At 38.8% G+C, this 233,073-nt stretch overlaps 7 protein-coding genes, 4 long non-coding RNA genes and 2 pseudogenes across 15 annotated transcripts in view; 5 read left to right on the top strand and 8 right to left on the bottom strand.

Annotated features, from left to right (window-relative positions):
• The window catches only part of LOC103480494 (killer cell lectin-like receptor subfamily B member 1C), a 5,479-nt gene extending 1,473 nt beyond the window's left edge, over nt 1–4,006 (top strand). The window contains exons 1-5 of the mRNA XM_081613668.1: nt 1–438; nt 806–883; nt 974–1,069; nt 3,317–3,481; nt 3,741–4,006. The exon at nt 1–438 is cut by the window's left edge and continues 1,473 nt beyond it. Coding sequence (XP_081469794.1) covers nt 432–438; nt 806–883; nt 974–1,069; nt 3,317–3,481; nt 3,741–3,874 — 480 coding nt within the window. The 5' untranslated portion in view covers nt 1–431 and the 3' untranslated portion in view covers nt 3,875–4,006. The remainder of the gene's footprint in view (nt 439–805; nt 884–973; nt 1,070–3,316; nt 3,482–3,740) is intronic.
• A 1,858-nt stretch (nt 4,007–5,864) lies between these two features.
• Nucleotides 5,865–14,802, bottom strand: LOC103478793 (uncharacterized; annotated as a pseudogene). Its single transcript, XR_014090215.1, has 8 exons — nt 14,719–14,802; nt 14,549–14,641; nt 12,799–12,939; nt 12,517–12,675; nt 10,539–10,616; nt 8,237–8,376; nt 7,814–7,914; nt 5,865–6,586 (listed from the first exon to the last, which is right to left on the bottom strand). The product of XR_014090215.1 is annotated as an uncharacterized LOC103478793 (transcript).
• A 4,072-nt stretch (nt 14,803–18,874) lies between these two features.
• On the bottom strand, nt 18,875–20,164 carry LOC108167256 (uncharacterized). The gene is made up of 2 exons (XR_001777608.2): nt 19,217–20,164; nt 18,875–19,059 (listed from the first exon to the last, which is right to left on the bottom strand). It is a non-coding gene; the product is annotated as an uncharacterized LOC108167256 (long non-coding RNA).
• Nucleotides 20,165–21,926: 1,762 nt separating this feature from the next.
• LOC103478784 (uncharacterized) lies at nt 21,927–24,192 on the top strand. The gene is made up of 3 exons (XR_014090218.1): nt 21,927–22,385; nt 22,472–22,570; nt 23,985–24,192. It is a non-coding gene; the product is annotated as an uncharacterized LOC103478784 (long non-coding RNA).
• Nucleotides 24,193–30,571: 6,379 nt separating this feature from the next.
• On the top strand, nt 30,572–32,617 carry LOC145554184 (uncharacterized). Its single transcript, XR_014090223.1, has 3 exons — nt 30,572–30,673; nt 31,869–32,019; nt 32,308–32,617. It is a non-coding gene; the product is annotated as an uncharacterized LOC145554184 (long non-coding RNA).
• A 522-nt stretch (nt 32,618–33,139) lies between these two features.
• On the top strand, nt 33,140–36,194 carry LOC103478799 (uncharacterized). Its single transcript, XR_014085128.1, has 3 exons — nt 33,140–33,507; nt 33,598–33,696; nt 36,105–36,194. It is a non-coding gene; the product is annotated as an uncharacterized LOC103478799 (long non-coding RNA).
• An 18,692-nt stretch (nt 36,195–54,886) lies between these two features.
• On the bottom strand, nt 54,887–57,643 carry LOC103480502 (echinoidin-like; annotated as a pseudogene).
• Nucleotides 57,644–59,174: 1,531 nt separating this feature from the next.
• On the top strand, nt 59,175–62,335 carry dnajc15 (DnaJ (Hsp40) homolog, subfamily C, member 15). The gene is made up of 6 exons (XM_008432874.3): nt 59,175–59,332; nt 60,482–60,533; nt 60,721–60,794; nt 61,443–61,519; nt 61,601–61,671; nt 61,971–62,335. The coding sequence occupies exons 1-6, from the start codon at nt 59,231–59,233 to the stop codon at nt 62,039–62,041; spliced, it is 447 nt and encodes a 148-aa protein (XP_008431096.1). The 5' UTR covers nt 59,175–59,230; the 3' UTR covers nt 62,042–62,335.
• Nucleotides 62,336–62,734: 399 nt separating this feature from the next.
• sestd1 (SEC14 and spectrin domains 1) lies at nt 62,735–81,653 on the bottom strand. The gene is made up of 19 exons (XM_081600843.1): nt 81,386–81,653; nt 78,172–78,241; nt 77,985–78,093; nt 77,814–77,904; nt 77,606–77,719; nt 73,784–73,897; nt 73,592–73,686; nt 73,448–73,503; nt 71,609–71,686; nt 70,821–70,978; nt 68,723–68,845; nt 67,974–68,168; nt 67,781–67,895; nt 67,540–67,705; nt 66,468–66,549; nt 66,228–66,350; nt 65,802–65,993; nt 64,774–64,877; nt 62,735–64,464 (listed from the first exon to the last, which is right to left on the bottom strand). Exons 2-19 carry the CDS (start codon nt 78,239–78,241, stop codon nt 64,191–64,193), a joined length of 2,259 nt encoding a protein of 752 aa, XP_081456969.1. The 5' UTR covers nt 81,386–81,653; the 3' UTR covers nt 62,735–64,190.
• Nucleotides 81,654–83,399: 1,746 nt separating this feature from the next.
• On the bottom strand, nt 83,400–92,741 carry LOC103478820 (solute carrier family 22 member 4-like). 2 transcript variants are annotated; one of them, XM_008432884.3, is made up of 11 exons: nt 91,384–92,741; nt 89,662–89,877; nt 88,993–89,096; nt 87,994–88,148; nt 86,993–87,164; nt 86,681–86,807; nt 86,507–86,607; nt 86,006–86,220; nt 84,584–84,766; nt 84,337–84,472; nt 83,400–84,129 (listed from the first exon to the last, which is right to left on the bottom strand). In XM_008432884.3, exons 1-11 carry the CDS (start codon nt 91,591–91,593, stop codon nt 84,027–84,029), a joined length of 1,722 nt encoding a protein of 573 aa, XP_008431106.1. In that variant the 5' UTR covers nt 91,594–92,741; the 3' UTR covers nt 83,400–84,026. The 2 variants fall into 2 exon arrangements, with proteins under 2 accessions (XP_008431106.1, XP_008431115.1); XM_008432893.3 differs by having other exon boundaries at nt 89,662–89,874; nt 91,384–92,740.
• Nucleotides 92,742–93,835: 1,094 nt separating this feature from the next.
• Nucleotides 93,836–162,303, bottom strand: znf385b (zinc finger protein 385B). 2 transcript variants are annotated; one of them, XM_008432906.3, is made up of 11 exons: nt 162,018–162,303; nt 134,504–134,641; nt 134,270–134,413; nt 133,990–134,103; nt 104,619–104,755; nt 104,392–104,502; nt 100,219–100,390; nt 99,767–100,138; nt 98,326–98,510; nt 97,313–97,408; nt 93,836–96,784 (listed from the first exon to the last, which is right to left on the bottom strand). In XM_008432906.3, the coding sequence occupies exons 2-11, from the start codon at nt 134,637–134,639 to the stop codon at nt 96,515–96,517; spliced, it is 1,737 nt and encodes a 578-aa protein (XP_008431128.2). In that variant the 5' UTR covers nt 134,640–134,641; nt 162,018–162,303; the 3' UTR covers nt 93,836–96,514. The 2 variants fall into 2 exon arrangements, with proteins under 2 accessions (XP_008431128.2, XP_081456977.1); XM_081600851.1 differs by having other exon boundaries at nt 93,836–96,781; nt 162,018–162,300.
• A 6,975-nt stretch (nt 162,304–169,278) lies between these two features.
• Nucleotides 169,279–187,226, bottom strand: cwc22 (CWC22 spliceosome associated protein). The gene is made up of 20 exons (XM_081600871.1): nt 187,124–187,226; nt 185,826–185,884; nt 185,536–185,744; nt 184,990–185,339; nt 183,894–184,148; nt 183,564–183,692; nt 183,232–183,400; nt 182,221–182,274; nt 181,967–182,102; nt 180,696–180,902; nt 180,556–180,618; nt 180,380–180,475; nt 179,743–179,824; nt 178,382–178,442; nt 173,420–173,497; nt 172,163–172,315; nt 171,934–172,061; nt 171,555–171,656; nt 171,236–171,414; nt 169,279–169,964 (listed from the first exon to the last, which is right to left on the bottom strand). The coding sequence occupies exons 2-20, from the start codon at nt 185,878–185,880 to the stop codon at nt 169,489–169,491; spliced, it is 2,982 nt and encodes a 993-aa protein (XP_081456997.1). The 5' UTR covers nt 185,881–185,884; nt 187,124–187,226; the 3' UTR covers nt 169,279–169,488.
• Nucleotides 187,227–188,339: 1,113 nt separating this feature from the next.
• Nucleotides 188,340–229,567, bottom strand: itprid2 (ITPR interacting domain containing 2). Of its 2 annotated transcripts, none has more exons than XM_008432928.3 (22): nt 229,348–229,567; nt 217,358–217,475; nt 216,855–217,001; nt 215,710–215,752; nt 214,409–214,458; nt 214,047–214,097; nt 209,688–209,727; nt 209,476–209,571; nt 208,451–208,598; nt 208,257–208,317; nt 199,718–199,825; nt 199,012–199,399; nt 197,352–197,559; nt 196,864–196,915; nt 196,237–196,319; nt 191,962–193,524; nt 191,724–191,783; nt 191,462–191,586; nt 191,243–191,369; nt 191,081–191,146; nt 190,650–190,979; nt 188,340–190,557 (listed from the first exon to the last, which is right to left on the bottom strand). In XM_008432928.3, the coding sequence occupies exons 2-22, from the start codon at nt 217,422–217,424 to the stop codon at nt 190,450–190,452; spliced, it is 3,921 nt and encodes a 1,306-aa protein (XP_008431150.2). In that variant the 5' UTR covers nt 217,425–217,475; nt 229,348–229,567; the 3' UTR covers nt 188,340–190,449. The 2 variants fall into 2 exon arrangements, with proteins under 2 accessions (XP_008431150.2, XP_008431159.2); XM_008432937.3 differs by having other exon boundaries at nt 191,255–191,369; nt 229,348–229,565.
• Nucleotides 229,568–233,073: the final 3,506 nt, after the last annotated feature.

Genomic DNA, 233,073 nt, shown 5'->3' on the forward strand with positions numbered 1-233,073 from the left:
GTGTGTGTGTGTGAAGACAGGATGTGGTTTTCACTGAAGTGTATAAAGAATTATGTAAAGCTGCACTTCTTGGTCTTCTGCTCGTCTGTCTCCCAGCGACAGAGCATTGAACGTTCAGGCCTTCAAAATAAAACATTTAAAGACAAAAGATCGATCTTTGTTATTTTATAACAGTTATTTAAGAATTTCCATTGCAAGTTCTGCATTTGCTCTCCTGACAAGCTTCTCTGTGGATTCTCTAAGTTGACCACCTGACAAGTTTCTCCACAAGTTCTTCTGTTGGGTCTCCAGGGTTCCTCTGAATATCTCCGGTTCCTTCACTGTAAGCCTCCAGGATTCCTCTGCTACTCCATCTTTCAAACCTCCAGTGCTGCCAGAATCGTGGTCATCTTCTACAGGTCATCTTCTACAACTTCTTCTAAAGCCCCTGCATGTCCAGTAGGTTATTTTGAGATCTCTTTGCTGCTTCTGAAGTCCATTTGAACTCTGTGTCTCCTGACAACCTTCTTTGCCACTTGGTCACCCAGCCAAACTCTGGACGACCACCAGGTCACACATTTGAACTCTGGTCTTTATTTGTGTTGTTGTGTCTCTGGGTCTTGATTCAGCTCCCTTGTGTTTAGTCTCCCGTCCATCAGGTTACTCAACCTGTACTCTGCCAAATATTTTCCTCATTTGCCTCTGATTAGCTCATCTGATTACTCTGTCAGTTTCACTTCTGCCTCGGTAGATAAAATGATTCAACCTGCAACTTTCTGATGAAAAACCAAGTTTCAGAGTTCATATAGTTCTGTTTTCACTGCAGATAAGACAGTCAAACCAATGGAGGAAATGTATCATAATGATGATTCTGTCTGCAACATTTCAGTTGTAAATGACAGAGGTAAGAATGACCTGAGAGAGAAAAACACAAATGTATTTTGCTAATATTATCCAGGAGAAATTAATTTTCTTAAAATAATTTGTCTTTAAGGTAGCAGCTCTAAGAAGAGGCTCTATGTGGTTATTATCTCTTTGGGGATCCTGAGTGTTGGCCTCCTTACTGGACTCATCAGACTTGGTTTCCACAGTGAGTTTTGCTGTCATACATTTATCTCTCACCTTGTCCTGCTTTATTTTTAAGGCACAAAACATGGCTTGAAATAAGCTTATTTAAAGAGAAGGAATAATTTCATAAATTAATAAAATCACAACAATACATCATGAGCTTTGGGTCATGACCGAAAGAACGAGATCACAGATACAAGCGTCCGAGATGGGTTTTCTCCGCAGGGTGGCTGGGTTCTCCCTTAGAGATAGGGTGAGGAGCTCGGTCATCCGGGAGGGACTCAGAGTAGAGCCGCTGCTCCTCCACGTCGAGAGGAGCCAGTTGAGGTGGCTCTGGCATCTGGTCAGGATGCCTCCTGGACGCCTCCTTGGTGAGGTGTTCCGGGCACGTCCGACCGGGAGGAGGCCTCGGGGAAGACCCAGGACACGCAGGAGGAACTATGTCTCTCGGGTGGCCTGGGAACGCCTTGGGATTCCCCCGGAGGAGCTGGAAGAAGTGGCTGGGGAGAAGGAAGTCTGGGCCTCCCTTCTGAAGCTGCTGCCCCCCGACCCGACCCCGGATAAGCGGAATAAAATGGATGGATGGATGGACAACAATACAGTGGCTTATGAAAGTATTCATGTCTCTTGAACTTTTCCATAGTTTACTATATTACATCCACAAAAATTAATATTTCATTGGAGTTTTATGTGAGACCAACACAATGTGGTATTACCATTATGAAGTAGAAAGAAAATTATTTCTGATTCAAAACAATTTTTATATAAAAAAAACTGAAAAGTGTGGCGTGCAAAACTATTCAGCGCCACTGGGACAATACTTTGTGGAATCAGCTTTTGCTGCAAGTCTTTTAGGATTTGTCTCTACCAGCTTTGGGGAGTTCAGAGTGATGTTCAGGGTTAGTTCTGCACCACACTCAGAGTTTTGCATTTTGGCAAAAGTTGAATTTCGGTCTCATCTGACCATCAAGCATTTGCTGTTCCCCAGTACAGCTTCTGGCAAACTGCAAACTGGACTTCTTACGGTTTTCTTTTAACAATGGTTTTCTTTTTGCCACTCTTCCATAAGGACCACATATGTACAGTGATGACTAGTAGCTGTCCTGTGGACAGATTCCCCAACCTGAGTTGTGGATCTCTGCATTTCACCAGAGTCACCAGGGGCCAGTTGGCTGCATCTCTGATCAGAGCTCTGCTTGTTCGGCCTGTAAGTTTAGGTGGACGGCCTTGTCTTGGTCGGGTTACAGTTCTGCTGTACTCTCTCCATTTCCAGATTGAACAGTGCTCTGCTCAAAGCTTGGGAAATCTTTTTATAGCCTAAACCTGCTTTAAACTTCTCCACAACTTTCTCCCTGACCTGTCCTGTGTGTTCCTTGGACTTCATGATGCCGTTTGCTCCCCAATATTCTCTTGACCTCTGAGGCGTCACAGAGCAGCTGGATTCGTACTGAGATCAGATCAGATACATGGACTCTAGTGGTTAGCAGTCATCAGGCAACTTCTGAAGGCAATTAGTTGCACTCAGAGAAAAAGGGGGTTGAATACTTTTTTATTTGTTAAATGTTTTGAATGGTGTATAATGTACTTTCTACTTCACAGTTGTAAACCACTTTTGTGGTTGTAATGTGACAAAATATGGAGAAGTTCAAAGGGTATGAATACTTTACAAGTGTTTAGGAAAATTATTTTTCGTTTTGATGAAGGTAGATACGTTGACTCAGAGAAATGTCCATTTGTCTTTAGATATTTTATTTAGAAAATTAGATTACGTCTCAGAGATCGGTGTGTTTGAGAAAGATAAAGAAGTTAAACTTAACACGCAATTCTCCCTTCATATCTATTCAGTCATGTACACACTGCCTACCACCCAGCTCTCTCCTGTAGAGAGTTTCTCTGCATCTCTGGTTAATTAATATCTTTGTTCCTAAATCAAACTCGGTTCAAAGGAGTTTCGGTGGAAAGTAGAAAAACATTTCTAAAACCTTCATTATCAGTTTATTCTTCCCAGTAAATAAGCCAAAGTTTTATTTTCCAATACATAAGTCACTGTATTTCCTTGGAATTAAATGAAAGTTTTAGCAGATTCTCTGATGATTCATTTTTTTCTGTAACAAAACCCTTTGAAAATGAGTGACTTGCTTATAAAATGTTTTATCATCAAAGTCCAGAGTGGTGAGTCTGTTGACCATTTTTTAAACAAGTAAACATTTTATCAGGCTTAAACAAACATGTTTTGCATTTCTGATATATTTTACCTTAATGATTTCAGCTCATGCATTATCCAGCTCGGCAGCAGGTCTCTCAAAAGACAATCTGACTGACCGTCTACAGACCAGTAATGACCAGCTTTCTGTCATGACTAAACAAAGAGACCAATTGAATGCAACACTCTTGGAATTGTCTAATGAAGTGACCAGGCTTCAGAGTTTGTCAAGTAAGTCCTCATGTGTTTGTAAGGACAGTATATTCATAGACTTAATATCCAATGCAGGCTTTGGTTTAAGTTGGTTTTAAAGGATCTACTTATAGTTCATATTTTAATGTCTAGTCAAATGACTGATGAAGCAAAATTACTCTGTAAAATCTAACTGATTTTGAAAACAATGTTTTCTTCTAACAATAACTAAAGTTACCAAAGTTTTTTCTTAAATTAAGCTAATTGCTTTTTGGATGTTTTAAAACCTGTCCTGCAGGATGGAGCGTGTTCAGAGGTTCTTGTTATCTCCTCTCTGAAACATCTGGCTCCTGGTATGAAGGCAGAGCGGACTGCAGGAAGAGAGGAGGAGATCTGGTGGTGATAGATGATGATGATGAACAGGTGACGTGATCTTTCAGTGAGAGATTATTAATGTATGTTTGCAAATCAGATTATTACTTTCCTATGTGCTTTAATATAAAGATTGTACAACAAAATGTTTTCATAATGGCTCTAGCATTTGAATACAATCTAAAGTCATTTCCAATGTAGTTGCATATTTTAAATGTGTTACACATACACCGTTTTTGTTGGATCGTTTACACGAATATTTTCTAATTACGATCTGTGTTTGCACAGTACCGGCACACATCGAAAACCTATAATGCTCTCGCTGCGCCTAGTTGGTGCTAGGTTCCTTGAAACTTTGAAAGTGCGCATGTGTTTAAAAAAGTTATACTTGAAGGCATGTGCATTCGCGTTTCCCCATCAGGTACCGTTCTCCCATAGATTGGGAGAAAACATGCATTGTGTGCGTCTGATTAGGGCGCATGCAGTTGGAAAAAGTGGGATAACTTTGCTGAAACACCTTGTTTGAGCTTTCATGGTGTCCATAGCGAGCCCGGACTGGAAGCTGTTTATTGTTTTTACCTTGGAATGGCCAACAGTCTGTTATTCCTATATCAATTTGATAAAATAGAAGTTCCCCCATGTCCCATATCCGTGTCCTCCATTACCTTTTTCAGCAGTTAAAACAGTTTAATCCGTTGCTAACAAGTCATAACCTGTTTTTCCGAGCCATCTTCAAATGCAACATGAAAGCTGAGACGCTCGCGCTGGGTTTACACCTGTGAGGCAGCGGAGACCTGCTGCTGCTGCTGCGCAGGTGTGTTAGAATCATGGCAGCAAACCAGCAAAACGCAAATAACTGCACAGTTTTTTCCCCGAACTAACCGACTGAGTTGAGTAAAGCTGTTGGATGCAGGTGATGATAGCATCCAACAGCTTACTCTACTGTTTATTCATCATCCATAAAGCTGTATGGATAGCTTAACGTGCTATCCATACAGCACGTTAAGCTTGTTAACAAGTAGCCTGTAGGCTACTGATGTTGTCTATGTTCAGCTACGTAGACTCATTTTGCTCCCCCAAAATAAGTCGATGCCCCTCCTGTTAAACTCGTCTGGAGCCGGGCTGGTCCTGGTCCGTAGTTCTCTAGATAAGGGCGCTGAACAAGCAGCCGTGCATTTTGCCACCTGGGCGGTGCGGAGCGGTGAAGAGACGCTGAGGGAACCGCATCTAACGGGGAAACAGTAACACCGGCATTGTGAGTAGTTTCTTCTTCTTCTGTGGATTGTAGGAAGCAGCTATGTTTTACGTCATACTATGCATGAGCTGAGGATTCTCTGGAAAAAAAGATCCGTTTTCTAGGTTTACACGACAACGGAAAACGGTACGTTTCAGAAACATCGCACTCTGAACCCTGCTCTTTAGTCGCATCTTTTCGGGGTTGCTACTGCCTGTAGTGGCGTGGGGGTGGTAACACAACTAATATAATTGCATAACCTCAAAGTCTTTATTGTAAATTTTTAATTCTCTTAAGAACGTAGAGCTAATTAAATTATCTAAACAAGACCTTAAAGTGGTTCCAGTTTCTCTCGATGGCCTACTTGTTGAAACTGTGGCAATACCTTGGGTCGCTCCTGGACAGTCAGATCAACTTTGCTGAAAACATTGACTATGTTTTGAAGAACTGTTCTCAGAGACTCCACTTTTTAAGACTTGGTGGGTCACCACTAGACTCTAGTTGGGTCACCCCAATATCTTGAATTTGGGGGGAAAAAAATCATATATTATTTATCACTTCAAATCTTTGTTTTCATCTGATAAAACAAGAACCCAAACGGTTGCTGTGCCTCACTGTGTTCACAAACACTGAGTCTTTTAAAAATATATTTCTACTAAATGTTAAAGATAAGGAAAGATCCATAAACTGAAAACCAGCATGCACCATTGATCTTCTGTAAATAATAAAAAAGAAAACACATGTGGAGCACTACAAGTCAGAATTAAATCAGCAGAGAAGAATTTGAATTTAAGAAATTTTATTTATACACATGATGAAAAGGAGCAGCGAGTGACTTATAGCAACTTAAACATTTCCTAATTTTATTTTAACCGAGTTAGCAAAGTAAGCAGAGTGAGAATATGTTTTCTGTTGGTTAAAGGAAAAAAATGCTTGTGTATGTTGATACAGTTCATCCATCCATCGTCTTTACACCCTTGTCCCTCAGTGGGGTCGGGAGGGTTGCTGGTGCCTATCTCCAGCTAACGTTCATGGCGAAAGGCGGGGTCACACTGGACAGGTCGCCAGTCTGCCGCAGGGCAACACAGAGACAAACAGGACAAACAACCATGCACACACACACTCACACCTAGGGACAATTTGGAGAGGCCAATTAACCTGACAGTGTTGGACTGTGGGAGGAAATCGGAGTACCCAGAAAACAGGGCCGGGAATTGAACCCAGAACCTTCTTGCTGCAAGGCAACAGCTCTACCAACTGCGCCACTGTGCAGCCGTCGATACAGTTCATTGTTTGCAATTTTGTAATGGGTGAGTTAAACACAGTGATGTTTGCTTGGTTTCCAAAGAATAAAAATAAATCATTTTCAAAAATTATGGAGCAAACATTGTTGGTATTTTTTCACAAATCCACCATCTGTTGGCATCACATGAAAGATCATTCCAAGGTGCACCGGCATACGATGTGATATGTGCACAGTCCTCATCACCCATGTTGGGCCTCCATCAAAGTTATCAGGCTGATTGAAGCTCCAGGATCTGACAGAGTTGAGAAAGAGAGAACCATGGAACTTTTTTCCTTTTGCATCAGAATTTAATTTTAATCATTTCTAGCCTACAATAATTAGGTTTGTGATGGAGTTGTAGTTGTGGTTATTTAACCAGTATTGTGTTGTGCCCTCAAATTTTGACTAGTTAAGAAGGAGTCAGATGAACAAAACATTGAGACACAAGAATTTAAAATGTTTCTTAAAAAAAAAAAAAAAAAAAAAATATATATATATATATATATATATATATATATATATATAATATATATACTAGTTTTACTGTAATTCTACTACAGTCGGAGAAGACTAGAAGAAATTTATTACAGTCTTACTGTAATTCTATTACAGTCTTACATAAAATGTATTATTTTCACTGTAGTTTTGTTAGTTTTACTATGATTTTATTACAGTCTTAGTGGCATAATTGAATACTATAAGCCTTTCTTACAGTGGTCATCGGACTTTCTGCAATTATGTAAGGTCATCATGAGGTTTTCCATGTTTGTTAATATCTTGTTGTGAAATATATCTGAAGTTTTATGTCATTTAAATGCACCATAAACCTAAGACATAAACAGAAACTTTCCGTAAATAGGAAAGAAAGAAAAAATACATCAAAACTATTTGAATTTCGGAGTTATTATCACGGGGTAATAAAATCATCAGACAGTCTTGATTGAGTCTCTTTGTGTTGAAAGTCTGAACGGTTTGATGTTTTCATGTGCATTTCCATGTCAGCCTGACACAAACAGACATAAACATGCAGTAAATAAATCCAATCAGTTTTTTGCACCAAAGACTAAAGAATAAACACTGAAGCTCTTAAAACGTGTACACGTTTGAAATTTTAAATTAATATTTGTGACTGTATACAAAATAGACCAAGTTTTGCAGTAAGCAGATTACGAGGTAACGCAAAAGTTATTTTTTCCCTATGTTCGCAGTTGACTCTAAATATTAAATAACTGATAATTATTGGGGGTAAAATGTTTGATCAGATTGGTTAATAAACTTGACAATGACACTAAAAATAAAATTCAAAGGTTTTGAGGCTGCGACTTATTTCAATGAGATATTTAAATCCAAATATTAACTTCTTGTTAATATTTTACAATTTGACTTCACACAAATATCAAGTGTTTATGCAGAAACCATGTTGCAAACTAAAGGACATCCAGAGTCACTGTTGGCACTCAATAAAAAACTGGACCCTTACGTGAAATTCATAGCGGTTCCATCAACCCACAGCCAGGATCCCTCAGTTTTTCTGTCGCTCAAACCAATCCAAGCCTCCTTCTTGAATTCAGAAAGAAAATTCTGTAAAATGTCGACATAAAAAGGTTTCTTTTAGTTTTGATCATCAATTTAGTTTAGAGAAACACGTCTTAGATTCCTCACTCCATTACCTTATTCCAAATATTGTACCACTGATCACCTAACAAATTATTGCTAAATATTAATTTAAATATTTTAGAGAAAACCTCTTGTCAGTCAGTGGAAAATCTACTTGTTGAGTCTTTTATCTTTACGTAAAACTATACAGAGAATATAAAACCATATGCCTGTTGACTGTATGAAATAACACAATAAGCTTCATAATGTTAATTTCTCTTTTTGTAACCCTCTAAACTCTCATCACCTGCTCCTCAGGATTATTTATCACCACCAGATCTCCTCCTTTTCTTATGCAGTTCGCTCTGCCTTCATCCCAGGAACCTTCACCAGAGATTTGGTAGCAAGAACAATTGAACTTCAACCAACTGTCAGGACAGGTTGCGTCTGGAAGAGAATCAATTTATATGAAGATCAGTTTTAAATTTTTCTGCAAAATGTTCAGACTATTTATATTCGGACCACAACTAATAATCCAGTAACAAACGTGTCAAGAATTGAATTGAAGAGTAGAAATGTATGGCAAAAGGAAAAATTGTTTTGTCAATTTTTAGCATGAAAATGTTATTGTACTAATGTTTTATATATATATATATATTATACACTGCTCAAAAAAATAAAGGGAACACTTAAACAACACAATATAACTCCAAGTAAATCAAACTTCTGTGAAATCAAACTGTCCACTTAGGAAGCAACACTGATTGACAACGGGGACCCTCGTCGGGTCAATAAGTGTTGCTTCCTAAGTTAGCATATTGTGATAAAGTTCATTATTTTCCATAATGTAATGATAAAAATTAAACTGTCATATATTTTAGATTCATTGCACACCAACTGAAATATTTCAGGTCTTTTATTGTTTTAATACTGATAATTCTGGCATACAGCTCATGAAAACCCAAAATCCCGGTCTCAAAAAATTAGCATATCTCGAGCAATGAACCTCATCATCTGAATCAACAAAGTAACGCTAAACACCTGCAAAAGATTCCTGAGGCTTTTAAAAATTCCCAGCCTGGTTCATTACTCAAAACCGCAATCATGGGTAAGACTGCTGACCTGACTGCTGTCCAGAAGGCCATCATTGACGCCCTCAACAAGAGGGTAAGACACAGAAAGACATTTCTGAACGAATAGGCTGTTCCCAGAGTGCTGTATCAATGCACCTCAGTGGGAAGGAAAAAAAAGTGTGGCAGAAAACGCTGCACAACGAGAAGAGGTGACCGGACCCTGAGGAAGATTGTGGAGAAGGGCCGATTCCAGACCTTGGGGACCTGTGGAAGCAGTCGACTGAGTCTAGAGTAGAAACATTCAGAGCCACCGTGCACAAGCGTGTGCAGGAAATGGGCTACAGGTGCCGCATTCCCCAGGTCAAAGGTCAAGCCACTTTTGAACCAAAAACAGCGGCAGAAGCACCTGACCTGGGCTACAAAGAAGCTGCACTGGACTGTTGCTCAGTGGTCCAAAGTACTTTTTTTTGATGAAAGCAAATTTTGCATGTCATTCGGAAATCAAGGTGCCAGAATCTGGAGGAAGACTGGAGAGAAGGAAATGCCAAAATGCCAGAGGTCCAGTGTCAAGTACCCACAGTCAGTGATGGTCTGGGGAGCCATGTCAGCTGCTGGTGTTGGTCCACTGTGTTTTATCAAGGGCAGGGTCAATGAGGCAGCTATCAGGAGGTTTTGGAGCACTTCATGCTACCATCTACTGAAAAACTTTATGGAGATTATTTTATTTTCAGCATGACCTGGCACCTGCTCACAGTGCCAAGACCACTGGTATTACTGACCATGGTATTACTGTGCTCAATTGGCTTGCCAACTCTCCTGACCTGAACCCCATAGAGAATCTGTGGGATATTGTGAAGAGAAAGTTGAGAGACCAAGACCCAAAACTCTGGATGAGCTTAAGGCCGCCATCGAAGCATCCTGGACCTCCATAACACCTCAGCAGAGCCACAGGCTGATTGCCTCCATGCCACGCCGCATTGAAGGCTGCAAAAGGATTCCTGACCAAGTATTGAGTGCATAACTGAACATAATTATTTGAAGGTTGACTTTTTGGTATTAAATACATTTCTTTTATTGGTTGTATGAAATATGCTAATTTTTGAGACAGGGATTTTGGGTTTTCATGAGCTGTATGCCAATATCAACAGTATTAAAACAATAAAAGACCTGAAATATTTCAGTTGGTGTGCAATGAAACTAAAATATATGACAGTTTAATTTTTATCATTACATTATGGAAAATAATGTAATAATTTTTTTTTTATGTAAAGCATTTCACATGTGTAAATGCCACAAATTCTTACATATATACATATTTAAATGTCTTCAGTTTATCTTAGGAGTGAACATGCCAGATAATTTGGACCAATTTTGTCTTGACTTTAACTTTAACTTCACTTCAACCATCTTTATCAAAGAAAACTAAAGACTTACTTTCAAACAAATGACAAAGCCGGAGCAACTCTTTAGTCATTTCACCAAGCTTAGCGTTCAGCAAGTCTTTGTCTTTGGATAGGAAAGAAAGTTTTTCCTCACTTTCTTTGCTACACGCAGTCAGATTGACTAAGAGTGCAGAGAGATCAATTGTTTCTGTAATATTAAACGTGCAATTATCTGAAAATAGATCACAAAAAAAGGGTTTGAAAGTGGAAACAAAAACATTATTCAACACCACATCGGTTTTTGGATGATACCATATTTTCCGCACTATAAGGCGCACCTTCGATGAGTCGCCTATTTTAAAACTTTTTTCATATATAAAGCGCACTGCATTATAAGGTGCATAGAATAGACGCTACAGTAGAGGCTGGAGTTACGTTATGCATCCACTAGATGGAGCTGCACTAAAGTGAATGTCAACAAAACAGTACGACTCCAGCCGGCCAGGAGAGCCTTCCGTGACTGGGCCGGGGCGTGGCCGGACGATGGTCACCCTTCTCCGTTTGCGCACAGCATGTTCGTGGAGAACGCAGTGCTGAATGACCTGCAGGTGACCTGATTCTAGACGGTCGGTAGGTAGATAGGTCAGTCAAACTTTATTAAAAGATTACAAACCAGCGTTCTGACAACTATCCCAGCATGCACCGCACGCTTCTTCTTCTACGGGCAAAAATTAAGTCGGCGGCTGCTTACCGTAGTCGCTAGACCTGTTGTGGCTCAATATTGGTCCATAAGAATAGACGCCTCATGGACCGCTCTCGCCTATTGTCGCTGACGAGATTTAGGGCGGCCATCTTGGAGTGGTACACCACTCCACTCAGCTTATGTGTTTAGCAGGCACAATGACGTATCTGCGCATTTAATCGATCATAACACGGTTTTTTGTTACTGGAAACCATATTCAAACATCTATCAAAGCTACATTTATAAACAATTTTATTTTTAAAGTATTTTAATTGTATTGGTACATAGTTCAGTGTATTTAAATATGCTTAGTGGGGAAAACAATAGAATAGGGATGGAATATTCTGATATCGATGTATGATGAGCATATTACAAAGCACACAGCCGTTCATAATTTATTTAATAAATTATTTAATAATATCAATACATATTTATATAACTATACACACACAAATAAATAATGATTAATACTGAATAATATATATTGGATACATGTATATATTTATATAAATATAAACATGTACAGCCTAATATATATCTGTCGGCTGTTTTTCAGCCGACGAGTTCTAGCTTCAGAGTGATTCAGCAGCTGAGATCGAGTCCAAATTCAGATGTGAGATTCATCCGTGCTGCAGTGAATCCGTCTCTCTTTAAAGATATTTCTCACTTCTTCCTCACATCGTGTCTTTATGAAACCTTCAAAACAAAAACGGAAGATTTGGGATGTATCTTACTTTTGACAGAGTGAAAGAATTACATATAAATAATAGCCTTACCAACTGTGTAACCTTTGCTAACACATAATATAAGTTTTATAATATGTGTTACATTGTTTCATTTCTAATATAGGCTCTTGTGTCAGATAATCTAAGTCAATGTTAGAGAATCATTAATTTTTTTAGATTTACAGAATCTCAGTTATCCTTCATAGCGGGGCTGAACCCGTATTACACCAAGCACTGTAGCTAATATTAGCTAGTATCTCGCCGGTGGACATAAATACAGTAAAGTAATATTCTAATCACAAAATATAATATGTCCATCTTACTTGTGAAATGTTGTCTGTGGAGCCCTCACATCAAAAGTTCATCGATCTGAACAACAATATCCCTCAGTGCTGAGGCATCTTATGCTGTTTTGGTTGAGCAAAGTAGGAGGACGACCGCTCCAAGATGGCCGCCGTATTTCCTGCGTCGGAGCAGCCAATGCGGGGTCTACTCTTATGTCTATGGGTCCATATATAAGGCGCACCGGATTATAAGGCGCACTGTCGGCTTTTGAGGAAATTGAAGGTTTCAGGTGCGCCTTATAGTGCGGAAAATACGGTGTATAGTAATACAAAAACATCTACCCTATCAACCTTTTATTTTTAAATAACAAAAGAGCTTACTCCACTCAGACAATCCTTCATCACCGCTTCCCTCTTCAAGCCAGGCGTTCAGCTCGTCTCTTTCTTTGGTTATGTTGAAAAGCGATTCATTGCAGGCGAGGAGACGATCAGTCAGATCATTCTGGAGTTCATCATTTGAATGACCTTCTGAGTTACTATCTGAAATAAAAAAAAGAAAAGTGTGAGATAAGAAAGATGATATCAGGAGAGCTTTGAATTTAACACTTTAATTTCCAGAGTTTTAATTTAAAAGCTCTGGGAACGTAAACTGTGACGGCTCACTCTGTGCAGACAGAGCTCTGCTTAGTTCTGCAGATTTCTCATCAAGCATTTTATTCAGCTGGTTTATTTCTGAGATTTTGGAGGCATGGGATTTGTTCAAGGCCTGGAGATCCTCAGTCAGTCGCCGTTTGGCGTCGTTGTCTGTAATACATAAAGAAAATAGATTTTTATTGGGGGAAAGACGACAAAGACACACCAATGTCCTGACTGGACTCTGATTTGATTTTGTGTCAGGAAAGTCGTTAACCAAAACAACAAAACCCGTGGAGGGTGAGAAGGGAATTTTATTTATACACACACACACACACGCACGCACGCACACACACACACACACACACACACGTTTGTGTGGCCATCTTTGTGGGGACTTTCCATTGACTTCCATTCATTTCTACAGCCTAAACCATACGTTTACCCTTTTCCTAACCCTAACCATCACATACCTAACCCTAACCAAAACTCAATTCATACTCTGACCCCTGATCCTAAAACAGGATTTCTCCTTGTGGGGACCAGGAGCACAAGGAGCAATTGGGTGAACCCTAACCCAAATCCCCACAACGTACTATGCGTCAGGAAAATCGTCCCAACAAGGTATTACAAACAAACACACATTCACGCGCACACACGGGGACACACACACGCACACCCCCCCCCCGCCCCCCCCACACACACACACACAGGCTAATACTTTTCATAGCTCCAGCACATTTAGATTTAAAATTAATAAAACTCAAAGAAGAGCATTTATTGTTGGAAATGTTATGTATATTTTTAATAGATTATTTTAAAATTATGTAAAGAAGGATCACTGAAAATATAATGTATTTGTTTTAAAACTGGAATAGAAGAAGTTATTGATACCATACTTAGTAATCAATAGAAAAATCTGTAATGTTATTGCAACACATCAGATGACACTTTGTATAACTCCTGATCAAATCTTTCTTCTGGTAAGTTCTTGACCTTGGAAAACCTCTTTGCCATCACCCTAATCTTAAGATCCCTCCAAAGATTCTGCATTGGATTCAGATCAGGACTCTAATTGCCCCACTACAAAATCGTAATATTACATAGAAATATGCAAAAATTACTTTTAACCCTATGTGCAAAGAATAATATCAATCATAGACGTATGTGTACATATATAATTTCTATTTATGAATAGTTACTTTCTACGTAGCCCCTTCTTTATATATGTTGGTTTAATCATAAAAGTGAAACACTCACTTATTTATATTTCTAGAAACTTACAAACATCAAAAATTAAACTTACCATCATATACTTTAATAATAATTGAAATTGCCACCATCCTAAATTATGGTTTTTGCCAAAGGGGATTTTTGCAAAAAAAATTTAAAAATTTGCTTTAGGCAAAACCTCCCTTGTGGCAAAGAAAGACTCGTATGACATTATTTTGAGAAATTGATTAAATATAATATTGGTGACAAATTTGATTTTGCATATCAAAAACTCAAAATATCTTCTCAGTCAGTTTTTTTGGTAAACTATCTGGGACACCTTGAAAATGTGCTGAAAAATATAACAGACAAAATGAAAAGTAAATAAAAATGAAATTAATTATTCTGTTGCCTTTTTCCCTGTTAGTTTGTGCTTTAAAAAACAAACAAGATATTTTTACTAACTTCATGTGTTGAGAAAGAAGTAGTCTTTAACATTCATTAAATTAATAAATGCTTTAGTTTGATGCACAAGTTGTACTAGTTTTAGGTTTGTAAGCAGACTCACACTGAGCGTTGGCGACCAGCAGTCCGATGAGCAGGCAGATACTGAACACTCCAAAGAACAGAATGACACTCACATGGAAACGACTCTCTGAACCTGAACAGAGGGAAGATTACAGCCAAGACACCAGACAACAGAAACATCACCAGTTTGTTGGTCTGAACTAAACTCACCTCTGCAGTTTCTTAAAGAAGCAGAGTTGGAAAGTCTGCTGTGTTGAACATGCATGTGCTTTTTCTCCATCGTGACCCATTGGCTGTGCAGCACCAAAGGATTGATTGCAAAGACTCTTACTGTGCATAAGACACACCCACAGCATAAGCAGCACCATTAGACAGGAATCTGCTGAACAGGTGGAGTTTTTTGTGAAACAGTTTTATATGCAAAACTATTTTTCTTTCTGCTGGTTTCTTCAAGAAAACAACCACATAAAAACTCAACATCCTGCTTTCAACAAGGCCTGATAAGAGCGCCACAAATTAGCCATTTTGTGGTGCATTTCTGGCAAGTAAGAATATAAAGTGAACATTGTAATGATGATCCTTGATAAAAATGACTTACATGGAGTTTTAAGAAGGAAAACTAGTTTAAATTCTAGTTGGTTATTCTATGAAATGTACAGAAATCTTTGAGGTGAGGAGGTGTTTTATAATCTTAATCATGATTTTAACTCATGTATGTATAAACAACACTTTATTCATATCAGAGCCTTTGGTTTTAATCAGATTTTCATAAGAAGGTTAACGCCACATGGGAGTGAATTTACAATGTTGGCAAAAACATTACTTTCATACACATTAATTTACAAGACATTCATGGAGTGTGGAATCTATTCCAGTGGGTTTTGTTGGTTTGATAAAATAGTTTCAGGTTTAGTTACTTCAAATACTGTTTTGCAGCACTGTGAAACCACTTGTGCCTCCACAGATTTTTTTTGTTACAGAATTTCAGACCATTAATCATGTTATCAGACAAAAATAATAATTGTTTTGGTTAGGGTTTGGCTGTAGAAATGAATGGAAGTCAATTGGAAAGTCCCCACAAAGATAGCCACGCAAACGTGTGTATATGTGTGTGGGTCTGTGAGTGTGTGCATGGTTGTTTGTCCTGTCTGTCTCTGTGTTGCCCTGTGACAGACTGTGTCCAGGGTGACCCCGCCTCTCACCTGGAACGTTAGCTGGAGATTGGCACCAGAACCTCCTGACTGCAGTAGAGACAAGGGTGTTAGAAAATGGATGGATGAACAATTCTGTAGAATGAGCGACCAGTTTAATCTTAACTGGATTTAAACCTGGACTTTTCGACCCCACATCAAACCTACTGTTGCTCCATTGAATTCAGAGTTGAATTTGCTGGTGTGTTTTGAATCCGTCCCCTGAATTTTAATCAGATCACAGGATTAAATTATCTGAGGCTACAAGACCTTATTGATATCACTTCGGTTTGCATGTCTTTTTTCCTTAATAATTGAAAACATCATTTGAAAACCACTTGTGGAGTTCACTCAGATCATCTTTTTCTAATATAAAAATTAGCTTGACGATATAAAAGATTTGTTTTGAAAAATAAAAAATTAAGAACAAAATAAGTGCATCAGGCTGCATTCAGTTTTAAATTGATAATTATTATAAAATTGATGTTTTTTATCTGGAAACGTAGGTTATAATTTGAAAGCAAAAACTGGAAATCTAAAACAGGGACAACCAACAAGGTCAGAGGTTTTTACAAAGTGTCAGAGTATAGTTCATGATTTGTAAAAAAAAATTATTAAAAATTCCAGCAATTTCAGCTAATAACTAATGAAAATTCACCTCGCAGCAAAGAATAACATCAATAAATTAATGTTATTCTTTGCTGCGGGAAAGTAACTTGAACCAACAGGAAACATTGTTGCTCGTCTGTCGGTTTGTCTTTGCATTAATCTACCATAGATTTTTAAAACTCTTAGAGTCAATGATGTGATAAGAAACATGAGCCTCGACCTAATTTTCAATTTCCCCTCCGCTGTATATCAATCATCGCCCCCAGTTTCCTGCGTTCATCGATAAACAGCATATGATCAGATCTAAATTAACATCGGCACTCAATTAACGAGAAGTAACTTTTAAAAGTTTAAACAAAAATAAAGTAAATTTGACAAACACAATACATGTAAGAAATTCACTAATGTTTTTAAGCTCTATTCACTTTTTTCAGCATGTGAAAGGTTCCAATAAATATTATTTTATATAAATAATGTGGTAACATTTTTTGAGGTTTCAACAAATAGAAAATGTCTTCAGTGAACAAAAAAAACTAATAATAAAACAATAAAGACTCTGAATGAACTATTGAATTTGAACTAAAATTATTGCTGCTTAATCATCTGAGATTCAGAGTTGAATTATTTCTTCCTACATTTTATTATCCTGCAGATGCTTTGTAATATCTAAACTACACACTTTAGTGATAATTGTTCAGTGATGAAACCGAAACATTCAATTAAAAAGGTAAATCAGTACATTTGTCTTGAATTATGACTTAAACCATAATAAAGGTAAAGACTATTTTAATAACGTTTTTCAATCCCTTAGAAATCTCCATCTTCTGAATTTACAATTTCTAATACCATATATGCTAAATGTTTTTACTTCTTGCGGTTTAGGAAATGTTCAGCATATTTACATTAGATGACACAACACTTATTAAAGCTTGTCTATGTGATAAATAAAACCAATAATTTCTTTCCTAAAAATGCTTCAGCAACTTTCTTTGTGCAAATCAACTAAATATGATTGGAAATGTTATAAGGTGGCATTCATGTTTTCTGTTAGGTATCTGTATTCCAGGTAGCTCCTAGATGTGTCCTTGAAAGTCCGACAGACAGTGTTTGTGTAGAAGATTTTTATCCATTTCACATACAAACAAACTCATAATAAAGGCAAAATGTAGAATATTAAGAGGAGATTCAGTTTCTGGCTCTTCAGAGAGGCCTGAGCTGTACGATCCAAGGCGTCCAGTGCTGCAGAGCCGAAAAGTTCCCCCGGAACTTCAGGCAGGGCCCGGATGGTTCTCCTACAAGGCTCAGTAAGTGGCGACTGAGCCAACCAGACCTGGCGATGAGCGTGAACCAGCGTGGAGAGAGTGCGTCCAAGCTCCCTCATCATGAGAGCAGCTCAGAAGTGAGGTGATTTACTCGTGGACAACCTCCCTGCATCGGTCCGTCTGGCTCGCTTCGCCGGCACCGATGATGCAGCCACAGTGGGTCTTTTGCACATTGCCTGTCCCAGTGACAACGGACTGTGTGGCGCAGCCCCCGAGTCGGTAGGCTGCTCCAGCTGATCTAGCTGATCTAGCCTGACCGACCGGGGCATGACGCTACAGCTGGGGCAACCATTATCCGACAGCGCCTCCCTGAGACAGGAGGGACACAATCAAGTCCATCGTTGGGCTGGAGCTGCGCTAGACAGGTCCAAATTATCCAGCATCGTGCTGCTGAAAGGCGTGATTAGCCCGCCAACTACCAGAAGTGAGCAGAAAACGCTACTGGCGACTCGGTTGCAGGAAAACCCCATAGAGGCTATGAACTCAGGGTGAGTAGAAACGTCACTGGTGAGTCAGATAAACTATTGAAGAACTCAGCGCAAGTGTGAGGGATTTACACAGACCAACCAGAGAGACACTGAATAGTTTCAAAACAGGCCAAAACTTTATGCAAACTACAGTCTGGGTTAGGCAGAATAAGAGAACATTATCTGCAAATAAACATATTTTTATGTTCTACTTCTTCAACAGCAATACTAGACATGGTTCTCTGAAATCCGTGAGGTCATCCTCAAGCATGAATAAATTGTTTAATATTACATGTCTTAAATGCCCAACTAACACAGCCTGAATACATTTTTCTGCATGAAGTGGTGATTTTACATGTTCACTAGAATATGTCATCTCCAGCAGCATCGAGCCATGCATCAGTTTTCATGTCACTACAGACTCCAGCAGATGGCGCTCTCTGATCTCTGTCCAAATGTGAGATAATTTTAATACTTCCTCTGTGATGTTGCTTTACCTTGCAAATTACACTCACTTAATTTCACATAAAGTTGTCTACCTGAAGCATTAAATCACACAGACAGACACCTGTTTATACTGCAGGTGGGTTACTGTGCACAAATTGTCTCTATTTCTGACATTGGAAATTGTAATAAACAGTGAACAGGCATAAAGCAGAAAATAGAGTTTATTGTAATATTTAAATTTATTGTAACTAGAAGCAGGACTATCAAAACACTTTATAAAAGCTTATCTTTAGATATCAAATACTTAAAACTCAAGAATAAAATCAAAAACTTTATACATGCAGACCTTTATTTCAAACATCCAATTTCAGCACTTTTTCACAGATCCAGTATTTAGCAGCATCACATGAAAAATCGTTCCAAGACGCTTTGCCGTTCTTATTGACATGTACACAGCCCTCCTCACCCCATCTTCCACTTGTTCCTCCATTATCAGGCTGAGAGCCCAGCCAGTTCCTGTTGAAATTGTGACAAACAGAATTAGACCTCGTTTCATACATTGCAACAACAGACACAAACATACAGCTGAGATTGTGGAGAAATAAAATGACATGTCAAACCACATGTCTCTGTTTGTGCCTTTCAGCACTGAATCAAATAACTAATCACTTACTTGAACTCTGGGGAAGTTCCATCAACCCATTTCCAGGAGCCCTCAGTTTCTTTATCATTTAAACCAATCCAAGCTTCCTGCTTGATGAGTGCAGCAAGGAATGTCTGTCGAATAAGGCACAAAACTATGTCATGTGTTTGAAAACTTTAGGAATTTATGCCAAATGCTGTGTACACATGTGGACCATATGAGCAAACCTTATTTGTTTCTGTTTTTTCACACTTTTTTATTTATTTGTTTATTTTTTACTAATTTTAAGGCCAGACCAAACTGACTGACTTTAATACACTAAAATAGAATATACTGTGAATCAAAAGGGAAATGATACTTGGTTGTCAAAGATAAAAAAAACAACAACCAAACAGCTGAGCCCCCTTTACTCTCATAACCCTGAACCATGTGATTTAACCAATGGTTTTTCAGACATTTAGTAAACAAACAAGGAACACAGCAGACTGGTCAGCGATACACTTGTGTCCTTTTCAGTCTATAATCGTCTAAATCTGGTTGACGTATCTCAAAAGACCTGCAGCTATAATTGGAGCAAACGACTGGCTCTACAAAGTATCGACTCAGAATACAAACGTAGCTACGCTGCATTTCAGATTTTAGTTGCAAAGAAATGAGCAAATCATACATCACTTCAGTAACACTTCACAGTCATGTGCTACTTTGGTTAAGTGTCAATGACACTAAGCCAGAATTACACCCTGACATTTATGCTATAAAAGGACAAAAATATCAAACACTCAAGAGGTGTGAATGCTTGCCTGCAGGGCATGTTCAAATTAAGACTCATGAAGTAGTAAGTAGTTTTTTGAATTTTTTGAATTAAAGAATTTGTTTGACACATTTAGTGCTTCTGCTTGGCCATAAATGTGCAGTGAAAATGTTCAGTGCAGCAGAAGGTACTGTGATGCACTGAGTACTTCGGCTCTACCTCAGAGGAGTTTTTCAATGGCTGACCTAAAGATCAATTAGAAATATGTAAACACTGTGATATTGAGATTAATGGTTGTTGTTCAAGAGAAAATGTGAAGGCTAATTTGGTCACAAATTTTGAAAGAGGTTTTGAAATGACCAGTGAACGATGTTGGTTCACTGGTCATTGGTGGTGGTGAGGACGACGCAGTAATCCCAGGTTGTGGTGAAAATGTTGGTTTAATGATGAATCTCATTAGTAACAGAAGTCCAGGCAGCACAGGTGAACAAAGAAACCAGAAAGTCAAACACTGGAAACTAACAAGGCAACAATATGACAAAAGCCAATGACAAGCACCCCAAGTGGAAAAACAGACACAGGTGGGATAAAATACAAAAGGGCTAATCAGGGAACACAAGACAGAGCTAGGAACAATCAGGGCAGACACAGAAAATAAATTAACTAGAAAACAACACAGATACCTAAACCCTCACAGTTCCCTTGGACGACCACCCATCACCCATTTGAACTCTGGTTTATATTTTTGTTGTGTCTTTGGGTCTTGATTCAGTTTCTTTGTGTAAATTAGTCTCTGTCCCTCATGTTACCCAGCCTGCATTCTGCACTCTGCTGTTCTTCATTTTCCTCTGATTAGCTCGTCTGATTATTCTGTCAGTTCCACCTCTGCCTCGGTACATAAGTTCATCCGTTGTCATTGCTTTTCACTAGACTCTTCTGCTTTCTGCCTGCCTCACTTGACCTGCCCGACGTTAATTTGTTGTAAGTTATTCTTTATTTTATTAAAGTATTCAGTTTTGCCACGGTGTATCTCCACACTTGGGGACTATGCAAACTGAAATGTAACAATAGCTATGTGAGTGACAGTCAGTGTAATCCAGAGAGAATTTCAAGTTACAATGTCAGAAATAAGTCTTATGTGATTCTCACATATTACAATGAGTCATTTACTGGAAGAAACAGCCTGGATGAAAAACATTTCTTGATTAATTTAAGAACTGTCAAGCATTTTCTTTGACGTAATCTGGAATAAACTGCTTTATATCAATATACTTTTATTATAAGAGGAATGACCTTAATGTGAACTGAAAAAGAAGTTATTTAAATAAAATGCTAAACTGACAAGCTTGTTTTGCAGTGTAGTTTGAGAAAAGTCAAGCTCATCCCACTTCCCCATGCTGGAGATTTTAGTTTAATAACAACAATGAATAAAGTTACCTTTAAAATTAATTACACAGGTGACATCAAGACCCAACAGTAGAGTCAGACGGTAATAAATTAATCTGGTTGTGTTTGTTGTTATTGTGTCCTGCAAACTTTGCTTTAATTCTACTTTTTTCTATTAAATCATAGGGAACTGGTTGAGATCTTTCCAGGACACACAGAAAACAAGTCACAAAAGCCTGGGGCTACTGGTAATCTTGTATTATGATTTAATGTTGAATGAAACTCATGTAATCTTTGTTTTTATATGCAAAATGAATTTATTATGTTTTAAAGATGAGTAAAATACATTGTAATCCTTTCTTTAAAGGTTACAGGTTGGAGAGTAGAAATGACAAGACCATAGATGGATAAAAAGTGTCTGATGCTGTGTTACAAATATAGGCTGGAGTTGGTGAAAGAACAGTTAAGCACAGAGAAGAGAGGAAATGAGATTTTTAGACTATATCTGCACTAGGTGTGAGTACAGATAGAGGATTTCAGCAAGAAGTTTTAAAGAACAAGGAAGGTTAAAAGTTAAGTGGAATAAAGGTCCCCCCCCCAGTTTAAACAAAATGTCCTCTACAATTCAGCCATGGTAATACCCAGGAATTAGGGGCTTTTTCGGACCCGTTAGTTGGAGAGCTGGTCAGTAGTCAGTCTGATAAGAGTTGGGAGGTGTTAGGGGCGTGGTTGATTACTGGGTAATAACAATGTGTTAATTAAATGTAAATTTATTTGTCATGGCTACTTTAAAGCACTCAGTATTTTCTCTGCGATTTAAGCAATAAACATCCAAAATATCCACAAATAAATCTATAAGGTTGTAAGAAGATTAAGTTTTCACTCTCAAAAACAATATTTGGTTTTAACTGATTATTACAACCTGCAACTTCCTCATAAAATAAACCAAGTTTCACTGTTCATATATTTCTGTTTTCACTGCAGATAAGACAGTCAAACCAATGGAGGAAATATATGCTAATGTCGATTCTGTCTGCAACATTTCAGTTGTAAAAGACAGAGGTAAGAATGATCTGGGAGAGAAAAACACAAACATATTTTAATATTATCCAGCAGAAATGAATGCATTTAAATAAATTGTCTTTAAGGTTCTAGCAGCTCTAAGAAGAGGCTCTATGTGGTTATTATCTCTTTGGGGATCCTGAGTGTTGGCCTCCTTACTGGACTCATCAGCCTTGGTTTCCACAGTGAGTTTTGTTGTCATACATTTATCTCTCATCGCTCTGCTTTATTTCTTAAGGCACAAACCATGGCTTGAAATAAGCTTATTTAAAGAAGGAATAATTTTATAAATGAATACCATCACAACACAATTGCTTATAAAAGTATTCATGTCCCTTGAACTTTTCCATAGTTTATATTACATCCACAAACATATATTTCATTGGAATCTTATGTGAAAAATCAACACAATATGATATTATCATTATGAAAGAAAATTATTTATGATTCCAAACATGTTTTACAGACAAATACTGAAAAGTGTGGCATGCAAAATTAGTCAGCTCCACTGGGAGCTTTGTGGAATCGCCTTTTGCTGCAAGTCTTTTAGGATTTGTCTCTATCAGCTTTGGTATATTCAGAGTGATGTTCAGTGTTGGTTCTCCACCACACATTGTTTAGCATTTTGGCTAAAAAGTTAAATTTCGGTCTCATGTGACCAAAGCACCAACATGCATTTGCTGTGCCAAAACGTGACTTCTGGCAGACTGGACTTACGGTTTTCTTTTAACAATGGTTTTCTTTTAACAATGGTTTTCTTTTTGCCACTCTTCCATAAGGACCACATATGTACAGTGATGACTAGTAGCTGTCCTGTGGACAGATTCCCCAACCTGAGTTGTGGATCTCTGCATTTCACCAGAGTCACCAGGGGCCTGTTGGCTGCATCTCTGATCAGAACTCTGCTTGTTCGGCCTGTAAGTTTAGGTGGACGGCCTTGTCTTGGTCGGGTTACAGTTCTTCTGTACTCTCTCCATTTCCAGATTGAACAGTGCTCTGCTCAACGCTTGGGAAATCTTTTTATAGCCTAAACCTGCTTTAAACTTCTCCACAACTTTCTCCCTGACCTGTCCTGTGTGTTCCTTGGACTTCATGATGCCGTTTGCTCCCCAATATTCTCTTGACCTCTGAGGCATCACAGAGCAGCTGGATTCGTACTGAGATCAGATCAGATACATGGACTCTAGTGGTTAGCAGTCATCAGGCAACTTCTGAAGTCAATTAGTTGCACTCAGAGAAAAAGGGGGTTGAATACTTTTGCAAGTTGCACTTTTTAATTATTTGTTAATGTTTTGAGTCATATATAATGTTCTACTTCACTTGTAAGCCACTTGTGTCGTAATGTGGCAAAATATGGAAACGTTCAAAAGGTATGAACTTTTGAAAGTATTGGAATTATATAAATTTTAGCAGATTGTTTCATTTTTTTGTGACAAATCCTTGGAAAATAATTGCCTTCCCTATAAATCAGGAAAAAAAGTCATAATCCAGAGTGGTATAAGTCTTAGACTGATTTTAATTTTTTATTTTTAAACATTTTATCAGGCTTAAACAAACACGTTTTGCATTTCTGATATATTTTACGTTAAATGATTTCAGCTCATGCATTATCCAGCTCGGCAGCAGGTCTCTGTGATACGAAAGACAATCTGACTGATCGTCTCCAGGCCAGCAATGACCAGCTTTCTGTCATGACTAAAGAAAGAGACCAGTTGAATGCAACCCTCTTGGAAATGTCTAATGAAGTGACCAGGCTTCAGAGTTTGTTGAAGAAAAGTAAGTCCTCATGCGTTTGTAAAAACCGCTTATTTACAGACTTAAAATCCAATGCAGGCTTTGGTTTAAGTTGGTTGAAATTATCTACTTATAGTTCATATTTTAATGACTAGTGAAATGAGAGAAGCAAAATTACATTGTAAAATCTAACTGATTTTGAAAACATTTTCTTCAAACAAATTTTTTTTTTTTAGAGAGAACCTGTCCTGCAGACTGGAGCATGTTCAGCGGTTCTTGTTATCTCCTCTCTACAAAGTCTGGCACTTGGGATGAAGGCAGAAAGGACTGCAAGGACAAAGGGGAGATTTGGTGGTGATAGACAACGATGAAGAACAGGTGATGTGATCTTTCAGTGTGAGATTATTCATTTATATTCTCAAATGAGATTACTTTCCTATGTTTTTAATACCTTTAATAAAAGGATTTTGCTACAAAATATTTCCATAATGCTTCTAACATATGAATCAGGGCCGTGCGGAGACCACTAAAGGGGCAGGTGCTCAAATAAAAAAGGGCCAGATCTAACCACCTTCTAGGACAGAATACTAACAGCCTCTCAGCTTTCAAAGTTTAATAAACAATGATAAATTACAAAAATGTGACATATACAATCAAAGCTAAGGAAAACCTCTATATAGAGCACATGTGTCAAACTCAAGGCCCGCGGGCCCGCCATGTCATTTTATGTGTGTCCCCCCCCAGCGTTTTATAGGCCCATGATTGACTTAAAATAGGTTTTCAGCACGAATTGCCTACAAACTACATCTCCCATAATGCATTCCGATTGTTACCAGCCAACATTATGGCTTCTCGCCACTAGAGAGCAGCAGAGTCACCTCAAGCTGCTTATTGATTTTCCCAGCGAGTAAAACTGAGACATCGACAAGCTAACATCAAAATGTTCAAGAAAAGAAACATCGATTTACAAGACTGTGAATGAAGATGTGTGTGAGTTGGTGTCAGGGCGGCAGGTGGCGCTAGACTATTTTTGCTATCCGTTATCTTGACCGACAACATAAAAAATCGTTCATGTACTATTTTTATCCGTGAAATTACAACATCGGCTATTTAGCCGCATTTTATGCGGTTTAGTTGATATTCACTGTGAATCCAGATCCCATCACAAATTAAGCAGGTAAATGTGTCTACATTTTTCTCCGTAGTGACAAAACCTCTGACTGAGGCCTCAGTAACTTTTAATAAAATAAATTAAGCGACATCACTTAAATTAGCATCACTTCACCTGCTGGGGTCTGAACGCATTTCCTACCCTGCAGAAAAATCTGCGCTAATTCATCAGTCAGTTGGATCTGTCTGATCCAACCAGATCAACTGAACTCTGAGAGTTTTGCCCTGTGCGCGGTCCGGTTTGCGCTTTGACCAGGATTTTTTGTTGTTGTTTTGCGTGTTTTTGCTTCTCCGAAACGGACAGATGTTACGTCTGCAGCTCCTCCAGAGCGCCCCTCTCCTGGGTAATGTGCACCGAGAAGGCTCCATTTGTTAAATCTTCTGGATGAGTTACTCACAGCGGTTTTTAATTCTTCGCAGCCGCGTCCGCAGTGGTTGAGCAGCGGACTGCGCATGTTACAGTCTAACTAACTTCTGCGTCGTCATTTATTTCCTCAAGATAAACGCCCGGCTCCTAAAATGGATTAACACAAAGTTGCGTTCTCTTTAGTTTTATCTGGTCTGTAATGGAGACTTGAATTTAAGGCGCCATTTCAACCAAAGGTTTTGAATGCGCTTCCTAACCAGACGCTCCAAAGCGTTATTTAACAATATGAGGTGTTTAATTTATTTTTAACATTGTATTTTCATACATTTATGCTAGGGCTGCCCAAGTCTAGTTTTCCAGAGCTGCCATCTGCAACTTTAGATGCGTTCCTTCTCCATCACACCTGGAACATTGACTCATTATCAGCCTCTACAGAACTGAGTTGCTGCTAATGAGGAAAGTCAACCATTTGTCTGGGGTGTTTTAACAGGGATGCATGTAAAAGTTGCAGTCTGGAGGACTGGACCTGGGAACTCCTGATTTGTACCGTAAATGCGCCCCGTTGAGGGAGGCCAATATGCTGAAGTGGGCCTCGGTGAAATGGAGTTTGACACCCCTGATATGGAGCATACAACTATGCATATGTAAGATATTTTATTAGTAATTTCTTTCTGCAGGTTTATTTTGTTCTAGGAAAGTATTGTAATAATCAAACCCACAATTTAGCAAGATATGTAAATCAGAGCTGATCCACCAGACATTTTTTTTTTTTTACAGAATTACACTATTAAAAATATAAACAAGGACAAAATGCAACATTTTAGTGGACTGTAATCTATACAACAAAGAGCTGCCTGTTTGCTGCACTTGCAGTGGAGATGGAAGATGGTCCATTCAGGAAACCAGAGCTGCATCAAACTTTAACGTGGAACTGCAGAAAAAAAAAAAAAAAAAACAAAAGCAAATATTTAATTGTTAATATATGTCATCATGAGAAAAGCCTACTGATTTTTGCTTAAAAAACTTTTTTAAACATTTAAATCACAATTGTCTCATGAAATTAATTTTTTTGCAAAACAAACTTATTTGTCCATGTCAAATCTTTTCTTTTTGTTTGTGACTCAATGTTTTGCTTGTGATTCTCACATAAGTTGAGATCATGAGTTGATTTCTGATGTGTGCAAATAAATGTTTATGTTTGTTATTTAATTAAAAAGTTTTTTAAACAAAACGATCCATCCATCCTCTTACACCCTGGTGCTGGTGCCCATCTCCAGTTAGCATGCCGGGCAAGAGGCGGGGTCGCCAAGAGGTCGCCAGTCTGTCGCAGGGCAACACAGAGACACACACACACTCACACCTAGGGGTAATTTAGACAGACCAATTAACCTGACAGTCATGTTTTTGGACTGTGGGAGGAAACCAGAGTACCCGGAGAAAACCCACACATGCACAACATGCAAACTCCATGCAGAAAGACCGGGGCCGGGAATCGAACCCAGAGCCTTCTTGCTGCAAGGCAACAGCTCTTCCAACTGCGCCACTGTGCAGCCCTAAACAAAACGATTTGTTTTTTAAAAAAGAAATCATTACAATTCCAAAGGTTTTGATTACAATTTTATTTTACTTAACTGAGGTTAGTTTTTTTCCTCCCATTGAATAATTGGGGAAAAAAATTAACTGCATACTCTACGAACCAGACCCTAAACTTAAAGTCTGGGTTGAGTTTTTTCCCCTTCATTAATGACACACTTTTATTACATACATTATATCTATCATGGTAATTCACGGTGAGTTATTTTTAATTCTAAATGAATATCCTTGTTGGACTTTTATTTAAGTGCTATTCTCCTTCAAGATACATTTATCTAACGCCAGAATAAATGCAATGTACATTATGCAGCAAAGGAAATTAGAAGATCGGACATATCCATTATGGAGATGATCGGTTTTGGAAGGGCGATGTGCCCCTATTACATAATAAATACTAAAGAATGACCGCTATCATTAACGGTACAGGGAAGAAGCTTTTTAGTTATCTTGCTTTGCTAGCAAATTGTTAGCTAGCAGCAGCTAGCTTATAGCACAACAACAGCCTAATGTCTGTGTGATAAAAATACTGAATGATGGATAAGAACAGTTTTTCCTCACCTGGCTGTCTCCTCCACTCAGTAGTTCTTCAGAGAAAGGCAGACGCAGAGGCCTGTCAGTGTCTGTTGTATTTCATTACCTCTCTGCTTAAATCGCGACTCCGAGCTGAAGCAGAAACGATACTTCAACGTTTTCCGACAAGTAGCAAGTTACTCCACTTTATTCACCAAAAATGTTTTTTGTATTTTTTTTCACCAAAAACTGTTCTGTAATCTGGAACGTTCGCTACGTTGAGCTCCAGTTAGCCGCCTTATCTCACTGCGCGAGAGGCAACTGTGTCATGCGTCATGGTAACAAGGTGACCAGAGGGCTTATGTTGTACAAAAAAAATAAATAAAATAATAATTTTAGTACATGTTATGTGTCACAAGAGGGCTTAGAAAATAATAATACTAAAAAAATAAATAAATAAATAAAAATTGACCAAAAGGGCACTTGGGGCCAAGGAGCAAATACCTATGGCATCATAGACAGAGCCGCCGTTGCCGCAGGAAGCGGAGTCGTGGAGACTCTGATGGCCCGGCTGCAGGATCTGATGGGCCGGCTGAAGGCGGAAGCTCTGATGGAGCACAGGGAGGGCAGAGCCACAGGAAACTCGGAAGGCTGCTTACCAGCAGCAGGCACGGGGAACTCTGGAGGCGGATACTGGCGTCGCCACGGTGCGGGGACCGACCTCCGGCGGCTCAGGGCAACGGTGACGGCGGTGCCCCACTCCGGGCGCGATCCCCACAGCAGATCTCAGCCACAGAGTTGAACCACAAGGGGACTACTCCGAAACACCGCCAAGGGCTCCACCGTCTAATCGGGGTCCGCATCTTGCGTCCCTCACCGTGTCTTTGGTCGGATCCTACTGTCATGATTTGCGGTGTGGGTGGTAGTGATGGCCCATCTGAATCCAGGCTTCGAGGCTTGTGTTGTCTTGCTGTAAACCACTGACTGGCAACAAACGAGGCCTCGCATTGCATGGGTCACGTGACTGCTTCATTTTGCGTGTCGGTTTTCAAAATAAAAGCGCGATGAGCCGCGCTGCTTGATGGGTTGTTGTCAATTTGGTCTCGCATCAGGGGAGAACATTTGTGTTCAGTGGCCAAAATAAAATTAACATTGACCAACATATTTGACATATTTGATGTGTATTGATGATGGCACTCTTCAAAATTTAATGTCTGTTACTGCGTTTCTCAATTGTAGATTATGTTTTTTAATGACTTTATATTTTTGTGATTTTATTATGTAAATCTCTTTGAACTGCGTTGTTGCTGAAGTGTGCTACACAAGTAAACTTAATTAATTGTCTGAAATGGAGCCAGCAAGAGGAAAATCTCTGACTTCTGGGAATACTTTGAGATTATCCTCACAATAAAATTCTTCTTAGATAACAATAATTAACCCTCCACCTCCCAATTTCTCACCTTCTGCAAAGTTCCACTATTATTTGTAGTTTGATTAGTGAAGATATATCAGTATCGCACAGCAGAAACAGATTTAATCCTGTTGCAGAACTAAAATTCATCTAGCCAAATATAAGGGATCAGAGCCAATTATAAATTCAAGAAAAAGCGAATGCCCCAACATGCACTGCACTCCCAAGACACCAAAACATCAAATGTCTTTAATGTCAAATTAGTCTGACATAAAAGAAAACCCAACACAACCACTGACGTCCAACATATACCAGGATTAGATTGGCGACAAATCATTTTAATAATTAAAACATATGACGATTAAATATGGTTTCATTGATTCTCCTGTTACTCAACATGAGTTTGATAAAAACTTTGGGACAATATTGCATTTACTAATTTTTGGAGGTATGATCCAACTGAGTGACAAGGCTGTTAGTTTCACCAGCAGATGTCACTAGTCAGTCCTAAATGAAGCATCGAGTAAAGAACCTTTGGCCAAAGAAAAGGGCTGGAAAGGTTCATTGCTTCATGAAGCTTCATTTGCCCATCACTAGTGGGTAGTGAGGGAGGACACAGGCAGACCCAGGATGATGATGATTATTTAATGACAAGTCCACAGAACAAAGGGCAGCAAGAGTAACACGACGAGGATCGGACAACAGGTGGGACTAAATACACTCGGACAGTAATCAAAGAAACGAGGCATGTCACAGTTCAATGTGAATATAAGCTAAGTTTTGAAGTACCAGAGCATGGAGCTACCTTTGTATCAATAGCATATAATCATTGTCTCTTTTGCATTAAAGTAACAGACATTAGTACTTTTTACTGGTTGGCGAGATGAGATCAAAGAAAAAATACCAGTAGAACAGACAACAAGGGTTACTTTGAAGTTACAATATCTTCTCTTTAAGAGAGGTTGGGTTTAGACATGATGTCCAGTTCAATGTAGCCTGTAAGAGGGAAGAAAGTGAAGGAAGTGAGCCACGAGGTCGTGTTTGTAATGTCACATGATCGCGCTTTGACACGTCGTCTTTTCCTCATCAGACTCAAAGTGGGTTAATGCAGTTAATTCTGGGATTAGTAGTTTTTTTTATAACAGTCTGTTCTCACAATTAATTCCTTCATGACTGAGTCCCAACATGGCTGATCTGAAATATTTAAACAAGAAAATCCATAAGGGAGCAATTACATTTTATTTACATTAGCTGCTTTTAGTATGATGGGTATTCTGTGAATAAAATTGATTGATTGATTGACAAGAGAGACTGTCTTGATGTTCGATCATAATGATAATGATACACACTGTGTTGTGATTCAAGTCTAAAAGCAATATATCTTTTTGTACTTTGACAGAAATTTGTTTTTACCCTTACTGGGTGGTCAACATGGATTGGTTTGACTGATCAAGAAACGGAGGGATCCTGGAAGTGGGTTGATGGTACTCCTCTGAATTCTGAGTAAGTTTTTCCTTTTTTAGATTAATCCTGGCTGTGACCCAGAATGGGATTGTTTTACTTTAGTTTGTACCAAGGCTGGTGTTTTGTTCTGTATAAAAACATTTGTGTTCAAAATAATAGCAGTTAAACATTGCAAATCAGATCAGTCATGAGTTTTGATGGAAACTTATATTTAATTTATAATTTTTCGATATAAGTAGAGTAACAGAAAATAGACAGACCCAACTGTCATGACATGCATACTATTGATGAGCTGTAATTAATGTATTAATTGAAATGTAAAATGGTTTATTACAGAAATAAGGTTTTACAAATGGAGTACAGCTTAACCTAATAAACACTCAAAAATAAAAGGAGTTGAAGGGGTTATGTTCCACTCCAGCAATTAAACAAAAATAACCAAACAAGTCAATCTAAACTGAATTCAAAACAACCCACAAGAAAAACACTAAGAGAGCACTGAACCGCTCAAACACAAGTTTCTAGATTGATTAGAGCCAATCAAGATCAGAGTCAGACTGTGAGGCAGAACAAAAAGCCAGAAGAGCATTAAATGTTACCACGACATTGAAACTTTGTTCTGCTAATAACATGACTTTAATCTCGAGTAACTATGACTTTCTGATAATATTACGACTTTATTAGTACGACTATTTTCTTGTAATATTATGACTTTGTTTATTCTAATAATATTTGGCTTTATTTTAATAATTTTATTTATTTTTCTTAGCTTGGCTCTAAAATTCTACAATAAGGGTTAAACCCAGAAATACAAATATGATACTGACAAAAGCAACATTGTCTATAGAGATCTAATATTTAGTTATTAGCAGCAATAGCTCAGCTGATGGTCACTCCAGGAAGGTGTCACAGCTAAACAGAAACACCAGGCCAAAATAAACTTCTTTGTAGAGGAAAAACAGAGAAATAATGAAGAAAATGGAAAATTGTGACCATAAAAACTTTATTTGTAAACATTCTATTGAACACAACTTTTTCTCTTTCAAAAATAAAGAAACAACGTCCTTAAAATACGGGAAGTTCTGCTAATTCAAACTATGTGAATCATTTATCTTCTGTACTCCAAAAGCAACCACTGTATTTCCACTTGCAATGTAGAACATCAAAGCTTCTAAACTAACATTTCCTTTATGTTTGTGAAAGATAATCTGTGAAATAACTCTCCTGTTTACAGACTTAAAAAATTCTGGGGACAGAGGCAACCTGATAATTATGGTGGAGGTGAAGATTGTGCACAGATCTGGGAAAACTCCCAGATATGGAACGATAATAAATGTGGTGCTTCTTTCCTGTGGATCTGTGAAAAGGCTCCAGAGTAATGATGGGTAAATATTAGCAGTTGCTTTATAATTGAGGCTAAGCTTAAGCTTTACATTAATTTTCTTTAAAAAAAAGGTAACAACAATGTGTTGGTCTCAGTAACACATTTCAGTAGGCAAACATCTTGAGAGAGTGAAGCTCAGTAAAAAAAAAAGGGAAACTAGCAATGAGATCTGCCCTGTTTGTGCAGATCTTCACTCTTCAAACTGGGTTTAGGGGTTAGGGTTTTTTTTTGTGAATTGGGAATTTCTTTTTTTGTTTTCAACAATTTTTTTCTTGCTTTCATTTGCAAGTAAGCTGACAAGAAGAGGACAGAGAGAGACATGCAGTGGATTCGACGAACTGGCCACTCACTCTCACCACTGTACCAAACCTACTGAGACTGCTGTGTGCTTGCTCAACATGGATATTCCAAGGGCTCATCTGATGTCCAAGAGATTCCTAAAGGCTCTTCCAACCGTTCATTGGCTCCAAGACAACTCTCTTTGTGTTAAGAGTCTCCACACCCTCATGTTACCCAAGGGTGTAATATGAGGGTGTGCACAGCTCTGCTACAGCTGTTCCTCTTTTTCCTCAGATTAGCTCGTCTGATTATTCTGTCAGTTCCACCTCTGGCTCGGTATACAAGTTCATTCGTTGACATTGCTTTTCACTAGACTCTTCTGCTTTCTGCCTGCATCACTTGACCTGCCTTACGTTAATCTGTTGTAAGTTATTCTTTATTTTATTAAAGTATTCACTTTTGTCACAGTCTATCTCTGCACTTGGCTACTCTGCAAACTAAAATCTAACAATAACATCTGTGTGACAGTCAGTCAGTGTAATCCAGAGAGAATTTCAAGCTACAATGTCAGAAATAAGTCTTATGTGACTCTCATGGGACTCATATGTCAATTGCTGGAAGGAGCAGGCTGGATTAAAAAATATATTTTTGAATTGGTTCAAGAACTGTTAAATATGCATTTTTTTTGTGAAGTCGTCTAGAATAAACTGTTTAATTTTAATACATTATTACAAGACAAATGGCCTTAATTTTTTAGATGTGAATTCAAAACAATATTATTTAAAAACAATTCTAAAAATAAATAAAAATCCAATTGACAAGCTTGTTTCACAGGGTAGTTAGAAAATTGTTATTCCACAGAAAATTTAGTGTAATTACATTTTTAATGTATTTTATGGAAGCAAATGATGCGTTAATTAAATGTAAATTAAAGCTATAGTTTGTGATGGCTAATGCACCAGTCAGTCATTTAAGCATAAAACATCCAAATTATCCATAAATAAATGTTGTAAGAGGATTAAGGTATCATTCTCTAAAACATTTTTGTTTCAACTACATTCAGCATTTTTAAAACCTGCAACTTCCTCATGAAAAACGTTTCACAGTTTCTATATTTCTGTTTTTGCTGCAGATTAGACAGTCAAACCAATGGAGGAAATATATGCTAATGATGATTCTGTCTGCAACATTTCAGTTGTAAAAGACAGAGGTAAGAAAGATCTTGGAGAGAAAAGCGCAAATGTATTTTGCTAATATTATCCAGGAGAAATTAATGGTATTTAAATAATTTGTCTTTAAGGTTCTAGCAGCTCTAAGAAGAGGCTCTATGTGGTTATTATCTTTTTGGGGATCCTGAGTGTTGGCCTCCTTACTGGACTCATCAGCCTTGGTTTCCACAGTGAGTTTTGTTGTCATACATTTATCTCCCATCACCCTGCTCTGCGTTATTTTCTGAAGACTTGAAACATGGCTTGAAATAAGCTTATTTAGAGAGAAGGAATAATTTTATAAATTAATACCATCACAACAATACAATGGCTTGCAAAGGTATTCATGTCCCTTGAACTTTTCCATAGTTTATCACACTACATCTACAAGCATGTATATTTCATTGGAGTTTTATGTGAAAGACTAACACAATGTGGTAGCCCTCAAGCTGCTGACCTCTTTCCTTAATTAACACAGATCTAAAAATTATTAATAAGTCATTCGCAACAAGAATAGAAAAAAATATTCCAACATTAATTTATCCAGACCAAACTGGCTACATCAAAAACAGAAACCTAACTGATAGTGCCTGTAGATTATTTGATTTAATCAAGCAAAAGCTGCGACAGTCTCCTTGGATGCAGAGAAAGCTTTTGATAAAGTCAACTGGCAGTTCTTTCTCAAGGTTTTGGAAAAATTTGGATATGAAGAGTCATTTCTAGGTGCAGCCGAGGTGTTGAGGGGATCCGTTTTGGCGGCCTTAAGATCGCATCTCTGCTTTTTGTAGATGATGTGGTCTTGTTGGCTTCATCAGATCGTGATATGCAGCTCTCACTGGAGCGGTTCGCAGCCGAGTGTGAAGCGGCTGGGATGAGGCTCGGTGCCTCCAAATCCGAGGCCATGGTCTTGAGCCGGAAAAGGGTAGAGTGCCTTCTCCGGGTCAGGGGGTCGTCCTGCCTCAAGTGGAGGAGTTTAAGTATCTGGGGATCTTGTTCACAAATGAGGAAAGAAGGGAGCGGGAGATCGACAGGTGGATCGGTGCAGCGTCTGCCGTGAAGCGGCCGCTGTACCGGTCCGTCGTGGTGAAAAGGGAGCTGAGTCAAAAAGCGAAGCTCTCTATTTACCGGTCGATCTACGTTCCCACCCTCATGTATGGTCATGAGCTTTGGGTCATGACCGAAAGAACGAGATCACGGATACAAGCGGCCGAAATGGGTTTTCTCCGCAGGGTGGCTGGGCTCTCCTTTAGAGATAGGGTGAGAAGCTCGGTCATCCGGGAGGGACTCAGATTAGAGCCACTGCTCCTCCACGTCGAGAGGAGCCAGTTGAAGTGGCTCTGGCATCTGGTCAGGATGCCTCCTGGACGCTTCTCTGGTGAGGTGTTCCGGGCACGTCCCAACGGGAGGAGGCCTCGGGGAAGACCCAGGACACGCTGGAGGGATTACGTCTCTCGGCTGGCCTGGGAACGCCTTGGGATTCCCCCGGAGGAGCTGTAAGAAGTGGCTGGGGAGAGGGAAGTCTGGGCCTCCTTTCTGAAGCTGCTGCCCCCGCGACCCGACCCCGGATAAGCAGAAGAAAATGGATGGATGGAGAGTCATTCATAAAAACACCTAACACTGCACTACAGCTAGAAAAAGCACAAACGGAATTACATCATCCAGTTTTTTACTATATCGAGGAACCAGACAAAGATGCCCACTCTCACCTTCTTGTTTGCTCTTTTTATTGAATCGCTTGCTGCAGCAATAGGGAAAAATGATAAAATGAAAGGAATCTGTGACTCAGCTATTGAACATACAATCAGTTTATATGCAGATGATATCCTGTTATTTTCACGATATCCTGTTATTTTCACAAAATGCACATAATTCTCTTTGAGAAACTTTTAATATTATTAATTACTTTACCAAAATTTCAGATTACACCCTTTCCTTGGAGGTATATAAAATTTTAGCACATTGTCTGTTTGATAGACTTAATTTTCAAAGGTGACAAACACATTGAAAATTATTTCCTTGCCTATAAATTAGAAATTGAAAAAAATATTGTCATCAAAATACAGAGAGGCATAAATTTGAGTCTGTTGACCATTTTTTAAAAAAGTAAACATATTTTATCAGGCTTAACAAACATGTTTTGTATTTCTGATATATTTAACCTTAAATTATTTCAGCTCATGCATTATACAGCTCAGCAGCAGATATATTTAATACGAAAGAAAATCTGACCCGTTATCTCCAGACCAGTAATGACCAGCTTTGTCATGACTAAAGAAAGAGACCAATTGAATGCAAAACGCTTGGAAAAGTCTAATGAAGTGACCAGGCTCCAGAGTGAGTTGAGGAAAAGTAAGTCCTCATGTGTTTGTGAGAGCAGCTTATTTGTAGAGACTTAAAATCCAAATCAGACTTTGGTTAAGATGGTTTTAAATTATCTACTTATAGTTCATATTTTAATGACTAGTCAAGAGTGATGAAACAAAATTACATTGTAAACTCTAATTGATTTTGAAAACATTTCTGTCTTCTAACAATAACAAAAATAATTAGTCAAGTAAAAAAAAATAAATAAAGCTAATTGTTTTTTTTGATGTTTTAGATAAAACCTGTCCTGGAGCATGTTCAGCGGTTCTTGCCATGTCCTCTCTACAACATCTGGCGCCTGGTATGAAGCCAGAGCGGACTGCAGGACCAGAGGAGGAGATCTGGTGGTGATAAACGACGCTGATGAACAGATGATGTGATGTTTCAGTGTGAAACTATTCATTTATTTTTGCAAATCAGATTGATACTTTCCCATGTGCTACTTTTAGGAAAATTATGGGAATTGCATATTAGATCAAATGGATCATAGGTAACACATATTAGAAGTTTTTTTTTTTTAAATAGTGCCACCCACTGGTATAAATCTGAATTGTGACATATGTGTCACATTGGCCGTATAATGGTAACATTTTCCATAAAAGGAAATTAATTCCCTAATAATTTTTTTTGCTTATTAACACAAAATTATATATTTTTTTATTTGCAACTTCCTAACATGTATGACAACTATCTGGACAATTCTTTTTTCATCTTCAGTTTTACAACCTCCAAAGTGGGTAAATAGAGATGTGCCAATCAGGTTTTTTTCCTGCCGATTCCAATCACATAATTATTATTTTTTTCAATCATAAGCACTACCGGTTACATTATGTGGAAAAAGGAACCATGAATTCACCTTAATTTAGACAAAAACTTGTTTTTAATAACTTTTTCCAAGAAAAAAAACTAAACAAAACAGGCATTGTGCAAATTGTACTGCTATCGGTAATACTATTTTTAACAGACTGAAAACATATGAAGGCTCTGAAGAGGTTAAATAATGCAAAGAGTCAAAATAAAACCTTTCAACATTGCCAAAAAATTCAAGTAAAAAACTTAACATTCAAAGGCAAATACAGGATCCATTACAATAAACAATCCAGCGTTACTGAATGAAAACTTCCTGATAGCATGGCGGCTAGCTGATTACTGCTAGTTCTGAGTGGCTGTTTCTGACTGAGCGGAGTAATTATGCAGAGCAGGGAGGAGATCGATTTTTTTTTTTTTTTTAGAGATTATCTGTTTCATGTTAGGATAGCGAAAGTTTTAATACATATGTAAAATGTATTTTTTTAGGTTAGATGCTGCAGCTTTTAGCAGAAGTTCGGTGTGAGAGTCACCACCAGGTGGACCGCCAGGTGGCTGCTACAGCGAGAGCAGAACCAGCGTCTTACATCGCAGCTCGAAGACTTAAATAATTTTGCGGGTTATTTGTTTAGCTTTCTGACCGTCATGCTAATCCGGGTGAGTGTTTGTAGCTGTGCGCTGCTTTACCAGGTAATCTGATCCTCTCTCTCTCTCTCTCTCTCTCTCTCTCTCTCTCTCTCTCTTTATATATATATATATATATATATATATATATATATATATATATATATATATTTGTCATAGTACCCCCAAGAATTTAAAACTACTTTCACCCCTGTGTGTATATATATATATATACACACATATATATATATATATATACACGTGTGTGTGTGTGTGATTCTTGGGGAGTTTGAGTCTGTTGGATACCATTTTCAAACTTTTAATAAGAATGTTTAAACTGATTTGCCTTGGTATGATTCAATGAATTCACGTTTAAGGCTTTTATAATGAATTAAATAAATTCTGTGGTCAAATGACTTTGGTTTAGTGCAGTATAGACACAGAATGTGTATTTTTAAATTCTAATATAGAAATATTTAAGCAGTGGGGAATCTAGATACAGCCGGAGAAGGATTTGAAAGTGTGAAGCCCAGAAAACAAAAAAGGTTAACTCTGCCCTCTGCTGGACAGACACTGATAGAACAACTAAAAGTTCCATATTTGTCGTCTCCGACTATAACACGGTTTATGTGAATCTTAAGAATCTGGAGTTTCATATCGCTTTCACAGAATATAGGGATAAATAAAACAGGATCCTGTTTTATTTATGATTGATTGATTGATATCCTGGACAGGTCACCAGTCTGTCACAGGGCAACACAGAGACAGATGGGACAAACAACCATGCACACACACACTCACACCTAGGGACAATTTAGAGAGACCAATTAACCTGTCAGTCATGTTTTTGGACTATGGGAGGAAGCCGGAGTACCCGGAGAAAACCCACGCATGCACAGGGAGAACATGCAAACTCCATGCAGAAAGACCGGGGCCGGGAATCGAACCCAGAACCTTCCTTCTACAAGGCAACAGCTCTACCAACTGTGCCACTGTGCAGCCCACATTACAATCAAAGTATCTAAACTTTTTAGAACCAGTACCTCCAAATGAACCACCCAATTCAGGGGATGCTGCAGGTAACCAAAGAAACCCCAAAATTACAGGTAAACAACCTGGTTGTCCATTACAAAAAGAAGAAATACATTCCAGGTGAGTAATGTCGTTTTCTCTTCATGGCAGGAAAGAAGGTCCAAAAGAAGTGAAAGTGACAAACCATCCGTAAAATTGTATTTAGAACCTCCTCATCCTCTTACATGCCGAACCCTTAGAAACTGCATGATAACAAAAACCTCTGTCCATCCGTCCATTTTCCTCTGCTGTTTCTGGGTCATGGGGTAACAGCTTCAGAAAGGAGGCCCAGACATCCCTCTCCCCAGCCACTTCTTCCAGCTCCTCGGGGGGAATCCCAAGGCGTTCCCAGGCCAGCCGAGAGACATCGATCCTCCAGCGTGTCCTGGGTCTTCCTTGGGGCCTCCTCCCGGTGGGACGTGCCTGCAACACCTCATCAGGGAGGCGCCCAGGAGGCATCCTTACCAGACGCCCGAGCCACCTCAACTGGGTCCTCTCAACTTGGAGAAGCAGCGGCTCTACTCTGAGTCGCTCCCGGATGTTGTAGATTCTCACCCTATTTCTAAGGGAGAGTCCAGACACCCTGCAGAGGAAACCCATTTTGGTCGCTTGTATCCGTGATCGCGTTCGTTTGGTCATGACCCAAAGCTCATGACCAAAGATGAGGTGGGAAAGTAGATCGACTGGTAAATCAAGAGCTGTCTCTGTTTGACTCTGCTCTCTCTTCACCACTACAGACCAGTACAGCGCCTGCTTCACAGCAGACACTGCCCCAATCCGCCTGTCGATCTTCTGCTCCCTTTTTCCCTCATTTGTGAACAAGATCTCCAGATACATAAACTCCTCCACTTGAGGCAGGAACCCTTCTCCCAATCTCTCCCAGAGAGGAGACATTCCACGTCCCAAGAGCCAGGTTCTGCAACTGAAGATCAGGTCGACGGGGACCCCTCCCTCAAGCACCATCCAGATTCAGAAGAGGACAGAACAGTTTAGGACAGAAGTTTTGAACATACAATGAAAACAATGCCTGCAGCTGCCCCAAAACCCAGGCCAAAACCCAACCCGTTCATAAAGGACTCTCCACAATCTGTCAAAAAGCTCCACATACTCCAGCTTGCACGCTGCTGCTGCGGCACTTCTCGATTCAAATTTTGAAGAATCGCTTCCACAATTTCCTCTTCATCCGACTCATTTAAATTGTAAGACCTTTTAATAGTCTTCATCAGTTCCGCTATTTCTCCTAGCAACTCCTCTGTGGTCAAATCTCTTACCCTCCTCCTTTGAACCCTTATGTAGAATTCCTCAATTTCATCTCTGACGTTATTATCCATGTTAAAAGTTTTAAGTCTCCTCCAGTCTTTCTCCAGTGCTCGAATGAAAGATCTTGGGAACGTTCAAGTACTTAGAGACAGTTTTATGATGTCATAACAAAAGAGAATGATATTGTTACATCACAGAGAGAGTGATGTCATAACTGACATACATTTGGATTTGCATATATTTATGCATTTTATAAAATATGTTGATATGGTTTTCTTTTGCATATTATTGAAATATGTTTAATCTAGGTCATGCTAGTTCTATTATATATTCTATTATATTGTTTTTGTCATGTTTTAGTTTGTGAGAAAGTGTGGTGGGAATTTAACATTATGGCTCCTCCTTGCAGGAACTTGTTTTATGCCAGACACTGACCTTACCTCGATGCCCATTGTGTTTTACCCAGGGATGAAAGTAGTTTTAAATTCTTGGGATTACTATGACAAAAAATATATATATGTGTTCAAGGGGTCGGACCAAATGTGGAGGCGGGCCGGATCCGGCCTGCGAGCCGTAGTTTGGGGACCCCTGAGTTAGGTGGTCCCCAAACTAAAGCTTTGTGTGCTTTGGAGTTTCAGTGCTGATGAACTTTTTTTGAAGCGAAAAAAGCTGGTAGCTCTTGAATTGCTACAAAATAAAGCTGTATTTCCTCCCTAAGCCCACTGGCTGCAATGTTGACACCTTGAGATGCCATGAGACCTAAACTCTGAACATCATGGCATGGAGTGCATCCCAGTTTTCCATGTCTGGCATATTACCATTCATTTTAGCTTTTAAACTGGTTATATTGATCCTGTGTCCAGACAGAAGGATAATAGCCCAGCATCATGACCTGTTTGTTCTGAAGATCCTGCAGTTTCCACTTCTCTTCCTAACATGGCGCCTCCTCATCCCGACTCTCATACTGATAGGATGAACCACAGAGCTCATCTTCTGAAGTTGGGATATTTTTCCTCCAACAGGTTCCAGAGGAATCACCTCAAACCAGATGTTGGACTGGATTTTATTTCAATGTCATTTGTGAATGTTTCTCATTTTCAACAGTGGAGCTATAAATGTTGAAAAAGGTTATTGTTTTGGAGAAAATCTCATCAACATCAATGTTTCCACTAAATAAGAAGCAAAAAAAAGTTTGATAAAGGAAAAGCCTCTCAGGCTCTGAGCTTATACTGTTATCACTACGTGTTAAATACTCTGTGTATGTTAACGTAGATCAACAGCAAGCCAAACTCAATTTTATGAGCCAGGAAGCTCATAAAATTGTATGTGTAAGAGTCTCGCTCTCACACATACATAAAACGAGTGTGTGTGAGTGTGCGCGCAACTTTAGTCTTGGGTATGTGAGAGAAACATTTGTGTGCGAGTTGTTAGTACAGTGTATGTGTGCGAGAAAGGTAGCATTTGTGTGCGTGTGCAAGTTAGTACCGTGTATGTGTGCGAGAAAGATAGCGTTTGTGTGTGTGTGCGAGTTAGTACCATGTATGTGTGCGAGAAAGATAGCATTTGTGTGTGTGTGCGAGAAAGATAGCTTTTGTGTGTGTGTGCGACATGTTAGTACAGTGTATGTGTGCAAGAAAGATAAAATGTGTGTGCGTGAGACATTTTAGTAATATGTATACGCAATTTGAGTATTTTTTGAGTGTGCGTGATGTTTTTTTGGAGTGTGCGTGATGTTTTTTTGAGTGTGCGTGAGTTTCTTGTAGTGTGTGAGAGACAAAACATAGATTTTGTCCTTAACGGCCCCTCATAAAAGAAAATCACCACTTTATGCAAAAAAAAAAAAACATTCTGCCTGTATCAGTCGGTGTTTTAATACATTTAAATATTAAGTAATTTATTCATGTTCAGTATTATCCTGTTTTTTTTTAAGATGAAGAACATTCTTGTTCAAGAAGTAAAACTTAAAAATATGTTGATATGCAGACAATTAACTCTTACTCCTTCTAACCCAGGCTGTATTTTTGCTTAGTTATGCTCACTCTCAAGCAATGTACTGTGTTTGCGAAACACATAATGTATATCACCCAAAATCCTTACTTAAAACTTTATACTCTAAAAAGAAAAAAAAACTGTGGTGAACATAATTTTAAGTGGTAAACTAAAAACCAACTTTTAAAAATTATAATAATTATAAATGAAATTATGTGACTGTTGCATGCAAACATTGGGTGATCAGAAACTCCTAAAAATGTTCCTGCTTTTTAAGATCGAAGGATAAATGAATATCTTACCCTGTTTGCAGTTTCTTTGAGTTATTTAATATGTATGCTCACCATCCCAAACCATCTCTCTGCCTCAGAAGCTGTTTGGCTTTGACAGAGAGGATTAGGCAAGTTTTTCATAGGGTCAATCAACACACCCAACTCTGTAGCACAACGTGTATTTTTCTTACAAACGTGGCACCATTGAAAGAGAAACATGCAAGGTTTCCCATGGTATATTTATTGATGAGAAGCAATGGCATAACAGAGAAAATTAAGCACCAAACACAAATCAACTCACAAAATAGCAATTCTTTCAATGGATATGGTCCAGCTAACAGTAAAAACTGAACTGAAAATGTTTTACCAAAGGCTTCATGTCCTACATAAATGTTATTTTATGTTGGTATTTTGCTTTACAGCTTTAACTTTGTTGTAAAATAAGAATGTTCTGGTAAACCCACGATTAACAACATTACTTACTCACAGTTAAAATTAAACAATATGGGGGCCCTTTAGCTCCCTGTTATGTGCTGCGGGCACTTTATTATTTTTGACTATTTCTTTTCCTTGTTTTCTTATAGACTTTCGTTGAATGACCTTTTGTTAATCTATTTTGGAGTTTGGATGATTCCTTTTTGCTCATGTAATTATGTTAATTTGTGGCGCTGTTGGTCCGCCTATAAATAGGCTGGCTTTCGGCATCTTGAGGAGTCCCGCCATCTTCCTGCTTGAGCTCCGCCCTTCCACTCGCTTCCGCTCGCTCCACTGGCGCGGTGCGCGCACGTCCATTCGCTGTGGGCCGCAGCTGACTCTCCAGCCTGCCATGCGGTATTTCTGTTAGCCTTTGTTTGCTTTTCTTGTGATTTTGGCCTGGTGGGACCGGTTGTCCTGTTTTCGATCTTTCTTTTGCATTAGATTCTTTTTTGCTTTAGTCCGGTACTAGTAGGGGCTTCGACGGCCCTGTATAGGGTTGGCCCCCTGCTGTACCGTTTTGTTCTGTTTGATCGGCTCACCAGGTCCAACTTTCTGTTAATACTTTTGGGGTTTTGTTTTTCTTTACTTTTTGGGACACGGGATCTGAGGGCCTTAACGCTATTTTCTTCACAGAAAATCAGAAGAAGCTGACTTAAGAAAATCAAAGTGAAGAGAATTTATAAATAAAACTTTTTGTTAAACCCTCATCTTTTTGTCTCGTGTCCTCAAATATGTTGTGCCCTTGGTGGACGTAACAGTCCCACCAGGACAATTTAGCTGACCTTAATATTTCCTGTGCTTTATTTTGGTCATTATTGTTATAATTAGTGTTGATATGTGTGACAGGCATGTCTATTGGGCAGTTATAGAAATTCAGAACAAATTGCGTCCTGTATCGGTTCAATACGGGACATAACATTTAGCAGCCAAATACGGAACGATTCCGTATTTTGCGGGATGGGTGGCAACCCTGACTGCAATCAAACTCTCTTGGACAGACCACTATTCATTCTTACGTTCAACATCAAAGCCTCTCATTTACTAGTGATCTCATTCCTATATTCTGTCATTCATTCTTATGTTTGATAGTATGTAAGAGTTTATAAGTTTTGGCCCTGGGGCATCTCATATCAGTGCTGTAGTTGATTTGCATTTGTATGGCTTCCAGGAACTTCTTTTAAATATGAAAGCCTCTCCTAGGCCGAAGGAGGATGGTGTGATAGGTCAACACTGAGACACAAAGTACATGTCAGCTATGTTAGCAGTTCCTACAGTTTCCCATTCTGACAAAAGACTGATAGCCCTCAGTCTCAAAGCTCATGGCAGCGCTACGTGTCAGTAACTGACGAAAATCCCCCTTTTCATGCAGTGTGTTATTTTTAATCAACACCATTTATCCCATCTTCATTTGTTTTCCTGTTTATTTTTGATAAATGTTTTTATCTTACGTGAATATTTTTTTCTTCCTGACATGAATAATGATTATGGGAGTTTTATTGAAAGGCTGATCAAAATGATCCTTGGTCATTTTGCTTGGCTAATGACCAAGAATGTCTATATGCTGAAAGAACAAATGCCTATTGTGATCTTACACAATTTTCTTGAAACTTAACATTTTTCCATGTTATTATCTTGTTCTAATATTTTTATGTTTTTATTATTATGACTATGTACAATTTTATTATAAGTGATTTTTCAATGAGAAGAGAGGAAGTGAAGTGGCGAAATTTGATACATAAGTCGGTATTCTTATTTTATAGACATTGTTTGACGTCTGTTTAATTTCCTTTTGCAAATATGCATGTTAGCAGTTTTTAGGCACATAGTGCAAGAAGAGCGTGAATCTGAAAGGTCAGATAAGGTAGGTGATAAGTTACCACAGAATGCAAGATAGGTTCATAGATGTCTATGCTTTAAGTTGGTTTTTTTCTGTTACTGACTGAAGTTTTCCCCATGTTATTTCTTTTAAATATATTTGTGTGTGTAGATGTGTGTGTGTGTGTGTGTGTGTGTGTGTGTGTGTGTGTGTGTGTGTGTGAAGACAGGATGTGGTTTTCACTGAAGTGTATAAAGAATTATGTAAAGCTGCACTTCTTGGTCTTCTGCTCGTCTGTCTCCCAGTGACAGAGCATCGAACGCTTCAGGCCTTCAAAATAAAACATTTAAAGACAAAAGATCGATCTTTGTTATTTTGTAACAGTTATTTAAGAATTTCCATTGCAAGCGCTGCATTTGCTCTCCTGACAAGCTTCTCTGTGGATTCTCTAAGTTGACCACCTGACAAGTTTCTCCACAAGTTCTTCTGTTGGGTCTCCAGGGTTCCTCTGAATATCTCCGGTTCCTTCACTGTAAGCCTCCAGGATTCCTCTGCTACTCCATCTTTCAAACCTCCAGTGCTGCCAGAATCGTGGTCATCTTCTACAGGTCATCTTCTACAACTTCTTCTAAAGCCCCTGCATGTCCAGTAGGTTATTTTGAGATCTCTTTGCTGCTTCTGAAGTCCATTTGAACTCTGTGTCTCCTGACAACCTTCTTTGCCACTTGGTCACCCAGCCAAACTCTGGACGACCACCAGGTCACACATTTGAACTCTGGTCTTTATTTGTGTTGTTGTGTCTCTGGGTCTTGATTCAGCTCCCTTGTGTTTAGTCTCCCGTCCATCAGGTTACTCAACCTGTACTCTGCCAAATATTTTCCTCATTTGCCTCTGATTAGCTCATCTGATTACTCTGTCAGTTTCACTTCTGCCTCGGTAGATAAAATGATTCAACCTGCAACTTTCTCATGAAAAACCAAGTTTCGGAGTTCATATAGTTCTGTTTTCACTGCAGATAAGACAGTCAAACCAATGGAGGAAATGTATCATAATGATGATTCAGTCTGCAACATTTCAGTTGTAAATGACAGAGGTAAGAATGACCTGAGAGAGAAAAACACAAATGTATTTTGCTAATATTATCCAGGAGAAATTAATTTTCTTAAAATAATTTGTCTTTAAGGTGGCAGCTCTAAGAAGAGGCTCTATGTGGTTATTATCTCTTTGGGGATCCTCAGTGTTGGCCTCATTACTGGACTCATCAGACTTGGTTTCCACAGTGAGTTTTGTTGCCATCTCTCACCTTGTCCTGCTTTATTTTTAAGGCACAAAACATGGCTTGAAATAAGCTTATTTAAAGAGAAGGAATAATTTCATAAATTAATAAAATCACAACAATACAGTGGCTTATGAAAGTATTCATGTCTCTTGAACTTTTCCATAGTTTACTATATTACATCCACAAAAATTAATATTTCATTGGAGTTTTATGTGAGACCAACACAATGTGGTATTACCATTATGAAGTAGAAAGAAAATTATTTCTGATTCAAAACAATTTTTATATAAAAAAAACTGAAAAGTGTGGCGTGCAAAACTATTCAGCGCCACTGGGACAATACTTTGTGGAATCAGCTTTTGCTGCAAGTCTTTTAGGATTTGTCTCTACCAGCTTTGGGGAGTTCAGAGTGATGTTCAGGGTTAGTTCTGCACCACACTCAGAGTTTTGCATTTTGGCAAAAGTTGAATTTCGGTCTCATCTGACCAAACCACCATCAAGCATTTGCTGTTCCCCAGTACAGCTTCTGGCAAACTGCAAACTGGACTTCTTACGGTTTTCTTTTAACAATGGTTTTCTTTTTGCCACTCTTCCATAAGGATCACATATGACTAGTAGCTGTCCTGTGGACAGATTCCCCAACCTGAGTTGTGGATCTCTGCATTTCACCAGAGTCACCATGGACCTGTTGGCTGCATCTCTGATCAGAGCTCTGCTTGTTCGGCCTGTAAGTTTAGGTGGACGGCCTTGTCTTGGTCGGGTTACAGTTCTTCTGTACTCTCTCCATTTCCAGATTGAACAGTGCTCTGCTCAACGCTTGGGAAATCTTTTTATAGCCTAAACCTGCTTTAAACTTCTCCACAACTTTCTCCCTGACCTGTCCTGTGTGTTCCTTGGACTTCATGATGCCGTTTGCTCCCCAATATTCTCTTGACTTCTGAGGCGTCACAGAGCAGCTGGATTCGTACTGAGATCAGATCAGATACATGGACTCTAGTGGTTAGCAGTCATCAGGCAACTTCTGAAGGCAATTAGTTGCACTCAGAGAAAAAGGGGGTTGAATACTTTTTTATTTGTTAAATGTTTGTTCGTTTTGATGAAGGGAGATACGTTGACTCAGAGAAATGTGCATTTGTCTTTAGATATTTTATTTAGAAAATTAGATTACGTCTCAGAGATCGGTGTGTTTGAGAAAGATAAAGAAGTTAAACTTAACACGCAATTCTCCCTTCATATCTATTCAGTCATGTACACACTGCCTACCACCCAGCTCTCTCCTGTAGAGAGTTTCTCTGCATCTCTGGTTAATTAATATCTTTGTTCCTAAATCAAACTCGGTTCAAAGGAGTTTCGGTGGAAAGTAGAAAAACATTTCTAAAACCTTCATTATCAGTTTATTCTTCCCAGTAAATAAGCCAAAGTTTTATTTTCCAATACATAAGTCACTGTATTTCCTTGGAATTAAATGAAAGTTTTAGCAGATTCTCTGATGATTCATTTTTTTCTGTAACAAAACCCTTTGAAAATGAGTGACTTGCTTATAAAATGTTTTATCATCAAAGTCCAGAGTGGTGAGTCTGTTGACCATTTTTTAAACAAGTAAACATTTTATCAGGCTTAAACAAACATGTTTTGCATTTCTGATATATTTTACCTTAATGATTTCAGCTCATGCATTATCCAGCTCGGCAGCAGGTCTCTCAAAAGACAATCTGACTGACCGTCTACAGACCAGTAATGACCAGCTTTCTGTCATGACTAAACAAAGAGACCAATTGAATGCAACACTCTTGGAATTGTCTAATGAAGTGACCAGGCTTCAGAGTTTGTCAAGTAAGTCCTCATGTGTTTGTAAGGACAGTATATTCATAGACTTAATATCCAATGCAGGCTTTGGTTTAAGTTGGTTTTAAAGGATCTACTTATAGTTCATATTTTAATGTCTAGTCAAATGACTGATGAAGCAAAATTACTCTGTAAAATCTAACTGATTTTGAAAACAATGTTTTCTTCTAACAATAACTAAAGTTACCCAAGTTTTAATTTTATTTTTATTTAAGCTAATTGCTTTTTGGATGTTTTGAAACCTGTCCTGCAGGATGGAGCGTGTTCAGAGGTTCTTGTTATCTCCTCTCTGAAACATCTGGCTCCTGGTATGAAGGCAGAGCGGACTGCAGGAAGAGAGGAGGAGATCTGGTGGTGATAGATGATGATGATGAACAGGTGACGTGATCTTTCAGTGAGAGATTATTAATGTATGTTTGCAAATCAGATTATTACTTTCCTATGTGCTTTAATATAAAGATTGTACAACAAAATGTTTTCATAATGGCTCTAGCATTTGAATACAATCTAAAGTCATTTTCAATGTAGTTGCATATTTTAAATGTGTTACACATACAGCAGTAGCTCTGTCAGCAATTGCTGCTTTGAATTAGTTCATTTTTTTCTATTTTGCTTACTTTCCAAAACAATAATATCAAAGAGCAGAGTTGAGAAACTCTTTTAATTTATGAAGAGACAAAGCTGCGTATACTCAGCTTGCCTTGTGTGAAAAATAGTCTTTAACGCTAAAAACTGGTTGTGCAATTTGCTGCAAATTAATTCAGCCACAATGAGTCATGTTTAGGTTTAGTTTTCTTAACACACTCTTAGAAACACACTGATAGCAGATAAAGGTTTTTTTGGTAAAACACAGAAGTGTGGAAATTGCTTGCTGGAGAGGGGATTTAAGATGCCAGAAGAGTTAAAATTGTAAATTTTATTTTAAATAGGATTTTGGTTATTTTTTTTAAAAAGACATTGATTAAAATTAGATTTTTTTATTTGTCAGGTGAATAATTTTTATGCTGTTTTTCTAATAGAAAAGGTTTCTTTTCTTTGGCTTTTTATTGTAATATGTTGCAAGATAAAACACATAATTGCTGTACTGAAACTGTTAATATTTTTTATATAATGTGACAAATTACCTTCCTTCCTGGAAGAAAGTCTCATTTGAGATGGTGTGACCCGTCCACTAGTTGTTCTCTCTCCTGACATTAACTTTTTACTTTCATGAACAATGAAAATAATCTTAAATCAATTCTTCTATGTCTTTATGTATCTGCTCTGTCTCGTCAAACCTCCAGTAAGTCGTGGCAGATGGCCACTTGTGCTGATCCAGGTTCTGGTTCTGCTGGAGGTTTCTTCCTGTTAAAGGGGAGTTTTTCCTCTGGAATAAACAAACAACTTTTCTCCAAAATGCAAGAATTTATTCAACAAAAATATTTCAACCTTAAAATCCTTTAAAACAAAATCACTAAGTTAGAATCATTCACCCAAAATAAAGTAAAAATAAACTTTAGACCAATAAATTAATGCAATGATGTCACTGTTCAATGTGAATATTGAAACTAAATTTTGAAGTACCAGAGCATGGAGCTACCTTTGTATCAATAGCATATAATAATTTTACCTTTTGCATTAAAGTAACAGATTAGTACTTTTTACAGGTTAGTGAGATGAGAACAAAGAAAAAATACCAGTAGAACAGACAACAAGGGTTACTTTGAAGTTACAATATCTTCTCTTTAAGAGAGGTTGGGTTTAGACATGATGTCCAGTTCAATGTAGCCTGTAAGAGGGAAGAAAGTGAAGGAAGTGAGCCACGAGGTCGTGTTTGTAATGTCACATGATCGCGCTTTGACACGTCGTCTTTTCCTCATCAGACTCAAAGTGGGTTAATGCAGTTAATTCTGGGATTAGTAGTTTTTTTTATAACAGTCTGTTTGTTCCCACAGTTAACTCCTTCATGGCTGAATCCCAACATGGATGATATGAAATATTTAAACAAAAAAAATCCATAAGGGAGCAATTACATTTTAGCAGTGCTTTACATGAGCTGCTTTTAGTATGAAGGGTATTCTATAAATAAAAATGATTGATTGATTGATTGATTGATTGATTGATTGATTGATTGATTGATTGATTGATTGATAAGAGAGAATGTCTTGATCTTTCATCATAATCATAATGATAATATGCACACACTGTGTTGTGATTCAAGTCTAAAAGCAATATTTCTTTCTGTATTTTAACAGAAATTTGTTGCTACTCTTACTGGGTGGTCAACATGGATTGGTTTGAGTGATCGAGAAACGGAGGGAACCTGGAAGTGGGTTGATGGCACTTCTCTGAATTCTGAGTAAGTTTTTCCTGTTTTTAGATTAATCCTGACTGTGACCCAGAGGAGAGTAGCTTTACTTTACTTTGTACCAAGGCTGGTGTTTTATTCTTTATAAAAACATTTGTGTTCAAAATAATAACAGTCCAACATTAGAAATCCGATTTTGATAGAAACTTGTATTTAGTTTAGTTTTTCTACATAAGTTTCTAATCTGTAAAATGGAGTAACAGAAAACTGACAGACTCAACTGTAATGATATGCTTAATGTTGATGATCTGTAATTAATGTTTTAATTGAAATGTTTAAAATAATAATGTAGAGTTTAATTGGTCATGTAATTCATTCTGTGAAAAAGTAAAACAGCCAGGTCGTATTAATTAATTGCAGTTTTCTCTGAAAATAAAAATATATTGGCCTGATTAGATATTTAATAATAGAACAGAGAAATGTTATAGATTGAACTGATGAGCGACTGCAGTAAGGAAGGGCAGAAACATGGACAGAGACAATGACTGACTTTGTCAAATCAATTTCACAAGATGCTCAACATTCTTCATTTTATCACAACATTACAACTTTATTCTGGTAATAATATGACTTTATTCTCAAGTAACTACGACTTTAGTTTTGTAATATTATGACTTTACTGTAAGGGTTAAACTAATAATAAAACTAATAATATTTAGTTATTGGCAGTAATAACTCAGTTGATTCTCTCTCCAGGAAGGTTTCACAGCTAAACAGAAACATTAAGCCAAAATAAACTCCTTTGAATAGGAAAAAACAGAGAAATAATCAAGAAAATGGAAAATTCTGACATTTACTTACTTATTTTAGACACACTGAAGTTATTTTAACACAACTTAGTTTCCCTTTCAAAAGTAAAGAAATAGAGTCCTTTAAATATGGGTAGTTGTTGTGCTAATGCAAACTATGGGAATCCTTTATTTATCTTCTCCAAAACCAACTACTGTATTTCCACTTGTAATGTAGAACATCAAAGCTTATAAACTAGCATTTCCTTTATGTTTGTTGTGAAAGATAATATGTGAAATAACTCTCTTGTTCACAGACTTAAAAAAATGTGGGAAGATTACCAGCCTGATAATGGTGGTAGAGACACTAGAAATGGAGAAGAGGATTGTGTACATATCTGGAAGAATCTCAAGAAATGGAATGATCTTAGATGTGACGCTTCTATGCAGTGGATCTGTGAAAAGTCTCCAGACTGTTGATGGGTAAATATTAGTTGTTGCTTTACAATTAAGGCTAAGTTTAAGGTTGATGTTTTGTACTCCACTGCAGATACCTGAAAAGGGTTTAGTATTATATTTTATAGATACAGAGCATTAGAGCCATTTAGTGCTTTAAAAAAAAAACTGAAATGCTTCATTTGGGGATTAGATTTAATTGTAATTTATTTCACATAAAACCTTCTTAAATATGGATCTATAGCCTGTTGTTGCTGCCAATCTGCTGTCTGCTTCATTGTAAAGCCTGTTGAAATAAATCCTGTCATCTGTAACATCTATCAGTGTGTGGACGTCCACAAAAAGGCCTGATTTCTGTGACTGCACCAAGTGTTCACAATACTGAAAATACAGCTACAATTCAAATGGTGGTGATAGAAGAGCAAATAAAGAAAAATAGGTGATCATGAGCAGAAAAAAGTCACAAGACACTTGTTTTAAAGAAATGCAGTTTGGAGAGGCTGTCCATAGTGATGATGGTGTTGGAAAGTGTTTTATTAATGACAGTGGCGCAAAAAGTGGGCATGCAGCGCATGCAACGCATAGGGGAGGGTGCGTCAAAAACCCCGTCTGGAGGGGGCGGCGCGCCGATGATGTTTTCCCATATACTTCAGCGCGCCTTACGCACCTTCACCTCGCGCACGTGACGAGGTAAATGTGGCAAGTTTTACTCTTCACGTATCGTCGTCTGGGGGGGAGGGGGTAGAGCAAGCGTATGTTTTCCACACTCCTTCAACCTTCCTGGGGAGGATAGGGGGGGCGATTTATGTTTTCGCATCCACCTGAACAATGTGTAGTTGTGCCACTGATTAATGACATTAACTTGAAAAGTTGGACCTGTATGATGTAATTCCTTGTGGCTTTTAAAAGCAATTAAATAATAAACTTGCAGATTCTGGAAGTGTTTTTTCTTTTTTTTTGGACATTTCAGATTCTCTAGCTCCCTTCCACCCTCCAAAACTATGCACTTTGGCTGGCTTTGTTGGCTCTATTTGACAGGAAAGCAGGATGTGAGAGAGAGGGAAGACGTGTGGCGAAGGCCATCAGGCCGGAACCCAAACCCACAAGAGCCAAGCTGATGACTAAAGCCTCCATGTTTGGGTCGCTCTTTACCAATCCACCACCACTGCATGCACTCTTTCTCGATCATAGATAGTTATAAGGAACAGAAATTGAGCTCAGAAATGCAAGTGTCTGTCTCACTTTGCATCTAAAATTAAGTAAATGTTTATATTAATTTTTGAAAATAATCACAAACTGTCTCATAGGTTTGTGAGAATCTTCTGCTGCAAACCAGATAATTTTGTCAGAATGTTTTCTTGGTTTTTAAATTGAACATGCATGTGTGGTGAAAGATGTGCTTTCCTGTGATAGATTTCTATCTAAAGAAGCTCAGCCACTTACATGGAGTCACTGACTCTACAGTCATGTACTGTTTAGGTTCTTGATGGCTTTTTTATACCATAACTCTAGTTTTCAACATGATTGGTCATATTTTATACATTGATTGACACTTATCTATTGATGTCTCACACAGTAAACCTACAAATTATTAGCCCAAGCAGATTTAGATTTAAAATTATCTTAACTTAATGAAGAAGTGCACTTCTGCTTTGAGACATGCATCAATAAAATATATCTGAAAAAGATTTATGTACCGTAGATAATTATTTCAGATCTCCTAATGTCTTTGTTTTTGTTGTTTGTTACGCAGTTAAAGTTCCAGATCGTTCATATAAGCTGAAAACCTAAATTTTAACAAACAGAAAACATTGTTGCTTGACTGTCTCTCCTGTTGGTACTGAGGGAGGCATTAAGTTGTAGTTGCAGCAGTTCGCCACTAGAGGGAAAATTGAACACAGTATTTCTGACTCAAAAGGCCAACAGCTGCTGGTCAACGGAGTCGCTCACTGTCGCTCTTATCTGTGTGTTAACAGTTGTCAACAACAATGACAATAAAAACCGGTGAAACCACTGATCAAGATGCAACATCTACATGCGCTGTTTGGCAGTCGCCACCCCAAACGAGAGCCTTGCCACCCCTGTTGCCACCCCAGCTAGCGACAATGAATTCAATAAATAGTTATGGCAAATCGGAGCTTAAGCGCATGAAATTCTTTTTTCCGACAACATTGAATGCAACACAATGTAACCTGACACCCAATGCTAAGTAGCGGGAAGTGCGAGAGAAGGACAGAGCGCGAGGCAGCAGCATTGATAGGATGTATATGTTACTGGACTGGACATTGCGCCGTTTCTGTCCATTGAGTCAGGAATATTGGTGGTCAGGAAAATACTACAATCACGCAAAGAATCAGAACAGCGGACGCAATGTTTAGTAGTTTACCACAGATAATGGTTTCACAGATGAGGAAAACGTTTTAATTTAAAGAAAAGATTTAACAAGTGAGCAGTGGGCCAGTTATGCTAGCCTAACTGTTGCTAGCCTGCTATTGACTTTGATAACCTTAGCATGTGCTGCGCAGTTCGGTGTTTTTTGGTCCCGTTAGCAGAAAGTGATCAATTTTGCAAATAACCTATGTGCTAAATGTATAAGTTTGTGAAAAAACTGCTCTCAAAATTGTTCCTAAGCGTTTAAAAACATACTGTAATGTTAGACCTTTAACATTTTAATGATCTCTTCAGGAAATGTTATTTGTGTTCCAAATGTTGCCTCAAAGCAGATCAGCATCAACAGGTAAGAGCGTCTCATGGGTTCTCTGCTCTTCATCAGGCCTTTAGGTCCCAGAGCTCCTGCGTCTCCACCGTCGCTGAGCTGCCAGGGACTTACAAGGCTGCTGAAACCTGCTTGAACAGGTTCTGAAACTGTTGAAAAATAGATCTAATAATCTAGAATTGATGCTCTGTAAACTTTTAAAAAGACTTTATTTAAGACAGCTAATGCTCATCTACATTAAAACTTAATCTTTTCAAATTTGGATGTTAAATTCTTTTAACATATTTAAGGTTCTGAGTCCTTAATGAAATGTGCCATTGGAAAGAACAACTTGCTACAGAGGAATATTATTTATTATTCTTTATTAAATGTTTATATGTCTCTGATAATATATGTTAATAGTATTTCCTAACCCTGGTCCTCAAAGCACACTGCCCTGCATGTTTTAGATGTTTCCCTGCTTTACTGTCTGTCTATTGAAATAACTTGCTGAAGCAAGGAAACACCTAAAGGAAACACTGATATGTTGAATGTTATAGTGTTTAATAATAGACAACACAAAGCCAGCACCTTATCATACTTTCATCTTTCACAGTTTAAATGTGTTTCTTTACCTATTACACTCTAAATCTATTATTCCAGATATAACAATTGAAGAAAATGATGTCCCTGTGAACATTAGCGAGAAATGGTTTAAATTAACTTTAATGCATAAATCCTCCTATGGATAAAACTATTACTGTTAGACTGTAGACCTGTCAACGCTGTTTCATTTTTGAGTCCAATTACCATGTATGTGGAAATAACACCAAACTGACTTCAGCAAATTTGCCAATGCAAAACGCACATATTCTATATATACGTGAAGCAAATTGTTCTGTTCAAAGTAAATTTCAAATCTTTGTTTCATCTGATAATTTTCTACTTTAGAGGGCTTGTGTATCTGATTTCGGGCAGAACAACAAGAACCCAAACGGTTGCTGTGCCACTGTTAAGATTCGGGTTAGTGTGAGTGCTCTTTCCTATAGAGAATCTTCGTGGGAGAGTTCTGACAGGTTGGCGCACTGGCAGCTGATTCCGAGTAATTGGCTGGTGGACTTTTAAGAAGCAGAGGAGCAATCACTCATCGCTCAATGGTCCCTCTTGTTGAACCTGACGAGCTGTTGGAATCAAACCAGGAACCAAGTCCGGACTTTGAGATCGCAAGACCGAACATCTTTGCCTGCCGCTCTCCTCCCCACTCCATCATTGATCTTCAGTACGTTCCCGGATCCTAGCCTTTCTCCTCTGCGCAACCACCGTCCGAGAGACCGTAAGCTTATCCCTCAAAACCAATCAAGATCTCTCAAACTCCGGTCCCTACTAATATCTCCCTTCTCCGAACAGAACCCGAGCTGACCTGCCTACCCGTTCTCTGGAGCACAATCTGATTTAATTTTTGGAAAGAACCTCCATTAAACTTTCACTGATCAATATTCTCTGGCTTTATGTGTGAACTTGCATGTGGGTCAAGGAACTCAAATCCAGCATGACAGCCTCTCTCTGCGTTCACAAATACGGAGCCTTTTAAAAATATATTTCTACGAAATGTTAAAAGATAAAGATCCATAAACTGAAAACCAGCATGCACTGTTGATCTTCGGTAAATACTAAAAAGTCAGAATTAAATCATCTACAGAGAATATTCAAGAAATTTTATTTATACACATAATGAAAAGGAGCAGCGAGTGACTTATAGCAACTTAAACATTTCCTAATTTTAACTGAGCTAGCAAAGTAAGCAGAGTGAGAATATGTTTTCTGTTGGTGGAAGAGGAAAAAAACGCTTGTGTATGTTGATAGAGTTCATTGTTTGCAATTTTGTAACGGGTGAGTTAAACACGGTGATGTTTGCTTGGTTACCGAAGAATAAAAATAAATCATTTTCAAAAATTATGGAGCAAACATTGTTGGTATTTTTTCACAAATCCACCATCTGTTGGCATCACATGGAAGATCATTCCAAGGTGCACCGGCATTCGATGTGATATGTGCACAGTCCTCATCACCCCATGTTGGGTCTCCATCAAAGTTATCAGGCTGATTGAAGCTCCAGGATCTGACAGAGTTGAGAAAGAGAGAATCATGGAACTTTTTTCCTTTTGCATCAGAATTTAACAGGCAGTCAGATGAACAAAACATTGAGACAAAAGCATTTAAAACTTTTCTTTTTTAAAAAAAAATCAGTTCTACCAACTAAGTAAACCTTGAAATGCTTTAAATTTCACATAAACTTCATCCCCACTTAGATCACACTCTCGAGTTTTTGAACATGAGCAGTTCATCATGAGAACATTAAAGATTGTAGTCAGATCAGATAGTAAATTTAATAACAATGCTAAAAAAAAAATTCAACGGTTTTGAGGCTGCGACTTATTAAAATGAAATACTTAAATTCAATTTGATCTAACTTCTTGTTGATATTTGACAACACGACTTTACACAAACATGAAGGGTTTATGCAGAAACCATGTTGCAAACTGAAGGAAACAACATCTAGAGTCACTGCTGGCACTCAATAAAAAACTGGATCCTTACGTGAAATTCGGAGTGGTTCCATCAACCCACAGCCAGGATCCCTCAGTTTTTCTCAAACCAATCCAAGCATCCAGCCCCAATCCAGCAAGAAAATTCTGTAAAATGTTGACATGAAAAGGTTTCTTTTAGTTTTGATAATTGATTTATTTAAAAGAATTCCTCGCTTCATTACCTTATTTCAACCACTAATCAAATTATTGCTAAATATCAATTCAAATGTTTTAGAGGAAACTTCTTGTCAGTGGAAAATCTGGTTGAGTCTTTTATCTTTACATAAAACTATACAGAGAATATAAAACAACATGCCTGCTGACTGTATTACATAACATCGTAACTTAAATTTCTCTTTTTCTAAACTTAATCAGTAGCGTCCCTCTGAAATCTCTCATCACCTTCTCCTCAGGATTATTTATCACCACCAGATCTCCTCCTTCGCTCGTGCAGTTTGCTCTGCCTTCGTCCCAGGAGCCATTACCTAAGAAACAGTAACAAGAATGATTGAACGTCAGCCACACGTCAGGACACGTTGTGTCTGAAAGAAGAGAATCAAGTCCAGATGTTCAAGAATTTACATGAAGATCAATTCTTAATATTTCTTTCATTGTGAAATATCACTGCAAAATGTTCAGACTGTTTATATGCGGGCCAGAAGGAATTATAATCTAAATTGTGGCATGAAAATGTTATTGTACTAATACTGTGTTTTTGTCGGAACAATATACTACCTATCATCTTATTATAAAATACATATTGCTCACATTACAACATAACTTCTTTTCCTGCCAGCACAGTATAAATATTGGACAGACTTAATCATTTACTGTGCAAACGTCAATAACATATTGTTAGAACAATGTTTTATTTTAATGTAAAACATTTCAGATTTGTAAATGCCACAAATTCCTACATATATATACATATTTAAATGCATTTAAATGGAGTGAACATGCCAGATAATTTAGACCAATTTTGTCTTGACTTTCACTTCACTTCATCCATCTTTATCAAAGAAAACTAAAGACTTTGTTTCACACAAATGACAAAGCCGCAGCAACTCTTTAGTCGTTTCACCAAGCTTAGCGTTCAGCAGGTCTTTGTCTTTGGATAGGAAAGAAAGTTTTTTCTCACTTTCTTGGCGAGATGCAGTTAGAATGACAGAAAGTGCGGGGAGATCAATTGTTTCTGTCATATTATCCATGGAGTTATCTGAAAATAGATCAGAAAAAAGAGCTTGGAAGTTGAAACAAAAACATTAATCTGCACCACATCGGGTTTTTGGTCATATATATATATTTTAAAATTAATACACAAATACCTACCCTATCAATATTTTTTTATTAAATAAAAAAACTGTATGGTGTTTAGGGCTTACTCTGCAGAGACAATCCATCATCGATTCCCTCTTTAAGAGACTCAATTAGCCGGACGTTCAGCTCATCTCTTTGTTTGGTTAAGTTGAAAAATTGCAGGCGAGGAGACGATCAGTCAGATCATTCTGGAGTTCATCATTAACAGGAATAACAAGAGTCAATGCAATTTAACAAGTTATTATTTGTTGCATTGGAAAAAGAAAACGGGTGATCCAACTTAAAAAGATTGAGTTAATTTGTTAAAAGTAATCAACTTAAGTTTATCCAAGTACATTTATTAAGTTTATAATGTTGCCATTATAAACTTTGACTTTATCCTGCAGATGCTTTGTAATTTCTAAACTACAGATACTTAAGTGATAATTAATTGTTCAGTGATGAAACCGGAACATTCAGCCGTCTGACATAAATTGAAAAGGTAATTCAGTACGTTCTTCTTGAATTATGACTTTAGCTACAATAAAGGTAAATTAAAGACTATTTTAATAACTTTTTTCAATCCCTTAGAAATCTTCATCTTCTGAATTTACAATTTCTACACAGGCCTCTATGCGAAATGTTTTTATTTTTTCTTCTTGCAAATTAGGAAATGTTCAACATATTTACATTTGATGAACCAACACTTATTAAAGCTGTCTACATGATGAATAAAACCCATAATTTTTTTCCTAAAAATGCTTCAGCCTTCAGCAAATTTCTAGGTGCAAATCACCTAAATATAACTGAAGATGCTATAAGGCATCTAGTATAGGTGTCTGTATTCCCATGTAGCTCTTAGATGCGTCCTTGAAAGTTCGACATGTAGTGTTTGTGTAGAAGATGTTTATTTGTCTCACATGCAAACAAACTCATAATAAAAGGCAAAATGTAGAGTATTAAGAGGAGATTGAGTTTCTGGCTCTTCAGTATTTTACATTAAAATTGATTCCTTAATAAAAATGTAATAAATTAAGAGAGTGAGATGTTAAAATAAATCTGACATTATAGAATTAAATAGTACTGAAATGAATGAGAATGAATTACCATTACATAAAGTGGAAACTTTAAAATAAATTAAAACTTATTCTCTCTCACATGCAGTTGGTTAACGTTTTTTTTTTAACATCAACGTGGAAGTTTTATTTTTCTCTCAGCCTTTTAGCAAACTCATAATGACATAATAGATAACTTTTGTTCTTGCTTTCAGCTTTTTAAACCTTTTGTTGATTTTATTTTTACAATTAATACAAAAAGGCACAATGAAAAACAAAAATAATTTAAATTTGATATTATTATTATTTGTGTAGGCTATATCTTTTCCAGTACAAAGGATTGTCTTATTTAATGACTGAATTTCAATAATTCAGTCACTGTAGGGGACTGAATTATCAAAAAGTTTTGATTTTATTTTTTTATTGTTAATTAATTAAGTCTGCATGTTTTTTTTATTATTTCTTTACTTGGCACACTGTACTTGTTCTTTGTTTTCAATTAATTCAATCTGTGAAAATTATTATTATTACATGACATTTTTTAAAAAGGAAAACAAGTCAGAGGAAGCTGCTCCTTAGTGTCTCGCACAAGAGCACAGGAGGAAAGGAACGGAATCGCTTTAGGTCGGTTTGCGGAAGGGTTTGCGCACTAGCAGGAAGTGGCCATAAACATTTAAGTGGTGAATTTTATTTTGAAAGGGACGAGCGGATACACAATACAAAACGTGATACCAAACGTGACGTCAGAAAGGCAACATGGCGAAGACCGGCGCAGCAGCGGTGGATGAAATAATGCGACATGCCGAATATTCCCCTAAAACAAATATTAGAAGTGACGCAGAGATAGACAGACGGTTGGTAAGTGTCCGGGTTGTGGTCGGTGAGTCTTTTTAGCGTCTGTCAAATGAATATAGTGAGATTTAATGAAAGTCTGTGATGGTAACCGCCGCGGTGACCGCTAACGGCGTCAAGCTCGGTTACATCAGAAACGTGTGTTCAGGTGAAGCAGCTTTTAGTCGCTGCTTGATGCAAAATTACTTCGTTGGTTCTTAATGAGAAAATGTATCAATTTTATCTGCATATTAATTTTACCTTAACGACTGTTTGAGGTTATAATGCATGTTCGTGTCGTGACCTTTTTGTACATAAGATACTAAATACTGAACTTAAACTGAGTGAATCTCATGAAAAATAACATGCAGTAATCAGTCTTGTTGTAAAAAGTTTTAATATAAATGATATAATATTCATTTCCAGACTAAATTGTAATATACTAATTTGATCATGATTAAACTATATGTCATCATGCAGCATTCTGGACTGTTTGAGGGTATTCAGAGTAACAGTCAGAGTTACTCTGCAGACTTTAAGGTTTTTATGAAAGGTTTAGGATTTTATGAAAGTGTTTTTAGATCTGGATAAGTCTGGAAAAATGTTTCTGCTGTCAACAAGGGATGGAAATTAAAGCCAATTGAAACCATCTTCTGTGGCTGGGGGAATAAGCCAGACACTCAAAATGTGAATAATTGTAAATATTAGTTTCAAACTGTTTGTCTTTTATTCCCACTTTAAAACCGTAATGAGAGGTCTGCAGATCTGAGTGTGGAACAGGTTGACATTTAGACAGGAAGAATGTGTGGGAACGTCAAATAGTTTTACATGTTTCTTTGTTGCCTAATAAGTTTCTATTATTACATTTCTCCTCTTTCATTCACCCACTTAATAACCTGCATTAATTTTATGAAGTTCATTTGGAGTTTATGCTTTTTTTGGGGGGGAAACTGATGGCGGATGTGTAATTACACAAATATATTTGTTGAAGGCACAAAGAAAACATCCTACGTCTGATTTACCTCTTTAGCCACTAAAACGTTATTGGGATGGTAACATTAGGAATTTAATAGTGTGATAAAGATGGGTTCTTTTTCCAGGCTGATGAGGATCACGCTGTAGCAGAGCCTTCATATGGTGTGTTTACTTACCATTTTAACCTCGTCTTGTTGACAGGGAGGGACTCTGATCGCAGTTGGCCTTGGTGTTGCTGCAGCGGGTTTTGCAGGTAAAAATAACTCATTCCCCAGAATAAAATAAATGTAGCCTGCTTTAAGAGTTATTCCTTTACTGCTAATGCCTGTGCTGCTGAAACCTTTATTGGTTAAATACAAACAGGTACAGGATCATTTTTTCTGCCTTGTATTTTAAAATATTTGCTTATTCTTTTTTTTTGGCGGGGGTTTTGTCCCCAGGCCGTTATGCGTTCCAGCTGTGGAAGCCCCTGGGACAGGCTTTCTCTGAAACGGTCAAGAAGATGCCCTCAGCAGTAAGTAAAATATTACCTGAGCGTAGTTGTGATGTTCAGATCAGATAAATATTTTGTTGTGTTTCTCTCACTGAATAAAAAACCAGTAGTTCATCTCGTAAACCATGTTTTTATTAACACTTATTATGTGCATTTTGAAATATTGTATAAGAAAAGGTTGATGGAAATTGTAAAATTCAAAATAACTTAATTTTGCAAAAAAAAAAAAAGTTTTTACACTCGCTTAAAGTGGGTTTTGGTTGATGTGCTGAAGTGAAAATGGAAACACATTTGTTGAACAAGTTCTAATCCACTGGAGGATCTTTGCCTTACCAGAGGCATGAAACTCAGAAAAAAAATATTTCAAACTTCCAGTTCAGAGGGGAGAGCTCTCTACATCTTTTAAAAATGTGTATTAAATTGTTAGTTTTCAACCTACTACAACTTAAGAGTCTAATATCTGACGAAATTGCGCTTTGTGTAGCCTGGTTGATTCGCTCCAAACCAACAGATGGAAACATACCTAATAAGCATTTTTCTTCTTTTTTTTTGCAACATTTTTGAAGTTTGCTTGAAAATTGTTAGTCGTGGAAATTCTTGAAAAGTCTAAAAAACAAACATCAGTTTCCTGGTCAGTACTCCAGCTCCAACCATCTTCTGTCCCCTCAGGGATTCTCGTCTTATTACAAAGGAGGTTTTGAGCAGAAGATGTCGAGGCGAGAGGCAGGCCTCATTCTGGGCGTCAGGTGAGCATTTAAGTCTGTTAGCATTCATGCTAACACATGAGGCTAATGATAGTAACGATAACCTTCATGTGTTGTATTCAGCCCAGCTGCCACAAAGACCAAAGTACGTGAGGCACATCGGAGGATCATGGTCCTAAATCACCCAGATAAAGGTAACTTTACACCATCTGCTCCATAGATGCTCCCTAAAACAAGCATTTTCACAAGATAGGAATAGAAGCAAAGTAATCTATAAAACTGTCAAATTTAACTTTTCCTCCTTTGAGTTGGTTGAACATTGTTGTCGCTGTCTGACAAGTTTGTGAGCAGCTGCCTGTAGTTGAACAGAATGAAATTTACACTCAAACCTTTGGAAACCCTGAATTTTAAATGTTACGTTGATAATTTTTTTTTGAGCTTGTTCGAATGTCTTCAAGTGTCAAAGGTCAGACTGAGTCGTGTTTGTTTGTAGGCGGCTCTCCATATCTCGCTGCAAAGATCAACGAGGCTAAAGACCTGATGGAAAAGGAGACTCGGCGATGACGCTCTGGGTCAGACTGTCGGCTCATTATTTCTGCTGCATCAACATTCACGTCAGCACCACAGCAGGACCTCCTCTGAGTTTCATAGAAAACAAAGTAGAGGCTATAAGTAAAGACACTTTATTTATTGAAATAAATTGTTGAAAGGAAATGAACGGGTTGTAGAAGATGTAATGTCGCCTTCTAGTGGTTGCTGACTAAAATGTTGCTGTGCTAGTTTATATTTTTTGTTTGTAGCATTTGAATGTACATATATTGGCATGTAAAGTGTTTAGTAAAGATGTACTTAAAAACATTGGAGTGAGAAATGTGTGTTTGTACAGCAAAGTTTATTTAACTTACTGGGTGTTTAAGTGAGTAACTTGCTTGATGTGAGATCAGATTTTAACAAAATGTTAGTCAAAAAAACCCTCATATTTAAAGAATTAATTTGAAGGTTTTAAATAACTTTACTCAAGTTCTTCATTTAATGCAACAAGTTAACAAAAATCAGGGTTTTTTTGCCCATTTAGTCTCATATCTGCCAACCACAAGAGTTCAGCCGGCTGTCACTAAAATGAGCCGTGTTTGATGAAGCTCTATTGTTATGAAGGCCGACTCACACTCAGTGTTGAGCACATAACGTGGCTTTTCATGGTTAATGATTTACTGCTTTGTGCATTTTCAGCATTCCTCCAAAAAAAGACAAAAAAAAAAAGTTTCTCATATACTTTATTTAGAGGATGTTGTGGTTTTTGCCATTGGACGGTAAAGACGGCGTTTAGCAGACACACTTGCAGCAGCAGTTCCTAAGAAAAGACTAACCAGGAACGACAAATGTTGAACTTAAAATATATCGAATGAATAGATAAAAGGAATTTGACCTTTCAGAGGTTGCATGTCTGCATCAGTTTCCCCACGCAGGCTGCAGTGACATTTGAACTCCTTTATATGTAGATGCTGTTTTAGAAGCAGGAACGTAAGTGGAGACTGTCTGCTGCCATAGAAGCGTGAAAAACCCAGAGAAGCCTTCGGAAGGAAACATCCTCTCCAAGTCCAGCTGAAAGTTAGACACGTTAAGCAGAATCCACTTAAAAATATGATCCACTTTATACTGCAACTCAAGAATTGATCTGAGTGATAGAAACCTTCTGACCGACTCAACCACATTAAAGCTGGTTCTTAAAGTAAAAGTATGTGAGCAGAAAACGGGATCCACTGCATACTTCTGCTTAGATTTCTACCACATAAGATGTCTTTACATTTTAGGTGTCGGCCAACGAGAACGACTCCAATCCAGAAAACTCTGAAAACGAACCGCTGGATGGAACATGCACCAGGAGGTTTTAATTACTGCTGATATTTCAGATTTAAACTTGTAGTTTTAATTCATTTAAGCGTTGTTGGCTTAGTTTAAGAGTGTAAATAAGTCATGATAGTTTTAGTGAAAGTCACCAGTTTCTTGACATCACTTTTTTACACACAAACTGCTCTCTTTGAATGAATGCTTGATTTGCCCACTTTGTACTTTCTTAGATGCTGAAAAGCAAACAGATTACAGATATTGTTAAAAGAAAAAGTATAAATGTTTCCTTTCAGCTGACTGAAGATTGCTCTTTTTTTTTCTTGAAATTCTTTGAGACTTGTCAGCAAATTATACAACTTAGCTGCTATAAGAGTCCTAAAAGCAGAATGATGTTCAGCTTAAAGGACTTCAACCAGGATGGCTTCTTTTCTGAAATCTGGAGAAAAAATAAAGGATATTAGAAAGACCCAGAGAGCAACAAGAAGCCGGGTTAAGCACCATGGAAGATTTGCTCCAGTCGTAAATGAGGAGGAGGCAGCAGCGGCGTTAGGAGGACCTTAAACAACGATTCTCCTCCACAGAGCAGAAAGATGAGCTGCAATTATTCCAGTTTTCACTCTTTTTACTGTTTATAACCACCAATATCAGATGAATGACGCAAGTCCTCACAGTTTCTGTCCCAAAGAGTGAAAGAGCGACCGAGGAGAACGGCCCTTCATGTTTCTCCGCTTCCACGAGGTTACGCAGTGATGCTCAGGAGAAGCTTTAATTTACAGAAACGGTCAGAAAAAGAAGCGCCCCAGACGTCAGCAGCCCCTCACCGACGAGCTTCATTAAGGCTGCTCGGTTTAACGCCGGGCATCCGCTAGCGGTCCTGCGTGGCTCGTTCAGAGTCTTCGTCCTGATGCTCCGCCTCCTTCTCCTCCTCGTCCTGCTCCTCCTTCTCGCTCAGTTCCTCCCCGATCACATCCAGCCTCCCCTCCAGGCCGTTGACGGCTTCCGGCTCCTCCCCCTCCTCGTCGTTGAGAAGCCTGGCCTCCTGCAGCTGCAGCCGCCGCTCTTCGATCAGCAGGAGGCGCTCTCGAACCCCCTCTGCTGTGGCTGCCGTGTCGCTGGGACTCCCAAAGAACTGCTCGCTCCTGAAATGACCACAGGTTTTTGTCATTTCATTTTTTCCCCCTCTTCTTCCAAGAAGCAAATCATTGAATTGAATACATACGTTCTTTAAACTGTTGGAAATACACTTAAAAAAAAAGCTAACTAATGCAACTTATTTTATTGTTAAAAATAAAACAAAACAAGAGGAAATGCTTTCAAAAGAATGAATGGGAAAAAAAGTTGATTAATTGTCATGTAGGGAGGAACCTGATGCTCTGATCACACATTTGGAACATAAAGTAGAGCTATGGTTAAATGAGTGAAAGGTTAGTAAAGGTTTGGGTTTGTACCCATCAGGGAAGATGATGGGTAAAGTGAGTCTGTCCAGCAGAGTTCTGCCTGAAGAGTCGACTTCATCCAGAGACTCCACCTCCACACGCTCCTGCTGCAGCACCTTAAGCAAAATGGACAAAAATAAACATAAAAGGAAATTTTGACTTTGAAATAGGGGTGGAACGATGCATTACAATCACAGGTTGGTGTGTTTTCAGTTTTATCAGAGTTCAATCCATTTTAGCAATGTCTTTACATTTTGTTTATTCTGGCTGTACTCAAAGAATATTTTTCAAATTCGAAAATGTCTTTTCTGTTTTAAACATTAAAAAGAAATGAAGATTTGGTTTGGATTTTTCTTTAAATAATTAAAATGATGAAAGCACAGCCAGTGCCTGGATATGTAGAATATATAACAATGTAACCCCTTAAAAATGGTCAGAGTGAGAGGTCAGACATTTTTCAAAAACATTGTGAAAAGAATTGAGAAGAAAAAAATGCAGGTACACTAGGTTTTTTGTTAATCTATTGTCCCAGCTGTACCTGAATGCAGCATGAGAAGTGGGCATGCTGGAATTAAGAAATATTGGCGACTATTCTGAAAGAGTGATGATATTAAGGCTCTGTGTTGTCTTGGCATACATACTTTTACTAAAGTGCTCAATGCAAATCATGCTAACCGCTAATATGAAACGCAGCATTCAGCTTAAAATGTGAACCCAGTCAAATCTTCTTGTCTCTTTGTGTTGAAATAACAGTAAAGTAATGGCAAACACTGTTATTCAGCAGAAAGAAAATGAGCTAAAATCAGTATTAGCATGTAAAAGCTTTTAAAAATTAGGGCAATCATGAAAACATTTACAAAAACAATATAAGTTAACTATCTAGTAAAGTGCTTAGCTTTATGTCAGAGAGGTCAAAGCAAAAAGAATCAACTAGTCAGTGAGACTCAAACATACAGGAAGATGAATTGATTCAGTGAAACATTATTTCCCAATTATCATAAAATCCCAACACGTTTATCTCCTCTAGTTGTAAAACTCACCCTCTCAGCGGCGGTGTGGAAGTTCAGGGCCAGCTCCAGCCGCTGCTGCCTCTCGTCGGCGCTGACGGTGAACTGCTTCCACACCCGGTTGAGTCGCGGCAGAGTGTCGCCGGACGAGCGCGTCGTGCAGCGCAGCGACTGACAGAGGACCACGGTCGCCTGCAGAAGCTGGCGGCCGTAATCGTAAGTGCTCTGCGAAGGAAAAAAAAGAAATAAAGTTTGAAAAGCAGAGCCTGTTACAAATCAGTGACAAAACTGATGTGTGATAAATAGAAGATGTAAAAATGATTTTGAAGCAGACAACCAACATGTCTCCAACATTAGGAACAGATTTTACTATATAGCAGCAATAAAACTTTCGAGTCTCAGTTTGTGGAAAGTTAAAAATTTCCACAAACATATTTGTAGTTTTTTCTACTCCGTCACCTGAGCCACATCCACAAACTTCTTGTGTTTGTCCAACATGGTCCGTGTCTCCTGGGAGTCGTCTCCCAGCCTGACGTGCGTCTTCAACAAGGCGTCCAACAGCTCACTGAGCCACTCAACCGCCTGAACACACACACGCATGCACACGCACACACACACACAGAAAGATAATCATCTGATCAATACAGGAAGTGTACGTCAGTGTTTGAGTAATCACTTTTAAATTCATATGCGTTTTACCTGCAGAGCATCTTCTTCACATTTAAACAGCTGAACCATCTGCAGCATCTTCAGCCTCCTCACATCCACCATGTCCTCACACCTGAAACACACACACACACACACACACACACACACACACACACACACACACACACACACACACACACACACACACACACACACACACACACACACACACACACACACACACACACGCAGGTCCATTAAATGATTACAGAGTACAACCACTGCTGTACTTAATATCTGCAGTTATGAATAGTGACGTATACAGATCAGAAAATGAAACTCTGCTGTAACTTTGTAACCCGGTTCGTACATTTTTTCCTACATTCACTTATCAAGTATTTTCAAGGTAAGTTTTCAAACTTTTCCAGCACCACACTTTGGAGATAAAAACAAGACAAATGGTCTAAAAATAAACATGATAAATAATTCATAATTGTGATATTATTTATTACCGTTATTAATGTATTGTGATAGTGTCTATATTCTACAGCAGGAATAAGGTAAATTCAAATGACAACATTTTATGTTTTGTTGTCTGACCAGTCAGATGTATAAGGGTGTGTGAGAGAGTGAGACATTTCAAAACACTAATTTAAAAAATAAATAAATAAAAATTGTCAAATTTCTGTGACAATGTTTAGCATATGAAAATATAAGCCAATACTATTACAAAGATCAACAAGTCCTTGAGACATTAGGAATAATAAATATTCATTACACTGGAACGATTCAAACAAATTGTGTTAAATTAAATGCTTACAACACAGAAAGAAAGTTACAAAATAAATCTTTAAAATATGGTCTTGCTAGGTTTTCTGACATTTAGCAAAAATATATAATTTTGGTAATTCTAGCTGAATCAAAGAGTTTATATGTGTTAGGTGAATCAAAATATCTGAGTTCAACAGTAAATAACACTTTTAATCAAACGGTACTCTACACTTTAATACAAAACTGTTCCATTAGGATATCAAGGACTTTCAAGCACTTTCTAAATATTGAAACTCAAGTATTTTCAAGGATTTCCAGCACTCTTCCACAAAGAGGATGGGTGCAGAGCTACCTCTGCTTGCGGAGCTCCATCTCCTCCATCACAGCCTGAACGTGCTGAACGTTGTCCTGCTGCTCTCCGGGCGGGCTCTCCGCCTCCTCCAGAGCCCACGACGCCTGGCCGCACATCTGCTCCAGCACCAGCGTCCCCTTCTGACGGAGCGAGGACAGGCCTGCTTCTGCAGAACAGGCGGAGGGGGGTTGGAGTCACGGAGGACGACGAGGGGGAAGATGCGTTCGCTCGGAGAACAAACCAACAGTCTGCAGTTTCTCCTCCAGCAGTTTGAGGTTTTGTTGAATGGATGCCCCGTCGGAGGGGGACACGTCGGCACAGAGCATGCCCAGGAGGCCGTCCAGCTGCTGAGACAACTGCGGACACAGAGCGCGGGACCGGTCAGGCGCGTCGGCCTCGGACAGCTGGAATGCAATCGGCGCGGTCGGCGTTACCTCCTGCGTGGTGCTGTGGAAGGCGTGCGCCGCCTGCAGGACGTTCTGGCGCGTCTCCAGCTGGGACGCCTGGCTGTAGCAGACGTCACTCAGCTGCTGCTGCAGCCCCTTCAGCTCTGCCACTTCCTCCTCTTCACCGGCGCTGAGCAGGGCAGCGATCTGTTGGTTCAGCTCCACGTACACGGCGAACCACTCCTGCACAAGCAGGGAGAGAGAGAGAGAGGCGGTTCGCATGAAACCACGGAAACGACGCAAACATCCACCTCAGGCTGCTGAACGACGTTTACCAAAAAATGACCTAAATATTTGTATCATTTGTATCATATCAATATTTGTATCATCATCATATCTCTTTAATTTGAACACAGACGTTTGACTAACTTCAGTTTTAATCCATGAACATGAATTTTGTTGTCGAATAAGTTTGTCGCAATAAGGAATCAATCAATTAACAAATAAATTAAAACGAGCTGCTTAATTTCCATTCTGGCGATTCACATTTTTTGAAGGGCAATTTTATAATCCATTTTATTTATGGTTTTGGCTATTAGTGGTTTTTATTTCTGTTTTGTTTTGGTGTTTTATTTTGAGTATTTACGATATCTTCCTCTCCCAGTGTGAAGTGTTCTTTACAAATAAAAGTTTACTGGTCTTTGAGACCAATAAAGTAATGTATTACTTGAAAATGGTCTCAAAACAAGAGTTTTATTCATCGCAATAATTGCTGGCGTTGTCGTGTGTTTTCCTACGCTGTGCTGACTCTCGATCTCTTCGTGTTTCTGCTGCAGAGCCTGCGCCGCTCGCATCGAATCGCCGATCGTTTGCTGAGTCTTCAGCAGCTCTGAACCGGGACCCTGCAGCCAGTTCACCACCTGATGAAAAAAAGATGCAAAAAAAAAACATGCTTATCTTATCTGTGGGTATTTAACATTTATTGATTTCATATCAAATAAAACTGTCAAAACATAGCAGAGTGAGACACAGGCAGCAAAACCAGCCGCCTTCCCATTAAAGCATCCCCAGCAGTTCGGCCGTCATACATTGTTAATGTTAGCATCGATGTCGATCACATGTCAGGCGCATCGTAGCTTTCATACTAAATGAACTGGATATATGTGGAGGTCTCCATATTTTTTAACCACTCAAAGTGCTTTCTGTCTGTCGGCAGATTCATCCGACACATTAGGAGCGTTTGTGGGGTTCAGTCAGTAGGCAGGCTAACAGGATGTCCATTAAAACACGCCAAGCATCCTCCTCCAGAGGGAGTTAAAAATAATAATAAAAAAAGGCACAGTAGTTCACATGAGCAACCAGCAGGGGGCTCTGACGCTCTACCTGCCGCTCTATGTAAAGTAATCCTCTCCACTACAGACGAGTGAATGACCTCAAAGCGTTATGAGGGACCGCTAGACTCGTTTTGCTGTCTTAGCTTAGCAGTTTGAACACAATCTGACTTGTAAGTCACAGGTAAAAGTTTTAATAAAGTCAATCTATTTTACTTTTTGATAAAGCCAGTTAAAACTGTGATTACAGGCTGTTTGAATTTAGAGTTGAATCTAAAGTGATACCGTTACCATCAACGTCACAAGTTAGCGTAATGCATTTCAGAAAAAGAATATTTACTTTAAAAAGGTAAGTTAAACTAATAGGAGGAGAAGGTTTGTAAGGTTTGAGCTGAAATTAAAGTAAAATGAATTTTTCTGCCGTTTTCATGTTTGTTTAGAATAAGCGGATTTCTGGTTCCCTTTTAGGTTCACTCATGAGTTTCTGCATGAAGAAAACTGCACAGATTCATCATAACTGTGTTAACTAGGGTGAAATATTCATGGTATCAGACTAAACGGCAACATCTGCAGATGTTTGGTTGCTTTCCTGTCAGAATCCTGAGTTAATTGTGTTTATCAGGTCAGTGGCGCCTTAAGCAGCACACAAACACGACCACAGTTCGATCCAGAACTAGGCCAACCCCCCCTCCCCGCCTCAAATCCTCTTGAGCTATTGGGCGACTTGTTGTGGTTACTATAGCAACCCCAGGCTCATTTCCAAGATGATGTTGTTACCCATCAGCCCCTGCGGCTGTAAGACCTTCAGTCAGCAGAGAATACCGTTCTTGTGCTGAAAGCTCCGAAGCTGTGCCGTTTCTGAGAGTTGAAGGTTAAAACTGATGAATACAGAGGAATGAATGCTGCAGCATCCGCCTGACACCATTACACATTTATAACCTGCTCAAAGACATAACTCTGACTTTGAAAACGTGTATGAGGATGAGAAAAATTAATATAAATTAATATACTGAAGTGGTTGCAGGTTGGCTTTTCATTTTATATTATTTCTGCATATCTTTCCAGAACAAATTTTTCAGTCCTTTCAACTAAGAAAAGAAAGAGAAAGAGAGAAAGAAAGGAAAACAAAAGGTAAGGAGGACAGACAAGGAAAGAAGGAATTCAGCGTTTTCCCCAGTGTATTATAAGCCTGGCGGGCCACCAGGCTTTACTTGTGCCCCCACCAGGCTGAGCATTGCTTATTTAAATGACCAATAAAGAAGAAAGGGATGACACAAAGAATGAAAAAAGGGAAAATAAAAGAGTAGGAGGGCATGTGGCCGGATGGAGAGAAGGAAGTATACATTGAAGAAGGACTCAAGAAAATGAAATGGATACTTAGAAGAACAAATGGACGAGGAGAAAAGTCTAGAAATACAAATAAGTTTATATATTCATATGCTCCTTTTCTGAACTGATCCAGAAAATACTGGAACCAGATCATTTTATTTGTTGGACCCCTGCTGTGATTTTCTACTGAATTAATTTGTTCTGGTTCTCTCTGTAAAACGGGAGCATTCGTTACCTGCATGACCTTGGTGTGGATCTCGTCCAGCTGCGCTCTCTTGTTCCGCTGCCTGCACAGCTCCTGGTATTTGGTGTACTGCTCCCTGAGCGAATCCAGCAGCTTCGTCACCTGAGGCTGAGCCAGCAGCTCCTCCTCCATGGGGCACCAAGCTGGAGCTGGGAGAGACAGACACCAGAGTCGATCACGGCCGTGTTTGAAACAGGTTTTAGTGACAGCATCGTCAGATGGAGAGACGGGAATTCATTAAAGACTGAACGCTGCGTGTAAGGAACCACTTAAGTACTAAAAATGTATCTATTTTTCAATGGCACTGTTGCACAGTCATAAAGCACTTTGGGGAAACAACTAAACATTTATCCTGACAATTTTTTTTCTTTAAGCCCCATAATGTCAGAAAAACAAGGATAAAGGAAGCCTCCTGACTAGCTATGACAATTAGCTTAAGTTAGCAAGCTAATTTTAACAACTATTACCTCAAAAGTTAAAATGGAAAAAAAATCTCTGACTCAACTTTGTTGGTTAGTTAAATAAACTGCTTTAACTTAATAATATAATTAATAACTTGACAGAATGCAGTTAAAGATGACTTGCACAGTTAAGCTAGCAGACAGTTGCTAAAGCTAACAACTAGTCTCAACAGTAATGTTACCTGACTTTCATGATTCCTAAAGCAATAATAAAATAAGTTCATATAGCACCAATTTATTTTGCGTCACACAATAAGTAAAAATAATCCCTGATTTCTCTCAGGTCCGAGGCAGCCATTTTTTTTATTAGTTCCTCACCTGCCTGCCCTCCTCCTCCTCCTCCTCCCTCTGAGCCGTTGAAGCGGCGCTGCTGCAGCTCCGACAGCAGCTCGTGACCTGCACACACACATAAGTTCAAACAATAAAGGATTTTACAAAAAATAAAAATATGGGAAACAATGAGGGGTCAGTGTTTGTTTACATGCTGTTACATTATGACAGAAGCTTGTGAATGGAGGATGGTGGTACCACAAACAAAGACTCCTTTAACCTCTGGCCAACACACACAAGCCAGTCCTTTCAATGAGCACATCCACCCAGCATATGCAGATGATGCTAGTGGCTGTTTGGCTTCAGGTTTGGTGTCAAACAAGCCTGTTGGTGTCTAACACCTCAGAGTCAGCACTGGTAACATGAGAAGGGAGACGCTGTCTGGCTGTTCACACTCATTTTAGCTTCACTATGCAAAGCTATGCAAAGCTTACATTATCATTAATTCTGCATGCTACCAAAAAACCCTAACAAAGAATGTCAGGTTGCCAGGTTTTATAAAGACGCAACTGGATTTTACAGCAGGACAATGATCTGAAGCACAGCAGGAAATCCATCTTTGAATGGCTAAAAATGATTTAAAAACAAGACAAGGTTCTGCAGCCCACACTTAAATGAGATTGCAACACTGACGTAACCATAAAGAAGCTGTTCGTGCTAGAAAATCCTCTCGCATGGCTGAATTAAAATAATTCTGCAAAGAGTAGAGGGCCAAGGTGCTAAATGCTTGATTTCAATCTCTCCTGCCAAGGACGGCACAACCAGTTCCCCTAACGAATAAAATAATCCTTTAGCAGCAGCTTTAGTTAAAACTGGTTTCATGTTTTGAAAAACTTAACTTCATAAAAAGAAAAGCAAAAACAGGAGAGATCTCTAAGGAATGTGTCCATTTTTGGCAATGGGAAGTGTTTGTGTTACTGATTTTCATAGCTTCTTTAATAATTCCTTCAGATGATGGCTGCAATGCTTTTGTAAAATAATTATTGCGATTCTGTGAGAATAAAGCTCGTTTTTGTCTTGAGGACAAAGAAATGATTGTTCAGTGAAGCATCATGTCTGTGCTTCGTTATGAGGGATATTTCATCCTCACATTGCTCGTCCAACCTTGATGCGGTTGATCATTTGGCTCTTTGAATCACTGAGGAGTGTTGCTGTAGAAAAGTGGGTCATTAATAAGAACAGAGCTGTTCTCTGTTAGTGTTACTTTAAAACCTCCCATAAAACCATGATAAAATACCTAAACAACTTTTGAATGTGACTTTAAGAAATCTATCAATTTTTGTCCTAGATTCTTTGCCATACACATATAAACTCTTTATTTTATCATTTTAATCATAATCTTGCAGTTGTTACAGTTTCTGCAGGTTTTTAAGACCATTACGAATGGAAATTGACCAAAAAATGCAAATAAATCGTATGGGTTGGCAACAGGGGTAAGTCAATAGGCAAAGACGAATATTGTTCTGTCAACTAATGATAAATTTGCATTTACACGTGATGGATGTGAAAAAAACAGCTAGCTCGTTAGCAAACGTGTGTTAGCAGCAAGTTAGCGGTAGCTGCAGTAGAGACGTCTGCATGCAAGTCAAACTTTCGAAGAAAACTACCTGGGATATATAAGATTAAATAGTCCTATCACAACAATAAATGAATTAAAGGTCAACTTATTACTTTTTCCCTTCAAATTTAAGACAATTTAAGGCCTTACTTTTAGATACATGAATAAAATGTGCAGACACTCTGTATTAGTTGAAATGTTTACGCCACTGGAAATCTGTTGGACCCAACATAAAACTGGTTTATATTCAGAAAGAAAATAATACTTACCAGTCTGGAGGACAGTTTCAGGATCAAAGGATGGCAAGAGAGCTCCATCAGTAGATCTACAAAGATAAAACGGAGCGTCTACTTCAAAACTGTAGCTGTGTGTGACTGTATACATGTCCGGGGATCCTGGGGGAGTCCGCCTACTTGTCTTTGTCCACCGAGGCGCTCTTCTCACTGTCATTGATGATCGTCAGCTCGTCCAGAAGAGACGTCGACTCCTTTGTGAACTTCTCAAAAACCTGAAACGAAAGACAAATAAATGAGGTGTTTATCAGATGCCACGGCAACATCCAGTAAGCTGTAAAAGTAGACGTCATCTAAATATATTTCACTTACCAGCCTCTTGTTGAGCCAGTCGCTGTGGTCGTAGTCCAGACTTCCTCCGAAATCGTCCGTCAGCTGGCACGGTTCGATGTAGCGAGTGAGCTTATTGGCCGAAACCAGGATCACCTGAATCGACGAATGAAGGTTGACAACAGCTGGTGATACTTGAAAGTAACGCCATGCGGCACAGCTACATATAAAGTTTGCTCCCAAGTCTCAAATCATAAATTCAATCATAATTTGACAGAGAAATAAGGGAAGGAAAATCTGAACTGCTTTTAAGACCATTTTATAAGATTCGTTTATAATTTTATATTTTTGTGTTTCCCAATTTCCATCTGTTTAATGATTTTAATCTTTTGTACTTCCATAAGCACTAAAAAAATCTTTTTCAATTTCTGGGATTTATTGTATTACGCTCTAAAACTTAAAAAAGTGAAAAGTGTAGCATTTACTTGGGATTTGGTTGGATTTTTTCCAATGAGTTCACATAAACAACGCATTGTTCAGTACTTAAGTTTACAGCAGGTTAACCAAATTGACAACAATAGGGGCTACTGTAAATATAATACCATAAAAAACATAATACAAAACCAAAATAAATGTTCAATAATAAGAAGACAGCAAATTCTGCTCAGATTTCTTTTTTTTTCTTTTCATTAAATAAACAGCCATCATTGGTAGGGAAAAACATTCTCTCTTCTGTTTCATTTCATCTTTGCTCACCTATGGAAAAACTAGGTTTAAATATGTACTTTTCCAAACAAGCCTCTATTACACGTCCCATAACAGCAGCCTGGCCGTGAACAGAGCAAACCTAATTACAGCTTTTATAACAACTTGAAGCCTTTTATTGCTCCCTCACATCTGTTTTCTTCCTTTACTTAATAACTGTTATTAATTTTCTGCTCACGCCTGAATCACATTCCCTAGGACTCGGCTTTGCAGTGGAGCAGCAGATTGTTCTCTTTTGGGCTGTTTAGCAAACGCACTCGAGAGGCTGGGGATAATAAGAGACTGTGTGGATATCCCAAAATCATACAGGAGCTTTAGGAGATCCTGTGGCGCTGCATTAAATTCTCCAGAATCATAACGTAAGACACGGTTGTGATGTTGATCGTATGTAATAACTCTGGAGGTCTGCTCCTTGGTTCTCCAAGTCGTTATTCTGATTTCCTTCAACAGCAACTACTGACTAAATAGATCGTCTTTGATTTCATCACATTTATAAACAACTCTCTAAAAAAAAAAATCTTAAAATCCATCATTGCAGCTGCATAATTGCACAATGGAAACATTGTGAACATTCCAGTCAAGTCAGGCAGATATGTGTGAAATAAGAAACGGCTACTTGCCTGAACTCGCAACACTCAGCAACAATAAAAGACATTTTTCTTTAAATTGTGCTACATTTATAAGGAAGACGCAGGCTGAGCAGCAGAGGTGAGTTTAGCTTGAGAAAAACAAACGTAACCCATTCTGCCAATGTGAAACAAGTTATTCTGCAATAATAGTCGGAGTCAGTAACAATGAGGAAATAATAATCACATAATTACAGTTCATCAAACTGTTTACATGACAGTTTGGGACTCTTTAACCAAACCTTAATAAAGCCAAGTTTGGGTCTTTATTAGAGCCACTTTGTTTATCATTGACTTTAAACCTACTTTTTTTTTTCTACAAAAAAAACTTGGATATTTTTCTTGGATCAAACTCTACATTATTTTGGTTTGTTTGACCCAAAATACAATTCTTGTGATCCACAGTTCTTGGATCACAAGATGAACTTTTGCCTCAGAGTCTCTGACGGTTTCCTAATCTGAAAACAGAGCGCTCTGTGTTTCAACTCAGCCTGCAAGCTTTAAGAATTATAACAGAAAGAAAAAAAGAGGAAAACAAGCTCACCTTTGAGTTAACGCCAAGTTTAGACAGTAACCTTATTTTTTTTCCCCTCATTTTCACATGAATAGCATCTGCAGTAAGTCTGGCTCAGAAATAAACCTGGAAGAGACAGCTGGCGGAGAGTCTGTCTTCCAGTTGTCACGGCAGAAGATGCCAGCAGTAAACCTGGACTCCAACCAGAGAGTGTGAGTGTGTTTTTGATACAAGTGCTGGGTCAGACGCTGCAGCAGCTGTACAACACACACATCCCGCTGTGTCAACGGCGCTCCATAGCCGAGATGAGTCACATTTCAGCAGCGTCAGTGGGGTCTCCATATCCAGCAGCTGTGCATGTTTGCTTCTGCCCAGGAATGGACAGAGGACGAAGACGCCCAGAGACACAGCAGATTGATTCCACCAACAGTTTGTCACGACTCTCAAAAACTTATGTTTTTGTTTTGTTTCCAGAAAATTGAATCGACACAAATAGTGGGATATAAATTCCTGTTAACTTGTTGAATCCTGTTGAATTTAACCCTTTGCTGCTCACGGACCACTCCGGTTCGGTTTAAAAACAGGGTTACCTTCACCTCCACTGTGACAGATTATCTTCCTGTAACTACTTCTAAGTTGCCACACAACACCAGCCGACTTGATCCGGTTACCGTGGCAACGATCGCCGAGCCAACACGGCTGCGGAAATTTGGGTCAGTAAGACTACAGATCTGTTAGCAAAACCATCTGTCTTTTGGTAAAGGTGGTGACGACAAAAATCACACATGAACACACAAACACACTGCAGTGTCATCTGAGGGGTACGGCAGTGATACTAAAGGCTAACACACACACACACACACACACACACACACACACACACACACACACACACACACACACACACACACACACACACACACACACACACACACACACACACACACACACACACACACACACACACACACACACACACACACACACACAAGTCAATTTGTTCGATACTGTTCAACAGGACAACTTAGATAAAAGGTCTACAACTCCAGAGAGAACAAGGGAATTTTTTTTAAAATATAAAACAGAAAAGCCGTTTTCATTTGCTTTAAACTGGATCCAGGAATGTCCCACAAGAACTGAAGTGTTAGATGAGCTCAGTTATTTGCTTCTCGTCAAAATTAATTAAATCCTTTCTCTTGTCTCTTTTTCCTGCCAATAACTCATCATCGAACACAAAATGCTCTCTGTGCTCCAGTGCAACCCCTCAACTAACAGATTATACGAAGCAGAGATAATCGCTGTTATCCCCATACTCTGTCATGATGTAATTATTGATCAATGAATCTCACCAATTTTAATAAAACACCCACCAAAAATATCTAACACCAAAGAGCAACGTTTGAAAACAAATTCCTCAGATTTTACAGAATAAAAACACTTTATTTTGTGGGAACAAGAACGAGAACCCAAAATTAGGAAGAAGATGAACCAGAAATCAGGAAATGACGATCTCGGCAAAACACAACAGTTATCATCTAATTAAATAAAACACCCAGCAGCTAAAGAAAATTTTTAAGGTAGTACAAGCAGGAGAAAAACGATGATGATGCTTATTTTAAAGAAACATATGGAGTTTGTTCTCTTCTAATTTTAGGCATCACAATGGCAGAACAAAACCATCAATATCCTGTAAAAAAATATCTATTTTTTTTATTTTCAGTTGTTTAATTCTTCTTCTTCTCATCTGCGTAAAAACCAGAACATTATCGCCCCCTATCAGGTTGAATTCAGTATTGCACACCTAGATCTTAAGACACTCAGGGATAAACTACAATTTCATTACAATGTGTTATGCTTGTATTTTTTTCATGTCTGGTATTTACTTTCTAAATATCATCCAAGCATAAAAGAACTAAAAGCTGGTATTACGGTTTTGCCTTTAGCAGGTGAGACTCTTACCTCAAAGCCCAGGCGATCTTTCTCCTTCCAGAAACAGAAGTGGGTGACCTTCTTATCCCAGAATTCATCAGGCTTCACCACACAGACCAGCGACACCTCGGCTGGGATGACGTTCTGAAACCCCACCCACACACCACCATCATCATTAAAAACAAACATAAAAGCTACCAGGCGTCTGACCCTGGAAGAAGGTTTAACGTATTTCCACCTGCAGCATGAGGACCACCGTCTTCACAATGTTCCACTGAGACCGCCGGCCATCCACGATCACAGTGAAACCCCGAGCCTTGCACTTGTCACTGGAAGTGGGAAACGGGAGTTTAGCTTCAACAAGGACTCACAGAAACACTTTAGGCTAGATTGGTTAGCATGCCTGTACCTGGGGATGCTGAGCAAGTAGTCCAGAGTGGCGCTAAGTTCCTCCATGCTGGTCTGGTCCGAGTTGAGGGGGATGGTCAGGATCAGACCACTGCGCCGGTCCTTGCCTCCTGTCACAGACGTCCAGAGAGGTTAGGTCACTGAAGGCAAAGATTTGGGATTAAAGCAACACGACGACAGTTTATTACCTGAGAGGAAGGCCAGCTTCTTTTTTAGGATGGGGAGCATGGAGCTCGCTTCCATGGTGACGCCAGACATCTGGAGAGACATGAGAGACTTCAACCAAAACGCCAACTCACAAGACAAAACTCTTGGTGCTGAGATTACTAACGTACAGCAGGAATTGTTCAGAGGGAATAAAACAACATAAACAGGGCACAACAACGACGAGGAAGCTTCTGGGATTGAGGACACATTTGAGTAGCTGAAGTCACATTAAGCTAATAAAAAAATACTTCACTCTATTCATATCCTTGGTGGAAAAAGACATAAATCCTCCACTTCAGACAATTAAACTTTTATACACAAAGCAGTCGGCCAGCGACTATAAATCCTGTTCAATGCATGAGTTTAATCTAAGGACTTTCACCACATCAATCAACAGCCTCCATGTTTTTACAGTCAACTTAAATAAAAATTCTATTAAGGTTTGGCACATAGATTTAGATGCACAAACAAAGATAATCTTGTAATTCCTTAATTTTCTGTTGTATATTCAGAATACTATCAGCATCAAGGCTGCTGCAGCACATTTTCCTCCTTACTGCGTTAGGAAAAAGTCATCATCTCAACAGACAAAAGGCAAAACCAGCCTCATCATCTTATTTTTCTTTCCAGCCTCAACTTCAATTGATGCCCGAGCAGCTCATTGGAAATGAATATTAATTTCACTATTTGTTTTGATTTTATCTTCAGATGCCCTCCTGTTACACACTTCATATGAACAACTCTTTGGGTCTTTAACAGCAAAGAGAAATTAAGATTGATTTGGTTGGTCATTGAACACATCATGAACATTGTGAAAACAAACAAACAAAACTAAAGGAAAACAAAACATCCAGCATCCCAGACTGACTTGTGATGAAATTTTAGTTTACAAAACTACAGAAGGCAGAAAACATCCATGATTTTGTGTAAAATCTCATAATTTACTAGAAATATTATGCTCTGCGGGCTTTTGTTGTCTGTCAAAACTGAGTGAGTCAGCTGTCAAATGTGTACAAAGGGCTTTGAGTGTAATATCTGTGACGAAGACCTCAAAAGATAAACACCCTGAGCAAGACGGGGGATGAGTGCGTCTCAGCTCATCACCTGAAACCACCTGCAAAGAAAAGCCCTCAAAACACACAGAGACGTCACAGATGTTAAAAGACCTGTGGGGGGAGAAAAGTGTCACCTTTTCTCCTGTGAGGTTCAGAGTTGAAGAACAGAACCAAGTTCATGAGTGACAAACCATGAAAAGAGGAAGTTTGAGTTTCTTCAAAGAATATTTTACAACCATCAGAGCAGCTGAAGTGCTGAACAAATAAGGCAGGGACAGTTCTGTTATTTTTCCCAAAACAGATTTCCTCCCAGCTGGCGATGCTCCCGGCAGATTCCAGTTGCTGGCTCCGGCTCGTCTGTGATTTACTGCCTGTTTAATCAGGTTGTTTTCTTTTTTTTTTTTTCTTTCCCGGTCGCACTCAGCAGTCTGACCGTAAATCAGCAGGTTTGTGTTTTTGTTGGTTTAGTGGCTGGCGAAACATCTGTGCTGCTCTACTGCACTTTTCATCTGTCAATTATTTCTCCTGCCTACTGTCATCGTCTTTGAAGGCAGTCATTGTGGCAGGGTAATAGTGAACTATAAAATATCCTGTCTCAGCAAGTGGTCTGGAGACATGATCTCTTCAAAGCTCATCGATTGTGAGTTTTTCTTTATAATTGTAAGCTGCTGGCTCTTAATTTTACTATTTAAGACCATGCTTAACACTTGAATTGCTGTCATTCCAAATTTACTATCAAACCAGTCACGCTGTGGAAAGTAAAAAGGATTGCAGCCCATCACTCTTATTAGGATAATCCTGCTTTAAAACTACGATTAGCATATCCGTGAAGCATTAAACTGCAGGCTGGAAACCAGAGCTGATAGCCCAACTAATTAAGCAGATAATATTCAAGGGACTCTATAAAGGGCATGACAAAAAAAACTATCTCTATGTATCAAAACAAAATAAGAATAAAAACACAATATTACCTGTAAAAATTATGTTATTTTATGTTTTCAGCAGTAGAAAAAGTACAAAACCATGGGCCTGGTTAAACTGACTGACAGGTTCTTAACTATTTTTAAAAGGATCGAGTGATTCATCCAAACCCATCGGGGAGGAAAGTTGTTCCACAGCCTGCGGGCCACAACCTGAAGAGTATGAGCTCCTTTACTCATACGCCTTGTAGGCATATAAATTATGATAACAGCGCAGATAGTTCATACGGAAAAATTAATCATCAAATTATTGATTTAATCCAAAGTTCCCTGTTTTAGTCATTACAGTGAAGTATTTTTTGTATGTTTTTGACCAATTAGTGCCCTTGCTACCAAACAAATGTACCGTTACACTCCGAGTCCGACGACTCGGCATAAAACTAGCAACTACACATTTCTCAAACTCCCTTTAGATATGGTTTATTACCTTTAGGAAAATATGCTAAGAACAGTGATGCCATTCGTTTTATGTTGTCCATAACCAAGATTTAAAAAATCAAGCACATGCATTTGTTGACATCACAGGTATAAGTTGCCTTCATTTCTCTTTGTTTGCATGTTTTCATTCAAATGAATCCTTCAAAATGTGTTTACTTGTGCCAGCTTTTCAGCTTGGTTTATGTGCCTCTTGTGATGTCATACACCCAAATACACACAAAGAAGTAAAAACTGTTTTTTCTTCAGTGCGCTTTTGAGGAAACTTAGCATTTACGGAAATCCTGAAGGGGAAAGCTATGCTTAACTACCCAGCTGTGTTTTTATTATTTTTGTAAGTGAAAGAACATTTTCACTCGTTTCTTTAACTATTTGAATACTGGCCCCAATGTGGCCCCATACATTTATTTCAACCCCCCGTTTTGTGTGTGTGTGTGTGTTTTTTTTTTTTTTAGACTATTAGGGTTAATTTTGGTGTTACCGCAGCACTCAGGCTATCCTGCTGCAGCAAAGCTTCACCTTGGTCTGCGTTCCTGCAGTCTCCCTGCAGCATGGCTCGGCCCAACACGGCTCGGCTCGTTTCAGCCCGACCCAGCGACACAATGACCTACATTCTGCAGCCACATACTGCGGTGGCTGCGGGTGTAAACCTCCATCATCACGGCGCCCACCCACCCACCACCGACAACTTCAACAATGAGTATTGATCCGGTGGCTTTTCTTACCTTTTCGTCAAATCCGCAGCATTTTCCACTGTCCCAAATTTTCTCCTCCCAGTCCTCCTCCTCCTTTTTCTTGTCTTCTTTTTGCCCTTCACTCCTGTCGCTCTCCTTCTTCTTCCAGAGTCTCACTAACCAGCAGAAACGACTCGCGTTTTATATGTTTTTTTTTTTTTTTTTACTGAAATCCTTAGTTTGCTCCCTCCTCTGCTTCAACAACAGTAAAGCAACACACACAAACCAGGCGGTGGAGCCCGTCGCACTGCGCAGGCTCAGTAAAGTCAAATCAAAAATTCCAACTTCCGGTGTTACGTCGAATTCTGGACCCGTTGCGTTTTCAGTAATATGACACAAGGGGGCGCTGTTCCTTCATACATCTGCTGTCTCTTATGTCCCTAAAATCTGGTTCATGAGTCTCACACATGAACTTCTCTACTCCTCACTTCAGGAAACGCACCATAAAAAATTATTTCATTATTTAAAACTAAATTCATACAGCACAGTAGCACAGTTAGCAGTTTGCACTGCATGCACAACAAGAAAAGTTCTGATTTGCCAGGGCTGGTCTGCATGGCGTTGCATGTTCTCCCTGGGTTCTCTCCAGGTACTGGGGCTTCCTACCAAAGTCCAAAAACGTGGATGTTAGGTTAATTGGTCTCGCTGTTCATGGTTCTTTGACCTGTGTGTTTCTGTGATTGTCCATGGTCTACTCTGCTTCTTGCCCAGTGACTGCTGGAAACAATCACCAAACCATCAACAGACAAGTGTATATGGATGAACAAAAACACAGAGTAATATTAGACACAGAGTGATATGTTTCAAATGTTACATGAGACCAATAACATAATTTGCAATAAAAAAATGCTGTGCTACAATCATTCTATAAGATATGTAATCATAGACTGTTAAATTGACAGTTGTCTAACAGATGCCTAACAGTTGTCTAACTATATGCTAGGTTGTAGCACCTGTATGCTAGGGCTACAACCTAGCATGTAGAAAGTTAAGTGGAGGAAAAGCACCATTGTAGAAAAGGTGCTCAGGCAAGGTTTGACATGAGCTTAGGGGAAAAAGGACTGTGACATTTTTGCATTTTATTTGTAAACCAAAGTCCAACCCAGGAACCAGGAAATTCTAAGGAACCAGAAAATTTTGTACCACTTCATGCTTCATCCTACTGAAAAGCTTTATGGAGATGCCGATTTCCTTTTACAGCAGGATGTGGCACCAGCCCACCCTATCAAAGGTACCAATACCTGCATTAATTACCATGGGTTAGGGTTAAACTGGCCCCATGAAGAGTAAGTTTTAAGGAGGATGAAAGAGTAAACAATGAAGACAAGCTGATAGCCACTTACTGTCCAGTATATCTATATAATTTTCAATAAACTCAGATTTATAAATAATTTTTTATTGGTCATATGTAACATTCAAACTTTCAGAAAAGTTTCAGAAAATGCAAAGTTTTGTTCAGCTGTTAGCCATGATGATCATCAATAAGCAGAAATAAATTAGCAGACATAAATGTACAGTGTGTAAGTTTCACTGTTTGAATGAATTTGTGAAATAGATTTTAAAAAATTCTAGCTTACCGTACTCAGCTGACACTGAATGTTATTCATGATCAAACATTTAGCGACACAAGTTGATGCTTAATGGCTTTCAGGCCAGCAGGGGGCTCCAAAGAGCATATTTCTCAGATATTAAAAATCTCAAAACATCTAATTTATCTTTACATTCATTATTACCATCTTTTTTTTAAATTACTCAGAAGAAATCACCTTGTTCATTAAGAAATATTTGATGCTATCATGGTAACTTTGGCATTTGAATAGATTCAACTAAGAAAACAAGAATAAAAATCAATTCAAATTTCTGCTCATCTGTCACATACAATCACCACTCAAATACACTGCTGTTTGTATGGAAAGTTTTGAAAAAGTTCAAGCGGTGTGAATACTTTTTTAACACACTGTACACTTTGTAAGATGATGTAAGAGACAGGAAAATGACCCCCATATTGTCATGATAACATGCAAAAGACATGGTCCAAGTTTATTGAACAGAGAAAATGCCATATTCTTGATTTGTGCATATGTCAGATTTGTGAATATTAAACTTGGCATATGCACAACTGAATATTTGACTTCACCGCACAATTAAAATCCTGAATTCTAAATGTTTACCTGTTGTTCAAGTTCAGGTTGTTCAAGTTCATGTGCAGTGCAAAAAAAAAAAAACGACAAAAATGCTGCCAATACACCAGTAATTTCCAAAACAATTTTATAATTTAACTAACTGAATATTCAGAAATTACTTATGTCAGAAAACCATCATGGGATTTCTTCATAGTGTTCTTTCATTTTCAGTTCTACGTATACATTATGTTCCTCATCTCAGTTCCAGCATTTCAGTCCTTCAGTGAAACAAAGCGCAAAAGTTATTTGCTGCAGCAGACTGCGGTGTGCTTCCATGTCTCTCATTCTTAGGTCAATTTGAGTTTAGGTTGTGTCCTACAGCACTCCGTTCTTCCTGAATGGAAGTCTTGTCGATACATGAGTTCAGTCTCCTTCAGTTACCAAAGAGCATTTCTGAAATAAAAAAAACATGCAGCTTGGTACTGGTAAATATGATATCAGTGGTTGCTTTATAAACAAGTTGTGCAGATGATCTCCACTGATGGCGTCTGCTCCTTAGTGATTTTTTCTTCTTCCTTCAAAGCAGTTTTGGAGGCCCAGGGACATGTAAACCTATAAATAAGATGAGCAGAAATGCATCAGTATCCTCATTAAGTGATCAGGTTTCTGATCACTTAATAAAGTGAGATAACATAAAATTTTTTGTGCAACATTTTTGAAAACTTTTTATGTTTCTCCATCTCACAATTGTACCCAACTTGGTGTTAGTCTGTCATAGAAAATCCCCCCAAAATATCCTCAAGCATTGCACAAACTCACCACTGTGTGACCGGCATCTGCTCAATGGTATCAGGAAGTGGCTGTCGGAACGTTTCTGGCAGGAAGATGCAGAGAAGAACGGCGAGAAGAGACAGAACACCCAAAGTAATCCAGGGTAGGAGCTTGTTAAACTCAGCTGGAGACAAAAACCAAATTAAATCTCATCTGAATAGAGTTAAACATTGGACTCAGTTTCTATTTGATATCTTTAGATCCCTTCCAGCCTTTTGAGATTTAAAGGTCTCACCCAACTCAAGCAAATATGGTGACACAGAGGATCCCACTCTGGAGAACATGGCACAGGAAGACATTGCCGTGTTTCTGATGACTGTGGGGGACAGCTCTCCAGTGTAGGTGTAAACCACCCCACTTCCTGCCAGAACACCAAATTTACCCAACAGCACCAGGGACATGGTAAGTGTTGGATAACCTGCAACAAAGGACGAGGTGCTGTGAGGTCACAAGTAGTAAAAAATACTTTTGCAAATGCTGCTAGGCAAAACTTTAAACTCGTTTCAACAAGCTTCTCTTCAGCAGTGGAGTCTTGTGCAGTAAGTAGGCATAAATAGTGTAATAGTGTCTGAATGTTTTACGTATTGTTTTCTTCAAAACAATACGTACCTGCTCATTCCAGGTCTGTCTGAAGCTTTTAATGGTCATTGACTCTCGGACTATTCACTTGTTCTTCATGCTCTGCCTGATGTCTTGTAGGGAACACAGCGTCTTGGCTGTTTCATACTGCAGTGACGTTCTTTCACATTTCAGATTTTGGGAGCTCATCTATTATTTTTGAAAAAAGAAACTATTTGATTATCCCCAAGACTGTTAAGAAATGTTAAGTTTATCAATAAGACGAAATTGGACCTTTTTTTGGAAGGTGTGCATTTTTCTACATGTGGCACAAAACTGAATATCATGCTTTCGGTCAAACACAATGTTTTTAGTGTGATGCTGATGGGATCTGGACAATTTGTTGCAACTGAAGGAGCCACGAATTCTTGTCTCTGGCAGAACATGTTGGAAAATGTCTTGCTATCAACAAGTGTAAGTTTATCTTAGACTTTGGTTATGCAATCAAGAGCTTGTTGATTGTCTAGCTTTTGTCCAAGATACAAGAAAGCAAAACAAAGGTTTTGATGTGGTCTAATCAATGTGGTTGAATGAAAGTCTGTAAAGAACAGTGGGACAAACGTCCTGCAAAGTGATGTAAAAAACTTATTGTCAGTTGCTGCTGCCAAGAATGACACAACCAATAATTAGGTTCAGGAGACAATTACTTTTTTACACAGAGCCAGGTTTGTTTGAATATCTTTGTCTCATAAGTGACACGAGACAAACTACACTTTGTTCTTACCGAAGTAAATTTTGTCTGATACAATGTTTGAGGATGATCTGAAACATTCAAGTGTGACAAAATAGCAGAAACAGAGGAATTCTGTAAGGAGGTAAATACTTCTCTTCGCTGCACTGGATTATTGCATTAATCTTTCATTATTTTGAAGAAGCTATAGTGTGGCATTATTAATGCAGCTTGAATAAGATGTTGAAGCTAAGAAACACACACTAAATACAAAAAAGGTAGGTTTGTTTTCTTGTTTACGTCGTTTAATGTTCTCGTGCGTTTCTGTAAAAGTCAGAAACGCACGAGCCTAACGCTTCTCGCGCTCACTTTTCATGGTGCCCTGGATGAAGAGCAGCGCCAGCGCCCCCAGCAGGGAGAAACCGATGAATGAAAGACGGCGAGGAAAGCTGCGTGCAGCCAGCCAGCTGGCAAAGTATGCTGGGAGCTCCACAGCTGTGAGCAGGAAGTAGTTCAGGAAGAGGTTGCCATACAAAGTGGACATGCTGAAGGACAAGCCAAAGTAGCTGACACTTGTGGAAAACCTGCAAAGAAAGAAACGGACTTAAAAATCCAAACCGGATTGATTTTAGTTGATTTTAGGTTTCTAAAGTAACCAACCAGAACCGAGTCGATTTGTAACTCAAAATATTTTTTACTGGATCAAAATTAGACTTTTAAATGTGGCTCGACTATAGCAGTTTGTAAAATTATTTTCAATCTTCTCAATAGAAGAAGCTTTGCTTTGACAAATGTTACCTGCTTGGCTGATGTGCAATCTTAAACAAAGTGGTTTTCCACAAACAAAAACAAAAAAAAGTTGCAGCTCACCAAATTAGCCACAGCTTCAGTGTTATATGCCGAATTTGTGCGGTCTTCAGCAGGTCCAGGAAACTGACGGACTCTGCTTGATGTGCCGCTGCTTTTTCAGCCTGCCGAGAGAACATGAGAAACATCAATATACCTCCTACGATTTGCCAGTGAGGTTCAGCAGGTGGTTCCCACCTTGGGAGGGAGGAAAATGACCGGAGGAGCCTCCACTCGGTTCTCCAGAGCCGCTGACCTCAGCAGGAGCTCGGCCTCTTGCAAGCGGCCACGAGACAGCAGCCAGCGAGGAGACTCAGGAACCAGCCTGGTCGACATTTAGACACGCAATAAGGGACTCACTTCCCGAAAGCTCCCAAAAAGAAACACTTCCTTGGAGGAGATTATGCTTCCTTATCAATCGGTCACTATAGTATTGTATCCCTTTTCTGTAAGTCTTAGGTGCAAAGATGCAGACTGCGAAATGTCAACGGTGTAGTGAGACCATCTTACCACCAGAGGGGGATGCAAGCCAAGCCAGGCACAGCCATGATGAGCGATAGGTGTCTCCAGCTCCTGACCAGGTATGCGGTTCCTGGCAGCAGCATCATGGAGAAAGTGTAGACAAAAGGCTGGCCCAGACTGGAGAAGAGGATTCTGCTGGAGCCCACAAGGATTTCTGAACCTGTGGAGAAAACACAGACATTTCATTGTGTCTGATATTAGCATAAATGATAAGTTCTGGCCATTTCTAACATTCAGAATGCATTACATATGCTAACAAATGATAATGTGATAAAAGAAGTTAGCACAGATTTAATCTGAAATGTGATAGTTTAAAGGGAATCTATTATGCAAAATTTACTTTTTACATGTTTTTATTTTGGGTCTCAACTGCTTCTAAAAATAGCCACCCAGCTTCTTTTTAATTTTTTTTTTTGCAACAAGTAAATGTTTTATGATGTCTGGAAAAATTAGCAGTTTCAAAAACCGCCTGAATGTTCAGCCATAATGAATGGGCACTGCACCGTTTCCTAGCAACCCTAGTCGAGTCCAGGCTTTCACCTAAGTAGATCTCCAGCAAGTTTGGTCAGCTGGATTTTACACTGCATGCGCCGAACAATGGCAGGTGGAAAAGACAAGCGTTTTGTTGTTTCACCATCCAGAAACCACTTGCTGCATTCTTGCTAGTTGTGCAGGAGGCTCCACTTCTGCTTTTCAAATTTGCACGGCTGTCTAATTGTACATCTGTTTGCAGTCATTTTCAAGTGTAGATGTAAATATTGAGTTAGAGATGTGACCAGCAGCAGTCCATATAGATTTAAAGTGACGAGAGGCCCTAAAACAACTCATTTTAAGATGAAAGTAATGGACATTTTTTGCTTGGCCTGTAGGCCTATCCTGTTCAAGGAACCTTAACAAGTCACCTTTAAACAAATGAGGTTTTCTGATTTGAGTGGCCATGAACACAGCAATAGAATACGGTGAGAGTAAAGACCCACAACGAAACGTACCCAGCACAAACACGACTATGTAGCAGGCGATCTGACCCAGGCCCAGCATAAAAAAGAGAACAGTGAAGACAGGCCAGGACGGAGCGAAAGCCACAGCGCTGCTGAAGATGCTGAGGACGGCGATGGACCCGAACAGAACGGGCTTCCTGCCAAACCTGCGGCGCCAGAACAGAGAAGGACTCAGGCGTGAATGCAACAGATACAGTCATAAAAAGGAAACATCCTGATCATCATCATTCAACCTCAACGGCTAGTTATGTTTATAGGCTATAAGTAAACAATAGGGCTGTTTGTGCTAAAGAAAATCAAACAGGAGCTATTTTAAAAAGCGCAACTATCCTACACAAAATGCTACTTTTAGTCATCTGAATGATTCAACCTTTGACCTGGAGTTGAATTTGGGTAAAATCTCATTATGTTATGATGTATTTTTTTTGCAAACACCTAAAGTTGTGAATTTTGTTGATAAACCAAATGTGCAGCTGTGTATTTCATAATTATTATTTAATCAACAAAGGTTCGAAATTCAGAGACGTGTGAAAAACTCAGACTCTTTATATTGCTTTCATAGGTTTCACTTAGTTAATCAAATGCACTGTATAAATGTTTCTGTTCACACTATGATAACGAAAGCCAAACATTAGCAATAAATAGTCTGAAAATATTTTTCTAATATTTTCCTCAAGTAGTTTGGAGTCCGTCATTTTAAGAAAATGACTCTGATAAAGGAAACGGGTCATCACCAGATGTTTGACAATAAAGAACAGCCCTCTGTTTGACGAAAAACTAATCAACATTATTAGCTTAAATTATTATTAAATATTATTAGATTCGTTATAGTTCTGTAGAAGTTACCCAAGACGGAAACATGTAATCAGAAAACATGGCAATTCCATAACTAAACTGCTTCGAAACGACTCCAATTTGTAAATCATTTATGCTTTGGGAACAGGGAGACACTTCATTTTGCAAACATTAAATGAAGAGACGAAGAGTCACCGGTCAGAGATCAGTCCGGAGATGAAACATCCAGAAAGTCCTCCCAGAAAGTAGACGAGAGAAGTCAGAGGCTGCTTCCACTGTTCGCTGCACACCAGGTCAAACTGGGAGGAAAACACGAAGCAAACATTTACTTAACCCCCCAAACAACAACAACAAAAAGCAACAATTAACTTCAATCTGTCAGTTCTGTTCTTCTTAATCAATTCATTCTCATCTTTCCTGATCCTCTGAAGGTTTTCTTAGTGCAGCTTCATCAATCTTTCTATCTAGCCGTGTTATTATATTATATCATGCTCAAAATGCAGTCAGTGATTGTGGGGGAAAGGTCATGACCTTGCAGTTATTTATCTGTAAGAATCGGTTCAGAACGACCGAGTCTGAACATGAAGAACCAGCTGAGGTGTGTGTTACTTCGTGTTACTGTGTGTTACTGTGTGTTACTGTGTGCTACTTCGTGTTACTGTGTGTTACTTCGTGTTACTGTGTGTTACTGTGTGTTACTGTGTGCTACTTCGTGTTACTGTGTGTTACTTCGTTACTTCGTGTTACTGTGTGTTACTGTGTGTTACTGTGTGCTACTTCGTGTTACTGTGTGTTACTTCGTGTTACTGTCATACTAAAATAACCATTAACTGCTTTCTTATTCCAGACAGAGAGTGATAATACCTCCGTGACCACGGTGGACTGGAAGTACTCCGTACTGTAGCTCCATCCATCTCTGCAGCCCTCCCGCCTCAGGTTTGACAGAAGACCCTCTGGCCTTGATCCCGGCACAGACTGGTTCTGCAACCAGTTTGGACTGGCTCCCATTGCAGACAGGTTCCTAACCAGGTCCAGCTCGTACCGGCTGCAGCTGCTTTTCTCCGGCTGCCCGGCCACCTGCTAACCAGGAAACAATGTAATTACAGTTCCACTATTTATTTATTTATTTATTTATTTATTTATTTATTTATTTATTTATTTTTCTGCTACAGAGGACAGGGCAGCTGTACCAGAACAGACTGCATCAGATCTGACCTGACCAGTTGATACTGGTCAGGTCAGGAATGGGAACTGTATCAACGATGAAACCTTCCACCGAATTACTCACGTTTGTGTGTATTTTATGTCTGATATTAAATGCTTTGAGTATATTTGTTTTTATTTCTCATTCATAAATAACAACTGCCATTAAGTGTGCATTTGACAGAAAGTGTTTCTGTTTTTATACACACAGCAACCAGAGCAAAAACTGTAGCTTTGTATTCTCAAAGACCAGAGCTGAGCAGAAAAAAGAAATACCATCAGCTGAACGCTGGTGGTGGTTACGTGAGAACACGCTGCACAACTTAACTTTCTCACTCAGCAAGTGAAATTTAAAAGAATGCTAATTACATAAAATTGTTTGTTTTATTATTATTATTTTTATATTGTAACAAATTAGCATAGTAAGCTCTCTGGAATCTCACCATAATTCTGAAACATAATTTTTGGGCTAATTAGTTAATCAGCCATCAAGTGCAATAAGGTGAACTGAAGCAGGGAATCATTGAAACATTCGGTATGTGTGTGTGTGTGTGTGTGTGTGTGTGTGTGTGTGTGTGTGTGTGTGTGTGTGTGTGTGTGTGTGTGTGTGTGTGTGCGTGTGTGTGTGTGTGCATGGTTATTTTTCTTGTGTGTCTCTGTGTTGCCGTGTGATGGACTCGTCCAGGCCGTACCTCGTCTGTCGCCCAGTGATTTCATGAGATAGAAATCAGGCCACTGCGGTCAGGCCAGGATAAGGCAGCATTGAAAATAAATGGCTATTTGCACATAGACTTTATGATGATTTTATAATCTGGAATGATGTTTATTTATCCTAAAATAAGTTGAAGCTTGCAATTTGATTGTTTCGCTCATATGTTGATTTTGCAGTTTTAAAAATGCCTTATTACATCAAAATCTTGAGTTTGTGTTAATTCACATTTTTTTTTAAATCTGGTAATTATGTAAAATTAGATGAGTTAATGAATTTATGTAGTTGTTACAAGCCAATCGTCTGATTCCTTCAACCTTACATTTAATCCTCTAAGGCTCTACTTTTGGTCTCTGCTGAATAAAAATGTGACACTTTGTGTGCCTGGTAGATACTGTGTATTTCTGCTATTTGTTGCATTGAGCATAATCTTTAACTGCTACAGCTTATGCCTCATGCAACAATATGTCACGATGGAGATTCATGGTAAAGGTTATGCGAGGGCGAGCAGCTAAAGCAAATGGAGAATAGCAGCTTAGTTTGTTATTCACACCTGAACAGATGCGAGCAATTCACTTACATTACAAAATCATAAACAATAAAGATAAAAAGTAAACTTATGGCTGAAATGCTTTGCCAAAGTGAGGGCATTCGCTGGCTCGGATTTAGAATACCTCCGCCGGGATGCTGGCCTGGATCCACTCCTGGCTCAGGTTACTGTGGGCAGGGATGTCACAGTGGTGTGGGGGGCTGGCCAGCAGGAAGATGACAGACAGGATGTTGTATCCGCATGGAACGCAGGTAAGGCAAAGAACGAAGAAGATTCTCCTCTGGAACGGACCCCATCTCCCCAGAAACAACACCGACTCCTCGTAATCCTGCATTTTCCTTATTTAAGCCCCAAGAACTAATCCGAGATTCAGATTCCTCTACTGGTTATGATACAGGGGGTCAGGGAGGCACTCTGTCTGGAGGCTGTAAACACTCGTACTTTAGCTACTTGCACACAATGTTCCCATAATGTACTCTGTCTGCAATATCAAGCACATAAATCTTACATCTGTGCTCTGCTTGCTGCTGTGTCAAGAGTCTTCCTGCTGCTCCATGTCGCCTTTATTCAACAAGTGAGAGGAAAAACTCCTCCTCTCATCCAGCCCCTCACATCCGCCTCTCTTCCAAAAGTACGATTTCACCCTCAAACTACAGCTCAACAGAAACTGTGTCTTAAAAGGTTAAAAGTTTTATCTCAGAATCCTCCAGAACAACAAAAGGGACGGTAGTGACTTTGTAACCAAACGCATCTTCTTTTTTAACCTGAGGAACATTTGAAATAATAATAATAATAATAATAAAAGAAACATTTCAAATCAGCTGATGTTAGGTTGGCTTCAGATGCTGTTTAGTGCAGTGATGTCACATGACTTGTTTGACTTTATCTGCGTCCATCAGCTTTTGTTCCAATGTATGTGCAAAAAAAACCATAAATGCGCCTCATGCTTCATGAAATATTGCAAACTGCTTTACATTACTTAATAAAAGGTTCAAATTAACTAGTTTGGACTTCTAGAAATGTTCTGTCATAAAATGAAACTCTTAATAGTGCCTGATAATGAAAACAAGATTATCAATGTTTTTTTCGTTTGTTTTTTTCAGCTAAAAATCTGGAAACTGTTGCTTACGTTTGTATCGGACCACATTTCTCCTGAGTCACAGCAGCAAACGCTCATCTGCCATCTTTGCATGTCTGGAGACTGAAACTTTTGCCTGTTCTTTGTTGCAAATTCGCTCAAACTCAATCTGACTGGATGGAGAGCAAAGCCAGGTTTAGGTCTGGGATCTTTTCCATCTCAACACCTGGATATGCATAATCTAAGCTATTGGCTTCTAAGTTCCTGTGGGGAAAACAAAAAACAAAAAAACTCCAGCATGATGCTGCCACCACCATGCTTCACCACTGGGTCGGTAAGTTCAGGATGCAGCGTTTTTACTCAACACTCAATGTTTCACATGTTGGCCAAAAATCTGACAAGCTCACCTTCCTCCACATGTCTGAGAATTACACTTCAGCTTGAACACAACTTCCATTCAGGTGATCACTAATGAAATTTGGGCCTTTTTAATACAAACAACATGAAACAACCATAATGCAGTCATTACATTTCTGCTTTGATCTGACTTCTAACTGAACTCGTTTTTCATCTTAATCTCTAATCTCGGATCAGTCTTTGCTGGTCTGAAGCCTGAATGAATGACGTGTTTGTCAGGTTTGACACTAAAGAGACATGGTCATAGTTTAACTGGACTTATATAACAAAGCATGAGCTGCTGAGAGTGCAGTAAATTATCAAGCTGGTTCAAAATAAAAGTCCAGTTCAGTCCAGTTTTCTGAGGCTGTCCTCAACAGGACCGGTTGACTCAGGTTTCTCTGCTCTTAGCGACTTTCTGCACGGTGTGAAAAACACTTATGCCTTAAGTTGTATTTTACTTTATTATGTTTCAGTTTAGATTTGTTTCATTTAGTTTAAAAGCTAGGAAAACATGAGCAGGTAACAATGCAAAGTCTATGACTTGTATTTATTTTCTTTTGACAAGGTCAGGCTGCATATTCTGAATTACGAGAAGCGAGAGAAGAGAGAGCAACTTCCTATCAGGGCCGGCGCTGTTGTCCTCCCAAGGTCAAGAGTGAAACATGTCGTCAGCACATCGGACTGATCCAGAGAAAGTGCTACTTTGTCGATTAACAAAATGACAGGGAGTAGCCTTTCTCCCAGGCATATTCAAATATAAAGTTTTGTTTATCTTTTTGCCACACTTGATGCAGCTGCAGGAATACTCATCTATGCCCCTTGAGGTTTCCCACAAGCCTAATAAAAACACACCGACAACAGGCCAGAGTAACGGGATGGAGGTTCAGTGTTGTATTTGACGATGTGTGGATTAGAGATAATCGATGTAAAATTCAAACTTGACTCCAATTTCATTTGTTTAAAAAAAAAAAGAAAAAGCATATCAGAGAAAGGACACATTTCAACCACACCTCCAACTACCCAGCAATCTACTAATAGCTCAGTTTTTTGGGGGGGTTTCTTTCGACTCTGAGCAATCATTAAACAAACAATCTCTGAATGCTGCTCACTTATTTTTAATGAAAACAAACATTTACAGAAAGAAATGTGACACTTGACAAATTTTACATTTGCATATTTTCCATATAATTTCGCATTAAAAAACAAGTTCAAAGGAAATAAATACTGTACATACAGAGGTCGATAAATCTGCAAATAGGATTTCTTCTTTTTATACATTTGAAGAATGAATTCAAAGCTAAAATCTGTTCCATGTATATTTTACAACGCATGTTTCCTGTCTCTGTCTGCAGGTTTTATCCTTTCGGTTCAGGACATTTTGAGCAGCGTATGAATGATTTCTGAAGCGGGACTGAAAACCTGCATCCAAGTTGTACAATGAAATGTAATCTTCCTGATCTCCTCTTACAACTCTTATGTAACTATAAGCTATTTTTTCCAGTGCCTTTTATCAAGATAAACTTTTATTTTTAGAAGAAATATAAAATAACTATGTCAGCTTTGTTTAAAATCACACATAGACAAACATCATCTCAGCTCCGCCAGTGAATCTCTACTGACCTCACACCAGTTTTGGGAGCTGGTTCCAGCATCCGGCCCCCTGCGGATCCCAGTATTGCTGATGAAGAAGGTGAAGGAGAGTAGAAAAAGCGGCAGCTCGCACGTACATTATTGCGTTATGACGACATCATCGGACAGAGGAGGAAGATGATGGACGTGAGTTTGTGTCTTCTTGAAAACGCCAGTCTTATGGGTAAGAGTCACACAGGGTGCATAGATAAACACACACAGAAGTCTTTCTACCGGTCGGTTCAACGCTGGAAGACGGGGATGCTTCAAGTCGTTCAGGAGGAAGAAAGCAAAACGTGGAGAGGATTTGAAATTGCAGACAAAAACCCTCAGAAACATTTCCACTGGCTCATTTCTTCACTTCAGACTTTCTGCTCAGACAATTTGAAGTTAGTAAAAATAAGACAAATAGATGCATTTTCTCTGCCTGTTGGTTAAGAGCACAAAAAAGAAGGATAATTACAGATGCATTATTTTTTATCCAATTCTATATATTTTAGTTTAGTAGGTTTTCTGAAACAATGAATATTTCCATCAACATGAAGGCAAAAAAAAAAGTATTTTTTGTCTCTTGGCTGGGTTTTTATGTAAGATTTAAAACAATGTAATGATGAGGTAAGAAGACTACTTGATATTTAAAACAATAGGAACTGATTTTCTCTGATAAAAAAAACATTTCTGCATAAATACATACCGAAAAGCACATTCACATTTCCAGGTCTTATAAATTAGAACGTTTCCAATCAATATGATATATTAGAGCTAATAATTAATAGTTTAATTTTAAAGGTATGAGTCAATTATTTGTTTTCATTTGGGACTTTTATTATTTAAAAAAATCTAGTTTTTACCATCATACAAAATTAATATTTTAGTTTTAGATTTAAATCCAGCAAATTGAGAAACTGTCTTTTCTGGGCCTAGTCAAAGCCCACGTCTTGATCCTTGATCCTGATTCAGTGCCGTCTCTCTGACAACCAGTAGAAGTGTGCACGGAAAAAAATATCTGAATGAGACAAAAAAAATAAATGTTTGTACTGAAACTGTTTTAATATGTAAGAGACATCTGCTCAGTTAAGGAGGGGAAGCCGATATTTGGCTGTTTTACTTAAAGTAAAGAAAAAAAACATTCATAATTTGGTAAATATATGAAGCCACACATGATGAGATGGCAGTAGTCTTTTTTTTTTTTTTGCTTTTTGTTTTGTGACATCTTGTTAGTGCTGGTTTGCTTCTTCAGTGGGAGGAAGAACATTTCCCACATCCTCTGCTTTTTTACTGAGTCAGAGGAGGCGAATTATCAGCCTGATAAATAACCAATACAATATTTTCCCCCCCTTTCTTACATTTGGATTAAATCTACAGCTGCACCGATGACTCTTCTCCCGGCCAGAACCGATTTCTGTTCATTTTGGTTTTTCTTGTTTGTTACTTTGACAAATTTCGATTTTCCTTTTAAGGACAAATAAGTGCTTCCAGGTCTTTCATCGAGGTAGACGATTTAAATCAAATGGGAAAAAAAAACTAACTGAAAGAGGATCCACATTTAGGAATCCAGCTGCATGTCTCCAATATTTGTCTGATTTTACCAAAACAAAACAAAAAAAACCTTCAAGATGCTTTTAGTTCATGTTCAAACTAGTTGGAATCCTTAGTATTGATGCATTTAATGATTGTGGAAAAACAAAATCTTTTTAAAAAGTCTAATCCGGTAAAAATAAAATAAAAATGTCATATATTTCTATTAAATGATTTAAGAAATGAGCTGCAGCCTATTTTTTGCAGTCTTGAACCCATTTCCTGTAACACTTATTGCTTTCTACACGGTGCTAAATGGATCTTCATGAATATTCCATGACTGCATTTCTCCTGTTCTCCAGTATGTCTGGGAGCTTTGTTAGCCTCTGGTTCTGTTCAGGTCGACGTCAGCGGGTCAGCGAACGCAACGGTGCCTCTGCCCTCCATGTCAGGAGGCGTTGGACGGAACCAGAGGGTTTTGATCAAAAAGCCGGACGTCTCCGTCCTCTTCATGTCTCTGTAGGAAGATTCAGTCAAGTAAGCAAAGCCGCAGCAACAGCTGAAGCTCCAGCACACAGCGGGCTAGGGGTCACAGGTTGTGGGCTTGACTCCCCCTCTGCTCCCGCGGACATCAGTAGGGCGCGAAGAGAATTGATCCTTGGTTGGTTCTGATGGGTCCGGGAGCAGGACGCAGGAAGGAAGCAGTGAAAAGGGACGAGGACGACGGAGGGCGAGGGTGGAGGGAGATGGCGGGGGTGAGGGGTGAGGAGGTGTGAGAGAGGAGAGGGGAGGAGGAGATGGAGGAAGGAGGGAGGGAGATGGAGGGGGGGAGAGGAGAGGAAGTGGAAGTGAAAGGAGAGGAAAGGAAGGAAGGAGATAGAGAAGGCTTCGCCAGCTCCTTCTGAGGAGACAAGGAGACGAGGGATAACGGAGGGAGTCAAAGAGGAAAAGGAAAATGATCAAATCCAGTAGGTGAAATAAAAAAAAATAAGATAAGAAAATAAAGGGGAAATGAAATGGTGAAACGGGAAAGCAGACAAAACAGCGATGCAAAGAAATAAATATGAGAAAATGGTAGAAAATAAAGTGGAATAAGAAATGACAGCACACACAAAAAGAATTAAGATTAAATAAAACGACAAGGAAAAGCAAAGAGGGAACAGAAGAAGGAAAAACAAGCAAGACAGAAGAATACGGGAAATGAGCAGTGGAGAGAAGATGAAAGGAAAAAAAATAGATTAGATTAGAAAAATAAAGAATCAGAGGCAGAAAGGTCAGGAGCAGAGCAAATGAAACATGTAGGTAACAAGGAGAAAGGGAAAAAAGAAAATATGAAGACAAATTTAAGCAAATGTTCTTTGCGTCTTTCTGTCTTATGGGTGAATTTCTCCACTGTAAGTTGAGCAGAGAGCTGGAAGGAGACACTCACAGTGAGCGAGTCGCGCTGCTGCTTGTTGTAAGGGCTGTACTTTGGCTTGCTGGGTTTTCCTGCCACCCTGTCCTTGTGTCTTCTGCTGGAAATGTGCTGCAACGTCAACAACATGAACAAATCAGACCGTAAGCTTTGCCGCTTTTCCATTTTCAAGTTTTAGCTGTCTCACGCTAATCATGCCTCAATTTATGACAACCTAGAATCTGCAAATAGCTGATGGTGGTGCTGTAGTAATATTTCTTAAAAAACTGGTTTCTGATAGCAAGAGGTAACACAGACTTGTTTTAGTTTGATCAGGAGGATGAATGTGGGGTTCTGGTGGGGGAAAAAAGGTTCTAGATCTCAAAATTAAAATACATCTTTAAACGCTGGAGGCCTATAATTTATGTACAACTTTCTAAATAAACTGACTGTTTTTGCATATAGCAAATTAAACATCTTTGCACATATGATGCAAATAAATTTAAGTATGATAAATATCAGCAACAGGCATAATCTTCTGCAGCAGTGATGAAACAATTTCTCTAGATTTTATTTGAAATTGGATTTCTACTTTGGTTTCTGTCCAATTCAAAGCGTTTCACACAGCAAAAACACAGTAAATGGATGCAGTTCTCACTCTGACCACTAGATGGAGGCAAAGAGCTGCTAGTAATACCAGTTGTATCAAAAAAGCATCAGCAGGCACATCTGCTGCATTTTGACTGCAAGTAACTGAAGGAGATTTGTATTAATGATTTGAAAGGATTTTGTTTGCCAAAATACTAAACAGAAACACTGTCAGAAAAATTGGAAATTATATGAAGTATTGTATGTTTTTTCCCCTCCATAATTAATCAGAAACAACCAAAATCAAACATTGGGGGAGCAAAAGGGGAAGTAGGTTGGGGAGAAATGAGAACATGTGCAAAGGATGAACTGGCAAAGGGAAGTATTTGTCCAGGAGTTGCCTGAAAAGAATCAAATAAATAAAAAAAACAGAGATCAAGAGGCATTTGAGCTTCGCTGACCTGTTTGAGTTGGATCTCAGAGTTGACGTGGACATCACAGATCTGGCAGTGGAAGGTTTTGTTCTGCAGGCCGGAGCCCTTCAGGGCCGAGCTGCTGCCGTTCTTCAGTTTGGCCCCTGGTCGAGGGTAAGCTTTGATCGGCCCCGCGCCGCTGCGCGCTTCCAGCATCGTTTTGTGCTTTGAACCTGAGATACATAAATAAACATTACGGGAGTCATAAAACATCGAGTCAAAAAGACTCGAAGGTAGAAGAGTCTCAGAGCTTCGGCTTAAGACGCGTCTCCACCCTCCCGAGTCAGGACGAAATTAGAAAAAGGGTTTTTAAATATTCAGAGCGTATTTCCTGGAGTAATTTACAAAAGTAGCTGAACTTGTCAAAAATAAAAATTCAGTCAACATGGTTTTAGATATTCTTCCTGTTCTCAGCTTCTTTTAGCACATGGTTTGTTTGCTCACTTTTTTACTATTAGTGCCATAAACATTTTTTTTTCTTCATGTTTTAAAGTGACAGAACAATGCAAAGTCGTGCGTGTATGTTAAAAGGAAAAAGTATAAAACGCTTTCTGAAAACTGTGGTGTGCATTTGTGACTTAATTTCAAAGTGAATCCACAGGCGAAAGCTTAAGACATTTGTCAGACAGCATCAGTGAAACAAAAATAATGAAGGAAAATCTGTTGGGCTGTTAGAGAAGACTGAGGTGGACGATCACCTGTCAGCACTAAACACACAGACAGAGTTAGAAAGGAATAGTTTATATCAAATCAATCAATCAATCAATCAAGTTTATTTGTACAGCACATTTCAGCATCAAGGCAATTTAAAGTGCTTTACCTCATAAAAACACAAAAATACAAAGGTATAGAAACACATACCAACAATTGAAACATTATATTTTACCAAGTGCTGTCGTTACACATCAAAATGTTGGTTAATGTTTTATTTATTATGGTTCAACAGCAGTAGATCTCCAATGTATTGTGATGCTAAGCGGTTCAATAATTTTTAAACCGACAACAGTATTTTAAAGTCCAGCATACTGGAATCATATTTTAGAACGTCCCAGTCAAAGTCCAGACATAAATACAAAATTATTCCCGTCTTTTAATGGTCAAAGCAAGTGGAGGTGTTCCCTGAAATACGTGTTTTAAACTATTTTGCATTATTTTACAAGTCAAAAATTGAAAATATTACTAAGTGGTGTACTTATGTAAGCCTAGCCAATCAGAGTAAAGGTGAGAGGTTAAATACTCAAAGGCTTTGCTAAAAAAATTTCACTCACATTGTTGTGTTTTATTTTGTGTTTTAAGTGTGGGTTAAAAAAAAGACTACAAAGAGAAATATTGACCCATGTGACTCATCTTTACTCCGAAGTGAAACCAAATATGCCAAAGTACCAAAACCCATACATAAAAATAAACTTTTATTAATTATTTTCCTTACCTGCATTATGAGCCTCCAGCTGAGACAGAGAGTTGACGGCGACTTTACACAGAGAGCAGTACAGCAGCTTCTTCGCCTTCTCCTCCTCGGACTCCGCTGAGAGAGGAGCATCCTGGGAGGACGAGGAGGCGGTCTGCGGGGTAGCGGGTGCGGGGGAGGGGGCGACTGAAGACGGGGGGCAAGACTTTAAAGAGGAGGAGGAGGATGAGGAAGACGAAGAGAGGCCGGGGGCCGGAAGGGCGGAGGGTGGGCTGGACGGCGGAGGCTCACTGCCAGCTCTGCTGACGGAGGGAGAGGAGGAGAGAGGGGAGGTGGAGGACGGGAGGCACGGCTTGACGGAGGACAGGGAGTCTGGGGGGATGGAAAACAGTTCTGCAGAGAGGATGACAGGGGGGAAGAGTTAGAAAATAAAAAGTTTGAGATCAGCAATCGGTCTGGGGGATAAACTCCACCTGTGCCCTGCCTGTTGCTGCTGCTAGCAGGGAGCGGATGGGCCGGACCAGCAGGACCGCAGCTGTTCCCGTTGGTCTCTGGTGTGACTGACAGCTTGGCTTTGGCCTTGTTCTCCTGAGACTTCAGCTTCTTGGCATGACGGCTGCCTCTGTAATGAGCTTCCGCCTGCGACTGAAAACGTACAAATAACAAAAAGTTGAGCTTTATTTCTGCTTTGACTCGGCTTTCCTCCTGTTGTTCAGCTCTCACTCCTGTTTCTTGTCTTGTCACTCTCTGCTTCGTTTCTTCATTTCATTTGCAACATATCTGCACAAAGCACTCCTTTACTTTTACAGAGCAGAAACAGGGAGACAGTTTCAGAGCTGAGACCACTTCCCTTGCAAAAATAAAGGCAGTAAAATAAAAAATATGGATCTGCCCGTATGCTTCTCTACTGAAAAACATGACAGGGCTGTACCATTGATTGAACATCTTCGCAAAGATGTTTCCTAACTCTCTGCAGCTCCTGCAAATATGGAAGCTAGTCCAAATCTGCTGAAAATTCAACATATTTTTATTCTTTAAAATTAACTACTGTGACTATAGAACAGTTTATTGTCAATAAAATAAACACAAATTTGCAACGCTCTCTTCTTTTATCCTAAACATATGTTATTCCTGGGCTTTTATGTCTGTGGGAGTATATATTTTTTTAAATAAATAAAGGTATTTATTATATATTTGAATAAACTTTAGGACCCCCCTGTCCGCTCGGGTCTTTTCTTGTTGCTGAAATGTGTTATACAAATTACTTGAATTTAAATTTTTTTGGGGGAGGACAGCTTATTGCTACAATGTTCCATTTGCATAATTTGTGTTTTGTACTTAAAAAATAAGCAGATTTGACTCTGTGTAATTCTTTATTCACCACATAATCTATTCAGTTTTAAGGAGTTTCTGCCTCCACATTTTCTCTGTCCTCCTCCCCATGAGCCAGAAATGCATACCAGTAAAATATCTTCCTAAAAAGTAAGAAAAGGAGGAGGGAGAGAGAGAGAGAGAGAGAGAGAGAGAGAGAGAGAGAGAGAGAGTTGCAGGAGATGTGAGTAAGTCTTCCATTGTGGAAGAACTTTTGAGATTCAATTCCCGGTCATAAATTTTTGTAGATAAATAAATTTGAATAAATTTCTTCTCCTAAACAGCTTTGACCATACCCTGACAAAAACGATAAATAGAAAAAGACAGCAGTCAGTTCTAATAGTAAGATTGTTTTGACAGCTGCTTCACATGTCACATCTAATTGACGTCCCTTTAAAGTGATGAATTAGACTGGAGGATGTCTCATTTTGTGAAATGTTGTCGTCTTGCTGTCTCTGCTCCAATATGTAAGTCCAAAACTAAGACAAACGGAGATAGAGAACTTTAAGCATTAAGTCATTTTTTCTTGACTTAAAAACATAAAATTGTACTATTTAAGCTACAGATTTTAGACGCTTGGACAAAATAAAATGAGAAACAGCAGTTTCTCCATTGTTTCTAAAGGAGATAAGCAGGTTAAATAAAGTCAGGCAGATAAAGCAGATTTTCTGCCAAAAAGATTGTGACATGTTGTTGATGTCCAGATCAGGTGTCGCATTATTTTACATTTACATTTTACACTTATACGTCTCATTTCCAGATATGGAAATGAACTATTCCTTGGACAGTACAAAACCTGTCCTTTATCCAAAGCCTGGACGACGGATTAGTTAAAAAATGATGACATATGACCTTTAAACATTTTTGCTTTGACATCATGTGTCTCCTTTCTGCTGTCGCTTCCGTCGAACCCAGATTTTTTGCATCCTTTCTAATTAGACACTAGAGGGCGCACACCCACAGGTATAAAAAAAGACTGTTAATTCTTTAAACGTCCCATGTTAATTTGCTGCGTCTGCTTCAGTGCACATTTTTAATGTGTTAATATGTGATCAAGTCTCCACACAGAGCAGGTTATTTTTGCAGCAGGACCAAAGCTCAAGCCATAAATCTCAGGAACACAAGCATAATTAGTTTAGTCCTTATTAACAGCATCCAACCACATACCCCGGCCAGTACAATGAATCCACATTTTAGCTGCCTTTGCTGTCTAACTGGGTCTGCATAGCAGGTGTAGCATGAGTAGCACATTAGCAATGGCATCAAAGCAGCTGGAAGATTTCAGGCACAGCACTAAATAAGGCTTAACGGGGATACGGACGCTCTCAAAGCATTATCCCCGTTACAGTACACATACAAAAACCCAGGCCCAGCTCCTGGAAGCAGAGGCTTTGGGTGAGGTTTACAGGGCTTTATCAAACACAGCTGTCGACACCGGGCCGAATAATCCAACACACTCCCAGACCGATGAGGTAAGAAGAAAAATCCACTCAACAGAGCGAGGTCCATCAGAGCATCAGGCATACAGAACGACGAGTTTCTAAATCTAGTTTAGAGTCTCTAATCTCCAACTTGTTCAAGACGCATGCTCTTTGTCATAAACACGGGCTCCCAAATAAAGAAGCTTTCTGCAACAACATCTTGCCAGTTTTTTTCAACAATGGCCTTTGACCAATTCTTCCACCTGAGGTTTGGGTCTCTGCAGCTCTTCAAGAGCTTCTCGGCTGCCTTTCTGACAGATGCTTTGTCTTTTACGATGGACGGTCACGACTTGGTAGGTTTGTTGTTCGCTTTCAGATTTCAGACTGAATAGTGTTCATTGAACAAGGGACAAAGGTGTACAGAAAATGGATGGATGGATGTTGCTTCATAAATTCGGTGCTTAAAACTTCCCCAAAACTTTATCTCAGATGTGTCTGTTGTGCTCCTTGCTCTTCACAATGCTAGCTTTCAGTTTCAGACAGTTGGACTCCATTTACAAATTAGAAGTCGTTTGGTTGCAATGGACTTTATTTCAGAGGTAGAGTGGATAAAAGACAAGTGCGCACATCACACTTTCAACGTTTTCTGCACTACTTTATGTGATCTAAAAGTGACAGGAAACAGGAAAATCAAAGCTCTCCATGTAACCACTTTTCAGAAAGTGTCTGTGTTTTAATAGAGTTTTTCCTGTCTGCAGTAGGAGTGCTGTGTTGCTCACCATGACTCTACTCTTGTTGCCTCCATGGCCGATCCAGCTTGTTACGCAGCTTGTTAGAATGAGTTAATGCTCCTTGTTTACTCCCTCCTTATCAGCAGTAATTCCTCTATTCATGTTCGCTCATGAATAATTTTACCGGCTCGTGGATTAGTCATGTTTGATGGACGTGTCGGTAATGAGGCAGCTCATTAAGCTCTCAGCAGTCACGAAATCTCTCAGTGTCATTTACACAGCGCTGTGTTAATACAGTGCAGAGGAGTGCCTCTTACACCTGATTATACACACAGGAAGCATCTTAAAAAAACCCAGAGGAGCGCTTCTTTTGCGGTACGTTCATTTCTCGAGCGTGCTTTAAAATAAATGTCCACATATACAGTCGAAACCAGAAGTTTACATACACAGATGCACCTTTTTTTTTTTTTCCTCGCTGTCAGAAGTTAAATCAGGCCAAACTTGTCTCGTTTAAGCCAGTTAGAATGACTAAAATTACTTCAATTTGCACAATGATTACCATCTCTTTAAAGCTGCTCGAGGTAACTTTTATAAAACTGTATTTTTTTACATATTAGCTAAAACTGTTGGTATGTCATGACAGCAGAATTTGAGACAGATAATATGTGGCTCCTCCCAGTTTAATCCCCATTTCCAGAAATACATGAAGAGTGTCTTAGAGCAAGAGGGGGTGGGGTGGGGTGGGGGGGGTGGGGGGCTTAAAGACATTTCCTGAGTTAAAACAGGAAGGAACAACTGCTGCATACATTTATTTTATACATTTATACATTTAATCCTAAAATCCTTATGCCAAAGTCCTGACTTTAATCTGGAAATTTTTATTAAATTACACAAATCGTTAATTAGCTCTCCAGTGCTTTATCTTACTGTTTGTGAAACAAAGACTCTAAAATCACACGACTGGTATGAAGTACCTAATGGTTCTCAGATAAAATACACATCATAAGACACTTGTTCAATGCAGAGGTACTTCAGTACTTTATGAAAAAAAAAACACAAAAAAAACTGTTTTTTTTACTTCTGCAAAGCAAACACACAGACGACCATCACACATCAAACTCACGTCAGAGTTGAACCTCAGTTGGCAAACGCTGCAGGAGATGACCTGTTTCTTCTTGGGCACCATGGTAACACCAAAGGTGTGATTGATGACAGCCTTCTGCACCGGATCCATCTGCTCCAAAACAAACAGAGGTCAGAGGTCAACAGCTGCAGAGGATTATCTGATGACAGCTCCTTTTATCTCAGTCAGACTGGACAGCTGCAACAACAAAATTTGCGTCCGTGCACCGTGTTGAAGTTTGGGAAGAGTCCGACTGGCGACGTCGTCTCCATGGGAAACGGCAGGAACGGTTTCATCATCACCGAGGGGCCAGTGGCGCCAATCAGACCCGGCAACGCCCCGCCCACTCCCCCGCTCCCACTTCCTGGAAACAAAGATGTTGAAATAGAAGTTTTGAAAAGTAAAAATATTTCACATATTTTCAGAATACAATGCATTTTGTAGTCAAGTTTGTTTTATCAATGGAAAAGTTAACCTTAGGAAATGCCCACAAATTTCCAAGATTTTTCCATCAACATAAGAGCAGTATTCTCTCTCAATTTTTTGTTGGAACTTTTCTTTGTTTTCTGTAAATTTTCTCAGGTGTGGTCTTCTTTTTGCACACATGCTCCTTATCTGGTAATTAACCCATCTGACTGGAATTGAGAATGAGCGCCGCGTTGGCTGTAGCTACCAATGAGGCTGCCAGTTATTTTATTTTATTTTTTTACTTTGATTTACTGCCAGGTCTGATTCCAAATACTTAAACCAAAGCTGTACCATCTAAGTGCCAGGTATTTTGAAGAGGATAAATTTAGTGATTTTAAATAGCCCTCTTATATTTATACTGACCACTCAACGCGCCCTACACCAGATCCGCATTCATTCAGTCGCACTCATATTTACACATACCCAGATTGGTAAGCTACTTGGGGTTTAGGTGCCTTGACATGTGGCAGCAGGAAGCTGGAATCAAATCATAGTTTTTAGATTTCAAGAGGATTACTCGACCCACTGAGCCACAGTCATCCGTCATTTGAAGAGCCGTTTACAGTCCCAGTACATCATTCATGTTCGACAGGTGAATGTGTCGCAGTGCTTTGGTTTTTGGCTGGTTTCCATCCATAGTGCAATTTATTGCAGCTGTTCTAACCCTAAATTAAACAAGGAAACTTATTGGAAACCAGGAAAGTCTGAGGGCAGAAATCAGTTTAGTATCCCAGAAAATGAGAGGAAAGTGGCTGGTATTAACTATTAAACATCCCTTCTGCTGGTTTGTGTCTCATTAAACTAGTGCTACACATACAGTAGTATTGCACATTAGCTATTTTTAGAGTCAGCTTGCCAGTAATAGCTTAACAATTCGTGAATCCCAATGGTTTTGCAGCTTCCAAGTAGAATGTGCTAAATTCGGGTGTGAAGTCAAGCCTGAATCCAGCCTCTCTGACAAATCAAACCTTTCTTTATTTTAAACATGCACATCGATCTTGAGGTCTAGACTCCAACTTGAAGATTTTTTACACCTTCTGGACATTTGAGCGCAACGTATTAACCTGGAAACTCCTTGAATTGTTCTGTATGGAGTCACCAATTGACCCTACAGTTAATGTTTAAGCATTTCCATACAGCGTTGTGCGTTTGCCATGTGGTATTTTTGTCGTACTTAAAGGAGTGGCTGCCTACTTGAGCAAAACATGGAGCAGAAGCTGAAGTGCGAATCCTTCTGCAAGCCTCCTAATATGAGTAGGTGTTGCATACAGAGTGTGTTGAGGAGTATATATCTGATGAGAGATAAGTATGCTTCTTCTATCTTCTACAATCACGGCCTGTAGAAGCCCTGCAGAGAAATCTTTCATAACAACGGGGCGTGGGTGGAAACACGGAGGAAAACTGAATCAGTCCTGACACTGAGTGGGAGGAGGAGGAATATAAATATTGAATTTTGAATTTATTAGGTACAATCTTCCGACTTAGGTAAACAGATCAAATAAAATTTTAAATACGTTATTAAACAAAAAAAATGACAACCTTTTTCTGTTTATTATATATTTGTTATATCTCTATAATATATACATTATTTGTACACCACATTTAATCTAAATTAAAAGATATATGACCTATTTACCTTTAAATAGTCTTTGTAAAAATAAAAAATTTTAATCCTCGGACAATCTAATGCTGTAAAATATAACTAACATGGAAATACAATTAGTAAGGGATAAAACAATTTACTGGTTTTATCTCTTTAAATGTTTACCATGATAAAATTACAACGTTTCATATTACAAATTAAAACTGTATTTGGTGCCGTCGCTGTCAGAAACCTTTTCAACGTCCATCAAACACAGTAGCTCTGACTCTTTGCTAGCATTTGGCCATTTGTCAATATCAGAGGGAATATCTAAACCGCCAGCAATAATCAAGGGTTAAGTCTGAGCCAGCTGAATTTTATTAATTTTATTTATTTCCTTGTATACAAGTAATCCAACTGGAAATATGAGGCATTAAACTTTCATCGATATCATGGGTGTAACAGAGGAGACGTGACGTAAACGTAAAATGCTGAAAAACACAACTAGCACAAATTAAATCGCAATAATAGTAATAATTGTCATCATAATTGTCATCATAACCGTGATCATTCAAAACTGTATCCCTAAGAACAAACTGCCTTTAGCATCTGGTATTTGTTGTAACAAATGCTACGGAAGCCATAAAAAATGAATTACAGTTCAATACTATTCAGATACTATGATAATAATAAACTGATAATTACTTGTAATGTCATTTGAATAACAAAATGAAAATTATCCTTATTATTTCTAACGATATAACTTTGCCAACCACAGTCCCATAAAGCATATTGAGTGCTTCATAGATCATAAAGAATAATTAAAGAGCAATTATAAGCTTCAAAAATTAACACTATAGCGTTAATTTTTGAAGCTTATAATTGCAGTAATATATTACTGCCAGTTTTATTTTACTTTGTTTGATCAAAGCACAAACTTAAATTCTCACAATGCATACCTACCATCACAGTTTTAAGTTATGATATATGACAATTAATAAGTAGCAATACAACAATTTTTAAAGGTGATCTGACTGAACAGGATTGTTTTACATTTTTTCCTAGTGTCTCCTGATTACGTTTGTGCGAAGCTGCTGCTGTGGCTCGTAGTTTGTCCTCATACAGCAGATCAGTGAGTCATTGTCTGCGTTTATGATAATAACCATTTGCTTCAGAAAAACATGAGTCAACACAATGTTGTAATAAAACACACACAACCTGTCACTCAATTATTTCAAATGGTCGGCAGGATCAGATGAGATTATTCATGGTAGTAAATACAGATTAGCTTCTATTTTTGTAGGTGGAGTTTTGTACCAGCCTGGCTAACCTGCCAAGAAGAAATCATTTTTATAGAACCCCATTGAAAAGCAACCAGGAACTTAGAGTATTATGCTATACTGGGAGTATACCATACTGGGAGTGGTTTTGGAGTGGATGAAGATCTATTTAGTAGCCGTCAGCAATTTGTGAAAGTCGACATGCTTGGACGTTACTTGTGGTGTCCCCCAGGGGGCGGTATTGAGACCAAAACTGCGTATCTTCTACAGAAATTATACATGTAAGGTTTCAAAAGTGTAAAAAAAAAGTTTGTTTTGTTGGCAGATGATACAAATGGATGTTGTACAGGTGAGAGGCTACAGCAGCTCTTACATGAAATCATACCGGAAATGAACAAACTACAAAAATGGTTTGATAAACGCAAACTGTTCTTAAATCTGGAGAAAATTAAGTTGATGTGATTCTGAAATTATTAAGGAAATATAGATGTAGACGTTAAAATAGATGGCGTAAAAATGGAATTTGGATATTGAATTGACTTTCCGGTTGTGATAATCAATTACAAAATCTGCTGGACATTAAAAGGGTTCAGAGTAAATTATCCAGAAGCATATTCTTATTAAAGCAAAACATTTTCTAATTTATTAAGCGCCGTAGCGGCTCTGAAGGCTGATTCTCAACAAAGCAGGAATCATGTCAGTCGGCTGCAAATTCCACTTTGCAATGAGCCTCCAAACTTCCTTCTTTTCTTGAAAATCACCTTTAGAAACCTATTAACTTCCAGGTCTTCGCCTTACATTAGTTCTGGCTTTTGAATTTAGTGTAAGTGTTTCAACCTCGCAGTGAAAACCTCTTTAAGAACCCCTCAACGTTTCTCAGTGCCAACTTAGACCATTTCAAGGACCACATGGTACTATTTTTGCCTCCTTTAATACCCTTTAAGCCTTTAAAACTCCATACCAGGAGCAGTTTTACTACCGTCTCACATCCATCACCACCACATTCACCAGCATTAGATTCAATTCTCCACTTTACAGCATAAATTTATGCCCCACAACACCTTTTTACTCCTTGTAACACATTCACTCCTCACTATTACCACATTCTGTGTATTATCTGCAGAAGTACAGGCTAGTTTCCACTGGGTGTGATTGTGATGAATAGCATGGTGACAGAGTCGTCTTAATTTTGTCCTTCTGTCCTCTGTGATCTGGTTACAAACCACATGTACACAGAGGCGAGTGCACACCGTGACCCTTCTCCCTTACAGACAGTTTCTGTTCCAAGAAGCTGCTATAAATACCAACGTACACATTTAATGTGTCTTCACTTAAAAAACGGTCTGCAAAACCAGCCAGCAACAAAAGAAAGGAGCCAGTCTGCTTTATCTGAAGCTGACGGTGTTTGGCCACAGGATTCGATAATGACTGCTTTTGTTCTTTCGGAACCTTTAAATAGCTCCTGTGGATCCAGAACCGGAGCATTTTGTCCCAAATAGTGGATGAATGTGGTGCAGAGTCTGACTAAAATAGAGCTGGGGATGAAGGAACAAGCAGTACTGTCACAATACCATGAAGGAAACTAGTCCACACTTCAAGCTGTCATTTCTGGTTAGTTACATTTGATCTGTCAAAAAAAAAAGACTTGTTTGAAAGAAAGAAGTAAAATTAGGATAACATAGTTGATATAGCTGAACATGTGGATGTTTAATATCAATTTTGCCAATATAGAAAATGCTGATAACATTTTTCTTCAAAATATATTTAATTTTTTAATATTTTGTCAGGAATAAGTTAGGGCACCCTAAAATTTTCTCCCCACTTAAAATGCCAGATATACGTGCAGAACAAGGTGCGCATGAATAATGAGAACATTGCAGCTTGTCATGTAGGAGGTGGTCAGCTCTGTTTGCACCTCAGGTATTTAGTTTGCTGAGCCCCTGACTGCTAAAGTGAGAGTGAACACCGAGGTAAGACAAGAAGAGCGGAAACGGTCAAGAAGAGCCGAAACGGTTCAGGACGTTCAAAACAACCGTCAACATGAACAGGTCAGGGAGGACGTTCACCCTGAGAGCAGACACTGAGATGCTAACAGAAGTCTACATAAAATGTCAACAAGGACGGTTTTCTATGGAAGAAAAACAAAGAAGTTGCTCTGTCAGAGAGATCAGAGACAAAGATCGGAAATTCTGCAAAAACCGAATAAAACCTGAAAGAATCCAACACTGACTGTGAAGCGCAGAACTAGAAGTGTGATGGTTTGGAGATGCTAAACCAAGTAGATCACCATCAATTGTTCACAACGAATGAAGTCAAAGTAGACGACAGACGACAAGATAGTGACACAAAATGACCAGTAAATTCACCATGAACTGGATTAATCAAAGGTCAGTTCTTTATCCGTATGAGCTGCTGTTGGGTGACTTCAAATAAGCTACACCAGAAACCCATCAATGCAATTTCTAAGACTTTTCATGTGACAGTAAAACATGAAATTATGAGAAAAATATCTAATCAAGTTGAAAGCAGGTCTCTGGAACACAAGATTTAAAAAATGGCTAAGTTTTATGAGTTTTGAAGAAATTCAAACTAAAAATAAAAATAATTGATGTTCCATTAAAAATCTTCCTTTTTTTGACATATCAAAATGCCTGGAAACAAAAGAAGAATGCTAATTTCCTCCTTTTGACGTCAAACTTCAACGTGTTCAGCGGACAAGTGCAAAGAAAATTTGCCTTACTCAAAAGACTTAAGAAAAACAATTTTAAAAAAGCTAATAAATTCATCATTTTGAGCTTAACTGCTCACTATGAATAATCTCTGATGCCCAGTCTGTTACAGAGGAAATGCAAGACAACTATTCATATTCACACCCCTATAAGGCCAATTTAGACTCTACGACTTACCAAACATATTTTGTAACTGCTGGAGGAAACCCAAGAACCAAGAGAAAATTCAGGCATGCACAAGCAGAACACGCAGACGACAACGGTGCCGACAACTCAGCCACTGTGCTGCCTTTGTGCCAATTCTGGGTTTCGTAAATCAACAATTTTTAATTTAAAATTTTTAATTTAATAAATGTATTAAATTTATAATTTAATAAATCTAAAAGTGTTTCAGGTGGTCACAGATTGTGCTGTTTTCAAAAGCACTCGAGTAACTTTGCATCACCCATGGCAACGGTAAAGTACGTTTAAAGAAGCTAAGTTAGCGTCTTGTATTTTAACATGTCTGAAATGATGCATTTGGGTATTTTAGCTTTTGTTTTGCAGGCTGTTGCATTTATTTAGAGAAACAAACATAAAGTCCTTCACAAATACATTTAATTGCGGGTGTTGCATCACTTTAAGGATGATCTGATTGATTAACTGGGCTTGAACTGGACTGGTGCCGTAATGAGACGATATAGTTCCTGTTTTCCCCTCTGCCTGTCACAAAGCAGTCAGGCTGGTGATTTAGGTCAGGCGTGGAAAAGACAAAAAACTGTTTAATGCAGCCATGCTGTTCTGCAAAAAACAAATCTAAATTTTATACCCAAGACATTATCCGTCAGCAAAGATCAAATGTAGCCCTGCGCCTTTGGCTGGATTCTTGTAAAACCAACCATTTCCGCAGTTTATCCGCTTTTATACGATCAGTTTCCTCCCTGATGCGTCCTTCCTTGACATCCACAGCTGCTGAGATTCAACGACCAATAAACTGATTCCGATCTTTTCCTCTTTAGTGCCTTCCCGTGTCCTACTGGTCAGATAGCACTTTCCTCAGGCCGCTGTAGAAAGGAAACCGCTATCTGCTTGATTTATTATTCTGGCTTGGGCCAGAGTCCTCTCTGGCATTCACACCTCTCTGGCTCACACACACACAGGCATATTTACACCGGCGTGGCTCGACGTGGAAGCGCGCACGGAGAAAAAATGTCCTGCTGCGATGTGCTGCACTGCAAGTGGCAGACTGGAGCTCCTGAAAGCGATCCGACCTCCACGGCTCGGGGTCCGGAGGGTTAAGTTACTAAGAAATGGCTGACATCTCATGCAGCCCCAAGGTTTATAAATCAAAATGGGCGTCCTGAGTTTCCAGCAGCTCATTTGGTTACAGTGGGAGTACAACTGGGTAGTCACAGCATCTCGTGTGTTTAAAACATGTCCAACACTTTCATTTAAATGAGCTAGTTTGGATATTTTAGGCTCCAGTTCACAGCAGGAATTCAGCCAGAATGTGAACCGTCTTGGCTGCGTCTAGCGCACTCCTGTGTTTGCCACTTGCTTTTAGCATGCGTGAAACTCCAGTGATTAGATCGCGATGGCAGTGGCAGCATGTCTTGGTCCTGGATGCTGCCTGGGGGAACCAGGTAGCAGCAGAAGTTGAAAAGAAGAACACAGAAGGCAAATCTAAACGTTTCAATACTAGTGTCAGACATAAACATAAAACAAGATCTAATTTAATTTAATGTGCCACAGAACATCATTATATCTGAAGATTGATGCTGAATTTGTACAGGTAGGACTTGAATGAACAAAATTATTTATGATTTAAAAATTGCGTGCGCCTTCATAGAAGCACGTCTCCCAGTCTGGTCAAAGTGGTAGGTAATTTCACTCCCTGCCACTACGCTTAGAGAGCTACCGAATTTTACCTGTTAATCACATTTAGATTGATTTAGTTGTAGCGAACAATGGCTAATTTTAAAGATTTGGACTTTGAAAGTGAAGTCTTTTGCCACCACTGGTTTAATCCTGAGCTTTTTGTGCTCTGAAGCTCGGAAGATCAACCCACCACTGTTTAGGTGGATCATCATCACAAAAAGATGCAGTTTCTGCGATAAAGTACACCCGGTTCATTGCAGCTTTATTTATTTTCTGTGCCTCTTTCCTCTGAAACCCCCCACTATGAAAGTTTGATTTTGCTGCAGCTTTCTTCTTGTTAGGAGTATGGTTCCCTTCCACTGTCGCCAAATGATTGCTTGCTCAGCAAGAAGGATTTCTGCAAATTTATGAACTCAGTGCAATCACCTGGACTCCCTTCAGATGATAATGTTGCTAATTATCATCTGAAGCATTAATTTTCATAATTAATGTTAAATTATCAAATTAGCTCGAGCGTATTGTGTTTTATTTTGAAAGTACAATACGAAATTAAATTAAATTGCATGTAACTGGACCAGAGTCTGACAATTTAATTAGATTAGAATGAACTAAATTGATCTTATATAAAATGCATATAGGTATAAATATAGCATTAATTTGTCTTGTAAAGCACCCAGAGATGCATTTAGTTGTGATTTGCCGTTGTGCAGCTAAACTTTATTTCACTGAATAGATTTTTCACTTCACTATTGGTAAACTTTGTAATCTCTCTGCGTATATTCACAATATGAAATATTTTAGATGTGAAGCTAAACTTTGGTAGCCAGAGCTTCATTCTCCATTTCTTGCAACATTCAGATGCAACACTGCTGCATCGTACCAAAACCAAAGAGCTGAATTTCTCCTCCAGTTCTGCCTCGTAATAAACTATTCATTCGATTCAAACGTGGACAGAAGCTGTACATGACTCTAAATGCTGATTTTATATGTGTAAACACATCTGTGTGTCCTTTGTTCACATATGTTCCCAAACAGATGGAATAGATCGGGCAACGGAAATGTGTAAAGGCCACATTTTACACATCTGCCATCTGATAGAGATATATTAGAATTTTCACATTTTTACTAATTTAAGCAAGACTATGTTAAAATATCTGCAGGCAATGCTATCTCTTAGACTACGGTTAAATTGTGAAAGTTTATAATAAATCATCTAGAATTGCTTTGTAGTAACAAGCTCAAATGTTGGAGCAGTACTAAAACTATTAAATTCAGGATGAGCAATATTTCACTGTACTAAACAATGTGCAAAACAAATAGCATGAGCCAGAGTAATCAGTTTCTCTTAATACTATTTTTGGAAACTCATTTGACTCGGATTCATTAATAAATTCACGTAACAAGATTTCTGCTAATCCCGTTTTCTGGAGAGCAGCAATTCCGACTGTATTAAGCATAATTATACCTTCGTTTCTACACCGATTTAAGTGTCGCCACGTATTTATCCAACAGAGAGTAAAGAAGCAGCATCTGGTGCTGCTAATCAGACTGTAACGTAATTTGAACGGATGGAGCTAAAGCGAAACAAACACACACAGACGGCAGAGGCGTGCAGACGCTGAGGTTGAGGAGAAGGTCTGTGATGACGATGATGATTTTCAGATTAAATTTAAAGATCCTACCTGAATCAGAAGGGTTTTTTTATCTGTTATCTTGATCTGGGGTAAATAATAATAATAAAAAATCCCTTTAAACTTCTCTTTCTCTACTTTGTGGGTCTGTATGGATCTAATGTGCTCTGCTCTGCCCTGTGACACAGCTGTCATACTTACCAAAGAACAGCAAAACACACCCACAGCTCACACTGTGTGTGTGTGTGTGTGTGTGTGTGTGTGTGTGTGTGTGTGTGTGTGTGTGTGTGTGTGTGTGTGTGTGTGTGTGTGTGTGTGTGTGTGTGTGTGAGAAAGAGAGAGAGAGAACATATCAAGTGACTGGAGCAAGAGTGGCATGTGTCATCGCTATCTGAGCCCTCAAACCTTTAACGTCAGGTGTGTGCCTCTGTGAATGTGTGTGTGCGTGTGTGTGTGTGAGTGTGTGTGTGTGTGTTACTTCTTAATCCCCGCTGCCGCTTCCTCCAGCGAGAAGAAATTCAATCCCCGGGGAACGAGAGTCAGAGAGAGAGAAAAGACAACCACACACACTACTTACAGATTATACAAGAGGATTAAAGATTAAATTACCCGGCCGCAGACGCTGCTGTGCATGTGATGAGATCAGAAAGCAGTTGTTGTTTTTTCACGGGTTTCCTGTTACAGTGTTTGTGTGTGTATTCGTGTTGTATTGCTGATGTTGTCTGTACCTGCCTCCCTTTAAATAAATTTAAAAAAAAGAAAAAGAAAAACAGTTGTGCTATCAAATATTTAAGTTAAAGGTAATTGGATAGCTCCAGGTGAGGATAGGAGGTCATTTTATGGTGGCTAAGCCTCCACAAGATTAATCTGGTTCTGTTAGTGTGTTTATATCACATGTGTCAAACTCAAAGCTCCGGGCCAAATCCGACCGGCCGTAAGTTTTTATGTGTTCGTCTAGACTCCAGACGCCAAATTACATCAGTGGGTCTCTCTAGTTTTTCATGATTTTGCTATTGCAGAAATCCATGCATCATTAACAGATCCTTGCATTTCTTTTGTGCGAACGCATAATTGTGAGTTTATTGCACATTTTCTTTGCAAAAATGGTCAAAAACAATTGTTTCTTCTTACTGCTGAGGCGGTATTTCTTACTTCTACTACACTGCTGCCTCAACCTTAATCGATCTCAAGTTATAGTCCGTAATCAATACGGCAAAAAACAAAACGTTGCATTTATCCTCATACAAAAAACATAAATGTTGTAAAATGCATTTCAAATATTTATGATTCCCCCAAAATATATATTTTTTTAAATCACAAAAGCAATTGCAAAATCCTGGAGGAACGGATCAATGTGAAAAGATGTTCAGTATTTTTCAGAATAACTTTTCAAATGCAGAGATATATTTATTATTATTTTGAAAGGAGTTGGCTTATTACTGGAGCAATTCAAGCGTAAAATAGCATCTCAACGCTAAACATGTCTCAGCAGCACAGACAATGCTAATATGAACGTCCGCAGTTCTCATACTGAAAGAAGTATTTTTAAGTTACCTGAATGACCAGGAGTTCCTGAAACTCTCGAAAGTTAAATAGGTACTTTGCATCAATCTTATGGCTGAATAGCAGATTAAAATAAATAAATAAATAAATCTTTGTTGTTGAGCTCATATGTCTATTTTTTTTTTCCAATAATATTTGTGCAAGTACATTTTGAGAATAACTATCTATGGTGCAATGACCAGTGCAGGGCAGAGGCTCCAGCATCTTCCCATCCCCCCCAAACTGAAAACAGCACAAAGAGCGTATGATTAATTCATGGTTAGCAGCTATGGGTTGTTTAGAAGATCTGTCAGGAGAATACCGCTCCTCTCTAATAAATATCACAGCAGCACAGCTTAAGGTTTGCAAAGTTTAACTGTGGACACTTGGGGCAATGATCCCGCAGAAAACAACCATAAACTTGTTCTGCTTAGCAGCGGAAACCGATAAAAGGACCGTGTGGTTTTAGGAAACAGAAGCCAATTTTGTGCTACCTCACAACTGATGGACCGCAGGACCAACTCCAATATGCTTCTGATGCCGCCTTGGTGCCACGCACCTGATTTACATTAATGGGTCATTAAGACGTTTCAGCAAAGCGCTAAGTGCTGAGAAATAAACGCATGTGAAGCATGCAGGCCTTCAGGGGAACAGGGTTTTGCACCACAACCGTAATGTGATAAACACACATATCAGATCTGTTCCTTTAAATGTTCTTTCACACACTACTGATAAACAAACTGATGCGTTCACCTCTGTGAATGATTTTAAAGGAAGTGTGACCAATTTCAGTGTACTTTTTATTGACCTCTGGCACAAAGCACGATACAACTTCCATCCCATCTGAAGCAAACAAAATGCGTGTCAAAATATAAAATAGGAAGTATAATTTTGCTTACATTGATGCGAAGAAAAGATATAAGGTCGATACAAGAAAGATTATTTACATGTAAGGTATATGTGATTTACACATGAAAGCTTTATCCTCCCTAATATTGAGTCGGACAGAGTGGCCACAGATTTTAAATTGATCACAAAACATCTTTATTAGGTGAACTTTTGTTTGAGACTATAATTCTTCCGTAAGTAGTTAATGTGAAGGAGACATTTCCCTTTTTAATGTTTTTAAAAGAACACACGAACGCCCATATTTCCTCAACTGACTGCATTACGGAGGAGCAACGGGTTCAACTCCACTTGCCCCCGGGGTGACGAAGCTTAATAATCCTATTTTTAAAGGTGGAGCTCAGCCACTCTATGTGTGAAGCTAATTTCAGCCATTTGAGTCCAAGATCTTGTTGCTTTGGTCTTCATCCATACTTTTCTCCTGATCGCAGATGAGGGTTGGAATATAGACAGACCAATAAATCTCGTGTTTCGCTGTTTGGCTCTTTCTGCCACCACAGCAGACCAGAGCCTGTACTGCTGCAGATGATCCGTCTGTTCATGTCACGCTCCATCTTACAATAAGTGTGTTTCCACTGTTCATATAATTGCGCAATTTCACATTTTGAGAATAAATTCGCTTCACGCAAACAATTTTGAAAAGACTCTACGTTTTTTAATAAAAAGTTTTGGCGCTAGGATGAGGTGGATTTTTGGCCGTATCAAAATTGGTTTATTTTGCAAACGTGCAAAGGAAACATTTTTTCTCATCACACGATCAACAACCAGATGTTGACACTGGCACAATCTATGAAGAAGAAGATGACAGGAAGTAGTTGTAGGATCACGGCGGGGCATGTTTTTTAGTGATATCGCAGGAACAAACTTGTTCACGTGGGATTTTAATTGCGTCTTTTATTTAAAGGAAATGCCACAGTTGCAAATTTTATTTTATTTTTTTACGTTAGCAGAATATTGGCAAAGTTTTGTGCACAATTGTAAAGGAAACTCAGCTAATGATTTTAATTAAGACACATGAACTCTTCTTCATGAGATAATGACAGACTCCTGACCCAGAAGGAGAAGTTCAATTCACATCTCACATTTTGCCTCTAAATGCAATTTTCAATCATTGTTACTTATTTTCAAGAGAAATCAGAATCAGCTAACGTCTGCATTAGCAGGTCGCGCTTTATAAAACTGGATATTCAAAATCGGCCTTAGAGTCTCAACCAATTTTCTGTAATATCAAATTACCGTATTTTCCGGACTATAGAGTGCACCTTACTATCTACCAATTTTTTATTTTTTATTTTTTTAAATGGAAACGTGCATAAATAAGCCGCTGGTATCTCCACCATTCTCATTTTAAACCTGCTATTAAGGACGCAGCCCTGCGTCTCCAATTACGAACCATGGATTCGTTCACGCCGAGTTTACATCGATCGATCTGTACTGTCAGATCTTTAGCCCTCAACTTAAAAGCTGCATCATATGAGTTTAAAAACATTTCTCCGTCGTTCCTGCTGCTAGCATGTGCTTGTTCTAAATGAAAATTAGCACTTTCTTCTTTGATTTCCAATTTTGACTCCCAATGATGCACTTCCTGCTAAAGCGCCCTCTGGTGGTTGAAGAAAAATCCACAGAAAAGCCGCACCGGGTTCAAAGCCGCGTGGTTCAAAGCGTGGGGAAAATGTAACGGGTTATAGTCCGAAAAATACGGTACATATATATATATACATAATCCATACATTAAAAAAATAACCCTGCTGTGTTTGTGTCACATTCACCTGCCATAAAAATGCAAAGTAGAAGACGCAAAGGAACAAAAAAATGAGGAAAAATGTGATGTAATACGGCTAATGATGCATGTCTATTTCTGGGCAGTAAAAAACTTAAAAAAACAAACATCCAGGTGCAATTCAAACCTCCTGACCTCACCGGGGAGGGAAAAAAAGTATATAAAAAAATCTAAATATAAAAAACAGGACACGCTCAGGAAGCACAGCTTGCCTGACTAACATTAACCTAATAAGCCTCTAAAGTCTCTGTCTGAGATCTGGAAGAGAGAGAGATGAATCACTAAATCTGTGGCAACTTTTATAGCGAGGAGACGGCGAAGACAGTACAGCTGCAATCTGAGCTCTTTCTACAGACTCAACTTCAAATTGGGACGTGACTGAAATCCAGTTCACTCGTCTTCCTCCATTGTTAATAAGAAAGTTGGAGCTTAATATCTCCCCTGCTTTCTCCACTGATGTCACCAAAAAAATTCAAACTGGACCCGTCTGTGACCTGTATCGCTTTCACCATCCTCCAGCTGCTGAAAGCTGCTTCAGACAAAACCTGGAACCAGACCAGACATTAATCCACCAGTGATCCTGATGGAGGAGAGCCAGTCGAACTACCTTCATCTGCCTCTTAAACATTCCTTATGCAGGGAGAGCGAGCGGCGGCGTCTTGCAGAAAGAGGGGTGGATTTGCTGATAGCAGCATTAGACATCACTGTGCATTATTATTATTATTATGCAGGGAAACGCATATTAGCATAACAAGCCTGTGTGTTTCTAAGTAGGTCACATTCAGATCCTTCTTCATCCAAAAAGAACACACACATGCACAAGCATCCAGCGGACCGATCAGGCAGATTAAAGCAGACAGGAGCCCTCCTGTCTGAGACTCGGTGGAAACCAGTGGAGACGCACAGAGGCACTGAAAAATACAAATGTTTTTGTTTTTTTTGTGACGTTGAAAGTTGCAAAGCCGACCTTCTGTTTGTGTTGAAAGGCTCAAATGTAATTTTATGTTCTCGGGGGTCATCACAGTTCACATCTCAGATAAACGGATTTCAATCTCATCCGTTTAGAAAGTTTGCGCCTGACGTTCTCTGGGTTTTAAAAAAAATAATAAAATCTAATCACTGAATCCGTCTGTTGCTAACAGTTTCAACTCACCTGCCACTGAGACCGTGGCAGCTTACAAGACAAAAGGCATTTGCCCACGAGATAATTAGTCGCTGGAAAATATTCACACTTTTTTAACATTTTTTTTCACTTTTTGTTGAGCTGTATTCACAAACTTTGGCATGAATAATTGAATAATTATGCAAACAAAATTGAAGAGGAAGAGAAAAGAAAAGCTTCCTCCTGACGTGAAGCTGCCGTAACCAAGTGCGACAGTGAAGGTGTCTTCATTTTTCCTAACCAGAGCGTCTTTTTTTCACATGTTCATAAAACTAAACATTAAACTCTGGTTACATTCTAAACTTAATAAAAAAAAATTAAAAAAAAAAGGTCATCTGAAGATGCCCTTAACAGCAAAACGAGTCCCATTCTTCTTTCCATTGATAAATAGCATCCATTAGTCCATTTAACTTCCCTTTGGGATCAATAAAGTATATCTGAAACTAAACTGGACTGAATTAATAATCAAAGAGAAGGAGAAACTGGTTGGATGAGGTATAAAAACTTTCTGCCAGTGACAAACGGTTCTCATTGCCTTGGCTAAAGATAGTATTTATCATATTTTGACAAGAGCTGGATAGTTTGAAATCTCTAAAATCTTGAAGAAAAGAGCTTTGGGTGTATATTCTTTAAGCATAAGCAAAGATCTGAAGGAAGAAAAGCCACATTTAAGCACTAATCAATGAAAGTCTTTCTTGTGTTTTATAAATTTGATATTTGAACACATTCCAGTATTACAATCAGCTGCAGAAACTAAACCTCTATCTTAAAATGTGCGTGCATTCTGAGTGTTTATCATGACATGTGGGAAGTGCTTGTCATTATCCTCTTGAAGAAGACATCCAGGTGTGTGTTTGTGGTTTTTAAAAAGCACCTGAAACTCTTCATTTTGAGTCAAACTGCGATTTTAGACACAAAGCAGCTTTTTCACTGCACTGTTCAAATCTGCAGTGAAAGAAGATTAATATGTTAACTTTACCTGAACTGTAGGCAGGTGCATTTATGACTAAACAACTTTTGTTATGTCCATAAATCCTTCCTATCAGACCAACAAACACATGCAGCATTCTGAATCAAGCATGACATGTTAAATGCGCTGCAGAGGTAGAAACATGTCAAAGCAAAGAAAGTCTAACACAGTCGCTCTTGAGGAGTTTGTGTGTCATTTAGAAACACACTTTAGACCAGTTTCTGCAACTATGTACAGTAAATAAATTAGACTTATCAGCTGTAGAGCTGCACCTAAAATTCAACAATCACCAGAGAAAAACTAGATTTATAGGTAAACCGAAAAATAATATTACAACAGAGCAAAAACAGAAAAAAAGGTTTTTTTCCGTCTAGTTTATTGTGCAAATATTTTTAATACACTTAAAACAAGACAAAAGTAACTCACAAGTAACTTTGCAGCACTCTTGCCCGAGTTTGGGTCAGTTTGGGTTTCTTGTTCTTGAAATCTGCCTTTGAAATACAATCATGAAGGCCTTTTATCCCCAAGGCTCCTGAATGACGCAAGCCAAGAACTTCTGGGTTCTGGACCTCAATAAAATTATGTATAAGTGCAGGTCTGGATCGATCTTCTGCTTTTGTTTCTTATGTTTGGTAAAATTGTCACAGCATTAAATTGTCTGCGAAAATTAATACAAATAAATATAATGAGTCACAGACTGTTCCCAGCACTGTGCAATGATTAATACATGAATAATCCTAATGAATTAATAGTAATTAAAAATAATAGTGGATCAAAAGCTTCAGAACATTTATACCACAGCAGGTATGGAAAACCACAAAAGCAAAAATTAAATCATATACAAATCTATTAATCTCTTCATGTTAAATAAATAAAAAGTATAACGTTTTATTTAAATATTTATGTCAGCTCGAGTCATGCAGAGCTGATCTGATCATTTCCATAGCAACGATCAGAAGCAAGGCGTTGCACCAGAAGTCCAGTGAGCTCACTGATGAGGTCATAGATGACATAATGTACATCACAGTAGATCAAAGTTCTAATGCTTGAATGCTGGAATCTCTAAGCATCAGTCAGGATCCAGACATTTCTTGGAGTTTCAGATTTGTTTATAGCAACAATGTTCAGTTTTGCGACAGCGCTTGTTCCCCTGATATTCCCGGTTGGTTGGGGCATTGGATATGCCGTGACCACCGGGATGAAGAAAGTGTGCGATCGTTTCTTTCCAGGGAAGGATTGTAATGAAGAAAACAATCAGGATGAAGAGGATGATCCATTTTGGAAAGGATTTCCATCCACTTCCAAAGAACAAACCGACCCGGCTGGGGAGGTTTGTTCTGAAAAGGTGTTGGATGTTGGGACCTCGGACTCCATCTTGTCCTCTGTACGAGACAGTACAGAGGATGATGGTACTGTCTCTGGACAAACTGACCCAGCTGGGGAGGTTTGTTCGGAGAAGATGGTACGGCGTGAGGGTGAGACTGCAGTCGCAGAAAAATCTAACCCGGCTGGGGAAGATTTGTCTGCAGCTGATCTCGCAGCCGAAGCTGTGGCTGAAGTGACAGCCAAAGCTTTGGTTTCGCTGGTCCCATCCTTGCAGGAGAGTCCTCTGAAGGCCACTTTTACAGGGTCCTTTGACAGTGTTGAACATTTGTCTGGAAAACCATCTCTGAATGTAAAGATTTCTGTTGCTGTCGAGGTTTCCTGTTCCCCTAACGTTAATTCAGTAGCTAGCGTTGGCTTGGATCTGCTAGATGTAGGGAAGACATCTGCAGGACCAGGACAAGCGGAGGAGAACTTCTTCAAGTTCTCCGATGAGCTCCAGAACAGCTGGGTGAACGCTGCGTTCCAGAGCATCTTAAACCTGAGCGTCACCAAGCGGTGTCTCACTCAGGAAAGGGTTTTTCTGGAGGCATCGTCCATCCCCTGCTGTGGGAGTCTCATCCTCTCAGCTGTCCGTCAGCCCGGCAAGCATTTTTGTCAGAAAGACCTTTCCCCAGTTCTGATGGAGTTGAGGGAGAAGAAGCTCCCGTCAGACGTGGGAAAGGACTATGACATCAAAAGTTTGCTGGAGTCTGTGCTGGTCTGGCTGGATTCGTTTGGCGGTGACACAGATAAAGAGTTGTACGATAACGACTCTTGCTCTAACTGTGGAGCCACTTCCCTGAGGCTCCTGAACAACGGCGCCATGATTGCCCTTCCACCGGTGTTATTTTCAACCAGTATATCAATACTGCTTGAATACTGGTTGGATTTGGCGTGCAAACGCCGTTGTTCAGGCTGCGGGTCACCCTGGCAGAAAAAACATTGCCTGACCGATAACAAGGTCCTGGTATTTTTTCTGCACAGGTTGACCAGGAAGCACCAAACAAAAGCCACTCAGACCATCAACGTCCCTGCAGAATGTGGGACGGAGACTACCACCTGTCCTCCGTCATCTGTGGGGATCCAAAGCTGACAGACGTCTACTGTTATTTAATGAAGGGAGAACGAACCGTGAAGGCAGACAATGAGCATGTCTTCACTGCAGACAGCGACTGCAGTGAAGACATGCTCAACAACGGTTTCATTTACATTTACGAGAAGAAATGATCAGACACCAGAGGACAAAAGGTAAAAAGATTTGACAGGTTTTCTGCTTGCAGGTTTCTCTCCGGGCACTCCGGCTTCCTGCCACAGTCTGAAATCTCCACTGAAATGATCCAGTAGGCAGAGGTGGACCCTGGAGGCGGGTCCAGCGGATGGCGCCGGTGCAAAGAGCACTGCGGTTAGCACTGGGAAGCAGAGCCTCGGACAAAACACAGGGAGGTGGAGGAGCAGAGGGAGACTCTCTCTCTCTCTCTAGATAGATAGATAGATAGACGGACGGGTGGGTGGGTAGGTAGGTAGGTAGGTAGGTAGGTAGGTATATACACAGGGGTGAAAGTAGTTTTAAATTCTTGGGGGCAATATGACAAAAAAACCAATATATATATATATATATATATATATATATAAAAGCTGGGTAGCTCTTGAATTGCTACAAAGTAAAGCTGTATTTCCTCCTTCAGCCCACTGCATGGCTGCAATGTTGACACCTTGAGATGCCATGAGACCTAAACTTTGAACATCATGGCATTGAGTGCATCCCAGTTTTCCATGTCTGGCATATAATAATTGTATATAATTTTATATTTTAATCTGGTTCTATTGATCCTGTGTCCAGACAGAGGGATAATCAGTAGGCCTAGCATCATGACCTGTTTGTTCTGAAGATCCTGCAGCTTCCACTTCATCTTCCTAACATGGCGCCTCCTCACCCTGAATCTCGTACTGACAGGAGGAACCACAGAGCTCTGTTAGGTTAAAGCTCATCTTCTGAAGTTGGAATATTTTTCCTCCAACAGGTTCCAGAGGAATCACCTCAAACCAGATATTGGACTTTTCAAAAATGGAGCTATAAAGGTTGAAAAATGTTATTATTTTGGAGAAAGTCTCATCAACATCAATATTTCCACTAAATAAGAGGCAAAAAACAAAGTTGTTTGATAAAGGAAAAGCCTCTCAGACTCTGAGCTCGACACCACGAAACTATTTTTTATATTAGACAATTAATTTAATTTCACATAATTATCGCAGTAGAAGCCATTTGTTTGTTGAATACCTAATGAAACGTATTTACCGTGTTTGATGTTTGTTGTAAATGACTTATACTCACAAAGAACGAGGTAATTAGTAAAAGTTTGTCGTTTGTTGAAGGTTCAGAAATTACAGCGGCTGTGATGAGCCAAGACAAACAAAGGTAAAACAACCTGAACAGGTGATCAACTCTAAACCACTCGCACATTTTAACTCTCCGTCTCTCTCTGTCATTTAAGCACCCGTTGCCATGGCAACCTCCTGCGCCCCACAAGCCGACCAGAGATTACGTTAAAAACATTCAGTCCGTTATGATATCAGGCTTTCAGGCTAGATATCTATTTTGCGATTATTAATAAGCCTCTCATGAACACAGCGGTGGTTGATTAGTTAATTTTAAACTCCTGCTCTGCTCGATATGGAACCGAAACTCACAGAATTGCGCAACACCTTGTTGAAACAATAACTACTGAGATTATTATTGTTGATGGATCATTAATTTGAGCACGTTATGTTGATTTTTTTGTTGTTGTTCTTTAATAAAGATATGAACGTTTTGATAAGGAGTCAGAGGAGGACGTGCTGGTCTCAACTCCTGGCGCCGTTCAGTTTGTCACCCCATGCTGAGATCGACTCAAAACCCTCAGCGATCGACATGTTGCAGCCCTGCTCTAGTAAAGAACGAACAGTTCAGAGACCATATGAAATTGGAAAAAAGTTATTTAATAACCGATTAAGTCGTGTTTTAGATAGTTCTTGAAAAACTAATCAGTCACGGCTAATTAGTGGGTGAACTCACAGCTGCACAGTGAACCCACTGATTCTTTACAGCAGACTGTCACTCCTCTCTTGCAGGTACTGCGTACCCCCGCTAAATCTTTTAGGGGTACTCAGTACCTTGCCGTACCCCCTTACTTTCACCCCTGCCTATAAGAAGATACTTTTCCCATTTTATAAGGGAAATAACCTTTTTTCTTTTATCAATTCCATTAAACAATTTCTTTAAACAAGCCCCTATATTTTGCTGAAAAGTTACTGGTAAGTTCGTTTTTGTATCATTTAAAACATACTGAGATATTTGCATTAGAAACAAGACCAAAAATACTATTTTAGCAGTGAAGCGTTTTTATTCAAATTCAGCACCAAATCCAACTCAGAACGACAACCGCAGTCTCAAAAAGATTTAATCCCTCTGAAGAGAGTTTTGCAAGAAAGAGAGCACATTTACAAGTCAGATGTGGCCACATGGTGCACCTGATGCAGCCAATCAGCAGGCTTGATTAGCAGCATAGGGGGTGCAGAAGATAAAATGCTTCAATCAGTCAGGTTGATGGGAATATTTCAGTGCATCTTAGTATGGCTAAGACAAGAGAATGGTCATAGCTTCACAGAAACATGTAGAAAAGGAAATAAAAAAGATCTGAAGAAACAGATGGAACAGCATCTTAAAACAAGGGTAGATTTTCTTTGTGTTTATATTCAGGACTTACTATCATTTTTTTCTTTTCCAAAATCTGTTTTCAATTGTTAAAGAAATGAGTCAAAATGTACCCAAAAAGGTGAAGATTCGCATGCAGCTGTCTGCAGTAAAATTAGAGGAGACTACAAAAGCAGCAAAAATGCTAAATTTGAAATTCCACAAATTTGCTGCGTTTGACTTTACAGTCATTTCAAGACGCACTAGCAGATGAAACGGCTGAGATTTATTTCTATATATACGTACAGTTGTGTGCCATGGGGCACTGCTGAGACAGATTAAATAAAACCTGACAGAAAGTGGGACAAGGGAATCCACAGCGTGTGCTTTGGTGTGTCCCATGAATGCACATGTTGCACTGCGATGATGAGAAGCAGTGTGTGGGTAATCACAGCCGTCACGCTATCCATAATGAGAGGAATTTCATGGAGACGGGCTGGAAGTGAACCACAGATTGAGGACCAAATGCAGATCCTTTTCAGCGGAGGTAAAGGGAAAGACTCTGGTGGAAACATGACTGTAGAGATTCCAAGGCATTGCATTTTTTGGTCTTGGCATTCCTGGAAATCTGTCTTCTCCGAGCGAGTCTCGTTTCCAGGTCAAGCACACGCAGTGGGATCATCACAGGGGAGGGGGAAAACGGAGCATGGAGCGCTGCACAGTGTGTTGCAGTGTTTGCAGCAGGGATTTGATGAAGGAATTTTTTTTTACAGTTGTCTAACCTAAAATTCAATCTCTACTGAGTTGATATCTTAAAAATAAAAAAAATTTAAAAATGAATAACTGACCTGGAACAGAAACGTAAACATTTCTTAAAGTAAGAATAAATGTTTACGTTTCTTAGTTTAACTGGCTTTGATTGAATAGTTCAGATCATGCTGGAATTTACCTTAAAAAAAACAAAACTAACATTATAAGAAAAACTAGCTTCGCTTTTAATAGAGAATCTGATAACATGACGTTGCCACTTAGGCTGCTGTCAGAAGCAGTTTTCTTCACTTGTCACTACGTCTTTTCTTCAAACAGCCAACCAGAAAACATTGGAGATTATTTCAGCTTTCTATTGGGTTTGTGTCAAGATTTTGACCCAAACATTACAATTTGTACTTACATGCACGAATGGTGACACAAAACGGCAATCTGGTGTTTTTTTTATTTGTATAGACAGATCCTAAAATCCTCAAAATTGTTTAAGAACGTCTCAGTTTTTACAAGATTCAACAGTTTCAACAAGTGAGTTGATTCCATGATTTAACAGTGGACCTAAGTTCAAAGTTCACATCGGGGTTATGGCAAATGTCAACCCTCCTTCAGAAAGCAACGCTGACAAACCCGACACACCACCTGTCTGCACACACAGCGAAAGAAATGCTCGAGCCAGACGCAGACAGGAAAAATAATGAACAGAAAATAATGAGCAGAAAGAGAAAATAAACCCAGGAAGAATTTCCTACCTCGACTCTGGAAACTACTCCACATCACGGACAGTCAGGCAGCTGTCTCACCTCCTCCAGCGCCTCCACCTCCTGCCTCTTTGCTCTTTCATCTGCTCCCACGGTAACTAAAACCCATCGACGAGAGGACCCAAAACAAACAGCGGAGGCTCGTCGTCTGACTGCTGGAGTGTTTGGATGTGGGGACACGCGTGTGGGAGGGCAGAAGAGGGCGAGCGACGGACAACCGTGGAGAGACAGCGCGAGTCTACAGTGAATCGCTGAGGTGGTGCTGTGCAGGGTGAGGAGTGATGACAGCCCCCCTTTGTCTCAATGGAAATCCCTGTTTCTCCCTCCCTCTGTGTCTGCGCGCTCCGCTGCTTCACAGCATCACGAATTGGAAAGAAGAAAAAAAAAACGAAAAAGGGAAAATAAACAACCAGTGAGCTATTTCAGATTTAAAAAAAACATGATTAAGGTACTTTGTAAATGCTTAATTCAGAATCTCTGTTAATCCCAAATGAAAATTAAATGTTGTAACTCAGACTATCCGAGTCTTCTCAAAGTTTTAGTAGATTGTGATGGCTGTGGGTAGGAAGGATCTACTGCTGTAGCAGTCAGTATTACAGTGATTCTGAGGAAGCCTCTGGCTGGAGACACTTTGCTTTTGTACGTTTTCCACAATCTTCTTCGTTTTATGTAAAATTATTTTATGTTCATTCATCTCCAGCTGTTTCTGGACAATCCTCAGAACAGAACCAGCCTTCTTCATCAGCTTGTTGGGCTACTTTAAATCACTGGCAGAAGAGATTACACTCTTCACAACATCTGAAGATCTGAAGCATCTTCCTGCAAACCAGGAAGGATCCAAGCATCCGGCTCTGTCTCTTATTGTGGACGACAGTCTGTTGTCCACGGCAGAAGCGAGACATTTAAACTCCTCCTGCACCTTCTGAAATCTACAATCATCTCCATTTTCACTGGTCTTTATTTTTTGTTTGTTTGCTTAATTTGTTTCTTGGTTTGTTTTGCCCCACTTTGGTCCAACTAACGCAGTTTTAAATCTGCTTCACTAAAATTGACATCAACAGTGTTAGCATCCAAACAAGGAAGACTGTTTTTCCAACATGCCAGAAAACGACCCACTGGGTCTCTGTACTCGGCGTCTTGTCCATCCTTGAGTCACCCCAGGACACATAGTTATCAGAGTATTTCTATAGATGTATATGTAAAGATTAAAATTGAATAGTGAGAGTACACTGTGCTGGTTGGACACCCAGTCGTTCAAGTGATTGTTGAGCTTTTGACGTAGTAAATCAGTCTGAAGCGAACTGGGCACAGATGTCTTACGGTTTTTCTTTCATTTTGAGTATCAGATCAACTAAGAAATTTTCTTTGCTTTCCAAACTGGCTAACAACTCGCTCGCCTTGCTTGACACAACCAGTCGTTGCAAAGCAGCCATAGAACATCACACTATGTCAATGAGCTCCACTTTTATTTTGTTTTACTCCAAGAGACCCACATTTTCCATAAAATTACACTTTTGTCCCATCGGTTCACATAATAGACAAACTACCAAAAGATTTGGGATGTTTTGGGGCCAAAATGTAGAGTTTCAGATGCGAGACGACATTTTTTGGCACAGGTATCAAGTGTGAAAGCACTAAAAATCTCAGGACCTGAAAACGGAGATGGACTGATGACGGTGCTTGAGGTTGTGTACTTCTTATTTGTCCAGCAGACTGAAGAAACTGATGCCGATCGAACCCAACCTGTCCTTGATGTTTCAGTCATCATATTATGCTGTGTCTTAGTTAGCATTAAGCGGGCATGACATGTTCTTTGGTTCAGAATGTGTGTCAGGTGGGTCGAGTAATTGGGGTTCAAATTCAGTCGTACCGCACACTGTCACCCAGGCCCCTCCTCTGAGCCTGCTGTCATCGCCATACGGCCCTTATGAGTGTGAGAATCCGTCAGCTCGGTCTATTCATACACTGCTGAATACATCAACCAGAAACTGCACATCAACACCTGGTCAATCTCTGCGTCTCTCTCACACACAGAGAGAAACGCACACACACACACACACACACATTGCTGCCATGCATGTCTATTAATATCTGTCCAGTTCACAGCTCATTATGAACAGTGAACGAAAGAAGCAGCAAAACTGACCTTTATTAGCCAAGGAGAGCTAATTGATGCCAGCCTGTTTGCTCACAGGCTGTTAAAAAACAAAAGATGTGAGCACACTTTTTAAAGTGTGAAAAAAAACAAGCCTCCAGACACGAACTCTGAGGTTTTCTGGTGAAAGGGAGAGCATGGAGGTGAAACAGAAAGGAAAGGAAACAAGGATAAAGGAGAAAAGCAGGCTGGTGAAATCAGATCGAGACAGGAGCTGTGATGCTGTAAATGTTATTGGTCTCATGTGAGCGAGTCTTTTATTTGTACTGAGCATGTGGATCATGGGAATTCACTTCTCTCATTATTGATTCAGTGTGTTTGTGTGCGCGTGGTAGTCAGGCATGTTTGTTTGTGGTGTCCCTGCTGCCCCCTAGTGGTTACATGGGAGCAAATACGTGTTTAAAGAGAAAACTTTATTTCATTTTGTATTATTTCACAGTGATTCTGGCCTATCCCAAGTAAATATGATTTCTTTTCTGGTTCTGTAATATTATTGTGTTCTTTTAATTTACTTACTGGGCATTTTTACATGTTGACCTCTCAAAGGTTATGTAAAATTTAGTTAGTTAAAATTTGACAGTTTCATTTAAAGAATTTGCCCTATTTTTGTTTACATTTTTTTCCCTACCAGGCGTCAAAACAGGGTTGTATTTTAAAATGGCAGGCATAAATTTTACATTAGCAAAATAGAAATCTTGAAGAAACACAACTAATGCGTTGCTGCAGTTTGCAATTGTTTTCATTAAATAACTCACTTTTATTTCTAAATCTCAACCTGGACTCTTGTTAATGGGGAGAATGTATAATACTTATTGATGCAATGCAGCTATAGGTCTGTTTGCTTTATCACTGATGGGATCTTTTATCTACTTTTCTGAGAAGGATGTTCTAGGATTTTTCCACAAAACGTCTTGCATCTCTTAGGAAATCAGCTGCTCTGAATTCAAATGATATCATCCCATCTTTCGGTGTTGTTGCAGTGAAACATGCAGCAAAATATTTTAAGACAAAGCTTCTCTTTTTTCTCTTTTTCTCACCATTTGTGTTTGAAAATTTTTTTCTGTTTCACTTTCACATGTTAAAATTAGCAACAGTGCTTTTTTTGTCAAATCCTAGCAACACCTTGACTAGTTTTAATTATTATTGGTAAAAATGTAGCATTAGTTAGTATAAGCACTTTCTGGTTTCTCTCACTCTTTGCATCTGCAGAAGATAAAATGCATATCAACCACCAAGGTATGTAAAGTGTTAAATTTAGCTGCATATCACATTTTATTAGTGTGCAAGTAAGGATTTTTTTTTTTTGCAGGTTGTTTTCCCTTTCAATCTGTGCAGAAATAAACAAATCCTCATCCTCCGGCTCTCTTCCCACTATGTTTACGTCCAGCCAGATAATTACAGTCTTCACAATAATCACCTTTGTCTGATTAACTTCTTACTAGCTTGGATTATCAGCATTGCAGCGAGCGGTCTACTGATACAGCACAGCTGAAGTAGTGAGTCCTTTTTTTGCAGTTCAACAAGCAGTAAAGATAGCACAACTTCCTCAAAGCCTTCACAATAAGAGCCTTAAGCATACAGACCTCCAAATGTAAGATTTTAAAACAGCAACATCTCACAGTATCTCCTGAAGTTGTCAAAAAATGCGTGCTAGCGAGGCAGTTTCACCATTTAGTTCAAGTTGCAAGATTCCAGGCCTCTAGGAATACAGTTTGAGATCACTATTTTAGATCAGCAAATAATAAAACAACATAGCACAAAGTTGTTTTGACCAACTTTCTGCTATGTATTATTTTAGATTAACCTTATTACAAACAACCATCCCTTATCTCTCCCCTCCCAGTCTTGTTCGGTGTTTCAGAGGTTCAGCCCCTGCAATCTTCAGGCAAAAATAACCTGTTTTCAAATCAGCAAAAAACATCAATTGAAAAAGAGTTCAAATTAAACCTAGCTGAAAATACAGTCGGCTGGGGGGGGGGGTCACTATAATTAAAACAACGCACGATAAATCAGTACTCAGTTACTGATTTTAGTGGATATTATGTGAACGTTATTGATTGAGGAACCCCGGGGGTTATGGCCCGTTCTTGGAGCACGGATCTGTGCGTTAGCGGTGATGTCATCTGACCTGGCTGCTGATAGGCTGCTTAGCCAGGTCACTGTCACACACGCACGCCCTTACATACACACCCTTACAAACAAAATACACTCCATCTGGCCTGGAGGAGCACCGAGTTCAAGCCAAAGAGCTTTTCATGACAGAGAGCATCTCATAATGGACAGACAGAAAGAGAGCGACACACTCGTTCAGTCAGTCTGGCTCCCTGTGTGTGTGTAGAGATTTAATCTTTAATCAGTGTTATTGTAGCCTGCACACTGATATGGAGACACAGTATGTAATTACAGCTGCTGCACACACACACATGCACACGCAAGTACAAAGGTGTGTGTATCAGAGTGAGATTTCCTATCTGACACCGATATCTCACACTCAGAAATTTCATTGAAGGAATGAGCAACACAGAACGATTGCTACGTCATTTTTCTGGAGCGCTAATTCTGACTATAATTCCATAGTGTGTTTTTTATTATTTTTTATCAATATTCCAGACTACAGTAGATCATAATGGAGGTGTCATGACAGCGGGTTTGTGTTGTGATTCTCACAGTGCTGGACTTATGCAGACATGAGCAACGTGTTGCAGAAATGTTGGAGCGGTTTCACAGCAGAGCCGTGTCCCAGTTCGATGACCTGCTGCTGCCTGCTCCACTTTAACGCCGTTACATCTCAGTATGTTCTTACTCTGATGACCTGCAATCCCACTCAGTGGGAGAGCGCCTGACTTTTTGATGATGCTCTGAAGCTCTTCCAGTCACATCTAACCAAAGAGCAGAAGACGGCCGGGGAGATGGGATGTGCTTCAGATGCAAGTCCTCTAGCAGTGGATGTTCTGGTAATTTTTTAGGATGCAAAGGTTCATAAAAAAAAATCAAGGTTTTAATCTACTTAGAGAACTTAAGTGGTTCCAGAAATGCTTTCTGAATTCGCTTTAACAGTTTGGGTATTACTATTATTTAGATGTTATCAAAATTGGCAATAAAAACATAAGATTGTAATCATTTATGCTCTTTTTATAGGTTGCCAATTTATGTGGTCACATTATTCAGGATTTAAGGTCTTCTGTTTAGGCAACTCCAGTTCTTAGAGATTGTGTTTGAAACAAATTCAGGGCAGAACCGTTTTCTTGTCTGACACAAAGAAGTATGAAATGTCCAGTTCTTCATACCTCCAGTCGAGAAATAGTTTTCCCAAGTGTGTATAAGCAGAAAAAACAGGGAATCTAAAAATAGGACAAATTCATCTGAGCTCAGCTAAAACAAATCAAAAAGATAAGAATAGCTCATTTAAATCAGAATAATCTACAAAAAATAAGTTAATATAATGTAATGCTACATAAATTATGCAAAATAAGCTAAAACAAAATAGGGTAGGCTAAGACAAAATAAGATAAAAAATTGGAAAATAAGGTAAGCTAATACGGGCTGCACAGTGGCGTAGTTGGTAGAGCTGTTGCCTTGCAGCAAGAAGGTTCTGGGTTCAATTCCCGGCCCCAGTCTTTCTGCATGGAGTTCGCATGTTCTCCCAGTGCATGCGGGAGTTCTCTCCAGGTACAGCAGAATAAACTTAACTAACACAAAAATAATCTAAATACTACAAACTAGGAGCAGATAATTAGCATCTCTAAAGTTCAAATAACACCTGAACTTTGACCCCAAATCCAAAAGGAGTTACAAATGAGGCTCTTAGCAACAAACCTTCACTTGGAAAATTGTCATTTTGGATTTGTAAAGGGTCATTTTCACAGAAAATTCAACATAAATTGTGTCCTGTCAGGTTTTGGACTCAATCATAAGATGAAAACAAAACAGACAAAAACACACACACACACACACTGACACACACAGATACATTCTCTGACCTTTCCTAGGGGGCAGCAGCTGTTAACTAAAACCCAAAGTCATTTCCACCCAGTAGCCAGAATCTTAATTTTGCCTCTGCTTCCCACCAAAATCTGCATGTCTCTCAGAAAACAACAAGCGCAACCAACAAGTCAACAGCTTGAAGATTCACCTTCAGCAGCTCTCACTCAAACTAATTTTTGTCAGTGTGACTTTTCCCGTCTCCAGGAGTTTTAGCACGCTCTCCTTTACAACCTTGTTTGAGCTCATTGAGGTTTTCAGAAACTTATTATCTAAATTGGCATTTCAATTAAGTCGAGGTGTGAATTTTGGCCAGACCGTTGCACACTTTCTTTCTGCTCTTATTCAGGGGTCCCTGTGATTGGTTGAGTGAGATAGTTTGAGCATCACAACTCTCGTGCTCTTTGAATGTACTGGAGAATTGTTTTTCGCTGCTAGTGATTTTGTAGCAGTAACCTTGTATAAAATATTAAAAACAAAAACAGCTCTTGCTAAAATCTCCCTCGTCTGACTTCGCTGCTTGTCTCTCCACAACCTGCCTCCACATTCCCAAACACGATGCTGTGAAATGTGGCCAAACATCTCTAATTCAGACCCTTTGCTGTCTTGTGGAGAGATTTTTTCCAGACTTCTCGCCACATTCATTCCAAAAAGAAATCTCTCTTGTACGTTTGGCTTCTAATTTCTCTGTTGTTTCTAAAATTTTACATGAAATCGGAATCCTGTAAAAATCAGAGATGTGGCTTTTGAGGTGACTTCATTAGTGTGAGCATTGGTTGGTGAAGCTCTTTTCTTCTTGGCATCTTGCTAACACACATGTAAACTCTAGACTTTGTGCTTCTTTTAATTAGCACCCTCTGAATGCTACTTTCCTTTTAAAAACCAATGGAAACAAAAAATGTGGTTAGTTTTTTTCCCCTGATCAATTGATCAATCAACAGTTACAATAAGCGCAGTATGCTAGACGTAGCAGAAGAACGACCCACTTCTGTCCTACCTGCAGTCGTGCTGGAAGCAGTGAGGGCTCGATTCAGTCCGGCGGTCTGAGTCAGTCCTGCAGGCTGGGAGCTGAACCCTGCGGCCGGAGGAAGCGACCTGGTCTGAGCTCCAGCTGGAATCAAAGACGATAACATCCACTAGAGCTCACAAAAAGCTGACAAGTGATATTCAAATGATATGGCTAGTGTTGCTATTGACGCCAGAGCTGACAGCAACATTCCCACGTGGAGATTACTCTGGAGGCTCCTGCTTAATTCAGCCAGCAGCGCTAACCCCACCTGCTGCCTGCTGTCGTGTCTGCCCCGCCTGGAGCTGCTTCACCCTCCGGAGGTGAGACCTGCCGTTGTAGTGCAGCTGGGCCTGAGCAGCGGAGGTCAGCTGCAGGTTACACACCTCACACAACGAGTACGTCCCGCCCTGGCCTGCAGGAAAACAGCAGGGGGGGTGAGTGTAGCTGCAGGAGAGGTACCAGGAGATTTAACGCACTATTAATCCTGGATCACAACTATCACCTGGGGATGGAGTCTGCTGAACGGGGAGAGGGAGGGCTGAAGGTGTGGGTGTGTCCATTAGCTCCTGACCCATCCCTCCAAAGGCAAAGATCTGCCTGCTCTCCAGAAGCAGAGACGGGCTCAGTGGCGTCTTCATCGCTAAGAAAAAAACAGAAGAAATGGCAAAAAATACATAAATCTGTAACAAAACCGCTTCTTTGTTTGGTAATGTTTAAGCTCGGATCCATGAAGGGTAGAGAAACAGCTGTCATCCTGACAGAAAAATCAACATTTCAATCTCAAGTCCTTTCATGTGTTGATGAAGAATAAATTGGATAAAAACAAAAACAGCAACAACGAAACAATGCTGACAGATTTGCAACAGCGACATCTGACACACCACCGCTGAAGACAGCATGAGGGTGAAGGTGACACCAACCAGCACTAAATGAAGGCTCTCTTTGAAACAGAGCGGACGGCTAATCCGCAGACAGAAGGACAGACGGGAGTGTGGACTGAATGGCACCGGATGCAGCAAACCCTCAAAGCGAGAGTGATGAAGTAATGAGTAAGAGGACAGACGAAGGGTGACATATGTGGACATATGTGGGTATTTGTGTGTCTGCGTGTGTGTTGGTCAGTCCGTGACTCTGTCCATCTGTCGTCCCATCAACTGTGCCAGGTCACACGACCGCTGACGGACACACACGTATAATTCCTCCCATTCGATCTGAAGGTAATTTTATAATTTAAACTAGAACCGCAAGCAGTTATCACCGGGTCCCAAGCCCTTTCCCAGCAAATTTTAAATTATAGTTCTTACAAGCAGTTATCTTGCTCGCATTCGGTTATTTTAATTTAAAAACGCACGGCCTCCACTCACCTTCAACACAACGATTGTGTCATGCATTCATGTTAGAAAGTAATTATCTGGTGGTTTATTAACCTTTACATGTTTCAAACAAATTGTTCTACAATTTCCAAGTTTTGTTTGCCGTTTCTTTTTCAAGAAAGCAATCACATGATTGAACTGGCTAATTCAAAAGCTACTCATTTGAGAAAGAGTAGAAATGCATACAAACCCTGGTTGTAAATATTACATTCGTGCAATTGCGTTTGTAAATTGGCCTGTTGGGGTTTCAGTATCCAAAGCTGCTGCAGAGCCTCAAAATCCAGCCTAAAGACAGATTAGTTGTCTGCAAGCGGTGTGAATGGCAGACAAGCAAACTTAGTAGTTGTTCTGGAAACTTTTTTTTTGTTTGCTTTGCAGGAAATGAGAGGCTTATCGTTTGCCAAGCTTGTCGATCAGTAAAATAACCCGTAAGCTGATTGGTTAAGATTCTTTAATTATACAGTGATTGATCAGGTAGTGGGGGTGCAAGAGCCACACAGCATTGATTTGTGAGAGAGTTGGATGAAGCACAACAGACTTCCACTGACTCTCCATTCCAGGCTTTATTGCAAACAGTAAAATAAAGCATATCCAGGAGGAAGTACACTGTTTTTCTTTTTTTCTCTCTCTATTGTGTAACAATAGCAACAACAGCAAACATTAAGGCTATTCAGCAGTTTTGTTAGCGCAGTGAGAGCAAAGTAAAAAGAAGCAGCTCTCAAGGAGGCGCCGAGGTTCCCACATCCCAGGACAACGTCGATTCCCTGTAGGAACGTAGATGTTCCTATTACACTGACAGAATATGTTTCAATAGATCAGCATTTTCAAAAATAAGTACATCACACGTAAAATCAGTGGAGAAGTTCACAAGGTTAGAAAAAGAAACGCTGAGTGTGCACTCCTTGAAACTGTAACACCTGATAATTGTGTGGATGTGTGAAATATAACGGCTTCGTCAGGAAGAATGGCTGGATTTCAAAGCATCTAATCGAGTAAAGTCACGCTGGACCTCGAGCAGCAAGGCTGAATTTCTAGGCACATCGGAGTTTAAACAAACACGGGACGGAAATATATTCGTTTTCTGAAGAGATTTGGGCTGCTCTTGCTCCTGATGTCCCAGTGATATTTTCAGGATTCTTGTGTTGTAAGGAAAAAAAAAAGCAATCATCTGCTAGCATTGCATCTGCAAACAAAACGTGCTTGAAAGGCCAATCAGCTCTCTTTTGCAACCGCAGAACAGATGAAAATCAAGTTAGAAGAAGCACAAAAGCAGGAAGAAGCTTCAGGAAAGTCCAAGTTATCTCTGAAGTATTTACTTATCAGTAGCATTTGATCTAGTCTCCCAGTAACATTGGTGTCTTTTGGTGTCAAACTGAAATCCTGTAGTGTTTGTAATGAAGCTTCATTTGACTCATCAAAATCTTTTAACAATTGTTTTTAATCTTTTGAAGATTAATTCTATATACAAAAACTGATATGAGATGGTTTATTGTTTAGTATGAAAGATGGAATTGCTACCTGCATGATTTTTTTTTACTGCACATTAAATTAAATTCCACTTACCCAGGAAGTAGAAAAAAGTATTTTTATTTTTAAGAAAAAGGAATCAGTTGAAGTTCTCAACAGATCAAAATAAAAAAAATAAAAATCCCAGCGAGGCGTTTTCATTTCACAACTTTTACAGAAACATGTTAACAGTAGCGCAACAAAAGTGAACCTTGAAGAAACAAATGACAGTTAAATCAATATGATTTCATAACCTTATACTTGAATGCTTCACAGATTGATTTAACCTCAGAATAAATAATAAAACCCAAAATCGAGCATTCAGGAGGCTACGAAGTCATTTTATCCAATAACGTTTCCTTGTGTCCGCAAGCTTAAACTTCCCTTCACCACTCCGTGAATCAATTGTTTTAAAACCTAAACGTTTCAACTCACACATGAAAACACAGAATAATGTCTGATGAAGTGGAAACATCATATTTAGTTCAGTTCTTCAGTTATTTTTATCATGCAGGTATTCCAGCTGGTCGTTAGCATTTAGAGAAGCTCTGCAGATGCTGGTTAATCTGACACAGTGATGAATTAGCTACACTTATGCTCTTACCTGCACACACATGCACACACACACACACACACACACACACGCACGCAAACACAGACCATCTCAGAGCCAGCTGATGCTGACATCAGCTTCAGCAGAGGAAGGATTAAATATAACTGCTACACTGAGCAGGGAATTACACACACACACACACACACCCCACACACACACACATATACAAGTATGCGCACACACAGCCGCAGAGGTAAATACAGGAGCTGAAACACACTGCCGCGCACAAAGTAAGATTTAAACAAAGACTCTCGGTGAGCAGAGCATTCAGGATTAAAGTGAAGTGAAATGTGTGCATTTACCTTTGCCTTCGGTCCTGTGTGTGAGTCTAATCCAGGCTGACCAGGCAGTCAGTAATCAGAGAGGCCAGCTGTGGGTTATAATCCCACACACACACAGACAAGCACGCAAACACACACACATGCACAACAGCCAAGCAACAATGTAATTTCTGCCTGTGGAGGAAAAAGCTGAAAAATCTTTTCCAGTGGTGCTTCTCAGTGGCAACTTCAAAGCAGCAGCTGACTGAGTTTTAGCCTCATCTCAGTTTCTTTCATGTTACTCTTAAATAGAGTTCATCTCCTCTGTCCCGGCGATGATCCCAGGCCACCCTTTGACGGCTAAATCCAGACGAGGAGAACTGGGATCAGTGCATTTAAGCACAGCTGTATGAATGAGTCAAAGCTGACGCCTGCTCATTTCAGTCGAAACTTGCTCACACTATGGAAATTCTTGATTTCTTTTTTCTTTTTCACTGCAAACACTGACGAGAAGGCATCCTGGACTGCACTGCAGGAACATTTAACATCATGCAGGAACTCTTTCACCTCAGCACTACATTCCTCTAAAGTTCATGAAGAATGTGTGCCGACAAATATCTGTTACCTTAAAACGCATGTGTGAAAAAACTCAAACGTCAGTGTTTTACCCGCTCACACCAAACATTCCAATATTTTTATTTTATTTTGTGTGTCGATTGCTGCACTTAAGGGAACAATTCTTTATATTCTTACAAATGAACAGTACAACAAAGTACAGGCTGTGTATCTACCAAACTGCGGTATGTTGACAGAACATAAATGAGTTTAGCATTTAAAAACAGGATGTAACTTATACCAAGACACTTTAGGACAATGTTTTTTCTGAATGTGAAAGCAAACATATGCAGCACAGACATATAGTCTTTGAAACTCTTTCCTGTTTTAATGCAATGTCTGTCATCTATATGCACTCACTTTCCAGACGTTTTGGCTTTTTAGTCACCTCCCATCGTTAATCCAGACGGTTTCATATGATGTCAGCGTGTTCTTTGCAGCTTGAGCAGCTTCAGCTCCTCTGAATGTGCTTAGGGAAATTTTTGGCTATTTGTCTATTTGTGGGGTCAGGCACTGATGTGGGACGTTAAAACCTAACTTGCACTTGCACACTCTCTAAATCATCCCAACTATCATGAAGATTGTGTGTAGTTCTTCCCTGGAACAGCATGAGACAAAATGTTTCATTAAAGTTGGTTGAATTGAATTGTCCTACACATCTTGGTATGCTGAACGTTTCAGTTCCTTTCAATGAAACTACGGAGCCAAACTCCTGAAAAAACAACTGCATACAGGAAATGACAAACAAAAAAATAACAAAAATTATTCTGCGAAAGGTGAACCTTTGCAAAATATAAATAAGAGGTAACACTTTATTTGATATCTGACATTAATATTGCTGTTATGGCACTTTATCTACGTCTATCAATGTTATATATATATATATATATATATATATATATATATATATATATATATATATATATATATATATATATATATATATATATATATATATATATATTAACCTTTAGTTAAACACCATGCAATCCTGCACTGCGTCTCTATCCCTCTTACATAAACAACCAGCAACAACATGGAAATAAACATCGGTTATTAATATCAGTCCAGTTTTACTTATCGGACCAATACCGATAAAGAGATGATAAACATCGGTGGATATCGATATTAATACTGATACATCACTAATTTTGCCTTCTGAATTTATTGACTCAGAAAAATAAGAAATGTTAAAGCTGATCAATATGAACCTGGTTGCACCCACAGCAATGTCCTGGTGACAAAGTTTGGAAAACACAGAGCAGAAAGGAAAACAGCTTTCCTTGTTAGATGTCTTATCTTTCCCTGCTGTGTATTTATGTCAGAGGAGTGGGCAATCAGGCTGAATGCTCTGGATCCTGCTGGTGTTAAAGATAAAAGGACAGAGGGCACTAATGTATGGCACAGTTCCCTGAAAGAGACTGCTGTCCACAAAGACACACACACACACACACACACACTCCCTCACACACACGCACACACATATCAACCTGAGGGAACGACAGGACAAAGAAACTAATGGAAATGTGACAAGACAGAGAGGGGTCTGAGAGTGGCTCGCTCACCCCGAGGCCTGGAGCTGGTAATAACAGTGACCAAAGACAAATACACACACACACACACACACACACACACACACACAAACTGAGCAGAGCGGCGGCCAGCAGCAGCAGAGATGCTGGGACAAACTACAAGACACAGTTTGATGTGTATTCCTGTAGGATTCCAAGATAGGAAGTTGCTGAAATGTTTATGTTTATTTTCTTTTACCCCCCACCCCCCAAAAAAAAAAAAAATTTTGCATATTCTGAAATGTTTATGCGACTTTATTTATTATAATCTTTATATTTTCCTACCACAAAATAAATCTACTCTTTGATGTGTGTCTTGTCTTTTCACACAAGCTGTAGATGACCTTCAAAATGCTCCATCAGGTGATATCTGAGCAGATTCTCTTAAATGCAAACTGCAAATTGCAGCAGCTCTGACCTAAAACAACAAACTAAGATATGCACCTACGAGGCCTTTTTTCACCTGTCAGGCCGGATTTAAGACAGAGAGTCTTCTTCACTCGTGACACGGCCACTAAAAGAACAAGCAGCCAGTTTGTGTGAGTTGAATCTGCAGGAGGCTGAAACCTGAAGACGCTCTGAGGACACAAACAGGGATCTCCATTCAGATAATTACACCTCCTTCCTCGTCTGGTCAGCAAACGAGATTGAGTCTTAATACTCATGAGACGCAAGGTTTTTAACAACGTCAGAGATTCAGATATTTGTGCCGTTTCCTCACAAAAAACTAAAATACCAGTAAGGATTCTGTTTCTTCAAATAATTTGTAAATTGGCAAACTCTGTTTATTTTAGCTGTGGAATATGCAACATCCTGCTTTCTCAAAAATCCTTTCTAACAATCTGAATATGTTGGATCAATTGTGTAAATGTAGTGTATTTTTTTAGACCTTTACCACGTCTAAAAAAATACACTATTATTAAAGTTGCAGCAAGAAATTGCTTGGTGAGTATAACCAGTGACCATAACCAGTGTGTCTTTTTTCTGTTTACTGAGCGCAACATGTCTACGACATACGCAGCCACACTCTTTAGTGTGGAGTTTATTGAGTGAAAATTCAAAGTTACCAAGCTATTTTCAGTCAGAAAAGGTAGCAGCAAGGAGTCTTACCAAGTTAGCAACTCTGTTGCAATTTATTTAGCAAATACTGGAACCTTTTCAGTATTTTTTTCTTGTTTAGCCACAAATGTAATGAGCATTTCTCATTCTTTCTAAAATTTTGGAGACTCTGGTGAAAGCACATTCTCACTCTTATCATTTTTAGAGTCATGGTGCAGGCATGGGGCCCTCCACCATCATAAAAAGCCCAGAATGGTCAGAAAGAACTTGAAGAAACAGTGATTGATGACCTGGAAAAACTCCTCTGTGGGCAATTTCTGTGCTATTTCCATCCTAGAGTTTCTTGCCATTTGCAAATCTTTGTAGGCCGATCTGGAAGAGTCGTACAGATGTTCTTCCTCATGGTCTCAGACAATTGCTCCTCAAACCTATTCACTGACCTCTCTCGCTCAAAAAACAAGAAGTTGAGTAGTTGGAGCTAGACAACATTCTATCCAAGTGCTTTCTGGAATCAACAAACATAAAAAAAACACCTGAAATCATAAGCATCTGGAGGTCAACGCCTTGCAAAAGAGATCAGGAATGAAAAACTCTGATTTAAATAACATATGCAAATATAGAAGTGCTCGTGACCTTCAGCAACATAAAGGACTACATTTCTGTTGGTCATTCTGACAGTCAAGTTTTCTGAGGATGCAGCAACGCTTCAGTCAGTATCGAAGCAGCCGTCACGCGACGAAAGAAAAGACGCAAGCAGGGCGAGAAAACGTTCATGTCAGCAGAACAAAGCGCTTCAAGTCAGAAAGGAAAGGAAAGACGAGTCTGCAGACAGTCTAGGATCCTATGTGTTGGTTGGTAGCTATAGAAACTCTTGGTAGTAAAAAGATGACTCAGGCATTTGTGTTTCCATCCGATGGCATTATGCTAACAGAAACTCAGTTCCTGGAGATCTTTTTTTTATTTTATTTTACCACAATGTTCCTTTTGCCTCTTTGCGTTTATCCCGCCGTACCTCCCGGTCCAGGATTAGGAAGGATATCTGATATATGGAGCTTTTTCTTCAGCAAGGTTACAGTTATTGTTTTTTCATACCAATAGGAATATTTTTGGTGAGCTGTCATTTGAAGAGTCAGGTTCCACACATTAACTTTGAAATATACAGTATATTCACATTTCTTCAATTAAAGTCATAAAATGATGCAATGCAGATGTGTGTGCATGTGAATATATAATACCCAGAGATGAGCGTTTTGATAGATGGCGAGTGAAATGTTATTAAGGAAAAAACTGTGTAGGCAGCAGCTTATCAGGAGCAACACAGTGCAGTATATAAAACAAACAATAAAAAACATATAGTAGTAAAATAAAAAAAGAAAAAGTCTTAAATTGTGGTCTGCACTGGTTTCCTACAGATAAGAAAACACAGATGATGCAAAAATCCAGATTATCTAGACAATCTGTAATGTATTTCAGGAAGCTCACAGCGTTTTCATTTTAAAAAACACTTTTTACATATCATTTTTTAATGTAATGGAGCTGGAAGAAAATGCAGCTTTTTTTATAACCTTCCAGAAAATCCTCCTACGTAAAATACATATTGGTTCTCTAGCAGCCTTGTTTGTCGCAGTTCCCAAAGTTTTAAACTTTTAATTAGTACTCTGACTGTAGATATGGACTGGTGAGGAAATTATTTTCTGATAGCCACTTCCTGACTATAGAACATACCTGCTTCGCTTGCATGGCACGTCCTTTTGTTTTTCCTCATTCAAAAACTGGCTGAGAGAAACATCCGTCTGTCAACATATTTATATGCAAGGGAAACAAAGAATTGTGGATTTCAAAATTTAATTTCCAAGGCACCCTGATCAAATATTATGATTTTTTTTTACACGTTGTCGCAGTTGACACGTCAATGTCTCTATTACTTTTTGTTGTTATTTTTAGAGGATCTGTGTTGCTATAAATGGGTTTTGACAGTGAGGAGTGATACATCTTATCAGAGGTCAGCCTTAAAACAAGGTAGAAGTTTTGAAATTTTAAATTTGACCCGGTTCGCTCTTATTTGGGGATTTGCTACTTAAAATACTCTCGTTTCTTTTCTCTTGTTTTATTTTTTGCTGGAAATTAAAACTTGTATTCTACAAGTTCTTTTTAAAAAAGTGAAAGGGAACGTTTTAGATTCCATAACATGTAGAGATATTATGCATCCCATCAATCTCAGTTGTTTTTGTCAAGGATATTGATTTGATTGTTTCCCAAAATCTAAGAATAGCTCCTGTTTAAATGAAAAGATCAGATCTGGAGTTTTTGTTCTGATCTCAAATTCTCACATTGGCGATTCGATGTTGCATGATTTAAGCACAGCTGTGGGAGTAAACCCAACACACCCAGAGAGGGCAACGATGCGTTCGGTTTGTTCTGTCCAACCTTCACTGCAGGACACTGTGACTTCGGTTCTGTCTTTAAATAGCTGCCCTGCTCCGTCGCCATGTGACTCTTACTGTTCAAGGTGAAGCTCTGCTCCTCTTTAAAAATCCAGGACTGAAGTTTTCACAAAGGCACCTCAGACTCATGGGGCCTTCAGCGCTAACGACCGAACGCTCTGGACCAGGAAACCAAAGGATGCAACAAAAACCCTTTTACCTGTTAACAAATTTATTGGCAGTAAAAGAAACAGAGAGCCTTTTTCCATCATTGTGTTGTTTAAAATTGAAGTTTCTTTTTTTTTAAAGTAGATTATGTCACTATAACTAATATCACGATTTTTAGGCAAATTTATGTAATAAAGATATGTCCTTAAAAAAAATCAAGCTGTATAATAGTTCTTAAGATTCCCTTTTTTTCCATGATGTCTACCAGTTATGTAGAAATCAAATTAACATTCGAGGTCAAACATTCCTTATGCACATGGAGTTTGCATGTTCTCCCTGTGCATGCGTGGGTTTTCTCCGGGTACTCCGGTTTCCTCCCACAGTCCAAAAACATGACTGTCAGGTTAATTGGTCTGTCTAAATTGCCCTATAGGTGTGAGTGTGTGTGTGCATGGTTGTGTGTCCTGTGTGTCTCTGTGTTGCCCTGCGACAGACTGGCGACCTGTCCAGGGTGACCCCGCCTCTCGCCCGGAACGTTAGCTGGAGATGGGCACCAGCAACCCTCCCGACCCCACTGAGGGACAAGGGTGCAAGAAAATGGATGGATGGATGGATAATCCCAGGCTTCAGTGTAACAAAAGTAAACTACAATTCTCATGAGTCTATTTTACTAATAAGTGTACAAAAAGTAAAATAATGTTCCACCTTAATTTGAAAATCTGTACGAAGTACTTTTCCTGCCTAAACAGGAAAGAGATGGACCAGATGTTCCTCTGTTACAGCCTGTCAGAGATTAACACACATACAACATACTACATCTAGGTTACCCAGCAGGCTGTGTAGGATTTGGTAGGACATGATTGGTCAAGCCAGAAGGAGATTGTGGGATTGGGATTATAATCCACAGATAAATGTGTGTTAGTGTCTGCGTGTGTGAGTTTTAGCTCAGTTGGTATAATCTGTGGTCTGATAATAAAGATTACCACTTGAACACTTCTGAGCGCCTGTCGTCTGATTTACCCCCCTCCCTCGTCTGGTGGGCATTCATAAAATTCCTCTGACCTCAACATACCAGAAGACGAGTCATACCAGAGAACATTCGCTTGGGGAACTGAACACTGTCATATTATTCACTGACGGGTCTTTATGAAGTAAAAGTCCAGCAACACCAAATAACAAAATGGTCAGAACCAATGGGATTAAAATCTCACAAATATACATTTGAATTTTAGTGTACAGTTTCATTTTTAATGTTTTATCTCCATAATTCCTTAATCCTTCTGCCGTTTTAGGGCGGCGCTGAGGAGGAGAGCAGCAGGTGTCACAATTGGACAGCAGGGACTGGAGGAGGCTGTCCCGTCAGACCGTCAGTTCCCGAAACCACACACAGAAAAATAACCTGGTGAAACCGCACATGGGGTCAGTGCAACCTCGCTGGACCACGCACAGAATAAAAAGCTTGTGGGGTTTGATGGACCCCGTCTCTCAACATGACCGGAGAGTTAAAACACTTAATAACCACTTGAGGAAGCTGAAGTTGAACTCACAGCTTTCACATTGCACAAATAGACAAAGGTTTGAGCAGACATAGAACTTATCAGGTTCTTTTCTTGTTTGTTTTTGTTGTTTTAAGTGAACTTTACCTTTCTAACAACATTATACTTCTTTGAACTTGTGTTCAGTTGCTGTTTTTGAGAGTATTTAGTACTTTTTTTTCTATTTTCTCCATGATTTAGTTCTGTTCAGCCACTTCCTGTCACTCTGGTTATATCTCGATGATATAATCTAACATTTTGTGTCTCATTGTGCAACATTTCCTTGTCTAAAGCTTCCTGTTGCAGCACTTTACCACTAACACTCCTCTGAACACATTTATTAAATGCTTAAATTATATAAAACTTTTCACTCTCAGGGTACGCTAGAACGTCGGGCCTTTGGATGTGAGACTGATGCGAGGTGACATCCGTTTCTTCTAGCTACGTGTAGTTCAGCCTGATCAGAGAACGGTCTGCGTGGAAAGAGCTCTTCCTAATATAATCAGATGTTGTTGTTAACAGACACCAACTTTAATTTAGGAACTTTGATTGTAAGTGCACAATAATTATAACACAGTTCAAAGCAGAGAACCAAAGACGCCTCACATGTCCCTTCAAACACGAAATCATCCTGTGCAATGTAGTTCTGAGTCACATTTCAAATCAAAGGTTTTATTGCATCATCTCGTCAGTAAGTTGCAGGTAGATTGATTTGCGTTTGTGAGAAATTTCTGATTCGAGCCAATCAGAAGTAAAAGTGTTTGGGTTTGTTAGTCAAGAGTTTGTGAGAAACACACACAGCTCGCCCTGACACCAAGTATCAGTAACATGAATGACATCTGGAAGGACTTTAGGCAAATTTTGACTAAAATTTACTTTTGACTATAGTAAATTTTAGCTAAAATTTACTTTCACTAAACATGAAAGTAGATTTCAAGTTTAAGATACGCTGTTATCTTTTAAACACACATTTTTCATCCATTTGCCTGTTAATTAAAGAGGTGATAATCATTTTAAGTGTGTCTGTTATGGCAACAAATGCAGTGTAAATGTTTGCTGTATCCAAATTCCACTTAGTTTGGTTCCGATCCCTGTTTGATTCTGTTGATTCTCATGAAATATTATAGGTTAAGACCCCAAAGAAGAAAAGAATAAATATTATTAATTTAAGTATTATCTCAATATTTCGTAAGTTTGGACAGAATATTGGATAGAATATAGAAAACTGACCTAAAAACCTTTTAATTGCATTATGACAAGCAGATAAAGCCATTAACTTTAATCCTAATATTTTTTTGTATTTCAATGTCCTGTTGGAAAATCCTGCATTGAGGTTCTTGTAGATTTTACTTTGGCCCCGAACATCTCAACAACACGTTGCTCCCTTGTCTTTCAATTTCTTTACACAATTTACAATATCACACCCTGTTACAAGTTATTTTTATTAAATAACATATTGCTTTAAGCACGAATCCCAAATTTTTTGGCATCAGCTGACAATATCTGACTAGTCCTTGGAAAAGGTTAGATACATCCTGCTGGTCCATCGCAGGTTGGCATGGCAACAATCTCTTCAAAGGTGCCACACATTGTGTGCAAATCACCCGTCTTAGCGGGAGCAGTGAAGGACTTGACGCCACAGCAAGAAAGCATCAACGCGGACTGAAAGAGGAGACGACGTCTATGACATCATTTCCTCCTCAACATGCTGACTCATCAAACATTCAACACCTGTTCCACTCAACTAATGGGAGAAGAAACGTGAGACAAACACATAAACACGCGCGCGCACTGTGCGACGTTTAAGCGTCTCCTAACTAAGAAATTTCAAAACGCAAAGTGAAGCAGGAAGCTGACGGAGCGACATCACGGAGGACGACGTGTTGACAGTTGAAAGCGCGTCTCGGTTTCTATTAAAAGAACAGCATCACCTTGACATTTAAAACACTGTGACGTCGTGTTTGACTTGATTAACTTTTCTGTCCTTTTCCTGCTGATGCAAAGAAGTCGCTCGTCTCCCTGATTGACCTAAAGTCGTGTCGATATGCTGTCATATTCAGTACATGAGGCTCATTTGTCAGATTAAAAGTTTCTTTTGAAAACTGACAACCTTTAAGCAGGTTTGTTTTTAATTGGTCTGAGGTAATATTCTAATTTTAAATGTCATGTTTTCTTTACCTGTAAGCAAAAAAATCATAGCGGAAATAAAGGCTTTCAAATATGTAATTAATCTATAAAGTTCCTGATTTAAATGGACTTTTCTATAATATTCTAATTTATTGACTGGGTCTACAATAAGCATTCATTTTACTTTTTTTTTGCTTTCTTTTTCATGATTTACTTTATTTATGAGACAGACATTTTAGTTTTGCCTTATTATGCAGCATATTGCCAATATCCCAACAATTCCTATCTAGTTTCAGGTTTCTACACACCCATGAGATGGTAATAAACACACATTCCAGACATTTTGTCAAAGCAGAGTTTAAGCAATGCTAGAAACTCTTCCAAATCTCAAATGTCCTGTTTTCAGCACATGGCTATAGTGTTTTGACAACACTGTCTGCACAAATCTACATCCCTAGAAATATGGTTTCCAGTGGTGGTTGGCTTCATCACGCACTAGTGGGTGTGGATGAGATTGGCTGCAAGGTCACTGCTTCACAAAATTTGTAATATTCATACTGTTGTGCTACTAACGTTTGAAAAATCTTTACTTTGGAAAGCATTTATGAACATGGCTATGAACATGGTTTTATCACCAAAAATGTCCACCTCAAATATCTTTCAGAGTAGAAAAAAAACAGTTTTTGGTACATTAAAGCCATGTTTTGATATCTGATTATCTCTCTGTGTTGCAGAGCTGCAGTGATAAGTGTCACACTTTATCACCAAAAATGTGATAAAGTGATTACCATAATTATTACAATTATAGTAATCAATAATCATTATCAATGTTCTGATTGAAAATCTGATTTATTCCAGTAAGTATCAAAATATTGCATCAGATCAATAAAAAAGTCTAAAGTTTTTTTAGACTTTAAATCTCCATCACATAAAACATACATTTCTGCAGACAAACAATTATAATGTGAACAGACTTCCAAACGAACCCTTTCTCTATTTATGTTTACACAAAAACATAAAGAGACATATTCTAGAAATTTGCACTCTGGGCAAATACGTGTAAAATATAAGATGAAGAAATTCATCTTTATTGCAGAAGTATCATTTCATAAGCATCCTCCAGGTCTCCAACAAGGAGTTTTTCCAGCGTTTTTTTCTCCTCTCATCCTGCCATTTGTGCTGGCAAGATAAATGTGGGTCATAATCCAGCATTGTTTGTCACAATGACAGTAGCTTTAAACTTTTTATTATTGCTCTGACTGCAGATATGCCGATACGTTGGAGGCATAGTGGAAACAGGAACTTATAGCGACTAAATAAACGTTTCTAGAAACTCTGTTCAGCTTAACAAGGTGGAGAATAAATTAAAGGTTTTTGTATGTGTACAGAATTACCGCCATACAAATTAACTTCATTTAAATGGTCTTTGCGAGTTTTTAATGGGCAGTAATACATTTGGAGTCGCAACACAATTTAATCACTGCCCAGTTTATTTGAGACGCTTCGTGAGTTGTGACTGATAATCGTTGGTGTGAGGTTATCGAAAAAAACATCTTAAACAATGTCGCCGCAGTCATTCACTTCCTCCAGGCTGTTATTCACGTCCTAATTTGCAGTTATGATTTAATTTGACATTTTCTATTTGGTCATGGCTACTGGGAAGTCCCAGCACTGCGGCGTTTGGCAGGGAGTCCCTCAGGGGCGTGGGTGTCAGCGTGGGGTCACTGTGGATTAGGCCTCTCCAGCCACATCGCGCAGATGCTTGGTCATATTTGCATCTGGTAAATTTTGGATGCCAAAAAAAAACCCGGGGCTCTTTATCCTGTCAGTGGGGAGCAGTGGGCGGGTTCTGGCATGAGTCCTGCCCTGGGCGAGCCTCGCTCTCCTCCTGTGACCCCCAACACAACCAAACACTCACTCATTGCCTAGATTAACCCCACTCTGCACACGAAAAGTCTTCACAACGTAATGATCAAACAAGTATTGATCTGAGGATAATTGATCTAGAAGGATAGCTGCAACATTTTAGAGTTAAAGTTGGATTAGCGTGTAATATTTTTTAAATAATTTGAAATGAGGCACAAATGAAAATACTCTTTTTGTGCCTTAAACACTATAAAGTAAAATCTTCTGAAATCTTAAATTGTGTTTTTGAAAACATCTGACCTTTGGAGTCTTATTCATAGCGATGCACCAATATAAAAACTTGACAGAAATATTAGTTATCGTATTTTCCACACTATAAGGCGCACCTTCAATGAATGGCCTATTTTAAAACTTTTTCATATATAAGGCGCACCGCATTATAAGGCGCATAGAACAGACGCTTCAGTTTGGGTTGCCACCCGTCCCGTATTGAACAGATACGGGAAGCGACTCTACAAATGTGGATGTGTAATAATAAAGAAGTGGTCCCCGAGTTCTTTATATAGTAGGCTGCCCCAGTCATTGTTTCACTCACGGTGTTGGTGTTGCGATATTGTGCCCAACTGCTTTCTGGGTAACACAGACCAACCGACACTGTGATCAGATCTACTGAAACTGAACTGTCAACAGAGCTAATTTATGAAGTGGCATTGCTTTTCCAAACAGGATCATGATGGTTTGGATAGTTTTTGTTTCCTTTATTAAATAAAACACTACTATGTGTTGGTCATTTACTACATGTATGATATTAAACTTAAATTGAACATAAACAAACAAACATAAACAGCTCTGGAAAAAAAATTAAGAGACCACTTAAAATTATAAGTTTCTCTAATTTTACTTTTTGTACATATATGTTTGAATAAAATGAACATTGTTCTTTTATTCTATGAATACATGACATTTAGTGTTTATTTGCAGAAAATGAGAAATGGTCAAAATAACCAAAAAGATGCAGTACTTTTAGACCTCAAATAAAGCAAAGAAAACAAGTTTAAATTTATTTAGAAACAACAATACTAATGGAAGAGTTCAGAAATCAATATTTGGTGGAATAACCAGGAGTTATGAGGAGGTTTTCAGTGGGCTCTTAATTCTTTCCAGAGCTGTATTGTATAATAAGAACGCAAAAACAGATTAATATTTTTATGGCACTCTACATACGTTTTCATGCATCATTTGATCTAAAAAACATACCTTTAAGGTTCCTGTTTTAAATGTTTAATAGACTAAAAAGAGACAGGGAGCTCAGTTCTGTAGCTTCACTAGCTCAGTCATCAAAAGTAGCATCAGCAGTAATGTGGTAAGGTTTTCCCAGTTGAGTGTGTCAGCGGAGATTATCGCTTCACCTGTGTGTGGTGCTAATGTTGTTGCAATATATTTTCTCATTTAGTCCTGCATGCATCCAGTATTTCGCTGTGATTGCAGCTGAACACTAACAAGCCACAAAGTCTCATTAATAGCCAACAAGAAGAAAATGAATAAAACAAATAAGATCAAGAGTGGAAATCATGTTCTGTTTCACTCACAGAACATCACAAATTAACCTAAACAGATAAAAAAAAACAATATCTAGGTTTGAACGAGACCAGCACCAGTTTTGTGCTGTTGGTGTTTTGTGTCAACCAGCTGAATAAGCAGTCGACTGTTATGAACACAAACACCAGGACATGGCAACGGGGATTTAGTCTCAGCTGCTTTGTGATAAAATGTGAGATCTGAGCATCATTTTCCGACAGATGAAACTTCTCACCACTTTCGGTAGCCTTCCAGGTAACGTGTGTAGGAGTGTGTGTCGTTATGACCTTCACAACCTCGGTGTGTGTGCATGTAATACCTCCGAGACGGGAGTCGTGAGCAAACACTTCATCACTGCCGTCCTATTTACACACACACACACACACACACACGAAGCACACACACACCAACTCATAACTTCTGCTTTAACAATTTCCCCCACAATCACAAACACACACTTTGTATCGAGCCTGATTCTGTTTTTTGTAATAATCACCCAATCACGTTTCATTATTGTCATCTATTCCTCTTTATCACATGACAGGCAATTAATTAAAAATATCCTCAGACAACATGGGGAGCAGGTGTAGACGCACACACTCGGGCACAGGTAGCTCCATAAATCACAGCAGACAGAATGGGAGTAATGAAGTGGCTCACTGTTAGCGCTCTGTACTGTAGGCACCAGCAAACTACCTACTGCACACACCACTGCAATGGTCTGTGTGTTGCTGCTAGGGTGATAGAAAACTGCCTTTGAGGGGAAACAAGTTGTTTCACACAAAGTGGATGTGCAAGATCATCAGCCTTGAATCTGGGTATAGCTGGTTTTAATAGAGCTTGGAGATTGCTCTTACTGGGGCATGAGACGGTTTCAGGCGTCGAGCTATAGACGGGTTCTAAAAAGTTAGGGTGTCAAAATTTGCTAAGATGAGATGAGAGATGTCACAAAATGTTAACGGTGCTACACAATACTGTCCCTCTCCTGCACGTTGCTGCACACGGCTGGACAGCTGAATGAAAAAAAAAGGTTTCTACACTTCTTTAAAAAAAATTATTCTGATTATTCTGGCCAAGAAAAATATGGATTGTCTGGCATCTCTATCAAGCACATGACACTGCATTTTGGGAACCTTCACTGAGTTGATGGATGGAGAAAAATCATGATCTAAGCTAAAACATTGGGTTTGAAACAAATTATGTTTATATAATGCCTACTGAATTATTGACAAGTAATTGGTTTCAGAGTGATGCCCTGATGCCAAGCTAAACCCAATGTTTTTGATTACTTTACAAAGCTAGACGGCATGTTTTTAATCATTTTGCCAAGCTAAGCCAAGCTTCCTGTTTCTGATTGCTATGCTAAGATTAGTTCCATGTTTCTAATCAATAAGGTAAGCAAATCCCCAATGTTTCTGATCACTATACTAAGTTAAAAGGAATTGAATTGTATTTTCAAGGCATATAGTGGCATTTCATAGCACAATCAAGTTATATCTTACCATCAGTTGGTACAGAAATGCTACACAGTATATGTCAAAAACAATGTAAAAGAAATTTGACTTTGCATCATATCTGACGCCTTGAAATTGTCCTTTGCCTTTTTAAAAGCCTAAGTTCTACGCTTTCTGACACTGCCCTCAGCACATCATCACAACAACGCTTCTTCTTGCTGTCCATTGATGCCTGTGGAGGCGGAAGGTCAGCTGGGGACTGAAGCTCCAATATGGAGCTTTGGGTAAATAGGCAGGAGCAGGAAGGCAAACATGAATGTTTGCAACAGGAGATTCAAGGATTCCTCATGCATAAATGAGTCAAAGCAGGACTTCAAGTATGTTTTTGATGAATGACTGACATTATAACCTGATATACAGCTAAAAAATAATTGCCCCCCTTTAAAAACTTTTTTTCTGATAATCTTGCTAAGCTAAGTGCAATGTTTCTGATCAGTATGTTAAGCCAACAGCTAAACAGATTAGTTTAAGATAAATATGCTAAGCTAACAGCTAAACCAGCAGGTAAACAACATGTTTATGATTAATATGCTAAGCTAACCTTTATGTTTCTAATTGGCATGCTAAAATAAACTTCATGTTTCTGACTGCTACATTAAGCTAACAGCAAAGCCCCATGTTTCCAAAAGGTATGCTAAGCTAACATCTAAGCTAGCATCTTCTCAACAACTGTTATGTCTCTGGGTTTGAAATGAAAGAAGAAGAAAAAAAACACTGCAACTGTGTGAAATATTGCTTTCAATTAAAGACAGATGTGGAATATCTGTTCAAACAAGACAAGAAGGGAGTTGTTAGCTGAGCTCATTACACCTGCCTGCTGCTGTCTGTCCACACATACACTCAAATGAGGAGCTTCAGAGTAGAAACAACAGTTTGTGTGTGTGATTTTATTTTGCTTTTGCATGTGTGTGCGTGTGCGTGTGTGTGTGTGTGTGTGTGTGTGTGTGTGTGTGTGTGTGTGTGTGTGTGTGTGCTCCCTGCAGGTTTCCAAACTAATCTGCCCTGACGTAACAACATGCTGCTTCTCAATCTGCCCACTGTTGGAGTCCTGGCACACAACAACACACATGCAGACACTGTGTGTAGGAATGCTGTCATAAGCTATAAATAGATAAAAATTGATTTATGTGGAGGCGAAAAAAAGAGCAAGCGTGTTACCGAAGGACATATCTACTTATACCGTAAAACTGTAAAAGCTTTTTATTGGGATTTTAGGCCTCACCTTTTATGCGCAGTCTGTCAGTTAAAAATGGACCTAAAGGTTGAGAGAAAGGCTCATAGCAGGTTAATCTCTAACATTTGGGTATTATTGTCTGGCAATGATTTAATGCCGTCTATCAGCAGGCTGGGATGCCATAAAATAATGCCATCTTGTAGAACATTACCACTCACCAATGGCTTAATGGCCGATTTATTTATTTATTTATCTAACAGCCAGTTGTTTTTCTAATTCAATGGGCGGATTAATCTGCGGTATTAAAAGTAAAAACTGTGTGTTTATCCAGCCAAAACCCTACATTATAGAACAACACTGGGTTTGAGAGATCACAGCGTCATTCATGTTGATAGTTTTTTCCTTATCCTTACATGGTCTTTCTTTTTGTTGTTGCGAAGGCTAAGTGGTTCAAGTGGTTCATTCAGACTCTGGGACCATTCGATTAGATGACATGTGCACTTCTGTGAAACTTAAACGAAACGTTTGTCAGCACCAGTAACACCTGCATGAAGTTATGTCTTTTTAACACAGCTTTAAAGGTTTAAATTGCCCATGTTGTGTTGAAAATAATAGTATTTAGAGCTTGTCTAGCAGTATGAGCACTGGTCTGGTCTCTAATTGTGCAAAAAGAGCCAAGTTTAACTCCGAAGTTATCGATTTACTAGTCTATCTACGTTTTGACCCTCACCTTTGGTTATTAGATACGGACCACCAGTAAAAGGACAAGATCCTGGGCAGAAGTGGCTGTAACAGACTATTTTCCTAGGGTGTCTAGGAGTTAGCCTGAAGGCAGACCAGGGGGCAAAATAGAAACTCACTGGAGGGACTAATTCAGTTCAATTCAAAAATACTGAATTGATCCCAAAGGGAAATAAAATTAAATTATCCCTCCTGGACTGAGAACGTGATCTCAGATGAGCGGAAAACAACGGGTGGATTAAGGGATGTGGAAGCATACTGTTTCACTCCTTCAACGCAAACAAGCAGAGCAAACACAACAGCTTTCTCCTTATGCACAGCAGGAGGCTGAGCTGACTAGGAAGAGGCTCTAAGCAAAAAATAATAACCAAAAATAATACCTCATCTGCAATCTGTTATCGTTAGGATCATTTTGGACCAATAGCAACAATTATCATTTAGCTAATAATTTGTCAAATACTATACTGGCATCAACAAGCATAATTCTAGGTAATACCTCACAGATACTCAGTAATTAGTACGGTGCAAACATAAGATAACAGAAGATAATGCCTTCATGGTTTAATATGATCAAAAATACCAAAGCAATTTTTAGATATGAATCCCCCAAAATCCATCAAGCTGCAATTCTTTCAAGTCAGGCCAGAGATGCCTTCTTGCAATCAATCCTGTCCAAAATGACCCACTATGGATGGACTAATAAAGTTGATTAGAACAGTCACCACTGATTTGCCTCTGAGCCGACAATATATAGTCCCAGAACTGAAATGATCAATGTTTGTAAGGGAGAGCCATCATCAAAATTCATGACTGTGACATAGTGAAGACATACTGTTGTTCTCATTACTTAATAAAAGCAGACAGTTATCAAAACACACACATTTCTGTACAGAAACGTGACTTTTATTTCGGCCAGTGGTCCTGAGTTCTGGTCTCCAGTTCTGACATACTGAAAGGTTTAAATGTGTTTCTGCTCAGATGCAGCTTATTGGACATGACATCAAGTTCTGCAGAGGCCTGATAATGGTCCATTTATCTAAACTGGTTGTGTTGAATAAGGGATACATCTAAAGCCTAAGAACACCAGCTAACATTATGCTATTTGACAACCTATGAAAAGACTCAAGAATGTGCATTTATATCTTTATTATTGGTCACTATTTCGATTACTTCCTAGGGACATTTTGTACTTGATTGAAAATCAACAATTTAAAGTAATTTTCCTAAATGGACTGTTGTAAGGAAATGTTATTAATAAATCATATCTTACAGCAGAAGCCCACTTCCAGGTATTTTTGTGTCATAATTTCCGGGTCAGTGGACCCAAATGGAGATCAGAGTCCTAATCAATGAAAATAGGCTGAAAAGACAATGTTTTAAGGTGTTGTATTTCTATTACAAATTAATTCCCATAATTTTAAAAACATATTTAATTACGAAAAAAATTAAAAATAATTTCACATGCAATGTTTTAAGTGCATGGGTCCGAAGAGGTTTGCTTTTTGGGTACCAAATCAAAGTGGAAATAGGAAGGGAAAAAATACCAACATGCCAGGACAGAAAGAAGCAAATATTTTGTTGCGTCTTGGCTGGACAAGAGCACAAATGTTTGCCAAGCATGTCCGTGTAAAGGCGAACCAAAAACATTTGGAACAGATGAAATCAGTCAAGTTGGGTTTTTACTCACTCAGAACAACAACAACAACAACAACCACCTCCATGTTCTGCCTGTGCTGCTGCACCTCTTCAGATTATTAGGCATGATAAAACACAATCTGCTCAACGTGCATCGTCTAAGAGTGTTTCCCAACCCTGGTCCTCAAGGCACACTGCCCTGCATGTTTTAGGTATTTCCTTCCTTCAGCCCAGCTGATTTCAATCGATTCCTGATTAACAGGCGTTTGTTGAACTGCAATCAGCTGAATCAGGGACATTAAAGCAGGGAAACCTCTAAAATATGTAGGAACAGTGTGCCTTGAGGACCGGGGTTGGGAAACACTGACTGACGTTGGCAAAGATGCATAACATGCACAGGATCAAATACACACCTCTGTACAAGCAAATGGTTACGAAAACACAACACCGTATTAGAAAGTTCACAAAGTTTCATCACCTCTTACAGGCATGGAATGCAAACTACATTGTTTCAATCGCTATTTGACTCATTCTGCTATTGTGTAAACACAATTTTTTAAATAAATTTTTGGAAACATTGTGTAAACACGGACTTGCAAAATAAATCAGCAGAAAGAGAAGAACTAGTCTCTTATAATTTATTTCTAACAGTACCTTTGATCGTTAACTTATTCCTGCCCAAAACTATAGGTTCCCCTTTTCTCTTTCTGCAACAGAGGACTTCTCCTTTAATCAAGGTGAAAAGTGCTAATTAGAAAAAGGAAAGTCTGACACAAACTGTGAAAAGGTCTAAACATCCAATCAAAGAGCAGCAGCACAGCAGGAAAAAGACTGAACCACTGAAGGCGGCATGGAGTGATGGAGGGAACAAAAGGAAAGGTAGGAAGGGTAAAAAGGACAGAGTGATTGATGTCCGGTTCGTTTCACATGGGACACAAAGGAGAAAAACTGTAGAAGATAAGTGGAAAAAAAAAATACAGAGCTGAGGAAGGAAGGCAATAGGCGAGGAACAAAGAGGAAGGGATGGTGCAATGAAGGAAAGACTTCAATGTATTTGAAAAAAGGAAAGGAAAGGAAAGGAAAGGAAAGGAAAGGAAAGGAAAGGAAAGGAAAGGAAAGGAAAGGAAAGGAAAGGACCAGTTTCCAGCTTTGGCAGGAGTGTGTCAGTGTGTGTGTTCATGGGAGGGGAGCATAGTACTGGACTTCATATCAATAATGAAGTCTGTTCAATACACACAAGAGATATGTTAGAATCATTGATGAGAATAAATTACATCTACATTTGAACATTTTCTGAAGTCTCCTCATGTTTAATGGATACACCAAAGAAATATTACATCTGCCGTATAATGAGAACGGAAATGAGATGAGAGGACTCTTTTATATTTAGTGAAAATCTCAAACATGCAACAATTTATTGCACAATTTTCAAAGAAGTAGGGTTGACGTAACATTGCAAAGTCTATTTGATTTTCTAATTGTAACGACCTTTGTGTGTCTGCTACTTAAAAGCTAAAAAGAATAAAGTAAGTGCAGCGTTTTAGAGTTTTAGTTAGAGTTCACTTGCATTTGCAGTGATATTTGTTATATTTTTAAAAGGGGCTAAATTATACCAAACTTTCAGTCGTACCACTTACATAGAGAAAATACTTAATGCTTTGCTTTGACCGTCAAAACTTTATTCTTATTTTAACTTCCTAAAGTTTGAGCACACAAAGAAGAAAAAATATTTCAAAATGAAATGAAATGAAAACAATGTATCCATCCAGATGTTCCAAATGACCAAATTTTCTTAATTCTGCAGCACACAAAGACACTGCTGGACTATCTGTTTAACCCAAATGCAATGTGATTACCGTAAGTTCCGGACTATAGAGCGCACCATACTATATAGCCACACCTACCAAAAAAAAAAGAAAAAGGAAACTTACATATATAAGCCGCTGGTATCTCCGCCGCTCTGCCGCTGGTATCTCGGCGGTATCTCTGCCGAGATTTATTAAGGACGCAGCCCACCGTCTCCAAAGCCGAACCATGGTTTCGTTCACGTTGAGCTTAAGTGCAGCGGCTCTATTTCCCTCCTGTACTGCCAGATCGATCAACTTAAAAGCTGCATCATATGAGTTTGAAGAAATTTCCCCATCATGCCTGTTGCTAGCATGTGCTTGTACTAGAGATGTGCCAATCAAGTTTTTTCCTGCCGATGCAGATTCGGATCATCCATGAGGGTCGATCACCGATACCGATCACCGATACCAAACACATAATTATTTTTTTTAATCAAAAGCACTACCAGTTACATTATGTGGAAAAAGGAACCATGAATTTATCTTAATTTAGACAAAAATTTGTTTTTAATAACTTTTTCCAAGAAAAAAACTAAACTAAACAGGCATTGTGCAAATTGTACTGCTATCGGTAATACTATCTTTAACAGACTGAAAACATATGAAGGCTCTGAAGAGGTTAAATAATTCAGAGTCAAAATAAAACCTTTCAACATTGCCAAAAAATTCAAGTATAAAACTTAAAATTCAACGGCAAATACAAGTTCCATTACAATAAACAATCCAGAGTTACTGAATGAAAACTTCCTGATAGCATGGCGGCTAGCTGATTACTGCTAGTTCTGAGTGGCTGTTTCTGACTGAGCGGAGTAATTATGCAGAGCAGGGAGGAGATCGAAAGTTTTAATACGTATGTAAAATTTATTTTTTAAGTTCGATGCTGCAGCTTTACGCAGAGGTTCGGTGTTGAAAGTCACTACCAGGTGGAGCAGAAGCGGTGCTCCGTCTGTGAAATATTACCACCTGTAGCGCGTAGCAGCGGTTCAACAGCGAGAGCAGAACCAGCGTCTTACATCGCAGCTCGAAGACTTAAATAATTTTGCGGGTTATTTGTTTAGCTTTCTGACCGTCATGCTAATCCGGGTGAGTGTTTGTAGCTGTGCGCTGCTTTACCTGCTATCTGATCCTCCTTATGTCTTTTTACTGCAGTGAGCCTTGAGGTAGCCAAACTCCTCAAGTATGGCATTGTTTTTATGCCATATTAGATTCGTGTTGATGCATTTTGTCGTGCTTCACCCCACGTGCTTCAATTTTCCGCTGCAACAGCAAACTTCCACAATCAGATTAGTGCGATATAGTTCTACACGACAACGTTTAGGATTTGTTGCTGCGCGTTTGCTCAGTGTGAAGGAAAGAGGAGACCAGCTGAACAGGCAGGCTGAGAAATGAGATGCAGGTGATCGGTTTGTGTGATCGGCAACAAGAGACCGTGATCGGCGATCACCGATCATACACTTTTTCACGGAAATCGGCCGATTATGATCGGTGGCCGATCGATCGGCACACCTCTAGCTTGTACTGAATGAAAATTAGCACTTTCTTCTTTTTATTTCCAATTTTGACTTCCAATGATTGACTTCCTGCTAAAGCGCCCCCTGGTGGTTGAAGAAAAATCCACAGAAAAGCCGCACCTGGCTTTGAGCCGCATGGTTCAAAGCGTGGGGAAAAAGGAGCGGCTTATAGTCAGAAAAATACGGTACATAGACAGATACCCCCTAGGATATCCTAGTAGGGGGGTACAGGCAGATTAAAAAAAAAGATTTTTGCAGACAGCGAAGTGGAGCAAGAAGTGTGAATTAGGGTTTACACAACTACGCTGGGATGCATGATTATTTAAGAAGTCATTTTCCAAATAAGTTATTCCAGACCAACATCATGTTTCCTAGAAGGACTGGTGAGTGACAGGATACGCAAATGTTTGATATGTTATGAGGAAGCATGATGATGAACGCTGTATAAGGTATAAATGTAGAATAGGGACAAAATGGGTTTATATTTTCCCAAAATGTTTTTTATTATTTCTCAACCTTATCTATGCAAATATGACAAATAATGTTTTGAAAATGTAAAGATACTAAGGTGCAGGCTCCCAGTTGCAACATTTTTTTATTACATTTTTAATGGACCTGACCCAGAACTTTATCACCATCTGACAAAAATAAATATAAAATATTTTTTAATGACCCTATTAGGGATATTTTTACTCAGTTTTACAGACAAATGCTTCTCAAGAAACAAAAGAAATATTATTTAAAACAAAAAACAACAAAAAGTCCATCTGATGGAGTTGACAGTGCATGACAGAGTTGACACAGAACTGAAGGTGGTGACAAACTAGTGAGTAAACTTGATACATGTGAAGTAATGCAATTTATGTAAAATACATTAAAATGAATTAATTGCACATTTAAGTGAGATTTGTCAACAATTTCACTGAAAGAGACACAAAAACTCTGACGGAGTTGACATCTGACAGAGTTGACAAAAAGCCATCAGGTCCATAAAATCTTTATACCAAAATTAAACTTTTATTTCACAAAATTTCATCAAAGTTTTGTAAATTGTCAGTTATGGTGTTGACACATCATGGTTGTGACGAGCAACTTAGGAATAAAACAGAAGAAAAACTAAAGAATAACATAAGCTAACCGGAGCTAACTAGCCCTCCTTAAGGAAGAGAAAGGAAGAGGTTATGGGGTCCTCAGGAGTTCTGGTGCCCTCCAATGATGCCTGATTTTTTTTTTTTTTTACTTTTTTTTTATGTCTGACAGTGTTGACAAAAACTTGGGACAAATTTCAATGGAGTTGGAAAATGTATAAAAATGATTTTTAATTCAATTTATTGATACTTTTATAATTATTTCTATGAATACTTATACTTAATTGTCATAATATATTATCTCAATATTCCTTTAATTGTTTTAAACTATTATAATGTATTGAGTTCTGCTCCAGGACAAGGGATTTTAAAAACACCATCCACCTACTACAATGTTTGACCCAGGTTAGTTTAGTCAGATATTTGAAAAAATTATATTTTGTATATATTTTATTCAAATTTTGTGCCTTATCCATGGGACCTGTTTTGTCAATATTCTCAAGAATCACTGTTGCACGGTGGACGAGTTTATATTGCGAACCTGTACACTTTGTTTTGAGGCCCCCAAATGCTATAGTGTACAGTGCGTACTCTGTGAGCAGCGGGAAAACTGCGCACAAAGTTATAGTTTTTGTCTATAGCTTTCAAAAGCAGCTGTTGGAAGGCTGAATAGGTATACTGCTGACATTGCAATTATTTTTTCCATTATGTGAGATTGCATCTCCAACTGTATGGCACGAACTAGAAGTATGTGGCAGGATGAGCATCTTGATCTGTTAGACTATAATGTAACTCTTCTTCTTTTTCCTTATTATTTCAAATGCAAAAATAACAAAAAAACAAAGAAAGCCCTGTGCTGGTCAACACACTCTGGAAAGGTCACCCAAGGTGCCTTAATTGCCTCTAACTGCTGCAGACAGAAACAACAATCCCTTTCAATGTGTTATCAATGGATGAACGTCATTCGTTTTAACACAAACGTTACATTTTTTATTTTTCTGGGTAACGTCTGGTTGCTTTTTGTTCACATTTGACCCTTTAGCCAATTTTATGGGTTGAAAACAGAACTCACAACATGACCCTGTTGTATTAAATGCCCAAATATGCATGTATCTCACCCAGAACTGGGATGGGCTGTCTTTTACCTTGAAGTTTTTAGAGTGTGACCTTTAATGTCATTCACGTTTGTATATTTATGGCATTTTTCCAGAATAAACACAAAATATTTTGTAAGTTTTGGATCTCAAAAGCAAAAAAACAAAAATATGCAATTCTACAATGAAAATGTAAGTTCTTGTTATTCTGCCAAAACAGATTAGTTTTGTTTAATCAGCAAAACACATTGACAGAAGCAAAAAATAATAATACTAATGATACTTTGCATTTAGCTTTTAAAATTAACTGCTTATCTTTGTTTGTGCTTTCTCATAAAATGTACCTTCTATAACGCTGGTAATATTTAAATGCTAAATAAATTTATGTAGCAGGAGAAGTGACCATTTAAACAAATTAAAGGGATTATTTTACTCCTGGCCGCTTCAAAAGACAGAAGCACATCATCAAACTAATCATTCCAGTCAGAAGGGCCAAAAATCAGCAGATATATCAAATGGGAAACAGACGACAAAATGACTTGAATAAATTAATAATATGGATAAGAATAAGGCAGTATCATACTGAGGGGTTATAAAGCAGCAGCTTCAGGGGCTCGGCTCACATTAAAATCTTCAACTAACTCAGAAAAGAAAAGAGGACAAGAGGCGGAGTGATAGAAGAGCTATCATCGGGAAAAGAAGGAGCAAGGTGCCTTACCGGATGAAGAAGAGGTGATGGATGGATGAAGAAAGTAGTCTTGTTGGTCTAAAGCGCTCAACTCCGCTCTCACACTAAACCAGCTGCCCGGTCGGTCACTTTTGATCGATCCTGAACCGACCAGCGTCTCCAGCCCGCAGGTTCCGCCCGCACTTTGGCCGAGCAGCCATCAGTCAGTCAGCCCGTCATCCTTCAGGTATCCGGACACTCCGGGACTCTGTCGGAGCCGGAGAGTCGCGCGCTCTCCGCGGCACACTGCCTCCGCACTGCGCATGTCTGACCCCCGCCTTCACTAACGCGCTCAACAAATAGAAACAGGGACATATAGAGTATTTAGAGAGGCAAGCACGCACACACACAGACACACACACACACACACACACACACACAATTGTACAAGTGGATAAGTATGTAAGGAAAAATACAAATTTCGCGTACGCTGTGTGTGAACTCTGTTTGCCGCTGAAAGTTGTAAATACAGGCTGGAGCGCACCGTGTTGTTCATCATCTTTTTGTGTTTACAGTCAACTCAGTTTGCCGGTGTCATAATGAGGGATCATCTTACTTTCCTTCTGGTTTCTGAGTGGGTTTGCTGGGGTCACTTCACTCCGACTGACCCTCAGGTTGCATAATCTGACTTTATGTTAGACTGCAGAAGTAATTCTGTGGCTGCTGACCCTGGAAACAGTAGGTCTCATGGATCAACAAGAATATCTCTATTAATATTTGCCATACAAAAAAGGGGTTAATTGATGATTTCTAGATTTAGGAGACATCACAGAGAAAACTGTCTTTAGTATCAATAATAGAGCACTCTAGTTATGAAGATGCGTTTGGAAAATGTGTAATTTTGTTTGAAGGAGAGAAATTAAAAACTGGGATATTTTGTTCCTTTTCTGTTGCAGAGTCGAATCCTCAATTATCTGAATTATCTGCAGAAGAAAAATAGAAAGGTTATTAAAAATGTAACATCTTCCAATAAGGACCACAACGAACTATATTTTGTTTTTGGGTTTTTTTGCACAAAGTAAGGAAGCTTTTTTTTTTATTATTTATGAATGTTTAAGATTTTGATCTTTTTTGAAAAAAATATTTACCCGTCTTGCCAGTAAACATGTAACCAGCCTGCAACTTCTAAACTGAAAGCCATCAAATTCAACATGAAAAGTAGGTGCTTTAGCAACGAGTTTTAACATTAAAGTATTAAGTGAAGTGAATTATGGTAAAATTCCCCTTGTAAGTGTGAGTCAGAAGAAAACAGATTTCTCTTTAGAAACCAGGATTTCCCTGCAGATGGACTTACCAAGGTCCTTTTTAATGGATGTTTTTGTTGAAAACTGCTATAGGGAAACATGTAGAGGCAGAAAGTGTGACCTCAGGAAGTTGAATTTAAAGAAAACCCTTTGGAGTTTAGTTCACATGTAAAATCAGCAACGACAACTTAATTCCTAAAATATATCTCCTTCTATTCAGATATTTAATCTTGATTTGCTTTATCGTCACTGAGCTGGTTAATAATGAAATGTATACGGCATGTTAAGCTTGTAATGTATAATGGTTTCTTCAGGTCCGCTCTAATATAGATCACTACAGTAGATCCATTCTGCTGCAACATTGAATTTCTCTCTAATAGTGTTGAATTGAATTGATCCCAGTTATACACTTACTGAAAAGCTCACTGCGGGAAAATATCCTTTCAAAACTTGAATGAAAGGATTTATGAAATATTTAATTCAGATTTCTATCTCTGAGATAGACACAACATCTGTGTAAACTGAAGCAATAGTATCGTTGCCATTTTTTTTTTTAAAAGGGCTGTTTTGTTTCGTTTTTCTGAACAAAAATGAAAAAAGTCTTTAAAAATGACATTAGTTTGATGTTCAAATGATCTGATCATCTTAAAATGCTCACCTGAAAGCTGGAATGAAATATTTATGGACTCGGTTTCTCTAAAACCGTTGCATTATGTATGTTTTTTGTTCCCACTTTGTTTTAGATATATTTCATATAAAAATATTAAAGTATATTCTCTTTAACATTTGCTTTTACCTGCATGTGGCAGAGATGTTTCAAGCTTTTTTGAGCCTTACCTCAAAACAACGTGGCTCAAGAGAGAGAGGATCGACGTGAGCCGTGGTTATTATCCAGACCCTTGAAGTCGATACATGAACAGAGCGCTTTACCGTTCTGAGTCTGGAAGAATAAAGCTGCACCCAAAGGAGAGAAAGAAAGACAGTTTAATTATACCAGCAGTCAAGGAGCCACTAATGTTGTTCTTCAATGAAGATATTTCAGGTTGGGACACGTTACAAATCTGACTGGACAGCAGGAACGCTCGGCTTAATAGCACAACTGTTGCTGTCTGGGCGATAAGGAAATCTGAGCAAATTAAATCCAAGGAAAGTTTGTGACTTCACTGATAATATGACTTCAGTCTTTTATCCCTGTCTAAACTTTTTGAGGAATTGCTACAAAGTTTATTATTTGATCTTTTATCTGAGATTATCTTGGTGCCGGCCAGCCAGCTTGATTCTTCAGTGTCTTGTGGAAACGTCTTTCTGCGTCAACGCTCAGCAGCAAGAGAATAACAGCTCAAACAGCACTAGTAGTGTTGAGAAAACAAATATATCAAGTAAGCCTTGTGTTGTTGCTTGTGGTCTTCGTTGGGGTCAGAAGGAAGCAGACAGAAGGTGAGAAGAACCAGGTAGGTCTATCTTAGTCTGGCCATCACCTTCCTACTCAATTCCACTTGATTCTCATCTGCTTTCTCTCACTCCGTCTGATCTTTCTCCCATTGACTTGGATTCCTCCAGTAGAATTTCAACCTGTCCAGTCAGTGAACAGAAGGAGAAGTTGTGATCGACAGCATTGATTTTTTTATTTCTTTTTTGTGCTGTTTGAAAACAACGTACCAGGTAAGGAATGGTGATGAACTTGGTTAGCGATCGATGGGAAGGCTAACTTCTAATATCTCTGAGCAGAAAGACGAGCAGCACTGAACTAAAACAATATCAGCAGCACTTTAATTTGACTACACCAATTAATTACAATCATAATCATAAATTAATCAGTGTAAAACATATTATTTGACAGAGTTTACTGAGATTGCAGTAACAACAACTCTAAGCTTTAGCTTTAGCACTATTCCCAGTGACTGATCAAAACATACTTTGTTCTAATCAGTCACTGGGACTGATTCTGACATTACATAAAATGTCAGAATCATCTGTCTGAAAAACCGAATCCATAGTTCTCAAAAACTGTAATGTTAATACCAGCTAGTCTAGCATCCTTTAACGGAAGTGAACATTCCCGCTTTAAGGTCAAAGCGAGTGATAAGTCAAATTATTTCTTTTGAGGCAGTACAGAATGATGTGATGTCTTAAAAGAAGAATTTGAACGTTAAAATTAGCTTTTTTCTTAAGAAAAAAAAAGTATCTGGTAAGAAAATTTTAGCTGCTCGCCGATCAGGAAAAAAAAAAGTGTTTCTGCTTTGACTGTGATCTGTGTCTACAGGTCTGCACTCCAACACGCATCAGCACCGTTTCTGGTTCTCAAAGGAAAAATGCAATTTGCAAATCTGTGTGAAAGGACTACTAATGAGAGAGCACGCATGTGTTCAACACGCTGCTCCTCTTTACCCCCAGCTCATCAGGCATGTGATTTCTAAAAAACACATTAATTTACATCAGTGGATTTATCAGAGGCAGATTTGGCAAAAATCAAACTTCTACGTATCTCAGGTTGATTTATTTGTCCTACAGAGAATAGACTCCTCACTTTTCAATGTCCGTCAGGAAGCTCATTGCCAGACAGGCTCCACATTTCACGCTGAGGTGTTGATAGCAGCTCTTTTGGCTGCTTATTTATGAAAATCCACTTTATGCCAACCTGCATCGGTTTCCTCTCCTTAAGCCAAGCTCTGACCTCTTTTCTCTTTCTTTTTTTTTTCCTGTGACCCCTCGCTCTATCCTTCATGCGGCTGTTTATGTCGAGAAAGAAAATGAACCGTTTAACTAACGTCGCTTCAGTGAGGGGGCCGCCTGATTACACGATCACTAAAATAGATGTAGCATTTGCTGTGCTTCGTTCCTTACGCAACCGATTTGGCAGATGGGAGTTGAGGATTTTCAGAACATGTTTAATCACATCAGAATTACTCACTTATTTACATAAAGCTGTTATTTACTCAGTAATTTACCATTATGAGCTGGAAAGGATTACAAAAAATAATTTAAAAAAAGGTTGCAAGTCAGGTTTTTCCCTTAGTTTGGCTTTGAAGTTGGTATTATGTTATTTTATTTAGAAACCTATAAAGAACATATAATTTTTAATCTGGAAACATTTCTCATGTTGCTGCTCTGCTACATTTTATAATCAACAGGCCTCGTTAGTGACTGAAGCATCAACTATGTATTAATCCATGCCTAAAAGTAGTAAGGTGTGCAGCACAGATAACATGGAGTTGCCAGCTATTTTAGGGCTTCGCCTGATGTGTTTTTTATATAATTGCAATTTTTAAGTAGTTGTGCAGGAGAAGAAAAGTAAAGTCAGAAAGTGCTGGGAGACAGGCTTCCTGTAGGTTTGGTCTTTCTGATTATTATTATTTTTTGTTGTTTTTGGCAGAAAACACTAAATGAACACAGGGAATTTGAATCTGACCGTTTGCTTCCTCAGTAGTTAAAGAAATATATACAAGTTGGGATTTTTTAAATTAACATAACAAAAATCAAACTCAGACATACAGTGCAATGAGAAAAAGTATTTGCCACCTTAGAGATTTCTTGTCACACTTTTATGCTTCAGCTCATTGAACAAAATGTAACATGAGACAAAGACAACCGGAGTAAATACAATATGCAGGTTAAAATTCATGATTTAATTGGATTCTTTACTTAAACCTTTCTACTTTAAGTTAAATTTCACAAGCCCCAACAGTCTTGTAGATTTAGAAAATGAGTTGAAACGGAAATTGCCTGACATCGTGCCTCGATATAAAGGAGGCAGAGATCCAAAATAAAAGGTTTAAGGTTGTTAGTCAGATCTACCAAACAGAAATAAATCCGATGACGATGCCGGAGTTTCAGGTGTAAAACAATTAAAACTCTAATCATGTATGCAAAGTTCTGAGTTCCCAGTTTGCTTTACTTTACTCCTGTGTAGCTAAAGCTTTGGATCCTGCAAGAGTAAAAGGATTTGTGATTACTGAATCGGGCTGTGACATTTTTAACTGGCTGTGGAAAAAAGGAGTCCACTCCCAGCTCTCCTCCTCTCTATGCAGCATCTCTTCCATTGCAGAGCCTCCCTGTAGTTTCCCAGAATTCCTCACAGCTCACAGGTCCCCGTGGATCCGTTCCTGTGTTTGCTGTATAGTGGCAAACCAATCCCATCCTTCTGTTCCTGAGGACATGCAGCCAATCGCTGTGCGGCTCTGAAATGACCCACTTGTGCACACACACACACACGCACGCACGCACACGCACACACACACACACACACACACTCTTCTCCTGATCTCACCTTGAACATCAAGGTTGGGACAAAGATATATGTGAGAGAGGCACTGGCAACTGGAAGAGGCTCCTGTAGAACCAGTAAGAAAACGGAGAGAGATAAAAAACAGTGGCGACCTGATTCCAGTTTGGTGGGTTCTTCTCAGATTTAGACTCTAATCTTTTGTTTTGTGTGCACAAAATCGAGCCAATGAGAAAAATGTCATTTTAGAAGACAGAATAGAAGCCCGAGTCTGACCAACACTATAACTTGGTTTGTTTTTCCTTATTTACTCAATTCAGGTTTTGATGCCGACGGGCAATCGAAACAGGCATCTGCTCGGATTCAACGGAGAACATGACAAATAACCTGTCAAAAACTGTTTTTCATGACCGCCGCTGTGCAGATGACAAGCAACAGAGGTGTAGCCTTAATGAGGATGCAAAGGTCCTTGTATTTAGACTGACACCAAAGCTGCGCAAGCATTGTCACGTTAAATTACGTACTGAACAACAAGGATCTGCCGATGGCGTGAATGCGCCCCATGGACGATGCAAGGAGGAAGCCAGCTCAGAGAAAAACAGCAGTGTAGAACGGACCGAGTGATTTCAGTGTTTGTTGGCTCCAAATCCATGCTATGGTCACAGTATGAGGAATAAAGTGAATTTTTAATGTGATTATTGAACGGTATTGAGGACATCTTCACTACAAATTGCATAAATCCCCTTAATAAGTTATATCTTAGCAGGGGTAGAATCTGCAGAGGTGAGTCCTCAGTCTGAAAGGTTTCACCAGAATAATTTAGTAATTGTTCAGAGATTGGCGACACTTTCTGAGATGAAACGCTTCTGGGTGATAGAAAAATGCGTGTAGCTCTGACAGTTTTCTGTTTACGGAGCAGCTATTGAGTTTTTGAGTTCAGAAATGTGGAAAAAAAAGTTTAAAAAAAAGAGACATTTCAAAGTAAATAAACACCAACCATAACCATAATATCTGTTCTTAAAATTTTCAGTTCTTAAAATGAAGACGAGTCAATTGACAGAAACCTCTCCAAGGTGATGAAGGGAACATTCTGCTTTTCTGGACTTTGATGTTTGCTCTCTTGGATCCAACCTTTGCACCAACTGCATCTCCTGCTTTTAGGCATCAACCCAAGATCCGTTTCATCAAACATTTTTCCAAGGTCAAGCACCGTGGGCAACCAGCTGGACAACAGCTGTAACCACTTAGAAACGCTTCACAACTTAGAAAAAACCTGAGACTAATTTATCCCCAGAACACATTTACAACGCGCTGTAAAATGAAATCCAGAGATTTTCACTTTAAGTTGTGAATCATGTGTATAAAAGTCAGTCTCGACAAAAATCAGTGAAATGACACCCATTAATCATCAATTGACAACAGAAACAGCAGGCGGTCATGACTGCAGCTTTGGAGGAATCAAAACATAAAATGTAACAAAGCCTGCAACATCTCCATGACTCCATCAGTTCAGTTGAGAGTTGCTGGCACAACATGCAGCACTGATTTCAGGCAAACTTTTACACGGCTTGAAAATTGACATATTTCCATCTTACTGCGGTTAAAGCGAGGAACGGCCATATTGAAACGCGGAGTCTGCCTCACAAGTTGTTACTGGGGGTCGTGAGTCAGAGTTGCTCCCAGGATCCCAATGGGAAACTCAAATATGAGAGCATTCCAGTTGATTTTTCAGACGGTGAGAACAAATGTTGCTCCAATTAAAGAGTCAAAGAAATCTGAAACGAAATTAATCAAAAACATCTGCAGAAACTTTAATGTTTTGGTTTTTTTTCCCTGATTTTATAAACATCAAAAATCAACAATAGAAAACAGGCTGAAGGGGAAACAGAACGACGGGTCTGAGTTTATGACAGTATAAAGTCAGCAGGGGTAAAGAAGGATGACAGGAGAGGAGGAGGGCAGCTTCCCCTCATCTGCCAGTCATCAGTCCATCACTTCATCTCCTTCTCCTCTCCTCCCTCTCTCTGTTCCTGTCTCTGTTCTCTTTATTCCTCTCTCTATCCCTTTCTCTGTCTTTCTCCCTCTCTCTCTTGTCTTCATACTCTCTCTCTCTCCCTCGCCCACTGTCTCTGTCTCTCCCTCTGTCCCCTTCTCTTCCTCTGTCTCTTTCACCATCGTCATCTCTCTGCCTGTCCGCTTTTCGTCTCCGGCCCTCCTGCTCCTCCTCCTGCCGCTCCTCTTCCTCCGACCTGTCTTCACGCCTTCGTCCCCGGGCGTCCCCGCGCGCGCGCTCCTCCAAGTCACGCTCGCGCTCCCTCCTGTCCTCCTTCGCCTGCTTCTCGGCGTCATTGTCGCTCCTGCCTCCTTTTCGCCTCTTGTCCACTTTCTCCTTCTTCTTCTTGTCCTTTCCTTTCTTCTTCTTCTCTTCAACACGTCCCTTTCTCTTCTTCTTCTTGCGTTTGCTGTCAACATCTGGAAGACAAAACAAGGAGAGGAGTTATAACAGACTCTACCCAGGAATAAAAAGTTTAATGTGTAAATTTGGTAAGAAACATGGAAATGATGCAACTTTATTCTAAGAAACCAACATGCAAACCCAATTAAATGTGCTGCTCCTCACATGCATAACAACTGTAGCTTCGCTGCTACTGAACAAAGTCTACGGCTGCATATTGGACCTGACCAGCAGGATTTTATGTCTGCAATCAGGCTGCAGCGGCTTCTCAACCCATCCTCGTTCCGTAGAATCAGCTCTAAAAGTTTCTCTGTAGTCTGTTTAACCCAAAGGCTTTTTTAATGCGTTTCGCAGCCATGCAGGGAAGAGAAACTAATGACTCGGAAAACAAGTTCTCAGCTCTGCTGTCTTTTACAGCAGAAATGAAGCAGGGAAACAAAAGAGCTGAAGACTACAGACGATGCACCAGCCTGAAGAACAATAACTGTCAAATAAAAAATTTAAAAAAGTTTAAAAAGTTAGATCAATAAAGAAAAGTGTTGCTTTAGTGAAATATCTGTACAAAGATAACAAATAAACTGTTTAAATGCAAAGTTTTAATGGAGAGAAGAGGAAGAATCTACAGAGACAAGGATCTTCACATCTGCACTAAAATGTTAAATTCTATTAATAGTTTTTATTTCTGAATAATACGAATAGGTAAAACTCTGGTGGAGACTTCATATTTTAATAATCCAATTTTATTTAATTTAGAGGGCCTTAAAAAACAACTTCTACCTTCTGTCACACCCGCACACTTCATTTTACTTTAGTGGGATTTTATGAGTCAGGAACACATAATTGTGCAGCAGAAATACAACAGGAGTAAAAGAAATGTAAATTGTGACTTAAATTTGTGTTGTTTCCCATCAAATACATCCACTATCATCTTTTGCCAGGCAGATATGTTTATGTTAATCAGCAATGTTGCACTTTTTCATTTTCCAAAAACAGATTCAACATTAAAACAAAGTTTATTTGTAAAATACATTTGAAAACCAAGTTTCACTTCGTGTGAAGACTGTCAAATAAATCTATTGTAGTAAAAATACTTTAGGTTTGTGGCCGTGACATAAAAAAATATGCAGCATTTTATGAGGTATGAATTACTTTTCAGACACGGAGGAGTCGTTTTTACACTTTATGTAACCGCTGACCTCTACTAAACCGCAGCACCCATTAAAAGCAGGTTTGGAGGGGAGATGATGGCAGAAATCAACATCTGGAAACAAACTCCAGCCTGACGTACCTGAGTTGCTGCTGCTGCTGGAGGAGGAGTCAGAATCTGAATCGCTGGAGGAATCGGAGGAGGAAGACTCCGACGACGACGAGGACGATGATGAGGATGACGAGTCAGACGATTCTACTTCCTGGTTTTGAGTCATGATCATCTTTGGTGCGTTCTTCAGGTGTTCCCTCAACTCGTCGCTGAGAAAGAAAGTTTTGAAAGAAAAGGATTTACTCACTGATGGCAAAAATGATGCAAAACGATTAACGATCCCACGCACAGATAAAGTGACGCCGCGTCAGACATGAGAACCGGACTTCGGCGGGTTTATGTAACTTACGTCAAGCCTCCCAGTCCAATGGAGGTGAAGAAGTTGATGGCAAAGCGAGTGTTTCTCGGATTGTCACGAGGAAAAAGACCCTCAAAGAACGTTTGCAAGGTTCTGCAAAACAAATATATAATTTGGGTTATATTTGGCTATAATTGTATTCATATAATATATTTTCTGTAGCAAAAAAATTAAAGACGACGGTCATAAATTGTCAAGGAATTCATTCTCAGGTTTCTGAAACTGACCAACATCTGCCCTTAAAAAGGAAGTATTTATTAAAACAATGATGCATATATCATCGTAGTTTAATCTGCTTATCTCTAAAATTGGACAGAAACTATGTTCTTCTATTATGTGTGTGTGTGTGTGTGCGCGTGCGTGTTCGTACGGGTCTTTGAGCCGCTGGTTGAGTTTTGGGAGGCCCATGTAGGCGCAGAGCTCCTGAAACAGGATTTTCACAAAGATCCTGCTGGATGATGTTGTGGTCTCCTCGCTCATTCGGATACACTCCAACACCTGATCAGCATTCATTTAAAACAAAAAGAAAACGTCACTGCTGGTTCACTCAGACCAAGATGGACCATCTGACATGTGACGAAACCGGACTGTGTCCTTACACTCCACGGCACGGAGTCTGTGTAGAGCAGATGAGCGAACAGTCGGGCCACGTTCCTCAGTTTGTTGGTCTCCAGTCGGTGGATTGTGTCGTACTGCTCAGAAAATATGGCCTCAAAGCTCTCCATGTACTCCTTCTTCAACAGACAGAACCTCTGAAATTATACGGACAACACACAAACACACACACAGACAGACACACAAACACACACACAGCTTAATAAATGTCCAGGTTCTAATTTTTAATGCAAACATAATTGAGTCACATGCGTCTTAACCTGAAGTAATTATACAACAGTTTCCCAAAGAAAGTGTGAAACTGAAAGTTAGCATGTTAGCTATAAATGCTAACGTTAATAATATAGCTAAGAATGGCATACAAGCTGTTAGTTTAGCAGACTGTGTAAGCTACTGTAAGCTAGCATGCTATTCATAGCATGTTAGCTAAGTTGCATATTAGCTTAGGTAAAAATATTGCCAAAACTGTTCCCCGTTTTCTTTCTTTTCTTGGAAGAAAATAGCAGGAAGAAGAGGGAAAAATAAAAATTACCTAATTTTATCATGACAGATCACTTTTCCATTGTTAGCCAGAATGCTAATGTTAGCTCAAGTTATTAGTAGAACCAATATTGGCACATAATATGTTATAAGAATTCCAGCTAACAGTGCATACTTTTAATTGTCCATCTTCTTTTGGGAAATAATAGACTTTGCATTCATTTTCACATTAAAGTTAGTCGTTTTCCTTTCTTTAGCTACGTCGTTCAAAACTGTGCAACAATTAATGTCAATGGACTTAACCTTCTAGGCTTTTTCAGTGTTTCTGCCATGTTCTCTTATGTGCCAAAGAATATGCAGACCGTTCACCTTCAGAAGAAAGTGTCTGCTTTCACTTTAGCTTCTTATGCCTCTGTTTTAACCCTTAGATTTAACTCCTGTAATTCATTAATTACATGATTAATTTACTGCCTGTACTCCATCACTTTAATGCATTTTTTCACCAATATTCTTCAACAAGAGCTTCTGCCTTAGCTCAGCTTTTTGTTATGATCAGCACATACTGGCAAATAGTATTTTCACCAGATTTACAAAATAAATGCAAATTATCCCAGCTTATTGTATCGCACAAGCATAATTTCTCAATAAAATGAACTTAATGCAACAACAGAAAAAGGCTAGTTTTTCAATCAAACAACCCCTCATCACCTTTAACGACTTTAAGTGTATTAATATCAGAGCGTGGTGATTGTGCGCCTCACCCCTGCAAGCAGACCGAAGAACTTCTCGTAGGTCCTCTGCTGAGCACAGCAGTCCAGAATCATGTTACACAGCTCCTTCTGTTCACACAAACACAAAAAACATCGTTGATACGAGCAAATATGCTTCGGTCACCCTTGCATAGTCAAAGTAGTTTCACAACAAAATGAATAAATATTGTCAATGTCTGATCAAGTCATTCACATAGCAAATTCAACAAGAACAAGTGTTGAAGTCAGTTTTACTTTAGATGAAAGAATCAGGCTTTTTATTGGATTTCAAGAAACATACAAGTTTACCTCATAAAATATATATATATATATATATTTTTTTTAAGAATTATGTAGGGAATACGTTTTACATTTTAAAGAAACTAAGAATGAAATAAAGCAACAATGCTTGATCTTTGTCTAATAAATTTACATCGTAATTTGACATCCGGTGAGTTTCATACATTTTTCTCTCCATCTCTCAATACTGGTTCCCCAAATTCTTACGGTTTGCTCCGAAAACCGTGCGATCCAAAAAGAACATAAATACATAAATCAATTCAAAATGTTCTTGATTTATTATGAAAGACCAACACAAAGTAGTTAACTCTGAATAACTGTTTGCTATTAGTCAGTAATAGTTATTGAATGAAATTATAAAAACTTTTAGAAAGTACTGTAAGTGCTTATGGAGTCTCAAACTCCAGTCCACAAAGGCCGAAGATATCTTACAACTTTTAGACGTGTCCCTTGCCCTACATACTTGTATTAAATGGCTGAAATGCCTCACCAGCATGCAGTCATGCTCTACAACGCTCTGCTAATGAGATAATATTGGAGCCAGGTGTGCTGAAGCAGAAAGACATCTGAAAGTTGTGGGACATCGGCCCTTGAGTACTGGAGTTTGAGGCCCCTGGCTTAGAGTGCAGGAACTGCAGAAACATGGTTTCTTTAGACAATCTGCCATGAACTGATCAAACAGATGTGGTTTTATTGCTTTACTACTGAAATGTCCTGGAACGAAGGTCGACCAATTTATCTTGGTTATATATATATATATATATATATATATATATATATAACTGGATTCTGATCTTTAGCTTCTTAAAACTTCTAAACCCAAAGCAGAAAGAGAGAGAGAGAGAGAGAGAGAGAGAGAGTGTTTATGCAGCAATGTCAACTAGACAAAGCAGTTATGCTGTAATTTTCACAGGAGTATTAACCAGCTGGCTGGCTGTGATGTGATTCTGCGATAATAGCCTTCTCATCGGCAACATCTGTCCCACACATAGTTATATCTGCCAAAGGTTGGCTCCCCACTTCTGAGCGCTGCTGCAAGGATAGCTGCGTGATTTCAGTTGTGTGAATCCAAAGCAGGTAGTTAAATGTGTAATTAAAATTCTGCTGGGAGCTGGCAAAAACGGTGTCTGACTAGAGCTGTCCTACGCGTCACATGAGGATTCATCAGCTGCCTGTTTGAGCCGAGTGGGTTAAAGGAGACGCGTTGGTTTTTCTTGACTTCGACCTGACAGCTTCAATAGCAGCAGAGTTCTGGTGCGGTAGACACTTGAGCGGGCACGGCGGCGTGAGGCGTCAGGAGCGGGCAGTGCGTGTCGGTGGACAAGCGTCTTCAAAACTGTGTCGCAGCTGCTGTGAGTGATTCAGCCTTGATGATGAGTGACAAGGCCAACAGCCCCGACCTCTCTTAAAAGCACGCGGCGTTCGTGTCTGAATGTTTGTGAGGAGAGTCGCTGCAGAGCACAGCAGGTGTTTGCTCGAGTTCAAACACATTCTTGTATAAAACAAAGTCTGAGATAGTAAAGACGCGTCTGAGGGGGCGGCTGTCGGAGAAGAGGACGAAAAAACACCCAGCATGATGTTCATTCCTCTCTGCTGTCAGAAAACAATCAATCCAGGGTTCGGAACATGCAGGATTAACCGATTCAAGACAGGATTTGAACCGTAAAGTGCTAAATAAACAGCACGTTATGCATCATGTGGTTTATTGTGATAAATAAAAGGTGAAGACCGTTCCTGCCTTCTAAGACGTCATTGCAAGTAGAGGCACGCCGATAACGCCAAGTTACAAAACATATTTTTTGGAAGTTTATGTTTTTCAGCTGAATTAGGGCTGTTTTGCACAGCTGAATCCAAAAATGACCCCCATTTTTCCTCATTCAGGTCAGGTTTTTATTCTAATTTATTTAGAGAAATCCAATCTTCTGACTAAATAGATGACATTTTTGTCACATTATCAGTTCATTTTCGTTAATATTTGTCACACAAAAAAGGTTTTAGGAGAAAAAAAAGTTTTCTGACAGTCTATTAATTAAATGTTACAAACTTTGCTTTATGTATATTGAACATTATGTCTTCATTGTGTAAAATTCTCAATCTCTTTTCTGTCCTGATGGAGTCTCTCCTCTCATTGATCAGTTTATCAGGAAACTAATCCAGATGCGAGAACAAGTCATGCATTTTGATGCTCATGTTGCATCCATAGTTCAGAAAGTTGACCTGACTGTGATTTTTGGATTCAGCACATCAAAATTACCCTAAAACACAGTTAAAAAACGCCAATGTAATCAGCCCCCACTTCCTTAATTTTGTGACAACGATTGGACAATATTTGCGTAAAAAGCCGATCTTATCCACCAATCTTATCTACTGCTGCCAAACAGGTGTAAAAATCAGCCAATGTTCCTTTTTGCTCTGCCATGACAGAGGGCTGATTGACAGAGCCGCCCACGTCTGCACGTGCGGGTTAAGAATAGTCACCTCATTGTTGCCAACTTAGCAACTTTGTCACGGGGATTAAAATCTTCACCTCTGATGCTGATTTTTCCCACTTAGACTTATATAAACAAACACAGTCACATTTTTACATCGTCAATCGTTTTCAATTCATAATTAAGATATTATGAAGTAAAAAAAAAAGCTAAAAGGTATTCTAGTTTGATTACTTTTCAAGACGAAAGCTTTTGGCCACAGTTTTCACTTTAGACCATTTCTAGAAGAGAATTAGTCTAAAACCAATTACCATTACACCTGAGACAACAAATTTAACCATTTTTAAACACTTTAAACCAGGGGTGTCAAACTCATTTTTGTTTTGGGTCAAAACAAGATCATGAATGGTCTTAAAGGGCCAGTTGTTGTTTGTGGTACCAACTTGGACTCTAAATGCGACTTTTTATTACTCACTGTATAGATTGTGGACTATAGTCTGGCATCAATTAAAGCTGAGGCAGCTGTTTAGTACAAGTAAGAAAGTTTTTGACAGTTTTTGAGAAAAATCTGTAATAAACTCCCAATTGCTAGCACAACTTGTTGATTTCTCACGCAAAATCAACAAATCAGTCCCTAAATTACATAATGTAGCAGTAAATAGATAAAAACTGCATTCATTTAACTGATAATATATTTAATCACACTTAGTGTTTAGTTTAGTATCCAGAGGGCCACATAAAAACCTATGGAGGGCCGAATTTGGCCCACGGGCCTCGAGTTTTACACATGCTTTAAACCAAATCCAACTGTCTAGAAAAAAAGACAGCATTTATGTCTAAAGCCCATCAACACACAAGTTTATCCTCACAATTACACAGACAGACACACACAACTGACTGGCAACTATCAACATCTAAACTCTATTATCATCATTAATGTGACCTGAGGGAGGGAGGGGGGCGCACGCACGCACACACACACACACACACACACACACACACACACAGATGAAGCTGCAGACACAAAGGATGGTAAGTTATGTGACTGAGGAGTCCATTAAAATGTTAATCCCTTTTTGGGGGGGAGTTTTAACAACTGGTCACAAAAGGAGGTCAAACTATTAGCTGAAGAAGCTACATAAAATATTGTTGTGAAACATAGAGAGGCATTTAGCTGTGATAAGAAATGATAAATCTGTCTGTATATATATATATATATATATATATATATATATATATATATATATATATATATATATATATATATATCGATCAGAAGGACAGAAGATTTCACACTGCATTGAGTAAAATAATGTATGGTGAATTTTTAATAAAACTTGCATCTTATTTTAAGCTAAAACTAAGAAATGATTTTGAATGTGATAACAGAATATTCAAAATAAAATAAAAAAAAATTACAGAACATGGCCTTTGATTTAAGTATTTAAAAGACTGAAGCCTCAGACGGTAAGATGTCAAACAGCGCTGTGGCATCATTCATCCTCTAAGTCTGCTGATGTGAAGAGAATGTCAAGTAATAAAGGAAAGCATGGAGACAGATAATGTAGCTATGATATTTAGCAGTTCTCTGAGCAATTGTTTTGACAGGAACGTGAAAGAAAAGATCAAATAAAGTCCTGTTCCTTAGATTCAGTTAAACTCATGCTGATTGGTTGACAGCTAAAGCAAAAAGAAACCAATTTAGCTTCATTTCTAGGGTGTCAAACCCCTGTACAAAACCTTTTTACACAAATAATGGGCATAATTAACATCAATTAAGCAGGGATGGAAGTAGGGCAACCAGCTCTGATCACCACAAGCCAGTGTGTCCTGCATGATTTAGACTGATCCCTGCTCCAACACGGTGACTTTACCTCCCCAGCATGTCATGAAGTTCAATACAAACCTGGTAATAAGCCATTTATTTGATTTAGCTGAGCTGAACCTGTTGAGGGCATGATTTGGCCCTTGAGACAAAAGCTTGGGTGCAACAAAAACAATGGAGCGTGAGCGCGTCGGCAATGTCACAACGTCTTTTAGTGAGCATAAAAACACGAAACCCTTTGGGAATATCTTTGCTGCCTGATCAAAGGATGAGCTGCGTGCCGCAACTATCAGATTTTTATTTATTTATTTATTTTTAATGAACCAAGTATCAATGATTACCGCTTTATGTTTGTCTTTCACATAAATGCAGAGAAGATTTTGAAAGGTGTATGATGCCTTTCTCTGTTCACAGACTTACTGTTTGGCTGTCAGGAAAGTCCATCTTGATCAGTTTGTGGGCACATTCCTCAAAGTCCAAGCTGCAAAAATAACAAACATATAAACCAAACATATATATTGACAACTGCAAATGTGTCAATAATGGAACTCCATAGCTATTTCCTCTTTATCTCATTATAACCCGTCAGATCTTCTTTGGGGAAACCATGGCAACTGCACAGGCTAGCATGTTTAGGGCCACCTCTGCGAGGATATTTATTAAGGAGATGACATTCAAAACACCAATCATTACAGCATTATAGAAGCACGTCTGGAAGCAAGAACGCTCCTAAACTCTCTATCTTCAGTCGTCTTATATTAAAACTGTCTCTCACAAAAACAGCCTCTCTCTCTCTCAGCCTTAAATAACCGTCCAACTCAATCAAATATAGCAGGAGCTGTGAGTAACTGCCAACACCCAGAGACAAAACTGAGTCACCGACTGTGCCAATGAGCATCTCTGAGGCAGGGTGAGTGTGTGCATGTGTGTGAGTGTGTGTGTGTAGTTGTTTAGCTGTTCTGTTCAGGACATTCTCTGGCATATTTATCAACGTTTTGAAGACAGGTGGGACTTATGGGGGCCAAAGCCCAGGCCTAATGCAGTGGACTCCCCTGTTTATTTAGGGTTAAATGCAGTTTCTAAAATGAATGAAAGCGACATGAACTAAAAATGAAATCACTGATGTTTTTCATACCAGACCAGATTTTTTATTACAAATGACAGAAAATATTTTTTCAATAGTGGCTTCTATTTCAATCAACCCCTCTGTGAGTTGTATAATGTTGTATTAGGGCTTGGCTATGAGAATTTTTGTTTAATGATGAGAATATAGTCATAATATTACCAAAAAAAGAACATTTTAAAATTATGTTAAAAACAAAAAAGTAATTTTAATGTAAAAAAATAGCTTGGATAGTTACATTTTTTGGTTATTTTTGTGTTGGCAGTTCTTATAAAATTATAACCTCATCCTCTTAATACCTGTATTAGATATGCTTTAATCCGGTAGTATTTATTGATTTACTCTCACATTATTTTGACTTTGTTGCATTATGACTTTATTCTCGTTTTACCATGACTGTAATATTTGTGTAATATTGTGACTTTATTCTTGTAAAAAAATTTTTTTGCCTTATCCTTATATTCTGTGAATTTAAATTAATAGAATCTGTAAAAAAAACTTTTGGCATGCTGACATCACTCTGAACTATGGCCACTGTTGGAAAAAAAAATCCAGATTTTCCAAATATTAAATTTTCAAAAAACAAAAATTTGACTAATTATTCAAATATATTTATTGCCCAACTGTAGAAGAAATATGAAGCTGTGTTTGTGTGTACCTGGACTGAATAGCGAGGTAAATGGTTCTTCTAAAAGCGACGAGGTTGACTTCTGTCTTGTCAAAGATGGTGACCTTCTCATCTGAAAGAGAGAGAAAGAGAAAGAGAGAGAGACAGAGAGCAAGAGAGAGAGAGTGCAGTTTGACTAGTTGGTAAATGATTTTTACTCAATGCTTATCACACACTTATGTTGTAAACATCCCAAATGTATTCAAATTTAATAACATACAAACTTCTAATCAGCTAATAATTCTTCACTGGTTGAGACCAAAAAGCTTCTTATGATAAGGACCAAAAAAGTTTGTTTTTTTCCCCAACAAACCAGATCAAATTATTTTCTAGAGAAACATTCACAAAAAGCTACAAAGTAATTTTTTTTCCTGATTGGATACAAAAACTACTGAATTTAATTTTTTTTTTTTTACACAAACGTTGAAGCCATGTCCTCATTAAATTTTCTTTTCTAAGCCATTTTCCTTTAAATATGGAGTTTAAAACTGCAGACGCCTAAATCCTAAACCCAAAAATATAACAATGACTAGAACAAAATAATTTAAAGCTCTTATCTATATCATTTCAATATTGTTAGGATAGCCTTTAATTAAAAATGGCAGTGACTTCTCTTCGTTAATCTTACCTTCTCCCGCTTCCTCGTTCTCGTCCTCCTCCTCATCTTCGTCGTCGCTGCCATCCCCCTCCTCTCCTGAATCGCTGCTGCCTTCATCCAGGATGTCTGACAGAAGAACACAGCTGATTAGTCAAACTGCGGCAGAGGCCACTGTGAACTGGACTCAAACTGAAGGGCGTTCTCACCTCTCTTGATGGTTTTGTATTTCTCCTCGTTCTCTAGGAAGTCTGGGTCCAACTTGAACACGTCTATGTGAACACACAAACACCGATAATGTTTACACACACACACATCTAGATGAAGCCATCCTTTCTCTGCATCTTACTGAGGATATCCTCTGGGTTGTACTCGTCATCCAGCGGCAGCATGTGGGTGAACTGGTCGTCCTCGTCCACCAGGTCCAGGCCTTCAGGGATGACGGGGTGATCTTTGAAACCGTCTTTCCTGATGGCAAACATTACCTCGATCATGTACTGGACCCTTTTGTCAATGGACGATTCGTGGAGGATATTCCTGAGACGCTCAAATATGGCTGCAAGAAAGAAAGGGAGACGTTTTCAGTTTAAATATTCAGCAGGTTTTAAGATTAAAACTCTGCAATTGAAAGCAGAAATGGACAGATGACAGGATCCCTATACATTTTTCCATGTAAAAATTCCATATTGTTCCCAGACTTCCTAGTCGGTTGAGTTCACATTAAAACGTAAGATAATCTCGTGCCTATACATTTATAGGGAATATTTCTACAACTTGCTGCCCTTAAGTAATTAATCTGCAAAAACTTGAAGGAAGGAGGATCAAAAGGAGAGAAAGAAAGGAAGTGGACAAGGAAGGATGGAGGCAGGGCTGAAAAAACACAATAAAGAGGGACTTTTAAAGAAAAGAAGGACACAAAGAAGGAATTATTGAAAGAAGGATGGAGACAAAAAGGACAAAACAAATATGGCATGTGCAAGGACAAGGAGGAGGAGGAAAGGATACAAGAATGGAAGAAAAAAGGCACAGAAAGGATAGACGGCAAGGAAAAGACAGGAGAAAGGAAAAAAGTATGTAAGGAAAGATATGAGAAGGAAAAGGAACGGATGAATGGACGTTTGAAAAAACAAAGGGAGGACACAGCTTTCAGAGAACAAGGAGAGATAAAGAAAAAAAAGTTTGGAAACAGAAACATTTCCCAATCTGCTTTTAGCCATTGATGATAGATTTTAGATCTGAAAAGTAGTGAAAAAATGAAATTCCTGACTTTTCCAGACCTTGCGATAATGGAAAAACAAATGGATGGAAGGATGGGTGGACAAATGGACCGATTATTGAATGCATGTTGAACAAAAGGATAGACGGAAGATAATAAAACAGACGGATCAACGGCTTATCAACAACAGAACAACAATTAAAGCCTGAAAACGCAAATACTTCCAGACTATTTTCTTTTTACTTATCCGGGCCTGGAAAACACCTGAATCAGCTTGCATGTTATTCTGCGCTGTGTTGGAACCCTGGTACATCTAAACCAGGGTTTAGATGGTACATCTAGATGTACCATCGTATCATCTTTAAGCAGATGATACGACGTCAACAGCTGCTGATGGAGTGTACCATTGATTCCACGGGGTGAGACCTCGGTCAGCTTGAGTCCACACTCCTTGAGGAAAGAGATGGCAACCTCCACGCTGTCGTCAGTCGGACGCTCCAGCAGCAGAGTGAGCATCTCCAAACACAAAACCTCGTGGGCCTGAGGGAGGAGCAGAGTGAGAGATGCAACACGAACTCACACACACACACAAACGACCACATTTGGACGTCGATACTCGAACTGCATGACAGCACAGGAAGGAGAAATCAGGACCTACCACGTTCTGGTTGATGAGATGAGCCACGAACTTTGAGGCCGTCAGGCACTGTTGCTGTAGGAAGACGCTTTAATGAACAACTTTTTCCAAAACCATTAAACATTACAAAGCATTAAGTTTTACAATGAGAGCGAAAAGCGTTCCTCTGCTGAATTATCTCCTTTAAAGAGGGAACAGATTGTACAAATTTCGACAGCAGCACATGGAAACACATTCTGGGTTATGTTTAAAAGCTTCCTCCTCTGCCAGCTATGTCTCTCATTTAGCTCCAGATCCTTCTCCGCTCAGTAATTTGGACTCGCATCGCCTCCACCTGTTCATGTTGGAAAACTTCCACCTCTGGGAACAAAGGTGAATCTGTCACATTCAAACTGCTCATTCACTCGAAAACCACTTCTCTGAAAGGACACGTTTGCTATCTTTAGGCCTCTGAATGAATTCACCTGAAAGAGCATTTAAACTAGACACCAACTGAATAAAACATTACTGAGAAGGGTCACAAGTAGGGCTGCAAATGACTATCATTTTAATTACTGATTAACCAATCGATTTTTTTAAATGAATACTTTAAGACAGTAAAAGGTGCTTAATATGAGATTTTTTTTTCTCAGACTTTGAAGCAGGTGAAGCTAAAACAGCCATTTGATGCCCTCTGGATAGAACAGATTTGAAGGAAAAGGGATTGTTTATTCATCTTCAATGCAAAATATATGTATATTTTTTGTGCAGTTTTGGTTTAATATCTGCAAAGAAATTAAACCAAATTACTATTTCGATTACTAAATCGATTAATCGATTACTAAACCGATTAATCACAATTAATTTGATTAATCGTTTCAGTCCTACAGGGATCACAAGTAGGGGAAGCCACTAAAGATCATCACTACATTTAAGCATGCAATTTAAAAACCCAAAATTTCCAAAAACGTTTATTACTTCCCCACAAAAGATTTTTTTTAAAAGCCAGAAATATAATAGGTTATTATTCCTTGAAGCCTGACTGACGGGTACCTTGAGGTTGCGCCGGTAGCTCCTCCTGAAGCTCAAGACGAGGCGTTTAAGGATCAGCTCGCCGATCTGTGGGAACTTTGAGTTGATGATGGCCACGACGGAAGCGTACACATGAGTGAAGATGGGCGAAGCTGCTTGGGCCTGCAGCACTGACCGAGCCAGAAGGCCCCTAGCAGACAGACGGAGGAGCAGCCGAAAAGTTACAGCATACAAACGACAAACCTCTTTCTGCTTCTTATCACATCATCAGCTGTTCTACACCTAGGAAATATTTGGAAAATTAAAAAAATAAACCAGAATTTGCATTAGTGTACAATTAAATAATTGCTCACCTTCCCCTGACGACGTTTTCCTGCAGCAGCTCCTGGATGATGTTCACAATGTTGGACACGTTGACTTTGTTGATCAAACCGTTGATGGACTTCTTCAGAGCCTCCCAGCTCATCCTCTGATAGGCCAGGCTGTGCAAAAGGGCGGGGCATCAGTGATTATGCAATGTCAACGGTTAGAGATAATTGATGCCAGCAGCAGTCTGCCGTTCAACTTGATTCAACAAACTTTGAAACAAAAGTACCACAAGACAAACAGTAAAAGAGGTTTGTAGTTTTTTTGTCAGACTAATCAACAATCAGGAGGTGTAAGAGGAACAAACCCAATCTTACCTGCTCTTGTCTGTGATCTGCTGTTGCATCATGCGCAGTTTGGCCGGCGGGATGTAAGCACCGCCGGTCCTCGTCAGGATCGGGTCCAGCTCCTCTTTCTTCTTCTTGACCGGTGGCTCTTCGCCGGCGGCTGGCTCCTTGTCCGCTGGAGGGGAGCCAGAGCGGCCCCGCCTCCTGCGTTCTGAGTCTTCATCTCTGTTGGCTCGCCGATCAAAACGTCTGTCCCTGTCGTCGCGTCGGTCGTCGTAGCGATCTCTGAACGCAGATGAAAGGAGGAGTTTTTAGGTTATTTTAAAAAGGCAGAGACGCAAACTGGAACCTTACTTGGTGCTTTTGAAATGTTCTTTTTGCAAATTGCAGAGGAACATAGCACACTACTGGAGCATGTTTCTCACCAGAAACGGTGAACTTCACTTAGACTGACTGGTTTTCTGGAACAGAATGAGCTATAGTAGGTTTAGCTGGTTTTATCTGTTGCAAAAACACATTTCAATGTTTGACTCAATCATCTGGTTGTTGATCTGAGATGAAGATGAAAACGCTAAAAGTGGTCATCCTCCTATTTTCTATCTGCTGAGCCACTGACATCGAAGCAAATGCTCAGCATGATGCTGCCATCACCGAGACTAGTGGCACAGTGCGCTTAGGTTTCAAAGTCTCACCTAGATCTTCAGGTTAAGGTTTGACCTTTATTCATTTATAATATTACAACTCCCAAGAAACAGGACTGATACAACAGAGACATCAAAATCTAAAAAATGTCCTTCATTACAGTGACGTGTGTACGTAAACCTTTGACTAGGACTGGTAGCAAATATGCTACAAGCATCAAGAAATTACAGATTCTAGCTTTAAAAAGACATATTTCGCAGATTATTTACTTAGGTCATGTAGTGTTAATATTGTAATAAGTTAATTACACACATAATTTAGATTTTAAGCATGTCATCATGACACAATAATCTCAAAAAAAAATTCCACACCTTCTTGTAAGAGAGATAATAATGTTTTGTTTTATGTTTTGTTGATAGGATTTTGCCAAAGTTGATTGTCATGTTTATAAGTCTGACTGGTACTCTGTGTCTCTGTGTCTTACCGAGTGTAGCGTCTCCTGTCGAAGCGGTCTCTGTTCCGGTCTCTTTCTCTGGATCTGGAACGATCCCGTCCTCTTGACCTGGATCTGTCTCGCCCCTTAGACCTGGATCTTTCCCGTCCTCTTGATCTAGACCGTGATCTTCCCCATTCTCTGGATCTGGACCTTCTTTGTTCCCTGGATCTGGATCTATCCTCTCGGCTTGATCTGGAACCCGACCTTTCATATCCCTTAGACTTCGATCCGTCTCTCTCTCTGGATTTGGATCGGTTGTTTTCTTTGGACTCGGATCCGTCTTCTTCCCTGGACCGTTTACTCTCTCTAGATGAGGATCTGTCGCGCTCTTTGGACCTCTTTGGAGAAAATCAACATTTAAGTACCATTTCTTCTAACTGGTCAAATAAATCAGAACAATCTAACAGCAGGATGAAATTGAATTACCCTGAGAACATCAGACAAGCAGAAAAACATGCTGCTTTATAAAAAAATGCACTGTGACAAACTTTTAACTTTCTAGCTCATACTGTGGGAAGCTGAAAGTCATCTTACTGGTATTTGTGCCACACTGCTCCTAATCTTCACTAGAGCTCTTTGATGTTCATCATCATCATCACTGCTGCTGCCGTCTGAGCTGCTTGCGGAGGAGCTCTTGGATCTGTTACTGCCCTCTGGAGAGGATTCCTTCTTAGAGCTTCTCTCCCTTGCATTAGCTGGCTGAGGCCCCTGTGCTCCTGGACTGGACTCATCATCTGAAGGTCCTACACACACAGAGAAAGAGCAACACATTTGTTAGATATATAAACTACTGGAAATAAAGGAGACCAAGAAGTAAATGTTACCATTTCTCTCTCTTTGTTTAGGACTGGAGCTTTCACTTCTGACTGGAGAATCCATCCCTCTAGAAATAATAATAAAACAAAGGAACAAATTGAGTGAACACAAAGATTCTGATGAGAACAGCACATTTTGATAATCAGTAACTTCAGATTTTGGTTTACAGTGACGCCTGTCACAATAAACAATTACCAGTACTCCATTAATCACACGATGAATTAAAAGGAGCTCAATAGTTTCCATTCGGATGATAAACATTTCTTAAAGGGCAATTTTGTTTACAGAGACATCATGATACATTTTTATTGATGTCTTCGGTTGTGTTTTGTTTAATTATTTCCGTTTTATGTAATTTTTTTTGTTGCTGTTTACTTTTATTTTGGGTATTTAAAATATCTTCTGGTTCCATTGTTAAGTGTTATTTGCGAAATTAAAGTGTATTGGCTTGTGAGAGGAAAAATAAAATCATGTTATTATGCCATTATCATAATAATGTTATTATTAATCATAATAACATGATTATTATGATAATGGCATACTTGACAGTTTTGGAATAATTTAAGGGGAAAACAGTTCACTTTTTTGTTTTTTCAGAACTGGACACTTGACTACTACACTCCATAAGCTCCATTGTTAGATTTTTTAAAATTGTTTTTAAGCAATTTAGAACTGATTTGATCTTTAAAATTTCCCTCCTAAGTAATCCAGGTACTCGGCAGCCAAAGATCTAACTACTAATAGTTGGACACTCAAAAGCATTAAAATTAATCTGCTTAGACACACGGAAACATTCAGGTGACAGTGAAAAACACTGATCACTGACATTGGTTATATTTTATATTTAATTTATCGCATCACGTACTTTGGTTTCTCGTTTAATTTTAATCTTATTAAAATAGCCAATTAGAGATACATTATACTACTCAGAATTCCAGTTTTTTTTTTTTTGGCATGTTAAGAAAATTTGCCTAAAGCTGAAGAACAAGGCCAGAAAAGAGACCGGAAATCCATAAATAAGCTTATACACATATGTAATTTGTGAACTAGGGTTACTGTTGGTGACCTACTTAAGCAACAACAACATCAGTACCTAAATAAATAATCCCAGAAGACGGGAATTGTTTTATCCTCATGTATATTTGTGTGAGCTAATGCTAGCTTCTACGCTAACTCTACCCGATTTGTAAAAACAAGCTAAAGTAGCGCTAGCATAAAATTCTGCGGTTGAAACCCGTTTATCCTCTGTCTCTGGTTAAACACTAATACTTTACTTAAAGTTTAAAGTCTCTAAATAATGTCTTACCGTTGCCGTTTTGAGACGTATTTAAATCAGTGTCGTTTTGTGGCGGAAAACGTTGCGCTGTAAACAGCAACCTCTTCCGGGTTAAAAACTGCTTCCGGATTTCACATTAAAAGTTTCCAAGAAACAAAATATTTTTGGAGATGCAGCGATTTGTACTTGAAATATTGAGCCAAGTAAAGCAAATTGTGGAAAAGGAATGAAAAATAAATAAATGTAAAGAAATATAAATTTAAGAGTTGACGTGTTAAAAAAACTATAAATGTCAGACAAAGATAATGTGAGTAGTGAGTGTAAAATTAGCTCATAAATTGGGAAAAGAGAAGGATAAATACGAGTTGTATTAACATTTTATACAACTAGCATGTATTAAGCATTATGATAAAACAAAAACGACTAAGCTTAATTCATTTATATAAAATGCATACAATACCAAACTAAAAGACGCCATACACCTAGAAAGCTAATGGCTTTTGAGACAGGCATTGTTTCAAAGAAAAAATATATAATGTATTGAGTATTTGTTTTATTAAAATATGCCATGTTGATAAAGATCCATATATTTCTCAGTAATACATTTTTTCACAGCAATCAAATCTCTTATGCATGTACCCAAACATGCATACTGGAGAACATACAGAGACCCTGGACAGGTTTAAAGCTCAGTCTTGGCTATTTTACCTTAAAAGTTAAAATATTTAATCTTAATATTTTCCAATTGAAATTAGTTCAAAAAACACCTTGCAATCTTTACAGGTGAACTATTGCCCAAACTTTCTACTTGAAACATACAATTTTAGACTATTACAAGATGTTGCAGCTTTCAGTTCAATTATTTCTTCTTTGTCTTTTTACTTGCGACTAACCAGTTTGAATTCTTACTTAGATTTTAACAGGTTTCTGTTAAAATTTAAATTGGTTTAATACTTCTGCTCATTTTAACATTTAAAGTAGTTTCAAGATTTTTGCTTCATTTCTGTTTTTCAGTTAGTTAATTACTGCAACCACAATGCAGATTTTGAACCAAAATGCCAATTGTATAGTTTTGACTTATTCTATTTTACAGGGTCCATTTAAGACTCATTTCCTGCATAAATAAAACACCACATTATAGATGTAAGTTGACATGTCCTGCAAATGATTTTGTTAATAAAAACACATTAAATTCATTAACACAGTTAAGTAAAAAGTAAAATGCAAGCACTCTCACACGTGTTCGTACTGAAAATAAATACATCTTTATTATCATCTCTACAGTGACCCCTCCCTACATCAGACTTAGGACACAATACAAAATACACATCATCATCATTATAATTAGTAGACATGGACAGAAATTTATAACCACCAACATTCAGACAGTAAAGTGTGATTAAGAGTGGATTCTTGATCTAAATGTAATAAACTGTGTTTCTCCAGCAGATTTGCGTTTGTGAACATAACTGCAGGCTGAAAAAGTTGAAGCGTTCACATTCATGGAAGAATGCATTAAGGTCCCATAATAACACCTGAGCCAGCTTAACATGCTGTAGAACCATAGTAAATGTGACTGAGGACTCCGTTTTGAAATGGTAAGCAATTTTTAAGCTTCACTTTAAAGTTTACACAAATTCTCCCAACACAGCTCTGCTCTCAGCAAACAAATGCAATTTTGCGCACAGATTTGAACAGCTATTGTCCAAATAAGATGAGGGGGGAAAAAACAAAAAAAGTTAGGAGGTCTCCTATTGACAGTTCCCTCAGCCAATCACATTCAACTTACACATGTACAGACTGTCTTTCTAAATTTATCGACTGTTCAAAAACCCGCGAGGCACCACACAAGCTTTAATGCTTTAAAGACAAAAACAAAAAACAAACAAAAAAAACTAGGTAGTATTGAACATAATGTCATCAAGCGGTTCTGCTGGTTCTGTGGAGTTTTCTGTATTAGAGGCCTCTGAAATGTTTGCAAACAAAAACCTAAAAAAAAAACAAAAAAAACCAACCTCAAAACATATTCAATGTGTTCACATTATTGCATGCATTTTTCATCCAAGTGAAACCAACATGCTAACGCTCCAAAAGCTGAAGAAGGCTCTTCCATCCGAGCAGTTGACACATAGTCATCCTCATCCCTTCAACCTACCAAAACCTCTGACCTTTAACCCTCAGCATCTCCCAGCAACGCACGCAGATCACTTTCTTTATCCCGCAAACCATGGGCTTTAAACTGCCCAACGGAGCATATTTCAGGAAATTTAATGCAGGTTGATGATGGTTTTTTTTTTTTGGGGGATGGTGCAGAGAAAAATGTCAGAATCAGAATGGAATGTTTATTTTCTGCTCATCAGTTCATAGATGTATCCCATTTTATCTTGTGAGCATAAACTGGCTGAAGCAACAGTGTTTTGCATAAGGTGACTTAAAGGCGGCGACTGAAGCAGACGCATGATGAGGGTGATGGCGATGAGGATGATTATGCATCAAATTCCTCAATAAAACTGGTTTTCCTAAGGTGAAATGTGCATGGAATGAGGGGGGGGAATACAAAAACGCTCACAGCGAGTCTGAGAAAGACTGAACAATGCAAACTTTCACAAAAATGTCCATTAAGACAATTTAAGAAGATATTAAGAGATGTTAGAGATGGTAAAGACTCAATTCATAGCTCGTGTTCTCCTTTAGGTTATTCAACATCTGTCTGAATAATTTTTACCTGTACCTCGACAGGAATTTCAGTAAGATCTGATTTATTTTCCAACTGCTGTTTTATTTGGTGGTAAATAAACATAAATATGATTGTATGAACTGGATATGGAATCTAAGGAGCTAATGACTAATCATAAAAAAAACAAACAAGTTGAGGAAAAACATGTTGAAGTTAAATTAACATTAAACTGTTTGGCTAGAGGCACAGATATAGGAGACAGATCTTTAAAATGAATGCAACTGAAAGAAAACAGGAAGTATTGCGTTGCTATTGTTGTACAAGATGCTGTTTGTAGTGGTGATTCTAGATGCAGTACTCATGGTATTAGTGGCAGTAGTGGTAGCTGAATTGTCAGGGATGCTGATTACAGCATTTTTATACATAAAGAAGAAGAAAAAGAAGCAGAAAGAGAGGTGATAAGTTGAGAAATTTTCACTGATGCTCCAAGAAAGTGGAAGCCTCTCCCATCTGCAGCAGGGTTTTTCAGATGGCTCATCAGTGTTACCAACATACAGTGTCACAAGCACATAGTGTTGCACAGTGTTACTCGGGTGTACAGTGTTAAAGACAGGCAGTGGTTTTTGTTCAGGTCCTGGTTGATAAATGCTGCCGGGTGGGTGGGCGGCGTTCTGCCAGTCTACATGGGCTGTTGCCGGGCAGAAAAGGTTGAGCCCTGTGGAGACGCAGCAGCTAGCAGCTCGTTGTAGATCTCCCGTCGGACCTCCTGGGCCACGCTCTCTCGGATCTAGAAGAAAAAAAAAATAAGATGCAGAAATGCTGAAACCGTGGAACTGCCATCCAAGAAAAACTCCAATCGTTCCAAGCCATCACTTTTACCTCTCTAATAAGCTGTTGAAAGTTGTCAGGTCTAAATTTCCCGGCCTCTCTTTCCCTATCCGGTGCCTCGTGTTCTTCTCCTTTTTCTGTCTCTACCTCTTCACTGTCTCTCTGACCCTCCTCTGCCTCCTCGGTGTGTGCGTTAGGTCGAGCAGGCGGGGCCGGTGTTATGTTGATTGATGCACGATACACTCCTTGACTCTGCTTGCCATCGTCTCCCTCCCCTCTGACCGGACTGGGCGAGCGGGTGGACGGGACGCTGGAGGGGCCACGGCCTCCGTAGCAAAGCTCTGATTGGAGGAAAAACTGCTCTCTGAGGAGGTCTGACACCTGGACAGTCAGGAAATCAGACAGAAAAGGCAGAATAGTCAGTCAAGCACGAAATGTTTTTGTCTTCATATCAGGGATTGAGAGTTATTTTGTGTGCTGACCGGCTCCATGGCTCTCAGTGCAGAGGCGGTGGACAGGCTGTCTACGCTGCCCTCTCTATGAAGACCCTGAGAAGAACAAGATATGCAGGTGATGCTTGTGGACACAACCCATCTCAAGGCCCAGTTTAGAATGTGTAACATATGTTTATTAAACTTCTGTACACATGTTCTCACTCTGAGGTTCGAGTGCGGCGTCAGCTCCATCAATCTGTCCTCCAGCTGTTGCTCCAGCTCCTGGAGTTCCTCTCTGACTTGTGACCTCAGAGACTGAAGCTGCTCTGCCTCCATCCTGCAAAACAAGCAAAAGAAAAACAAAAAAACACAAAGTCATGAACAGAAGGAAGCAGCCAGGTTACTTCCGTGTTTGTTTCTGAGAGTCACCTGTCAACGGGACTCAGGTGCTTGTAAACGACGGCCTGTTGGCGCATGATCGACAGCTCCAGGTCCATCATCTGATTGCGGAACATGTTCAGACTGCGTCTCTTCTGCTGGAACTCTGCCACAGACTGAAAGCAAAGATTCACAGCTTAAAGTATTCTTATAGTGTTCCTGTAATTGGCAATTCTTGCCTTAAATGATCTAATTCACAGAAAGCTATTTATTTTCCTTTTTTTTTTTTAAGAAAAAGAGACATAAAATATACCTGCTGGCTGGTTGCAGCTGCTCTGAGCTCACCAAACAAATCAGGAGAACTGATCCGGCTCTGGAGGAGGAAATAAAGTTAATGAGAAAAAAGGCAACAAACTAATATATGTTATGTTAAAGCAAGAGGAGAGAAAGCTACGATTGGTAAATGTACAACCCATGGCTGTAATGTGACACTAGTGTACATGAACTAAGTTATTCTTTAGACAAACAGTCGATGACTGAGGAGGACCAACCTGACTGAGACTCTGAACCGTTCCCCTGATCTCGTGCAGAACCTTCCTCAGCTGCATCTCGGTGCTGGACGGGCTTCGTCCTGAACCTAGGGCTGCAACAGGAGAGAGCCCGGGGTGAAGGTGTGTGTACCCGTGTGTACCGTAGTAAGGAGAACCAAACTGATGCGCCGGAGGAGCAGCAGGGAAAGGCAGTGGATGGCTGAATGAGTATTCTGGTAGGTGCATCGGAGGAGTTCCAGGAAGTAAGCAACCCAGATCGAAGGGTGGAGCTGAGGAGGAGTAAGGCTGATGCAAGTTGATGAAGCTGCCGTGCGGCGGGACTGGGGGGGTTGCAGGCTGGTGCAGACTGGTTAGGCTAGAATAGTGATGCACTGGAGGGCTGTGATGTTTAAAACCATAAGGAGGACTGGCGTAGTGGTAAGGAGGATAAGGGTAAGTAGTAGGACTGGGGAAAAGGTTGGGTTCTGAGCCCAGCATTGGAGCATTGTGTCTTGGGAACATCATGCGCCCAGAACCAGCACTTTGCTGGCTTTGGTTGGTGTTCAGCTGGAAGGGGTTTAGTTCATGATTACTGGATGACAGATCGGGAACACTCTGGGTGGTCCAGGAATGGCCCTGGTCTGGGGAGCTGTCAGGGGGAGGACTGGAGCTTTGCAGAGAATAAGACGACCGCAGCAGATGGCGAGGGATGGGTTTAGGAGGAATGGCGTGTGGTGGGTTTTCTTTAGAGCCAGGGTTTATGATCAAAGTGGACACACAGTTGCTTGGCTCCTCTTCCTCTTTCTCCTCATATTCCTTTTGCTCTCCGTCCTCCTGAACGTATTTAATGGAGTACCTGGGTGGGGTACAGAACGCTTGTCCTTGACTGAACTGGATCCTGACAGAGGACACGACTTTAGAAGGTGAGAGGAGGGACAAAGGCAAGGAGGACGACCTTTGCATAGGGATCAAACCACGTCTGCCTATTATTCCTCCGGGGGTTTTGGATGGGTTGTCGATCTGGATGCTCTTGTGCTGGCCCAACATCCTGAGCTGGTTCTGTTTGGCTCTATTCAGTGCTCTAAGAACCGGAGACGTTGGTGCGGAGAGAGCAGAATCAGTCTTTTCCTCAGCTCTCTCTGTGGCTCCTTCTGCATCGATCAGAGTCAGGGGCTCAGTGTGATGTGGCTGTTCTTCTGAAGTCAGCTGATTTTTAGTGTTTCCCATCGCTGGTTGTGGTTCTTGCTCATAAGCAAACGTACTCTGGGTTTGATCTGGTTGTGGTTCCGTGTCTGGATCAGTTCTGTCCTTAATATCCAGTTGCTCCCCTTCCCCTGCGAGTCTGCTCGTGGGAAGGTGGTGAACTGCGTACCGTGGAACCTGCAACAAACTCTCTTCATGTGCCACGTCTTCCATGGAAGTACCACTCTGTTCCTTGGAAGGAGCGGAGGAACCTGCCTCCTCCTCTCTGCCACCCAGAAGCTCAAAAGCAGGCTGGTCAAGCGGCTGAGGTGTGGCTACGTCTTGTGATGGGTGTGACGTCACAGTGGTCTCACTGTCACAGCTGTCACAACTCTCCTGCACCTAGTTAGGAACACATAAAATTCATATTTTAGACATCTGCTGAAAGAGGTACTTAGATCCCAGTACAATACCAATCAACAGTATGTCAACGTAAAAGAAAAAAAAAAGTTTATTGCTAGACTGAAGTTGCACCCTCACATTTCTACAATTTGACATAAAAATGTAGTTGTTAATGTAGTAATGTTAATTATTCTTGACAGCAAAGAGAAACTCTCCTGATTTGGTGTTCAAGAATGTCTTTTAATCAATCTGTTCTTGTGTGTCTACAGTAATTACTGCGTCACTGGTCTCATGTCAAGGCCCAGTTCATCTCATAAATCATTCACCCGCCTCTAGAAAAAAGGCCAAGTTAAACCCTCTGTCCTTGGTAGCTATAAACATATCTCCAATTTATAAAATTTTTTAGAGAAGACTGAGGTAAAGCAGGCAACGTCTTCTTTAAATAAAAATATCCTTTTTGATCAATTTTGTTTTGGTTTTCATCTCTTCTCAGCAACTCAAGTGATACTCTGATTCAAATGTCCTATTGTACTTCTGCATGACTTGATCAGATCATCCTCTATGGGCTGAGGCATCAGTGTACCAGGATCCAGTCTAGAGTTGTTCATGACTGTCTGACTTATCAGTTTCTGGAGCAATTTGAATTTTAAATATTTTTAAGCCTGCTCCATCAAAGCATTCCTATCATGGGATCAGTGCTTTTTTGGTGTAGAGTCTCATTGCACATTTTAGCACCCTTAAAGACATTTTTTATTACTACTAAGGGAATGTTGTTTAAATAATATGTTGCATTTATTACATTGGGTCCTTAAACTATGGTAGTTGCATGGTTCAGAATTGAAGACATACAGATTGGGTTCCACCGTGCCAAGGTTAGGACAAAATTATGTGTTTATTTAATTTAGATTTGACAGAGAGAGGAGGGAGAAGATATGAAGCAAAGGCTCTGAGGTCAGGGGTCTGGATGACTGCATTGAGGACTTCTAGCCTCTATATGTGGGACATCCGCTTTACTTTTACATCACAGGACGCCCCAAGACTTGATTTTTGTACATTTTCATGCTCCTGCCAGAGCAAAACTCAACATACTGTCAAACTTCTGACTAAGTTGTGCAGGGCCTACTAGCTGCACCCACAAAACAAGGCAAAAAAACCCAAAAAACAAAACAAAAGCTTTCCACCACAATAGATCCAGTACTTTGAAACTCTACATCAGGGTGATGCAAGTATAGAATAGCAGAGATCATGAAGTGAATAAACGTAAATCGATTAAATATTTTGAAACTGTATTGAACATTGACAAGTTGACGCTTTCTTTCAGTAAACAACTTTAGCTTACATAATGTATAGCAAATGATGTTGTGTGAAGGTTCAAATGTTCAAAGACTGACTGTTTTTTTTTACTTGCATTTTACCACAAACTGGACAAACTGCACCTGTCAGCCTTCAGCTTTGCTCTCAACATGTCAAGACAAGCAGTCTGGCACATGTGCAACAAAGAATTAAAAGCTTACTGCTGTCTGTGTGAAACTGGATTAATAAGCATCAACTTGGGGCTCACAGTAGTGTTGCAGATTTTGAACAAAATGTTTACACTCATATGGCTTGATGAAATATTGCAGGGAGTTTTTTTTTTTTTTTTACCTTATACAAACAGGAATGTATATAAATAAATCCTCAAACCTTCTTTGAGTAGACATTTCCTTCACAATACATTCATACTTTTTCATATTTTCTCACTTTATAACCACTCAGTGGATTTCACACCAATAAAAAGTGGAATATAACTGAAGTTCTTCCACCTGCAGGATACCTGCAGCTCCTCCAGAGTTACCATTAATCTCTTAGCTGCATATCTGATTACAGGTCTCCTGGCCTGGCGTGGAACGGCATGTCAAGGTAGATTTGCAGCCGTGCCAAACTATTTTCACTTTCAATCACTCAGATATTGTTTACAACCTAATCCCGCTTTAAACTTCTTAAAACTTTTTCTTCAACCACCAGCGGGCGCTTTAGCAGAAAGTGAATCATTGGAAGTCAAAATTGGAAATCAAAGAAGTGCTAATTTCCATTTAGAACAAGCACATGCTAGCAGCAGGCACGATGTAGAAATGTTTTCAAACTCATATGACGCAGCTTTTAAGTTGATCGATCTGGTAGCACAGGAGGGAAATGGAGCCGCTGCACATAAGCTTGGCGTGAAGGAAACCATGGTTCGGTTTTGGAGACGCAGGGCTGCGTCCTTAGTAAATCCAGCAGATTTATTAAGGATCCAGCCCTCTGCTGCATCCTTGTGAAAACCGAGAGCGGCGGAGATACCAGCGGCTTATAACCTTGTGCGGCTTATATGTACGTTTCCAGTTTTTTGGGGGTTTTTTCCCCAAAAAAATGTGTAGGTGCGGCTTATAGTAAGGTGTGCTCCATAGTCCGGAAAATAAGGTAGCTATTGTTCAGTCTTTAGCTGCAGCTCTATGTAGAGCATTGCTCCCCAACGCTGGTCCTCAAGGCACAGTGCCCTGCATGTTTCATATGTTTCCCTGCTTTAATGCACCTCAATCAGCTGACTGCAGTTTAACACCTGCTAATTGAAATCACCTGGGCTGAAGCAAGGAAACAGTTAAAACATGCCAACACTATATTGGTGTTAGGAAACACTTATATAGAGGTACAGAGTGAAGTGAAGAAGAAAGTCCAAATAAAAGTTCAACCAACCTTAAGGTAGCTGCTGGAGTCACCAGAAGGCTCCTCAGCAAAGCCACTGCTGTCAGACTGTTGACTAACAGTCCTCGACAGGTCTAAGAAAAAAAGGGAAAACATATTATTTCTGTTGTACTCTAACCTGCAGGTGGCAGCGTAGAGCTATGAATAATGAAAGCTGTGCAGAGAGACTAGGACACAGGACAATCTGTCCTTGAAAGCATCTGAAGGAAACGGGAAACAGGAAAACATTTATGATATTGCAGTTTATTGGAAAAATGCTAATTCATCAAGCTTTATGGGTTCTCAAGGCCAGAATTCGCTACATTCGCAAACATGGCATTTTAAATCACAGATTTATATTGTTGGGCTTTTAAGACATGCTTATCTTCTTTTTACAGTCAATTTTAGATTAAAACTAATAAAACACAGGTTAAAAGGGAATGTTTTATATTAATCAATTTAAGCAAATACTAGCGCTAATGTATGTTTTAAATATAAAGCTCCAAGTAATAAGCATTTAAAATATTAAATATTCAAAATACAAATTAGTATGAATGGTTTATACAAAAAGAAAAACATTATAGCTAAAAATAAAAGAGACCAATTATGTAAGCCCTGAATGAATGTACTAGAACCAACCTGTGATTCTGGATGTTCTGGATGGCAGGGCTTCATCATCATTAGTCTGAATCTAAACAGGCGAGGGACATTTGAAAGCAAGATAAACAATAAAGAATGTTTTAATCACCGAACAAATGCAGACATACACTGACTCAACATGCTTGCACATTCTTTTATGGTCAGAAAACAGAATTAATCAGCTGATTTTTCTTCTACAGATCGACAGTAATTATCTCAGTCCCAGTGGAGATCTAAAACCCCAGCTTTCACTTTAGCTCAGTTGTTGTGTAAGAACGCAATTTTGCCTTTATTTGCATTCATTTGCCTGGGAGAGTAGCTTTGCAGGCTGAGTTGAGTGACCACAGGAGAGCAGATGAAAATAAGATGGTCTGGTAAAAGGCCTAAGTGATGTCATTGGGCCACCTGTGCGTGGGAAGAGGTTACCCTTTGAATGACAAAAAAGAACAGTATGAGGAAGGTAGGAGGAACACAGGAAATCCTCATACCTCTTCCATGTCAAAGGAGTCTGCGTTCTCCGTGCGAAGCTGGGCGAGTAAAGGCGGGGCGAGCTTGGAGAGAGCTTTCTCAGGGGTGGAGGTGAGGTCGGTCTCATCTTTGGCCACCTGATCACCTTCCTCCTCTGCTTTCTGATGGGTTGTGTGAAGGTCAGCTGAATCTGGCTGGTGTTCTGGTCCAGTGCTGCTCTGTTCAGGACTGATAGGTGGATGAATGTTAGCAGAAACAACAGCAGTGGCGCACTGAGCTACTTTTATGTTCAATCTAAGTGTCACTTTAAATACACTGCTCACAAAACCTTAGGAATATTTGGCTTTCCACATTGACATGCGGTTTCAAATGGTTTGATGTGACACTTGGGTGCCTCTCACCTCCTTTAAAGGTGACATTCATCATCTGGCTAAACAAGGTACTGTTGTCAATAAAGCAGTCATCAGTGTGGGATGTGAACTTCTCTGCCTTTCTGTGACTATTCTAGCCTCCCTGAGTTTCTCGACACTCTCAGCTCAGAACATCCTGTCTGACGCCACACAATGGTGAGGTGCCATTGATCTGTTGTTAGGTGTCATCTTGGTCTTATGATGCGAACAACAATAATGAGGAGGACTGTTTAAATCTTGAATCCGTTTGAACCCGGAAATTTAGTCGATTCATAAATCAGGCACATGCTGTGAATTTTGCCGTAAAGCTCGTTGTTAAGTGTTGAATCACTGAACAGTTGGAAACGTTTAGAAAAGGTCACATTAAGTTCACCTGCGAAGGTTACAGCTCATTCCTAAGTTTCACCCAAAAGCCAAATATTCCTGGATTTTATGAAAAGTGTATGTTCTTAATTACATAAGAATAAATTAAAATTAAAAAAAATAAATAAATAAAAAATTTATTTGAATTTGTATAAATTCAGGTGTGCCGTATTCTAGCTGGTCTAATAGGAATTATCGTTGTCATCCTGACAGAAATGACTCCGACATCAACTCTCCAAGGATTATTTAAATTTTTCAGAAAGATCAAATCATAAAAAGCTATGTGTTCGGGACTAAAAAAAGTACAGTGATTTCCAGACTATTGACCACACCTGACTTTAAGCTAACTTTAACAAGAGGAAATAAATACATATATAGGTCATACTTGTCTATAGGCTGCTGGTGTCCATATTGTGACATGAGATATTTACCCAGAAGATTTGTTTAACTTTTAATGAAACACGTACAGGTAACAAACACAAATACGAAACGTAAGTGCTTTTCCTAACATTGCATGTAACACAGCTGCTTAAAAAGAAAAAACAGCAGTCTAGCAGGAAAAAATCATTGATCCCCATCTTCATCTTCCTCCTGCATACTAAAACCACTAAAATCGTCTTTTTCAGTGTCAGAAGTGAACAACGACACACACTTCCCCAGTCGGTCTCAATTCCACTTTTGTCTCAAAGTAAAGTCACCCTTTAGCTTTATTTATTTATCTAGAGTTATAATTTACTGAGATGCACCTGTACATGAGAATCACATCCTTCTGTTCTTACAACAAACTAAGTAATGAACATGTACTAAATCTTTCCACTTTGAGGCATCGTTTAAAATTTCAACAGAATTTAAAAAGGCATTTTTTCCCTCATTCTCATTTATTGAATATATAAGAAGCATGGCCTACCTGCTCTCCATTAGCCGATCACCCTCGCCGCCTCCATTGGTCTCCTCCGTCACGGTAGCTAAGGGGAAATTATCTTTCCTGCGCATGTGTTTCTGGCTGACCATCTCCACCTGGTGGTCAGAGCTGGCGCTGGCGCGGTCGTGATCCGTACCGCTACGAGTGTGGTCGTTGACACGTGCGGCATCGGGGGAAGCAGCGTGTCCGTTCAGCAGTGTGCGCTTGTTTGGCGAGGCCCCCTGTGGAGACTCTGCGGTTGATCCGAGCAAGTTCTGTTTGCTCATTTTCTTTATGAGTTTATGAGCAATGTTCCTGGCCGAGTTAGTCCTCCTCAGAGTAGCCAGATCTTTACCAGCACCTCCTTGTTGCTCTCCTTTTTCTCCTTCTCCACCTGAGAGAGATACATCACAATGACATCAATAATAATTAAAATAATAACAATGTCAGCTCTGTTTTGTAATTTAATTTGTCAAGTGAAAAGTAAACAGTTCTATTTAACTGATGGTACATATAAGTTCATAATTTCAGAAAAAAAAGCAGATTGCAACTTTTTATTATTTGTAATATAGAAGTCAATATTTAATCCAAAAAACGTGCACTGTGAATGCCAAATACTGAGTGTTCAAGTTGTCTTGGACAGACAGTTATTTGGCATAACAATGTTTTTTTGACAAGAGAAGAAAAACCTAAGTGTGGTTGAATGGCTCACCTTGATCCTTGCCGGTTAATCTGTTGACAGGATGTCCAGAAACGTTACTGTAGAGCTGGAAGAACTCATTGGCAACCGACGTCAAGACCTCAATCTGACGGAAACGACCTGAAACACAGCAAACAAAGACAAGATCGAATCAGAACAACAGAAATTACATTTAAAATGAAAAAAATGCCAATGGCTACTGGTTTGGTTAATCTGACCAACTCTAGAGTTAAACTGCAGCAGAGGTTTTGTAAGCTGTCCTTTAGGATGCCAGTACATGTTGACAAACCTGTCACTTCCAGATGCGTCTGCTGCTTTCTCACGGTGCCAATTCTCCATGATACCACATAAGAAATATGTTCCACTGCTTAACTTGTGAACCCAGTAGCACAAATGACCTGGGATCTTTTTTACACTGGCCAGCTAGAATAAAGAGGTCAAAGACTTGCAAAAACATTCATCTCACCACAAAAGCACCAGCAGCAGCCTGCACCGAGCACAAGGAGCATTATTAAATGACTTCAGACTGATGGTAGAAACCACTAATCAATTCTCTGCAGCCTCAGCAAGAAAACTTTTCCACTCTCTGCTGTCAAAGTTTGGGAAACAGCATTACAGCCTTGGTTTTGTCTTACAGACCGACAAGAGGAGCAAGTAAGCATATTTTGCTGTTGTGGCCCATGCGCCTCAAGGTTGTGCATGTGAGCCGCTTTTCAGTTCAGGATATTAGTAAGGACAGTTGATGTGAGTTATTGGTGCTGTAGGGTATAAACTACAGAAGTCTGTGCAGAAAGTCAGAGACCAGCGGTTTCAGGAAACTGTAAAGCAACAACTGAGACGAAAAGTTAAAAACAACTTTAGTGCTGCTCAATTATTTGGTGTAGATTCAAAACAAGCATGTGCATTTGATTTTTGGTCGATGAGATGATAAAAGAAGAGATATTTTCCTAACTTTTTGGAATTTATAGGATTATAGAAACCTTCGTAGCAAACATTGGATTACCTATGTAATACAATGGAGGTTTTATCATGATATTCTGTGGTAATATTGTAATATTGTAATATTGTGATAAGAAAACTGCTTTTTTTTTTAGGTAATTGAGAGAAACCTACTCACTAGCAATACTCTTCTTCAGGGCATCGGTCACATGCAGAAGTATTATTTGTAGTAACAATCATATTTTCACATTTATTGATATGTAATTCTCCTTGGACAAACGGTGAAGAAAATACTGAAACTAAATCCTGACAATCCAGATAGTTTTGTAGGTTTTTAAACAATTGGAATTCATCATAACAACAAATCAATATTTGTTGATTTTTATGATTCATCATAAAAATTATGATAATTTATTATGATAAATTATCATCATTTATTGTGATAATTTATCACAATAAATGATAAATCGTACAATAAATGCCCACCCATAATTACCAATATGCTCTTAAATACTTGCTTGTGCAGTTAGCTACTTTGTACTTTGGCTTTGATTAAGAAAGCAATGCAATGTGACCTTTAATTAGTGATAAAACATAAAATATTGACCAATTCAATAATAAAACTCCTCACTGCTATCCTAGGCATAAGTCACAACCAAGTCTAACCTCTAAATGTATTATTTTACGAGACCGGAACAAAGAGTCAACTGAGGAATTCAAGATTACATCATGATACCTCCTGGAGGCAGATTATAACATATTGTAAACGAACGCCTTCCTATTGGTCTATTTTTACACATTCCACAAGTGAGAGTTTTGAGATTCGGTGACGCTCCGCTGCAAAAGGCTCAGGGTGGAATTAAAGACAGACGTCAGAGCCGCTCCCCTCTGCTTCCTCCTCCTAGTGTTGTGTAAGATGCACCGTCAGTGTCATCTCTAACAGGATAATGACTTGCATGCTTTCCTGCCTTCCCTCCCCCTCCTTTTCCTCCTCCCCTTCATACCCAACTGTTTAAACACTTGTCAGTCGGTTATGAAACCCTGACTTCTGTCTTCTGTCGCCCTCTGAAACCTTGCGACACGCTTCGGTGTCGTCACCTGGAAGAGAGCAGTGCTCTTGCATATTCTGACTTCAAAGTCCAAAACAAAAATATTACTTCTTGTTGGCGTGCAGCTTTTACCTGATGCTGCAATCGTAATGCCCTGATGCTTAAAGTTTGAAAAGTGCGACATGCCAATACTTTGCAGATAAAAAAAGGCACTCAGATGAATGCTGAGGTCCATTGTTTTAAATTGATGAGCACATGTGCTGAAAATGCCAATAAAAAGTTTGTTTAGAGAATATGAAACTCGATCTAAAGTAAACTCCAGTACCTCCCATAAAAAAGAACCAACTTTTTTTAAAATATAGATATAACACATCTATATTTTAGATATAGCTATCTGAAATAAAGTGTTTTAGTTTTGTTAAAACTTTTTTTTAATATTTTGTCAGATTTTTTTTAGATTCTCTAAGGATTTTGATAGATTTTTACTTAAAAAAAAGACTGCAGATATTTTAGATTTTGCAGTTTTGTGCAGTTGAATTTTTTTTATATATATTTTGCATTTTTTTTTTTTTAGATTTGCAGGATTTATTCAATTTTTCAATGTATTTATTCAATACAAAATGGCATATTTTATTTCTCATTATTACATTGAAAACTAAATGCTTTACTTGTTTAAATAATTTTCTACAAATAGCAACATCCTATAGAAGAAAATGTATTCCTCCTCTTTTAGCAAATGTTTTATGTTTTGCTCTGGTTTAAAAACTAAAAATCGAATGGAGGTTCTTTAAAAATGACCACAAATGTCCTGCAGTAGATATTTATCAAAAAATGTAAGTTGTCTTTGCACAAAACGTTTGTTAGCTCCATCCAACCTTCCAAATCTGATTATTTTCCCAACACCACAAAACCCACAGACAACCCAAAAGAACTCACCAAGTAACCTGGTAATCCACTTAACTTCAGCAGAATTATCTTTTTTCTTTAATTACAATTCCAGCAAGGAGTTAAAGGCTTAAAAATCAAACAAAAAACTAATATAATAAAAAGCATTCTCTTGACTTCAACCTCAGCAAGTGAAGAAAGGAGGAGATCAAGCTGTTAAAAAATGTTATATTTTATAAGAAGTTGGTAGATCAAACCAGGAATAAAAGGAGCCTGGACTTCAAACACTGGGACACAAATAAGATCCAATATCTTTTGCTACAAATGACAGCCTGACTGGAATATGTTTTCACCAGACTCGACTATTAATATACCTACTTTGTATTCGTTTCTCTGGTACAAAAAAAGCTGTTATTGATATGCCACAGTTGTATCGCTCACATGCACAGCTGGTTTTGTGTGATAATAGTAATACAGCGTGTTTCCTTCTGACTGCTGACTCTGCATTAATGCTCATTCTGGGGATCTTTTCACAGGAAATGAGGGATAAGCCACAAAGACACGTACTCCGTCTTTTTTCCTCTTCATCCTGGGGGGATTTTTTTTTCTAATGGTGAGAACAGGGCTTACATAACAAACAACACACACACACACACACACACACACACACACACACACACACACACACACACACACGCACGCACGCACGCACGCACACACACACACACACACGTCTGTGTGTGCGTTTGGGATCCAGGAAACCGATTGAAGACTATGAGAATGCTTCCAGAAACTACACGTAGATCTCAGAGAAGCACTTCTGTCCAGAACAGTTTCTTGAAGTTAGCAATGCTATCGAGCCAGTCGCAAGGTCGGGCATCGACCATCAATTTACAAACCTTTCATTTTCAACTGTGTCCAGGCTGCTAGCCAACGAGAGTTGTATTCATTTCAAGGTCTGAGTCAATAAACATGTGAAGAAGCGTGAGAGAAGAAAGCACAAGACAGCGGAGAACGCAGCTAACAGTTGCTAAAGAGCGACAGCGCCACGTCTGGACATCAACGCTTAATGCGGTGAAGATTTATGATTTGCTCAGCGAAGCAGAGGATATCCAGAGAAAAGTTGCATAAGACCAGTAGCTTGGAGACTTAACATACCGGCAACCCGAAGAGAGATAATTTACAATAGTGGGGAAACAAAAACTGTAATTTCCTACTGATTTATCTCATCTTATTTTTTATTCATGCCTTTTTTTTTAAACCAGGTCCATCTTCCACATGAGACCAGAAACTTCTTTTTCAAGGGACACCTAGCCAAGGTAACAAGTATTCAAATCAAAACTACATAAATACTGGGACACAATGCACAAACAGTAAATTAAAACACCAAGCTGAACTTATTACATGCAGGAGACACTACATGTGAACAGGAGATTTCCTTAGTTGTGGGTGATTGGCGGATACTTGCATGAAAAATCTACCAATCTTTTCTACTTTCACAAAGGTCTGAAAAACAGTCACGGCCCCTTTTTGCTCTGTTGTGAGAGATGCTGATTGACAGACCTTCCCACCAGGTCACATCTGCACATATGCTGTTAACAATAGTCACTCCGTTGTTGTCAACCTAGCAACTTTTACAACAACAACAAAAAATAATTATCTGTCAAAATCAAAATCAACAGGTCGGGCTTTTTAAAGATCAGTGATCGGCCAGAAAATTCCAATCGGTGCATCCTTCATCCAAACTATTACCATTAGAGCAGACAAGGCACATCACAGCGTCCTCAGCAACAACAATGCTGAAAACTACCGAATATAATCCATATTAATTTGTTATACAGTGATCCCTCGTTTTTTGCGGGGGTTGCGTTCCAAAAATAACCCGCGATAAACAAAATCCGTGAAGTAGTTACCTTAAGTTTTTACAACTTTTACACAGTATAATTAAATACTCTACATTGAAACCAAAGAACAAAGCCTGTTTTCAGGTCAGTGGATGTGCGTGTGCATCAATCGGGCCTTAATGTGATACGGAGGCATGTCATTAAAGCATCTCCTCCAACCTGCCCCACGAGATTCACAGCTGCATCTACGGCAAAGCGATGGATCTCTTCAACCGAGTCTCCGGTCGGGTTTTGCGCTGCCTCTGGCCAGTTTTTTTGCATATTGCAAAAAAACATACAAAGAGATCACAATAAATTCCTGAACTTCTGATGCAAAATCTTTTTGAACTTCCTGCAGTAGCCAGCTGTACTGCAATACCAACATTAGTTTGTCCATAAACAGGAACAAGTTGAGACAGTGTCAGGGAGAGGTACCTCTACATCAAAGTGTGGGAACTTGTGTTGATTAGCCAGAGGCAATAAAACTGTGGTTTGTTTTGGATCCTATTTGACCAAAAATAGGATCCAAAACACGAGCCTCAGCGACATAAAAATAAGGCAAAAAGGCAATTTCTCTGCACTCTGCTTTGTTTGGATCATAAACCATAAAATATGTGAATGTGTGGGCATATCCTGTGCTTGCACCAAAGAAGATGCAGACACCTCTGTATCCTTGCACTCAGACAAAGAGCGCCTGTGTCATGAACTTGTAGAAATAAGTAGAAATCACCATAGCCCTGAATGCCTAAGGTCAGTGCGTGAGAGCTGGACATCAGTATGCAGTCTGATAACATGATAATGTTCTAATTATAAAGCTTTCTCGAACAACAACTTATCAGTTTCCAAACACACTGCAGTACCATTTCTGGCTGAATGGATGAGGCTACTTGCTCAGGGCAACTAAATGAAAAAAACCAAAACAAATCAAAGCAAAGCATCATTTCATTTAACATATCAGCACTGTAGATCTGAAATGCAGTCATGTAACAGATTGCATCTCCACTTAAGCAGGTCTCAAAACACAGCTTTTACACATTAAAAAAAAAATTCTAGTTGCTATTTTTAGTGTAACTAAATATATACCGAGGCACCTATGCAGAGTTTTAATTTCCCGTCAAACAAGCAGTCAAATGTTTGTGAGCATCTTCCTCTTCCGCTCTTTCCTGAACAGGTCATTAAAAAAACGGTGCAGTCATTCAATAATTTAATTCTGGGACTTATGACTGGCTCCATTCACTCTTCTGTCATTTGCTACATTAAGTAAACATGTTTTGTTATTTGTCAGCCATGACAATCAGAGAACCAGATGAAGATACAAAAATAGCCACACCCATTCTGCTCTACCAGCTCGTTTGTTCGACAAATCCAGCAGTGAGGATTGACTGACCTTTGACCATCTGGACAAATCTGTACCCTGGAAGGTCTGTTTATAAGTGATACCGCAGGCCACTGATAAAAAGAGAAAGCTTTCTGAGCCAGCTTAACCACCTACACTGCATCATCACGCTGATAAGTCAGATTCATGTTCCTAGACATCTAAGGTTGTTGAGTGATTTAGAACCAGTGTGTCAAAAGATCATGAAATAAATGTGATAGAGTGGTTTCTATCAGACAAGATTGTGCTGCATCAGCTCCCAACAGCTGACCAGCTGCTTTGCAAGCTAATAAGACATCTACATTTTCAAGCACGTTTGCAAGAGCCAGCAACAAAAAAAAAGAAATTCTGAGGTCAAACTGGAAAAACTCACAGATTAATATTCAGGACCTTAGAATGCCACAAGGCAACGGCTGAGAGTTAAAAGCTGAACACTAATAAAAGCGAGCCAGACCGAAGCCATTTTTGGCAGATTTTGTTGCTGTTAACAGATGCACCTCACAGCTGGAGAGGCCGAGCTGGGATTTGTTTTCACAGCTGGAAATACTCCAATGAGATGCATAGCTCACGGGCTCGGCGGGCAGGACATTACGTTCAAAGAAAGAGACGGTGGTGTGGATTCTCAACCGTCCAGGACAAGACAATCCTACGGGCTTCAATAAAAGGCAACTGGACTTCTTATCTTTGTCCTTGAAAATAAGAAAACAAGTTCAACTACCATGTTCGTAATCCTTTAAAGAAATAACTCATTGTCTGCTGGACAAATATCACGCTAGTTTTCCCCATTAACATTTCCGCAGTAAAACTCTCCTTTAATGTTCTTAGGAACCTTTTTGAAATGCTCAAATAAAATACAATTTTGATGTTATTCTAATTTATGAAGATGCATCAGTATATTTATTCATTTTTGTCCATTATGGGATACATCTTTCTTTTACAACATGTGCTGCCACATAGGCTAGGAGCAAGCTTAAGTCCAGCTGCTTCCTTTTTCACATCTGGGCATCTTTGTTTTAGGATGCTAAAAGTTATAGACAGCAAAGTAACCAAATATTAAATATCAGAGAGACGAAAACTCATTTGACCAAAATCTTCTCTCTCTAGCAACCTTGATAGCATTAGCTCAAGTAAAGCTACACCTATGGTTTTTATGTGGGTCTAATTTAATACCAATGCTGAGGCACTAGGCTGGATAAGCAGCGACATATTTCAAAAAGAAGATCATTCTAGCTATGGCTAAAGCAACACTTGGCTGTAGATTTTAGAGATTCTGCCAAAACTATACCAAAAACAAATTAGCTCATGTTTTCTCTCACAATGTAAGTGAGATATGTAATTAACTTCTTCAGCTCACATTTGAAGTTAAACGGAAGCCGATTCAGCACAAATCCAGAAAGACATGATCCACAAAATGGCTTCTTTGTTTTGGTTTCACAAAAAACAGTGGGTGAGTACAATGTAGGCTTCTGGATCATCATCTCTAATCATCCATGGGTATCCTGTCCAGCCAGATGGATCACAAATGGAGTTTAAAAAAAATCTCAGCAAAAACTCTGGGTGCAAACAGAGCAGAAAAATCAGATATATTTTGCAAAACATCCATGTTCATGTTGAAAAGGCTTCAAAGAAAACATGCAGGACTTATAATTCATACCTAAAAAAATTCACAGCTACAAAAAAAAAAAAAAAAAAAAAAAAAAAATCACATTTTACTGCACTCATAAAAACAAGGAGCTAAAGTTGATGATGGTCTTGCTTAAACCAGAACCAAGAGGTATAAACTGCTCTAACTATGTTCTAGTTACCAAAGCAATTCAAATCTCCCCAAACATGAAGACTGATACAGACTCTTGTTTTGACACAAGACGGATGTTCTTGCCAAGTGTTTTTTTTTTAAGGGGCTAAACTGTAAATCTGTCAAGAAGAAGAGGATCAGCTGTGTGTGTGTGTGTGTGTGTGTGTGTGTGTGTGTGTGCTCAATTGGGGAGCCAATACCTCCATGTAGACCAAACTTCAAAAACAAAAAGAGGCCAGGATGTTAGGGGAGCAGGTTTGTGTGTGTGTGTGTGTGTGTGTGTGTGTGTGTGTGTGTGTGTGTGTGTGTGTGTGTGTGTGTGTGTGTGTGTGTGTGTTTGGGACAAACAGATCTTTGTGCTCTCTGGCAGTGTTGTCCAGGCAGTTGGCAGAACAGCTAAAAACACTGAAGGACCCCACAAAACCCCACAGTAGTACTGGGAACAAGACACGCACACACAGTCAATGCGCTTCACTTCCTCTGTCTACGGTTTCAGGACACAGAGCTCTGAAGCGCTCAGTGCAAACACCCACTAGCTGGGCAGTTCAGCTGCTAGAGATGTGCACAGTGAGCCCATAAACACTGAAGGGGACAGAGGAGTGCAGAAGGTGTTGGAGGTAAGTACTTGTTAGAGCATAGTTGGGGTTTTCCAGTTCCATGCGCTGCAGCTGAGCTCCTAGGTAGACCTGAAGGAGAGCCACAGAAAGCGACATCAACGGTTAACATTAATAACGCAGAAAAAACCTAAACTGCTATACAGGTGCATGGTTTCAAGTATTTTTTTGACACTACATGCTTCCAAGTTTAAATCAGCACTACCTTGATGTCAATGCCTCTCGCTGAAGACATGTTGTTGAAGAACCGTGGGGGAATTTTCGAGGACATGTCAGGTTCTTCTCGACCGAAACCCAGATTTAAAAGGATTTCCTCCGGGTCTTCCTCGTACAGGTCCAGCAACTCTGAAACACTGTTAATAGTCTGACTGTTAGCAACCCACCATGCGAAGTGGAAACATGGAGGACATCAAATCAATACGTTTATTGGTTGGTCTACTTAAAGGAAAATCTTTAAAACATGATCAAAAGTGATGATTTAAATCCATGTGCTGAAATACTTGCACATGCATTGCACATTTATGTCAGATCAGAACCTTCATTGTACATTCTTAGGATTTTGTGTGATAGACATGAAGAAGGGAATCATTTGAAGTGGAAAGGAAAATAAATAGTTTTTAAGAATGTACCGTGCATTTCTATTTAGTACCAATGCATCAGTAGTTTGTAAAAACATTTTTTGCTGCATTTTAAGCTGCTAAATCCTTTGCAGTATGTCTCCACCTGTTTTGCACATCGGGAGATTTACATCAAAAGCAAATGGAGTTTATTTGGAGTAAAAAAAACGGGGCTGGATAAAATTCAGAGAACAATTTACAAACTTTAAAAATCATGAACTGAATTCCTTTGAATTCCTAGTTATCTGCTGCTTTGTGTGTCATAAAATCTCAATAAAGCACACAAATGTTTGTGGTTGTGAAGTGATGAGATGTAAAAAAGTTAATTGCAAAAAAAATTTGGAGAAATCTGCAGGATTTATAAGAATCAACCCGAATTGCAGCTTAAAACTTAAAGGAACTTTTTGGAGATTGTTTGGCATGGACCCCTCCATTTGTTATAAATCAGGTCTAAATTTTGTCTTCAACCTCATTTAACGTATTTGAGTCCATGAGAGCCATTTATGTTAAGTAGCGTCAAGAGCACACTGCGTCTCCATTTTCTTCCACTTGAGACCACTTGTCTCCATCTTGGAGAAAACTCAGTGATTTAAGAGTAATGGGATGAACTGACCTGGATACAGTGCTGCTTTTCCCCGATCCTGTCGAGTTCATGCTTCTCCCTCTCTCTTTGTACTGAATCCTCTTCTGATCCGCCACGAAATCAAAACTACATAAAAACACAGAGCAACAAGGACGTACAACGAACTGTTAGAGCAAGAGGAGAGGCTGACCAACTAAACCTCACACACTGAATGATGAGGGTGAATAATAAAAACAACTCACCAGGCTTCAGGTTTATTATTTTTGGACTGAAGATGATTGGCTGCAGAAACAGAAATGTAAAAGAATCAGGAGTCAACAGAACCGACAGAATGATTTGCTGCAGCGAGGGAAGTGGTTTTGATGTCTTAGTGTTATTGGAGTAAATCTTGGTAAATTTGAGTTGAACTTTGAAAACCTGTTTTATGTAGAAAACCTGAGTTAAGGTTTGTATTAGCTAGTTAAGTATTTTGTATTTTGAACTAGCGGGTCGAATGCAACCCTCATCAAAAAACCGCTACTATGGCAACTTTCCCTTTGAAATCCATAAACAGTGGCAGTGCAGCAGCTCATCTCTGCCCCAGGTTGAAAACAGAAGAACTAGTGAGAGTTGTTTGTACCCGTTCTCTACGGGTCGGGTGGATCTGTCACCGTCTGCACTGTTACATGCTACCATGCTGTATCTTAGAAATCAACATCAAATTTAATAGAGTGCATTCTTTCTTCCCTACTGTGACACTGGATTATATAAAACAGTTTTTTTATGCTTAAGCACCATTTACTGTATTGTCTATGAGAACTTAAAGCCAAACTGCAGCATGAGTGATATTTTCATTTCCATAGAGCCTGTTGAGACCTGCAGGTGTGCCACCATCTCTCCGTTTCCCTTTCTGTTGAAATGGCCCATGTTTTCTTCTCCAGCAGACGGCTGGATTAAGGGGCAAATGATAAAGTTCAGCTGCATCTGGAAACTTGCTCACTCACTTCCATCTCGTCTACCCCAAACCATTTAATTTACTAATTCGCTGCCATCCCATTCAGTGACTAAGACTTTAATCTGTTCCAACCCCATTCTTATGTCGCTTGATGTCATTATGGTCAATTTGGATCTGTTCGTACATGACATCAACAGAGACTTTTTACTTCACACTGGACATTAGCTGCCTCAACAGAACTCACTTTGTGCACAATCGCAGCACTTACAGCCAGGACTTAATAACCTGAAGCACACAGAGAAACTTGCACTAACAGAAATCACAGACGCATTAAGATGGAAGTGGGCACGGTTACATATCAGTTCTTGGCTGGATGTTTTTTGTTTAGCTTATTTGGACCAACTGGCTGTTGAAACATAACTCAATATTGATAAAAACTGAAAATATTTAATTTCAGTCGCAAACTGGTCTCTAAATTAAATCCGAATGCTTTTTGCCAAACATAATAAACCTGCTTGACTTGTATTCCTCCATGTTGGTTTAGGTTTCAATTGCATCTGCTTAGAATCTTTGCAGTACTGTTTGATAGCAATAATTTCAAAGAACTTCATCAAAATCCTTTCTTTTGGCAATATAAAATAAAAAAAATTTGAACCAGAAACATTAATTGTATTTGCACTGGTCTATATTACATGTCTTTTTTTACTCTTCATTTCTTTAAACTTTGTTCCTTCAGCTCTAATCCATCACATATTTGGACTTTGGTGAATATCTTTTTTTCTCCCAAAAAGATATTCACTCATTTTGTTTTGGCATTTTAGATTAATGTATTTTTGCCTTAATATGTAGCTCAACTCTGAACAATGGATTGGAGTGTATAAAATGACATCCAAAAAATTAAAAAAGGAAAATATGTAATGTGTAATGATGTGTCTACACATAACAGATCACTTGGCAAAGAGACAATTTCATATTAAATCTCCAGGCACTTTATTTAATTTTTTTTTTTTGCTAGTGTCGCAATTGGATATAAAATTGTATTTTAGCACTAACAAGGTCATTTTCAAAGAACAATGAACTAAAAATTGGCATTAGACCATTAACATGTGCATGATGCATCTACAAGGTTATCCATCAGTTCTTAGCTGGATATTTTTTGAAGTTCTCAAAGACATGGCCTTTAGATACTAGTAAAATGTTGTAAATCACGTGTAGCTCTGCCATCCCTTAAACAAGGCCTGAACAGAAAATAAATAAAACCCAAGGAATGTGTTCAAAGTCTTTAGAAAGCACGGGTCGGTTACTAGTATTCTATTTTTTGTGTGTATTTTTTATAGATTAAAAAAAAATCTCTTTAAAAACACAGATCAGAACACTGTGATGCTCTGAATTCTTCTTAATGAGATTGTAGAGTGACTAGAGCACACATTTAGAAGATGGAGTAAAACCGTGCTTTCCCCTCCAGCATCTATTTCTGCATTCTGCTGGTCAGTTTTCTGAAAGTTGACTCCTAGACTTTTCTCTCACTTACAAGACTGACAATTTTAGCTGTTTTAAAACATCTACAGTTGCACAAAATACCAGTAGTCAGAGTTTGGTTAGTTGGAAACCTCACACTTTGATCTTTTTCCCATCAGGTCAGTAAATGCACCACACAAAGACATGCATGGTCACAGTAAGAATTACACTAGATGGTTTCACAGAGTAAAAGAAAACAAAAAGGCAAACTTCAAATTTAGCTACTTTTGAGGATCATATTACGCTTTAGCAAAAGCCCAAAATCTCCTTTTATTTTTGTTTTCCTAAATGGTTTGAATCTTTTCGTCACACTTCACTTCTGTTTGGACATTCAATTTAAAACAATACCACTGAAAAAGTATAAAAAATAAAATGCAACTTAGGGAAATAATTTGACATATGAAGACTTTTCTTTGGTGATCTGGGCTTCAAAAGAGCAAGAGAGAGAGAGCAGAGCTTCTTGGAGAAAACAAGAAGTTAAGTTCAGGGTCTAGAGTCTTTCTGCGATATCTGGGCTGGAAAAGAGTGAGAGAGAGAGCAGAGCTTCTTGCAGAAAACAAGAAGTTTAGGGTCTAGAGTCTTTCTGCGATAGACACAGAGACTACCTTTTTTTGTTTATGTAATAAAGCAGCCAGCGACATAAATCAAAGACTATTAAAAACATCAACTCCACATTCATTTTGTCTTTGTTTTTGTTCTCTCTCACACAGTGTAACATCACCTCTGCTACTATGCTGCACACATATGATGGGTCATGGCAAGAACCCACAAGTAATGAAGCTTATATGTTTACATTTTGACATGTCAGCGTTTCAAATTACAAATAAGAACCAGTGGCTCAAAACTTAGAAAAGCTGAATTTGAAATCCACAAAACAAAAAAGGCAAAACAAAAAATCTGATTGGTTCATCTTTACCATCAATCACTCACTGACCCATCTCTAATCTGTAAAAGTTCTAATATAGAAAAGCTTTGGAGAGGATTGTATATAAAGATTACACTAATACCACTAAATAAAACTAAATAAAACACTATTAATGCATTTCCACAGATTCTGCATTTATTACTGCCAACAACAACCTACTGAGGCTGCATTTATCGCTCTAAAATAGATTAAATTGATCGTTTTGAACTCATATGAGACCAGATAAATAGTTGTTGAACAATAGAAATGAGTTCTCAGATCTGTTGTTTCTTTACAGGATGTTTCAGATTAAATCTACATAAACTCAAACCAGCCAGTTTTTAGCCATCTTTCAGGACCAGAATCTCCTAGGTGGCCAACAAACCCACACGCAGCATCAACGTCAGGTCATTACAGCCCATTGTGCTTTTGCTCCTCTTAGCCTCATCGTATGTTTTCACAGCAGATTACAAGAATGACGAAGATACACACACTTTCAGAGGAGGGCCAGCCATGCATGTGGTGTCTTTCCACACTTCTAACCACTGTTGACTTTTCCTTCATGAAGAAACAGGACTGAGGAATTGAGTGCAGTCCCACAAGATGTTCTGTTTGTTCTGCTGGCGGCGTTTTGTTTGGAAGAGATCTGACCCTCCTTTAAACACCTTCACACACCAACGACCGACGTGTGTAAAGCTGAGTGTGTAATTGTTTTTGCCACAATATTTACACGCCGCAACTAATAAAGTGGAAATTTGCATTTATTAAAAGAAGGATGGCCCAAGAAGCCAATAAAAATACTCGCAAAGCTCTGAAACAACTAAATGTTTACAATTGTTCTAACTCGGCTTTCTAATTATTTAAATAACAGTTTACGACTATGTTTTAAGTTACATCTGGAATTATATTGTTTGACTTCTTGGACCCACTGCAGTCCTGAGGGACAATGCTAATGAAATCCAAAAGTTCTTGGGAAACATCTGAAGTAGTTTTATTTATTTTTTTAATCTGAAAGCTGACCAAAACATCAGACAACCACACAAAGTGAGGCAAGCATTTAACTCTCACTGCAGATTAAGGAACGGTGGTTATGATTTTTAACAGTTACAAAACAGCTACCCCTGCCATTTGGTATAAGAATTGATTTTTAAAATTATATTTTTAAATACAGAATTGGAGGAAACTGTTAACAATATGCAGACATTTCTAATCTGATTTGCATTGTTATTTTTCCTCTGAACTGACCTTCAGCTCCCAACGAAAGGTCATCTTCAAAGCTGCAGCCGATCTTCACTCCTGTTCACGCACACACACACCCGCAGAATAAATACAATGTGGTGAAGTTATGGAGCAGCTTCATTGCTATACAAGCACTCGACGTAAAGGGGCCATCTACTTTTTTTTTCTGCTACAGTTGTTTCTTGGGTAGTTATGAGAAGTCAGTGTATTACTAAAATGGTGAGAATAACCAGATTTTAGAGCAGGAAGAAGTTGTGAGTATCAGTTGTTTTTACATGATTAAATGTTGAAAGAGTTAAACTGTGTCAGAAGGGTGTTTCTTTGGGTTTCTTATGATATAATGAACCAAAAGAGAAAACATAAATTACCTTTGCTGGGAGAAGAACTTTGTTCATCCAGAGAGGCTCCAAGAGGAGTTCTGGACATGAAAAAAAGGACAGAGTTAAGTATAAATATAAATTAGAACCTGAATTCTAAACAGAACAATTTCAGAGACCATTAATACATAGGATACAGGATAAAAAGCTACTTGGCAAATGAGCTGCAATGCCAAGGTCAGTGGATGCAAGGCAGCCTCACTGCGCTTAGCGCCTGTCATGCTATGTCTAATCCATGTAAAGCATTTGTCAAACAGTGTCCAGGCAATCAAGTTTTACTGTCTGCCATAAATAACCTCTGCTGCCTGTCAGGATGGGAAAAAATATCCAAGACTTGGGTTAAATTTAAATGTGACGTTTGTAAAGACTGCATTTTTGATCATCTGCCAGCAAAACTAGTTTACCCGGCTTAACTATTTAACAGAATTAGTTACTTCAAGCTGCTGGTTGCTGAGAGCACTGAGCGGTTGCACGAACTGCACCTCTTATCAATGGGGCAAACTTTATGTCACCATTAAACACACACATACACGCACGGCAAGGGTTGTGTAACTTGTGTAACAACGCACAGCTGCAGAATATGGAAATTTGTCCCACTCTCCATGTTCAGCCATGCCAGCTTTGGGCTCCTACAGCCAATGCCACAGTAACCAGACTGTGCTGCAGGCAGGGATGTCGTGTCATGTCTATCGGAGCGCTGTGGAGGGCTCTGAGTGGCAGTGGCTGAAACCGTGTGAGCGCATGATAACAATGTTGACTCAGCAGGAGGAACCCCTCCTCTGTTTACTCTCCCTTTCTTTTTCTGCCTCTCTTTCCGTCTTCTGTCGGGTTCTTCCTTTCTCCCTTTGCCTCATAGCTCTTCCCTAAAGATCATGTGCTTTATCTCTAGGCGTTGGTCTCCTCCTTATGTGCGTTTCTTTTTCCTGAAGTTCTGCCTGTTGTATGCCTAGGCGTTGGCTTTATGTCGATCCAAAGTCAGCAGCTAATAAACCGCACACCATGAGAAAAAATAAATAGTCTAATGAATAACAAAAACACTTAGGAGAAATGCCACTCAACCAGTTAGTTGAGATGTGAAAGGTCGTCCAGGACAAATCTTACATTTTGATTCAGTAATTGAGCAGTTTTCACACAGCATTCATGGAAGTCGTCTCAATTATTTACCAACTTCTACGATAATTGTCTTGCAATTTTTGTAACTTTGTAAAGTAAAAAGTGTGTTTGACACTTCATAAACAACCTAAACCAGAACAATAAAAAAAAAAACACTTCTAAGTGAGTGAATACTTTACCTGCAGTCAATCAGCCAGTTTGCAATCTTGCTAGGAACTTGTCCTGGCAGAAAGACATATGTTAGAACGTTGGTGCAATAATTCAGCAGATGTTTTGCAGGGATTACAACCCTCTATTAATATAATGCTCCAATTCCAGTATGCAATGTTTTAGTCCTGAAATCGTAAATCATCAGAGTGGTCACAGGTTGTAATTTCTGCATTAGACACATCATAATTCACACACATTTTTCTGTTTAGTTATTTGCGTTGAGAAAAACTATTTCCTACATTTCCTACACTTTTTGTCTATGTGATTTGGCAATAATATTACTGCAAACACGTAACATACCTTAGGAAGGTCCGACATTCAAGCCACGAGCATTAGAGTTACTGGCAGGAGGTTACATCAGCAGACAATAGCCAGCAGGTTTTAGGGTTAGTGACCTCAAGATATCGATCTTTTCTCTAAAGCAGCTTTAACATTTGTTGTTTTTGCCTGTTTACCGTTTAGATGAGACTCTCTTTCCTATTACCACTTCCTAATTTTTAAACATCAATATCCATTTACTTTAACCTCCTCTTACAACCTTCTCCATATTTCAAAAGTAAGCACTACATACTGGTCGGTGTCATCTCCATACATCAGATAAACAGGACGTCACAGATTACTGTTAAATATTAGCAGGTTGATGGGTTTAAGCAAGGAAATAATAAAAATGTATATTTTACTAGGTTTTTAAAGAAATGTTTGGAGTGCCAAGAAATGTGACTCTTAGCACCTCACATGTGCTAAGAGTTAATTTAAAAACTCAGTATTTAAAACAACTGTTGCTACATTATGCTTGTGCTAAAAACTATTTAGTTCCAATAAGATATGACGGTGCTGTATTCGGCAATCGACTTTCTTATCTTACTGCTGGATATGTTAAAGTTTTCCCGTTCACTTCAATTCAGTGGGAATCAATACAGCAGAAACTTCATGCATTTGAAGACACTGATATGATTATTTCCAGCACAATACACCTACAGTTTAGAACAATTTATTTTGGCTTTTATGAGGATAACTCTTTTGCTAACATTTTAAGTGGAAGTGGTTCAATATTTCTTCCCCAAACATGATTGTTACACATCTTAGCGCTGCTGACACTTGAGCTCAGTCTAACCTGGTTCTTGGGTCTGTCCAGTCCCATTACTTTGGATCTGCTGGGCGTCAGAGCAGTCTGGTTTTGACCCTTGCCCAAAGGAGTCCCTGCTTCTGGCCCAGGCTTGGCGGCGCTCATTGGCGATTGTGGCGGGCCCCACAGTGGGATCTGAGAATCAATCAAAGAAAAGAGACAAGCCTGTCTGAATGCCACGATGTTGTCTGTCAGGTTTGGCAGCTAGTCAAACGAAAACGGAGTGAGTTTAAACTTGCAAAGCCTCTGAGTCTGGATAAGTGACAATAGCTTTTAAACTGATGTCGTTACTGCCAATCAGGTTGATAATAAACAACCGAGATATGACAAAGTGCTCAGGCATCCATCTAGTATGTGCCAAACAACATTAAATGTGAAGATTTTTGTTAACCTGCACATCTGTTAAATATATAGTCAAGTATTTCAAGTACTTTCCAGCTCTCTGTTAACTTATTTCAGCAGTTTAAGTTTGGCAAAGTGGATAAATGTACCTGGAACAGCGGTGGTTTGTCTGTCAAGAACGCCGACGTCCATTTTGGTGTGTGTTGTTTTTGTCATTCAGTCAGAGGACTGATGACTCTGCAGCAACATCTGCAACAGGTGGCATGACTGTGGAAAAGAAAAGTACTTACTGGTTATTTAAGTAGAGGAAAAAAACAAAACTGAAATTATAAGAGAAGCACCAAGAAATCACGATTTCTTGGTGCTTCTCGATTCTGGTCAGCAGAAACTGCCCGATTCTGCTGACCAGAATCGGGCAGTTCCCAGCTTGACTGGACCAGAATATGTAATTTTTGAAAATACAATCTTTTCTGATCAGTGAACCAACAATTAACAGGTCATGCTGATAACAACACCTTTACTGTCTTCATCTCTCAGATGTTATCAAGTGGGAATTAAGTAACCAATGAGCTGTTGAAATGAATTCAGGAGAACCACAAAGCTGTACAAAGTTAAAAAGAAACTGTATTTTCTACAGAAACATGTCGGCTCTTTACTCTTGCTGCAGGCAGCGTGACTTAGCAAAGGACTAAGTCACGCCGCCTTAAGCAGATAACAGGAAGGCTAAACATCTTAAGGTGCTCCGCTTTATTGTTTTGAGCTTTCATCTGTCGGTTAAGGAATGATGTTGATTTGGAAATGTCAGCAGAATTTCTGGCATTTTTGCGTTAAAGGTCAACATTCTCCAGTGAATACAGTCAGTGACTAAGGTTCGTGGTGATACAAGCAAACCGTGCCACATGTGTTAATTGCAAATATAAATGGATATATAAATGGATAAAAACTGCTCAAAATGTGCACTCTGTTATTTTTGTCTTTGTTTAAGATGAGAGAAAACGGTTTTAGAGACTTTCACACAGTGTGACGTCACCTCTGCTCTAAACTCAGAATTGGCAAAACAAAGATTTACAAAAAAAACAAGATCTGAAATCAAACTCAACTCTGATCAATTCATTTTTAGAAACCATTATATTCAACAGCATGTGTTAAAATTTTTAAACCCAAATTCAGACACAATGATCCATTTTTAAGCTCTATGTAGTTGAAATGAATAAAAGAAAAATCTAAATCTGAAAAAAACTCACTGTCAAACATTTTTTACATCACAAGTATCAAATTACTGTAAGTCAGCGAAATGAGCGAGACAGGAGGGAGAAAAATACAGATGCTTTGTGGGGAGATGTGGCTGAGAGGTGTCTTATTATTAATGACCCTCCAGGAGATCGGTTGAGATTACAGACACAACCACACAAAGCGGCAACAGTGAAACACTCGGGCCTTCCTGTACACAACATCCACATCTGAAAACCGAGAGCATTGGGCAAATCCACCAGCATCGAGCAGGACAAACTGTTACAAGCATTTCGATTTAAGGCCACCAGACACGTTTCCCATATGATTTTATAACCTTGTTTAAAAATCCAACATCTGCATAAATACAGCGTGTGATTAATTTTGTTAGCTGATGCTACATTGGCAGTAAAACAAAGAAGATCTCAGAGAGGTCAGGGCATCTTTGTGGTTGAGATTTTGAAACCAAATGAGGATGCAAAGTCTCCCTTTAGCTTCCAGTTGCATATAAAAAGCAAATAAAAAGCAATAGAAATAGTTGGCAATCAAATCCCTACACAGTCACATAAATAAAGCAAGCAGATAATGCAAACGGCTCTCATTAATTCTACCTAAATGTTATAACTCTAATTTATTTAGAAAACAGAATTTGTTGCTCATCAAGCACAGCCAGATGAGGTGACATGAGGAAATAAAGTAGCTTAAAGTACGCCCAGCCAAAAAAAGCCTTATGTTCAATCCTTTCTAGCAAACTACATAAACACAGATCAGCTGACAGCCGATCTGTGTTTACGTACAACTTTTTGCCTGCTTGGTCCGCTACCTCCCACCTTGAAGGAAAAGCAGGACTTTTATCTTATGTTGATTTACAGATAACAGTTACTTTTTATGCCAAAAAATATGGTTAGGCTGCCATTAAAGGACATGCAAATTTACACTCAGATGAGCTTGGGAAATCTCTGTTAAAGTTAAACTGAAAAAACTGCAATTGTGATACAATTTCAGATATTTAACAAAGTGTTTTTAAATCATGAGTTACTTACTTAAACTCAACATTAAAACACAATGACCTCTGATGTTTGTGAATGACAATTTGTGGAAAATGTGTTGTTAGCAATAGCTACCAAAGCTGGAGGCCAGAAAGAATAGGAAAAAAAATATTAACAACTCATTAACAGCTGATGTTAATGAGTTTTATGAGATAAATAATCATTTGCAACACACTTTCCATTAACAACAGAATAAGCTGAGGAACAATAAAAGGTCAATATAATGAAGCAGCAAATGAAAAAGTCTTTTCTAGCCACACTGACTCAAACTTCAGACCGAAGCCAACGTTTTTAAAATCAAGAACTGAGACTAATTAGGTTAGAAGAACCTGTGCTTTTATCAGCACCATGTGGGAAACAACTCCAGTGTCCCACAGAAACTGAAAAGTGACACTCAAATGCTAGTGGAGAAGTAATTCATTAGAAACTTTGTTTCACAGGCAGCAGTTCACAAGAAATCTGACAGTATACCTACAACTCAGGAGCGCTTTGGAGGAAGTAAAGCCACGCAGAGAGATGGGAAAATCACCTTCTGAAAGGAATGAGCATAATAACCAACGGTTAAAACTTGGCACAATGTCGGGGCTCTAAAAACTATGAGGATGTTGTGACTGACATCGTCAAAGGACGCAGCATCAAAGGAAGAGTTTACATAAAATAAAAATAAAAAATGATGGAACTTCCTTGATTTGCTTATCATTTATCAACTTCACACACACACCGTCTTACCAAAACCAGGCTAAAGCGAAACTAGGAGCTATTAAAGCCATCATCTGCTATACCTGCCTTGCAGGGAGCCAATGCCCAGCTCCAGAAATCATTGGGTGAGAGGCAGGGCACACTCTGCACAGGTCACCAGTCCAGTATAGAAACATGCAGGACAAACAACCCTGCACACAAACACCTCAGGACAATTTAGAGAGACCAGCTGACCCAACAGTCATGCAGCACAGCAACACTGCAGCCAACTGCTTCAACGGGCTGCAAAGCGTGCTTGCAGATCACCCTGTAAACATGGTGGTTGCAGTATCATGCTGTCGCCATGTTTTATCTTTACCAAGAACAAAGAAGTTGGTCAGAGTCGATGGAAGGACAGATAAAGTTGAAATAACCGAGTTTGGGGTAGAAGCTCCTCTTCCAGTAATACAACAACCATAAAAAAATCCATCCAGAGCTACAGCAGGATGGTTTAGGTCAAAGCATAAATCCAGTTTCGAGAAGATTTTCCACAAAGCTCATTCATAAACCGTAATGAAAACTGCAATGTCCCCTAGAAGGGACATGAGAAAAATCACACAGGATGGGATGATAATTAATGGGCTTCTCTTTTAATTGCATAATAAATCATTGTGGCAGAGATGTCTAATTTTTCCATGCCATTTCTAACTTATACAAGTTTTTGCAAAAAGGATTTAGCTTGGGCTCATTTCTTTTTGTAGACACAATGCGTGGGTATGTTTATGAACATCCAGACCTAAAAATCTGAATTCAAATTCAGAAACACTTTATTGATCCCAAAGGGAAATTAAATATTGCTGCAACTTATATGAATTCAGTTTCTCTCTAAAATGAACCACAAGAGAAAAGAAAAAGGACATAAGATGGAGCTCATCTTACGACACGGTTTTATGAATGATAATTTCTGGAAATTACAAGCAATATATTTTGCTTGAAACAAAATGTATTGCTTGCGTAAACTGGAACATGAGGCTAATTCTAGGTTTTCATTTTGTAACTAAACCCTGTCGATGATAGGCAAACAACTACTGTGTTAAAACTCATAGGACAGAATAGTTCCTACTTCACAAGGATATTTGTTCAAACTGCAATAAATTTTGTATTTTACAGGCTCAGACATTGCCAACGCTCTGCAGCTCTTCCTTTTCGCAGCACAGAAAAGAAAAAAAGGAAATTATGCGTGAATGTTCTGCCAATGTGCTCATGTAACCCACCGGACATAAGACGGGAACTCAATCAGCCAGTGTCATTAACCGTGGAAGATGAAGGGAAATGTGATGGAGTGAAAGAACGAAAGAAGAGAAAGGAGATGAAGATGGCTAGAGCCAGAGGAGGGTGCAGCCAAATCTGAATGAGAACGTGTGAAACAGGAAGTGTGTGTTTAGAGAGAACAGGATAACTTCCTGTCCGAGAGAAAGAGAGATGGTGAGGGATATAAGAGAGGGATGCATTTATTTTTAGAGCTCTGCTGAAAATGCAAAACAAACTAGATAGGAGGAAAACAACAACAGTCTGACAGGCTGCATGATGAAATCTGATGAATCAGGTTTAATAATAGTTTCATGGCTGTTTATCTCCCCATCAGCAGCAGCAGCTTTTACACTAAGAAACTAAATTAAACTCATGTTCATTTCAAGATCACAAAGAAGTAAAGCACAGGAACACAAAAAAAATCTATTAAAACAACAAGGTGTTCGGCATGACAACTAAAAGCCAGTTGTGAAATGGAGCAGTCTCCTTCCTCACATTTTATTCAATTTAAACAACCTAAAATTAAGAGATTAGCTAAGTTAATTTACTATTTTTATGAGTAACACTGAAAGTCTGCTGGACCTGTATCAATGAATAACTCAAGAAAACATATCTAAATATCAAAAGGTTACAATTGTCTACTTTTGGCAAAAAATGTTTTTATACAGCCCATTTTTTGTTGTCTTGCACACACAAACAGAGAATCCAGGAACTAGACTGCAAATTTACAAGACATTCTGTGCAGCCGCCTTTCCACTAAAACATATTTCAAATTGCTTGGCAAAGTACCAAACAATTTGCCTAAACATTTTTACAAAAGTTTCAAGTACAGCCAAAAAAACATATTGACTAAATAAAAAATGCGTTTAACAACTTAAAGGATTTAGTTTAATTCTTGTCTGAGATTAGAATAAGCACTCACTTTACTGGTGTAAATTTCCTGCACCAAAAATCCACACCCAAATGCTTCCACAATGTTGACTAGTCCTGCAGCTCCTGAGAATTTCAGCTCATTCAAACGATTCGGCTTCCGGGAAATTCGCATGAACTGTGTAATTAGGCCCTCCTATAATATTTTCATTGGACTCAACTTCAACTTGATTGTTCCATAACAATAACTTTATTTCCTCTCTTTAACTTTGTGTGTGTGTGTGAACATCTTGGTGCATGTGCCACTTTTCTCTTAACATGATGTTCTTGCCGTAAACATTTTAAACTGGATTTTCTTAAATTGTTTTTTTGCAAGACATCCTTCTAGTCATTTATAATAAATGTGGCACCATCACAGACATGCTCGAAATTCTTTAGCATCTTGTTTTGTTTTTTTGCAGAATTTCCCTTTTATAAAGATAAATTACTATTCTGTGTAAAAATAATTAACCAAACAACAAATTAAAACAATCAAGGTTTTCTTTTAGCAAACAACAACTAACAACATATCATTATGGCTGTAAATTTGAACATTGACACCCATTTCAAATGCTTAGAAGTGAATCGGTGACATCTTGAATCAATACTGATCCCTCCTGCTTGTGCTAATTATACAGATTGAGCAAATATAGCTGGATGGACACTAAGCTCTCTGAAAATGGTTTTGGTAGATTTCTAGCCGGATGGCAATTAAAACCTCAGAAAGCCTGTTTGCGGAGCAAAAACCCGTATTTTTGCTCTGCATCACCGGAAGATCAGACTGATTTGGTGTCACTTGAAACTGATATTCATCTCCTTGGCAATCACCTGCCTCCCTTTTTTTCTGCATTCACTGCCTCCCCTGTAATGTTTATGGTGTTGCATACAAAACACCAAAGCAAACATCAATACATAAATATCCAAGAAGGAAAGATGTTTTTTTAATATATATATTATTTTCAAATTTATACAAAAAAAATTACTGTTAAAGCAAAAACGAAACAAAAAAAACATTTCTAAAAGGTTCCAGACGTGATCTCAAAAAGCTCATTTCACAAAGCAGGTCTTGATGCTCAAATCTGATTTTTAAAAAAAAAATCTGATTCATGTTTAGATTGTAGTCAATCATACTACAAACTAAATGCTACCGCAATCAGACTTCTGTGTATATGAGAACTAAAAAAGACAAATTTCAGCGTTTAATTATTTTTTTCTTATTTATACTCCAACTCGATTGTCAAACTTCCCTTTTTTTGAGTATTATTCATCTTTGTTTGTCACTATACTAGTTTATTTTTATTATGCCAAATTAATCATTGGAGCAGTTGAATAACAATACTGATCAATTTTAGCATTTGTTCAACAAGAAAAGCTTACAGTGACAGTTTTTATCATCCCATAGAAATCAGTCGGCGGATTGATATTTTGACACAGATGAGAATAATGATTGGTTTATGAATATTACTACAGCTTAAGCAGATCTCTTGCATAACGGTGTTATTAATAAAAAGAGAGATAATAAATAGTTATAAATGTAGATGTTACTCATGAAAATATGAGACTGTTCTTAAGTAACTCTAAATCTGTGTTACAAGCTTGTTCAATAAACTATTTGAAATGTGAGGATTTTCTGGGCATTCTCTGTTTTAGTTCACTGTAAACCGGGTGTCACTGTGAGAAGAGGATGGCCCCATTAATGGCACAAATATCCAGCCGAGATGTTAAGTCAGCCTGTCGTCTTTGACAGAAGCCAGGCTCAAGAGTTCGGCTCTGCCCAAACATTATACCATCAATGGAGTCCGGCTCAGCGTTGCAGCAGAGGACCGGCGGGCGCACAAAGACTCAGCTTCCATTAAGAACTGATGGTGATATTTATATGGATGTAAAGTGACTGAAATTATTAACAACAGAAGTTCAAATGCAACTGCTTAATAAAAAAATAAAAAATCATACTAGACATGACCCGGGTTTTTCCATTTCATTCTTAAGATCATTGTCACTCAGTGTTATAGATGCATTGTGTAGCATAAAAAAAATAACTCAAAATGTGTAACTGCTTAACTCTTCTATCTCGTTTCCAAAGACAAAAATCTGATGGTGACAAACCAGTTAGGTTCTCCTACCTGAGAGACGCTCTAGATGCAAGATTATTTATTTAGTCGATGGGGAAAACAGATGAAGCGCACGCACGGTTGCATTTACCGTCTTGATCAGGTAAGTGAGCGGTCAAGATCATCTTTCGGGGTCTGATTCAAAGCAAATATTTACTATTCCAATGACTATGTTGATTTTTCAGGCATGCATAAGTACTGCCAGTACAATTGCTTTGGAAAAATCATTTAATCATTAAACAGAATGACCATTTCTTACAAATCAGCTAATTGAAAACATTTACGGTTGGATTTATTCATGCTAAAAATAAAAAAAATAAAAAATAAAAAAAGACATTCCGCTAAATTATTTTACTTTAATCCATTTCTAAAATCCATTATAGTTTAAATATTTATTTTTCCATTTCAGAATATAGATATTAGTTTGTTTGTTTTTTATTTATTTTTGTATATTTTTCCTATTCCAACAAACTTCATTTTGACGTAAAGTTTGAACGTGAATAAAGTTGGCGTTTCACTCCGTCAGCTACATTTATGTCCCTCAACATGTCACATAAAAACAAAAGGTATGTCGTTTTCATCTTTTTTCACCATCAAGCAGACAGTAGCAACATTTCAGAGGAAATTACAGAAAATATTTTCTAACTCAGGTTAGTCGTGACTTTAATTTTCCTTCTTAATTGTACAAAACAAGTTTCTCCTTTCAACACAAGTTGGCTGAAATTTAATCATCTGTCTTGTAAACATATCTACTATAATTACAAACACCAGTTTTCTTGTTCTGGCCTGTTTATGCTCTGTTGCCTAAAAAAAAAAAAGTTCCCAAAAATAGGCAGAAATGTTAAACCCAGCTTTGAAAATCAGCAGACAAAATCCAAACACACTCAGAAGAGGCCCAATAATTAGCAAAAGAAAAATGGATCCATTTTGACAGTCAATTCATCACATCCAGACTAATCCTGCAGAAATAAGAAACTCCCATACTATTTCTGCAGAAACAAGAAACTATTTGTGGTTGCAGGTTTGGCATGTAACAAACTTAGGTATTTCTTTTAGCGTTTGCATTGTAAACGCTTTTTCAAATTTTATAATAAATCACTAAATGTATAAAGAAATGAACAGTTTCAAGCTGCCGTCACACTGTTTATCTCATATGTATACGATTTGAACGTGAAGCAAAAAGCCACATTTTGCTAAATATTAACTTCAGTCATGTATGTGTAGGTCAATGGATAGTTTGCCGTGTCTTTGTCGTGAAGGGTGGTTATGCATTAGGATAAATGACAGATTTACAGTCTTCAGATTAAAGTATTTTACACAGTAGACTGTGTTACATTTTCTCTTTTTCCATGCTTGACCATCTGTACATGAAATATTTCACCAAGTGGCCAAATAGCTATTTGTTAAATCAATCCTAACACAAGTTCAACGTCCCTGTCACATCAACTGCTAAAAGGTTTTAGCATACAGAGGTGAATAAACCCTCACCAGCGCAGAAAGAACGTTTGATTAGTGTCTGAAATTAAGGAACATTGTAATCGAGGCGACATTTCACAGCAGTTGAATTTACGTACTCAGACATTTCAAATACAGTACCAAGTACTACAGATAACAGTTTACTTGACAAAGCACCGTGTGTGCACCGACTGTCATGGAGAGTAACAACTTTTTGGCCTCTGGAAACAGTTTTATATGCCTATAAAACAGATATTAGTCGTGAAAACGTTCTATTGGTTAATGACAATGTCATGCCGCTTCGGTTTTTCACTGAGCTGAACATCCTGTGAGCATCAGCCGTATATCACTCACTGCTTCAGAAATGTGTATGCTTACTGATCTGATAATAGAGTGGTTTTTACATTGACTTTCGGTTGCACTTTGAAAGTGAAAACCAAGCGCAAATGGCACCAATTTGTGTGACATTTAAATAATTAGTAGAAATAAGTTAAATGGGAGCAGCATCTCATCAAAAATGTTTTACATTTTTAATTGTTAAAAATCACATTTTGTTTTCCTTTCACACACAAATCGACTATGTTAACATTCACTGACATTTGGTTTAAAAAATCTATACATAATGAATAAAATTAAAATAGAAATGTAAAAATAAAAATAAAAAAACAGCAAACTGTATTGAGTTTACTTCTTCCGTATGTTTATCTCAGACAGTTTTACTGTTAGTCGATTCCCATAAAAACCGTTCCAGCTGCTGTAACCTTCAGAAACGTTGCTAAACAAATACAGCTCCATCGATAAGCCGTCATGTGAAAGCCGTCTCCATTACACAGACAACACAAATATACGTTTAATAAACATTCATGTTCAGATCAGGTTTAGCGGTGGAAAAGGAAGTTACTTCAATAAAAAAAACAACAACCAGCCAGCAGTACATCGCCACAACCACAGCTATGCACCCGGCTCATTTCCTTAAGTTCTTTACTTTAAAGCAGGTATTTCATCTGAGGTTTTCCATCGTTTGCTTTTTTCCTGTGCGGCAGCAAATTAAAAGTCGTACCAATTTCCTTCACCCAGTTTGTGGTTATCAGGAGACACTAATCAAACAACCTCACTGTAACATTATGAGCAAGGTAATTACAATATCTTTTTTTAAGTAGTTAGAACTCAGAGCACACTAAAAAAAGCTACAATTGTCTTTGGAGATACCTCCTGCATGTTAACTTTGTGATTCAAAGCATTCTTGAGCCTTCGGGCTCTCGGAAGCTCCCAGCTGAAAAATCTACTTAAAAAAAAAAATGTGTGTGTGTGTATATATATATATGTATATACACATACACACACACAGTACAGACCAAAAGTTTTGACACACCTACTCATTCAATGAGTTTCCTGTATTTTCATGACTATTGACATTGTAGATTCACACTGAAGGCATCAAAACTATGAATTAACACATGTGGAAATATGTACTAAACAAAAAAGTGTAAAACAACTGAAAATACCCAGTATATTCTAGTTTCTTCAAAGTAGCAACCTTTAGCTGTGATTACTGCTTTGTACACACTCTGCATTCTCTTGAGTTTCAAGAGGTAGTCACCTGAAATGGTTTTCACTTTACAGGTTGTGCCCTGTCAGGTTAATAAGTGGGATTCCTTGCCTTATAAATGGGGTTGGGACCATCAGTTGTGTTGTGCAGATGTCAGGTGGACACACAGCTGATAGTCCTACTGAATAGTGTTAGAATTTGTATTATGGCAAAACAAAAGCAGCTAAGTAAAGAAAAACAAGTGGCCATCATTACTTTAAGAAATGAAGGTCAGTCAGTCTGAAAAATTGGGAAAACTTTGAAAGTGTCCCCAAGTGCAGTTGCAAAAACCATTAAGCGCTACAAAGAAACTGGCTCATGTGTGGACCGCCCCAGGAAAGGAAGACCAAGAGTCGCCTCTGCTGCGGAGGATAAGTTCATCCGAGTCACCAGCCTCAGAGATTGGACTCAAATAAAGATCCAGGACAGAAACAAAGACAATGTAGTTTGAGAGAGACACGAGTAGAGTGCTGCACAATGCTAACACACCCGTCATTAACAAGTACAAGCCTCAATGCAAAGCAGTTGGGTTTTGGAAACAGAAGATTTGTAAGTTTTCTCCACCATGCTTAGTTGGAATGACAAAGGAAACTACAAGAAAAAATTATCAACAAGTAATATCAAAACAGAAATGAAGCAAGTCAATGTTAGCCTAGCTTCACATACGGCCCAAGGTTCGAAAAGATTCTCAGTAAAGGGATCTTTGCTTTCAATGAGAACGTTGTGTAGGGGGTTAAATACTAAATCAAAAAAGTCCTTTAAAATACAGATGAGCAAAGTTAAGAGCAGAAATGTATCGGAAATATTTGAGTTTATTAGGTTGAACTCCATTATAATTTAAAAAAACAAAAAAACAAAAAGGATGGTTTCTTCTTTTTATGGGTGATACTTAAAAATGGATGACAGTTTTTCTTTTTTTTTTTAGGAACTTTATAAAAATAACAAAAGTCTCATTAAATTTTTATTATTTTTCAATTCAACTGTTAAATGAATTCAATCAATCACATTTTTAGATGCACTAAAGTTCAAGAATGTGTTTACGTTTTAAGCCGTGAAAGGAATATGGAGTTTGAAAATGTAAAAATACTTGTCTTAAAAATTCACCAGCCCTTTTAGCTAGTAATCTACATTTGTGCAGTCAGAGCCTCAAATAAAAATCTTTACACAAAATAAAGGTCGAGCTCTGAGCTGAGCTCTTACATTAAATACAAACATGACTGAAAACATAGAAATGTAGGAATTTCGGTCAGTAGAAATCAACACGTCAAGTGTTTCATTCCAGAGTTAAATCACCTGAGATGTAGATTAATTTGAACTATTTTCTCACATTTTCTTTAAAAATCTTTCACAATATTTCTCTAAGGTTATATTTGTGGGTATTGCACAAATGTTATCTGTTAAATTTATCCAATAAACCTCTTCAAACTCTGTCTATATGCATTAAAACTGTGCTACGCAGCAGAGTTTGCACTTAAGAGGAAGAGTCCCATGTGTCAGCATGCATTCTGAAGTTGAGCCATCCAGCCTGTTAGTCAACACTTCACATGTAACTATTAACACAGAAACACCACAACTCGCTCAAACAAAGTCTCTTTACAACTATCAATCTTTCTTCAGTTCACATTTTCACGACATGCACAGCCTCTGTGAATATTAAACTAACTTTTCTCCTAACTGTGTCAGCCCAACCTGCTGCTCAGCCCTGGCTCGAAGGACTCGCTGACAGCAGCCGCAGTTTAAAACTCTCCACACATACACATACACAAACACCCGGCGTGGAGCCATGTAGACAAGCTCCGGTTACTCACCGTCACGTTTCTCCACAGTTCAATCGAGTCTGAGCCCAAACTGTCAGAAGTGTCCAAACTTTTCTAAAAAACACTCCAACATTCCTGCTTCCGCTTCCTGAAACCAGCTGAGGCAACAGAAGCAGCGGCAACATGCAGAGAGGTGGAGGAGGAGGAGAAGAAGGAGGGAGAGAGGAGGCGTGTCCTTTGGGCGCTGCCGCGGGGAAACGCTGACCCCTGCTGGATTACTGCTGCTACTACAACATTAAGAAATATAATAATTTATCACCTTTACAGAGGGTTCAAATGAAAGGGTATCGTTAAAGGCATCCCAGATTTGTGATTCTAATGCAATGAATCATCCAGAAAAAAGAGATAATTTCACTGTTTAACTACATTGAAGCATAATTTCTATTTTTGCTTCATTTTGAAGACCTAAGAGGATATACAACCACAAATAATTTACACAGAAGTAAAAAAAAAACAAAAAAAACTTCGGAGGTATGACTGACATCAAGGTATAAAATAAATACATAAACAATAGTAAGGGGGCTTTTAGAGGTTCCTGAAGAGCTATCAATATATTTTGAACATCAAGAGCTAGAAACGTCACTAATAACCTGCGTTTAAAAGACGGCACAACTCATTGTGTGACAAGAACTTCACATGATTTGTATGCTGGATTAAGATTGTTTTGTTTTTTCAGCACATTTATAAAGGGGGTTGTTTTTAGAGTTAGTCTGATCTGATATTAACAGAATTGTATATTTTGATATGTCAATGACCCCTCCCGACCCCCACTGAGGGACAAGGGTGTCAGAAAATGGATGGATGGATATGTCAATGATGATCAAGTACACTTGAGCGCCCCCTGCTGGCATGGGGTGGCTGATCTGAGCTTTCGTAATGCTGAAACCAAAGTGGAGCTGGTTTTATTTAGAATCGCACCAAATAGGTGTAAGAAATATAATTACTTCCTGAATCTCTGGTTAAAATCTGAGCAAACCTTCCTCTACTCTGCGAAAATATTTAGATGTGCTCACTGTGGTGTAAAAATATATATTTTTTAAATACAGAAAAGGACAAACAATCTGAGTTGTAATCGGTTACATTGTGTTTTTGCTTATGAGAAACCTGTACTGTAATACGTTTAACTCTTTTTTTGTTTTCTGTGCAATGACAAAAATCCAAATCCAAAGGTACACATGCGAACAATTACAACATATAACCGATATATATATATAAAAAAACAAGTTTCTGAGAGGAAGTACTTAAACTAATATCACCTTGCAGTAACTTTGGTTTACCGGTAGGTGGAAACCAAACGCTGCTAAACGGCAAATTCTGTTCAACACTACTGCTACTTCTGTTCATGACCAGTTCTGCAACATACAATTTCAGGGGTTTTTAACATTGTATTTTTTGAATTTTACTTATACTATAGCTGTTGAGACCATAAGTGCTATTAGAATTAAGAGACACCATGAAACAGCTTGATAACTCAACACAAACAACATTAAACACAACATTAAAGATTTCAGTGAAGTATGCTATAGAATGAACTGGTTCTATTGCTTTGAAATTATGTTTATTATGGGGGAATTTTACAGAAGAGATTATTCTGGATTTCAGGATTTCTTATTTTGGCATCAGGTGTGACTAGATACTCTACTGTGGGTGTTTTCCTTATGAATAGGGTGATCTGACCTTCTCCTCACACGCACACACACACACACACACACACACACACACACACACACACACACACACACACACACACACACACACACACACACACACACACACACACACACACACACACACACACACACCACCAGTCACACGGCCAACAGTGTAGAGTAATAATTATTATTTAACATCAGAGTGCTGAGTGGTTTGTTTATTTAAGCAAAAAAAAAAATTACATTTATTTTTTGTTTTGTTCAATATTTTACAGATAAGACGATGCATTTGAGCCAAATAAAAATGCTCCTGTTTCTTTTTTATTACTGATATCAGCAATCTGCCTGATAGCACGTGAAGCTGCACCTTGATAAATCCAAGCAGACATTGATTTTAAGTTAACCATTAGCTGTCTGCCGGTCCACATTGATGCACAGATACAAAAGTCCTCCAAAGCCGCCTGGTTACCACTCAGCAGTCGCTCTGTCATCACTATAACAACCACTGCACTGCAAAGCAGCTCGCTCCAAAGTCCACATCCTTCTTTCTGGAGAGTGAGAGCAGATGCAGCCCGTCTGATTTCCTAAAGGGGAGCAAGATAGCTAATGCTTGCCCTTTGTAGATAAACCCAGTCCTCTACACCTGCTGTGTCTTCATCAGTTCAGGTTTTAAGTCATTCACTGTAAACAGGCTGCATGTTAACGACTAAATAAAACAGATCCTAAAATCCTGTAAGTCTAGCAGTTTCTTTCAAAATAAAACCTAAGAAGTTCTGGGTAGTGTTTCACTTTCCAGAAACCACAAGTTCAAATGTATGCAGCAGGAAAAACAAAACACAATAATGCGTCAATCAGGAATCAACAGCAAGAAGTGGAAATTGAATGGTTTGTTGATATGAGCTCTTTCTGTGATGTTTGCTATTGCTTTATTTCGTGTGTCATTAAAGTCAAAGGTCAGAGCTAAGACTGAAATTACAGCTAATTTAACATTGTTAAAAATACTGAAAAAAAAGATCTACTCTGCTTGAGCAAGCCTGCTTGATCAAAGCTAAACGCCTTACAAACTAAAGAAAACTGAACTCATTCTGATGACTACTAAAGGACACAGCAACTCAACTAAAGTAACTTAAAACGAGAAGTAAAATATTATTCAAGTGTAGATACTAAGAAAAAATCTGCACATGTATTACAAAACCAAATCTCCATTTAGAACCTGCAGAAAGTTAGAAAAGCAGCAGTTTGAAACTCTCGTCAGCTATTTAGCGGCTTAATTATTAGGTTAAGCTGCAGATTGCTTAAAATCTGTTTATTAATTCACAGATGAACAAACCAACAGGTGCCTCAGTGCACTCAGTCACAACAGCCTCCTGCTGAAGCTGGTCACTGTCTTGGTCTCAAGCTGCTGTAGGATGGCTTCCCATTTCTTCACCAGCTTTTAAGGAAAATCAGCTAATGTGATTCTGTTGGTCACTCTGGCATGAAGGTTCAAGGTGATCTTTCAAGCGTTGGTGCTGAGGTCAAGACCGCAAACTGGCAGGTCATCCCATCCCCCTCACTGACTTCTACATCCTGGAGGTAATCTCTGACAAATCCCACTCTGTGGTGGCAAGCCTTGGCATTTTGGAGAATATAGTTCGGTCCCCAAGATGGGAGGATTGCCCCTGGCTTCACATTTTCATTTTGATGACTCTCTGCATTGAGGGTGACTCCAGAGATAACAGGCCTTCTTTATCCAGACGGCACCCCCACACCATCACACTGCCTTCGTTGGCAGATGTTTGTCTTTGGCAGAGAGAATCTAACAAGTTTTTCCAAATGCTCAATTCTGCTGCTCAATCCACAAATGCCAAATGTGGCAGAATGGATTCCAGTGATATAAGGTTTATTTACATAATGACATGATGACAACAGTAACAACTCAAGCGATCACATTCTTGTCTTGTTGGCAGGATTACATTGGTTTTGATCTTGGATGTAAATAATCAACAATATTTCTTAAAACTCAGAAACAAAGAAACGTCTTTTGCTTCTTCTGCAACAGAAGATGTCACTGTGATATAATGTC

The sequence above is a fragment of the Poecilia reticulata genome, chromosome 2 (assembly GCF_904066995.2).
Source record: "Poecilia reticulata chromosome 2, P_reticulata-male-v2, whole genome shotgun sequence".
In the NCBI taxonomy this organism is placed as follows: domain Eukaryota; kingdom Metazoa; phylum Chordata; class Actinopteri; order Cyprinodontiformes; family Poeciliidae; genus Poecilia; species Poecilia reticulata.

Bases quoted from the DNA above. Each gene is read 5' to 3' on its own strand.
- dnajc15 (XM_008432874.3), top strand. From the start codon at position 59,231: ATGGCGAAGACCGGCGCAGCAGCGGTGGATGAAATAATGCGACATGCC. The intron at 59,333-60,481 runs GTAAGTGTCCGG...TCTTGTTGACAG, and splicing joins CAGAGATAGACAGACGGTTG to GGAGGGACTCTGATCGCAGT. The intron at 61,520-61,600 runs GTGAGCATTTAA...TGTTGTATTCAG, and splicing joins GGCCTCATTCTGGGCGTCAG to CCCAGCTGCCACAAAGACCA.
- sestd1 (XM_081600843.1), bottom strand. From the start codon at position 78,241: ATGTCTGGCGTCACCATGGAAGCGAGCTCCATGCTCCCCATCCTAAAA. The intron at 77,905-77,984 runs GTACAGGCATGC...TCCCACTTCCAG, and splicing joins TACTTGCTCAGCATCCCCAG to TGACAAGTGCAAGGCTCGGG. The intron at 68,169-68,722 runs GTAGGAAAACAC...CTGCTTGTGCAG, and splicing joins AGATCGAGAGTCAGCACAGC to GAGTGGTTCGCCGTGTACGT.
- LOC103478820 (XM_008432884.3), bottom strand. From the start codon at position 91,593: ATGCAGGATTACGAGGAGTCGGTGTTGTTTCTGGGGAGATGGGGTCCG. The intron at 89,097-89,661 runs GTATTATCACTC...TTTTCCTCCCAG, and splicing joins AGTCCACCGTGGTCACGGAG to TTTGACCTGGTGTGCAGCGA. The intron at 84,473-84,583 runs GTGAGACCTTTA...TTTTGTCTCCAG, and splicing joins ACCATATTTGCTTGAGTTGG to CTGAGTTTAACAAGCTCCTA.
- znf385b (XM_008432906.3), bottom strand. From the start codon at position 134,639: ATGAAGACGCCACTGAGCCCGTCTCTGCTTCTGGAGAGCAGGCAGATC. The intron at 134,414-134,503 runs GTGATAGTTGTG...GTTTTCCTGCAG, and splicing joins TCAGCAGACTCCATCCCCAG to GCCAGGGCGGGACGTACTCG. The intron at 104,503-104,618 runs GTGCACGGACGC...GTTTTGGAGCAG, and splicing joins TCTTCCCAAACTTCAACACG to ATGGATCCGGTGCAGAAGGC.
- cwc22 (XM_081600871.1), bottom strand. From the start codon at position 185,880: ATGGATTCTCCAGTCAGAAGTGAAAGCTCCAGTCCTAAACAAAGAGAG. The intron at 183,401-183,563 runs GTGAGCAATTAT...TCTGTCTGCTAG, and splicing joins GAAAACGTCGTCAGGGGAAG to GGGCCTTCTGGCTCGGTCAG. The intron at 178,443-179,742 runs GTACACACAAAC...TTATTTTTGCAG, and splicing joins TACCTCGCTATTCAGTCCAG to CTTGGACTTTGAGGAATGTG.
- itprid2 (XM_008432928.3), bottom strand. From the start codon at position 217,424: ATGACAAAAACAACACACACCAAAATGGACGTCGGCGTTCTTGACAGA. The intron at 215,753-216,854 runs GTTAGACTGAGC...TCTTTCTGCCAG, and splicing joins TGGACAGACCCAAGAACCAG to GACAAGTTCCTAGCAAGATT. The intron at 197,560-199,011 runs GTAGGCCATGCT...TCCACCTATCAG, and splicing joins GATCGGCTAATGGAGAGCAG to TCCTGAACAGAGCAGCACTG.